The following is a 266,324-nucleotide window of genomic DNA, read 5'->3' as shown; positions in this document are numbered from 1 at the left end:
AGGGCAGGAATTTCAGGGAGGCCATGAAGACCATGGCCGTCGTTGCCCCTCAGTTTGGGCTTGGGCCCCTCAAAAGAATGGCATGCCCTGAGGCCACAGTGGCCTGCCCTTAATGCCCCAGCTGACTGTACCACTTTCTCCTCTGTCTCTTTCTTGTCAATATGTAGACACCAGTGTCTCTTTCTTGTCATGTAGACACCAGTGTCTTTGTTGAGATTCTGACTGAGTCCCCATCTAACCCTAACCCATGGCCTTCCTGCCCTGGCATTTGGCCTTTGTGCCCTCAAAAAATGGACAACACCAAAGGTCAAGTGGCCTTGCCCCTAAAATAACGAAATTCCATTAATTTCATTCAATTACATTACATTCAATACCTTACTGACACCATCTGCTGACCTTTGAGCATTTTTTCAGAATACGACTTATGTAGGCCTACATTACAATACATGGATTTTTTACCTCCACAAATCCATAAATCCTTCTTGCTGCTCCAACTCCCTTTGCATGTATCTTAGTCATACCATCCCTGTCAGCAAGCATTGCATTGGTTGCAAGTGGAAAATGTATGTGTTAAGGTCACTAGCCATATGAGTGAGTGCATAGCTAAACTCTAAATCCTTAAACTTTTGGCGTATCTATTTTAATGCTGTTGTTGTTGTTGTTTCCATAAATGAATGTCGAGGTAGGTAGGTGGATTGATAGTCCATTTAATTCATTTAGGTTACTCAAGCAAGAAGAAACTTGATTCTCTACCGTTGTTTGACCTTTAGAGGGCGCAAGTGTCACGTTGAAAGAAATTTCCAATTAACTGTGGATTCTCTGTTGTCAGAACCTAAGAAAAGTTTACCCAAGTCATATGACTGTAGAGTGTAGACTGACTCAGACTCTGAACAGCTAGGCCATTTCACAGATTTTCTTTAACAAAAACGGCAAACCTATTTGTAGTTAGGCTATTTGACTTATTTAATATTTTACTGACTGACCATAGCACCATTCTCTCAGCACATTTCATCTACAATTATAACACATCAAAAGGTGATGGTCTACATGTGTCTTCAAGTCATGTTCTGCAGGTTATTTGTACTGTCCATTGATCCAGTTTCTTTGACTCATTTTAAATCCTGTAAAACCTCCAGACCAGCATAATCTCTCTTTTGTCTGATTGTTGTCTGTAGAACAACTTCTAGACTAGACTGCTAGAAGCACTGATGACGTGAGGATTAAGGGCCTTGTTGCACACATTCTGTAAAAAACTAAACAAAAACAGAGGGTGCAAGGCAAGCACAGAGCTGTTATATAAGATCAATCATGAGAAATGGAACGTGTTACCTCATTCAAACTCAAAGTGACTTATTTTAATGCATACTACTAGGTTCAATATAAAATATACATTTTTAAAACACCTTATAACATGCAAAGGCTTAATTAAATGATCCATGAAATGTTAGGCTCTATTAACACTGACATGACCTAACATGCAAAATAGCACTCAGCATCTCTTGCCTGTTTGCCTTTCAGAATAATGTTAAAACTTAGACTGCCTGTGTAAACCCTCTACATTTAATCTATGACAAAGGCAGCTCAAAAAGCCTTGCGGATCACGATACATGTGTTGAGCTTCTAGATCTGCTATTTTTGCTATTTAAAAAAAATGGATTTAAAAATATATATATATTTTGTTTTATTGTGGTTGAAAGAGGTTAATGTATCTATATAGAAAAGAATGCAGATGAGTGAAAAAACATTGCGAGGGGAAAAGAAAAATTGCCTTTGATGACAGAAGAACAAAGGAAAGTGCTTGTCATGCACTTCAGAATGCTGTAGGGCTGATGGCCCTACAAGCTTTAAGCACTAAAGTGTCCCTCACCCTTTAACTCAACTCCAAACTAAAAAGAAGAACAAACGTCTTTACTTACCAACTGCTCAAGAATCTTAACCACTTGAACGAACCCCAGCATCCATATGCTGTGGGGAACCTTAGCCAAAAATAGCGGCTGTTTTTGGTGAAGAGATTTGGTATAGAGTGAAAAAATGAGCGTACCAAGTTGCAGTTACAGTTGCAACTCAGGTCCATTTTATTATGTTTATACTATAGAGGGTTTAAGTGGTTAACACAAAACAGAACCCATTCTGTCACTCTTTGACTCTTGATTAGGAAGATTATGAGCTAACACAGTCATATACAAGATTTATTTTTAAATATTGTATCTCAACACTGTAGCTCCTTGGTCTACTATGTATGCAAGGTTATTGTTTTTGTCATGTGTCTTGCAAATTATTTTTTGTCCCGCAGTTCTGTGTTCTTTCACATTGACCAAAACCACATACTGTTTCTGATATTCTGAGCTGTTATCGAGAGCAAGAGGCCAAAGGCTCTCTGAGTGGTTAGGCGGTACATTGTTTAGATTTCCAGACATACTATTTTAAGGGAGGTCGGGGCTTATGACCGAGGTTATCACATGTGGTTTCAGGGTTACAGAAACAATAGCAGTTACAGGCAGCTTTCCCTTTCAGGCTCGGACTGGGGCAGAGAGAGTTCTCCCCTGTCCTCAAGCCCTGTCAATACCCCCCCTCACTAACCTCACACCCACCCCAGCTTTGATGTCTGATCTCCAACCCTTGTTTGTAGAGCAGCTCGAGGGCTCTCTGCAAACGGAACCTAAAAAAAAGAGCTCTTCACTCTCTCACTCTGGCATGCAGGATGCGAACCGTCCATCACACACCAACACTGACTATTCTTCTTTGCTAATAAACAAATGCAGTTACTTTAGATGAGGTAATACACTCCACAATAGCCAACTCCATGCCCAAATTGTGTGTAATTTGATCGTAAAATGGCCTAATAAGAGCTGGGAGGCTTCATGAGACATTGCTCATAACCTTTTTGGAGCAAAATCAATTTAGGCAATAATGAAAGTATTAGTAATAGCCTACTATGCCTCCACCACTGGCCTCTATTTTAAACAGGTGACCATTTTGCTTCATGGGCATATAAAACTGGCATATAGCACTAGAACATTTTATTCCATTTATGAACTTGATTACACAGCAAAACCACTGTACATTTAACTCTGAGAATTAAAAGAAATCCCAAACGGACCCACTTTCACACTCTCTGAGTTAGACTGCATTGTGTATTATTTGCCAGTTCTTTAAAAACTCTAATGGTAGCTTAAAATGAGTCACCATAGGCAGCAGCCCAAAATTTGCATAATTAATATGACTGAAAAGACCTCCATTTTACTGGGGATATGTTAATGACCCCTCCTGCAGCAGGGCAACTAATGAACTCTTAATAGTGTTAAATCTAACAGCCCCAGAATGATTCCACTAACTGTTTTATGGCTGTGTGGGCAGAACCTCTAATTGGGGACTTGTGGCAATGAGTTGCATTTCACAGCCCTCTCCCGGTTTAACAATCTTCACGAGGTAATTGAACCGCTCTGTGCCATAGAGGCAACTTTAGAAGGACGTAAACAAATACAGTATATCATTAATACACTCCAGTTTGTAGCTACATAGATGGCTATCAAACCCAGACAGAAAATGGTGTTTCAAAATGAATATAATTTATGCTATTGCAAAGTGCATTACTTGTGTGTAAGAGTGTGGAACCTCCCCACTTTGTACCTGTAGATACACAGTAAAATTCTCAATGTTGATTTAACCATTTGTAACTCTGAGAGTATCCAAATGTAATACATTTGTATACTCTCAAGAGTGAATCAACAACGAGGATTTTACTGTGTACAGCATTTGACTGGGTAACATTCACAATAGGCCAACAGGAGGTCAAGGCCAAACTCTCAAACTAATGCACCGAAGTAAAAGAGATTAACTTACTCTGGTATAAGAACATGTTCACTGAAGAATGTGTGTAATTCTACAAGCCCTTAATCCACTGCACTGTAAAATCTGGAGTGTATTTGGACTCTGAGAGTAAAAGTAACACTGATGATTTTCTATACCAATTCATGTGTAACTGGATAAGATTGAAAGGATATAAGGTCCTTTCAAGAAGACCGTATAGATAAAAGTGCGCACACGCACACACACACACACACACACACACACACACACACACACACACACACACACACACACACACACACACACACACACACACACACACACACACACACACACACACACACACACACACACACACACACACACTTGTCCCACTGAAGTGGCCACGTATGATTGAGGATTCCAGAACATGCAACAAAAGGCAGGCAGTTTGATTTGTACCCAGGCAGCAGATAACCAAAAAACAGGGACAGATCAATCACACGCACGCACGCACGCACGTACACACACACACGCACACACACACAATCTTCAGCCCTACCCTCAGGTCTCAGCCAGTTGAAAGGCCGGGGAAACTCCAGATGATTTACAGAACTTGTGTGTTATGGCTGGAGGAAGGGAGGGGTGAAGGAACGGCAAGGAGAGAGGGAGGGAGGGTGATGGAAATCTGGACTTGTGTATGTGGGACTGGAGCAATTTCAGAGAAGCTAAATGAAGAAGAAAAACTCTGGAGAAGAAAAAGTCTCTAGACGGAGGGCGGGGAGGAGAGAGAGCAGGGGTGCAACAGAGGACGATGAGGGGGGGGGGGTTCCAGATGCCTTATATATAATCCATCGTACGACGAAGTATAAGTGGGGCCAGAGCCTGTGCATGATGGATGGAGTAGAGAGGAGGGGTGGGGGCCTAGGGGAGGGGGGCTAGGCGGCTTCAAAAGGAAAATGACCCAGACCAGACCGGTCCTGTGGTGTGTGGTGGGAGGGAGACTCGCCTCCTAGACACATGCGGATCTCATGACCAAAATTGGGTTTTTGTAGAGAGCTAAAGATACTGTACGTTTGACCAGTGTTTCCCAAACACAGGGCCTGTTCTTATGGGTCATGTGCAAATATCCTGTTTTCTTCAAGCTTTCCTACCAAACAAAGAAACCAAAGTATTATATATATAGTATATTATACAAAAAAGTGTAGCAAGTGTACCCAATGGTACACTCTCAGAGTTCACTTAGCACTCATGATTTTACAGTGCACTGTACTGCACTAATCCAGCAATCCTTTTTGTCCGACACTGGGAGACTATTCAGGGGGTCCGTGGAGATGTCATTGGATACAGCACTGAATTGCGACACCTTTCAAGATGTCTCTGTGGTTCTAGTGGTTGGCAAAGCCTTTTGACTGGGGTTAACTTCAGGGCTTTTAAAAACATGATCCAGGCACACCTTTCAAAGCAGACTTGAGAACTGAGAACCTTTCCTCTCTAGCTCTCCCTCTCTTCATCTCTTTCGCCCTCTTCTCTCTTCACTTGTTCTATCTCCCTTTCTATATATATTTCTCTCTCTCTGTCTCTCTCTCTCTCTTTCACAGACAAATGCAAGCATATACACGCACGTACGCACGCACGCACGCACGCACGCACACACACACACACACACACACACACACACACACACACACACACACACACACACACACACACACACAGCAGGTTTTGCTAATTTTGGGGACATTGCATTGACTTACATCTTATTCTCTTTCTTTGTGGGACAAAATCCCCTGCACACATTCTACTTGAATTATATATATTATTTACTGCATATTTCTGTCTATCCTCTTTGCTGATTAATTCTCACTTCATACTCTGTAAACTCTCCATTGCTGATAAAGGTTTTTACCACTTGACTTTACTTAACCTGTATTACACTGTTGTTTTTGTTAGCATAGTCAGCAGAACATACATGTCACACCAACATTTCACTGCTTATACTCGCATGAGTGAGTGACATAAAACCCTTTGCATCTTGGAATCTTCCTATCCTAACTCTTATCCTAACCAGTAAAGTCTACTTGGGGACACCAAATGTATCCTCAACTTCACATGCCGACCCCAATCAACTGGTTTCTTGTCCAGCATTGCCCCCCAAAAAGTGGCCTATTAGGCGCCACACACACACACACAGACACAGACAGACAGACAGACAGACAGACAGACAGACAGACAGACAGACAGACAGACAGACAGACAGACAGACAGACAGACAGACAGACAGACAGACAGACAGACAGACAGACAGACAGACAGACAGACAGACAGACAGACAGACAGACAGACAGACAGACAGACAGACAGACAGACAGACAGACAGACAGACACACACACACACACACACACACACACACACACACACACACACACACACACACACACACACACACACACACACACACACACACACACACACACACACACACACACACACACACGCAGTTGCTGTCTCTCCTTAAGGGCCTGCTATAGTCATTATGGCTCTTCAGGGGATTCTATCGGCTCCAGACGCACAGGCAGACAGACAAATCGTCAGTTAGACATTCAGTCAGATGTGTGCACAGGTATCTGCACACTTAAAGCCCTCTGTGTTAATGGCCAACTATGGGTTAACTGTCTCCAGAGACTCTCAGGTGTGACTGACTGCAGCCAACGGCAGCAAACAGGCGAGCACAGAAGTGCTTTGTAAAACTCTCTTGTGCTTAAATTTATGTATGATGGTGCAGCATGGTGAAATTAGCTGATCTACAAGCTCACAACGCATTGCGGATGCAGCGCTTTGTGAGCTTGTAGATCTGCTATTTCCGTTGTGTGGCACCATCGTACGACAAAGTATAAATCAGGCTTAGCCTATGTGAGAAACTCCATACACTCCCCTCCTGCTAAAAACAGAGCACAGATCTTCTTTCGGCGAGGAGACATGAGTTTGCCTGTATGAGTAACTGCCTTTTTGCAGCGTTAACACCTATTTTTGCTCATAGAAAAGGTCACTCGCTCTACCATGAAGCCTGATATGCACTTCTGGCCAAGTGGAGGTAGTCTGTAACTTTATGTAAAGCCTAACTTTACAATTGCCACAAGGAATTAATGCAGTATAACTAGAGATCAGATGCATGCATTTTAGAGAGCTGGGAAACTAGCTCAGTGATGTCTGGCATGATGAGATCATGAAGAATCTGCATATCTGTACAAACCATTAATCCACTACACATTCAAATCCGGAGTGTTATTTTAGTTAAGTTAAATATGTTATTTTCAGTGGGTGAGTGGCGTGGTTGTGCGACTAAGTATAATTTAGGCTTTATTGGAATCCCTCCACAGACGCTTGAACACCACAATATACCTCCTACCCTACACAGTAAATTCCTTACGGTTCCATTTTTATACTTTAGGGTTAAATTAAACACTGAGGATTTTGCTCCGTACATGCAGGCACACATGTAGTCTCTCTTTCTCACACACACACACACACACACACACACACACACACACACACACACACACACACACACACACACACACACACACACACACACACAGAGTCTGCTCACTTGCAATACGTGCACACACACACACACACACACACACACACACACACACACACACACACACACACACACACACACACACACACACACACACACACACACACACACACACACACACACACACACACACACACACACACACACACACACACACACACACACACACACACACACACACACACACACGTTTCTCCCAAATTGCTGATGGCTGGTTTTCATGAACACATATTATTTCCAGATGGAGGTCATGAATAAAAAACTATGGAAACAAGTTGGCTGAAACTGGAACCTAAAACAACAGAGATGGAGGGGCACAGACTCCAGTGTAAAAACAATCTTTCCCCTCCGCCTCTTGTCCCCTTGTGTCTTTTAAAAAAGACCAACTTGTCAATTTCCAAGCCCACAAAACAGAGGAGCACTGTGCCAAACTGAGCGGGAGAAAGGACAAGTTATCATTTTATGTTTTTCACCACGATCAGGGGATGAAAACCCTTTATGAACAAAATGACGCGTTCCAGAGTAGCAGTTGAAAAGCTTACCAGGGCCTCAACCCCCAAACCCCCAGACATATTTCCATCTAAATAAACAAGAGCAGGGCTTGATTCATACTTTGTTGTGAGCTGGTGTTGCTTGACGAAAATAGCAGATCTACAATCTCACAACGCAATGCAGATTGGCTATTTTTGGTACGCAACAAAGTACTCACTCATGCTACTCAGCACTAAAGTTACAACCAGTAACCTAGTAGCTTAAAATGGAACACATTCAAACCCAACCGAGAGTACAAAAACAAGCTGCAAAAATTCCTGATCACAACCTCAAGATGGCATGCTGTTTGCATGACCCAAAGGTGTCTAACGTAATGAGAGTTCTGTTAAGAGAAAGAAACACGCACACACAAAAAAACACATATGTATCTAATTAAGCTATTGGTGTTATCACAATCCAAGTATCATGACAATGAATAATGCATTTTTTTTAAAATTGTATTGTACCAAATGTGCAACACCCATAGCATGCCAGGTCGGCCATTACTCATGTCACAAACAGAGCCAAGAAAAACTAACCAGACGCCAGGCGATTTCACTTCAGGGCTGATTCCGAGGAAGGAAAACCACAAGTTGTAGGTTTTAAATAAGTAACCTCATTGTACTAGCAAAAACTAGTGAAATTGAAACAAGTAAACTAAATGCATGCTTATTTATTTGTCACTGGCTTAATGATTGTAGCTGCATCTTAACAACTGTTTGTTTTGCACTCTCATTTGCCATTAGTCAATAATGCAGTAGCTCTACTGTGAGAGATACAGCTGACCATTGGGGATTCTCTCACATCCACCCACCCAGACATTCACGTTAATCCTGCTGTGCTGGTCAATTTAGTTAAGTCTGTTCTTATCTAATCAAGTCCACTTTACTGCTATCTAATCAAGCTGTAATCAGCCAGTTCTTCACTAGACAACAGGGGGCCACCACAGGGCAAAGGGAACCCTGAGGCCTCTCCAATGTCCTAACCATAAAAATTTAATTTGCAGATGGGACATGCCCCTTCAAGTCAGAGGGAGTCGAGTGTGGTGCTCCATCTGGAGGCTTGATTTCTGGCTCAGTTGCCAAGTCTGTTCCATTGACTAAGTTTAATATTTTCCAAATGATTTGGAAAGTACATTTTATTGCAAGATGTTTTGGGTTGGTTGGGCGGTAAACGTCTGAAGTGGATGCCACTGCATTTGGTAAGTTTTAATTCTATGAGCACCAACCTTCCAAAACGCCACAGGCATCAGGCCTGCCCTTATCTTAATCTCACCAGGTTCCTCCCAGCAAGCACAGATGGCAAGTCCATTCGTGTGCAAACTGAAGATTTAACTCTGATTGTCTTGGAGACTGCCATTGTCTTACAATAATGCCCCCTCCCCAAAGCCCTACATGTGAAAGGGCCAGCAAGTAAGGCTTATTTACATGTATTAATTAAGGCTAATAATGAGCTCAGCGTGAGAGGACATTTGAATGCATTCCTCTGGTATTGTGTAAACTCTGTGGGTTTGGAGTTTTGCCCATTCAGATGTGTTACAGTTTGTAGATGAAGGGGGGCACGTGGTTATAAGCAAGAAAGCACCCACTCCCCCCACACACACACTCGCCAAGCAAGCATGCAGACACACACACACACACACACACACACACACACACACACACACACACACACACACACACACACACACACACACACACACACACACACACACACACACACACCTCCAAGAGTGTGAATGGCTGGCTTGTTGTAGCACTGGGAGATGAACCTTCATATGAAGGTGCTATTGACAAGCTGTTAGCTCAAATTCTTCATAACATTGCAAACATAAAAGAACATCATAGAGGGAGCAAAAAGTTTATAATTAAAGCAAACAAATTACAAAACTGTACAGAGGAACAAGTGAATATCAACTCATTTAACTGAATTATTTTTCACTGAAAATAACAGTTGCACCCACAAGGTGTACATCCACCGTAACACACAAATAGTGTTATGAACATTTCATTTCAGCATAACGATTCTGAAGAAAAATACAAAAATAAGTATGAATTACATTTAAAACTCAACCAAAATAGCATGGAATGGTATCAATCATCTTGGCACATTGTAGCTGTATAAATGCTTACATGGTTGTTTCTAACTCATACCAATGCAGCTAAAGCTGGGTAACCATGTATTAACCACTTTCAACATGGCGTTCTTATTTTGAGCGTCGGCAAACATTTTCAAAGATTATCCAACTAGCCGATCTACACACTCACAACGTGTCACGGTGCGATGCGCTGTGAGCTCCGTAGTATTACTGAGATCTACAAGCTCACAACATGTCACGATACGCCGCGTTATGAGCTTGTAAATCAGCTATTTTCGCCACACAATACCATCGTACTACCAAGTATAAAATAGGGCTTAAGTGGATAAACAGCCACAACTTCAGCGCATTAGCATCAAAGTGTCTTTATATAAGAGCTTGTTTTCTTTTCTTTACCTCAGGCTTCAAACAGTGAGCTGAGGAGGGTTTAAAAGTTGTTCATATTACTTCTTTGGCTTTAAGTCCTACTGAGGGAGGGAGGGGGGTGGGGCATGATGCTGAACAAAACACAACACACATGGCAAATAAAGACAAGCTGGGGAAAAACACTTGCGAGGACAAGGCCTTTTTTTTTAACCCCCTAATTGTACCTGAAGGGAAATCCCTTTAAATAGTTGTTGGCAGACAGAGCGAGCTGGCAGCGAGATCAAACAGTCACCGAGCAGAAGCCCTATAAATACATCACATTCACTCGCCTCACTTCAAACGCCTCCTCCTTTAGCCCTGCTTCAACCCTCCTACTGCACAACCACAACGGCTCAATGTGTTCAGTATGTTCCTACGACGGGGTATCGGGAGGAGAACGGAGTTCTTATTTTGTTCGTGAGCAGGCCGATGCTTTTTGCGAAAGGCAGCATAATTCGTACTTAGTAGTGCATGTGCAAAATTTTTGCTCCGTTTCATGCCATCGGCGGTGTATCGTCTCTCTTGTTCCGCCGTAAGAACTCCATTTTGGTTGTAATACCGTGGCTTTGTTTGGTCCTTGGATCACACTGCAGAAGGTTCAGGGGATTTGGTTTTCTTCAAATACACCTCTGACGTCTCATCTGGCACCAGATGGCTGAAACTGCTTCTGAAAGAAGCCAGGAGGTGGCCTGCAAACAAGAAGAAATGGATGGAAAGAAAAATGAAAAACAGATCCATTTAAAGCCCTTGAGCAACACACACTCTCCTTTCCCTGACTTAAATCTCTTGACTTAAAATCTTTGATAGTTGTATGCATTTAAAAGCCAAGGTCCAATGTCCTATCAGGAGATCAAAATGGAATTAATTGACTTTGTTTAGTCATTACTCATGTTCAGCCTGTTAGCAGGAGAACAGACCTATCAGCTGTAAGAAAGATGATGACAGCCGAGAACGAGATCGACACGTTGGCTTCGAAACATCCTGTGTTTCAGAAAGACAGGATGTATACCAGCATTTTCAAGACAGTATTGAAGTCATACAATATAATTTATTTTGCTGCTTTTGCACCACAAAAAAATGTATGAAAACATACATGCTTATTCACTTTTATATGTAAATACATATTATGTAAATATATTCAATTCAGTGCCTCTCAGTTGGGGAAACATTGGATTTCATGTAGATATACCATATTTTGGTAGTGTACTGCAGTTCCTCGTGGGATTTGTGATACTAGGTATCACAAAACAGAAGTTTTTTAATTCTTCCTGTGTTTCTGAAATGGTGTTAACCTAGAGTGGGTTCTACTCTGGGACTTAAGAGTCAAAATTGTATTGCATTTTTTCCTCTTATTGCTTAGTGCTTATTATTGCTTTCAGTATGAGTTCCTCCATAGAAAAACACAATAGCTCAGTCAAAAACATTTAGTTGCTGAAAAGAAAAACCCTCTCCAGTAAACTGTGGTGATATCCATTTTTCATTTAACAGAAAAAGGGGAATGACTAGTGGGGGAGAAGAAAGGAGCTGGGCGAGGACATATGGCAATCAAAAACGTCCGGAAACAGGCAGGGAAGTTTGTTGTTGTTTTTGTGTGCGTGGGTGAGGGCGGGGGATTTTATGGCTGAAAGATTGAGGGCATTACAAACCTGTCCACGTCTTCTGTCCGGTGAGGATGAAGCTGGTGCACTGTGCATGAGCGTTACAAATGAACGCCGCCTCCCTGGCGCCGTGCACTGCCAGCACACAGCCCTGATGGCTGTAGGACGGCCAACATCGGTACTCCACATTCCCAGAAGTCCTCATACCTCGCATCACTGTGTAATCTAAACAAACACAAAAGGCAGCTCAGTACAGGACGTTTTCTGAAGACTTGCATTTGGTCCGTCCACGAATAGTTTAACCACTTAAACCCTATATGACATATACCCGTACATTGACCGGAGTCCCCCAGGGGTCTATGCTAGGCCCCCTCCTTTTCCCCTCTACGCCAAATCTGCCGATCTACATGCTCACAACATGTTGCAACCTGACACTTTGCGAGCTTGTAGATATTCTACTTTCGCTGAATGTTCGCCCCAAGAATAGGGATGCTAGGGTTCAAGAGGTTAAAAGAAAAAAAAAGAAAGAAATGGTAATGTATACAAAGGCTGACGACACAGAGAGAATACCGAAAAAGTGACATACCGCTTTTATAGCTCAATACAATTTTCTTATGATGACAACCACTTTTATGCATTCTTTTTAACTTATTTATTAGTTATTGTATGATGTGTAGTGGTTGTGATGACTACTGTAACAAACCAAATTTCCCCATGGGAACAATAATGCTTATTCAATCCAAGTAGAATTTGTGTGCTTTACTCGTCCTAAATGGAAAACCATCGAACATAACCTCCCTCCCAACATTTGTTATAACATTCTTTGAGTCAGGCGGCTCTGTGGATCTCATCTGCTATACATTAGCAAGAGTCTGAGTTGGAAGTGCACTCAACCAGGCACACACAGACACACACACACACACACACACACACACACACATTGAAACAAAGAGAGACTTGAGAGAGGGAGAGAGGCACAGAGAGCGAAAAATAATAAAGATCTAGTTGGTAGTTAGCATATTGAGGTAGTTGGTAGTGGTAGTCACATTACCAAACTACTACGGCATAGGAGTATTTTAGACCAATAGTTACTACTGTATATACATAAGAAGCAGTATATGGGGGCCAAGAAAAGGTAACTTGTGGGAGGAGTGTTTATTATGAACCAGACAGTGGGTGGAAAGGGGAGAAAATGAAGCCTGTATTTTTCAGCTAGCTACACTGCCAAATCCTGTCAGTAAGTTTAACTCTTGAAGTGTAAAAGAAAAAAAAGGGGGGGAGGGAGAGTATTTTTTACGCTTTCAGAGTTAAATACATTACGTTTTTGCATGAAAGGCTTTATCCACAGCGGAGACACCATGTACCCTGGCATTACATACCAGAGACTATGGAGTGAGCATATCTGTGATCTCAGTAGGGTTCTACTGTACACAATCTTAGGGTTATGGAATTCCAGATAGTAGTGATAAAAATAGAACATGATTCACCAGTGCACAGCCCAGGAACGACCACAAGTTCTACAGAAATCCCCCTTCCCTCAAAAACCTCAGTTACCAACTGAGAAACTACAGAGCAAATCAATCTAAAGTTATAGAACTTGTTTTCTTTTTTTATATAGATGTGTTTGCCATGTAGATGAGTATGGCTCCAGAACTAAACATTACACCTCCTTGTTACGGTAAAACGCTCTCTTCTACTGCAAGCCTGAGTCCTGCAGCCTCTTTACCTCACATCTGTGATTAAATTCATAAAGTGCTGCTATGCAAACAGTCCGGCGTCTGGAGGATGGAAAGTCTCACGAGAGGAACGCAGCCAGTTATTCTGTTATTAATATTTCACAGAACTGAAAGGAATGAGGGGGAGTATAGGCAGAGCAGAGGAGAGCTGGGTGTGGAATGGTATAAGACCTTCATCGCTTTAGAGAACACAAAGAATGAACAAAAGAGCCGGAGCAGATATAAAGCAACCATGGTGTGGCGATATTTAACTACTTCAGCCACATATAATTTGCTGTGTAACAAATAGTGAAAATAGACGATCTATAAACTCAACGCTTCGCATTTGGATCTACTATTTTCATGCTATTGTTTTAAAAATGTTTAAAACAATTTAGAAAATTGCCTAAAATAGGAACGCACGCGTTAACGTGGTTAAGAGTGTCATCTGATAGGAACAAGGCTAAACAGAAGATACACCATTTCTAATATTGTAACACTCAAGTTCTCCTAATCATGTACTGTATCCCAGTTTTTTTTTGGTACAATAAACGCATCTATGCTTTTTGAGCCAGAGACAGGGAGGGTTGAGGGGGGTGGGGGGTTTAAGCCCACCTTGTTGCATTCCTGCTGCCTAATAAACCTGTCAAAGCAGAAGGGAGGGAGAGAGAGACCCCACATCCTGCCCCCTTGTCCTTTATGAAATTAAATGAAAAAGAAAAAAAGTGGTACACAGACTGCGTCCTTGCCTCTGAAGGAGAGGACAAAAGGAAAAGTATGCTCAGCCGCCCTTCTCTGACCCCCCGACCCCCACCCTCCTTAAATGCCCACACTAGTTTATGAAAAAAAAGAGGCCTTCATTCCATAAGCTCTTACCTCTGATTATTGATGGAGGAACGTTGTCCAGGTGCACACCAGACTTGTAGAGGAGGAGGACGCGTTCAAAGGCATCTAGTGTTTGGTTGATGTCAGCTTTCAGCTCCCCTGGACACACACTCATATTAGTATATATGTATATATTTACATGCAGAGGACATGAGCTATGCGTTAATCACTGTCAATCTTTTTGGGCACTTCATAGGCAAGAATAGCCGATCTACTTTGTAGATCGGCTATTTTCACTACTCGTTGTACCACGAAGTATCCACGGCTTAAGTGGTTAAACATCGTAAGGGGTGAAGTTAATACTCCCATACCTGCCTATCACATACGTAAGCACTATCAACAGCTATTCATTAGCCTGCGAGTACGGGGCCAGGGGCCACTAACATAGCGTTCACTTAATGAAGCTCTCACTCCCAAGCGTGTTATTACACGACTTCAATAATGCACCGATTTGCTTTCTGATCCTGAATAGTTGCGTCCCGTCATGTCATGGTTGTCTTTCTTCCTCACCTGTGGAGTTCATTATGTGGTTTACCAGGTGTGCGAGGCCAGGCGGGGCCTGGTGTGGTAGCAGGTAGGTGAAGAAATACCTGGGGGACAGGCAAAAACAGCTCCGTCAGACAGGGAGACAGACATGCCCCATCACATAGTTCACACAGAGCATGACTTGTCTCACCAGGGTGTTAAAAGCAAACGGGGGCCATAAACCTGTCAGAACTTTGAAAGCATGTTAAACAATAAAAGCAGGAGAAGACCCCATTTTCCACTTAAACGACGCCATACCGAGCGCCGAGTACGTGCATCCATCACCCCTCATTCATCCACCCATTAATTAACAACTTCAGCCGTGTCCACGCTTAAGCTATGAACGCAGTCATTCATCCATCCATTTTAGAACAACAGTATATCTGTAGATATATATTGTAATTTTCCTGCAACCAACAAGCACCTGTCTATAAGTGGCCATGCACGGGTGACTCCATTTACTCTTTATTCACCATTACCATATACGTATAGTATCTATATATATTATATATTTTTTATACCTATAGGCATTGTAGAGGTTCCTCTTTTCATTCAGACCCTCACACAGTCCCTGGGCTGAGCAGGTCAGAGTGAAGTTCTTGAGGGGAAACTGGAGGGTACAGTCTGCATCTGTCTGACAGCGGGGTTCCTCCATGCTGGCATCGTCCAGGTCCGTTAACTTCAGCTCACCCAACACCATGACAAACTGCCGAGGCTGGAAGTCCAGGAGCGCTACAGAGCCCAGCGGCGAGTAGGAGAGGAACTGGAGGAGTCTGACCAGACCCAGACATACCTGCAATGTGAACAGAAACCAGATTTTACACTCTGAGAGTCAAACTTTAAAGTGTAAGTGATAAAAGTTGAGGGATTTACCTAGTTTAATTGCCAAGTCATTACAAAACCGTTATAGAAGTAAGTATCTTGTTGATGCACAGAATTGCTATGTAATTACAGCCCCATTACATTGTTGGTTATAAAATGGAACATTTAAAAACATTGTTAAATAGTTAATAAAAAACGGCAAATAGTAAAACACCAATTCATGCACACGCAAACGCACACACACACACACACACACACACACACACACACACACACACACACACACACACACACACACACAGTATATTATATTATATATAATTCCATATACATTTGTTGCTTTTAATGAATGTTTAATCTATCACATTTGTATATTATTCTAAAATGGCTTTAATTCTGCAATTCATAAATCATAATCTACTAGCAAGACAGAAACAATAAAAAAAGGCAGAAGCTTGGCCAAGCACCCTCAGAGAAAATAAAGCAATAACATTATCCGCACACTGAAAGGGCATGAAATGATTCTGTCACACTACAAACATAGCTGAACTATTAGGTAATGCACTGTGTCTCTTGAACGTCACTCTGTGAGATTGAAGCCACTGTAAAAAAACAGAGGCGGGTGAAACCGAACACGGTCGGATTACTGTGTGTGTTGTGCAGATGCGTGGTGCAACCAAAGAGGCCGAGCTACCCTGAAAGCCATACTACACCGTAAAATCTGCAGCGTCTGCATGGATAAAAAGAACACTGAGGATTTTACTGTGTATGAATCGAAATTTCATAGTGGCCAGCGACCAATGATGTCACTCAAATCATTTTAAAATACATTATTTTATGAATTATAAATAAAACAAGGATTGTTTCTCTCTCCCTGTGAGGATCACCATTTACATTTACACACACACACACACACACACACACACCCACACCCACACCCACACCCACACCCACACACACCCACACACACACACACACACACACACACACACACACACACACACACACACACACACACACACACACACACACACACACACACACACACACACACACTCCTTGACCCCTGGAGAGCAAATCAGGACTGTCCCACCCACTGTTGACTCCTACTGGGGAGCATACCTATGGCGGGGGGGGGTTGGGGGGTCACGCTGTGTGTGACTGTGTGTGCGTATGTGTGTTTGTTGGGGAGGGATGGGATGACATTCTTTAGCCCGTGGTGGATTAACTCTAGGAGCCATCTCCATTCCGACCATGGTCTGATCAAATACGCGGAAGGACAGATGTCAGACCTCGAGGGGTTTCAAATGTCCTGAACCCCCTCATGTGTGACTTGGCTTAAACACTATGGTATCATCTCTTTTTACTGAGTGTGAGGGTTCCATGTCGTTGCCTGTATGAGCGTGGGAGCGAGAGAAAGGGAGCGGGGCAGAGGGATTCAGTTTTCACTTAAAGGCGCGTAAGTGACAGAAAACAGACCATGCAATGTAGACAGTTTGAAAAGAGTGTGTGTGTGTGTGTGTGTGTGTGTGTGTGTGTGTGTGTGTGTGTGTGTGTGTGTGTGTGTGTGTGTGTGTGTGAGAGAGAGAGAGAGAGGGAAAACATTTAGAGCGGGTGAGAAAGAAGTTGAAGATTGCAAGGAGACAGAAAAACAGAAACACAACTTAAAAGTAGAGTATAGAGACCACAGCAGAGGAACAACAAGAAATCAGGAGAGAGAGAAAGAGACAGACATAGGGAGAAAGACTTAGGAAAGAAATTAAAGACAGAAAACATGAGTGATAGAGGTTCTGTGGGCGGCCTTACCCTGAATCTATCCTCCCAGGGGCTCTGCAATAGCTGGATCATCTGGAGAGGACTCCCCTGCTCCAGGATGGCTGTGATTTTTCCCAATCCTTTTTCTCCCCTTCCTCCAACATCTTCTGCACAGTGGCCTCTGAGCTGTGGGCAGGTACAGTATATCCACATGAATAAGCCACTTGCAAACTGACATCCCTATTTTGGGGTGAAATATATTTTGCCTATAAATCACGTAAACCCTATATTCATATGACGAAACATACAGGGCTTATGTGGTTACGTTTATAATTTAGGCTATATAATTCAGACTGTCACTTGACAGAAATAACAGATTTTTTTTTTCAAATGAGAAAATGTTTTTCAGTTGAAAATCTTTTCCTCAAGTGTGTGTAGTTGAAACTACAGGGTGTTGCTGCAGATTGTAAAAATCGGTAGATGCAATTAAGATCAACATACATAAACATAAGGTCATACTGGACCTTTGTGTGAAAGTTCAGGCCCGCATGTCTGTAGCACAGAAACACATCTAATTAAGAACCAGAAATAGTTAATCATCAAAAAAAATGTTCTCACTGCAGAAGTAAATTGAAAGGACATGATTGGGACATAGTCTGCCAGCCCAACAACAGTCTGCAAATGACACTTTGACCAAAGTAATCATATTAGCCAACAGTGAATATTCCCCGCATCCTTATGAAATCAACCAATTAAGCTCGTTGGACACGCTGTACCATGACGGGGGCTGGTCGTTATGAGAGACAACCATTCTCTCCGTTCAAAGTTGTCTCTCAGTTCAGGTTTCAAATTTGGACTATAATGGATTGATTGAGCAAGGTCTGGGGGGCAGTGGTGGAAAAAGTATTCGCATGTTTTACTCAAGTTAGAGTATCAATACTGCAATGTAGAAATAATCTGTTACACATAAAAGTCAGGAATTAAAAATGTACTTGAGTAAAAGTACAAAAGTATTGGCATCAAAATGTACTTAATGTACCAAAGGTAGAAAGTTGTAATTATTCAGAATGTCCCATTTCACAAGTTTTCAAATGTCTAAAAATCTTTTGAAAATAGCAGATCTACAAGCCCACAATTCTTTGCATTGGGACACATTGTGAGCTTGTAGATCGGCTATTTTCAAATGGCCTAAATGTAGGCTATGTAGGGCTGAAGTGGTTAATGTATGGTTTTGTAATAATAATCAAAATCTACAAAGTAACTATTAACTAATGTTTTCGAATAATTGTAGTGGAGTAAAAGTACAATATTTGCCTAAATTGCCTCTGAGGTGTAGTGGAGTAGAAGAAAAAGTACTGAAAGTTGGAAATACTCTAGCAAAGTAAAATATTGCTTTTACTTAAGTACAGTACTTGAGTAAATGTATGGTTAGCCTACTTTACACCACTGCAGGGGGGTTTCAGATGGGATCATGGATTTTTATAAAAAAGGACAGAGGCTCTGTGTCTCCTCAAATTGCAAAACCGGACCTAAGGTCGTGAGAGGTTCAACGAATTTAATTGAATTACATGGGAAGGGCCTCCAGAGGCAGTGAGCCGTTTCATCCACTTTTACGCGTGAGACCAAGCAGTGAGGCGAGGAGACATAAACAGACAGTAATGTTTACTATTTACCTTTATCAGTGGTGGAAAGTAACTAAGTGCATGTACTAAAGTACTGTACTTAAGTACAATTTTTAGGATTTTTTTTTTTTTTACTGTATTTCCAATGTTCTGTACTTCTTCTACTCCACTACACCTCAGAGGCAAATATTTTTCTTTTACTCCACTACAATTATTTGACAACTTAAGTTACTAGGCCTAGTTACTTTGTAGATTTCAATTATTATTTCAAACAAAACATACATTGACCACTTCAGACATATTTAAACTAGGCTATGAATAGCCGATCTACAAGCTCAAGTCACATGAGCTTGTAGATCTGCTATTTTAAAAAGATTTTACTTAATTAGAGAAATTGAGTAGCCTACTTTTTCCACAGACAACTGACCTTTATGACGTTTGGATGTTGCAGCCTCTGCAGCAGGACCATTTCTTTCCTCAGTTTGTAGGAGACGAGCTCGTAGCAGCCACGAGGGTCTTTAAAATCCTCCAAACACTTCTCCATGTCGTTCCCCTGGTCGTTGACCAGCTTTAAAGCCACCGACCGATCCTCGGCCAAGACAACTTTGACAACTAGCTTTGTGTATCCAGACCCGAGGACTTCCACTGACCGCACGTCAACCAGGGAATCGCAGCCCATTTCATCCATATGCGCCCTTCTTAAACTATCCGAGATCTCGTTCCACAGACTAAAATCCACGTTTGTTTTTAATGACGGGCGGTGGTGCTGCTGCTGGGGGGGAAATCCCGACGACGACTCCCACGATATTATTTTTTCGTTGTCCGGAGAGAAGAGCAAAGGAATGATTTCTTTGCGCCTTTCGTTGAGTTGGTGAATCAGGGCGCTGCGCTGCTGCGAGGCAAACTCTTCATTTATAGTTCCATTAATGGGAGGATATCCTTTCTGACCGGCGAGTTGCAAACTGCTTATCAAAAGTGTCACTAGTATAGAAATAACTACGAAAGCCAGAAATGCAGCTGCACATAAGGGGTTGCCCATGACAGGCATGGTGCTGCTCGGCGAGCGGATATCTGTGGAGAGAACGCGCACGGAAAGAGAAGCTGTGCGGTCTGACTGACTGGATTCTAGTGTGAAGGATTGTGCACAATTGGTCACTTCTGTGTTTTCACCTCCTCTTTGGCAACACCCCCTAGAGGCGTGTTCTTTGTTTAGCAACGCCCTCTAGAGGCGTGTCCTCTTGTCATTTTACACCCTTTACACCCAGTGAACAACACGGTCTGACCAGTGTTGCCATGTCCACTTATTATAAGCGACTTTGGGCTTCCGATTTTTTTGGGCTCGTTTCTAAAGTGTAGTTGCTTATTTGGGATTGTTTTCACAAATGTTGCTTAAACCTATCGTTCTAAAATATTTTAATGTCAAGGACCCTCAAATGAATATATATTTGTCCACGAACCCCCATCTGAAAACATTCTGTGACACATGATGTACCACATTTGTGTTGTTGTTGTTGTTGAGTGATTGATTGATTGATTGATTGATTGATTGATTGATTGATTGATTGATTGAATACTTTAGTAACAGTTTGCAGAGACAAACACAGGAAGTACAGTACAATACAAGGTCTGTTGAGAGGATTTCAAACAAAGAAAGCACATATGGGTTGCTTCCACTGGGGTCCTTTGTACTCAATTCATTTAATGACAGACAATTATACAATACTATGCAACATGTTAAAATGTAAAAAACTATTCAAAATGTTTCAGATAAAAAAGAAAAATAAATATCTACAAGCGATGCGACGCGTTGTGAGCTTGTATTTTCAAATATCGGAGCTCATGTGGCCTGGTCGCTTCCTTTGGGCTTGTTTTCCTAGACCTGATTGCTTATTTCTCTCACAAAACCTGGCAACGCTGGTTGCAACGGAGACTCGTTTGACAGACCGCACAGTTGAGACTATGCTGTCTGAAATGAAGGCTTAACCTACTGACTGGACTGGATGTCTGAAAACGGCACAGGAGTTGGCTGGCTCATCATTGTGAAGCACGACATGGCTCGTTGTAAGGCTAGTAGTAGGCCTTTTCAGGCCTACTTTGCAAAAAAGTCTAAAATAGCACATCTAAAAGCTGACACATGATATTGTCCTCCCTCGTCAGGCGGTAGAGCGGTCGATCCTGGACTCCCACTTAGTTAGTGTCAAAGTGTCCTTGAGCAAGACACTGAACCCCTTTATAATTGCTCCCGATGAGCAGGTTGGTGCCTTGCATGGTTTCCTCCGACGTCGGTGAATACATGTAGGTGTGAAGTGAATGGGTGAATGTAATGCTCCTTGTAAAGCGCCCTGGATAAAGGCGCTATATGCACCATTTTTACCATTTATGTTGTGCACTGGAAATAGCAGATATACCAGTTCAACAAACTGTCTGAAGTCTGAACCATGTGAGTTTGTAGATTGGCTAGTATTTATACTAACACAGTATAAATACATATTCAAGGGAAGAAGGCAGATATCAGAGTGAAATGAAAAGGCTGTGTGTGTTGTTGTTGCTCTTTTTTTTATTCACACCAGAGGAAATAGGGAACATTTTCCACAATTCATTTGGCCTACAGGCATCATCCACAATGATAGTAGGCTACACTGACTGTAATCATGAGTTCAAATGCTGTTCTTTGGGTGGCCCCAAAGGGAAGTGAAACCCTAACCCTGGGGGATATGCCATGCCGACTGTGCCAGCTGAATATTCAGGGCGTGTTGGTCTTAACAGTTCATGGTTGTATTGAAATACAAGTCTGAATTAAAAACAAAGTTGACATCATAATAGAGTATGGCAATTTAAAAACATATGTAGAAATAAATGGTCACCGCTGCACTTTTACAGCGGAAAATATGTAAAGCCCAGACAAAATGTGTAACAATTTGTCTTAACAACTAGCAGCAACAACAACAGTGGAAACTGTTATAATAACTGTTTGGACATGAGGGCGAGGCAACATGGTCTGTTTGTGACAATTCTGACAAATTAATTTGTCTGAATACATCAGTGTATATATTCAAACTGATGTCATTATTGAAAACGTGTCAAGAGAACCAGCTTGCTGCATGTTATCACCATCACAATCTGTTCAACAGGTGGCAGCAGAGCACCTTTTTCTTTATGGCTAATCATCAGACAACACCATAAATCAACACGACTAAAGGCACACATTTCTTCGCTGTTGCAAAGAATCAGTGGCATCATCAGTTAACCAGTGATAATAATTCATATCACAATTTCACAAGTGCAAAGTAGCCATATAATGAGTAATGACAGAGGCATTTGACCAGATTTCAGGACAATGTTTCACTGTTAGAGGCAGTGTAGCCATATCCCAGTGTTTTTGTATTCACCAACATGAATCATATTAGGCAGTGGTGGAAAGTAAGTAAGTACATGTACTCAAGTGCTGTACTTAAGTACAATTTTAAGGTACTTTTTTTTACTTTACTTACTTGAGTATATGTCCAATTTTCAGTACTTTTACTTAGAGGCAAATACTCACTAGAATTATTTGACAACTTTAGTTGTACTTTGTAGATTTTGGGGAATTAAAACAATTATAGGAAATTACCATGATTGTCATTTCAGAACCACCCTAGTCTCAGTCAGAACACAAAGCATGTGAAGTGTGTGTGAAGTGTGTGTGTGTGTGTGTGTGTGTGTGTGTGTGTGTGTGTGTGTGTGTGTGTGTGTGTGTGTGTGTGTGTGTGTGTGTGTGTGTGTGTGCGCGCGCGCACGTGAGAGAAAGAGAGATACAGCCTACTTGGCCTCGCTGTTTACTATCCCACTGCAGTTATAAATCTAAGGACTGACTGACTAATTAATATGATTCAATGTGAAGTTCTCTCTCTTGCATATAGCCTACATTATTCTAAGTAGGTCTACCTTATTTCCAATGTGTAAAATAACTGAAAGTAGGTCCATTCTTTCTTTGACTGCATACTGTCTAGTGGATGTCATCGTTTTCCAAATCTCTTCTTCACATTTTCTTCGTTTCTTCTATTTTCTCACCACTGCTCCAAACATGGAGCCATTCAGTGACGTGGTGTCTGAAATATGATTCTTTCTAATCAAAACCAGAACCCCAGCCGCCTCTGTAAGCCCATAATTCACATGGATCACCTTTGCCACACATTTTCGGTTCTTTCGAACGAATATTTGGCAGGTATTGTCGGTTCGTAAAACCACCGCAACAACAGAGGATTTCACTATTTGGCCACCTTTAGGCCTACTGTCTGTGTAGGCTACACCTAAAGCAGTTTCGTCAAATACAGGTTGAACGCCCACTTGCTTATCGTTAAATAGCCATTCTCGTATTATGTGCAACAGGCAGTGGTGGAAAAAAAGTAGGCTACTACTATCAATACTGCAATGTAGAAACACCCTGTTACAAGTAGGCTACAAGCTCGGTATTCCAAATTTACTTGAGTAAAAGTACAAAAGTAATGGCATCAAAATGTACTTAAAGTACCAATAGTAAAAAATACTCATTATGCAGAATATGTCGCATTTCACAAGTTTTGAAATGTATAAAAATATTTTTAAAATCGCAGATCTACAAGCTCACAATGCTAGCACCGTGAGATTGGCTATTTTCAAATGGCCGAATGGGCTGAAGTGGTTAATGTATGTTTTGTAATAATAATCAAAATCTAAAAAGTAACTATAGTAACTACGTTTTCAAATAATTGTAGTGGGCAAAAGTACAATATTTGCCTCTGAGAAGTAGTGGAGTAGAAGTAAAAGTACAGAAAATTGGAAATACTCCAGTAAAGTAAAAGTACCTCAAAATTGTACTTACAGTAGGCCTACTTGAGTAAATGTACTTTGTTACTTTACACCACTGCCTTTAGGCCTACTGTCTGTGTAGGCTAATACCTGAAGCGTGTTCGTAAAATACAGGTTGCATGCCCGCTTGCTTATCGTTAAAGAGCCATATGCCCTTATTATGTGCGAAAGACGCCAGTTAAAAAAACAAAAACAGACCCGACCCAATTACAACGCATTGATACAGTGTATCCGTCACATTTCCTCCAGCACCACCTTTGGTTGGACAGCGACCGCTCTACTCGCAAACAGCATCTTCACCAGTAGCCATGGATGACACGACGGTCGTCTGTCACGACCTTCATGGATGAACTTCAACCTGGCGTTTGCACTTTCTCCTTTTCTGGCCCGTCCATCTACATAAACGTCCAAATGTCCAATATAAAGTGCTTGCCCCGTGGCCACGGATGTTACAATTATGTACGGGCCTTCAGAAGTACCTGTATGTTCCGTATTGTTCAATAAAAAGCATTTTAATCCGATTGATGGCCATTTGTCTTACAGAGCTATAATGTATCAGAGTGTAATACACCTCCCACCCGATAGGGTCGCGTAGTTGAAAGCATATGGAGAAAGTGCGGAGAAAATGGCCATCGGTCGGATTAAAATGCTTTTTATTGAACAATACGGAAGATACGGGTACTTCTGAGGGCCCGTATATAATTGCAACATCTGTGGCCATGGGGTAAGCACTTTATATTTGAAATTTTAACGTCTATGTAGATGTACGGGCCAAAAAGAGAGAAAGTGAAAACACCAGGTTGAAGTTCATCCATGACTGTCCCGATATGACAGTCATGTATCAGGGCTACTTCACAGAGGCAGCGAGCATCACACGCCCTCCGCCAATCACAATGACCCTCCATGCAGATGAACTCAAACAAGCCATTTCTGTTTGGTAGTATAGCCTAGAAATAAGCCCTATCTCTTTTCCTCGTGGACGACGTTGAGCAAATGTGGCAATTCTGATTTTTCCTCTTTCCTATAATAGGGAATTCTTTCATTGCGGTTTTGTTTCCAAGCCCTAGTAGTAGAATGGAAGCGTGTTCGATTATAGGGGAGAGCACCACGGATGCTATTGTAATGGATGATTCTCATACAGATGAAAGGGAAATACAGGAGGCTGCTTCTCAAAGGTGGGTCATTCTCTTTGCTTTTGGGATTATTGTCTTGATGTTTAACTTTATTTCTCGACATAATGGATGATCCAATAGATGCGTTTTCATGTTGTTTGTCCAACGTGTCAATCAATCCTGCATGCTGCACAGGATGGATTTCGAACATAACATATATAAATCATAATATTTCTACTGCTGTTGTCTTTGCGTGACACACAACGTGAAAGGTCATTTCCATTAGTTTGTGACACCAAAAATAGCGAACCTTTTCATGACACTGTTTCTATATTAGCCCAGTGCTTCTCAACCTGTGGGACGGGACCCCCAGGGGGTCCCCAAATGATTTTTTTTTTGCGTTGTGAGCTTGTAGATCTGCTTTTTTCACAATATTGATCTGTGGAACTGAGTCAAACAAAATGTAATGCCTCAAATCCTACATTCCAAGTGCTTGTCAGGGTGGGGCTACCCAGTTCAAATATGATTATTTTGGGGGTACCCAGTTAAAGTATGATTATTTTGGGGGGTCGTGGCCTGAAAAGGTTGAGAACCAGTAAATTATATATATATCTATAGCCTATAGAGGCCTACTTGTGCAACGAGAGATGCCTGTGATCTGTTGACAGCACACTTTTTTCTTCCACGAGGTAAACAATTTATGGCTGTTCATTCAACACAAGATTTCCAGACACTGTGATTGTGATGCCTATACTATTCATATCATATCACATACAAGCCAGCGTCCGTGTTTCTGTGTGGTATATGCCAAATACATAATACATTAATGAATAAATAGACACAGCCCTCTTACTGATATGTGTACTCAGCAGCAGTAGCACTGTTCAGCAGCCCATGACACTGAGATAGGCTACAAATGCAGTCATCACAACCAGTCATCATATTATTGACAGTTGGGTGCTGCTGGGTGTCCACGACTGTTCACCACGCAAACCTTCTGTTCTGGGTGGAGAGGAGAGGGGCAGTTTGGTCCACGGTCATTCCATTCCCTATTGCAATGGTTCTCAAACTTTTACATTTCAAGGTCTCCCTTTAACTCTGACAGGTCCAGTTGGTTCCATGACTTGTAAGGGTCAATTTACACCCCCTAAAGGAACCCAGAGAGTGCCTGGAATTCACTTTGAGAACCACTGACCTATAGCTACTGCTGCAGCTGCAAATAGCTAATGAGACAGAAAAAGAGAGAGGTGTGGAAACAGACAGAAGGAAACAGAGAGAAAGAGAGCGAGAGAGAGAGAGAGGGGGGGGGGGGGATCTTTGAGATGCTTGGTTTGAGTCCTTTTCACTTTGTTAGCCTTCAACCTGGCATCTAAGTATAAGTGGTCAAGTCTCAAGACAGGCCCAATGAATCATCTCAAGCAGATAATAAAGGTTTTGAGCCACTAGACCCAGGTGATCATATTGTTTTAGCTGGGACTAGGCTGGTGGCCACACAATTGTCCTCACATTGTTTCTTCTCAGTGACATATTTATATTTCTGTTCTCCGTCCACTGAAATATTAATAGGTTCCACAAATTGCTCTCATATATGTCTATCTCTGCAAAATGTCATCGATGTGAAACTACAAGACAAAGTAATATAACCAGAGAGAGGTGGATCAGCTGGTGTTTGAGTTTTGGGTGTATGTTCAATCCTGTGATTGTCTTTAAGTGCATGATTGCCTATGACTGTCTAAGTGAGCTTTGAACAGAAGTAAATACAAACTATACTATAACTAGACCATTAAACCTAACTAGGAAGTACATTTTTATTTAAAAGTTACAATTGTCAGAGGTTTGATGTGTAAATTGTGGACAATTCATTGCTTATTGTCCGTGTCGGGCAGAAACCTTGTATCTCCATATTTCAACTTTAGTAAATGAATGGCCTACTTCGCCATACTACGGTGTCAAACAAAAGTAGCAAAGATAGCAGATCTACAGGCTTACAACGAGTTGGATCGCAACTCATTGCTATTTTCTAATTTGAATCCTGAAGAGTAACAGTTTTGGACATAATTAGGTATCCACCCCAGCAATATTATGCGTATAAGGATGGCATTCATGGTAAAACAAAGGAACATTTGGGAAATTGAGCACCTTAGTGTGTTTCACAATTCACTCTAAAATCGTCAGTATTAATTCAACTCTGGGAGTGTAGAAATGATCTATAGTGAGTGTCCCATTTTACACTGAGGATTGCACCGTGTAATATTAGCTCCATAATAACATAATAATATACCAGTAGTTCAACGGGCTAATCCTCACCAGTGGCCTGATTATGGGATGCAAATAAAACCATGTAACGTAGGTCTCTGTTTACTCTGTCACCATAGTGATGAAGTGTGACTTAAAAGGATGTATGATCAACTCAAATGTGGAAAAACAAATTATGTTGTAGACCACAGATCATGTATGCAGTAAATGTATTGTAACTCATTCATTTTTAAACAAAATTATTTAGTTAGATTTTGTTTGGCACCTTTCATCAGACACTGACTCACTGGTGTTAGGTGTGTGGCAAACCAGCCAAATTGCACTGAAATGATGGCAATTAGAGCAGTACCCATTGTGGGTGCCAGCCTCCATCATTTGTGGGAAGTACCCATGATCAAAGTACTTAGAGGCCAGTCTAGGACATCTAGGTCATCTATAATGTCAGCAGTATACGCCACACAACTCCATATTTGGACATATATAATACAGTACCGATTATCAGAGTACTTGGAGGCTGTGTACCAAATCACTCCCTACTCACTACGAAGTGCAGTGGTTATGCCATGTTTTAGTGGTGCCCGAATGTATAGTGATCATTATTATATTCTAATATATATAGTGGATGATCCCACAATGCATTGTGAAAAGTGCATCCGCTGAAAGAAAATGCTGATGTTGATTTGGTTTTAACTATATGACGTCATTAACGGCGACCCGTGTAGTGTCTTTCTGTTTTCTTTTTCCGGTGGTTCTCTAGTATCGCATAGCCAGACTTTCAGAGAGCTGGTGTAGGAGGCAAAGACGTGAAGGGCTTCCAGGGGGTCCCTAGCAAAATGAGTTAATAATAGTATCAAAATCAGTTTAACCACTTTGACTCAAAAATAACCTATCTACCACTCACAACGCATCGCGATGCAACGTGCTGTGACGTGAGCTTGTAGATTGGTTATTTTTGGAAAAGTTAAAAATAAAATTGAATATTGGAATAAAAACAAATCATTTTTGGGGTGGGTCCCTTCAGACACAGCCTCATCTATGATGTCAGTACTATGACATTGGTCATCTCCATATTTAGACATATCTGAAATGCAGTAGGCTACCCATGAACAGAGTACTTGAAGGGGGAAGGCCAGTCACGAGCCATGAGGAATTCCGTATTTGGGACGGCTGACCCTTCGGTGACCTCATCAATATGACATCAGTCATATCCGTATTTGGGCATATTTTTGTGCGGTCAGATATTCAGCTGCCTCAAGCTATGTCAGCCGCCAATATTGACCACAAGGCCACGTGCCGGTTCTGGACAACTGCTGATCTGGCCGACTTTGTACTTGACACTGCACTCCCTTGGGTCCTCAGCAATACATATAACGATTGGTTGAAGGGTTCTCGAGATATGCAAAGGAGTAAGGACACGCACACGCACACGCATATTTGCAGAATTTATAGATATAGGCCGATGCCCATTGGAAAGGCATGCCACTCCAGTTATGCAATACTTGTCGTCAGAGTACCCGTTTTACCAGTCTGCCTGTGTCTCTTTTATGCCCATATAGGGAGATCTCTGTATCTATATGTCTGTCTGTGTGTCCCACTTCCTTCTATGCCCATATTTGGGCATTTCTGTCTGATCTGTGGTTCTGGACAACCAGATCTTCATACAGTATATACCCATATACTGTATGGGCTAATCGGTCGGATCGGCGGTTCTGCATGGACAACCGCCGATCCAACCGACTTCACACTGGGAATCACACTCCCTCGGGTCCTCGGTGTGTGTATCACCGACGGTTCTCAACATACGCAGGGGACAGATACAGTACACACGCACACTCACACAGAGATTTAAAGAATTATAAATATGTAGATGTATCTCATACTAATAGAAGATTTAATAGTGGGCTCGATCTCGATTGGAGAGAGCCCAGTTATGTACTACTCAAAATTTGTATTTATTATATAGTTATTATTGGGCTCAACCCCCATGTTCGCAATATTCTTATATAGCCTATTTATTTATTATGTTCTCCTCAAAACTAGCTCACGCTAGCTCCTTCATCCTTCTTACTTTCACCTAGAAGCTGCTTCTTCAGGAATCGCAGGGACTTTTTTCATACTTTTTGAAATATTAAACTTTTCATAACAGCGAAGGCTCGCTCGTGCCACTTATTATCCTACTATCCTAGATTCCTACTATAAAGTACTAGAGAAAACTCTGCCCATCTGTCCGTGTTTAGTTAATTTTCCTCCTCAGTGGTTTGACCAAAGGATCTAATTGCGCATGGTCACTGACCACATGGCATATCGTCGCTGTTGAATGGAAACCTTGTATGTACAGAACTGTTACTTGTCAGGAAATGGAAAAAAGAACCTGTGTTCTAATGCAATGTAGTTATTATTTAGTCACAAGCTCTTGTTAAAACGTTGTTAATTGGTTAAATATTTATAAAACCCACATAGAGACTTAACCAAGTTAAGTCCCTAATTTGGGCATGTCATTATAGGCGGAAAAGTAAAAAAATGCAATCTTTCAAAAATGTTTTTCAAAATACTCTTTCATGTCCTCAGCCACTTCACTACTGAACACAGGAAAAGGTAATATCAGATCGACTACCGAATGATGTCTGGTAGTGATGGCTTCAACCTTGGGTTAAAATAAAATGTTACATTTTAACTTTCATTTAGACTTTTATTTATTTTAATAGTACTAATTGGAAACATTCTTTGTTTTTATAAAATACGCTACCTTGCTGTCTTTAGGTTAACCACTTAAGCCCTATATACTTCGGCGTAATTTGAATACCGAAAATATCCGATCTACAAGTTCACGTGTTACATTGCGATGTGTTGTGTCTTTTGACATAAAAAAAAAAATGCTTGCCTATAATGACATGCCCAAAATAGAGATGCCACAGGTTGAAAGTCGTTAATTTACATTGCGGTATGTATCACACAACAGTGTCGCTTGCCGAAATGAACTACTCTTCAAGCTATGTTGTGAGTTGCTTGAAAACCTGCTATTTTTGGCAAGCAACACCACTTGTACTACAGAGTATCTTTATATGAGCAACATAAACTGCAGCAGTAGAGAGAAGAACATACATTAAAAACTCATGGAGGAATAAACTCAAACTTATCTCACCCATCACTCCAGAGAATTCCTGGCACAAAAACCCAAGTCATATTTCATGGCATCTGATAGCCGTCTACAGTATCTCTTACATAATGGTGTCTATATATTTCTACACTATTCTCAAGACTGCTTGACATATAGCGCAAACAGGCTGTCTCTCTGTCATTTTTTAATTGGACTTTCCAGCATAGCAACAATGTGCCGCCCAGGACTCCATTCCGTACCTCATTAGCAGTTCTGTTGGCCTGCTCAGGTCTCTCTGTGTAGGAGATAATGTGCTCAGCTCTCTCTGTGTGTAAGATATGTTGCTCAGCTCTCTCTGTGTGCGAGACAATCCATGCTACGAAACAGCCACAAATTTATTGTAAACATTTTATCTTTACTCTTTGTTTCCTTGTCTCTCTCCTCTCCTCTCCGCTCCTCTCCTATCCTCTCCTCTCCTCAGTGAGATCCCAGCAGTGTCTCTGTGCCCCCCTGACAGTGTCTGTACTACCGAGGCCCAGTTAACAGTCCTCCAGTCTGATGGGGATCTCTGTGACAGCTGCAGCAGCCTCGGCCAGCCCTCGTCTTCTTGCCAGCTTTACCACCATGTAAGCCTGAGAGCATAGACACCGCTATATGTCACCGAAGCTACATGACATCTACTAGGACCCATTAAAACCTAGTCAGAGTGCCTTGAGCTAGGCTGAATATATATATACCACAAGGCAGGCAATGGCAAAAATAGTGATCATGTCGCCCTGTATATGCCAACCTCCAACGCTAATTAAACCCAATCAAAATGCCTTGGTTTGAGTCTTACCCCACACACATCCATCAACCAGAGGAAAACATAACACTATGCTCATCGAATGTGTATTCTATGCGCGGCGACCTGTCCATAACCTACCCTACGTCCTGTCTACGTCTCCTGTCCCCCAGGGTCCCCCATCATCAGCTTACCATCCGCAACAGCCCAGAAGATGTCATTGCTGTGGCCACCCCAAGCCAATCACATCCAACGCCTGCCATGACTGTCATGCGGCAGGGCCTCATGCAGATTGCTCAGGTGGCGGCGCAGTGGTGAAGGTGGGACATAGCTGCACGTCTACCCATCATGCATCCTGTCACAACGCAGTGCGATGTCACTGGCTGCACGGATCACATGAAAGAGGAACACACAAATCAGCACAGCGACATGTGGTAACCGTTAGGTGTGTGTTATTGTATTATAGGCCTATTAATGTCTCTGTGTTGTCTACTGTGTATATACGTCATCTGGTTTTGCCCTGACGTCCTGATTGTGACAAATACTTTTTATTCTGTTGTAGGGATGGAGGACTGTATTGGATCCCAAGAAAGTCAGTAACTTCCATTTAATAAAACAATTAGCATGCAATATTTAAGCGCACTGTCTTTTCCATTTTAAACTACATTTACGTGGCGCCGTTGACTGACAAAGACCGAAACCTTTTTTTCACAATAAAAGGCAACTCAGTAAAATCCCCATGTTACTTTAAATCAGAGGGTGTAGGGTCCATTTGGTTTAATTTGTACACCCTCTGAGTTAATCTGCATGTCCCACCTGTTGTTCGATGGTGGAGATCGTTCAGACTTGTTTTCATTGGTGTATATTCCATAGCTATTCTCAGGTGGTTGTGGACTACACATTGGCAGTGCTGGTGGGCTGCGCGGTGGTCTTCCTGGGGTGTTCACTAGCCGGTCTGTTAATTGGACCACTGCCAGACTTCTCCGACCCACTCCTGGTGAGTCACAAAGTGACATAAAGACACACACACACACACACACACACACACACACACACACACACACACACACGCACACACACACACGCGCACACACGCACACACACACACACACACACACACACACGCACACAAACACGTTGTCACTGATTCAGTAAACTAATTTTAACTATATCAGTCCATAACAGTGTGGTATTAATCTCCACTACAATCCAAACCTACCGTGACTTGTCTTGGCATTAATTGTGTCTCCTTTAATGACTCATAAACTGAGTCATCCATGTAGTTCATCTCTGATCTATTGAACTAACATTGACAGCCACATCAAGGAAATACACGATCTTACCACATTTGCAATGCATGCATGTGCAATACGTTGCAGTTGTGAACTTAGGTTTAGCATTATTTTGCTTTATGTGTATGTTTTAACCTCCTCATTCTTGTAAAGTAGCTGTTCCTCTGCGTTGGTGGGCACTAGTTTCCACACTGTTATTAGCTTCAGTCTTTGTGTATGTGACAAGGGTGAAATGAGGGGTTCTTAAAACTTTTGTAATTTGTTTTTATTGGTGCTTAATGTGTATAATTGCCTCATTTAACCCCACCATCTTATTATTTTTGTACCAATTATTATTACGCACTGTATTGTTTATAATTGTTTTCCCCATGATCCCCTGGTCACATGTATTGAGAGACATTGAGTGGCAGAGCGGCAGTCACGCGGTCACGCCCAAGGCCACGGTCATGGCCAATGTCCCCAGACAGACTGTCACCACGGACAAATGAAAGAAGAGGGAGGTGTGGTTTGGCAGGTACAAAAGCGGAGGCGGGACCGTTTGAAAGAGAGAACAGAGCACCCAAGTGACAGAGGCGTCAGTGAGGAGAAGGACAGCAGAGGGGAAGGTTGTGCCGAGACACGGAGTAGAGGAGTGCATAGATGAAGTAGACATACCAGCCACCTAGGAGTTTGGAAGCCGAGGTGTGCCTACATTCAAAGGAGAAACCAAGAGGAGAAAGCGATCGAACCGAAGGGGAGGAAGAGGCGAGTGAGACCAGACCATATGAGAGACGAGTGAGACCAGACCATATAAGGAGCGCTGAGACTGGAAAGTGGCGATAACGTTGCATACGCAACCAACTCAGCGCCAGGTGTAAAAACCTGGCTGGCGAGTGAGTATTCGAACAAGCAACGTTGAATCCCTGTATAACCACTGCCTGAGACAACGCAAATGTATCGTGTAAATGCACAGTGAACTGGTCTAGATCTCTATAATTGCAGGCGGAGAGAAAGAAGAGAGAAGACGAAGACGACTGGCCTCAAACCCTTTCCCATCTTACCCCCATATATGGACATGCAGCATTACCCCTGAACAAACCGTGTTGAGTATCTTGAAGCACTTTATTGGCACAGCACTTTACTTGAAAAGTATTTGTTGCACAGAAACCCCCCATGCTAAGGAACCCTTGTGATTAAGCCCCGCGTAATTTGCACAACTTTATAATTTATTTTATAGTTGTTGTGTAGATTAATTGTGTTTTGTATGTTTATATAGGTTTTATTAGTATAGTGTTTATTTGATTGTTTTTAAGGCACAGAAGCCAATGTATTAGGGACCCAATAAATATGACTTACCTTTTTTGATACACTGTATTCGTGTCCAGTTTCTTAAAGGGATATTCTCATGCCAGTGTTGTATTCTCAAAACCAAAAGTATTGAAACTTACCAGTTAACCTCGAACCTGGGAAAGCCTGAAGAAGAAGTTAAAGTGTATTCAAAGGGGACTTCCCTCTATAACAAAAGTGGCGTAGTCGACAAACAATTAGTTCAGATAGGACTCACAGTAATTACGCACCCAGCACTTTATTGTGCATTTATATTTTATTGTTGTGAGTTTTATTCTGGATTATTTATTAAAGGAGAAGAGTGCAATAGTACAAACAAATTGCAAGTCAAATGTGATACAATTTCGGCCCTGTTCACATATTTGGCGTTGGCGGCAGGACTGGTTGAGAACAAACACATGAGAATACCCTTAAGAGAAACTGTACTGTTTTGTTGTTTTTGTTGCTTTTTGTTTTTTGCTTTACGGATTCAGAATGATGATGATGGCGGTGTATCCCGGTGCCCCATGGTTACCCACCTTTGGTGGAACAGAAGGCGAGAGTAAATATAGGGAATGGAAAGACCAGATTAGAGGATTATTAAGTACCCAGGAACTACCAGAAATCAGGAAAGTTGCTATTATAATTAAAACGCTAACCAACGAAGCTAAACGGCAGATTAGTGTGGTTGAGGAGGGCGAACGCGACACAGTGGCAAAAGTTTTTAAATACTTAGATGATTTATATAAAGAAACTGTCTCTGTCGCAGAAATGCGCTCACTATTCTATCGGTGCGCACAGCGCGCAGGAGAGAATGTACAAACTTACACCCTGAGACTTAGAGAGCTGTTTTGTGGGCTGCGGCAGCACGACCCAAGCACCGCTCCCTCCGAAGCCATTCTTCGTGATCAGTTTGTTATGGGTTTAGCTGAGGGCCCCCTGGGCCAAGCCTTAAAAATATATGCTCGACGACACCCAGATGAAGATTTTGCTGCTTTACGCGAAGAAGCCTACCTGTTAGCTGCTGAACATGGAACTACTGAAATAACGTGCCACGCTGTTAATCCTATTTCTGTCCCCTACCCTTCTCAGGACCCTGCTTGGAGAGAAAAATTAAAACAGGAAATCATGGACGACGTAAAAACTCAAATGCAAGGATTCACGCAGGAACTCATGAAGGAAATCAGACCGCTCCTCCGCACTGGCACCAATGACGCACGAGCGCGCACTCCACCGCCACCTGAGCGACGGTATACGGCCTCTCAGCGCTACGAATGGGATGAAGGAGGTAGGCCGATATGTAGCCAGTGTAGACAGGCGGGTCATATAGCGAGATTCTGTAGATCCGACCGAAGTCAGTTAAACTAGTACGCCCTGTCGCCGAGGTCCGGGGGGCAGAGGTGCAACGTTCACAAAAAAAGTTAAGGGCCAATGAAGTGTTTGTGGGGGAATGTCCGACAATTGGGATAACAATGGGGGGAGTCCAAATGAGGGGTTTATTAGATACGGGGTCTCAAGTCACATTGATGCAGCAGAGTTTGTTTAACGAAAAGTTCTCGCAAGATGAAATGGAAAATGGGCCTCTGGTGTTTAGCCTACGGGCAGCAAACGGCCTTGATCTACCCTATTCTGGCTATGCCATATTCGATTTAGAATTAGAAGGACTGAAAATACCGGGAAGAGGAATCGTAATTGTAAAAGATGAACATTGTATTGAGCCGCTGATCATTGGGATGAACGTAGTCCACGCAGTGTGGCATGCATTATTTAAACTCTCTGGGAGGTCTGTGTTTCCATGCCAACAGGAGAGGACACCATGGAAAAAAGCATTCGCCGCCTGTAGGAGAGTGGAGGCAGTGACCCACGAAGACGGAGCATTGGGCTATGTGTGGCCTGTCGGCCGACGGAGAATCCGAGTCCCCGCCCGCAGTGAGTTAGTAGTATGGGGCCGTGCCTGGAAAGGTCCAAATGGAGCCGAATACGAGGCCCTGATGGAGGCCATGCCGGAAGGAACTGATCTGGGAGTGGCCCGAGCGTTGGTCACCGTGCGTAATGGCCGAGTCCCCGTGCGCATCTGCAACCCCCACGCGTATAGCGTGACCGTGGGCAGACATCAAAAGTTAGGGAAGCTATATCCAGTGGAGGAGGCCGACGTCCGTGGACGACGAGACCTGAACCTGTCCCTAGGAACCGACGGAGCCGTGGAAGTGTCCCTGGTGAGCATCGAAGACGAGGGACCCGTGAAGACCTTACCTGAGGAGATGGAGGCGTTGACCCGGCGAGATGACCTACCTGACCAGCAGAGAGAAGAGCTGCATGCGATGATGTGTAAATGGAAGAAGGTGTTTGCAGTCCATAATGAAGATTTTGGGCAGACGGACGTGGTGCAACACCAAATACCAACTGGAGACGCGGCACCCATCCGCGAGAGGCACCGACCGCTGCCGCCCTCCATGTATAGAGAAATGAAGACCTTATTGAGTGACATGCTGGACAAGGGAGTGATAAAAGAGAGTTGCAGTCCCTGGGCAGCGCCCATTGTCCTGGTGAAGAAGAAAGATGGCAGCTGGCGTTTCTGTGTCGACTACCGTAAACTGAATGCCGTGACGCACAAAGATGCCTTCCCTTTACCTCGGATTGAAGAGACTTTAACAAGCCTGACCAAGGCTCAGTGGTTCTCCACACTCGACCTGGCCAGCGGTTATTGGCAGGTGGGTATGGACCCTCGGGATCGAGAAAAGACAGCGTTTACCACCCCTTTAGGACTGTTCGAGTTCCAACGTATGCCGTTCGGTTTATGTAACGCCCCCGCGACCTTCCAAAGATTAATGCAGCGATGCTTGAGTGGCCAGGTGACAGAGTCATTATTAGTGTACCTCGATGACATTATTGTATATTCACCTGACTTTTCCTCTCACATGCAGCACCTTGACCAGGTTTTCGAGCGGCTGTGGAGACACGGATTGAAACTGCGCCTCGATAAATGCAAGCTTCTCCAACCGGAGGTAAAGTTCTTGGGCCACGTTGTAGACAAAGAGGGAGTGCGCCCGGACCCTGAAAAGTTGGCTGCGGTAAGAGACTGGACCCCACCCTCGACTGTCCGCGAGGTCCGCGCTTTTCTAGGTCTGGCTGGTTATTATCGCCGCTTCGTGTCCTCATTTGCTGCCATAGCTAGGCCGTTAAATAGTTTGTTGATCGGAGTCCCGAATGATGTGAAGTCCCATCAGTGTAAAATAGAGTGGTCCCCTGAATGCCAAAACTCGTTTGATGCTCTTAAAACTGCCCTTACGCAGGCTCCAATACTGGCTTATGCAGATTATGACCGACCGTTTGTAGTGTATACTGATGCGAGTGGCCGCGGGCTCGGCGCCGTTCTGGCACAGGTCCAAGATGGCCAGGAGCGAGTAATCGCCTACGCCAGCCGAAGTCTACACCCTACCGAACAAAATGATGCAAATTATAGCTCCTTTAAATTAGAACTCTTGGCACTTAAATGGGCAGTGACCGAAAAATTTAAAGATTACTTAACTGGCGCTCATTTTACGATTTATACAGATAACAATCCTGTTGCGCATCTTCAAACAGCTCGACTAGGCGCGGTGGAACAGCGCTGGGCAGCCCAGCTAGCATCATTCACCTATGATATAAAGTACCGACCTGGAAAAAGCAATGCGAACGCAGATGCCCTGTCTAGGTTCCCTGTTCAACCTGTAGGAGTGGCCGTAGTGGAGTTGGCACCGGTGGAGAGAGAGGACGGGTGGGCTGGAGCTGAGTGGCGGGGAACACAGGATCGAGATCCGGACATCCAGATGGTGAAGAGTTGCGTAGAGCGGAGGAAACTGCCTACCCTTATGGAGAAGAGGAGTTGGTCACGGGAAGCCAGGCAAATGTTACGACAGTGGGACCGGTTGCGCATCAGAGACAATGTGTTGTATAGGCAAGTGATTGATCAGCATACACAAGAATGTTACTTACAGCTTGTTTGTCCAGGGGCGCGACGAGAGGAGGTGTGGAAAGGACTCCATGAGGCCTCGGCACACGCCGGAGTGGACCGGACTTTGGCGCAGCTTCGGCGCCGGTTCTACTGGCCGGGCATGGAGGGGGCGGTGCGACAGTTCCAGCGAGGTTGTGTTGCCTGCAGCCTACTGAAAGACAGGATAGAGCCCAGGGCCCCCTTACAGCCATTCGAAGTATCGTATCCTATGGAGGTAGTGGCTATTGATTTTCTCACATTAGGTAGGCCGAATGACGCATGGCAGAATATTCTTGTAGCAACCGATTTATTCACCAATAAATACAGTTGGGCTATTCCAACGCGTGACCAAACTGCGCCCACGACTGTCCGCGCGCTTTGGACACATATTATCCAGCCATTCGGTTGCCCGGCTCGTTTCCATTCGGACCGAGGCCCGAATTTTGAATCCGAATTAATGCAGCAATTGTGTCATACCTACGGTATTACTAAGAGTCGCACCACCCCTTACCACCCAGCTGGTAATGGGGGGGTGGAGAGGTTTAATCAAACACTGTTAAACATGTTGCGCTCTCTAGATACTGATCGCCAAGGCAGATGGAATGAACACTTACCTGAGTTAGTACACGCTTATAACAATACTGAACATGGTGCGACAGGTTATGCGCCTGCGTACTTAATGTTTGGTCGCCACCTGAGGCGTCCGGTAGATGTAGCATTAGGAGTACCGTTGTCACAAAATCGAATGGGAGTGGGAGATTGGGTGCAAGATCACCAGAAACGAATGGCCACAGCGTATAGGACAGCCGAGAAAAAAATGGTGCATATAGCAGGACAGCGTAAACAGGTCTATGACCGCCGAGCCGGTATGCCACCATTGTTACCTGGAGAGAGGGTGTGGGTACGAAACCGGAACCGACAGGGACAAGGTAAACTGGGCCCATGGTGGGACCCAGAACCTTTTGTGGTATTGGAGAGGGTGGGGGATGCGGGCCTAGTATACAGGATCCGACCTGAAAAAGGAGGGCGAGATAGAACGATCCATAGGAATGCATTAAAAGTGTGTATAGCCCCCAGGTCACCGATGGAGAGCCCCGAACCTGCCCCAGTAGCCGAACCGGTGGGACCAATATGGCCGCCTTATGTAGGGTTTTTCCCCGGTCCTAGGGAACCTGAAGGTCCGCGGCGCTCTGGAAGAGCGAACCAAGGACAGCCACCTGAGAGGTACGGGCATGACGTTTAGAACCAGTTGCCAGGGACTGCCAACGAAAAAGTAGGGGGGAATGTGACAAGGGTGAAATGAGGGGTTCTTAAAACTTTTGTAATTTGTTTTTATTGGTGCTTAATGTGTATAATTGCCTCATTTAACCCCACCATCTTATTATTTTTGTACCAATTATTATTACGCACTGTATTGTTTATAATTGTTTTCCCCATGATCCCCTGGTCACATGTATTGAGAGACATTGAGTGGCAGAGCGGCAGTCACGCGGTCACGCCCAAGGCCACGGTCATGGCCAATGTCCCCAGACAGACTGTCACCACGGACAAATGAAAGAAGAGGGAGGTGTGGTTTGGCAGGTACAAAAGCGGAGGCGGGACCGTTTGAAAGAGAGAACAGAGCACCCAAGTGACAGAGGCGTCAGTGAGGAGAAGGACAGCAGAGGGGAAGGTTGTGCCGAGACACGGAGTAGAGGAGTGCATAGATGAAGTAGACATACCAGCCACCTAGGAGTTTGGAAGCCGAGGTGTGCCTACATTCAAAGGAGAAACCAAGAGGAGAAAGCGATCGAACCGAAGGGGAGGAAGAGGCGAGTGAGACCAGACCATATGAGAGACGAGTGAGACCAGACCATATAAGGAGCGCTGAGACTGGAAAGTGGCGATAACGTTGCATACGCAACCAACTCAGCGCCAGGTGTAAAAACCTGGCTGGCGAGTGAGTATTCGAACAAGCAACGTTGAATCCCTGTATAACCACTGCCTGAGACAACGCAAATGTATCGTGTAAATGCACAGTGAACTGGTCTAGATCTCTATAATTGCAGGCGGAGAGAAAGAAGAGAGAAGACGAAGACGACTGGCCTCAAACCCTTTCCCATCTTACCCCCATATATGGACATGCAGCATTACCCCTGAACAAACCGTGTTGAGTATCTTGAAGCACTTTATTGGCACAGCACTTTACTTGAAAAGTATTTGTTGCACAGAAACCCCCCATGCTAAGGAACCCTTGTGATTAAGCCCCGCGTAATTTGCACAACTTTATAATTTATTTTATAGTTGTTGTGTAGATTAATTGTGTTTTGTATGTTTATATAGGTTTTATTAGTATAGTGTTTATTTGATTGTTTTTAAGGCACAGAAGCCAATGTATTAGGGACCCAATAAATATGACTTACCTTTTTTGATACACTGTATTCGTGTCCAGTTTCTTAAAGGGATATTCTCATGCCAGTGTTGTATTCTCAAAACCAAAAGTATTGAAACTTACCAGTTAACCTCGAACCTGGGAAAGCCTGAAGAAGAAGTTAAAGTGTATTCAAAGGGGACTTCCCTCTATAACAAAAGTGGCGTAGTCGACAAACAATTAGTTCAGATAGGACTCACAGTAATTACGCACCCAGCACTTTATTGTGCATTTATATTTTATTGTTGTGAGTTTTATTCTGGATTATTTATTAAAGGAGAAGAGTGCAATAGTACAAACAAATTGCAAGTCAAATGTGATACAATTTCGGCCCTGTTCACATATTTGGCGTTGGCGGCAGGACTGGTTGAGAACAAACACATGAGAATACCCTTAAGAGAAACTGTACTGTTTTGTTGTTTTTGTTGCTTTTTGTTTTTTGCTTTACGGATTCAGAATGATGATGATGGCGGTGTATCCCGGTGCCCCATGGTTACCCACCTTTGGTGGAACAGAAGGCGAGAGTAAATATAGGGAATGGAAAGACCAGATTAGAGGATTATTAAGTACCCAGGAACTACCAGAAATCAGGAAAGTTGCTATTATAATTAAAACGCTAACCAACGAAGCTAAACGGCAGATTAGTGTGGTTGAGGAGGGCGAACGCGACACAGTGGCAAAAGTTTTTAAATACTTAGATGATTTATATAAAGAAACTGTCTCTGTCGCAGAAATGCGCTCACTATTCTATCGGTGCGCACAGCGCGCAGGAGAGAATGTACAAACTTACACCCTGAGACTTAGAGAGCTGTTTTGTGGGCTGCGGCAGCACGACCCAAGCACCGCTCCCTCCGAAGCCATTCTTCGTGATCAGTTTGTTATGGGTTTAGCTGAGGGCCCCCTGGGCCAAGCCTTAAAAATATATGCTCGACGACACCCAGATGAAGATTTTGCTGCTTTACGCGAAGAAGCCTACCTGTTAGCTGCTGAACATGGAACTACTGAAATAACGTGCCACGCTGTTAATCCTATTTCTGTCCCCTACCCTTCTCAGGACCCTGCTTGGAGAGAAAAATTAAAACAGGAAATCATGGACGACGTAAAAACTCAAATGCAAGGATTCACGCAGGAACTCATGAAGGAAATCAGACCGCTCCTCCGCACTGGCACCAATGACGCACGAGCGCGCACTCCACCGCCACCTGAGCGACGGTATACGGCCTCTCAGCGCTACGAATGGGATGAAGGAGGTAGGCCGATATGTAGCCAGTGTAGACAGGCGGGTCATATAGCGAGATTCTGTAGATCCGACCGAAGTCAGTTAAACTAGTACGCCCTGTCGCCGAGGTCCGGGGGGCAGAGGTGCAACGTTCACAAAAAAAGTTAAGGGCCAATGAAGTGTTTGTGGGGGAATGTCCGACAATTGGGATAACAATGGGGGGAGTCCAAATGAGGGGTTTATTAGATACGGGGTCTCAAGTCACATTGATGCAGCAGAGTTTGTTTAACGAAAAGTTCTCGCAAGATGAAATGGAAAATGGGCCTCTGGTGTTTAGCCTACGGGCAGCAAACGGCCTTGATCTACCCTATTCTGGCTATGCCATATTCGATTTAGAATTAGAAGGACTGAAAATACCGGGAAGAGGAATCGTAATTGTAAAAGATGAACATTGTATTGAGCCGCTGATCATTGGGATGAACGTAGTCCACGCAGTGTGGCATGCATTATTTAAACTCTCTGGGAGGTCTGTGTTTCCATGCCAACAGGAGAGGACACCATGGAAAAAAGCATTCGCCGCCTGTAGGAGAGTGGAGGCAGTGACCCACGAAGACGGAGCATTGGGCTATGTGTGGCCTGTCGGCCGACGGAGAATCCGAGTCCCCGCCCGCAGTGAGTTAGTAGTATGGGGCCGTGCCTGGAAAGGTCCAAATGGAGCCGAATACGAGGCCCTGATGGAGGCCATGCCGGAAGGAACTGATCTGGGAGTGGCCCGAGCGTTGGTCACCGTGCGTAATGGCCGAGTCCCCGTGCGCATCTGCAACCCCCACGCGTATAGCGTGACCGTGGGCAGACATCAAAAGTTAGGGAAGCTATATCCAGTGGAGGAGGCCGACGTCCGTGGACGACGAGACCTGAACCTGTCCCTAGGAACCGACGGAGCCGTGGAAGTGTCCCTGGTGAGCATCGAAGACGAGGGACCCGTGAAGACCTTACCTGAGGAGATGGAGGCGTTGACCCGGCGAGATGACCTACCTGACCAGCAGAGAGAAGAGCTGCATGCGATGATGTGTAAATGGAAGAAGGTGTTTGCAGTCCATAATGAAGATTTTGGGCAGACGGACGTGGTGCAACACCAAATACCAACTGGAGACGCGGCACCCATCCGCGAGAGGCACCGACCGCTGCCGCCCTCCATGTATAGAGAAATGAAGACCTTATTGAGTGACATGCTGGACAAGGGAGTGATAAAAGAGAGTTGCAGTCCCTGGGCAGCGCCCATTGTCCTGGTGAAGAAGAAAGATGGCAGCTGGCGTTTCTGTGTCGACTACCGTAAACTGAATGCCGTGACGCACAAAGATGCCTTCCCTTTACCTCGGATTGAAGAGACTTTAACAAGCCTGACCAAGGCTCAGTGGTTCTCCACACTCGACCTGGCCAGCGGTTATTGGCAGGTGGGTATGGACCCTCGGGATCGAGAAAAGACAGCGTTTACCACCCCTTTAGGACTGTTCGAGTTCCAACGTATGCCGTTCGGTTTATGTAACGCCCCCGCGACCTTCCAAAGATTAATGCAGCGATGCTTGAGTGGCCAGGTGACAGAGTCATTATTAGTGTACCTCGATGACATTATTGTATATTCACCTGACTTTTCCTCTCACATGCAGCACCTTGACCAGGTTTTCGAGCGGCTGTGGAGACACGGATTGAAACTGCGCCTCGATAAATGCAAGCTTCTCCAACCGGAGGTAAAGTTCTTGGGCCACGTTGTAGACAAAGAGGGAGTGCGCCCGGACCCTGAAAAGTTGGCTGCGGTAAGAGACTGGACCCCACCCTCGACTGTCCGCGAGGTCCGCGCTTTTCTAGGTCTGGCTGGTTATTATCGCCGCTTCGTGTCCTCATTTGCTGCCATAGCTAGGCCGTTAAATAGTTTGTTGATCGGAGTCCCGAATGATGTGAAGTCCCATCAGTGTAAAATAGAGTGGTCCCCTGAATGCCAAAACTCGTTTGATGCTCTTAAAACTGCCCTTACGCAGGCTCCAATACTGGCTTATGCAGATTATGACCGACCGTTTGTAGTGTATACTGATGCGAGTGGCCGCGGGCTCGGCGCCGTTCTGGCACAGGTCCAAGATGGCCAGGAGCGAGTAATCGCCTACGCCAGCCGAAGTCTACACCCTACCGAACAAAATGATGCAAATTATAGCTCCTTTAAATTAGAACTCTTGGCACTTAAATGGGCAGTGACCGAAAAATTTAAAGATTACTTAACTGGCGCTCATTTTACGATTTATACAGATAACAATCCTGTTGCGCATCTTCAAACAGCTCGACTAGGCGCGGTGGAACAGCGCTGGGCAGCCCAGCTAGCATCATTCACCTATGATATAAAGTACCGACCTGGAAAAAGCAATGCGAACGCAGATGCCCTGTCTAGGTTCCCTGTTCAACCTGTAGGAGTGGCCGTAGTGGAGTTGGCACCGGTGGAGAGAGAGGACGGGTGGGCTGGAGCTGAGTGGCGGGGAACACAGGATCGAGATCCGGACATCCAGATGGTGAAGAGTTGCGTAGAGCGGAGGAAACTGCCTACCCTTATGGAGAAGAGGAGTTGGTCACGGGAAGCCAGGCAAATGTTACGACAGTGGGACCGGTTGCGCATCAGAGACAATGTGTTGTATAGGCAAGTGATTGATCAGCATACACAAGAATGTTACTTACAGCTTGTTTGTCCAGGGGCGCGACGAGAGGAGGTGTGGAAAGGACTCCATGAGGCCTCGGCACACGCCGGAGTGGACCGGACTTTGGCGCAGCTTCGGCGCCGGTTCTACTGGCCGGGCATGGAGGGGGCGGTGCGACAGTTCCAGCGAGGTTGTGTTGCCTGCAGCCTACTGAAAGACAGGATAGAGCCCAGGGCCCCCTTACAGCCATTCGAAGTATCGTATCCTATGGAGGTAGTGGCTATTGATTTTCTCACATTAGGTAGGCCGAATGACGCATGGCAGAATATTCTTGTAGCAACCGATTTATTCACCAAGTACAGTTGGGCTATTCCAACGCGTGACCAAACTGCGCCCACGACTGTCCGCGCGCTTTGGACACATATTATCCAGCCATTCGGTTGCCCGGCTCGTTTCCATTCGGACCGAGGCCCGAATTTTGAATCCGAATTAATGCAGCAATTGTGTCATACCTACGGTATTACTAAGAGTCGCACCACCCCTTACCACCCAGCTGGTAATGGGGGGGTGGAGAGGTTTAATCAAACACTGTTAAACATGTTGCGCTCTCTAGATACTGATCGCCAAGGCAGATGGAATGAACACTTACCTGAGTTAGTACACGCTTATAACAATACTGAACATGGTGCGACAGGTTATGCGCCTGCGTACTTAATGTTTGGTCGCCACCTGAGGCGTCCGGTAGATGTAGCATTAGGAGTACCGTTGTCACAAAATCGAATGGGAGTGGGAGATTGGGTGCAAGATCACCAGAAACGAATGGCCACAGCGTATAGGACAGCCGAGAAAAAAATGGTGCATATAGCAGGACAGCGTAAACAGGTCTATGACCGCCGAGCCGGTATGCCACCATTGTTACCTGGAGAGAGGGTGTGGGTACGAAACCGGAACCGACAGGGACAAGGTAAACTGGGCCCATGGTGGGACCCAGAACCTTTTGTGGTATTGGAGAGGGTGGGGGATGCGGGCCTAGTATACAGGATCCGACCTGAAAAAGGAGGGCGAGATAGAACGATCCATAGGAATGCATTAAAAGTGTGTATAGCCCCCAGGTCACCGATGGAGAGCCCCGAACCTGCCCCAGTAGCCGAACCGGTGGGACCAATATGGCCGCCTTATGTAGGGTTTTTCCCCGGTCCTAGGGAACCTGAAGGTCCGCGGCGCTCTGGAAGAGCGAACCAAGGACAGCCACCTGAGAGGTACGGGCATGACGTTTAGAACCAGTTGCCAGGGACTGCCAACGAAAAAGTAGGGGGGAATGTGACAAGGGTGAAATGAGGGGTTCTTAAAACTTTTGTAATTTGTTTTTATTGGTGCTTAATGTGTATAATTGCCTCATTTAACCCCACCATCTTATTATTTTTGTACCAATTATTATTACGCACTGTATTGTTTATAATTGTTTTCCCCATGATCCCCTGGTCACATGTATTGAGAGACATTGAGTGGCAGAGCGGCAGTCACGCGGTCACGCCCAAGGCCACGGTCATGGCCAATGTCCCCAGACAGACTGTCACCACGGACAAATGAAAGAAGAGGGAGGTGTGGTTTGGCAGGTACAAAAGCGGAGGCGGGACCGTTTGAAAGAGAGAACAGAGCACCCAAGTGACAGAGGCGTCAGTGAGGAGAAGGACAGCAGAGGGGAAGGTTGTGCCGAGACACGGAGTAGAGGAGTGCATAGATGAAGTAGACATACCAGCCACCTAGGAGTTTGGAAGCCGAGGTGTGCCTACATTCAAAGGAGAAACCAAGAGGAGAAAGCGATCGAACCGAAGGGGAGGAAGAGGCGAGTGAGACCAGACCATATGAGAGACGAGTGAGACCAGACCATATAAGGAGCGCTGAGACTGGAAAGTGGCGATAACGTTGCATACGCAACCAACTCAGCGCCAGGTGTAAAAACCTGGCTGGCGAGTGAGTATTCGAACAAGCAACGTTGAATCCCTGTATAACCACTGCCTGAGACAACGCAAATGTATCGTGTAAATGCACAGTGAACTGGTCTAGATCTCTATAATTGCAGGCGGAGAGAAAGAAGAGAGAAGACGAAGACGACTGGCCTCAAACCCTTTCCCATCTTACCCCCATATATGGACATGCAGCATTACCCCTGAACAAACCGTGTTGAGTATCTTGAAGCACTTTATTGGCACAGCACTTTACTTGAAAAGTATTTGTTGCACAGAAACCCCCCATGCTAAGGAACCCTTGTGATTAAGCCCCGCGTAATTTGCACAACTTTATAATTTATTTTATAGTTGTTGTGTAGATTAATTGTGTTTTGTATGTTTATATAGGTTTTATTAGTATAGTGTTTATTTGATTGTTTTTAAGGCACAGAAGCCAATGTATTAGGGACCCAATAAATATGACTTACCTTTTTTGATACACTGTATTCGTGTCCAGTTTCTTAAAGGGATATTCTCATGCCAGTGTTGTATTCTCAAAACCAAAAGTATTGAAACTTACCAGTTAACCTCGAACCTGGGAAAGCCTGAAGAAGAAGTTAAAGTGTATTCAAAGGGGACTTCCCTCTATAACAAAAGTGGCGTAGTCGACAAACAATTAGTTCAGATAGGACTCACAGTAATTACGCACCCAGCACTTTATTGTGCATTTATATTTTATTGTTGTGAGTTTTATTCTGGATTATTTATTAAAGGAGAAGAGTGCAATAGTACAAACAAATTGCAAGTCAAATGTGATACAATTTCGGCCCTGTTCACATGTACGTATGTCTGTGTCTGCACTGTGTATGTCTGTTTTTGTTCTTCTTTCAGGGTTTCGAGCCACGGGGTACCTATATCGAGGTCCGACAGTCCAGTCTTACCAAACTGCTGGAGAACTCGGGGCCAGGAAAAACTCTGTCCACTTTACCACAACAGCTTAGAGACAGGTCAGCACCAAGCAGGCCTTCTGCACAGTGAAGCCTAGTCTATATCTTGTCGAACAACAAGGTTTTTTGAATTTCAACAGAGAAAAATGTGAGGCAATTTATGTTGAAAATGATGTGTTCTCATTGTGTCAAACAGCGACTGTACGGTAGCGTCACTAACAAGTGCAATGGTTCCCAAACTGGGGGTCAGGACATTTCGAAAGTTACAATTTAATGACTTTTAAGACCTTTTTAATAGCCTACCTCTAACATGTAAAAAATAAACGGATAATAAGTCCATTTCTACGTCAAAAGTAACAAACAAACTATACTATAAAAATTGTCAAACATGGGGGGGTCCCCAGTTCAAATATGATTATTTTGGGGGGTCACGGCCCGAAAAGTTTGGGAACCCTTGAACTAGTGTACACTGACTATAGAAATGGATGAGCGTTACATAATGTGGTGTTCGTGTCAATGTTTGCCAGAGGACATTTTATGAGTAGTCAATTACAGTACATGCGGAGCAGTGTATTAGGTTTCCGTTTGATCTGAATACATTTATATCTTTGTGTGCATGTGGGTGTTGATTTCTGTGTTTAAGCTATGGGGATGGGAGCAGTGCAGATGTCAAACAGCGCTCCAGGAGGATGCTGGACAGAGACTCTCCACCACACACCTTCCTCTGTGATGCTCCAGGTGGGCCATCAATGCTGATCCATCAGTCTGTTAATTAATGTCTACTAATTATTTTCAGTGATCGACCAATCAGTAGACTCTTGACTGTGCATAATTGTAGTCCCAGGTTTTCAGAAGGTGGCATACTTGTATCTCAGCAGCAGATTTGAAATGGAAACACATGTGTTTCCAGTTCAAATCTGTTGCCGAGCCAATGAAACAAACCTATGGCACAAAGCATATCGACCAACTGATCGGTCAGTTCATTAATGAATCTGTCAAATCTGACGCTCCAAAAGAATATTATCATCATCAACGCTGAACCGAACTCTCAACATAAAGATTTTTTAAAAGAATGCGATTTTACATGTACGCCAGAAAATAAAACTCAATATTTCAACAACGCTTGACATTTTGGACCAGTGGACAAGTGGATGATTCAGTATTGTCCATCTTATGTTGTATCCATCTGTCTCTCTCTATTCCACACAGACGAGCGCTTCGCCCAGCTAGTATTCCGTTCAGGGAACTCGGCCAGTCTCTGGAGCTTGAGGGCTATCTACTCCATGTGTGAGATGGAACAAGCCAGGGTAGCCTCTTTCGTCTCACCTTTGCCCTGTGCCTTCTGCTCAAAAATCCTTTGTCTTGCCTCTTTTGCTCCACTCACCATGTCACTCTTCACTTCCATTCTGTACCAAATTTTACATCCTGCATGAATGTAAAATGCTACATTACTTAAATTATTTCATCACAAGTTTATTGTTATTTTGTGAGTTTGATTGGAAACCTGGCACACTGTAAAAAATCCCTTCCGTTAACCACTTTGAACCTATAATAATAAAAGATTTTAGCTAAAATAGCGAAAATAACCAATCTACAAGCTATTTTTGAGGAAGTTTAAAATAGGGCTTAAGTGGTTAATTTGTCCGTTTCAGATTCGCTCCCAGGCACAGTTCCAGGACCTTTGCCAGCAGCACGTCAGGTTGGAGGCTGATGAAAGAGTGTCCAGAGGGGGCTGCTGTCCCAGCTGGTCCCTTGGGAACTACCTGGCTGTCCTCACTAATGCCTCCTCCTGTCTCAGCCTTACCTCACACCAGGTAGCTTTTATTTTTAATTTCCTTTCCACTGTGAAAATTAGCATTCTAAATGGTTTGGCTCTTTCCCAAAATGTTCAATTGTTGCAGCACATCCCTTAAGAGGATAGCTCTATTCAATATACTTATATTTTATTTTCTGTCCCATCAGGTGTCTGAGTCACTGATCCTACTGCGGTACTGTGCTCCATACTACCACGATGGACAACTAGTGGAGACGTGTGTCAAGAGACCCAAACATGGCAGCTGCGCCTCAGTGCCGTCCCGCTGTAAACACTCACGTGTGGTTTTCCAGATCCTCCACTTTCTGGTTGACAAAGACTTCCTTGCCCCGCAGACTGTGGAATACCAAGTCCCTTTGTTGAAGTACAGCCTACTGTTCCTGCCTGTGGACAAAGGGGATCATATGGTGGAGATATACATGAATAGTCTTGAAGGACGGGATTTGACCTATAACAATACAACTATCACTGGCATGGATCTTGGCATCAAACAGACATTGTTTAAGCATTACCTGGCGAGAGATTCGGTATACCCGGTCATTGCCATTGCATCTCTATTTTTCACCATGACTCTGTATCTCAAGTCTGTCTTCATATCAGCACTGTCTCTAATAGCAATCATAGGCTCACTGCTTACTTCCTATTTCTTCTACAAAGTTGCATTCCGCTTAACTTTCTTCCCCTTAATCAACCTATCGGCAGCTTTTATTCTACTGGGCAGTTTCACCAATCACGCATTTACCTTTGCCGACTTCTGGAATCTCCAGCTGTCCCAGAACCCCTCAGCTTCCCTGGACAAGAGAGTAAACAGAGTTATGCAGGAAGTCGGGTATTTGATCATTGCTTCAGGTTTGACGTCAAGCGCAGCATTTTACTCTGGTTACCTTAGCAGTATCACAGCAATCAGGTGTTTCTCCATCTATCTAGGCACTGCGTCTTTAATCAGTTCACTCTCAGCATTAGTGTGGCTGCCATGCTTATTCATTCTCCGCGAGCGTCACACGGTGACGTCTGCCGCCTCTGCAGCTGCCCAGGGATGGAAGCCCTGCTGCTCCCAAAACCATGGCGGCTTCTGGGATACGAGTTCCAGGAAGCGATGCCTGTTCACCCTTGGACAAAAACTGAGAGGGTTAAAACGAGGACTGACTGACACATCCAATCTGTTATTCCTGAAAATCCTGCCTTGTGGGGTGGTTAAGTTCAGATACATCTGGGTGTGCTGGTTTGCAGTGCTCGCTGCCGGAGGAACGTACATAACTTGTGTTGACCCTGGTATGAAGCTGCCCACCTTAGACAGCAAGACCATGCAGCTGTTCCGTTCCAGCCACCCATTTGAGAGGTACGATGCTGAGTACAGACACATGTTTATGTTTGAGAGGCAGAAGAATGGGGAGGATCAGCCTGTTACGTTGACGCTCGTTTGGGGGGTCAAGCTCACTGATAACGGGGATCACTTCAACCCAAAAAGCAATGGGTCTTTGGTTCTAGACCGAGAATTTAACATGAGCAGTCCAGATGCTCAGGTTTGGTTGAGAGATGTATGTGGGAGGGTCCAGAACCAAAGCTTTTATTCCCCTCCGTCATCAGAAGGGGACAATCTGATAACAGATAACATCTGTCTCGTGTCACAGCTTGTACACTGGGTTTCCATCAGACGTTGCTCAGAGAGCGAGGACTCCCTGCATTTCTGTTGTAATAATATCCCCTTCCCCTACACACCCAGTGTGTTTGAGCAATGCCTCAGTATGATGCTGTCAGAGCGGCATGCTGAGGGCCATCTGGCCCACACTGGAGGCCTGTACTTCCAACCAGATGGCAGAATAGCTGCCCTCGTGCTGACATTCAAAACAACATACCTCTACAGCTTTAACTTTAGCAGAACCAGTATTTTCTACAGAGAAATTGTGACATGGTTCAACAGGGAAATATCAGAAGCTCCACGGGGACTAGAGAAAGGCTGGTTCGTCAGTCAGTTGTCTCTCTTTGACCTACAACAATCTCTAAGCTCAGAGACGCTAGTAGTAGCCGGCTCATCGGTTGCTCTTACGCTCACATCACTTCTCTTGACCACTTGGAATATTCCACTGAGCATTTATGGAACTGTGGCTGTAGGGGGGAGTGTGTTTGTCACTGTGGGTCTCCTGGTTCTTCTAGAATGGCAGCTGAATGGTGTTGAGGCTCTGTTTATATCAGCCGCCGCAGGGCTGTCTGTTGACTTCCTTGCTAACTACTGCATTTCCTACAGTTCAGCGCCACACTCCGATAGAATCGGGAGAGTGGCACACGCCACAAAAAGGATGGGGTGCCCTGTAGCAATTGGCTCAGGTGCATTTTTCTGCATCGGCCTCCTCATGCTTCCTGCCACAGCCTTACTGTTCAGAAAGTTGGGGATTTTCCTTTTCTTGGTCAAGTGTGTGGCGTGTGGATTTGCGACCTTCTTCTTCCAGTCCCTGTGCTGCTTCTTCGGGCCTCAGAAAAGCTGTGGGAGGATCACGATGCCGTGTTCATCAGAGCAGGTCTCTGAAGGCACGACGTCCACTGCAGAGCCTGGCTCCTCATCTGCCTCGGCTGCTAATGGGTCCTTTGGCAGATCTAGAGGCAGGAGGAACTACGACAAAGAAGCTGGTGGGTATCTGTACCCAAACCACCACCCGCGGAAGCAGAGGCATAAGCAGATCGAAGCAGAGAGGGTGGGTGGGGGGCGGGGCCCTGAGCAGTATGAGCTGCAGCCATTGGCCTACCGGCTGAGTGACAGTTTTGAGAACAGCACATGCACAAGCAAGCTGTCCAACCGGCCCTCTGTACTTTCTGATGAGATTGAATACTGTGGGAGGGATGTGGAAAGATGTAGCATAGAGGCAGATAGTGAAGACTTGAGTGGTAGTCAACATACGGTCAGTCACCAACCTCCTGCCTTCCAGACCTCCTCTCCATACAAAGAGAACACCCTCCGGTCCATGGCCCCACAACAAGAAGACCTGGATAAGGACAGGCTGCTGTGTAAGACCTGCAGAGGTCAGTCTGGTGGGGGGAGAATGTGGAGAAGTGCTTCCCTCTCATCTTCCAGCATGGAAGACACTATAATTAGCCAAACCTTGGAGACCATTGACCAGTCGTCGCTGTGCAAGGATGAACCCAGCAAAGAGGAGTGCCTGGAAAGCCACCATCCATCCCACAAGAGGCTCCTCTCCTCCCAGTCTCAGAGCTCCTATGAGGAGCTGGAGGTGTCCAATGAGACATGCTTGAGTGACAGAGAACCAGGGCCTTCAACTGCTCAGCAAACTGAAGGTGAAGTTCAGCTACGGCCAGGTCACCTAAATGGGAAAAGGGATACCCTGCGTCTCTCACTCAAGGAAACTGTTTATGACACTCCCTCGTCAGGTTGTAGCAAGGGCCGTACCAGCCAAAGTGAGGAGGTGGTCATCTTGCCCAACAGTAAGCCAGACCTGCCGGATGTATGGATTAAAAGAGATGGGCAAAGGGAAGAAACATGCTGAGCAGAGGCAGAACTTGGTCTTCACTGTGTATTAAGTACTCTGAAATAGTGTGAAATCACTATAATTACAGAGAATATGGTAATAACAAAAGGAATAGTCACTGTTCCTAACGATGCTCACAGGAAATAGAAGCCAATTGCAAATGTAACATGTAAAGTGACAGCATGTTTGTCAATGTTGTTGCTGAGGTTATTATGCTTTTTATTACAAATGAAGATCAGAGCATGGATGTTTCCTTATTGCAAGGTCAAATTCAAAGCATGATTCATTTATCCTGACACTTTTAGACAACGGACGAGTGGGTGACATTACTTACATGACCAGAATATGATATAATCATCCGACCTGAACTTAAGGAGAAGAATGCAACACAAATACATACCAGGAAACAAAGTACTGCAGTTACAGATAATAGTTTTACTGTGTGCCTGGAATTCTTACAGCTTCACTAAAGACATGCAGGCACACGCTGATTTGAGTTCAGATATGTTGACGGTGATCACCCACTAGCGTTTTCCATGCTGGAATTGACCCATGTGGATACATACAAGGACTTTGATGAAAACTAAAACATTAAAGATGAAGTGCTGCTTTGGATGTGTGCCTATGTATTACGTGCTGTTAGCAAGGATCAACTGTCATTACATTGAAGTATCAAAAAACAAAAGACAGTTTAACTACTACTGTAGTACTACAGTCATTACAAGCTTAATTTTGTGCTGTGTGTTCATGTCGTCAATGTAGTTTACCAGAGACCTACAGTACAGTTAGCAATGTCTTATTTGAAGTTTCATGGCCCATTGGAACCTATTAACTGTCTTATTGTCAAAAGATAACTCATACAATTTGTTCAAGTGTCAGTGCCAAGAAATACAATGTGTATTTGATGCTAAAAGACACATATCTAATAAAGATAATTATAATGAAGTATTTCTATTATGTGGGCTGGTCCAAACATTGTTGCAGAATTAAGGCTCAGCAGGTGCATATTGTTGACTATAAAACATATCAATGTATGGTCATAGGACTCCCGAACTGTTGAGTTCTGAGGCTCAGTTTTATGCCATCACATGCATGTGACTACTTCAATAGTTAATAATTTGGAGACACACCACATCAAATCACAGTCATGTACAGGAGTGATTCTGAATATCAAATACAATACAGAATCTGTGGGAGAATGCCTTTACCATTCTGCATTATTTCTATGTATGTATGAATCGATACACAATACAATACGTGCAGCATGTGCCAAAATCCTTGCAACAAGTTGTTTCATTTGTTGAAACAATTGTAACTGTGTGTGAGTTGTGTGCAAAGGACATGTCCTTTACAAAAGGAAAAATTACCAAGTCTGTATTTATATTGTATTGATGTATTTATAGTAAATGTGATGTAAGGTATGCAACCCAGAGGTGTTTTGGCTGAGATGGTGGTTCAATAGAAAGACCTTGAACAGTATACTCATGTCAAAATGTGCCTACAAGCAGTGTTATTTTAAGAAGTGTTTCCTTTGACAACTGACTAACATTTCTTGGATGAGCCTTCACTTCAAATCGCTCAATACAATAACCTGCCTTAGAAAGAGATGAATTACATGCATTCATCACAGGCGTTGTATGAAGAGAAAAATGAAAGGTTGCCATCACTTTTATTTACCATTGTTGACTTTGTTGATTTTTCACAATGTTGGAAACTAATAAAGCATTTATTTTTCCTGCAACCATTGTTTCTTTAATTTAAATTTGGATGAAACACTCCAGAGATCATAGGCTGCAATCTAATCATTCGCCAGGAAAACCAATACGAAAATTACATTCATGAATTCTGGTGGACACAAATCAAATCAATTCTCCAACTAAACTAGAATTAGGAAATTTTACAGCGCCAAAAAGCATATTTTCTCACATGATGGTTAAGTTTTGCGATAAACACAGAATCAAAATGCCTTAACTAGACACAAAATGTATAATTATATATATATACATGTATTTAAAAAAAACAAATCTGCCTCAGCCCAGTCCAGGTCTACCCAATCATGATAGTCACATGGTTATGTTTTGTGATAAACGTGGAATCAAAATGCCCTTTGGCAATTAGTACAGTATAAGGGTTAAAAAAAACTAATCTGCCTCAACCCAGTCCTCTTTTGCCCAATCAGGTAAAGGTGTACAATATTCAAAATCTGGCCCCTTGTATCGTAAGGCATGGAGATACATGATGAGATCCTTCTCTGTGGGGTCTGGTCGTACAATCTTACATTCACTACACAGGCCATCTCGGGTTGCTTGAGCTTTTTGCTGACAGGAGTCAGTTGAGTCACTACAGGTGGCTTTCTCATTTGGAGAGTTTTCTCCAGTCTTGTCAGGTTCAGAGGTGTCATGCGACACATACGTTTTCTTGTCTTTCTCATAAGCCACATCCTCAGCACCAGTGCTCCCTTCCTCCTCTACGATACCAATCCCATCATCTGGTAGATCGAGCAGGTGCAGACTTTCCTTGGAGCGGTGTTCCTCCACCAGAGCTTTCAACACCTCTTCATCACTCTTCCCCAATAGGCCACCTTTGCCCCTGGTGGGCCCCCAGGCCGAGGATCCATAGACAGGATCTCTGAGGATGGGGAAGCCCAGATATTGAAGATGGACCCGAATCTGGTGTGTGCGGCCAGTGAGGGGCAGGCAGCGGACCACACTGGTGCATCCGTTGAAGCTGAGCCTCTGGAAGACAGTTCGACAATCCTTGCCCTTGGGGTCGACCCGACAGAGGCCCACCTTGAAGGAGACAACCAGGATGGGTTCCTCGCAGACCAGCTCACCCTCAGGAAACTCCCCTGTCACTCGACAGACATACTCCTTTTCCATCTGTTAAGGAGAGAAGATCTATCAGTACTGAACTCTTTAGGGAAAAACATTATCACATAAGAGACAAGATGAACTTCATATTCAACAGGAAATTAATGACGATTGTCACTCTTAGCTACGTTGGTTAGATATTCTAGATAGATAGCTAGACCTAGGGGGAAATTCTGCCGCCAGAGGTAGCACAGCAGTTGTGCTCCACCCCATACTGAACCTACCTGTCTATCTCTCACCAACTGGTCTAGTTTTTTGGACACTTCTAGTGTCCTGGCAAACAGCAACACCCCGGAAGTGAGCCTGTCCAATCTGTGAACCGTATGGAGTTCGGAGACACCCTGTTCCTTCCCCAGAATGAATATCACAGTGTTGTGGCGAAAACGACCACAGGGGTGGACCGGTATGGAGGCCGGCTTGTTAACCACAAGCACCTCCCCGTCGTCTACCAGAACCTCCAGAGGCCTGCCAACCACAGGCGGTTCATGGCGATGCACTGTATTCCTCATATGGTCATTGTTCTGTAGATGGGAAAATAAGATATAAATCGAATTAATTAAACTCATCACAGTATCACAATCTAAGATTATGCAGAGATACACATTTCAATATATCAACATTTGTGGAAAATGGCTATATTCAAACAATTACATTGCTACCATTAGAATGATGTTGTTGAAAAGGCAAAGGTAGATAAAAGATGATTATACTAACCCTGAGCACAACGGACAGGTCATGTATGGGAGTCTCGTTCAGTCGAATGCGTCCCTCCTTGGCAGCCCTCTGATAATAATCTATAGACTCGGCTCTGAACTCACTCTTGAAGACTTCAAGGAGAGTCTTCCCAATCCAGCGCCCTTTGCAATAGGTTTTAAAGTCAAAGTAATAAGGGTGCACTTTGCGGAGACCGCCCTCAAAGTAGTAGGACGTCTCGTCAAAGTGTCCCTGGCTGAAACCAACGCCCAGGTTCCGTTTCTGGGGAGGGGGGATGTATCTCTCGCCGGGACGGAGCTTCTTACCTCCCCTCCCTCTCCGTCGTTTCCCTCTGCCGCTCGGTTCCGGTTCATCGGTCTCGTCACTTTTGCGTTTAATGGCTCCTGCGGTCGCCTCGTTGACCGCGGTGGCCACGCCCTCCACAGGAGCACTGCTGCTGCTGACATCTGCTGCTGCTGTTCCATCCATGGTTACGACGGCAGAGTCCGTCTGCTCAATTGCAGGCGCTGTTCCGTTCTGTTGTACAGTGGACAAAGTACTCACATTATTTACTTAAGTAAAAGTATCAATACCGCAATGTATACATACTCTGTTACAAGTAAGTAAGTCCGGCATTAAAATTTTACTTGAGTAAAAGTACAAAAGTATTGGCATCAACATATACTTAAAGTACCAAAAGTAAAAGTACTATATGCAGAATGTCCCAATTCACAAGTTATATCATTATGTCTAAAATGTATGAAAATCTTTTGAAAATAGCAAATCTACAAGCTCACGAGTCACAACATCATGACACATTGTGGGCTTGTAGATATGCTATTTTCAAAAGTCAATGTGTGTGTTGGCTCCATTAAGAACCTCTCACTCCGCTATACAGCTCATCTCGGAGCTGTATAGCCTAGATAGATAGGCACACATATAGGGCTGAAGTAGACAGTTAATGTTTTGTAATAATAATCAAAATCCACAAAGTAACTCGTAACTTAAATGTTCAAATAATTTCACTACAAAATAGAGTAAAAAGTACTATATGTCTACGAGGTGTAGTGGGAGACAGAGAGTAGCAGGAAAATTGAAAATAGTCCAGTAAAGTACAAGTACCTCAAAATTGTCCTCAGTACTTGAGGAGTACATGTACTTAGTTACTTTACACCACTGCTGTTGTAGATACCGATATGATGCAATGCGTTGTTGTACTTGCTGCCTTGTTCTTCTTAGGTTGTGAACGATGCGTTTAATATTGTTTTGAAAACGAACACTGTGATTATTGAGCGACAGCTCAGAGTCAAACAGCCGCGTATGTTGTTGTTGGGCAAGTACTGGAGACACACGTTTCTTAAGATGACCTGCTGTGACCAAACCGTACACACAATCTATGCTTTTCACCAGTGTACAGTTATTCAGACTCGGCGTTTGATCCGAAATAATAGGTGAAACAGACGATCTAAAAACTCGTATTAAAACACTCACATGCATTTGTTAGCTCTGTAGAGGGGGTCCTGCTTGCTTCGGCCGCGCCGTGAAATGATGACGTCAATTTGTAGTACTGTAAAATGAGGGTGTCCTACCGAGCGCCTGGTCCTATATACCAACTCTATGGTCAAATTAAATTATATACGGCTCTGTGTGGCACGTTACCTGCGTACGTGTTACCTTACAGAGCAACAGGTGTGTACTGTAAACAATAACCCAGGGGGATGTCGTATTTATATTATTTTTAGTTAGTTACGTGACGTCACGCCACGTGGGAAGGGAGTCGATGTCACTTGAGTGTGTTGGAGGTGCAAATGCAGGCCTGCATTATACTTAGCCATAGTTTTGGCCAGTGGTGGAAAAATTATTACATTTCTTTCGTTAAGTAAAAGTATAAATACTGCAATGTAGAAACACTCTACAAGTCCGGTAATCAAAATTGACTTGAGTAAAAGTACAAAAGTAATTGATTGATTGATTGATTGATTGATTGAATACTTTATTTAGAAGTTTGATGAAAAAAAGCACAGTTCAAATACAAGGTCAACTAAATAGGATTAAAAAGCCCAAGAAAGCCATTGGCTTGTTTCAATTGGGGTCCTTTTGGGCATCATAATGTACTTAAAGTACCAAAAGTAAAGTACTCACTATGCATAATGTCCCGTTTCACAAGGTATCATATGTATAAAAATGTATACAAATCTTTTCAAAATAGCCAAAGTTTAAATAGTGCTGAAATGGTTAATGTATGTTTTGTAATAATAATTCAAATCTACAAAGTAACTAGTAACTAAGGTTTTCAAATAATTGAAGTGGAGTAAAAAGTACAATATTTGCCTCTGAGATGTGGTGGAGTAGAAGTAAAAGTATTGAAATACTCCAGGAAAGTAAAAGTACCTCAAAATTGTACACTTAGTTACTTTTCCACCACTGGTTTTGGCTAGGAACTACAGATACATACATCACTTTATCTGTATTAAGTTGTCTAATAACTTCATGTTGTTAAAGACAATGGCGGACTTGGCCACATAAAACAGACTCACACTTTTTAAGTAATTATATTTTATTAGTTAATCTCCATGTTTCAAAAGTAATGGAAAAAAATATAAGGGGGGAAATGCATCAAATCATCTATTTTTTAAGTGTATCAACATGCTGTCGCATACAAATAGAGTAGCATAAGAACCAGAATGAAACAAAGTGACTCACTCCAGACTATTTCAATTAGTTTGCTATTATTTTAAACGTTCTCACTTCATTAAAAGAACACAGATTTTCAATTAGAAATAATTTGTTGCATCCCCTTGGCTTGTATAGACACTTATTTTGCTGCTGTTTAATTGCAATCATGATGAGCAAATAATTCCTACATGGTTTACACAAAAATCTATCTTATGCGCTAAAACAATATGAAGAGCAAGTGATAAAAAAAACACTGGGGCAATTAATTACAGAAAACAAGCCATGAAAGCAATATTCCCAAAGCAATAAACATTTCTTCCAACCATAATACCCTAAATTACTTTTGTACCCACTGACAACATGTCAGTGGGTACATATTACAATATTGTCCTGACTCACTGGATTCTGGGAATACAGTCATCACTGTTACCCGGCTTCATGTGCTCACTCACTCAATAGCAGAGGAAAGCACATTGATCTTTCATGTTGCTAGGTGACTAGCAGGACAGCTGACTGGCTGCAGGACTGGAGTCTGATGGAACAAATCAGCAGTTCTACGGAACTCAGGAACTGCAGCACCAGCGCCACCTCCTGCAGGGGCAACCACACTGCAGTCAGAGATCACCACTGGGGAGAAAAGGATAGCAAGGATATCATGAGGAAACTTCTCATTTGCACGGGCAATATCCTGTCCTCCAGCTAGTCAAGTAGATGGAGGCTCCAGATGGAGGCAAATAAAAATGGCATGTTTATGATCAAATCACCATAGAAATGCTTTGTCCTTTCATGGAAATAACAAGTGAGAACCTAAATTACATCAAAATCCTTGGATACATTTAAATCCAATTATATTGGTTAAGTAACAACATATTTCTAGTCATCTTTATACCTAGGCCACTGACGTCTCTTGTCAGTTAGGGGCACGTAGACCACTCCCATCAGCGCTTTCCTGAGGAAGGTTCCGTCACTCTGACGGTCGTACTGTTCTAGAACCTGACTGCCACCATCTGGACCCACTGGCAGGACCAAGCGTCCCCCGGGCTTCAGCTGCTCCAAGAGCTTCCAGGACAGAGGTTGAAAGATAACATCAACATAATACCGTTGTCATTTGCATGGAAATTAGTTTTGTATCACATTTCAATGAGGATTCAAAATAGGATTAAGTCCTCTAATGTAGCATATAAAAACGTAACAGGAATAGACAGAGTACCACATAATAAGTAGGATCCACATAGAAACGACATGGCTACAATGCGGATCTGCATGTGACGTCAGTCATCTTAGTGGTGTCTATGACATACCTATAAAATATAACTCCAAATTTGGGCATGGTTTCAGCAAGATAACAGACCCATTGACTTCCATTGTAAAATCTATAAATGCTTGAAATCCCTGCGTGTCCGTCCGTCCGTCCGTGTGTCCCCGCATTCTGTCCCCCGCATAACTCAGGAACCGTCCGACCGAGAACGGTGGTTGTCCAAAACATTATGGGTAAATCCGAAACCCCCATATATGGAATACCATTTATCAAGCATCAATATGACATCAAAGTACTGACATCATAGACTGGCCTGGACTCCATATTTGGGCATGGCTGACACATAACTCCATATACTGTATGGACATAGAAGGGACACAGACAGACAGACAGACAGACAGACAGGTACAACAGGTATCTTGACAACAGGTGCAACAGTTAAAGCACAACCCGAGGGGCATCTTTCCCAACCGGCATCGGCCTAGTTAAAGTGAAATATTATAAATTTGGGTGGAGGTACTTATGTGGCCTACTGGCGATGCGTATACAAAGTCTGCCGCTGATTGGTCAAGCGGTTTGCGAGATTAGCTTCAGACAGCCAGACACACACAACCCTGTCGATAGACGGTTAGCCTCTTGCAGAGCCACAATGTAAAAAGATTAATTATAAATACTGTAAGTATATAATAAAAATAGGGCATTGGAATAAAAACAGCAATCTAGTACAATCAATGTCCAAACGCGCGTGTTTGTGTGTGTGTATAATCATGTAGCACAATAATTCACTTCTCTATTATATATACACATTTATTGAATTATATATTGAAGAACAAAGGTTTTAACTTTTTTACACCATATTGTATTCATTTGAAACCATAATAGTCCTTACAGCCTTAGGGATTGTAGGCGCAGCTGCACCAACATGGATGGCATCATATGGTGCCCCGTCTGGATATCCCAGCCTTCCATCCCCAGCTGTGAACGGATGTATGAATGACATGATGTTACCTCATCCGTCAAATCCAATATGTTTGTTGTCAAGCAACCAACACAGACTGATTCATACTTGGTTGCACATCCCGTGTCACACATTGAAAGAAGCCGATCTACAAGCTCACAATGTGTCTCGCTGCGACACGTTGTGAGCTTGTAGATCGGCGATTTTCAGTGCACGACACTGGCGTGCAACAAAGTATTAAACAGGCTTAAAGGTCATACGTCCCGATGTTACCCAACTCACCCAAAAGTGTGATGCGCCCAGATGAGAGCAGCTGTGGGTCGTCAGCCTGCACATTTCTCACTGAGGTTTGCACCAGCTCGTCGATGTGTTCAATCCCCACCACTTTACCAGTGGGCCCTACCTACGGTCAACAGAACAATCATTACTTTAGATCAGTGATTGTCAAATGTTTTAGATACAATTCTCCATCTCTGGGCCTCCAATCTACACTGGAAAATCCTCAGAGTGAGTTATAATTTGAGAGTGTACAAATCGAACCAAATGGACCCGTAAGAGGTAAGACTCCATTTGGTTCCATTTGTACACTCTCGGAGTTACAGGCTAATAAGGGTCCATTTGGTAACTAAGGATCCTGGTGGGGACCCGCTGGAATCCCCTCAAGGACCACTGGGGGTCCACAGTCTCCACATTGACAACCACTGCCTTAGATTACTTAAGCTTAATTTAGACTCTGGCGCATGACAGTGTTGCTCAGTGAAAATCAGTTATTTAGGTTGAACGACACCACCTCGCAACAAAGTATAAATCTGGCTTTAAATTATCTCATGGAAATATCAGGTCAGAAATAACTTGATTATGATTACAATTGTGGACGTTTACCATTCTTGCAAAGCAGGCAGTGAGATAGCCACTCCCTGAACCCACATCCAACGCTGATGCCCCTTCAGTTAGCTTGTCACTCAGTACCTCCAGAGCATGGGCATGCTGCAAAGGCAACACAAAGAAAAGAGCACTATCAATCCACCACTCATGTCTTGATATGCCTAGATTGAAATTCATGTTATTGCATTCTTTCTTACTCACCATATGTGGAGCACTAATTGTTGCCCTATATCCTTTGATAATAGAAATAAACATAGCATGTCTTAGAATACTTCTATCACTTATACACTACAAGTGAGTAGGCTACTACGGGGTTGCTTAAAAATAAACTGTGACTGCCTTGATATACCTATGGATTGAGGAGAGTCAGCATAAGGGTAGTCTTTAGAATAGATTCCTCTGTCTGTAGCCAGCATGGAGTCAAACACTCTGTCACTGCGGATCACCCCATGGTCTAGAATAGATAGATAGATAGATAGATAGATAGATAGATACTTTATTAATCCCCGGGGGGGAATTCAGATATCCCATAGCTCATACAGGCAAGGTTAGTTAAAAACACATCACAAAAAGAGGGGGGGGGGCACAGGTTAAAACTGAGAGAAGACAAATACAAAAGATATATTATGAATAAGCATAAAAAAGCATTTAAAGAAGGTGTCACTGGGAATAAAAATCATCCTTAAATAGGAGTCAGAGGAAATAAAAGGAGGATTTAACTGGTCTGTCGGAGGAAGACTATTGGTCTCCAGTATAGCATAATGCAGGGGTCTTCAACGCTTTTCAGTCCAAGGACCCCTAAACTGAGAGAAATATGAAGCAGCAACCCCCCACTACATATTGTATAAAATTGTGTTGCAGATTAAACTTTTTCATAGATTTCATATAGCTTCATAGACTTGTTTGACAGCACTGTCAGTGTAGCGTTGTGTTGGATTCATGTTAATATGTATTTTCAGACAGTTAACCACTTAAGTTAAACCCTCAATACTTAGAAAACACTTTTTTCCCTCTACACCAAACCTCTTTGCAGAAAATAGGCAAAGCTCACAACACCTCACAGCGTTGTGAACTTGTAGATATGCTTATTTTTGGCTAATGTTCCCCTCAGAACAGGGATGCTAGGGTTCAGGTAGTTAATGTAGAAAAAAAGTTACTATCACACAAAGATTTGGTGGCCCCCCTGTAGTAACTCTGAGGGCCCCCTAGGGGTCCCCGGACGCCCTGTTGAAGACCCATGGCATAATGCATCCACACACTGGGTTCACATCAGTGTTCTGATATTACATTCATGAGTGCAGAAATGAATGACACCCACCCATGTATACTATAATCTATGAAATACATTATTTTTTCAACAGTTTTTCATTACCTACCCCTAAGCCGGCTGATGAGTTCTGCTTGAGTCTTGCCACTGGATATCCAAGCCATTGTCCGGGATAGCAGCACACCCATAGGGAACGCCACTACAGCCAGACGAAACACTGCTTGCATCTCCCACACTGTAATGAGAATGTATGTGCAAATAAAATAAGAAAAAGCGAAATATGTGACACGCAAAGTCTACATTTGACCTGTTGAGTGACATAGAGGTGATGAATGATGGTCAGTTATAATGATAATGAATTTATTTAGTATATAGCACATTTCGAGACATAGTCACAAAGTGCTCTACAGAGCAGGGTAGAAGGAACAATATGATCAGCATAAAGATATTTATAAACTACAACAACAGATCAGTGAATAAAACACACAGTTGGCACAAACATGTAAAATAGACCCATACAGATTTTATCAATGAGAAAAAGTGGCAAGTTATAGTTGGTTAGTCATATATAAATCATATATATATATATATATATATATATATATATATATATATAATATGTCAGGAATTGTAGGGACATCATGTCACAGGGCTCAGATTTGTGTTTACCTCATGTCAATGCAAAGAAAAACAACTTCCCCAAATAGCTATGAAAGAATTCTCAGTTATATCAAAATAGAATTTGACCGAAGAGATTATGCAGACTTCAGGTCCAGTGATGTTCTGCATAGACAGCTAAAGTTAGCAATATCACAACGATAACAAGTAACAACAGTCAAAAACGGTAGACAGTGGCTGGTCCTAAATCAATCAATAGTCACAAAATACTAAATGAAACAAAAGACACCTTCCCCTGGTTAGTATTTATTTACCTTTGGTATGAAGAGCACCATCGATGTCCCAGGCAGGGATTAACGTCTTCCTGGTCCTTGCACAGGACCGTCAAATCTGACCAATAAGAAGGGGGTTCTGCAACAGATACCAGCATAGCGCCAATCAGATCGCAGAACAATTTGAGAGGCAGTTTGATGGTCCAATGAAATTACTCAAAATAAGGAAGTTGACTACCGTCCGTGGTATTTTCGACATTGTTTTTCAGAGATCATGGGCATCGTTAGCTAGCAGGTCAAGTCTTTTTGTTTTTAGTGATACATTGGTACTATAAATGCGTATTGTCTTTTTCAAAGAGGTAAGATGTTGATATAACAAATGTCCCCCACAGGCAAATGCTATATAAAACCGCTGCATGTCATGGTTCTCCACAGTTTTAGCTTACTAGCTTGATACAGTAGGTAGCAAGCCTGCTTTTTTAGTCTTTTCCATCTGATTCACATTCCTGTTAACTATACTAGATTCTCACATATATATGTCTGATTAACTATTCAGGTTATTTAACCGAGCCGAGGACATCCCTATTAACACTAGTGCACCAGTATGATTGAGGACTTCGAGAACAAGGAGGCTCGGTCCAGTGGAGAGCTCTGGTCCGAGATCTGCTCCAGTTTGCCAGGAGCAACGGTGGAAGAACCTATTCAGGATGTAAACAGTAGCCACTTCACAGATTCCTTCCAGCCAGCATCCCAAGTCAGCCTGCAGGCGAATGGACAATCAAATGGAACATGTACGCATTCTTCTGGTGCCAACTGGGAACCCATGGAGGATTCAGACATCTACATAGCAAGTTTAGGTATGGATCTCCATTCCTGCTCGTTTCCCTCGTCTGTTTTCCTAGTTGCCTCTCTTTCCTCTGTCTGCCAGTGCCCACATGATCTTTTACTTCTTCTTGATCAAATGTGTTTTAGGGATTGAAGGGATCAGGGATTGTGTATATTTTCATCACCATATAGTTATCACAGTTGCAACACCTTGTTAACAAGCTGGTGGCATGTGGGGGGTTATGTATTCATCGCTGTTTTATTCCCTAGTGAAACAGTCCATGAAAACCATTGTGTGACATAGCCGCAAGCAACTCTTTAGATGCTATTTTTGCTGCCTGGCATCTAGAGTTGCAATACCAACCATTGACAGCCCATTCATCCAAACAGAAAAGTCCGATCTGATTGTATTAAACAACATTAAACTCACCAACATTGCAGCTGTATGTAAAGAAACACTCATTTTCAATAATGCAACTTCCTGCTGCCTTCTGCATTATGTGCAATGTCGAAACAGGTGGTACGCAGGACCGTTGAGTGATTTCCAACGAGCGCTTCCAAACTCAAAAAAATAAAATAAAATAATCACGTGCATGGAATTTATTGACAGAAAGTAGCTCATCATAACATGTCTATGGTGGATTATTGTGAAACAAAAACTTTGCAGATACAAAGAGGATAATCCAAGCTTTCCGTACAGCTGCAATGTTGGTGAGTTTAACGTTGTTTCATACAATCAGATCTGACTTTTCTGTTTGTATGAATGGGCTGTCAAGGGTTGGTATTGCAACTCTAGATGCCAGATAGCAAAAATAGCATAGAGGTTATAGAAATGTACAAAAAATGTGTTTCTATATTTGATTTCAGAGAACCGCCTGAAGAGGCTGAAGGGGCAGTCCAGTGATGTGACCTCCAGGGACATGCTGCGCTCTTTGTCTCAAGCCAAAAAAGAGTGTTGGGACAGATTCCTACATGATGCCCAGACGTCTGAGCTCTTCCAAGGTGGTGACATGGACGATAGGTGGGCGGAATGATGTACCAAAAGTATAAAAGACGTATATAATATACTGAAGGGCGTCCTGGATATCGATATTTTTGTACTATCTGTTGTGCAGACCGGTAATGGCATATTAAAGGGCTTTTAAAAGCACCCCACCAAACACACTGTCAATTAGATGCCAAGCAGCAACAGTTCCATCTCACTTTCATTATGTCTGCCAGAGGCCCGGACAAAGGTTATTTTTGTGTAATATTATAATTGTATGTACATCCCTCCAGGCTATGCCAGTTGGGCACAAGCTGTCCGTCCGGTGTATGGGAACTACACTACTGCTGTGACGCAAATCTGTTTTGTACAATAGTTAAGAATCTGTGCATGTAAAACTTTTTTTTTTCAGCGTATCTCTTAGTTACAAAAACATTGACCTTGTCTAGAAGTTATTGTCGAGGATTATGATGATCGCACAAGTAGTTAGATTTGTGCTCCACTGAGCAGCGAGCGCCGGTTTCTAGTATTTATCTTTTCACCTTCTGGAGATTAAATTAATTAGTTTTTTCTCTCGTTAAATCTGGCACAGCCACAGCGCAACAAAATTACTTTTGTGCTCATTTATGCCTTATGACTGCCAAAATGAAACCACATTTGTCTGGTATTAATTTCCCACCACGGCATGACATCAAAACAGGCAGTGCATAAAACTTTCCATAAGGTCAACACAATTATTTTTATTGCAGAGTGTATTGAATATTAAATTGGTTTAACCAATCTAAGATTTTTCCCATAGCAGCCCATAGCACTGTGTTTGTACTGTATGTTTTCTGAGAGTGCTGACCTCTGCTGAAGCGCAACACGGCTGCCGTGTTAAGTGGTGAGATTGGTGGACCCGCAAATGCTTTCAGGATTTTCAAGTGGGCCCTTATCCAGAAAAGGTTGACAACCACTGTTCTAAATGTTGATTTCTCATGTCCTCGCCCCAGTGTCTTGATACTGTATGTATATTTGCTTTCACAGCGCCCTGGAGCACTTCAAGCGGTGGTTAATCCCTGAAAAGGTGGCCATCAGTGCAGAGGAGCTGGAATATCTCCTCAGACCATCTCAGAACACAGAAACAGCTGACGGTACCTCTGAACAGGACCAAACACAGGACGGAATCAACACAGAAGGAGACACACAAAAGCCTGAACAAGATGAAGCTCATTCTCCAGAGAAATGACTTCTTTTAGTGGTGGTAAAAAAAACAACTAGTAGTAACTTGCTTAGGGTTCTTCTGTTCAGGAGCATTCTGAATTGATCAGAATTGTTAGAGGTTGTTTGAACAGGTGGATTGATCTGCCATCATCAAAGACAGTTATGGCTCGTAGTAATCCCTCCTATTCACTAAGCCAGTGGTTCTCAACCTGTGGGTCGGAGTCCATGATGATTTTGTGTGTGGGGGGGGGGGGGGGGGGGTCCCCAGATGACAGTGAGCCTTTTTAATACCTCCCAAAAAAAGAAGTAATCGACAAACTATACTACAAAAACTGGTCAAACATTCCCAAAATTGTCAAATAGTAAAGAAGCATTGTGAGCTTGTAGATCGGCTATCTTCACAATATTTATCTGTGGAACCGAGTCAAACTAAATGTAATGCCTCAACTCCTACAATTCTAAGTTCTTGTCAGGATGGGGGGTCCCCTGTTCAAATGTGATTATTTTAGGGGGGGTCACGGCCTGAAAAGGTTGAGAACCACTGCACTAAGCCACCGACTCGAGTATTGAATCTTGTATCAGTCAGTGATTTGTATTCTTCAAACATGTTGCACTGTAAATGCATAAAGTAGGATAAAAAATGCCATGACATGTTGTTCTGTAGACATAGAATATGTGGTATACGTACACTACGGTCCATCCTCTCTCTGTAACGTTGTGACTTAGGTTGTACATGATCTCGCATTTAGTTGTTAATGAGGACCATTAGAGAGTATTGTTTTGGAAATGTTAGGCATTTTGTAAATTATAATCCCTGAACCAATGCATCATTATTCAAGAGTATGCTGGGTTTAATGGGTGAATAAGGAGTGTTAATTATCTGTAACAAATAACTGATGGTGTAATATTCAGTGTGATATATCCTCATCATTGCCATATTAATTTCACATGTGATTACATGAAAACAAGTTGTTTAAAGCATTCTCAGTCTAAGCAAAATGAGAGTGTGCTCCTTATGTTCCAGATGAATGTTGTTATTAATGTTACGTTTTTAATTGTTCAGTAAACATTCAACCACTTAACTAACGTTTCAGGTGTGGATTCTATTGAATGGTTTATGTGATTTATTCTTGTATCCTTCCTTAGGCAGCAGTAACTTGTTTGTTGATATTTGGTCCTAATATGCAATGATTATGGTACTTATATTTGCAGATATGTCAAAAAATCACAGATGAGCATAATGTTTTCACTCTCCAGTTGGTAAAAAGTTTGGGAACCACTGGTAGGCCTATAGATGGCCTACTAAGGTATGGTAATGGCTTAAGGTTGAATGACTGGGTGGCTGGGGTTAGAACTTCAAGAACCCGTTTTAGGCTACTGTGCAACAGTCCAGTGATGGAAGAAGTAATCCATTTTTTTTATTTAAGTAAAATGTTGCAAGTTCAGTATTCAGAATTGACTTGAGTAAAAGTACAAAAGTGTCGGCATGAAAATGTACTTTAAGTAGGCTACCAAAAGTAAAAGTAGCCTACTAATTTTGCAGAAGGGCCCATTTCACAAGTTTTCAAAATGTATTAAATGTATAAAAATACTTTGAAAATAGCAGATCTATAAGCTCATCGGCTATTTATATATTTTCATCTATGCCAAAGAATTTAGGTCTGTGGTTTTGTAATGATAATTAAAATATTCAAAGTAACTAGTAACTAAACGTTTTGAAATAATTGTAGTGGAGTAAAAGTAGCCTACAATATTTGCCTCTGAGATGTAGTGGAGTAGAAGTAAAAGTATTGAAAATGGGAAATGTTTTCCTAGACCTGGTTGCTTATTTCTTTCACACAATCTGGCAACGCTGAGCAGCAGCGCTAGTGGTCGTGCGGGCAGAGGAATACAGCAGGTGAGCTTAAAGTTCTCACGTTGATACGAGGTATTCGTTTATTTATTTTTGAAATTGCATATATTTTTTATTGCTAATCATTTTATATTTTGGCTATATATTATTTGCATTATTTTTTGCATAATTGTTTTTATTTTTATATTAAAAAACGTGATTAATACATTGACAGTTATTGTGTTTGGTAAATAATAGCTATAACCAAAGACTGTATGATTGATAAAGTGTTTAGTTATTATATTGCCCTATAGGAGTTATAACATGATTTATCAAATGGTGCTACTCTACTCATGCTCTATTTTCATTGGTTGTAAAATTAACATGATTTATCATAGCTTTCTTTAAAAAGCCCTATTTTATACTTTCTCCTGTGCTGAAAACAACTAGCTACAAGGTCAAATTGCACAATGCCTGCTGCCTGCATGGTTTGTTTGTTTTACAAAAATGTAAACCTTTAAATTTCGACTATAATGACAAATATGGACTACAGTTTCACACCAAGAGCAGACAATTCAAAGATTCAAAGATGTTTATTTTTCACTCACTCATACAAGTACAAGCAGACCATAGGCTTTGATATTCAATATTAGTTGCAGAGTCACTTTTTAATTGACTAAATTTTGTCTAGTGACTGTAAGCGTTCAATGCTGGAACAAATGTAAGAAATGATGCGAGAGGAAAGTGTAAATCAGCTGAATTAATGTGGAATATGCATTATTTCCTGCCTGCTGGGGAAAATAACCTGTCATTCTTGATACCCAGCTATCAGAATATGTGTTGAGGCTAAATTGAACACATTTCAAGGTGCCAATTAGAATGTAGAAAAGTATTATCTATAAACAATTCACAACACAAGTCAAACAATGCAGCAGTCACTCCTCAAAGCGTAAATGTATGTATATAGTCACACACGTATCAGGCTAATCATATTTGAACTGAGGACCCCCACCCTGACAAGCACTTGGAATTGTAAGAGTTGAGGCATGACATTTAGTTTGACTCGGTTCCACAGATTCATATTGTGAAAATAGCAGATCCACAAGCTCACAAGGCGTTGTGAGCCTGTAGATCTGCTATTTTCACAATTTTTGTGAAATATATTATTATTTGATAATTTGGCCAATGTTTGGCCAGTTTCTATAGTATAGTTTGTTGATTACTTTTGATGCAGTAATGGTCTTTTTTTCTTTTCTTTCTTTCTTTTTATTTAAGTATTAAAAAGGTCTTAGAAGTCCTTAAATCGTCACTTCAATCGTCATCTGGGGACCCCCCCCAAATCAAATGTGGGGACCCCCCTGGGGGTCCCGACCCACAGGTTGAGAACCCCTGGTATAGTCTACTGAATATACAGTGACTGACAATAATTAGAAAGCTTTTTAAGCCCAACATTGCATGATAGGTAGTTAGTTTTGCCTTTTTTGATAAAACAAAGCACGGCAGAAAAATATTTTCATAGCAATATAATGATATCTTTAGTCAGTTCATCTTGCTCTTGAACTTTAACCTCAGTCCCTTGTGGCAAGCCTTCCATTTCATCACCATTTATTTATTTTCATTCCAGTATATCAGCCACATACTACATAAATAAACATTCACACAATTACAGAGTGAGTCAGCTGGTCAGTTGTTTTAATGTATTCCTTACATGCTCTTTATCAGTGGATGGTTGAGAGTGCTATACAATTAATGATATAGCAAAAAAAAAATCCACTTCCATCACCAGCATATGACATTTGACATTGACATTGTGAAGTAGCATAGACATTGCTCACTGCTCAGTCTAATAGGAAAGGCAAAGGTTTGTACAACAAGGCTTATGAGGAACATGAAAGAGAAAACGGAAGGATGGATGGCTTATGCCTTTGAAGAGGAGGAAATAAGACACTCCAGCTTTTGATGAGGTTGAGTGAATGACAACAGAACAATTGATGTGAAGATGTTACGATGATTATTCTGTCTAGACAGGACTATGTTACAGTGAATGATGAGTAGGACCTGGGTGCATGCAGGCAGGGCAGAGCAGTTCAAATTATAAAGGGTTTTAATTAATAATGAACAAGCCCCAAAACAGTAGGCAAAGATCTAATTTCAGAGATCAAGTTACAAGACAAAGCAGAACCGAATTTTCAAGAAAGCTAAGAAACATTGACAGAAGGTTTAGAGCCAAACAGGCTCAGGCACAGATTCAAATGCAAAAATAGCAAAAGTAGCAAATCGACAAGCTCAAAACGCACCTCGAGCTTGTGGATCTGCTACTTTTGATGCTTTTGTGTGACGCTGTAGTATGATCAAGTAGGGCGTAAAAACACAAAAAGTTAGAATATGGAGGTAATAATAAATAATAACTTTATTTATATAGCACCTTTCAAAAACAAGTTACAAAGTGCTTAACAACAGTTAAAAAATACAATACAAATCAGACATTCATTTCATAAATAGTACAACAATTCATAATCTGGGAAAAAGCTGTGCGATTAAAGTGAGTTTTTACAAGAGATTTGAAAGAGGACACTGAGTTTGCCTGCCTGAGGTCACCATCAATAAGGCCCTGCTGGATGATCTCAGGCAGCAGCCTGGCTTATAAGGAGTTAAAATATCACATATATAGGCAGGAGCCTGACCATTTAAGGCTTTAAAAACATTTTTTTTCCTAAAACTCACAGGTAACCAATGAAGGGCTGCAAGGACTGGTGTAATGTGCTCACCTCTCTTTGTGTGTGTCAGGAGCCTAGCAGCAGCATTTTGTATCAGTTGCAGTCTATGAACATTTTTTTTACTGATCCCTGAATAAAGTGCATTGCAATAGTCAAGTCTGGAGGAGATAAAAGCGTGAATGACCTTTTCTAGGTCTGCAGCTGTAAGGAAAGGCCTGACCTTTGCTAGTTGTCTTAGCTGGACAAAGCAGGACTCAACAACTTTCGTTACCTGGATGTCAAAAGACAGCTCTGGGTCAAACATGACACCCAGGTTATGGGCCTTCTTTTTAACGGTTTTGGAGAGGGCACCAAGACTTGAAGTAAGGTTTTCAACAATTTCTGTGTTTGGGCAGGAGGGGGTGAATATAATTACTTCCGATTTAGATTCATTTAATTGAAGGAAGTTTTTAGACATCCATTGTTTGAGGTCATTGAAACTCAATGCAAGTGACATCAGTGTAGCCAGGTTTGAGTGTCATCTGCGTAGCAATGAAAAGCTATATTATGTTTACGCATAATTTGCCCCAAGGGTAGCATATATATGATAAATAAAATGGGACCCAGGATCGAACCCTGGGGAACTCCACAAAAGAGAAGAGAAGAAGAGGAGAAGGTATCACCAAGTGCAATGGAAAATGAACTGTCTGATAGGTAGGAGCACAGCCAGTCCAGAGTCCAGAACCACATACAAGGTTTTTGATAGGAGGTTTTTGCCTGACAGCAACGATATCACGCACGCACGCACGCGCACACGCAAACGCACACACACACACACACACACACACACACACACACACACACACACACACACACACACACACACACACACACACACACACACACACACACACACACACACCAACAGGACCCAGGTGAAAACATGGACGACTAAGAAGTGGTGCTCCGTGGAGCGCATATCTCCACTGTTGTACGAGGAAGTATAAATCAGGCTAAGTGTCTATGGAAAAGGCAGGAGGGGCAGATGGGTGCAAAGAAGCAGTCCAATGTCCAGAGAACATGGCCAGAGGGGGCACAGGAGCAGACTGTGACACCATTCTGGTTTCCATCATAATCTAATTGTTTGTCCTAAAAGTAACATGCTACCGTGTTATTTAGGTGAGGATTAGGTTTGAAACAATTCATCAAATAATTGATTAATTAATCATCCAAAAGTAAATCAATAATCGTGATAGTTATATTGTGTAAAAATAAATTGTGCACCAAAATTTGAGTGTTTGTCTTTGTTCCATTATTATGAAATGAAAATGTGAGAATAAGCATTAAGCAATTTCAGGATGTTTGTTTGAGTCCAGATAATGTGTGATGAGCATATATCTTCATTTTGTACTTTTTACCATATCATATGACAACTTTTGTCCATTCTGCATAGAAACAATAGTTTCCTTTGAATAGCATTTTTCTGTCTATTTCGTTGTATTGCAGCAATGGATGGAGGACTTTCACTGAACCATTCCAGGGAGAACCTTTCTCTTCCATCCTCGTCTTGGACTCCTTCGTCCATTGCCCCCAACTCCTCCTACTCCTCTGTCTCACCCCCCGCCTCATTTTCTGGGCTAGATCTGTTATTTGTTTTGAAGCCTCTCTTCATCCCTCTCTACTCTGCCATTGTCGTGGTAGCTTGCTGTGGTAACTTGGTCCTCCTCTCGCTCATGTGGCGGAACAAGAAGAAACACAACACCACCAACTTCCTCATCGGAAACCTGGCACTCGTCGACCTCGTCATGTGCATCTTCTGCGTCCCACTGACGGCCTCCTACGCCTTCGACGTGAGTGGGTGGACCTTCGGACGGTTCATGTGTCATTTTGTCACGATCATGCAGTCGGTGACGGTGTACGCTGCGGTCCTGTCTCTCATGGCCATCGCGGTGGATCGGTATGTGGTCGTGGCACACCCCACTCGCAAGAGAGCGGGTCATCAGTTCTGCTGGTGTCTCGTGGTTCTGATCTGGCTGTCTTCACTGGGGCTGTCCACTCCCACGGCACTACACACTGGCTATCTGGACCTGAGGGCCACGGGACTGCAGATGGCCATCTGTGAAGAATTCTGGCTGGGAGAGGAGCACGGTCGCCTCATCTATTCCTGTTTCATCCTCTTCTTCTCCTACATTGTCCCCCTGGCTGCTGTGTCCATCTCTTATTGTGCTATATCTTATCAGCTGAGACAAAGGACCATCTCAGGTTTGATGGCAGCTACGGCCCAGAGGTGTGGACAGGCTACTTGGAACAGGAGGAGGAGAAAGACCTTCTGCCTGCTACTGGTGTCTGTTCTCTGTTTTGCCTTCTCCTGGCTACCTTTACAGGTATGGATGGATGGATGGATGGATGGATGGATGGATGGATGGATGGATGGATGGATCACTTCATGAAGGGATGGAGGGATGATCAGATGGACAGATGGATTGACCTGAAGGATGGATAGTTGGATGATGTAATGGGTGGATAGACAGATGGGTGTGTGGATGGATGGATTTTCTTCATGGGTGGAGGGAAGGATTGACCTGATGGATGCATGGATTGACCTAGTGGATGGATGAACGGATTGACTTGATGGGTAGATAGATGATTGGAGGGATGAAAATATGAACAAATGAACAAATGAACACATTAATTGCTTGAATAACATGGCAGAACCTTGCAGGTGGTGAATTTGATCCATGACCTGGACACAGATTTCTCCATCCTGGGGAAGGACTACGTCAACATCATCCAGGTGTCATGCCACCTGTTTGCAATGAGCTCCACCTGCTACAACCCTTTCATCTACGCTTCGTTACATGACAAGGTCCTGCCCCGCCTGTCTAATCACTTCCTTACGTGGCGGAGAAGAAAAGGGCAAGGGCGGGGAGTGCGCCATGGGTCAAGTGTCATCATGACCATGTCCCACAGACTGATACAACGTCACACCTCCTCTACCGTGGTGGACACACAAGGCACAACACGGTGATTCCTGACTTGTTAAGCCAGATTTATACTTAGTTGCGCTCTGGTGTTGTGCACCAAAAGTAGCTGATCTACAAGCTCACAACGCATGGCAGCATGATGTGTTGTGAGCTTGTAGATCAGCTATTTTTGGTACGACACGATGCGCAACCAAGTATAACTCAGCCATTTCTCAATCATCCTTCACTCCACAGGACTTGATTGTCGAGAGAATCATTGGTACCGAAATCATAATTATTAGGCTTTGAAAGATTAGAATTTGTTGCATTGGTAAAAGTGACATTAATATTATCCAGCACTGAGGGAATAAATTAGATCATTTAAAAAAATCTTTAAGAGCCAATGTGTGCAAATCTGTAACATCTACATAGCATTTTTACTGTGTTGCTAGCATAACATAACTGGAAATATCTGCAGGAAAAGTTGAAAGTAATCATAATAACGCAAGTGTATGCAACCATATGCCAGATATGAGCTAGCCTGTCTTAATGGGTAAGTTCACTCTCTGATAGACACACAGATTGATTGATTGATGTACTTTATTTAGTAAGACATGAGAACAACAGTACATTGAAGTACAAATTCACAATACAAGGTCTACTAAACTGGAAGACTCATAAAAGCACTGAGCTTGTTTCAAATGAGTTCCCCATGCACACAAATCATGATGACATATAAGAGACAGACAGATATACACAACTACTATAGAATGTCATACAATCAGTTTACAGGTTACTGGTATGAAGAGTGAGAAATATGTACAAAAGGAGAAGGAGAGAGGGGGGGGGGGGTAGGGGGGTAGGTTAGGTTAGGACTTAGACAGGGGCCATTTTCCAATTGCAGCCTCCTGAAGGTGTATCTTTAGGGCTGTTTTGAAAGAGAGTAGGGTTTTACACTCCTTTACTCCTTTTGGTAGGGCGTTCCACATTTTTGATGAATAGCATGAGAACGAGTTACTTCCCTTTGTTGAGCCAAAAAAGGGTTGGACAAGGTTTGTGGAGCTGCCTCTGGTATTGTGATCATGGACATCATTAACATTTTGGAAGTATTTTGACAAATACAGGGGGATCCCAATGTTGTGGTATATCTTGAAGACCAGGCCCATAGCAAGTTGCTGTACTCTGTCCGCAACCCTAAGCCATCCAATCCTATCAAAATGATCAGGGGTTAGATGGGTTTTGTAATTGAGGCCAAGAAGTAGCCTTACAAGTTTGTTTTGGGATGTTTGGAGCCTTGTTTTTAAGGCCTTGGAGGTGTTGTGATACCACGAAGTACATGCATAATCGTAATGACCTTGTATGAGGGCCACTGCAAGAGTCTTCAGAGTCTTCTTACTGACTTTACGATCAATACTCCGCAAATAGCGTGTTTTTTTGTGGACCGTTTTTATCGTTTTTTCAGCATTTTTGTCACCAGAGAGGTCAGCCTCCAAGATAGAGCCCAGGTAGGTAATTTTGTTTTTTCTTTTGATGATATCATCACCCGCTTTGATCGTGAAGCTCTCTGCCTTTCTGAGGTTAGGAGTGGACCCAAAGAGGATGCATTCCGTTTTGCCCAGGTGTAATGAGAGCTTGTTGTCGGAGAGCCAGATGCAGATCTTGTTGAGTTCAGAGCTGAGAGTTTTCTCAACCTGCAGCCTGTCCCTGTCCGAGACTAGCAGGGCCGAGTCATCTGCGAACAGGAACAGGTTGCAGTCGCAGGCTGACGACATGTCATTCACATATATCAGGAACAGTAAGGGTCCTAGTATACTTCCTTGGGGAACACCACAAGTCACTGGGAGGGGGGGGGACTGGGTGCCGTTTACTTCCACCACTTGCTCCCTCCCTTCCAGGTAGGATCTCATCCAGTTCACTGACGTGTCATCAAAACTCAGACTTGTGTTTGCAAACATCTAAGGGTATAGGTGTAATGGTGGAATCCTGTGTAAGCTCCCAGTGCCATCAGATCATTCTGTTGTGGCGCAAAAATGTGCTCCTCTTCAAAAAAAAAACCTACATAAAAACAATGAATACAACAACAAAAAAACAATGAATGTGCTTTCAAAAATGGAGAGAAGCCACTTGACAGGAAGTTGGATGCTGAGCTGCATGTAAACAACGCAAGCGGGAAGTCATTGGACAGACACTTGCATGAATTAATTCATTTCAAACATTATCTTTAATTTCCTGCATATATTTCCAGGTTAATTTATACTAGTAACACAGTAGAAATGCTACATATTGGCGTGTCAGTCAAGCAAGTGAATACAGGCACCCTCTAGTGGATAGAAATTACACATAGCCTCTTTAAGTTCTGATGTTTTTACATTACAGCTGTGAAATATAAGGAGGCACTAAAGTGTGGTGCAACTGGTGGTTAGAGTCAATAACACTGACTCAAATCAATGTGACTGTTCTATGTCCTTGTTTGGGTTTGAGTAGATGCATAGAAGACATTTAAATCTACATGATTTTATGTCTATACTGATGTGTATTGTAATGGGTTGAAGATTCGAAGGAAGCGACAAGACAACTTTATATGGACGATTTACTGCAGTTAGTCATTAAAATGTTTAATTTGAACATACCTTTATTAAAATGTTAAATAATGTTGCTTGAGGCTGCAGGAGTTGTGCAATTGCTAATTGGTGTTATCACTGGTTGTGTAATATGTACAAATAATGTGCAATATGTAATTTGTGGTTGTGATTTGATACAGTATGTGCTCTTTAGTTGTTCTGTTGTTGTGTTATACTACTATGGAGGCAGATGTGTGTGCAGCATGAGAGTCCAAGACCAGTTTCCCCGTGGGGACAATAAAGTATATTGTACAGTATCATAATATATGTGTGTGCCCAGAGGCATGCGGTAAGTCCTTCTCTTGTCTATGACACACCTGGGATCCTATACTGTAGTATTATAGCATGTATTTAAGATGTCTTTGGACTGATATAGTCTAAGTCTCACTGACAAAGATAAGTAGCTTATGAACGTGATATTTTATGTTGTAGCTAGCACTAAACATTGTAGTTTTACTATGATCATAAGCATTGCTCTGCATGGATGTTATAGTTTTGTATTTTCCCTTCTCAGTCTTGTAAATTCAGTGTATTTAAACTCAATGGTGTTTTGAAACCTCTGAAACCTGATACTGCATATTCTGGAAATTGTCAACTAAAGACTTCTTTCAAGTTAACCACATTATGTTTGCACCAATGTAATTTCCAAAATAATTCTCAGTATAAAACATCAGTTCTAGTTAGAGCAATTTATTGTATGGCTGTATTTATTATTGATTTAGTTTTTCTGTATGTCTCTGCCCCCCGGGCACTCAGTTTACAAACAAATTTGCACTCAAGGACCAGAATCAATAAAAAGCTTTTTAGTTTCAATCAATCAATCAATCAATCAATCAATCAATCAATCAATCAATCATCCAACAATGTGGTAAGTATGACCATCATATTGCTATAGCCATGTACAGTATGTGCAATGACAGTATACATAAATAAACAGGTCCCGACATGGGCCCCCCGTCAACACACATATGCAGTCAAATGCACATATATGGAGATCAACATGCACTGATGTCAGAGACAACAGAAACCATGTCAAATGCACATATAAGGAGATTTTCTGATTTTTGCTGACACTGAGGAGGATACACAGCAGCGCCTTACCAAAAAGCGGAAGTGGCATACTGCAAGTCGGGCTGCAGAGACCCCTATCGGTCGGATCGGCGGTGCGACATAGGTGTGAGAGCAGCCCACAGTACTGTAGTTGACTAATGTTACAAGAACATAATAGGAAATACTACAGAATCATAGTGACCCGTCCAAGGTGCTAGGCTGTTCGGATATGATATGCTGTCTGTCAATTCATGTCACCCTCATCTCCACTCACAAAGCAACAAAAAAAAACACCTCCCTTCGAGCCATTACAACTTCAGCTATGATGCTGTGAACTGCCATCCAAGACTAAATAACTAGGGAGGTTCATGCGCTCAGTGGAGACCCATCTAAGTATATTCAATGTACATACAATGTATATATACTAAGTTGTCAGCAACAATCAGGTGATGGCCTTGAGGATATATGGAAGTGGATGTATTCTTCAATTCTTGACAAATACCTGACAGGTGAACGCATGGCAACAAAGGTGGTCAAAAGAGTAAACCAGAGAACCAGATTTATGGGCAGAGTTTCCTCTTTTGTCAACCCTCAGGCCCTCAGGACCCTCTCAGGGGCCCTGATTCAGCCCCTTTTTGACTATGCTTGCTCCTCTTGGTACTCCAACACCTCAGTGTCACTGAAGACTAAGCTTCAAACCTCCCAAAACAAACTGGTTCGACTACTTCTCGGACTGGGGCCCATGACCCACCTCTCTCCCACTCACTTTGCCAGCCTAGGCTGGCTCAGGGTGGAAGACAGGGTTAAACAACTAAAAATGGGACTGGTCCTCAAAATTTTAAATGCAGATTTGCCCGAAATGCCCCCTATACCCGCATATCTGTCTAAATACCTACAAAAAGTTAGTGACACCCACAGTCACGAAACTAGAGGGAGTGTAAACAACAATCTGGTACCACCCACCCATAAAACAAACATGGGCAAATTCTCCTTCTACAGCACGGCCACCAAGGTATGGAATAGTCTAACCCCATCCCTCAAAAAATGCAGTTTTCTGGGCTCATTTAAAACAGCCCTAAAACTCATCTTTCTGGAGGCCATAAGAGGAGGTAGTACCAGTTTCCCGGCAGACAGACGACCCCCCTCCCCTTTTTTTGTATATACTTTTTATATTTTTCATGCTTTTTTTTTGTACATAGTGGTATTTCTTCTCTGTATTTTCATGTTGATTTGAACTGTTTGGTTATGTCTATGAAATTAATTCAAGGACCCCAACGGAAACAAGTCCGCAAGGACTTTTTTGGTCGGACCTTTTAGACAAAAGTATTATAAATGTAACTGTGTTGTTTTACATTTTTTTGCCTAATAAAAAAATTCAATCAATCAATCAATATTCAACTGACTTTTTGCAGGGGCCCTTTTAGAGCGGTTTTGAAGGAGAGTAGGTATTTACACTCCTTTACGACTTTAGGGCATTCCACAGTTTTGTGGCATAGCAGGAGAACAAATTTAACCCCTAGTTTGAGCCAAATGTGGGTTGAACGTGATTAGTGGAGCACCCTCTGGTGTTGTGATTGTGGGCGTTATTGACGTTTTGGAGGTAGTTTGACAGGTACATGGGTTTCTTTGTGTGGTCTGAGCCATCCGACCCTAGCAAAATGAGCAGGGGTTAAATGAGTTAAGGCCAAACAGTAGCCTGAACAGTTTGTTTTAGGATGTCTGGAGCCTTGTTTTTAAGGCCTTTGTGGTGCTATGGTACTATGAGGTGCATGCATATAGTCGAAGTGACTTTGGGTGAGTGCTCCTGTTAGAGTCCCAATGTATTCTTACTGACCAGTGAGGAGATCCTGTACAAAGTTTTTGTTCTTTGGTAGACTTTTTTGATTATTTAGTTGCCGAATGATTTGCCTCTAAAATGGAACACAGGTAGGTAATTTAATCTTTTCTTGTCATAACATTGTCACCCACCCAGGTTAATGTTGGACCAAAAGAGAATAGATTCAGTTTTACCCAGGTGTAATGATAGTTTGTTATCAGCAAGCCAGGTGCAGATTCTACCGATTTCAGAGCTAAGGGCTTTTTCAGCCTGCAACTTGTACCTGTCCGAGACCAGCAGAGCCGAGTCATCCGCGAATGAGAACAAATTGCAGTCAAGCTGATGTCATGTTGTTAGCATATATTAGGAACAGTAAAGGCCCAAGTATGATTCCTTGTGGAACGCCACAGCTCAATGGGAGGGGGGGACAGGGTTCCGTTCACCTCCACCACCTGTTCTCTCCCCTCCAGATAGGATTGCATCCAGCCCACTGATGTGCTATCAAAACCGATTGCTTTTAGTTAGTTTATCAATCAATACAGAGTGATTAATGGTGTCAAAAGTCTTTTGGAGGTCCAGCATGACCATGCCACAGTATTTGCCCACGTCCACCTCATGTTTGATGTGGTTGTTCAAATAGAGAAGGGCATGTGTCAGTGGAGAGGGATGTTCTGAAGCCAGATTGGAATTCGTACATTAGTTTTTTTTCAGCAAGATTCTTTTCAACCTGTTCATAAACTATTTTTCTTCCATAACCTTTGAGATGGAACTAAGAATAGAAATAGGGCGGTAGTTGCCGGGGTCTAATTTGCTTCCTTTTTTGTACAGAGGGGTTACTCTCGCTATTTTGAAATCATGGGGGACGTGTCCCTGTTTGATGGAGAGGTTTACAATGTAGGTGAAGATTGGAGCAATGGAGGCGGCTGAGTCTCTGAGAAATTTGGAGGGAATATTGTCATGGCCAGTGGTCTTGTTTTGTTGAAGGGCGCTACATTTTTTAAACACCTCATCTGTTGTCACCATGTTGACACGTTTCCATATTCCATATATATTTGGCTGATAAGGCTCTTATGATGTGTTTTATGAACCATTGGTTGAGATTTAGAGCGTCATACCTTTCAGCACGGAGCGCTATTGAGTGATAGGATTGAAACATATTTTACAATTGTCCTGCCTAATCTAGTTGAATGCCCCTGATGTATTGGTAAAGCATCTATTCAAATGTATTTTAATTTTCCAGACTATATGAACCGTTATACCTCAAATTAAGTCTTTTTGATTTTCTTGTCATAAAGTGGTAGACAATAAATCCTGTCTTTCTGTTTCAAGACACTAAACATGCAAATGAGTAGGCTATCACTTCTGGTTAACAGAGGATTTGTCAGGGAGTAGTAAAAGACAGACTTCAGACGCCATCACACCTCTATGCTACTAATAATATAATATAATTAGGGAATGAGGACTAGGATTAGTATTGGGTTTTACTGTCATGTTTTTTAACAGATGCGTGCACCCAGCCATGCACACACACACGCACACGCACACGCACGCGCACACGCACGCACACACGCACACACGCACACACACACACACACACACACACACAGGCGATTACTTTCTCCTCTGCAGTAATTAATGAGACTCTTCTCCCACACAAGCATGCTGCCTATGCAATTGCAAATGATGTGCCTATCCATGCCATTTTAAAATCACCTAAGCTGATTGAGTAGTGCCTGATGCCTCTATATTCATGAGCGTTCTGATTGTCGGGCCAGATACACTACTAAGCTACTAGGTGACAAGAAGGTTACAAGTACGTTTAATTATAGCAGACAGGAGTCTGGCTGGGGTTGAGTACTCATTTATCCCTATATTACTTTCTTAGCTGATGTTAAGTTACCTTTTATTGATCCCTGTGGGGAGCTTAGTCACCTGAAACCATTATGAGCAGGCAGTGGGCAGCCACTGGGCAGTGCCCCGGGACCAGAGCCTTGGGACTGGCATGCATATATCCCAATGCATTTTTGGTGTGGACAGTGGGAGGAAACCTGCATGAACAGGGAGAACAAATACCCCAATCAGATTCGAACCCAAAACCTCTGGCTGTGAGCCAACAAGGTTAACCAATGAGCCATGTGCCATGGTACAAATCCCACATTCCATTGTTTAATTTCAAAATGTCAGAGAGCAAGTATGTGAAAGTGCGCAAAGTACTTACATTGTTCTTCTGAGTGGTAGAAAGGAAGCTTTAATGTTCCTCTAAATATTATAATAGAACTAGAAAGGTGCGCTCAATAGAGTGCAAATCTGCAGAGCTGCGAAAGACAGACACACTGACTGACTGGTGGAGATAATCAATGAATGTGTGCCCTGAGGCATGCTGGGTAGTCCGTCTGCTGTCCAATGCAACAGGATGCAACAATATGTTTGTTAAAGGTACGCAATGTACTTTGCTTACGACTATATAGCACATTATTTCCCATTGAAGTAATAAGCTGCATTCATAAGCAGCAAATCCCACCTTCCCCGACTCTGTAGACTGAGGGGTTTCACTGCAACCCCACATTTTATGTTGCCTTTAATTCTGACCGACGTGGGTCATACTCATAACCACGACTTTAAAAAATGGGCACTTGGATGGTGCGGTGGTAAGGTACATGCACACCACCGTGGTGTCGAGGGGTTAAAATCCACCGCGGTGCATCCAGCTTTGTCGAACGTCTGTACGAATACAATTGGCCGTGTTCAGGGGAGGGAAGCCGGGTGGGGAGTGTGATATTAGTCAGGCACGTACTCCTATGGACTGGGGCGGCACTTGTCGCCTGGGCAATGCCAGCTTAACGGAAGTGTTTTAGGTGGTGAAGCACAGGGAACCAACCTTGGGGAGGTACCAAACGGAGGGGAGGACGTGAAAGAAGACAGAAATTTAGAAGCAGCTGTTGCTGAAGGAGTGCTAAAATGGTGAAACGCGCCGGTGAAGCGTCATTTTTCTCCGCACTGAAAAATATTTTGTGTGTGAAAAATATTCACACACAAAACAAATATTTTATAATAATATGAATCTTATTCAGGGATGTACTTCCTTGGCCTACTGGCAGCATGTACACAAACAGACAGACGCTACGCTATTAAAACAAGACAGGGTATAATTCCCTGTGGATCTCTTACCACGTTGATGATGTCACACTGATGACGTCAGTCTCGTCCAAATATGGTTTGCCAGATTAGTAGCGGATGGAACGGATGGACAGATGGACGGATGGACACGCAAATGCTCTTCTAGACGTCTAGAAGTGCAATGCTGTAAAATATTCCATAATGGCTGGTGATGTCATGGTATATCATAAATGATCTGTATAGCAGCTCCCAGACCTCAACACATACCATTTGTACAACACAGTCATAAATATGAGTTATGAATGTAATGGGGCGTGGGAAAAGAGGCGGAGAAAAGGAGGTCAGGGGTACGGGGATGGAAGTAGAGAACGTCCACCACCACATCTGAAGGGACGCGAGATTGGTCTGTTTTACGCACGTAAAGGAGCCGTCAGGAGGAAGCAGGCTGATTGTAGCTCACGAGTGGTGGTGCATATGGATGCGGCCAGAGAGCAACATATCAACAATCTGCTTAACTCTGTCCAAAATGACCACTCTGGCCCCGGCACACACAGCAGAGATGACAGACCCACCACATCTGCTGGCTGGCATGTAACTAATAGATATGGTCACAGTTACCTTAATGGAGATACCCCTGAAGAGGATGAACGGAAGATGGTGTTAGAACCAGAAGAGCTGGAAGAGAGAGTTAGTGCAGCACAGGAGAACGGACCTAAGAAATCATGTTACTTCACTCAGATGGCAGTCAAAGATGAACCCCCTAACATGTGGGATGATGTAGAAGATGAGGAGAAAGGGAAAGTCCAAGGGAAAGAGGGGGATATGGAATACCTGTTCCAGGAAGTGGTCAGAAACAAAACACAGGACGACTACTTGAAGAAAGATCTGAACAGCAAGAAAGGAGACCCCAAGTACCAGAATATGCTGAAATTCAGGGAAAAACTGCCATCTTACACCAAGAAAGAGGAACTGGTAGAGTTGATCAACTCTAACAGTGTCCTGGTGGTGAGTGGGGAGACAGGCTGTGGAAAGACTACCCAGGTCACCCAGTTCATCATTGACGACTACATCAACCGAGGGATGGGCTCCCTCTGCAGGGTGGTATGCACTCAGCCCCGAAGGATCAGTGCCATCTCTGTAGCAGAGCGTGTTGCGGCAGAAAGGGCAGAAACTGTTGGGGATGGAAATACTTGTGGCTATCAGATTCGCCTGCAGAGCCGTTTACCACGGAAACAAGGTTCTGTGCTATACTGTACAACAGGCATTGTTATTCAGTGGCTACGCTCTGATTCATTGTTGTCCACGATCAGCCACCTTGTTCTGGATGAGATACATGAGCGGAACCTCCAATCTGATGTTCTCATCACCATCGTGAAAGACCTGCTCATGACCCGACAGGACCTCAAGGTCATCCTCATGAGTGCCACACTCAATGCCGAAAAGTTCTCCAAATACTTTGACGACTGTCCAATGTTCCACATCCCAGGGTTGACGTTCCCAGTGGAGGAGTTCCTCCTGGAGGATGTGGTGGAGATGATCAGGTATCGCCCCCAGAGGCAGGACAGATGGCCCCCGAGGAACAAGAAGTTTATGCAGGGGCACCAGTACCGACAGGAGAGGGAGCAGATAGAGGCTAAATATGAAGAGAACTGGCCCTGCTTTATGCGCACATTACAGGACAGATACTCTGACAACACCATTGAGGTGCTAGAGATGTTGGACAATAATGTCAACATTGACCTGGAGTTAATCAGGGAACTGATTCGCCATATTGTACTCAACGAGAAGGACGGAGCTATCTTGGTCTTCCTGCCTGGTTGGAGTGACATCAGTAGTCTCCATGACCTACTAAAGGCTCAGCAGATGTTCAGATCAGATCGGTTTATCATTATTCCACTGCACTCCCTGATGCCAACAGGGAACCAGATTCAGGTGTTCAAGAGGCCTCCCCCTGGTGTAAGGAAGATTGTGATTGCTACCAATATAGCTGAAACAAGCATCACCATTGATGACATTGTGTTTGTGATAGATGGGGGGAAGATCAAAGAGACCAACTATGACACCGACAATAACATCAGCACCCTGGCAGCTGACTGGGTCAGCCTGGCCAATGCCAAGCAGAGGAAAGGGCGTGCTGGCAGGGTGTGTCCAGGAAAGTGCTATCACTTATACAACAGTCTCAGGGCTAGCCTAATGGATTCCTATCAACTCCCAGAGATCATGCGAACACCACTGGAGGAGCTCTGCTTGCAGATCAAGATCCTGAAGCTGGGGCCTATAGTGGAGTTCTTGGCAAAAGTCCTGGACCCTCCCACTGAAAAGGCAGTCAGTCTGGCCATTAAACACCTCATATACCTGAATGCCTTGGACCATACTGAGAATCTGACAGCACTGGGCTATCACCTGGCTCGTCTGCCTGTGGAGCCTCACATCGGGAAACTAATCCTGTTTGGAGCCCTGCTGGGCTGCCTTGACCCTATCCTCACAATCGCTGCCTCACTCAGCTTCAAAGATCCTTTCTTCATACCTCTGGGCAAGGAGAAGATGGCAGACATGAAGAGAAAAATCCTGTCCAGAAATTCAAAAAGTGACCATCTAACTATTGTCAATGCCTTCCAGGGCTGGGAGGAGGCTAAGCGGCGTGGAGCCAGGTATGAGAGGGACTACTGTTGGGAAAACTTCCTGTCAGCCAATACACTCCAGATGCTGCAGGACATGAAGGGTAAATTTGCAGAGCACCTAATGTCAGCAGGCTTTGTCAGTAGCAGCAACCCCAAAGACCACAAGTCCAATGTCAACACAAAAAATGAGAAGTTGGTCAAGGCGGTGATTGTGGCTGGTCTATATCCTAAGGTGGCTATGATAAGACCAAAGTACAGCAAGACGAGGCCAGGGGTTAAGGTGTACACTCAGTCTGATGGGAAGGTGTGTATCCACCCCAAGTCTGTCAATGCTGAGGAAACTCAATTCAACCATACCTGGCTCATCTACCACCTCAAGATGAGGACCAGTTCTATCTTCCTGTATGATTGTACAGAGGTGTCCCCGTTTTCGCTGCTATTCTTTGGAGGAGACATTACCATCCAGGAAGATGGAAATGATGAGACCATCGCTGTCGACCAGTGGATTGTCTTCAGGTCCCCCAAGCGCATCGCCCACCTTGTCAAGAGTCTGCGAAGAGAGCTGGATTCCCTGCTTGAATACAAGATGCGTAGCCCTGCTCCTGTGGACTGGAATAACCACCAGTCCAAAGACACAGCCGTTATTACAGCCATTGCCGACCTCATCACCACCCAGGAGAAGTCCACGGGTGGCGGAAACCTCTCGCGGTTAAACCAAATCGGCACACAGCACCGATTTGGTTTTAGGAAATTATGAAAAAGAATCAAATTGAGCACTGAACTTCAATTTCGAGTTCCCTGCTCCCACATGGACAAATTAAGCAAGCATACACAGCATGTTTGTTTTCCAAAGGAGGGAAGAGGACTGCTTTTTTTTATTACCTCAACATCCTTAAATCACTTGACCACAATTTACAATTTAGGCATTTAGTAGACACTCTTAATCCAGAGCGATTTACAGTAAGCAGGGTAAACACGAGGCAATACATCAAATGCATAGAAATAGTAATCTAGGATCATAGGTAAACCAAGAACCTATCATCAGTCTAAACAGTATAATATCAAAAATTCTAAATTACATTTTAACCTTTGCATAAGCCTGCAAGGTCGTCAAGGCTAGGGTAAGTTCTACGGCAAGTGCTACGGGTGAAGGTGGAGTCTGAAGAGGTGAGTCTTCAGATTACGGCAGAAGATTGGGTAGTGAGTGAGGGATCATTTGGAGGGCCTTAGAATCAGAATCAGCTTTATTGTCACATCACAGGTTTACAGAGTAAAAAAGTGGGTGAAATTCGTTTTCGTGCATAGTTCCCTTTGTAACATTATTTCCATAGAAAAAAGGGGAAAGAGAACAGGGGGGGGGCAAGAGGGAAAGGAGATCAAACAAGAGAACACAAAGAAACAACCAAGTTATCTACATATTTACACAAGTACCTGAGATAAGATATAAGGTGCGTGAGCATAGCAGAAGATTTATACTGTGCATAATATACTTATGGACATTAGGGTGCTAGAAAAAAAACACAATACAAAGGACAAAAGTCAGTGCATTGTGCATGGGTGATTGTGTTGAGCTTCATGATTTAAATTCATGTTAGCCTTTTAACAAACTAATTCCCAATTTGGCATTGATTATTAGGCAGTGCGATTAGAGTCTGTGTGTGTGCGTGCGTGCGTGTGTGTGTGTGTGTGGCTATGTGTGTTGCTGTATTCCCTGTGGTGCTGCCTGAAATGCGTGCGTTTGGCTTCTTTTTTTTATAGGCGGCCGTGATTAACACATATTTAATTGAAATGTGCTTTGATTAAATACAAACATTACAGAAATTAAAACGATCACAACATGCTTCTGTTGCTCTATTGTAGTTCGGCAGTAATATTCCCTAGAAATATTCTGTCAATAGATTATAATGGCCTGTATGACCACGTGTCATTTGTAACTAGACCAAATGCAAAATGCAACAATCGAACTTTGGGCGTGAATGGGGCCTTAGTGTGGTAGAAAGAGGATTTAGCAGTCACAGTGGATAGTGAGAGGATGAAAGCAGAAAGGAATGAGTGAAAGTGGGAGAGGTCATCTGGTTGCTACGTCTTGCGCCAATCCTTTCAGCTGCCCTAAGAGGTTTTCACTCAAAAACACATACAAATTCAAGGCATTCCTTGAATTTTTATTAGTTAAAAAAGACTATAACTAAGCTAAAAACTAAGCTAACTAAGCCACTTCCTATACAAACATGTTTCCTACTTTAAGATCAAATTAAATGCGCGTGACGTCATTAAAATACCGTTCCACCGGGGGAAAAAAATCACCAATACACCCCTGAATAGGATTACTGTGATTATTGCGAACGCAGCGGAAGGAGGCGCGCCGAATGTGGACCCCTGACCTCCAGTTATAAAAACAAAACAACAAAAAAACGAACCATGGATTCAAACCCAAATTCTACTTAGGAAAGAATTTTGTATAGACTAGGGCCGGCCCCAAAAGTCCAAAGGTTCAAAGGTTTGTTCATTACATTGATGTTAATTCAAAGGTTTGCTTATTTACTTATTTTCTGGCTCGTGACTCACATGACTACTCATTCTGCACTTTCTACCCATCTGGTTTACAGAGGATACGGAAACGGTCTGTATGTGCATGTAGTTAAAGTAAACATTTCAGGATAAATAGGGGGGGTGGGCGTATCGAAGGAGTACAGAGGTGGGATAACTGAATGTGGATAAACTGTCAAACTATCTCGAGGGGGGTTCAACACAGTCAAGTTGCGCTAATTACTGTAGCTTGGCATCGGAGCAATAAAGAACATCTACTGTACTTGCCTACAAAAGCCATAGAAACACATAACTCCTTAATGGCAACAGCTGGTGACGTCATGATACGTCACAAATGATGTGTATAGCACACCCCAATTTGTGACGTCATGATACGTCACAAATTATGTGTATATAGCACACCCCAATTTGTGACGTCATGATACGTCACAAATTATGTGTATATAGCACACCCCAATTTGTGATGTCATGATACGTCACAAATTATGTGTATATAGCACGCCCCAATTACAGCCTACTGTTTAAACAACAGAGACTGATCAAGTAGCAATTTTAAGTGTTTTATACATTATATTAAAGTCTTACTGTTAAAAATATATTAAAATGTATGCACATGCAGGGCCAGAATGGCCATCAGTTCTCGAGCTCAAGAAGCTCTTCGAACAGAATGAGAGAGAGAGTGAGAAATGTCGGAGAGTCGCCAAGCTCAAACAGTTCTTTGAACAGCTTGGCCAGGAGTGTCAGATGGAAATGAAAGGGAAATGCCCCCCTAGGACCACAGAAGCCATCGTAGAAGGCTCTGCCGTCTATGTTCAGACACCCTGTTTAGAGCCAGGGGTCCCAGTGGTCAAGGACGAGTCTGCGGTAGCTGCCAGCCCTGAACCCTCGGTGGAGGCACAGGAAGAGGCAGAACCTGCAGTCGAGGTAGCCTCGTTCCCAGCCTCACTCATCTGCGAAGAGAAGAGCCTGGTCACGACCTAAACCAGCAAGTGTCTATAGGGACATGACTTCCGTCGTACGTGTTTCCCCCGGAAACAATCTTTTTTTACCAATCACAACACTCGTTTCATTCACGGAAAATGTTAACAGATTTGCAAAGCATCAACGTCATTTCCTTGGGTGGTACTTCCGCCAAATTCAACCACTTCCGTTTAGACAACCAACAGCCAAGTTCTTGCCCAGCGTGCTGTCGAGGAGCCAAAATGGCTCAACAAGCTCATTGAACAGGAGGATCCTAGAGAGAGCAAGGAGGTGGCGAAGCTCAAATATCAGCCGGTCCTCAAGCTGAAGATAGTCCTTGACCAGGAGGAGGTGGCAAAGCTCAAATATCAGCTAGTTCTTACGCTCAAAAACTGACAGTTTGACCATAGGGTCAAAAGCAGGACCATCCTACTCTGGTGATGCAGGATATACAATGTTGGTATACCAGGGTTCCGCGACTGCGGCGCTCAAGACTCTGCTAGACAGGAGGGTGAGGAGGGCAGTGATTCAGGAGTCCCGAGTTGGTGTTGGCTAGTCTGCATTCGCATCGCATACCAAGGTCCCAAGATGTTCAAATTTTGTCTAACCACAAATAACGGGTGATCTTGTGTTGTCTGTCCGTGGCAAATCTCGCTAGCCACTATGCCGATCAACGCCAAATGTCTTGTGCACCCATTGTGTCTTGTGTCTTGTGCGCACATTCACAATGTGAAAGACATTCACATTGTGAATTCATTTTATTTTTTTGGGGGGAGGGACACTTATTCATTTTAGTGCATAGAAATATACAGCAGTAATACATAAAGGGATTAATAACAAAACAAACAAGAAAACAGAGTAACAAAACCGCACAAAAGGTGAGTGAAAAAAGAAAAGAAATGGGTTATGCGGAGGAACAAAAAGAACAGAACATATATAAAAAAGAAATACAAAAATATATAAATAATTGTGCACCATAGCTCACTCAAAACAGAAAAATAAAGAGAAACCTGAGAGGTCCTCCCACCAAGACAGGTCAGAAGCCATCAACAGTTGAGCAAAGCAGCAGGCTAGACGTGCAACAGATCAGAAAGTCATGCTTGGAGTACTGAAGGCATAAATAATGTGTGAGAAATAGGCCTAAACTTTGCCCAAATCTGGAGTCTATGACGCCAGATACCATAGACGACAGGCGTCATGGACTAGCCACAAGAAGTCCAAGATCCACATGAAGCCATGCTTGTTATTAGACCCAGTCTTGTGTTTTTTCACATAGTGCGTTTCTTCTTTTTTTCTCCTTTTTTTTAATACTCAACTAAATTTGATATACTGGATATGGATTGGAGTCATACATTAAAGATACAAGACGACTAACATCACGGACTGGCCACAGCAAGTCAGAGATTCACATATAGCTGTGCCAGTCCCATGTGGATCGTGAGATCCATATGATTTGAAACTTTTTTTTTAACCACTTAAACTCCAGCATCCATATCGTGGGGACAAGCTCTAAACGCACTGCGTCGCAACGCGTTTTGACCTTGAAGCCTTTTTCAGCAAAAGCTTTCCCCACAATAACAGAAAACAGCGTTTTCTGTTACAGCGTTTTTTTTTACGCGTTTTTCAGCAAAAGCTTTCCCCACAATAACAGAAAACAGAAAATACCCTAGTATAGAGCCCTGAGGGACTCCGGTCAACCATATGGGGTTTAAGTGGTTAAGAATTGGGACATCTGAGGGCATATAGAGGTAAGACACCCCACCTCTGCAGACTCCCGGAAGCAGTGCCTCCTCCGGCTTGGCAGGGTGCTACTGGATGCAACTGGCAGTGTTCACGGGTGGGAATCTGGCAGATTGTGTCCTTTTTGCTGCACTCGCAACACCTACTGCAGCAGGGAGGGGGATAAGGCATTGACACCCTGGGCATTGTGTGAGAGACAACATCCTGCAAGTTTCCTTCAAGGTCAAAGAGAGCGTGAGAGAGAGACTGGCCAAATTTTCATATAGGACCACATTTTAGATCTAAGAGCCAAGTTTCCTCAAAGACTGACACTGGGCGACCTGGAGACAGACAGGCACAATGTCAACTGTGCACCATCGACAGTTAGTTATATTGTCTACAGCCTACTGAGGTATGCCTTGACAGTTGACAGTCGCAGAATCCAGTACACACACACACGCACGCACACACGCACGCGCACGCGCACACACACACACACACACACACACACACACACACACACACACACACACACACACACACACACACACACACACACACACAATGAAAAACTATTCAGAAAATAATAATAATTAATTATTTTGAAATGCACTGTGCCTCGAAATCCTACCCTACTGTATGTCCTCATAGAGAGAGGTGGAAGCAGGAAATGATGACTAACAGGGCTCTGCATGGGCTTTCCTGTGCAGTGGATAGATGCAGACATTACATAAACACTGATGAATGATAACAGAATTCTGGACAGGTGAACAGAAGACTGTGTGTGTGGTGCTGTGTCACCTGGATGTCTGCACAGAGAACAGGATGGTCTCACTACTGGCCAGCGTAACCTACCACATTAGGAGTCCACTAGTATACATTTAGGGCTAGGTCTGTGTTTCTGGTAATATTCGTGGTGACTGACAATTTACTTAGTACTGTATGCCACCATGTGGGACAAATCTCTTACTGCAGTTGTAAATGTATTGATTTGGGCCTTAAAGATCACAACAAAAATCTGTTCAAACTCATATATTATTTATTACAATTAAATATTTTCTTATATTACAGAGGTCCATTTTAAACCATACAAATACTCTGTGCTATGAATAATATTTTCCAAGATTTTCCCCAAACTCCATGCTAGTTTATGTACTAATTTCACACCTGGAACCAATGGTAAAGTATCATTTTTTGTACACCTGGGAATGAACAGAAATTGACGCTTCGATTCCCTTCTCACTCTTTTTGGTACAAACAATTCTTTGAAGTGATTCAAGATGAAACCAGCATCATTTCACAAAAAAAGAAGAAAAGAAGAAAAAAAGGCATTTGGAACATACAGTAAAACAGCAAATACTTGTCCTTTCAATGGAAAAGAAGCTTGGAATATAGGTAATTGGGAAGAGGCACGAGGGGCCATGTAAGACATAGTATCTATCACACATCTTAATTAAACATAATGAGTCCGTCAAACGATTCCTAAGGCAGATAGAAGTTTAGTGGTCAGGAACGCCTAAAGGGGTGTTTTAAACTGCAGAGCTAAATCAAACCAGTGCTAACTCCCCTGAACTAAACTGAAAGGTAGTGAACTAGACTCTCTCTCTGACTCTGCTATATTGTGCTGTGTGATTTACACCCCTATCATAGTTCAAAGAACTGTGGTGTCTGAAAATGAAAGTGTTATAGCGCAATGGTTCTCACGTTTTCATGTCACGGACAAATTGATATGTATTTGGCCGCAGACCCCCAACTGAAAAGACTTTGTGCCAGGGACACCCATAAGAGAAGATTTGTGTAAAAAAAAATCTAAATTATTCATTTTTTTTTACAAATTGTTCAAAAATAGCAGATGTACATCTGCTATTTTTGAATAGCCAACGTATAAAATATGGATTAAGAGGTTAAAATGATTGTGATGCAGTATTATATTTTTTTTTTGCTGGGGACCCCGCATTGAGAACCTCTGTTATAGCATGTCAGAGTTTTGCTGGAAACTGATAATAACCTTTGGTTTCTTCAGAAGGCAGGCTTAGAGGACAGGGCTGGAGTCAATTATTTTTCAAGTCAGCTCAACATTTTATAATAATGACCAAATTGAAAGAAAAATATCCCATCTCCATCATTCTCCATACAGTAGATTGGATACATTGAAATTCAATTACTGAAATTAAATATGAATATTTTCTTTTTTATTATTCCAATGCATTACCACTCCTTGATTCAACAGGATGTAAACTGAATCCGTGTCACTCGGGGAGGGAAGCAGAAAAAGTAGGCAGGTGCACTGCAAAATTCTGAGCTTTTGATAATTTAACTCTGCGTGTACACACAGTAAAACTTAACACTCAGGATTTTGCAGAGTGTGTTGGTATTTCAAGTCTGATTCAAACATTTGATCAAAAGTCTGAAATGACTGTAGGAGTGCTGATTTAGGGTCACTTTTGCCTTTCAGATGATATGAATGAGATGTCAGAGGGAGCCTGGTGGTGGGTGGTCAGTGAACCAAGATCAGCAGTTACACAACTATAGGCTACGATCTATAATCAAGCTGTTTCTAAATGAAAGGCTGGGAATGTTCAATAAGGCAGTAATAGCAAGAGCATGGGGCGATGGAGGGATCGGTGTGGTTTAAATCAGTGTACAGTATAAAACTCACCAGTGTGCTAGAATGAAGAGGTGGTAAGTCATATCATACGAAAGAAAGTGAGGGAACAGAAAAGGGGGAATAAGAGGGAAATGGTACTAACGTCCCATTCAAAATTCAAAAATTACGTATTTCCAACTGAATAAGACGGGGTCTGATAACACCGTGTGGATCTCTGACGTCATGTTAATGAAGTCATGAAGATGACGTCATATTGAGCGGGTTGTGAATTCACAATATGTGTAAAATACTTGGCCTACTGGCAGCATGCACAAGAAATGTGGCGTTGATCAGTCCAGCGCTTTGTAAGATTAGCCGCCAAGAGACAAAGCCACACATATACCCGGGGCCACTTCTAGACACCCGTAGGTCTAGGTCCTATGTGCCACACTGTAAAAAAGGGTTAACGCGATTCACTTCAATTTCTATAGGAAATATGTCATTTTTGTGGATTGAAAGGGTCATGCAGTGAAGCATAATAGGCCTTAAGCCAAGGGACATTTTGGTCCGACATATTTGTGTCTCTGTTAGTTATCAGACCTAATTAATATTGTATCTAAAATCCTTCTAAAACACTTCCTTCCAAAGCAAGCGTTAGGTTTTTAGTTTTTCTCAAGAGACGGGACATAATTGGCTCCATAGTGCAAGACAAGCCCACTCAATCACAGAAAAAATACAAGGATGGATTTCAAAGACTATTGCAAGCGACACACATCTTAGTTGCTTCATCTTAAGGACAGTGCAGCTAGGGAGAGGCAATAAGTTAGACCTCCTTTCTAATCAGGAATGAACTTTGTTCTTCTAAAACTCTATACACCTCTTCAGAATTATATATTGAAAATAAATAATATGTTCTCAATACAGAAATAAATACATTTCTTTTAGAAACAGGAATGAATCATCACATATCTAAATGCTACAGTGAATACATTTCTGATCATCTCATCCATGAACAAATGAAAAATATGTGAGTAATTGATACCATCTGCCATGAAGAGAGACTCATCCTGATATATAAATGCAAAATATACAGTTGGCTGACACGGAGATCAAATCTTCTGGCCAACATTTAGCATATATAAAAACAAGATATTCCTAGCATTGGGGCAAACAAATGTGAGTATTACAAAATTACCTTCCTGTCTTGACTTATTGGTTATTTTCACACCGTAAAATTAAATCACACAAGTCTGCTTGAATTGTGCTCTTTGCTGAAGTAGCAGCGTGCAAAGAAAAATAATTAAATAAAGGTGTAATGTTATGAAAAATGATCTATTATATTTGATCTCTCTCAGAAGTTCAGTGTTGAAGCGTATTTAGGCACCACACAACTTAGGTTTGCTGTTGGCTCCTTTTGTACAACAAGGGTCAATAGATGGGTGTCTAAAACCAACCCTGCTGTTGAGGAAAGTTCTCTCCATTTTCTCAGACTACATTTGCTAACAGACTTTTGCTTATGCATGTTGACAGAACGGCAAGAAATGAAGACTCTACAGCACATCTTTTCTATGAAGCCTATATGTGTACATACCCTCACACAAGGCTTGTGTGAGTACTGCATATGACAAATATGATTATGATGACCTTATCTACTAAGCAATATCAATTTCATCTCTTCACTTTCAACACTCTATCTCACGTTGTTACTCTTCCAAGTCCAACCACTGTAAGTAGGGGTACATCTCAAATATCATTAGCCAGTGTATTTCATTGAGATAGTTTGCTTATCTCCTGTCTTTTCACATCTATCAATTATCATATTCCTAAGACCTACGGCAGCATTTCTACAGCAGATTACAGTCTATGTTCTTCACAGACGCAACTCATACCAAGGCGACCATATATGACAGCGACCATTTACATTGCCATAATATTCTCCTAAGTATTGATTAGCCTATTTCTCATAGTTTCCTAATGTGTAGCATCTCGAGATAAATGAGACGTAATCCTCAGTAAAAAGAGCTCGTTTCTCAAGTCTTCTGGCTCAATGAGCCACAGGGGACTTATATCTCTGTGACAGCAATTCAAGTGTGCCTCTCCTCTGGTGGTGGTTGGTAACACAGCTAGCAAATGTTATGGAACATGAAACTCAATAAACCATAATAGCATTATCTCATGTCCGATACTGGATGCGGTCATACTCTTTGTGGTGCTGCTACTGCAGATTCTTGAGGAGACGTCCGTAGCGGAAGTCGTAGACGTGTCGACAGACAAACACCAGCTCCGGGTCGACGTCGTCGGGCACACAGCGGTGGGCGGGGATGGCATGGCCGACAGTGGACGGCACCACAACGGAGGTGGCACTGTCAGGTACGCCCTCGCTGCGGCACTTCACCAAGGCACAAAATCTTCAATAAACATGAAAACGGAAGTTCTTAACAAAAACACATTTTGTAAAAACAATCGTCTTTTACCTCCAATATACAGTATCCTACGCATCAATGTGATCGCCATTAGCACTTATTCATCCTTCTACATGATCAATCATGTCCAGAAATTATAGTGATGTCATTCTTACCGACAGTACTGTGCCAATGTCAGGACATAGCACTTATCTTCTATACAGGCCACACTGTTTATATCCTGGTGACGAGATGCAAATATCTCATTCTAGGGACAAGAAGAAAGGAGTGGGGGTGAACATAAAATCATTAAATGTATTAATTCCCCAAAAAACAAACCAAATCCCTGATCACCTTATTATGAGCTCCTTCACAAGACTATCGCCGCGCCCTTTTGAAGTTTATTGGTCGATATTTTCTAAATAAATAAGGTATCAACAAGTCAACAAGTTTATGTAAGAAGAAAGTTTGGTAGCAGTCGGACATACTGTTTAGGAATAAGATGTCAATGTGTTTAAAATATATATATATTAGTAGACAGACTTTAGCAGTTCTTGAGGCTACTTTGTAGAGTGAGGCTAGATGAATATCTGTAGTATCTAAACTTAGTAAGTTTCAAGTAAAATGCACTTACAGTGTAGCAGACCTTTAATTACAGCGCCCCATCAGGCCAATTACGGTCATATTGTGCAAGCAATGCACAACTTCCAATCATTGGTTCTACCATTTACCATCTCACAGAAATTAGCAAAACCACAGCAGCATTTCCTGCTGCTGTGCACAAACCAGCACAAAAAACAATAGGGTTTCAGGCCTTCAGGCTTGACCCCCTGAACATACTCTACAAAAGACTACATCTGTATAATAACTCTGTGTACAGATACAATTAAGAAAGAACAAAAGGAATACTTCCCCCTAGGGAGCAAAAGATCTATCACTGTGCACAAGCTCCTTCTTGGTTGTGTTTACTGTTTATCAGAGTTGTGATGAACAGTCAGACTGCTTGTGGTTAATTGTTTTTAGAGACTGAACAGAGTTGTTTGCTCCTGAGGGAGATTACTGACAACAAGAAGCAAACACAACAGCGGCTGTTCCTAAAAGGAATACATTGTCGTATGTGTGTACACGCGCGCGTGTGTGTGTGTGTGTGTGTGTGCGTTTGCACACGCTTGTTCTGCTTGCTTTTGCATGGTACCGTATGTGTAATTACAAAATCAACCTCAAAATAGCAAACTATTTTAATAGCACCAACAACTTCTCAAAACACAATAAAGAGTGTACAAAATAAGGCATTGACAGAACATAGCTGAATGTGCTGTACATCATATGACATGGATGAAAAAGCCCTAAGGAATGTAGAAGAAACTCTTGGGAATAAGACGTGGCATAAATTTGGGCTATTCACCTCGCAATGCATGCTGGGATTGCGCCCCCCCTGCGTGTGTTCTGGCCGGTAGTACCAGAACAAACTCATCATCATCTCTCCTGAAGAAAAAGACACACAAAGATGGAGGCACTAATTGAGATGTATGATGGTAGCATGTTTCAAGCAAGATTACAGCTATCATTCTCTAACTAGCTTTTATAGGTACAAATATATAATGATGCATGACTGCGCCGGTGTTGAGCACCAAAAATTGCAGATCTTAAACTTGCAGATCGGCTATTTTCGGCTTTAGGATTATGGTTAAAAATGGCAAAGAATTGGTAAAATGGTATTAATAAAATCACTATCCTAAAATGTCAAGTATAGTAAGTAAGTAAGTATAGTAATACAAGTGTGTGTGTGTGTGTGAGTGTGAGTGTGAGTGTGAGTGAGTGTGTGTGTGTGTGTGTGTGTGTGTGTGTGTGTGTGTGTGTGTGTGTGTGTGTGTGTGTGAATGCGTATGCGTGTCCTACCTGACTCTGGGTCCTCCCAGAGGGCAGAGATCTTGGCCACAAAAGGCAGAGATTTCTTCCTGGATCCAGATTTCAGCAGAACCGTGTCTCTGACCTGGATCACCTCTCCATCCCTCTGGACCGCCTCAAAACACTTCCTCAGCACCAGAGTCTCTTCCCCCTGGGAACACACGAAGAACTCAACCCATTAAGACCTGAGACCCGATTCTGCAAATGTCTTCTAAATCCTTTTCTGAAAAACTTACGTTACTATATCAGTGGTGCACAAACTGTCAATGTCAAGGACCCCCAAAATGATATGTATTTAGCCGCTGACCCCCATCTCAAAATATTTTGTTCCCAGGACCCCCAGAAGCAAAGATTTTAGTTACAAATTTTCGCTTTAAAAAATACATATATTAAACACATATTTTATAATAGCAGATCATAGCGTGGCATGAAGTGACACGCTGTGAGCTTGTATATCTGCTATTTTTTAATAGCCAGCGCTAAAATCTAAAATGACACCGATGCTTTCCCGGTTTTAATGGGCTAAGCAAGCACACCAAAGTTAGCAGAACTACAAGCTCACAAAATTTGGGTTGCATGACAAGCCACGCAACTAAGCATAAATCAGGCATTAGTATGAGAATTGTACACTGCTGTAAAGTCTTTGACTTGTAATGCATGACTGTGGTTTCGAGGAAACGTTGACGATTCAATTATGTCGGGATGAAAACCACTGACAATGACATCGATGTGGCTGTCACAATTCATTACAAATGTTCTTTTTCAGGTTGTCTTGTTCATGGACGATTTTGTCCACATACCACAGTGAAAACCTCCTTCTGAAAGGGCAGGCCCACCGCCCGCCAGCCATTGGTGTCTTTCTGCCGGTGGCTCTTCAGCTGTTTGATGGCGGCTCGTCCTCCGACACTGGCAGAGCCTGGCTTCTGTTTCTTATCCCTGTGGGGCGGGCAGACTGCCGGGCCGATGCCGTCGTTGCCATGAGCGCCAGACCTCGACCCGCTGGGCGCCTTGGCACTCTGTGGACACTCCCTTGCCACCTGTGGCGGCGGCTGTGGTTGGCTGGGGTCGGAGAGCGGTGTCTGAATGTGGGGCACCGATTGGCCGGCTGGAGGCACAGTGGGCACGGGGCAGCCTGTGAGAGTTCGGGGGGTTGGAGAGATGGGGATGAAGGAGGGGCTATGATGGTCGTTCAGGGCTGATGAGTAATCGTCTGATGAGATAACAGAAAGGGAGGGTTAGAAACAAACACACACACACACACACACACACACACACACACACACACACACACACACACACACACACACACACACACACACACACACACACACACACACACACACACACACACACACACACACACACACACACACACACACACACACACACACACACACACACACTCCTAAGGAGTGACCTATGGAATTAGCCTTCTGACCACTGTGGAAAACCACTCTAACGAGGTTACATAATAGAGACATGAATGACAAACCATTCTTAATTAGTTCTGCCAAGGCAAAAAAGAGAAGGCAATTAAAGCCAATTAGAGCTTCTGTCAGAACACACACAATATTCACACCAAGGCTGCAAAATATCAATTTTGCTTCTGTCCCATGTGACACCCGCGCACGCACACACACACACACACACACACACACACACACACACACACACACGCACACACACACACACACACACACACACACACACACACACACACACACACACACACACACACACACACACACGCACACACACACACACAGTCACACACACATGCACACACGAGGGAGAGAGATGTGATCATGTGTAATTAGTGCTGTTGAATGAGGTCATGAACAGGCGGACACATGCATACTTGAGTGTGTACTTTGGTGAAATGACCACAGGCCTGTTGAAAACCTGCTCCAAACCCTTGAGCAAATAGTTTTCGGTGCTCACGTGATTACTTCACCCTGTCTTTAAGCTGAACAGACCTAGCTTGTCTGCTTCTGTGGTTCTCATTCAAACAGAGAGACAAAGGGCAGACACTTTGTGTTGTGGCACACTACCTCTGACATTCCAAAATGGGGGACTCAAAATGTCAAACATAACTGCAATTCTCAGCCTATTGAGACTCCTTTTGGTACAAAGATTAACAAGGTGATTTCTAACTCAATAGCCTTATCATTGCCCTGCATTTTAAAAGGGCTGTATCAGGAATTCATATTCCTCCACATAACCAGCCTTTCCAAAACTCATCTTCAGCAAACACACACAATACTACTGTAACTATTTGGAACCAAACAATCAATATAAGCTATATTATGGAGTTTGTAAATGTGGCAGCGCGACACTTTTCTGCAACAAAAAGCTTGTACTTTAATGTCATGCGTTTCTTTCTATTGTACACTGAATCATAGCCCCAGAATGGCTGATATTCCATACACAGTACAGCTATAGAACACTCAATGCAATTTCATGGGGGGGGGGGGTTCACCTTTGGGGCATTCTAATTTGTCATGCTCTATGTGTACTCACCCAATAATGAATTGCTGTGACCCTGTGACTGGAGGTCAGTTCTTGTCATATAGTATCAAATCCATGTGAATGTTATGGAAGAAAACAGGCTATATTTTGTAAAATATCTCCACTATTCCACAAGATTCACACAGGCCATATCCTCTGTAAATGATGGAATTGCATTCACAGCAGCACTAAATGCATGAAAACTTTCTTGAATAAGCGCATATGTAATCACAAACTGTCAGGTGCGATTTCAATTACCCCACACCATCTGCAACGCACCTGGCAATTGGTGATTATGTGTGCACTCATTGAAGAAGGTTTTCATATTATTAGTACTGCTGTGAATGTTTAATGTTATGAAATTGTGTGTTCTATGGCTGTATATACGTAGAAAGCAGGTACAGTAAGGTAAGGTAAAACTTACTGTCCCCAAAGAAGCAATTGGTTGTGCAGCGGTTTCACATTAAAACCAGTATACAGTCACCCAAAATCACACAAGGTAATTAGATGCAACATATGGAAAAAAGTAATACATGCAATGTATAGAGTACAGAAGTCCTGACGTCACTCGTTCATCCCCAGGTTCGTAAAGTAATTTCGCTATGGAGAATAACATTGGGTCATCTTAGAATCGTCTCATATAAGAATTGTGGTCCAAAAATAAACAAACTGTCTCGGCGATATTGTCAGGGAGGAGGTTCTGTATCGTTTATGATAGTCAGTCACTTATATTTGATACAGTCTGTTTATAGCGAAAATGTTACTAATTTGGCGGAAGTAACATTATCGTTTTCTCACCGTCGGTTGATGCTTCATATCCATAAGAGTAAAACCGCCAGGGTCATTTGTTTATTTTTGGAACACAGTTCTTATTTGACGCGATATTAAATATGTCTATGGGGATTCAGAATGGGGGTGTAAAACCGAGAACCAGGTAGACAAACCTAGGATGTGTAAATTACGTCAGACTTCGGTGCTCTATAGAATGAATTCTAGGACCACTGGAGAACTTGATTCATACTGGATACTAGACTCCTACTCTCAGAGTTAAACAAACACCATCTTAATTAGTACGTACTGTGTAATATGCAATATTAATGGAACGTATCACATGTATCAATACGCCCCAGTATCACACTCACTCAATAAAGCGATTCTGATTTTGATATTGTATGGATGATGAAAAATGTAAAAAATACACAAAGGCCTACATTTGTAATGTAACGGCAACATCAAGTCAAATCTGTTTCTGCTTACCTCGATTGATGGCGTGGTTACATTTGCTACAGCCTGTGGCACTGTAGGAGCACCCTCCTCTGGTGATGGTGGGTATTACACTGGTGTATGCAGAGTAGCCACTGATCCTGCATGGCTCTCCATAGCACGTTCCCATTGACGTGCAGCAGTACACTGGATGTGGGATCCCCGAGGGTTGGGGACCAGTGCTGGGCAGTAGCTTGGGTCTTTTGTTGCCCTGTGGGCATGAAGTCATAGGAGGAATGGAGGAGGCTGACGTGTCAGGGTGGCTGAAATGGACGTAGTAACCGGGGAAGCAGGTGTATGTGTGGGGGCTGATGGATATTGCCGCTGGGTGGGGTATGGAGTGGGGGGACTGAAGATGATGGTGGTGGTGATGGTGGTGGTGGTGGAAGACCTTGGAAAGTGAACCTTTGTCGGGTTCTTCAAAGTTCTTCTCACCCAGGAACAGGGCCAGTCTGTGACAGTACTCAACACACCTCTCCTGTGTACAGCAGTAGCAGGGGGAAACCTCAGTCTCAACTTGCTCCTCTTTGATGGGCTTTGCAGGCAGCCCCATCATAGACCTACGGTGGAGTCCAGGTTTGTGGCACTCCTGATCTGTAGTGCTCCCCTTCCACTGGCCTCCCGGATACAGAGACTCTGTTTTACACAAACTACAGCATCTCTGGATGCTTGATCCCACCTGGGAATGGGCTAGGTCCTGCGCAGCCTGTTTTCCGCGCTTTAGTTGCTGTGCATGCTTGGGATGTTTAATTTTTTTGGTCTGCGTGGTTGCTTCGCACCCAGCCTTAAAGCTTGTCTGGTTTTGTGCCGTAGTTGTTGCTGCCTCACTCCCTGACTTGCAGTCGGACTTGCGTTGCCGCTTGTGTAAAGACGGAGAGCTGGTGAGCTTGAGCAGCGTTGCAGCGGTGAGACCTGCCTGTCGTCTGGGTGTCGGTGTAAGTAACGTCAGCCAGTCAATGCTCTCAGGCTCCACTTTTGACCTCTTCTTTTTCTTTTTAGGTGTCTCACTTATGTCTGGTTTCTCTCCCTTTGGAACTTTTTCAGTTTTAGCTCCCTTACGTTCACGTATGCCAACAGCTGCAGCTTTAGTGAGAGCCTCACTGGGATGCTGCTGTTTCTTCATGCGAGTCAGAGAGTCGGCTCTAAAAAGAAGCAAGCTGTTGAAAGCCTCTGCGTTAAGAGATGCCATTCTACGCCTTCGAGGCTCAGGGAAGGGCTGGGGCAATGGGAGTAAGGCTTCACATTCATCAATTTTTGGTTCCGGTATTCGTTGATTGGCTGTGGACGTTTTCCTTTGTCCAGACTTGGTCCTTCTATGAATAGAGATAGAGCGTTTCCTCCGTTTGATGTTTTCTCTCTTTCGCTTCCCACCTCCTGATGCGTCCATTTCATTACCTAGCACCTTCTTCTCCTCCAGACGGGTGAGCAGGACGCAGCAGTCCAGGGTGTCTTCATCACCTACTATGGGTGTCTTTTTTCTATGTGACTTTGTCTTCTCCTTCTTTTTCTTATCACTTAAGCGATTCCTTCTTTTTTCCCCCATTTTCAGTCGGCCTCCTGCACCTCCACTGCCTCCTTTGTCCTTCCGAGGCCTCCCTCGTTTTGTGGGGCGGTTCTGCTGAGCTCTGACCATGGTCTCAACATGGAGAAGCAGATAAACCACCTCTTCCTTCCAAAGGTTCCCAGGGTGTGCTGTGGTGTGAGTCGGCTAAGAGAGGCCCTTCAAATAGGCATCATCATGGATCGTCGACTGGGCCCACGCACCCCCTGGAGAGAGACAGTATGTATTTAGTAGTGCTACTTATTCATGTGTCTTTATCTCCTCTGCTTAAATGACCACACCAGCATCAATACATCATTGCCTATTCACAGCTTTGGCTATAAATCATACATCCTAAAAAATCCATTTTGGATTCATTTTCGGTGCCCATTTGGTGCGTGACCTGCTATTCAGAAGGCGTGCCCCATTCAGAACGGTTCATCCCATTGACTTAACACTTCCTCAGCAATACACCCAACAAGTTTGAAGTCAAATAGATTAGCAGAGTTCTCGATATATGCAAAGGGCAGGCATACTGTATATAGACCGACAGACATACAGTACATTGAGTACATACAGAGATTCCAGGAATTTATAGATATATTTTGCATTTGTTTCTCCAAAGCTATTAAAATGTTATCAAACTCACCTGAATAGTTGAGTAAATGTTGGTTAAACATTATTGCACGGTTAAGAAGTCATGGACATTTGAATTTACTCCGCAAAGCACTATTTTCTCCAGGGGCTATTTTCGGCTAGACTTTTCAAATTAAACTGCACTTAATAATTAATTAAAATGCACTCTTGAATTGTTTCATCATTAATTATTACACATTATATTTAAATGATTATGCAATTACATTTTGACCCCAATTTAGTCATTAAGCCAATTACATTTCAACAATAAATGCATAGTAATAAATACTGTTTTATAAGACCTGAATAATCTATGAGAAGTTCATTCGATTTTTTTGACTTGAGGAGCACATGAAGCCACATGGACTTGACCACTATAATTTGGGACTTGACTCTTGAATGATCTTAATTTGGGATTTAACTTGGGAACTTCAATGTTAAGACTTGGGATTTACTTGGGATATATGCACATAGCATTTGTTTTGTTAATAGAAGTTCAAAGGGCATATCACACAATGCGCATTTCATTACCACAACAACCCGGCCATAGGAATGTATTTCTATGGTCAGCTCAGAAAAATAGCGGCCCATGTTGTTGGCACTGTTTAAGCCTTTTTAAACCTATGGAAGCACTCCAGACAGCTTTCTGTGCACTTCCCATAGGGTTTGAACGCTGTGAATGTTTGTACAGTACTCCCTTAGACCAGTAGTTCCCCTTAGAGTGTTCCAGGAGGTCCCCAACAACATGAGGAAGGAACAGTTTATTTTCACTATCATTTTAACAGCTAGAAGTTAGCTCAATGAGAGAATGTATAAGAGTAACTATTCAGATCATAGGTTTCACTCTCTCCACTGTTATCTCCCTCCTACAGTTGTGGAATTCTGTTCTAAACCTAATGTGTCTTTTAATCGGTCTAATCTCCCTGACACAAAATCTTTTTAACAGAGGTCTGTGGCCTAATGTGTATAAATTGTGGGGTCCTTAAAATGTTTGAGACCCCCCTGTTGTACAGTACACCACTCGTCCTTTTAACCTGTCTATGTGTTGCACACAAGCCTATATACAAGATTTACAGTACAAACCAAAGTACGAATAACTTTCTGTGGATACATTTGTGCTAATAAGATGGGTGATTACATACTGTATGGCTCTCTCCAGGTCTATTTCTGGTACCTGTTATTGTTAATAAATGGCTCATACTAGGACACCAACATTGTGATATATGAACCAATTATTCTGTAACTGATCTATATTTGTTAGTTTAGGATTTGAACTGCAGCCAGATGATGAATTTGCTATGTCTTTACACTTTTCTACCAATGGGGGCAAATATTCACTCGTTCTGAGACCACGTTTGAACAGATTAATGACTTACGCAAACCATTACCAGCCTCACATTGCACACTGCCCTGATAACCACACGAGTAGAACACAGAAAATACAACACATACAAACACATACAGAAAACAGAAGAGTTCTTTAGATTTTGTTTTCATTGCCTGGTGTGATGATAGAAACTTTTAATAAGGGGAGGGAGAAGGGAGAACTTTGTTAGTCCCATGGGGGAAATTCACTTTCAACTTCACCCAGGTGTTGGGTGCTGAGGTTGTTAATAATAATAATAATAATACTTTGGGCCACACTCTTTTGCTGTACTTAAATTGTCACTGTATATTTGCATATACAGAGAAATGTTTTTGATATTTTCCTATTATAGCTTACGATGTGTGAATCCTCTCGTTATATAAAAAGCACCTCTCACAAAAGAATCCCCCTTTCTTATGGAAAACAAAATGTGTCATATTGGTAAATTCTGTATGGGTCACACAGCAGAAATTCTGCTATTGATTAATGATTAATTCATCGTTAACGAGTTTGGATTAGCGATTATGGTTTTTGTTTTAAATTAGCATCCCTACACCACCCCAAATTTAATTTCACTCATAATAACTACAGCATAAATCTGATCTGCAATAAGTGATAGGCTAATGATTTGACCAAACAGCTGGTAATTGCCAATAGAAACTGTTTAATCCTAAATTTAAATAATCTACAAGGAAAAAGGGCAGTCACATCTTTCAAATCATAATGTGGGATGAAATGAATGAAGCATTCCTTCTCAGGTGAAAAAGAAATAGGAAGAAATTTAAACAAGCAAACATTCATTGCACAGAAATACACAGTGTTCTAACAAAGTGGTTAATAAAATCCTTATTTCGGTACATTTTTGGCAGAGGCTTTCGTCCAACAGTAGCCTCTTCACTTCACAGTAGTTCATATGAACAGAATTTTCATGAATTTTATGAAGTGTATAATATACACTTGCACACATCACTCCTAGTCCTTGCTCTCGTTATTTGCACGCTTGCCAATATCTGATATCTGCATTATCTAATATGTACATTGTACAATACCTGTAGCATAACTCATCTGGTACATATATTTGGTCTGTACAATAAATAATTTAGGACTCGTCTCATCACATATAGCCTATAGTTCCAATATACGTAATAACTCAACTACATTGTAAATGAGGGTCTGCCCCTTAATTGTACCTCCGAGATTCAAATAAAAGTTATGATGATGATAATAGACTATTATCAATATGATCACTATTATTGCCCCTACTCCTCCTATTTCACCTGGTTTGACCTAGCAGTAAAATGGTAAATGGTGCATTTATATAGCGCTTTTATCCAAAGCGCTTTACATAGATTATGCATTACATTCACCCATTCACACACATTCATACACCGATGGCGGAGGAAACCATGCAAGGCACCAACCTGCTCATCGGGAGCAATTAGGGGTTCAGCGTCTTGCTCAAGGACACTTTGACAATAACTCTGGGGGAGCCCGGGATCGAACTGGAAACCTCACGGTTCCGGCCACTCTACCCCTGAGCCACTGCCGCCCAGTAGTAGTTGTACTCATTGTTATTATAAATGATGTATAGTATTGTTGATATCGTACTATTATATTTTAGACTTTTGCCTCTCCGTGATGCAGGTTATATGTTTTTTTCTTTCTTCCTCCTTTTTCTACTGTGTGAGAGCAATGCACAGACAAGTCAAATTCCTCTGTGAACATACATGCCAATAAACAGATAGATTCTCTGGCCAATAAACTGATTCTGAAAAGCTCATTGGGAACCTACTGCATGCAGTAGAAGGCACTTTCAGAAGTTCTGTAATTCCAATGGGTGAGGAAGTGTAATATGAGGCAGTCATTGTATTAGAACACTTGACTCCCTGTGTGAAAAACACTTTCAGTGTTCGGGGGGGGGGGGGGGGGTGTGTGTGTGTGTGTGTGTGTGTGTGTGTGTGTGTGTGTGTGTGTGTGTGTGTGTGTGTGTGTGTGTGTGTGTGTGTGTGTGTGTGTGTGTGTGTGTGTGTGTGTGTGTGTGATACCTACTGACAATTCAACCACTAGTGAGTGACTTAGAGGCAATCATATTCTATGTGTGCATTTTAAAGACATGGAACCGCCTTCCTATTAGAGTCTGCTGTCAAAAACAATTATGCTGCTTCAATCTAAAAAACAAAGGTTTCAAGATGGGGCTATTAGATGTGTCACTTCAGCCAGGTGTTGGACAAGCTTCCATGTCTCGTTGGATTGATAACAACGTTAACTTGCTGTCTCACAGTTAAATTAACACGGAGGATATTTCTGTGTACAGCAGAATAATAAAACTAAAAGCTCAAACTTTCTCTGCCTGTCCCGAGTATTAATATTCTTTCATACATTTTGGTCTTTTGGGAGTCTAATACTACCACTTAATAATAAATGTTACTAGAAGCTCGCCCCCGCTACGCGGGGGCTCGCGTCTAGCCCGCGGCCACGCCCACGTAGCGCCCGCGGCCACTTGGCAACTCATATAAGTGGCGTAGCGTCATGAGGGTCAGTGGGGCCGTGGCTCGGTCAGTGAAGACCCTGTAGTGCGGATGATATGTGGCATAGAGGGGCAGATTGTAAATCCCCAGAGGAAACATCCGTGGGCTACCATTGGTTCAGCGATGTGTGCGGTCGCCCTGCGGCACCTCCTCCTCCACCAATGTGCAGTATTGAGAGCCCTGACGTCACAACAATTGGAGCGATGGGCACTGCACTGTGGTTGGTTAGGGTACACCTAGGGCGCAGGTAGAACCCAGTTAAAGCCTGCATGGGCAAACCCAGGTACTGTAGGACCCGCCTTGGTCCCACATAAACATGGGTAGTTGGGGCCCACCTAAGGGCCAGGTAGAAGCTACTTATAGCCTGCATGGGCATCGCAGTTGGGACTGAAGTGGATGCCGCTGACATGGGGTCCATATGGTTTAGCCCACCTTGAAACCATATGGGAACTACGCTGGCATGCTGGCTGTAATGCAAACGCTGCATCATACCTGCAGTGTGTAGTTTGATGTTGTGTGTGTAGCAGATATACCTGCAGTGTGTAGATCAATGTCCATATGAAAGTCAATGGCCAGCAGTGTTTTTTTCCCCCAGCAGAGTTTCTAGTGTCTCTGTCTCTCTCTGGAAGAGGTTGCACATGAACTCTGCAGCCGCACTGAGGCGCTCCAACACAAACACTCTGACATTAAGCTGCTTCACACAACAAACATCAGCACGACACTGCTGTTTGTCCAAAAGACACAATATCTCCTCTCCCACCGACGTCATGTGTTCATTTATCGACAGCCGTACAGACTCCTTTTGACACATCGGAGACAATAAAAAAAGGAAAGTAAAGGAAATGAGCATTTCTGCAACAAAAGTAGTCAACAAACTATACTATGAAAACATGGGCCACATTGTCAAAGAATGTAAGAAAGAGGCAGTCATGTAGAAAATAGCCGATCTACAAGCTTACAAAGCCTCTCAACGTGAGGCGTTTTGAGCTTGTAGATCGGCTATTTTCACAATATGTACTTGTGGAACGGAGTCAAACATAATGGGGGGGTCCCCAGATCAAGTACGTTTATTTGGGGGGGGGGGGGGGGGGGGGGCGTGAAAGGGTTGATAAGCACTGCTGTAATCGGAGCGAAATTATCTGAAATTACTACATGACCATAATGCAGCCTAACATGCGTTGCACGGGGCGGTCCTGCCATTACGTTAGTTACTGTAGTTGCTGTGGAGCTACATAGTTCTCCAGAAGACACACACAAACATACACCATCTACAATGGACTAACTGAGCAGCAATATTGACATTCACCACACGAACGTGCATTGTTGACAAAGTGATTGCACAGCCGCTGCAGGCATGACAACCACGTTAGCGTTAGCGACATGGCAGCTATCACAGCGCCCTGTCCGTCGTCGCTGGGACTAACTGTGATGGCTACAGCAGTAACAGCAAGCTGTCTGCGATGCCATTGTCTGGAGACTGCTCTTAGCGTGACACGACCAATGAGAGTGAGCGCTGTAGTTGTTGCTAAGATACGGTGGCGTCTCTGCCCCATAGCTTGTAGATCTCTCACGCATGATTGGCGTAGGCTGCGTTGCCAGGTCTGACTGTTTGTATAAGCGATTTTGGGCTTATTTGGGTGCACTTTTGGGCTCGTTTCCATAGACCACGGCAGCGCTTATTTCTTTCCCGTGACCGATGTGGCAAAAAAAGTGCAAAACGAACCATCCGGAAGTAAATTGCGAGATGAAATATATAGCACTTTTTGATTATTAGAGAAGGAGACACATGTGAAGGTTGAAAATGAAAGGTAGGAGATTATATAGTTTTTCATGAGGGATTTTTGTAGCAAGTTGTGAGAGAATTGGGCCACTCCTGTGGGCGGGGGGCTGATTAGAACCATTGGGGTTTGAAAGGAGACGCTCTCTGTTTGAGTGATAAGATTATGACATTGTTTCTTCCATCATTCAAAGAAAGAACCAAGCGTAGTAGTGAGTAGAAACGAGAGTAATGATGAGTTATGACTAAAAACGCTTGCGGATAACTGACTCTGCTAGAACCATTTTTGCACAGCATAAAAATATTGATTCATCTTATAAAACACAAGCAAAATCGGACCTCCATGAATACACCTGCTCGCCAACTATGCAAAGAAAAACACCCACACACTGAAGAGTATGCTTGTTACCATGCCATGGCTAAGTACAGTCACAAACACTAGATGTTTTTCAATAAAACGATTAGGCTATATTGCAAGTAAGAGACAGTGTGAGAGATTATCTGCAACGCATTTTGTATTTTATCCTACATGTACAACAATCAACAAGAGTCAAGAGTGTATAGGACATACTAATCTAAAAAAACTCTTAAAGATGCTTTTAAAGGAATGTGAATATGGCTTTTGATTATACTCTACCTTTACCATCACCTGATAAGCAGTGCTCCTTAACTTTCCTGTACTACAGTACATGTATTTTCTCTTTTAAAACTGACTCAAGCACAGTTACTGGAAGCTAGCTTGATGCTGAACTCGGAGTGGACAGAACTTTTCAGCTGGACAGTTTCAAACGTCTCATAACTTGCTTGGCCCATTTTGCCAACAGACTCTGTGAACCGTGAAATGCAATCCATGAGAGAGCAGTTAAAATTTCAGATAACAAGAGAACAGAAGGAGACTCACATTGGACCCCTGTCTGTGTATATCAAATCAAGTTGCTTCATTTGGATATGACATAACCAGCATAAAGGAAAAAGACAGCAGCTAATTGGAGAGCAGAAACATGTTTCCTCAAGAGAGAGCAAGGCAATTTGCAATATTGTTAGTCGAGTGCATCAATAACAATATTGTGATGATATATTATTGGCAAAGAGAAACTGTTGGTCAATGTAATGCTGTACAGAACATGGACATGATGCAGACTTCATTGGAACAATTTACATACAGCAGTGTTTACTATAGGGCTGGGCAATATATTGATACCATCATGATATGATAGTATCGTATGGGATTTTTGACATCACAATATTATGATATGATAAGTACAGTCCTGGTTTGTAAGACTAACTTCTTATTTATACTTTCACAAATGTTTAAAAAATCACACCCTGTGTGAAGGTAGCGGCGCCTTTGATACATTTTGTCATCGATATGTGTTTATAATGTGTTTATAGCCATGTGTCACGTGAAGCTTGACCAATCACTTTGTTGACGGGTCTGACCAATCAGAGCGTTGACGGGTCTGACCAATCAGAGCGTTGACGGGTCTGACCATTCAGAGCGTTGACGGGTCTGACCAATCAGAGCGTTGACGGGTCTGACCAATCAGAGCGTTGACGGGTCTGACCAATCAGAGCGTTGAAGGTGAACGCGGACAAAGTCAGGTATAGAGCAGGATCCGCGGCTAGCGCCGCTAAAAATATCTCACAAGCTCACAGAGCTCACAGAGCTATCAAGGTTTCTTACTGTAGTTAACATAACTAGACCATACCCGGTCGGCGCAGCGCATCCGTGGGGGGATATGCGCGCATGATCTGGCAACCCGGGAGGCAGTTCGTCCCATAGCTGGGCAGCCCCGTAACCATGGCAACAGTGTTTGACACAAAAACGCTAATAAGAAGCTGAGATTTGATGAAATTGAAAAACGGGCTGCACAGTTGCGTTCAGATGGTAATGGTCAATGGCTGTGTGCAAAATCAGAGCAATTGGTCCAGCCAGTGAGGAGAACCGGGTATCTTCACTCACGTACTCACCACCACTACAGAGGTTACTAGAATTATAGTAGGATGTAATGTTAACTACAGTAAGAAAAAGAACATCAACTTAAACTTTTAAGTAAGTTTGAGTTAGTCTCAAAGACTATTTTCAAAACTAGTCTTAAGAGTAGTTTCAAGATCCAAGAGGTATTAGTCACATAAGTAAGTAAGTCATACAATATGTGCAGTGAAATGTTGGTGTGGCACACTGTCCAACGTATAAGACAAAACAATAGCCTACGCCAGTGATTCTCAAAGTGGGGTCCGTGGAACCACAGGGGTCCTTGCGGGGGTCCCCAGTAAAATGTGTTAATATGGCACGAACCGCTGGCGTAGCGGCCCGGTCACCTAGGCTCCAAACTAAAGTAGCCTGACAGTTCGCTGCGGGTTCGAGTCCCAATCCCAACAGCCTTTGCTGCATGTCACCCCCCTTTCTGTCAACTTACTATCCTATAAAGGCATAAAAAAGCCCCCAAAAAAATCTTTCAAAAAGAATAATAATAATAATAATAATACAGCATCACAATCATTTTAACCACCTTATCCATATTTTATAAGGTGGTTATTAAAAAATATCGTTAGCAGCGGCTAAAGAAGAAGGATTACACATACTGTACATCTAAAGAAAACGTGGATTTATTTGTATTTACAAACTGTCCGCATTGATTGACTGGGATTATACATCATGTTATGACCAGGGGCGCTGCCAGCAGCAGTAACCAGCGGGCTACGTTTAGGTAAGAAAGTAAGAAACACAAGTGTTATTTAGCGTGCTAGACAACTATTCATCATAACTAGCAATTGGCAAACAACTTTGGCATTCGGGCATTTCGAAGCCTCTGGTTTTGTACGTGTCCGGCTCCGGTATGTCACGGTTCTAAACGGGTCAGGTCCGACAACTCTCGGCACTGTTCGGGTCTTGACCTCAGATTTCTAATAATAGCTTGTGTCCATTCGACTCCGGGTCCATTTTCCACGGGTCCATTTGGGTACGGGTCCGTCACATTGGACCCGGGAAGACCTCTAGCGGGGCCTATTTGGGGCCTCTGTGCGTCGTCTCGCATGCGCAGTAGAGTCACCTCCGTGCGCAAGCCTGTGCGCAAGCTCGTGAGACGAGGCCATTGGTCTAAACCGTTTTCACTCGTTCATGTGTCTGGCGCCAGCTGTAATGAGCTGCAGTACCTATAATCGGCCACCACGTCCATTGCACTTCACTTCTCCCTCTCGGTTCTGGGGGCTTGGGCCTAAGCCACTAAGCCAATGGTTCTCAACCTGCGGGTCGGGTCCACTAGTGGGCCATGAGGATAATGCAAGTGGACCCCAAAATAATTGGCAAAACATTAAGATTTTAATGATAATATAAAACGGTATTTTTTCTTTAAACCCTTGAAAAGTGAGTTTTCGTTGTGATGCTGATAAATAGGAACGTAAAGGAGTAGTTCACCCAAAAAATGACTTATTTTCTATCAATTGCACACCCCATGAAGCCTTGAATCCATGGATTTATTTGTGTTTTTGTTGCATTCCTAAGCTAATAATTTGATTCCTGTCTCCTACCGGCTAATGTATCCGGTAAGAGACACAAAGTAGATTCTTTGTGTCTCCTACCGGAAATACGGAAAATGCGACAAAAAACAAAATAAATCCATGTATTCAAGGCTTCATAGGGTGTGCAATTGATAGAAATAAAACATTTTTTGGGTGAACTCCTCCTTTAAAGTATACTACGTTAGTTCCATTGATCCACTCCGGAACATTCACTGATCATTAAAATAAATATGCTCTGGGGTGCCGCTGGCCTAGCCGTTAAGGCGCATACCACATGTAGGCTCTAATGCCTGACAGAGTGTCGCAGGTTCGATTCCCGAGCCCGGCGGCCTTTGCTGCGTGTCACTCCCTGTCTCTCACTCCCTGTTTCCTGTCACTCTCTCTACAGTGTATTATCAATAAAAGGCAGAAAAGCCTAAAAAATAAATAAATGAATAAACATGCAAGCCAATAATTTGATGACCGGCGGAGTCTCCGGTAGGACTGAGTCTCCTACTGACCAATGACCCGGGTACAAAATTATTGGCTTAAGAATGTGTCAAAAACTAAAAACATCTCCATGCATTCTAGGTTTCATGGGGTGTGTAATTGACAGAAAATAAGTATTTTTTGGGGTGAACTACTCCTTTAAGTGGTAAGATGGGTGGCCCACGCTATTGAGATTTTCAAGTGGACCCTGATTCAGAAAAGGTTGAGAACCACTGGCCTATAAGCCTAAACAAAATACAGTAAAACCGATGTTCATTTATCCAGTTGTAACTCTGAGGGGCTAAACTGGTCATCATTTTGTTATAGGGACCCCCTGGAACCCGTTTAAGGACTCCTGGGGGTCCCTGGACCCCACTTTGAGAACCACTCATTAGGATTACATTTGTACACTCTCAGAGTAAAATTAACGATCAAGCTTGTACAGTGCTATATAATAAAGTAATACAAGGGTACTAAGCCGTAATAAGTGATAAAGCTCAGGGGTCAGTCTAGGGGCAGGGGCAAAAAGTTGACTTTCTTTTTTTTTCTTTTTTTAAACTATGCCAGTGAAAACAACTTACAAATGTATATTTATTAAAGAGAGTAGGCAAATACTTGGTTGGAAGCCTTTTCCAAGTAATATTATACTATTTTAGGCTACTTACAGTAAAAAAGAAAATCTTAAAAAGTTTCAATTAAGGACAAGGATAATGGATGTCATCATGTCACAAAGCACCAGCATAAGTCTATTGTAAAATAATCTCTAAAACGATTTTGTGGCGCACATTATCCAATTTAGAAGCAATTGATGGCCATTCTTTTGGCATTCAATAGCAGCTCGTTGAGTACTTAATTGAGTTTAATCTGTAGGCTATTAGAAGTCAGATGGGGCTCGGTTGCGGATGTGGCAACATATGGCAGTCAGAGGCTATACACTTTCAGAACTGTTTTATTGGCTAAAAACGGATTCAAACCAAGGGCATAGTGTAAGCTATTCTTCATTCTAGTTGTCACGAGAAAAGGGCAAAACGGAGAAACCCTTGGGAATCTGCTCTTGCGCTGTGTGCAGCTTAGATAGGGCGTATCACGAAGTCCGCTTTCCTTGGGCAAATCATCAGTTCAATACCACCACCACCACCACCAATTATAAACAGAAGATCCGCATCCGCTAACTAATAGTACACGATCAACATAGATGCACTTCAGTGAACACCGACGAGTATTGTACAGTGATTACATGACAAAATAAACACCTCCGATCAGAACCTCCTGCATCTCAGAGAGAGTTGGCCATCGTGGTGGACAGACAGGGTTATTTGACAGCATGCGGTGTATAGCGCGGCTGTAGTCCATGATATCACAAGTAAAAAGCTCACCGGGACGATGATCTACAGCGAAGCCTCAACATGCTTGATCGAACCATACAGTCAATAATAATATTATTACGAGCTCCACGGGCTAGTTGTTAAAATGTAGGCTACTGTATATACCCCCGATCCTCTAATCTGCAATGGTGACTGGAATTACAGCCGTTGGGTTTGAAGATTCATTACCTTGTTGTGTCCCGTTCTCGGTTTAGAAGAAGACAACAATTCCGTTCCCTGATCCTGATTGCCAATCTACTGTATACGTTCGGACTGTATGTCGAACTGAGAGACGATCCGCGGACCTAAACAGCCTCCTACCACACAGACATGGCAAAACGGTGAAACGGTGACCTACTTCCGAAGTGGCAGCATGCTGGAGATAATATTCATGCGCTGCATTCGCGATATTGCCGTTGCAACCGGGACATCAAGAGAAGAGCAGCGGTGCACAGACGAGATAATATTACAGCCCATTGGAAATGATCAAACTTCGCCGATCTAACATGACTCCATAAAGGTCAAGAGGAGTTGTACGGACAATACAAGCCACCAATCACCATAGCATACAGTGATCCTCTGGTGCACTTTGAAGAAACTTAATTTTTCCCCCGAAATATATCACAGCTGAAATAGGACAAGTAGGCTAGGATAGCCTACTCGGATCTGCTTCTCACCGATGCAATAATGTATAATAATAATAATAATAATAATAATAATGTAGGCCTACTGTATTAATACTCAACTTTAGCATATATACCATTTGATGCATGGAGGGCTCTCAGCTGTCAACTTATTGGATGGTATGACATCAGTCAAACAAACTTATTAATCCAAACAATGTCTAGGGCCATGCTGTCATTTCAAAACAGTTTGACAGCCATGTTGTAAAGTTGCCATCTAGTCAAAATCAAGCTTAATTGGGATGGATGCTAATTGGCCTCATCAATATCAACTTTACAGTGTGTAATTAACAGCTGTAAACGGGCTGAGTGTGTAACTTAATGAGGCGTGAGTGCTGTGGAGGCAGGGAGGGCAAACTGCTGAGATATGACCTACACTGCACTACACAGCAATATATACACGCCACAATACACTACAAAACGATGAACTCAGACAATGCAATACACTACACCAGCCAAGCACACTCTTAAAAATGTCTTCCTTAAAACCAGCATGAAAGACCCGCTTGAGGTTAAGTTTCACCTTGAAATAACCTTCATGATCTTCAAGTGGGTTTATGAACTGTCTACAGTCAAATCCTCAGTGTTGTTAACACACAGGGTTTCACAGTCTACCACTGTTGACTGACAGGATGCCCAGGGACACAGTAGCGATGTCACCTTTTGTTCTCCCTCTGACAGTCCTAAAGTCAAACTTAAACAAATCAACCCAGTGAAACATATTATTTTTTTCTGCATGCAAGGCTATTTTCTATTATTAGTCTGCAATCAACAAAGACTTGGGTGGTGGTGGTGGTGGTGTGTGAGGTGGGGGGGATTGAATGGCTGTGGTATTTCAACCGGATGTTAAAAGAGAGAGTGAACAAAATTGCAAAATAGATAAATTAAAAGGAAAGGTGACAAAATAAAATAAACAGATCTCGCCCTCTCTCCTTAACCCATTGAGACCTGAGGCCGATTCTAAAAATGTTTTCTAAATCATAACAGTTTTTTTGAAAAACAGGTATATCAGTGGTGCTCAAAACCTTCTCATGTCAAAGACCCCCAAAATTATATGCATTTGGCCGTGGATCCTCCATCTCAAAAGATTTTGTTCCAGGGACCCCCAAAATGTTTGGTTTAAAAAAAGATCTATCTATCTATCTATCTATCTATCTATCTATCTATCTATCTATCTATATCTATATCTATCTATCTATATCTATATATATATATATATATATATATATATATATATATATATCTATATATATATATATATATATATATATATATATATATATATAAAGCAAAGATTTGTACAAATTTTCACAACTTTTCAAAAATCGCAGATCTACGTGTGTCACACACTCATATACTGTATCTAGCTAAATCCTAAAATAACACAGATGCTTTCTCAGTTTTAATGGGTTAATGAGTACAGGGTAATATACCCTTCAAATGCAAATCACTACGACATCCAAAAAAAGAAAAAACGCATGCATGGGTACAGAGGCTACTACGACATAAACTGTGCATTCTTCCCAATTCAGATATTTTACGACAGCCTGCATTTTGACAGTGCAGACCTCAAACTTGTCCTTTACCGATACTTTACTACTAACATGCACAAGTCGACTGAATTGACATTAATTTTTCAGGTCTTCTTTAAATAGATTGCTGTATTTTAAACCCTGAGAAGACAGAATGGTAGTGTGCTAACGTAAGTACAAAAAACACTGAGTGCAGCCAGCATTACCCACTCTGCACTTTTCCTGAGATAGATTAACCAAATGAAACCAGGTGAATAAGGCATCATATATTTTTCTTACAACTTACTTGGGTATAGTAAATCCACTTTAATCACAAAGTAGAGGAGATGTACAGTAGTATGTAGATGAAGGGACGCTGGAATAAACAGAGATTTCTATTTATTTTATACAATGGGTTTACGACCCAATCTAAAAAAAAAAAGAAAGTCATCTTTAAATGGTTATTCAGTAATTCTGGTGCATTTATTGCTCTATTTAATTTCTATTCTTTATTTCCCTTTCAAAACATTCCTATGCCTTATGAAAAGCTCTTTGAATTGCCTTTGTGGATGAAATGGTGCTATACAAAGAGACAAACATGCATTCATTTTCAAACCAAAACATGAGCCCAAGACTGCATACCAGAGTAAGTGTTGGTCGTGAATATGGACAAATCAGTGTTGGCAGCACGCTGAAAAAGATAGAAAATGTTTTTCTTTCCTGAAGTGGAGAATGTAGCCTACATGTAAAGATGACCGTTCAGAACCTCAGATCAGATAGGAAACAGGACAGGAAGTGCAATTAGGTGCTCTGGCTGCACCTCTTCAAACAGAGAGGGCAGAAATGCTGGGGATCACAGATGGAGAGAAAGACACAGAGAGAGAGAGAGCGAGAGAGAGAGGGGGGGGGGGGGGCAGAGGGAGATGATTGAATGGAAAGACAGAGTGAGAGAACAGTAGAAGAAGGAAAGTGGAGAAGGAATCTAACACCTTACAGTACATCTCACAGAGTAGAGAAAAAGTCAAGCTTCGCAGAAATCAGGACGCAAGAGGCAATTTTTCACTTTCAGTCCTCTCGTTTCTTTGCCTGACAGTCGCTCTGAAATACAGATGTTTGACACAGCCTTTCACAGAGAGAGATGGTAAGAATGAGAGAGAGAGAGAGAGAGAGACGGGAAGGAGAAAGAAACATTAAGAGAGTGAGACAGAGGCAGTGGGCGGGAAGATTCAGAGTGACAAATAGAGATAGCGCGGAGAGAGAGAGACAGAGAGAGAGAGAGAGAGAGAGAGACAGAGAGAGAGAGAGAGACAGAGACAGAGAGAGAGAGAGAGAGACAGAGAGAGAGAGAGAGATTGACTGCAAGACAGAGAGAGATTGTCATCATCATGTGGAACAATGACCCTCTAACGGAGGAGGCCTGTCGCTGTATTTCCAACACGGCTGAAGAAGGCTGAAGGAGGAGGAGGAGGAGGTGCCTTCCTGCCTGCCCTTCTGCCAGCACCTCAGTCAGACTTTCAGCATCTGCCAGAGTGAAGGACGGTCGGTGCCATGTGCTGTTCAGCAGAGGAGAGTCTGATGTTTGGCTGTCACACTGAGGCCTTCTATTCTGCCGTGTGTCACTTTATAAACGGGACTTAGCCCCACCACCAACCGACAACACACTCTCACAACACACACACACCACATTTTCTCTCTCTCTCACACACATGCATACACAGACCCCCTTTCTCTCTCGCTCTCTGTCACACACACACACACACACACACACACACACACACACACACACACACACACACACACACACACACACACACACACACACACACACAGTGTGTGATAACTGAATGAGGCTCTAACCTTCACAGCTGTGGGTCTGTGGACAGCTGACGCTGTTCTCTGGGTCTCTGTTCTCTCTCTGTCTCTTTACTCACTTCCCACCATGTCTACCTCCTCTTCTGCTATGCTTCCACAAAACAGACCTGTAATTTTCACAGCTGTGTCTTTGGCATTGTGCCATGGCGGGAGAGAGAGAAAGAGAGAGAGTGAGAGAGAGAGAGAGAGAGGGAGAGGGGGAGAGAGAGAGTGAGAGCGAGAGCGAGAGAGAGGGAGCGAGAGAGAGAGAGTGAGAGTGAGGAAGGGGGCTGGGTAATGGATTTTAGAAGACTGCACTAACAGAACCCTGCTAATCCTGAGCCCATTGGGATTCCCTGGTCACACCAACTAGTGAAATATTCAGACAAGTGAAACAGATTGAAATACCAGCCCAAGCCAGGCGCATTCAGCATGAAATATACATGTAGACACACAATGCAAAAGGTCCTATAATTCGCCACGAGCACAGGCATCACAGAGAAAATTCAGTTATCCATAATTACTAGTACACTACAGTACATATTTGCACTGCATATTTTTGTTTGTTAATTCCAGCAACTTTGTATACCTGATATTCTACTGTTTGCAAAAGGCTGTATGAAGTATCCTTTAGTTAACTACTGTTATCTCAATTGTTACAATTATAAGCTGGCAAACATATACTACTGTAGGAAAAGAGAATTAATCAACAAATTACAAATACTTTATTGGAATTGGATAGTTGGTATTCCAACAGTCACTTCGATGTAGGCAATGGTTCTCAGTGGTCGATCAAATAAAGCACCTAGGATTCCTCTCAAAAGTGTTTTGGGGACAAAGAAAGGTTGGCTGTGTTAAATTGATGTCTTGCTATGTTACAGTACAGTATATTAGTCTGATGATACTGTTGATTGGTGTTCTGTGTCATATTTTTCAGGGGAAATGACCCACTTTGAAAAAGTTCTAAATAAGTTAAAATGAGAAATAATGAGTAAATATTAAGCATTGTATAATATAATAAGCAATACTAAGTTCTAAAAGTCTCTCTGGTGCTGCTATGGCCTTCTTCTGGACCGTGTTTGCCAAGACTAAAATGCCCATGGTGTCTGTCTATTGCCTGTTTGACTGAAAATGGGTTAATAGTTAGGATGATATTGAGTCCACTTTGTGGTTTTATTAATCACGCTTGAATGTTAATCCTGAGTGGTGAATGTTTTATCTATGCTTTGCCATAATTATTTTGTGGCTGCAAATCTAATTTGAACTTGACATTTTTAAACTTGAACTTGGGTGAACAGTTTCAGGGCAATTAATGAGGTAAGCAGGACAGATATACAAAAATACTACAGAAAGATACAAAGCTATAAATGTATATTCCATTGTATAATATTAAATTGCATTCTATTTGATTCTATTCCAATGATTTGGGATATATTCCACAGCCTCTTTTGTCCAAACTTTAACATGCGCAGCCATCCAACCACATGTTGCCTAAATAGATGGGTAGCCTACCCCACCCCCAACCCATCTTTATAAAGACCATGGAAAGGGTTAAAGCAGTGAAGGATAAGACAGCTGAGATATTCCTACAGCTCTATTAGTCTCATACTTTAGACACGACAGGGTACTTCTACAGATATAATGGGATTATGTCCTGGATTTATGTCTAGCTTTATGCTGGTGGTGTGCCTCTATTCAAGATGCCGCTATGCTCCATGACATCAACCTCATAGGCGTATCATGTTGTGCTGCTGAGAAGAGTGAATAGCAGAGACATAATGTAGCCAATAGCCATAGACCCTTTTCACAGCAGACTTGTTGACATGCCATGGAAGGGTAAACACAGACAGCTGAGACCAATGCCATTATCTGGTGTGTCTCACATTTAGGCGTTTCTGTATGTCATTGCAATCATGAAGTTAACTGAGCAGGAGATGTCCATGTTATTACCGTGATGCCAAAATGACACCCCTGCGCACAATTTGTTTTAATAACTTCAGCTACATGATACAAAAATTGCTATGAAAAAGGTCAATCTCCAAAAACTATAGTAAGCAGCCTAGATCTACTGCATGGCATTTTGCTATTGTGACTGCATTGTTTAATGGTTTGAGGCTGTTTATGCAAAGAACATACATTATTCAACCGAAGGCAGCATTTGGCCAAGGGGAATTTTATGTACTGCAATAGGCTACAGTACACACTACCCAGATTTAATCTAGCAAGCCTACATTCAAATACAAGAATTAGGAGACGATTTCCAAGATTCCATAGTCATCTTAAAACCAGTGTTAACGTTCAGTCTATCATGCCATTAACCATCTTGTGATGCAACAATCTAGTGGTGGAAAAAGTACTCAAATTTACTCAAAGTAAAAGTATCAATACACTGCAATGTAGAAACACTCTGTAGATCTATCTATTTTCAAATGGCCGAAATGTATTCAGGGCTTAAGTGGTCAATGTATGTTTTCTAATATTCATCAAAATCTACAAAGTAACTAGTAACTAAAGTTTTCAAATAATTGTAGTGGATTATTTGCCTCTGAGATGTAGTGGAGTAGAAGAAAATTGGAAATACTCCAGTAAAGTAAAAATACCTCAAAATTGTACTTAAGTACAGTACTTGAGTAAATGTACTTACTTTACACCACTGCAACAATAGTTGGTTACTTAGTGTAACTGCTTTTTTCTGTGACCACATCAGACTGGAATAAGCCATGCATACTCACACTATTAAAGGCGAACAAAGACGACTCTTCCACCTGCACAAGTTTATGCTGAAGTTTAAAAGTGCTTCAGATGGTGATACATACACTGTATAATTGATCTTTTATTCCAGCTGGCTGAATCTAGTCAGTTGACGCTCTTTACTGTTTGTTAAAATTAGTTGATGTCTGTCTCTCTCCCAGTGACCATGAACTGTGTGTAGACCTGACAACTAACCCAGACAGACGGGTACAATTAACGACAAATTACTTTTACACAGCGTAGGAGAGAGAGAGAGAGAGAGAGAGAGAGAGAGAGAGACAGAGACAGACAGAGAGACAGACAGAGAGAGAGAGAGAGAGAGAGAGAGACACACACACACAGAGAGAGAGAGACAGAGACAGAGAGAGAGACAGAGAGAGAGAGAGAGAGAGAGAGAGATGGGTCAGGTGTATGGTTCTCGCAAGTAAAGGAAAACAGTGGGCGACTCACTCACTCCAGTTGAGTTGCGTTGATCTGCCCCGCGATCCACTAGAACGAAGCAGCCTTTCTCGAAACTGCGCGATTATTATTATTCCCAGCGTAAAAAAATGCCAGTCGTTTGCAGTAGAAACTACAGTTGTGTTGTCATTGTCAACAGAAATAAACTCGGGTGTAAATCGCCTTCATTCGCGCTTTTAGAAACTGCGACTCACTTCAGCGTGTTTTTACATAACAGCATCATCCGCTTTTATGTTGACGCATCATGTTGCGAAAACATGGAGTTTCTTAAAGGGCCACGTACGGACTCACCGTTCACATGTCACACGGTGCCGAATAGATTATATAGATAGACCCTAATTCAGTGGTTCTCAAAGTGGGGTCCGTCCGGGGACCCCTCAAGGGACCCTCAGAGTTCCTTGGGGGTTTCCAAATGTACCCTTACAGGTCTGTAACGCTGACAGTGTACACATGGAACCAAATGGACCCGTAAGGGTCCATTTGGTTCCATTTGTACACTGTCAGAGTTATGGGGGTCCTTGAAATTAAAAGGTTTGAGAACCACTGCCCTAATTGACACATGCAGTGGTGGAAAAAGTAGCCTACTCACATTTTTTTGTCAGTACGGCAATGTAGAAATACTCTCTTACAAGTAAAAGTCCGGAATTCTAAATTAGAATTAGAGAGTTAGAGAGTAAAACTTCAAAAGTATTGGTATCAAAATGTACTGAAAGTAGCTAAAGTAAAAGTACTCATTCAGCAGGATGTCCCATTTCACAAGTAAGTATGTAAGTAAATCTATAAACATCTTTTGAAAATAGCAGATCTACAAGCTCCCAATGCATTGCATCAAGATGCATTGTGACTGTGAGTTTGTAGATCGGCTATTTTCAAATGGCCAAAATGTATAGGGTTGAAGTGGTTAATGCATGTTTTGTAATAATTATCGAAATTTACAAAGTAACTAGTAGTAAGTTACAGTAAGTACAATATTTGCATCTGAGATGTTGTGGAGTAGAAGTAAAAGTATTGCAAATTGGAAAGACTCAAGTAAAGTAACAATGCCTCAAAATTTAACTTATGTACAGTACTTGAGTACATATGATGTACTTATTTCCACCACTGTTGACACATGGATGTGCAAGTGACTTGCATGTTCTTATTACAGAGCTAAATTAACCGCTAAAGTATCTGCTTAAGATAATTGGCCATTGGTTTCCTGTCCAACAAGTAGCCGGCTTAAAATTAATGAATACTTGAGGGGGGACTATAATGGCTAATGGGTCTGTATGTAGTTATTTGCCGTTTTCTTTCCTCACCATTTCCCTTAAGTGATTCCCAAATAGGATACACATAAATCCAAGAGCCAAGTGCTGAAATAAACACATATGTTTGCATATATTAACATTTAGCTGACTGTGGATAATGGTAGGAGCTGAGGCAGTTGCTGTCATATAAAGATAGCAGCATGGGCCACCTGCTAGGGGGGCTTTCAGGACAGGCAGGCACTGGCAGAAGTGGGTTTGTTGGTTTGTTTTAGAACTTTGGAGGCTCTCCAGAGCATGAAGAGAAATATTTGTGTTCTAGCTTGGGTTAGACACACAAGCTGAAAAGTCTCTTTTTTCAGAAGCATACATTACTGTAGTAGGCCTATACTCCTTCATGGGCCATTCTGTTTGGCTGGCTTCTTTAGTAGCCTGCTAGCCTTTCCTGATTATTTCCAGATTATATAAGCGAATTGCATCGGGGATTGATGCTCAAAATCCTTAAAGAAAAAAACATCTATACATGTATCTATCAATCAGTGTCTGTTTGTGTCTGTGTGTCTGTGTGTGTGTGTGTGTGTGTGTGTGTGTGTGTGTGTGTGTGTGTGTGTGTGTGTGTGTGTGTGTGTGTGTGTGTGTCTCTCTCTCTCTTTCTCTTATATATATACATACATACATACATACATACATACTTACGTGCGTGCGTGCGTGCGTGTGTGCATGCGTGCGCGCGTGCGTCCGTGCGTCCGTGCGTCAGTGCGTCCGTGTGTGTGTGTGTAACAGGCAGACAGGCAACAGGCTGTTAGTGTCTATTATTCATCAGCCTGGTTGCCCTTATTCATAAGCCTGGTTGCCTGGTGGAAAACGATGTTCCGGAGCCTGCTGGTCCGGGCCTTGAGGCTGTGGTACCACTTGCCAGACGGCAGCAACTGAAACAGTCCATGGTTGCGGTTGGCGTTGATAATCCTACGGGCTTTACTGACACGATGACTGTTGTATATAACCTGGATTGAGGGAAGCTCACATCCACTTATGCTCTGGGTTTAACTGCATGACCCTCTGCAGTGCTTTGTGGTTGAGTGCAGTGCGGTTCCCATCCAGTCAGGATGCTCTCGTGGTGCCTCTGTAGAAGACCCGTAGGATCATGGGCCCCATGCTGAACTTTTTCAGCCACCTGAGGGGAAAGAGGCGTTGCTGTGCCTTTTTCACAACATGGCTGGTGTTCTCACTTCACAACATTACGGATGTATGACCTTTGTGACACCTTTCTGAGGGTTAGAACACATTTTCTGTTTCAGAATGGTTTGAAGTGATAGCTGTGATTTGCTGGCGGCAAATGTAGAAGTTCAGTCAGTAATGCATTGTCACGGACAACATCAGTTGTGCAGTTTCTAGCTGTAGGAGACAGTTTTTCATGTTTAAGTTCACATAATCGCATTATCACATATTAACATAATCACACATTTCAGGGTTCATTTTCCTCTAAAATCCATCCTCGCTGGTGTTGATGAATTCCACAGGGGAAATCCAAGTTCAAATCAAAAGTTCAAAAGTTGTTTCTCACTTCTCATGTCCCATGTATCACTGATGTTACCTCCAAATGTGGGAGAGAACACATTGCACAAGTTCAACGCTGTAGTCATATCATTTACCCTTAAATTCACCATAAAACATAATTCAATTTCAATAACTTTGAATTGTTTATTTGTGACCAACAAAACGGCATTGGAAAGCTAGAAATGTAAAAACAAACCACTTAAAGCCCAATAAATGTCTCTGTGGAAAATAGCTGAGCTACAAGCTCAGAACAGGTTGCACATTTATTCTATTATGACATGCCCAAAATAGGGAGGCCACACTTACTTGACAGTGAATATGATCAGTACAGAAATGTATTTGTGCTAACACTTCTAAAACAACACACAAAACAACAACATGGCAGTGTTTCAGGAATATTATCCTGTATACTGTCCCATAAGGTCAGTCTTGCACCAGAGCACCATAACAATCTGTCTTCTGATAACTACAAATTAGTCTTATCTCTCTTATCGGATTCTTCCTTGAATATTATTAATTTACTGATTCTAACACGGTATTTGTCTGTACTGATTGACAACTTCAAACCTCACCTTTCACTGGTTCACCAGAGCTGATGATCATGGTATAAGGCAGTGGTTTTCAAACAGTGAGTTGGGACCCATAAGTGGATCATAGCAGGGCAGAAGGTTGGGTTAAAAATATTTGGTGGGTCCCGCTCCTGGGCCACAAGTACCTCCACAGGTGGGTCACAGCATGAAAATGTTTGGGAACCCCTGGGGTATGGGAGACTTCTTGCAACCCTTTTCCTGTACTAGAAATAATTCATCCCTCTGGAAAGTGGTTTGTCACAATATGACACACCAAGGGAAATATTGAGCAGGATCAAAGTCCAACCAAACAACCATCCTGACATCAATCTGTCTGAGTTAGAACAGCCAGGAGAGCTGAATGTGGAGTAGCTGGATTTGTGGCAATGAGCTACTGATCCATCATCTAGGCAGGTGACCGTAGCTATAGTCCTGTGCAACGCTGATGGACAGAGAACATTCACTCTCACAAATCACAGCGAGGGATGAGAGAGGTGTCATATTGAAAAAGTGAACTGGAGTCAGATAGAGAAGGATGGAGAATAATAATTCCTGAGAGATTACTGATGGATAATAACTCAAGCAAGATATAAAGTTATTAATCACGTCACAAATGTGATAAACCTTCTCTCACAGAAGACTGCCATTTGATTTACTTGTCTCTTCGTGCAGCCATTTATTGAAACAAATGTACCTAATGAGTGCTATATGAAAATACCAAGGATAATGAATACATTTTTCATTTGACTATCAGATCTGTCAGAGATCAGCTTGATGTGTCATCTTACCTTTGTCCTGGAAAAAAACTGTCGCTGAAAGGTTAGCTTTTCAGGAATTCAGAAATGACTTTATCTGACATTGTCATGTTTTTTTAATATTTAAAATGCATTATTAATAGGTTGGCATTGATCCTAGATTAAAGAAATAATTTGGCCATGTGGGACCATGCTAGTTTTCATTGAAAAAGTAAATACTGTATAGTAAGATAAACTGTTGCAATGTTTTTGCTGGACACCAAAACTTTTTCAATTGGATTGTATTAGGGAACATGCTAGTGTCTCACATCATGCAATCCTCTCTAGTTGTGCAACAGTAGCTTTGTATATGCTATAGTAATGACATACTGTATAACTGGTTACATTTGCAGTTAACCACTTAAGCCCTGTATAATTCACTGTAGGACAAATGGCCTATATAGCCTATCTACAAGCTTCACAACACATTGCATTGCAATGCTATTTGTTGTTTTTGAAAATGTTAAATAATAATTATATATACACACACCCACACACACAGAGTATACATAATTGAACATAAATTGAATTTTCAAAATAATTTAGAAATTTTGCCCAAAATATGGAAGCCAGGGTTCATGTGATTAATATGATCTGAGAATGGTATCTGTCAAAAGGACATTGATGTAATCCCCCACGCCCAAATCTTTACACAAACTTTAACCACACCAAACCCCTGGGGTGGTAAAGGTCAAGGATGGCTGCTAGACAGATGGGGGTGAACTTATAACCAGTATGCGAGTTCACCATTATAAAATAACTAGAGTTTCGGGGGGCTACGCCCCCCTCAACCCCAGCCGCGCACGGGGCCCAGCGTGGGCGTGTGTATATTGGGGGACCCAAATCGCCGGAGTGAAACAGTGGAAAAGTTTTTTTGAGAAAGGAAAAGATTTGAAGAAATAATATTTGTTATGTTTCAGGGGGTCCACAGGGGGTCCGCGGACCCCCTGATGGTCCACTGACCCCCTGTGGAGTGTTGGGACGCGCGGGGACACCCCTGGAACATTGCGGACCATTTCGGTGTTTTATTTTTTTTCATGAAGGTGGTTGCTTGTTTCTGGCGCAGGCTGTGCAAACATGGCAACCCAGCGCATGCTGCCGCACGTTTAAGTGGCGTAGCGTCATGAGGGTCAGTGGGGCCGTGGCTCGGTCAGTGAAGACCCTTTAGTGCGGATGATATGTGGCATAGAGGGGCAGATTGTAAATCCACAGAGGAAACATCCGTGGGCTACCATTGGTTCAGCGATGTGTGCGGTCGCCCTGCGGCCCCTCCTCCTCCACCAATGTGCAGTATTGAGAGCCCTGACGTCACAACAATTGGAGCGATGGGCACTGCACTGTGGTTGGTTAGGGTACACCTAGGGCCCAGGTAGAACCCAGTTAAAGCCTGCATGGGCAAACCCAGTTAGGACCCGCCTTGGTCCCACATAAACATGGCTAGTTGGGGCCCACCTAAGGGCCAGGTAGAAGCTACTTATAGGCTGCATGGGCATCGCAGTTGGGACTGAAGTGGATGCCGCTGACATTGCTGACATGGGGTCCATATGGTTTAGGCCACCTTGAAACCATATGGGAACTACGCTGGCATGCTGGCTGTAATGCAAACGCTGCATCATACCTGCAGTGTGTAGTTTGATGTTGTGTGTGTAGCAGATATACCTGCAGTGTGTAGATCAATGTCCATAGGAAAGTCAATGCCCAGCAGTGTTTTTTTTCCCCAGCAGAGTTTCTAGTGTCTCTGTGTCTCTCTGGAAGAGGTTGCACATGAACTCTGCAGCCGCACTGAGGCGCTCCAACACAAACACTCTGACATTAAGCTGCTTGACACAACAAACATCAGCACCACGCTGCTGTTTGTCCAAAAGACACAATATCTCCTCTCCCACCGACGTCATGTGTTCATTTATCGACAGCCGTACAGACTCCTTTTGACACATTTTACGTCGTTTATCCAGCTCTCACTGACTCTCCACATGGGGCTGTTATTTTGCTGCGATCAAGTCAACGATGTGAGAGATTAGCTATCACAGACGGACGGACAGGGGGTGAAACATAGTCTTGCGCCATGCCTTTCGGCCTGGCGGAGACAATAAAAAAGCGAAAGTAAAGGAAATGGCCATTTCTGCAACAGAAGTAGTCAATAAACTATGCTATGAAAACATGGGCCACATTGGCAAAGAATGTAAGAAAGAGGCAATGATGTAGAAAATAGCCGATCTCCAAGCTTACAAAGCCTCTCAACGTGAGGCGTTTCGAGCTTGTAGATCGGCTATTTTCACAATATTTACTTGTGGAACGGAGTCAAACAGAATGGGGGGGTCCCAGATCAAGTACGTGTATTGGGGGGGGGGGGGGGGCGGCGTGAAAGGGTTGATAAACACTGCTGTAATCGGAGCGAAATTTGCTGTGGAGCTACATAGTTCTCCAGAAGACACACACAAACATACAGCATCTACAATGGACGAACAGAGCAGCAATATAGACATTCACCACACGAACGTGCATTGTTGACAAAGTGATTGCACAGCCGCTGCAGGCATGACAACCAGGTTAGCGTTAGCGACATGGCAGCTATCACAGCGCCCTGTCCGTCGTGCTGCAACTGCCTGTGATGGCTACAGGAGTAACAGCAAGCTGTCTGCGATGCCATTGTCTGGAGACTGCTCTTAGCGTGACACGACCAATGAGAGTGAGCGCTGTGGTTGTTGCTAAGATACGGTGGCGTCTCTGCCCCATAGCTTGTAGATCTCTCACACATGATTGGCGTAGGCTGCGTTGCCAGGTCTGACTTTGTGTCTAAGCAATGGTCGGCTTATTTTTGCGCGCCTTTGGGCTCGTTTGCATTGTGCGCACGGCAGCGCTTGTTTAGCGTACGTCAGCGCGACGTGGCAACGGACGTGGCAACGTGAAAGGTGATTGGCTGGTGAAAAGAAACACCCGACGTTACACCAGAAATGGTGCCTGGAGAAAATGGTGACCAAAAAAAAAGTTTGGAAAAAAAGGAAAAAAAACCCGCAGCGGCTGGCAGCTGTTGTGGTGATGAGGTCGTGCGCACGGTAAACGGTACGAAGCTGCCTCCCCTTCCGTTTTGTCCGACATTTGGTGAGTAGAATTAATTATGTTGCGCGGTGGAAAAGCTGTAGTGAGCAGTGAGATGTCCCCTACGCGAGGCGTAAATTCAGCGCGGCCGCCGTGGCGAGTCAGTTGCCGACATGTGGTCTGGCGGTGCGTTGTTTATTCGATAACAGAGCTGTGGGGTGTCGCACCCAGGGTGCGGAAGTTGCTCGCCATTTATATAGTTAGATAAAATAGCAATAAGTTTAATGATTATCTGGGCCTGTATTTTGGTGGCAGTTCTGTGTACACATGGTATACAGTAGGTACTTTGCATTGTTTGTTGAACTGAAGTGGAAGTAGCAGAGTTTTTGTGGTCAGTTTATGCCACATGTATGATAGTAGCAGTGGTGTGTTCTACCGTCAGATGCTGTATACGCCGTACACAGTCCAGATTATTTTGGGAAGAAGCGTATACAGTCTAATAACCATTTCATCCATTGAAAACGCGAGAGCGTATACCTTGGACCACGCGCATCGTATCGTAGCGTATACCTTCAGAAAAAAACTAGAACACAACACTGGATAGTAGCACATTTGTATGACAGTTACTGGTTAATGTTTTAGTATCAGATAAAAGTATTTAAATAGACATTTTCAAAGAAATCAAAGGTAATTATGTCTTAATTAAACTTAAGTTGCTTTAAATACAGTCCAACAATAATTACTGTATGCTCACTGCAAACTGTGAATTATGGATGCTAAATTGTTATATTTAAGGCAGGATTTAGAAACTTCATATACTAACACACATTCTAGTCACACACTTTCAAGTCCTTGCAAAAGAGACTTAGGTCTCATTGCTTTTACTGGTTAAATAAAGGTTATCTATAGTCCAAAAATGCAAAATCATGTTTTGTTTTTATTATTGTTTGCACACAAAAACATTGTATTATGTTGTTGCCTGTTTATATTATTGTTACTTGTTAGGGACTACTGATGGAAATTAGCATCCCAGCTGAATTCGGTGTATTTACATTACAGCATGTAAGTACTGTTCATTGATATACGCGGTCCCTTCCAAATAAAAAAAATGTAAAGCAAGCTTATCAAAAAACACTTTTCTACACATATCAACAGCAGTTACAAAATAATCTACCCAGGTTATATACAACACAACATAATTTACAACAGGTATAATAACAGAGTAATCGATACCAGTGTGTGGTGTTACTTTACACTTTATAGATGCTGACTACGACAAAAGAGAAAAGAAACAGTCCTAAACTCAGTAACAGAAGGCAGTTAAATCTCAAGGCTGTTTGTGTCACGATTTGGAAATTGCTAATGCAAGTACAGTAGGAGTTGCTTATTCAAATGTATGCTCTTATGCAAACTCCACTCCTCTTACAATCATTCATTCACCGTTTTAAATGTTCACAGTACAATTATCACCAGTATATTTTAACCTGAAATCATATGCAGGGTGAGGTGATCTCGCAAAGCTTTCTTGACAAGGACCGAAGGAAGACAAATACAGCATTTAGGATTTCCATATTTAGTTACGCTAATGTGTGGAAATCTTAGCCTGACACTGGTGGTGGATATATCAATGATTTCTAATGTAGTAATCATTTGTACAGTATGTAGTGGTCTCTGTCATGTCATGTTTTACTGTTGTAAAACAATGACATAGTAATAAAAATTCACTGGACCATAAACAAGTGTAAGTGCCAGCTGGTACAGTAAATGCTTGTCATGTGTTGATGCGGAAACTGATCTTGACATAGTTATGCATCAAAATGTATTATATGTGCTATTTGCAAATTCAACAAAATGTGATTGCTTGCCTTTGTTCCATGTTATACAAAGAAAAATTATGTTTTAACTGTTGGGTAAAAAAATTAAGTTTTATGGGCTAATTTAATGACAAAGACTAACAAAAAATAAACAGATTAATAATGTATGAAAATAATTATTAGTCGTAGTCCTATTCAATACGACAAGCAGTAAGCAGCAGAGATCCATGTCTATAACAAATAAATGATACATCTCAATGAACTATGGGATGTTTCATGACACAATTTGTACCATTTAAAAAATATGAAATATGACCGATCACTCAATCCAAGGAAAAATGTGGGCTGAAATCTCACAAAACAACATTAATCATGACAAAAACAGCAGCTTGTGTAAGGCCATTGGTGTGTGTGTGTGTGTGTGTGTGTGTGTGTGTGTGTGTGTGTGTGTGTGTGTGTGTGTGTGGGGGGGCAATCTGGTCAGTCTGCAGTGAGTCATTTGCCCATGTCAGGTCCACCTATTTGAACATACTGTTAAAGGATCGACCAATGATGAGCCTGCGAACCTCACTTGTGCCTGCCCCAATTTCATACAGCTTAGCATCTCGTAGAAAGCGGCCCATGGGGTAGTCATTGATGTAGCCATTGCCACCTATTAGGAAAAAATAATCTATGTTATGATTATGAAGACAATGAGGTAACACACAGACATTTAATAGGCAAACATTTGGCAAAAACAGAAAAGGAGGGGACCAAGTCTAAACCCCCAGGGGACTCCGGGCAAGAAATTATATAGGGTTTAAGTGGTTAAAACATAAATAATTAGATCTACTCAGGATTCACATCCACAAGATAAAGTGACTGCACACTCCTTGGAAAATGCAAACGATGGACTGACTTAACTTGATAGCTTTATTCAGCACGAGTGATGAACCTGATGAAGAGCTCTTGTGAAACATGTTGTTTGTCTTTTATAATGGACTAATGGATAACTTCATGTAACCGTACCAAGCTTGGTCATCCTAGGCCTCATTGTAAGGGAAATAATACTCTGGACACAATCTCAGATGGACAGAATGCAACTGTATAGTCCACCCCCTGGATGAGACTAATTCTAAATACAATTATTATCTCTGCCAGGCCGGAAAGACTGGGCTTGGGGATTATGTTTTCACTCCTGTCCTTCCGTGTGTCTGTCTGTCCGTGTCTGTCTGTGAGCAGCTAATCTCGGTTCTAGTTAAAAAATTGTGCAACTTGTTATAAATATTTAATTAACTGAATCAACAAGATAATTAATCATGTTAACTTATGTATGTTGTTGAAGCAGACCATGCTTTTCCCTGTGACTCATAAACTCACCTACAGTTCTAGTAATGCCTTTTTCATCCAATCCACTGTTTCCCAAACAGTGGGTAGGGACCCATGTTTGGGTTGCGGACACATTTTTATGGGTTGCGAGTAAATGTCCTCTTTTTCTTGTTTCCTACAAATAATAATACAGTGTGTGTGTGTGTGTATATTCAAGAAGTGGCTCACAAGCTCACAGCGTGTCGCTTCGTGCCGCGTTGTGAGCTTGTAGATCTATTTGCACTAGTTTGGGTCCTGGGCAAACGTCTAATTTCTCTTTTGGGTCTCGAGCTAAAAAGTTTGGGAGCAACTGATCTAAGCCATTGATTTGCACTTACCCAGACACTGAATGCCATCCAGAGCAACCTGAGTGGCATTCTCAGCACAATACAGGATCACACCAGCGCAGTCCTGCAAGAAAAGAAGGATAAATAAAAACGCATGGTTACCATATTGCAGAGGCATAAAACCAGTCAGGGATTTAGTCAGGACAACTTAGAATAAAAGTGAAATAGGATGCTGAATAAGGGAATGTCTTGAGAGATTAATAGATGACTTCTAGACTACTGTATATTTCTATTAATTTCTGACAAACTGGAAATGTTTTTGACAGAATAGAAACATAATGGAGAAAAAGCGACTTAACCACTTAAGCCCTATATATAAAAATAACAATGAACAAGCTTGTATATCGGTTATTTTCACTATTAAAATGAATGAATAAATACAAATAATAAGGGTAATGTTGTTGAGAATGAGGGAAGACATGACACATCAACTACCCAAAAGGTTTCAAAGTTGGACAACAGCGTAGTAAGATTAGTGACTAAAATAAAATCCACTCACCATGGCACTGAAATGCCCTTTGTCACAAGCTTTGGCGACATTATACACATACTGCCGACAGGAACTTAGTCTGGTATACATGTCAGCCATCTTGCCTTGCATCAACTGTAGTAGAGGTAAATATGACACATTAGGAAACCAGAAACTTCTATTAATTTGACCAAATGTCTCTCCCAGGTTGGACATGGTGATTAGTTCAAACCTGAAAGTGTCCAATCTTTTGTCCAAAAGCTTCTCTGACATGTAGGTAGGGAATAGCAAAATCCAGGACCGACTGCATAATGCTGAAAAGGGGATATTCATGTTAGTAAGAGTTACAATAGGAAACAATTTACTGCACGGAAGAAGAAACATTTACTAAAGAAAAAAAACACATCTTCAGTATGTCAGTGTTGAGCAACAAAAAAGGCTGATCTATGACCTCACACCGAGTTGCATCTATTTTCAACAAGCGACACCATTGTACAACGCAGAATAAATTAAGCATTACACATCTATTCTTCTTTAACATCAACAATTACACACAACCTAGATCCTTTTCTGACCAATCACAGTATCAAAGTGTTCAGCAGAATACACAAGCACTCCTTTTCTCAAGTGGCTACATGAGACACAAGCTAACGGCAACGGTAGCTAGCAGGGGACAGTCCAGGCCACATTGTCTAATTGATGCCAGCATGATCAAATTGCCTCTTTGGACGAAACATGAGCCAGATTCCTGAAATGCGAAATTCTAAACTGTATGAGATGTTAATGAGCAAACAAAACCTAAAATAATCGATCAAGGTTGCTGAATTCAGGCAACCACAATCTATGCATAACAGCAGCTAAATACAATATACAGTGTGTGTGTGTGTGTGTGTGTGTGTGTGTGTGTGTGTGTGTGTGTGTGTGTGTGTGTGTGTGTGTGTGTGTGTGTGTGTGTGTGTGTGTGTGTGTGTGTGTGTATGTACTGTATACACATATTTTGCAAGTGATGTCACTTTTGAGCCTTTGATGATGTTGAAAATATCTCACATCATAAATCAAAGGCATCTCTGGTAATTCAAAGCCAACAGCTGCCTAGGTTACCAAGGTTAGGCAGGCTGGGAAACTAGCTTTGCATACACCTGTCCCAGTGGCTGATGCATTGCAAAATTCACTATACATTTTAATAGTTTTCCTTGTCTGGTGTTATTTATGTGTGTTATTTAAGCAAGCAACTTCTAGACATAGCCTTGTTACGTATGAAAGTGTCCAAATAAGTATATAAACTTACCAGGCACACAATAAAAACTCAAATAGGTAAATTGGTTAAACAGACTTACCCAATTGGTCCTGCTGCAAGTACCAATCTCTCCAGGTCCAGGCCACTCATCATCACATACACACCCTTGTTCAAAGGACCAAGGATGTGCGTCGCTAAAACAAATAAAAACATCTACAACTTAATAGAGAGACAAAAGGTTTACACAAAGATCACATAATACAGTAAAATCTGGAATGTTAAAATAACTCAAATTTAAAAGATTGCCCCGACCGGGTCAATGACCTATTACAAAGGGTTGTACTGTAGTACCTAATGCAACCTCCAACATCAGCTCGGACAATACAAATGCATACCTGGGACCTTGCAGTCTTCAAAGATCAATTCACAGGTATTGGATCCTCTCATACCTAGTTTGTCTAGCTTCTGTGCTGTAGAAAACCCTGGCATATCCTAGAGGAAAGTCACACATACCCTTTTTTATTAAATAAAACAATTATAAATGATCTTTTTTTCCATTGTCATCGACTTTATTCTGTTAATAAAAGTCATAGGGAAAATACAATGAAATCACATGCATGTAAATTCAGTGAATTAACGTGCATCCAGAACATCCAGAAAGAAACAGAAGAAGACAGGAGCCAAACCCACAGGCCCATCAATTCGATTAATGAAGTCTTAACCACTTAAACCCTATACTTGGTAGAACAAAGTCCCTCAGGGCTCTATACTAGTGACTTTTCTATTTTCGCTCTACATTAAATATCTTCAATAAATAAAAAAACGCAATGTATTGTGAGCTTGTAGCCCCCCCCCCCCCCCCCCCCCAACAATATGGATTCTGGGGTTAAGTGGTTAAAGGGCTGTCACACCAAGCACTATAACTATAACGATAATCTCTCAAGAACAGATTCTGCTCTGCGTTTGAATCTGTCGGTAGCCATGTTGACAACCCGTGCGCATTGCTTAAAATGTGGGCGTGCTATCAGATCAGGAAGCAGGCCGCGCTTTACCCAATCAAATGTAGTGGGCGGGATTTACGCATGTGCCGTTCCTTCCCCACTAGAAACAAGCCGAAAGTCATTTAACAATAGCGTCCCCGAAGCCGACAAGACCATGGAAAGTTAGTAACATTTTAAATTGCTCTTTCATCATAGAAACAAGTGGGCTTATAACCAAAACGATCCATGTTCTTTGGGAGAATTGGTGTTAGTGTTCCGTGGAGAAATATTGTTAGTGGGAATGAAAACATAGTTGCACCACCGGAAGTAAAGCGCTGAAGGCAGACCAAAAGCCCTGGTTTCCTTGCGCACGGGTCCACTGTACAGCCCCCCCCCAGAGCCAATTGAAAGAGTAAAAAAAATCACACCCTGTGTGAAGGTAGCAGCGCCTTTGATACATTTTGTCATCGATATGTGTTTATAATGTGTTTATAGCCATGTGTCACATGAAGCTTGACCAATCACTTTGTTGACGGGTCTGACCAATCAGAACGTTGACGGGTCTGACCAATCAGAACGTTGACGGTGAACACGGACAAAGTCAGGTATAGAGCAGGATCCGCTCTATACCTAAAGGTATAGAGCGGCTAACGCCGCTAAAAATCACACCCAGTGTGAAGTGGGCGGTGTGGTCATCACAGTGGTCATCACAGTGATGGAAGCTCACTTTAAAAAAAGTGTTTTCTTTAAGTGCATAGTTATATTTATAGGTTATTAATTGTATCATGTGTCTCGCTAGCCAATCACAGTGCTGAATAGAGTCAGCCAATCACAGTACAGCTAGGGGTGTACTAATTAGGGTTGGGTACCGAAATTCGGTTCCAAGCAGGAACCGATAAAGAAATTGTCTGTACCGGGTACCCATAAACAATATGTAATTTCGGTTCTGCATATCGGTTCCTAGACGCGCTAAAAGCCGTTAAAAGAAAGGCAGCACAAAATCACAAATCCGGTAAAACACCGCTGTATGGAGAAGTATACATCAGTTGCGGAGCTGCTGCTTCTCCCTGAGCCACATTCCTCCCCGCACACGGCCCCCCCCCCCCTCTCCACTCCCCCTCAGTGACACCACCATGTCCGTCTCTCAACTGAAGTAGTGAGGAAGGAATTAGCCTGCCCTGCAAACTTTGTAACCAAACGTTGCTGTTGTCACCTTGAAAACTAGAATCCATGTCAGAGGGTGTAACATTAACAGAATAACCAGCGCTACTTAAGAGCCTCAGCCTGCGCAGAGCAAAACTATAACACCAGCTGTAAACGCTTCTCCTTGATTGTGTGTGTGTGTGTGTGTGTGTGTGTGTGTGTGTGTGTGTGTGTGTGTGTGTGTGTGTGTGTGTGTGTGTGTGTGTGTGTGTGTGTGTGTGTGTGTGTGTGTGTGTGTGTGTGTGTGTGTGTGTGTCTGTCTGTCTGTCTGTCTGTCTGTCTGTCTGTCTGTCTGTCTGAAATCATAGTAGATCGGGTGAAACTTAAGTGACTTCTCCAAAAGGAAGGAATGGCCTAATATTATGAATGCATTTTGGCTGTGTGCAATAATGCAACTGCAGACATTACAGTATATTGCCTTTTGTTAGGCTATTCAATGTTTTGAGACATTGTATTTTATTTCTACACAATAGTAAATAAATAATTCTACACAATAAATAAATACGTTTTAAATAACTGATCTCAATATGGACCCATTAAAGTTATGATATGAGGGTTTTGCCATAATCATGTAGCTCTACAAGAGAGGCATAGCCATGACAGCAATGGTACAACAAAATGTTTTAAAAAATGCATATTTTTTTTTTTTAAATAATACTTTAAGGCCATTATTTTGGTATTCGGCCGTCGGCCAAGTGTTTCCTATATTCGTTTTTGGGCAAGTATTTTCCATTCGGTGCATCCCTATTAAATAGACATTTGACCTCTTATATTTTTTACCATTTTGGAACCGAAATATGGAACCGTTAAGAACCGTAACCGATAAGCAGAACCAGAACCGGAACCGGACTCGTAAAAATCCTAACGATACCCATCCCTAGTACTAATGAGGTGTCCCAACCCCACTTATAGGGGTGGCTACACCGCCCAAAAACAGCAGAGGGCGCTGTTTTTCCTTTTTATTTGGCGATGGGTTTCCAGATTGCTATAACGATAACTATTGTTCACCATTGTCTTTGTTATAGTTGTGGTGTGAATTCTGCCATTCACTTGAGTTAGAACGATTTTTAAAACTATATCTTTATAGTCATGGTTATACTGTAGTTATAGTGCTTGGTGCGAACGGCCCTTTAGACACAACATCCATGGGATCTACTACTGTATATCTAGTACTAGATATACAGTAGTAGATCCCATGGATATAGTACAAATCTTGTGTTTCAGAAGGCTTGCCTTCTCAATGATGAAAGCTGTGATTCCCTTCTGATATGCCTCTGGATCTGTCTTAGCATAAACAATCAGGACATCAGCATCTGGCCCATTGGTGATCCAGAACTTGCCACCATTCAGAATATAGTAGTCACCTGTTGAAGAAAATACAAACAGAAAGTACAAATGATCACCATGACACCATGATCTCAAGTCAATGGTTGCTTTATTGATAGCCAGGAAAAGAGCTATTTAAAATGACTCAATTTTCATGCCACTACGCAGCCTTCAAATCGAGCCCTATATCATATTGCGCTGATCAGAGCAATGGTCACGAGTTATGGCCATTTGAAGTGTTAAACACCACTATAACACTGCAGTAGTGCCCCATGTGTGCGCAATTTCGATTTTTGGGTATAGTTTTATTAATCCAAAAATAACAATGTCTTATGCCATAACTTTGAGTGAATGCCTGCTTAATAAAAACCTTCTGAAACTGGGTGACTATGGGTACCTGAGGTCATCATCACATGGTCACCTTTGATTACAAAATTTGGTTGAAACACCCACATCTAAAACAGTTCTTTGGAGACATCAAAACACTTAATAGTGCATTGTTGGTGAGCCTCTCTTTCAAGAAAATCTGCAATGGCAAGTTTGGCAACTTCTGCAATCCACGATGACGCATTAAGTGGCCCTTTGGACGTTCATTAAGGGATCTGGCCTTTTCCATCACCCTCCATTCTCGTTGGCTGACATCAACTTGATGTTCTGGTCCTCACTGAAGTCATACTTATACCTGTACAGCCATACAATACCTTCCCGTCTCTGCTATAATATGTTCAGGTATTAACTATAATTCCCTATTATTAAGGTTTTATCTCTGTTTCCCCCCACATATGACAACACATCCCTGCTTCAGAATCACACGCAACTTGTCTAATTTTGTCTAGAATATTTTCCTCGTCCTATTTTCCTCTTGGCCTGATCAGCGGCATTTTTAAATTAATGTTCATGTTGAATGAAACTCTCATGAAATGCATGCGAGTTTCCATTACTTTACTTTCAGTAGGTTTATGTAATTTCCTATTTTGTCCGCTGAGCTTTTTTCCACTTGCTTCCTTGGCTAGCTGACATCACAACCCTAATGACCCCACTCATCTCCCTCCCTACTCAGTGTTCTAGTATATAATTTAGATTGTGGCATAATATTATTGCGGAAAGAATAAATGTTTGTGTGCATGCACAATGTGGGTATGCAGGGATTGCACATTGACTTTAATGGAGGACTGAGGATGATGAATGAATTATATTCTACTAGAGTTTCGGGGGGCTACGCCCCCCTCAACCCCAGCCGCGCACGGGGCCCAGCGTGGGCGTGTGTATATTGGGGGACCCAAATCGCCGGAGTGAAACAGTGGAAAAGTTTTTTTGAGAAAGGAAAAGATTTGAAGAAATAATATTTGTTATGTTTCAGGGGGTCCACAGGGGGTCCGCGGACCCCCTGATGGTCCACTGACCCCCTGTGGAGTGTTGGGACGCGCGGGGACACCCCTGGAACATTGCGGACCATTTCGGTGTTTTATTTTTTTTCATGAAGGTGGTTGCTTGTTTCTGGCGCAGGCTGTGCAAACATGGCAACCCAGCGCATGCTGCCGCACGTTTAAGTGGCGTAGCGTCATGAGGGTCAGTGGGGCCGTGGCTCGGTCAGTGAAGACCCTTTAGTGCGGATGATATGTGGCATAGAGGGGCAGATTGTAAATCCACAGAGGAAACATCCGTGGGCTACCATTGGTTCAGCGATGTGTGCGGTCGCCCTGCGGCCCCTCCTCCTCCACCAATGTGCAGTATTGAGAGCCCTGACGTCACAACAATTGGAGCGATGGGCACTGCACTGTGGTTGGTTAGGGTACACCTAGGGCCCAGGTAGAACCCAGTTAAAGCCTGCATGGGCAAACCCAGTTAGGACCCGCCTTGGTCCCACATAAACATGGCTAGTTGGGGCCCACCTAAGGGCCAGGTAGAAGCTACTTATAGGCTGCATGGGCATCGCAGTTGGGACTGAAGTGGATGCCGCTGACATTGCTGACATGGGGTCCATATGGTTTAGGCCACCTTGAAACCATATGGGAACTACGCTGGCATGCTGGCTGTAATGCAAACGCTGCATCATACCTGCAGTGTGTAGTTTGATGTTGTGTGTGTAGCAGATATACCTGCAGTGTGTAGATCAATGTCCATAGGAAAGTCAATGCCCAGCAGTGTTTTTTTTCCCCAGCAGAGTTTCTAGTGTCTCTGTGTCTCTCTGGAAGAGGTTGCACATGAACTCTGCAGCCGCACTGAGGCGCTCCAACACAAACACTCTGACATTAAGCTGCTTGACACAACAAACATCAGCACCACGCTGCTGTTTGTCCAAAAGACACAATATCTCCTCTCCCACCGACGTCATGTGTTCATTTATCGACAGCCGTACAGACTCCTTTTGACACATTTTACGTCGTTTATCCAGCTCTCACTGACTCTCCACATGGGGCTGTTATTTTGCTGCGATCAAGTCAACGATGTGAGAGATTAGCTATCACAGACGGACGGACAGGGGGTGAAACATAGTCTTGCGCCATGCCTTTCGGCCTGGCGGAGACAATAAAAAAGCGAAAGTAAAGGAAATGGCCATTTCTGCAACAGAAGTAGTCAATAAACTATGCTATGAAAACATGGGCCACATTGGCAAAGAATGTAAGAAAGAGGCAATGATGTAGAAAATAGCCGATCTCCAAGCTTACAAAGCCTCTCAACGTGAGGCGTTTCGAGCTTGTAGATCGGCTATTTTCACAATATTTACTTGTGGAACGGAGTCAAACAGAATGGGGGGGTCCCAGATCAAGTACGTGTATTGGGGGGGGGGGGGGGGCGGCGTGAAAGGGTTGATAAACACTGCTGTAATCGGAGCGAAATTTGCTGTGGAGCTACATAGTTCTCCAGAAGACACACACAAACATACAGCATCTACAATGGACGAACAGAGCAGCAATATAGACATTCACCACACGAACGTGCATTGTTGACAAAGTGATTGCACAGCCGCTGCAGGCATGACAACCAGGTTAGCGTTAGCGACATGGCAGCTATCACAGCGCCCTGTCCGTCGTGCTGCAACTGCCTGTGATGGCTACAGGAGTAACAGCAAGCTGTCTGCGATGCCATTGTCTGGAGACTGCTCTTAGCGTGACACGACCAATGAGAGTGAGCGCTGTGGTTGTTGCTAAGATACGGTGGCGTCTCTGCCCCATAGCTTGTAGATCTCTCACACATGATTGGCGTAGGCTGCGTTGCCAGGTCTGACTTTGTGTCTAAGCAATGGTCGGCTTATTTTTGCGCGCCTTTGGGCTCGTTTGCATTGTGCGCACGGCAGCGCTTGTTTAGCGTACGTCAGCGCGACGTGGCAACGGACGTGGCAACGTGAAAGGTGATTGGCTGGTGAAAAGAAACACCCGACGTTACACCAGAAATGGTGCCTGGAGAAAATGGTGACCAAAAAAAAAGTTTGGAAAAAAAGGAAAAAAAACCCGCAGCGGCTGGCAGCTGTTGTGGTGATGAGGTCGTGCGCACGGTAAACGGTACGAAGCTGCCTCCCCTTCCGTTTTGTCCGACATTTGGTGAGTAGAATTAATTATGTTGCGCGGTGGAAAAGCTGTAGTGAGCAGTGAGATGTCCCCTACGCGAGGCGTAAATTCAGCGCGGCCGCCGTGGCGAGTCAGTTGCCGACATGTGGTCTGGCGGTGCGTTGTTTATTCGATAACAGAGCTGTGGGGTGTCGCACCCAGGGTGCGGAAGTTGCTCGCCATTTATATAGTTAGATGGTATCTCACCTTCCTTCTTGGCTTTAAGTTTCATGGAGACGACATCAGATCCAGCGTTGGGTTCACTCATGGCCAGGGCTCCTACATGCTCTCCTGTCATTAACTAGCAACAGAAAAGCTCATTTTGAGGACATAAATGGTGAAACATCCTCTTTTTGCATTTTATTTATCTGAACACAAATACACTGAGCCAGGATTTTAATCCATTCAGACCTGGTTATGTTCTATTCCCTAGTAAAACATCTAAAATCTTATAGTAATACAAAGGCAAGGACATCAAAGATGAAATCATGTATTCTTCAATGTTTCGGATTTGATAAGCTGATGTTAATTCATTGTAGAAGAATGTAACAATATATGAAAGATACCTCATCCTAACCTTAGGCAGGTACTTTTCCTTCTGTTTCTCGTTGCCATGGCGCACCATCTGATTGACACAGAGGTTGGAATGCGCCCCGTAACTAAGGGCAACAGCTGCTGACACTCGTGACATTTCCTCCATGACAATGACATGATCTAGGTAACCCAAACCTGTGCCACCATATTCCACTGAAAGAGAGAGACAAAGTAAAAGAAATTTAGAACCAATTGTGAGTCTACAGTTCAGTTCAGGGCTTTGATAAAAAGCCTACGGGTGAAGTGTTGGAATTAAAAGACAGGGTGTGCATTACAGTGTAGCCACACAAATAGGCTATATGAGCTAGCTTAATGGTTAGATCATTGCCTACAGCTTTTCAAAAGTGCATCATGAAACAAGACTATAATTTGTGGGCTGACCAGGTATTAGCAGGGTGATGACAAAGCCGCATGAGTGTTGAATGATGCAGGATTCTTTAAACTAAGGATGATGCCTCAAGAAAAAACAAACTACTCTATGAACTACACCAAATTGCACATGAAAATATTTCATCATTAATAAATATATTATAACTCGATAATAACGTTTTAATCTTAGATCTAACCATCATACCTGGAGCAGTTATGCCAAGAAGTCCCATCTCCCCTGTTTCTGTCCAGAATTCCTAGTGGTAAAGCCATCCAAATAGTTAATTAATGGTATTTAAAAGCCAATGGATCTGGATTATCTCAGCGGTACAGTATAAAAACAGACAAGCAAATCCATATTCAGCCTTGACTTAGGGTTGGGAAACACAGAGGGGTCTGGGCCCTGACTAATGGCATTCAAGTGAATATTGATGGTAAAAATAAATTCTATAAATTAAACATACCCGCATTCCTTTAAATTCATTTTCCTTGTCGATCTCATTGGCATAAGGAGCAAGCTTTTCTGTCAGGAACCTTCGAACTGTCTGCCTAAGCTGTTTAGACAAAATAAGATATTCATCAGGTTAATTTAGGTAAGAACAGGTTGTGGATAACAAGTTACAAAGTTGCAAACAATTACATAGAAATATCACCAGTGGCACGTAGACTACGTTTTTTTTCCTGCAGGAAACCCTGCACGTATACGGAACTCCAACATTCAAACAAAATATTCTCCAAGTGTTTTGATGGTGGTGGTGTAGAGCGCTACAACCTCTAACACCAGGCCCCAGAATCTCCCATACGTGTTCAATTGCGTTGAGATCTGGTTCCGACTGTAAAGGCTTTAAGAATCACGTCCAGGGATGGGAGGATATAAGATTTAATATTTTATTGCAATAAAAACACTCATAATAATTTTTGTGTGGTGAATTTCCACTATCGGCATAATCATGAATATCCTCACAAGCGACTTCAAAAAGCTGTCTAGCTAACCACAGTGTTCCTTCCAAGAGTGTTCAGTGCCAGTAAGTGGGAACTGGGAACATTCTCAAACCTCTACAAGCACAACTAAAGCAAGAAAATGTGAATGTGCTGACATGTTTGCTCTTCAATCTATTTGAAAAGGACCATAGTTTGACACCTTTAATTCTCTAGGCCACCAGTCTAGTACTACAGTATTTGATGACAGAAAAGTGCCAGTGTAGTTCATTTTTTTTTGTAAACTAAAAGGCCATTCACACTGAGCACTATAACGATAATGATAACTATATTGTTCACCATTGTATTTTAGTTTTTTATAGTTGGTGTGAACTCTGCCATCCACTTGACTTAGAAGGATTCTTAAAACTATATTTTTATAGTTATAGCACTCAGTGTGAACGTCTCTTAAATCAGGCTACATTAAGTCACTGAGTTTGACTATTTCATTTTGGACTTTCATTTGTTTGTGTAGAGCTACACATGCAGTTGGGACTGTGGGACATCAACCAGGAAAAGGAGATGGTATCATTGGACTTTATTTTATTTAAAGAACAGACTCACACAATGTTGTTATTTTTTATGTCCCATTTACGCAGGGGGAATATAATTTGTGATTACCTGATTTATTAATTATAAGTTTTATCTTATTTTATTTTTTGCATTCATTGTGCTATCCTTGCTGTACCTCTGTCTGTGTGATCTGAAAGCAAAGCTAGTTATTAATTTACTGTGCTTTTACAACAGATGACGCATTGAACCATTTGAATGCTTGGATATCAGGTTAAATAGGTAGATTCTTATCGTTATTATTAATGGATTTTCCCCTCTCATTGTGTTTACCTGATGGGGGTTGGTGACAGTCTGAATCTGCCTCGTTTCTTTTTCATTTTAAAGGATATTCAGAAAACAAAGATGTGTCCTATGATGCATTAAACATTTTTATCTTAACAAAATGTAAGGTAAAGTGTTTCCAGTATGTTTTAATGCAAGTTTTTAAGCATACATTTAAGACTATTGGGATAATGTCGTGAATCACAATTATTTTAGCCAGGATTAACTGAACCGTGGCGTAACATTTTCAAATCGTCCCATGCCTAAACCATTCAGTGACGCCTCGTGCCCTGTAGATGGGGGCATTGGCATTCTGGAGGAGACCACTCCCATCAAAGGATAAACATGATCACTCAGTATAACTTGTATTCATTTCCCTCTTAAGGGGAAAAGTGGACCCCAAACCATGCCAGGGAAATGCCCCCCCCCCCCCTACCCACAGCATAAGAGAGCCACCAGACCACCTCAATGTAGGGGTCAAGCATTCAGGGCTGTACCGTTCTCTTTGAGCACGGCACACATGCGCTTGCCCACTTTTGGCGAATATGATGAATGACTCATCTGACATAACCTTTTTTTTTTTTTTACATCTTTGTAGGCCACAGCCTGTGGTTTCTGCACAATTGACTGAACTGTTTTTCCTTACATATTGCACCAATGCATGAGTATCACTGTTATCGACTGCGCTTTCGACCACAATTGCCAACCCCATTTCATGTCTGTCCCATAGATTGAAATGGGGATGTCTCTTTACAAACACTGGTGGTCTTTGAATTGGGACTATTAGCTCCTGCCATCAGTGCCCTAATAATGAACCGTTTATCATTGTCACTTATCCCCATCTTGATTCAAAATTGAGGTCAACAGAGCCTGCTCAGCATTTGTATTACTTTACATGCCACAGAGCATGATAGGATGTCAATTTCTTTAATTGTATGATGCCGTTCACTTGTATGGAAGCATGTGTATTAGTCCACTTTATTCATTTAATTTGCAAGTGACAGACAGACAGACAGACAGACAGACAGAGCCTTTAGTTTAGGTAACCAATCAAACACTTCATAGGCAACCCCGCCCCCAGCCTCCTCCTCTTGTATGTAGAAGTCTTCCCTATACTGTTGTGTTGTTGACGTATCATTTTCTGTAATAATCTAAAGTGTCCTTTCTTTATGGGCAAACAAAAACGCAGTTTGTTCTCCTGCGTTTAACAAAACACTTGTCAATAGTGGTGATAACCGTGACATACAGTTCATAGAGTTCATCAGTTCACACGTCATTAGATTACGTAGGCTGCTATCAAAGTTATGTCACCACCAGCTACGGTGTCCTTTATTATGACAACAACCTCCCTTCAACCTTCTGACAAGGAAACCAAGGCTAGTGTTGCTAAAGGTGCGCTGAACTTAGGTTCGCAGGTGCATAGACTAGCTGGCATAATCTCGGTAAACAATAACATTAGCACACATGCTAACGGTTCTGCTAGCCCTGAAACATGACTGTCATATCATGTCATGGATGAACTTGAACCTGGTGTTTGCATTTTCTCCATTTACGGTCCGTACATCTACATGAACGTTCAGATTTCACATATAAAGTACTTACCCCATGACCACGGATGTTACAATTATGTTCTGGCCCACAGAAGTACCCTTATCTTTCATTTTGTTCAATAAAAAGCATTTTAATCCGATTGGTGGCCATTTTTTCATAGTTATAATGTATCAGAGTGCAATACACTTCCCAACCGATAGGGTCGCGTATTTGAAAGCATATGGCGAAAAAACTGATAAAATGGCCACCGTTCGGATTAAAATGCATTTTATTGAACAATACAGAAGATACGGGTACTTCTTGATGGGCCGTACATAATTGTAACATCTGTGGCCATGGGTTAAGCACTTTATATTTGAAATCTGAACGTTTATGTAGATGTACGGGCCAAAAGGGGAGAAAGTGCAAACACCAGGTTGAAGTTCATCCATGACGGACCGTCGTGTGATCCATGGCTAACGGTGCTGCTAACCTCTATTTGCTCCTCTGTCAATCCGTTGACGATGTCGTCCACTGGCAACCCGGCGGCGCATCCTCTCCTCCCTAACCCCAGGACACACGTCCTCCTCGAGCCGAGACGCAGTGCGCTCCTGAGGGCAAACATCACTTAAAGGGGGGCTGTTTCAGGATGATACAAAATACACGGAAGACTGGAGTGTAATCACACAATTAGTCCTCCTGGGTTGATATAACTCCAGAAGCAGGTTACTCTTCTTCGCGCGTGTGTGTGTGTGTGTGTGTGTGTGTGTGTGTGTGTGTGTGTGTGTGTGTGTGTGTGTGTGTGTGTGTGCCGGGCAAGAAGTGTTATTTAGCTGTATAAGCGCTTTAGCACCCCCGTGTGATTGGGAGGTGACAACCTGCAAGATTCAAGGCTATTCGTTGTATTATTTGACGATAAGAAGAGTGTGTGTGTGTGTGTGTGTGTGTGTGTGTGTGTGTGTGTGTGTGTGTGTGTGTGTGTGTGTGTGTGTGTGTGTGTGTGTGTGTGGCACACGCACAGATATAGATATAGATATAGATACACATATATACACACACACACACACACACACACACACACACACACACACACACACACACACACACACACACACACACCACTGTATTATGCATCTGTATTATGCATTTTAGTTTTGGGAAAAGTAGATTACAAATACAGCTACACAATGAGGATAATTGTGTCCTTAATTAAGCAATTAGTGTTTGTACTTTGTTCTTTTAGTTAGTTGTTGTATTAAATGTTGACGCCACATCATGTCATTACGGTATTCTTATTCTGTTAAGTTCGACAGTTATGCCCCGCCATAATAATAAGCTTAATCAGCAAGTTTACTTTCTTTCTTGTGTCAATCAATGGCACAAGGACCAGGCAGAATGAATGAGGAAGTGTTTTATAACAAAACAACATTTTTAAAAAAAGAAACCGCACCAGGCTTACAGTTGATTTCCTAGTCAGGAAGCGAGACCAATATAATGCGGAAGGTGTGTCTGTCTGTGTATGTGTGTGCGCGGCGCGCGTGTCAGCGTTGCCATGTCCGCTTATTATAAGAAACTTTGGGCTTTCTTCTGTAAAGTTGCTTGTAAATGTTGGTAGTTGTAGGTTGCGTTTTTTTTGGGCTTGTTTCTAAAGTGTAGGCCTACTTGCTTATTTGGGCTTGCCTCCTAAATTGTGCCAGGTGTTCAATGTGTTAAAATATTCCAAATGTTTCACTTTTTTCTCAAGATCCTTTTAAAAATAGCCGATCTACAAGCTTGTCGACCAGCCATTTTCAGAGAGCCAATGCATCTTCTAGGTTTAAAGTGTTCATGTGCCTGTGCCTATCCTCTTTTGGACTTGTTTTCCTAGACCCGGTTGCTTATTTCTCACGCAAAACCTGGCAACTCTGCGCACGTTTGTGTGCGTGCGTTTGTGTGTGAGTAGGCTAGGCGATGCCGCCGATGGTGAACCGCGTCAACACAAAAGCAATAAGACGAGACAGAGGAGAGGAGAGGGGTTCCCCAAACCCACCAAACCCACCGAGTGCGCACAGAACAAGAGAGGACGATGGAGGTCTATCATAGCAGCAGCGCGTCCACCATATCAGTGTTCAAAACACACCAGTGTGTTTGAACTTTGGAGTGAAATGAACAGATTTGAACAGAACAGATCAAGCGAACTGGGCTCCTCACTCACACGCACGGTCTCTCGTGCGTAACGCAACGCTCCTCCTGTCCCGAAAAAAACAAATGCCAAAGGAGATCAGGAGAAAAACCTCCAAGGAGGTCGGGCTTTCTGAAAGGGCAGGGATCAACGAACTTCTCCTTGGATCTCGTCGGATCAAGTCGCCCGCCGCCGACATTTGCGATGAGCTCGCACAGAAGACGGGACAAGTGTCGTCGTCCGCCGCGCTGCACTCACACTCAACCGGCGGCGGGGGAGCGCTCGTCGTTGGCGGCACAGCGGCCGCCGCGGTCGTGATGGAGGTGCGTCAGGTACAGTCAGTGGTGGACAAAGTATACTCACATTTTGTTTTAACTTAAGTAAAAGTATCAATACTGCCATCTACAAATACTCTGTTTACAAGTGAAAGTCCGGAATTCAAAATGTACTTGAGTAAAAGTACAAAAGTGGTGTAAAAATATACTTAACTTGAGGTACAAAAGTAAAAGTAGCCTATACTCATTCTGCAGAATGTCCCATTTCACATGTCTTCAAATGTATAAAATGTATACAAATCTTTTGAAAATTGCAGATCTATAAGCTCACAATGCATCGCGATGCCACGCATTGTGAGCTCGTAGATCGTCTATTTTCAAATGGCCATAATGTATATAGGGTTGAAGTGGTTAATGTATGTTTTGTAATAATAATCAAAATCTACTTGCAACTAAAGTTGAACCAGTAACTAAAGTTTTCAAATAATTGTAGATGAGTAAAAGTACAATATTTGCCTCTGAGATGTAGTGGAGTAGAAGCAAAAGTACTGAAAACTGGAAATACTCCAGTAAAGTAAAAAATACCTCAAAATTGTACTTAAATACAGTACTTGAGTAAATGTACTTAGTTACTTTACACCACTGGTCAGGTACCGCAGGTCACCATTACCCCGGAGGGAGGCGGCTGTTCGCGGGAGATGCAGCAGGAGGACCTGGAGGACATGGTGGACGGCCCCCTGCGGAGGAAACTGTCCAACTCCTCCATCTCCTCCACGGGGTCGTCCATAGGGGATCAGTCCGAGGATGACCTGCTCAGTGACAACGAGAGCAAAAGCAAAGGCATTATCGTGTTAGAACATCTGGTGGTCAGTGGTGAAGTGAGTACAACAACAACAGCAATACTATAAAAGAAAGGAAACAAAAACGACACCTACGAAATATTGGCTATATTTAAGCCTAAATCACAATAGTTACAGTATCATGATTGCAGGATTCCAGTGGAATTCATTGTGGTTTCCCTGACCCTTTTAAGCCATAACGTTATCAAAACAACACAGAGTGAGATAACACTAATTTCACTCATTATATAACTTCCTCAGTCCAAAGGCTAAATGAGGTCCAGAGAGACATCAGACTTATATTATTATATTATTCATCAAAACCCTCTAGAATAAATAATCCCCTTCCACGCAAACAATTATTTGCTATGGTTTATTTTTCATTGAAAATACAAATAGACCATGCACTTGACTGCAGTCATCATGAGTGATCACTCTCTATTGAAAACAAACTTTATATTTAGTATGGTAGACTGAGAAATGAGGTTTCAGCAGTAGCCTATAGCTGCTTGTATCTGATCTGTAGCAAGATGTCTGAACAATCTGAAAAATACTACTTTTCACAGATATAGGCTACAGGAATAGAGTAATATTGTTATTGTCTTATTGAGATCATGTGAGATTGAATACTTCTTAAAGGTCATTTCCTCTTGATGATCAGACAAGCTTGAAGCGCTCTGCCACAGAGGAAAGACTAATCTGGAGAAAATCTGATTGTCCACGCTGAAATCACATTAACTCTCCTTATATTTGATGGGAGATCAAAACCGCTCACGTCATTCTAATGTCACCTGGGAGTTGTCTGAGCTGTGGCGGACAAGACATACAGCAGAAAACACTAACTATCCATTGTTTATTGTAGATCATATGCAGTTTTCTTTTGGTAACATGGTAAACGAGCAAACCAACCAAGAAGGAAATATTATTTTTAAGATTACGGTTTTCTTGACTGTGACAGTCAAGAAAACAGATGTTTGTGGTCTGTTAATTCAGGCTAAACTATAGTGGTTTAAACTATTGATATACACTTTTATATATTCTATATATGTATAAAATGTACAGTATATTACAAAAAATGATCAGCCTCAACCTTGCTGTTAGCCATGGGAGAGAGAATAACTGTCAGGACAAAATACAACAGAATTGTTGGATCTTTCTTTTCTTTTCTTTCCAGTTTGGAAGCCTTGACCTTTAAGTATCAGTCCCCTCCTTCAGTACACATAATGAGGCAGGGAAGGCTAGCCCTTCATTCTGAGGGTAGAAAACAGTTTGACTTTCTTACCCGATAAAGCTCTCATTCTAAATAAGTCTATTTCATTCATATAAGACATTATTACACAATGAGGTGCTTCAGTTGCGCTTAAACTGTTCTTTGCCTAGTCTAGGCAAAGAACAAATTTGTATCTAATTAAATGGAATGGAAAAGAACAGAATAGTGGAAAAAAAGCTGGCAGATTCTATCTCTCCTCTCCTCAATTTACCCCCCTCCTCAGTCCTCACTCCCTGTCTTGTTCTCAGTATTTTCTTCTTTCTTTTTTTTCTTTTGTCTTTACTGAGTTTATATTGTTTTACGCATATCTGAATGTTCTCCAATAGACCAATTATTTGTTTACCAACATTGAGACTGGATGCACAGGTGATAGAATGGGTTTCATTGTGCGCATACTGGTTGCACGCATACTGGTTCTTATCAGTGTGACGTCGTCTGTTAAGGGGTCTATTGCCTTCTTCTTGGCTATCAAATAGAATAGCTCAAACCTTTATGTATTTGGAGCAAAGGAGAAAATATTGAGCTGGCTTGGTACCCTGCCCTCTTGTTAACATTATCTGCTCTTTGTCTTCCCTGCAGCCAGAATTAAGTCATGCAAAATTGCAGATATTCATTGGGTGCGTTTGTTTTCATGATCTTGCTGTTTCTCTTCGCCTTCTCCGTAAAAGGTCTGTAGCTGTCAGGTTCCTTTAAACAGACTCAATACACATTGCCTGGAAGTCTGTGAAGTCTCTCTTTCTCTCTCTCCCCCCTCCCCCTCCCCTAGGTTTCACTGTTCACTGATTGTGAGTCTAGGCAACTCAGGGTCAATGTGAATGGCCTATGACACTATTTTGGTCTTTTGGAATTACAGTGTGTTAATACTATACAAATACAGTGGTGGTATGACCTCTGAAAATGCCACTTTAATGGAAAGTTCACCCCACCCATTTACCCACACACACACACACACACACACACACACACACACACACACACATGCACGCACAAACACAGGCATGTATGTCATTGCGTGATAACGTGCTTGTGTGGTCAATAGCTAATTTGAGTCAAACCTTTGACATTTCACTAATAGCCACTCCAGGAAGTCAAGTGTTTGTGTTGAAACACTTGACTGGTGATTCACACTTCAGCAGGCAATACAATAATCTAATCTAATCTAATCTAATCTAATCTATCTATCTATCTATCTATCTATCTATCTATCTATCTATCTACCTACCTACCTATCTATCTGTCTTATAAACTGTAACATTCTGAGTGTTTGGTGTGAATCAAAATTCCTGCTCTAGGCAGCACCTTGTGTGAACACACCCTAACACAATAGACAAGACGTAAGGTAATGTACGAGAAAACAGGCATCATGTGCAATGCAAAGTAAACATACCAACCAAGAAAGAAACAAACACGATTTACATATAATTGCCTTCAACCTTCATTGTCTGTTCATATCAATAACGAAAAATTGGATTGGGCCTCATTCCCTTTGCTGTTCGTAAATAGTGTGTAAACTAGAAAACGTGCTCCTCGGAGCACAGTTCTCCGTCAGGTAGGTTATTGTGGGCCAGCAATGTTTGGATTTCAGACTCATTCATGACTATAGAGAATAGAGATAATGTGTACCGATATGCGTGGTATTTGGACAAAATGTGTGCGACTAATATATTTTAAAGAAATGCCTCCTGGTAGCGCTATAATAGGCCAATGTGAAAAGGGTGGCATTTCTTCCTCTGCCTTTCACGGCAGTCAGATGCTGCTTTCATGATTTGAGGCATTTTGTTCAAAACGAGCCACTCCTGCAAACTCTAGATGCCAATCTTAGCCAATCAGGCTGGAATATAAAGTAAATAATAGCCTACTCTCACGTGTAATGAGAATAAGAAGTTAGTTTACAAAGTTTAACCTCACGACCAAAGGCTAATAAAACTTGGAATGGATATTACATAAGCCCTTTCTACTGAACAATTGCTCACTCACCTTTGCCAAGGTAAAAAGATGATGCTGGAATCCGCCAATATCAGATAATGCTTTATCAGAGCTTTATTGATTACTGAGGGAATATGTCCTTTGGACGAAACCCTCCACTGTCCTACATCTTAATTGGAAATGGAGTAATGGACACAGCTAGATTTCATCCATACTGTATCCTCATCAGATTGTAAGACTGCGTTCATGTGATGTGGTCAATATTATAATTGAATAGTGTAACATTGGAGTTGGCATGAAAGCACAATAGGCGAAACTGGCTACACTTGCATTAACGGAAAACACGCCAAGGGAACTGATAATTCAGCTCTAAATGTGTCAACTGAAAAGAAGTCAAAATGTGTTGAATTTGCATCATGTCTATAATATGCATACAAGCAATAGATCGTTTGACATAGTTTTGTGTTTGACAAATGTTGGGCACATAAATATTTAATTTGAGGTTGGCACTATTGTAATTGATTTTGCATGAAGAATACGCAAGCTTTTGGCCCATAGTCGTTAACTGAAATAAAAAATAAAAGTTTTGAGTATTTACAAAACTAACGAAAATCATATAGAAAAGTTATCTTTGTTAAAAAAAAAAAGGAAAAATAGCATGTGACGCGTTGTGAGCTTGTAGATCTGCTATTTTAGCTATTTTTCTGACCTTGTTGAATCTCTCCCCTGACTAATTAGAAACTAATAACAACAAACCCTAAATTGAAAACCAAAAGGAAATCAAAAATCAAAAATGCTGAAAAATGCAAAACTATAATAACCTTGGCCCTGACAGAGAGAATAACCTGGCTATGAAATATGAATAACTGACACGTGCCAGTGTCAGGAAGCTGCATGGATATTATGCTTACATAGAACCTTTTTAGATATTCCATACCATTTTGTCTGTACATAAGACACCCATCTGTGGGATAAGTTATAATCTGAGGGAGATGCATTATACTATATGCACAATACCGATACTCATCGATAATGTAATGAAAATATTCATGAATAATTTCATTTTTTGTCTACCTGAGTTAATAGAGTTAATGGTTACACGACAGCCTTTGTGGAAATGTAACACCACCTACACACCTAGATATTGTGGGTAAACATCGCAGGCCTGACCACGATAGCAGTAAGTGGAGCATATCGCCTGACATTTCGGAGAGAACTGGCTTCTGCTGAGTTCTGTTATTTGTTCAGCCCATGAACAGTCAAGCAGTATATCAAACACTGTGCTGAGTGTTCTCTGACTAAGACCAGAGACCCACATTTTACTTCCTGTTTCAATCACAACATGTGCAGAATAAAATGACCTCCCAGCATTTGTCATTGCCTCTCTGAGGCCCCATAACCTCTCAGAACAGGAATAGTGTTCAAGGACGGACCAGTTCTCCTTAACTAACCTTTTTCATTATTTAACAAAGACACTGAATTTGTTTGTTTTTAAAGATATCTTTTTTGGCTTTTTCAGCCTTTATTGATAGTATACAGTATACAGACAGGAAATGGGGAGAGAGAGACGGGAGGTGACACGCAGCAAAGGTCGTCGGGATCGGGACTCGAATCCGCGAGGCCGCGACACACTGTCAGGCTGCAATGGAGCCTAGGTGCCCAGTCCACTAGGCAGTCCAGGCCAGTGAATGGAATTTCTATTAAAGAATAATAATGGTCTTAAGGTGAAAGTTGTTTTCTGCAGAGATGTAGTCCGTTTGTGTTTTGGCTGGGAATTAAAGGAATGCATTAAGCATCATCACCAGCTCAGTGGCCTTGTGGTTAGAGTGTCCACCCTGAGACTGGGAGGTTGCGGTTCAATCTCCGGCAGCGTCATATCAAAGACAAAAAAAAAAATGGTACCCTATATGCCTCCCTGATTGGCATTCAACATTAAAGGTTTGACTTGGGGGAAGGCCCTGCGACATACTAGCGTCATATCCAGCGGGTGTACTTGTACATCAAGCTGCCTCATCCTAATGAAACAGGAGATAGGCTCCTGTCCTATGGGCCATATGGCTCGGGAACCGTTAGCTCCCAAGGCTACTTACTTATTCAGTATCATCTCCCACTTAGTGTGAAGCAATCATCATCAGTCAACATCATTTTTGAAAGTGTGTGTGTGTGTGTGTGTGTGTGTGTGTGTGTGTGTGTGTGTGTGTGTGTGTGTGTGTGTGTGTGTGTGTGTGTGTGTGTGTGTGTGTGTGTGCGTGCGTGCGTGCGTGCGTGCGTGCGTGCGTGCGTGCGTGCGTGCGTGCGTGCGTGCGAGAGAGAGAGAGAGAGAGAGAGAGACAGACAGAGGGAGATGGAGAGAGGGAAAAAGGGACAGGAATCATAAAAGCAATAAAGGAAAATTTCATTGAATGATTTGGAGTCATAGTGGCAACAGCAGCAAGTGTACACAACCTGTTTAACCCATAAAACTAAGTATTACTGTATGGTCATGGTGATCCAAGCAAAGATCATGAACCGTGTGAGGTTCACATTCCGTCAGCATTAGAGCATGTGCTCTGTGCCAATGTACCATTTCATTTACACATAAAAATAAGAATTCTCCCTAAGGCTAGGGTGTCTGAGTGTGTCTTCTTATCTTGATGTTGATCTGTGATCTGGAAAATTAGCTTGAGGCTGGCGACTACATCAAAGTCAGTACTTAGAGTGTTCATATGAAGTTCTTTAGAAACAACCTGAATTACTGCCTTGATAGAATGGATTGTCAAGGCATGTATTTATATTACAGTTGGAAATGCTTATATGAGCTGTTAAGGTTTTTTAAATTACTTTAAGTGAGACAGAACAGAGATCAAACCAGATTATTGTCCTGAGCAGACATTTACATCTGCTCTTCATCTGGAGGGTTTACATAATTTCATCAGTTAACCACTTGAACCCAAACATCCATATTCTGTTAGGGAATATTAGCCAAAATATGAGCTGAGCTTGTATATCAGCTATTTTTGGCTAACAGGTCCAGTTTACTAAGTCTAGAGAGTGGTTAAAGCAGCAAAATGTATTGAATGATTTTACTTTGTATTTGACTATTCTACTCTGTGTTGTACCTTCATACCATCAGCAGAGCAAACCCTGGTGGAAACTAAAGACCATTGTCCATTGGCCCTCTGTAGCCTCTACGAGGAGAAGACTGAACTGGGTCCAACTAGCCGGCCATAAAGGTATGAACCTGTTAACACAATGAATTGGGTGTTGTATATCAGTGTTTCCCCAACACTGATATACAACCCAATTTTATGGATTGCAAGTAAATGTCCAATTTTAGTTTTTTACATTTCCTGTTTAAAAAAAATCCACAACAATTTAAAAATTTCTTTGCCTAACATGTCTCAAAATAATTTCATACATAATTGTTTTTAAGGTAGAATCAAATCTAATTTCATACTGTACTTTTCCAGGTCTGCATGTTTGAAATTCTCTGTATTTCTCTGTCTTTCCTCCAGGAAATTTCAAGGCAGCAGACGAAGGAAACATTTTAAAAAGGTTCTGTGAAAACGAAAAGCAGTGTTTTGAGAGATTGAGGGGTGATGCACTACTTCCGTTCGTACCAGGCTACCTTGGTGTTGTGGAAAGAGACGGAGAGGCGTTCATTCACATGACTGACCTACTGGTGAACTTTGACCATCCCAATGTCATGGACTGTAAGATGGGAGTGAGGTAAGAATTACACTAACTGGAGGAACTTACATTACAGCAATAGCAATTCACTGAAAATATATAAAAATCGACATTTAGAACCTTTAACCGACTTAATATTGCTTGTGTAGGTTAATCAATGAATTGAGAGCAGGTTTTTTTTTGGGGGGGGGGGGGTTCTTTTCTTTTTCTTAGACATCGATGAATCGACACGAAAGGGTTGTAACACACTTTTTCTAATCGACTAAAATGATTAGTCTGATTAACATCTTAAACCAGTATTACACTTTGTTGTACAAACATATTGAAAATAGCCGATTTATAAGCTCACAACATGTTGCATCGCGATGCGTTGTGAGCTTGTAGATATAATAGAAATAATTGATTTTAAGTCAAATTGCCCAGCCCCACTACGGTAGGCTTTATCCAACAATCATAAATTCCTAAATCTAATAAACTCAGTTTGGAAAGCTGTGGTATGGTTTGTCTGATTTATGGACAGCTATTTATTTGTATTATTGGGGGAGATTTATTTTTAGGGAGAGGCAATTCCAGACAGAATGCTCTGGCAAGTTTGAACCCTTCCTAAACCACATCAACATTAGGTAACAGAATTTATGACTGACATGGATTCATATTGTGGAGCCACTGTGCTCAGTGTATGACACTTGTTTACATGAAAGCAAAGCATTAGGAAAGCTGTGACTCACTGTCTTTGTAAATTTCAGTGCTCTGTAAAGGCTTTTTATCTTTTGCTTTCCATTTTAAACAACTTTTTTTAAAATAATGAATCAGCATTTTTGTAGTAACTATTAGATCCTGGTAAAAAATCTGGAAACCTTTTATGTCCAAAACCGTGTTCCAATAGATCCAATGTAGTTATTTAGTCACAAGCTCTGACACTGCTCTTATACACTGCTAAAGCAGCATCATGTATGTATTGTTCATTAATATGCCGTCTAATTAAACAAATAAAGTAAAGTATAAAAACTCAGACAGGCTTAATCACTTTCAACCTGGCATACCTATTTTGGGCATGTCATTATAGGCAAACATTTTAGAAAATAGCGAAGATAGGAGATGTAATTTTGCGTGACACTGTCATACAACACATTATAGAATAGGGCATTCATTTATGGAAGGAAAAAAAACAAAACAAAATGTGAAATATGAAGATACAAGGTTTCTCTGCCTGACAGTGACAATGAGCATGTTTAGCGTCTTGACATGACATGCATTTTGTGGGAATCTTAAATTGAATGTGCTTCACTGCTTGAGGCAAATGCACTATTGAACTAGACAGGTCTAGAGTTGAAGAGCTGTGTGTGTACTCTGCTAAAGTGAGCACCTGTTGTTACTGCAGGCTGGAACGTCTGGGCTTCCTGCCACAGCAGGCGGGGTAACTCATTGTGTCGTTCTCACGTGCGCGAGCGCACACACACACACACACACACACACACACACACACGTACGTACGTAGGTACCAAGATACCTACGAGTGCACATACACACAAATACCGACTTGCACAATACTGAGACATATATTTCCGTTTCACACACACACACGACAGCATGATCTACTCATGTCTACGTACTGTACAGTATGTACTATACGTTCTTTCTCAAACATACAGTATTCGCAGTGTTTGTGCGTCAAACGGAAATGTCTCAGCGTTGTGCATGTCTGCATGTGCCTATATTTGTGCACTTATGTATGCACCTATGTGTGTGTGCACTGCATGTGAACAACACAATTGATTACACACACACACACACACACACACACACACACACACACACACACACACACACACACACACACACACACACACACACACACACACACACACACACACACACACACACACACACACACACACACACACACACACACACACACACACACAGGGGTATGACACAGGGTGTCCCTGGAGACTTCCCTTCGACACAAACACTCACGAACAACCACAAAGTCACACACTGTTACGTGCACTAACGTGCACTCAGGCTTTCAGACTACGTGTGCTGGAGTCTCCTCTAGCTTCCGTCTTCAACACAGAGGAAGTTTCACTCACTTAGCGAAACTGAAATTTACATATGCACTTAACCGCTGTTTCACAAATACTTAACACTTACACAGTGTCCGTGCAACACTTACACAGTGTCCGTGCGTCAACACTTTTTTTTTGTTGCAAATACGTTCTTTTTGCTGAGTGACACACTTCACACTACACTTTCTCAACAAAGCATAAGTCAGACTAAAAGCAGAAACAAGCCCTCAGGGCTTTTTGTGTTATCCTTTTAGCATTATTGTATTGCTGTACCTCTGTACTTTTTAGAAACTGTTGATAAAGTATTCATTCAATCAATCAATTGAAAAAGAATCAAAATGACTATAACTATAAATGCAATATGATATTTATTTTTATTATTTTGTTAAATGATACGCATCATTTGAGAGAACACAGCCACCACTGTCTTTATATATGACAATTTACAGACCACTGAGATGCTTTAGTATTTAACCCCTTAAACCCTTAAGCTTTGTTGAAAATAGCCAATCTACATGGTCACAAGTTGTGAGCTTGTAGCTTCTGCTATTTTCTCCAAACGTTTGCCTGTTTTTGCTGTTTTCAACAACAAACTGTAAACTAAAACTACAAACTTAAGCATTATTTCAAGTGGCTCTCTCATTACTGACAAACCGATAGTAAACTGTTTTAACAGTTTTTTCACTACCATTGCTGTTGGTTGACAAACTTCCCTCGCATTCAGCTCTATGGTATAGAACATATCCACGCTCACTATGAAAATGTAGGGGTTCAAAAAGACGAGTTCTCATTTAAATCTGTAAAAACAACATCCCCACCAGATTCCTCAGAGACGCAGCCGTCTCTATTGCTTCCATGGTAGCCCACATTACAAATGTATCCATCAGTCAGTGTCACGTCCCACAAGAATTCAAGCTGGCGAGAGTAATCCCTCTGTATAAAAAAGGAAACAAATTAGAAGCTGGCAAATACCGCCCTGTTTCCATCCTTTGTTCATCTCAAAGTTCATAGAGATTGATTCACGATCAGATCAGTATTTACCTCGAAGAAAGAAAACTGCCGTTTGAATTCCAATCTGGCTTCAGAACATCCCACTCCACTGACAAATGCCTACTGTATTTTACCGACTACATCAAACGTGATGTAGACTCGGGCAAATGCATGGTCATGCTGGACCTCCAAATGGCATTAGACACTGTCAATCATTCAAATCTACTGAATAAGCTGAAGGCGATTGGTTTTGGTAACACATCTGTTAACTGGATGAAATCCTACCTTGAGGGAAGAGAACAAGTGGTTGATGTCAATGGAACCATGTTCTCGTCCCTCCCAGTGAACTGGGGTTCCCCACGGAAGCATACTAGGGCCGTTACTGTTCCTATGCATTAACGACATGAAATCAGCCTGTAACTGCAATTTCTTCTTGTTCGCTGACGACTCAGCACTCCTGGTCTCGGGCGAGGACAACATGTAAGTTGAGGAAGCCCTCAGACCTGAACAATATCCGTACAGGCATTACCCTCAAGTTCAGAGCTGACGATATAGTAATCTCAAGCAAAGAAGAGGTTACCTATTTGGGCTGTATTCTGACAACAAACTGACGGGTGAAAGAAATGCATCAAAAGTGGCCAAGAAAGTAAATCAAAGAAAGAAGATTTTGGGGCAGAATTTCCTCTTTTGTCAACAAAAGTGCTCTCAAGACTATTGCTGGAGCCCTCATCCAATGCCATTTCGACTATGCTTGCACCTCTTGGTTCTTCAACATCTCAATGTCACTAAAACTAAGCTTCAGACCTCCCAAAACAAACTGATTAGAATACTTCTGGGCCTAAAGCCCATGACCCACCTAATTTAACAAACTTTGCTAGTCTGGGATGGCTCAGGGTAGATTGGTATTTAAAATAGTCAAAGGGGCAGTGCCCTCATACATGACTAGTAATTACTTCTCCAAAGTGAGTGACACCCACAGCCACAATACTAGAGGGAGCGACAACGATCTGGTACCACCCAAATATAGATCAAACTTGGGGAAATTCTCATTCTACTACTCTGCCACCAAAATGTGGAATGCCCTGACACCATCCATTAAAAGATGTGAATCGCTGGTTTCTTTAAAAACTGTCCTGAAAAATCATCTATCAGGAGACCACAAGCGGAGGTAAAAGCAAATTCCCATAGAAAGGAGGCATCATTCACTGCCGCTGCTTTTACATATAGTGTTTTATATTTGTTGATGACATGTATTGTGTTATTTCTTTAATGCTATGTTGATGAATTGAAAATTGAAATTGAAATTGATCACAATGGAAACAAGTCCCCAATACCTTTTTGTGTTATCCTTTAGCCTTAATGTGTGACTGTACAGTACCACGTGCCGTTTACATTTCTGACTAATAAAGTATTCAATAAAAAAAAAACTCCTATTATGACGCTCGACAATCGAGAAAGAAATGTCCTCTTAGTCAAGTGAAGTTGAACATAAATAGTTACGCTTCTCCAGCTGAAGGATTGAATTTATCCCGGGCATTTCAGGACATACCTGGAGGAGGAGCTTGTGCGTGCGCGTGAGCGGCCCAAGCTGAGGAAGGACCTGTATGAGAAGATGGTGGAGGTGGACAGCGTGGCTCCCACTGCCCAGGAGCACATGCAGAGGGCCGTCACCAAACCCCGCTACATGCAGTGGAGGGAGACCCTGAGCTCCACACACACGCTGGGCTTCAGGATAGAAGGCATCAAGGTATACAATGTGGAGACAGAGCACTAGTGCACTGTTTCCCAAACAATGTAAATATCCCCTTATTTTTTGTTTCTTGCATTTCGGCCTCAGGTCTTAAAGGAGCTACACCATGAATTTAAAAAATAATAATAATATTTGATATCATATTGTTTATGTCCCTCAAACGTTTTTCAAAAGGTTTGAGCCTAAATCAAGCCTCAGATATACTCATTCCAACTAACTTCTCTCTGGCTTATAAAGCACTTTCACCTGCAATACCACATTGTCCTGTTTGGCACGGGGCGCTATTGAGCCAGTTTGTATGCATGTTATGTCCTGGTTCTGTGTGGAAAAAGTAAAATAAATAAATAAAAATGAAACTTTTTTTTTTTTTTTTTTTTGGTTAGAACTGAAAAACGGGAGGAATTGTTCCCAGACGTGACGTAGGGTGGGGGAACAAATCTGACGGACTGTTTTCAGACCAATTTACATAAAAAACACAGATAGCCTATGAAAGCCTGCATGCTCGAAGTCGGGTATTTGTTGGAACAGAAGAGAGGTGGGGGAGACCAAAAACACACAAAAATGAAGAAAAAGTTAAAATTCATGGTGTAGACCCTTTAATGGGTTAAAATGTACTGTGCGCATGCACATTTATTGCATGCATCCCATTCATTAAATCTTATCTTTCTCCACCCAGATGTGTGATGGTACCTGTCGAACAGACTTTAAAAAGACCAGGTCGAAGGAGGACGTCGCCAAAGTGTTCACGGATTTTGTTGGAGGGAACATAAACATTATAGTAGGTGACAGACATCAAGCCATAGCACACATCTCACATGCTTGGTCTCTCACTCACTCACTCACAGTACAGGTTTTGCAATTGACTTGACCCATATCATATCATATCATCCCATCCCATATCTACTTACATTTACTATAATAATGCCTATCCCTATCCTTATGAAGCTGTTCTAAAAATCAACTTGGGGGAATCAATATCATCCCAGATATGCTGTCCTCAGTCTACTAGTTTGAAAATATATACACAAGCTCATTTAACTGTGCAACATATCGCACACCATCTACAAACACTCCTGTTCCTTTGGCTCTCACATCCGCATACATGTACATGACGCTAGACAAACACTTGCACTGTGCTAACATTATTAAATCCTTCTCCCATTATGTAAACATCTGACTGTGTTTTTACAAAAAGTCAAATGACTGTTACAGTGTTTGAATTGTGTGTGCACTGCAAACTATTTAAAGATCTTTGACGCACGTTAGTCAGTTCAAGTAAATATTCCCCTATTGGATTTTCTGATTAATGATGGGAGGTGCCCAAAAATGCAGCTCTATTACAATTGTATCTGCATGGGTGGGTACGAATGGTTGCATAACTCGGTGTGATAGGCAAAGGTTTAGGAGATTATATAATTAAGTGTTTAATGTTTTGTTTGTTTAATTAACTTACAAAAGCCTACACAGTAAAGGGTATTGTGAATATTTGATTTACCACCAGTGCAATGACACTTTGGTAGAGGTTTTTCGATTGTGTAGTTATCTTGCCGTGATGTAACTCCAAATATTGGAGAGATATCTTGCTCCGTTGCTACATGGATTAAAAAAATCCTAAATAGTTCAACACAATGTTGACTTACAATACATCGCACAGTGAAACAGGTCTCAGTCACTCTTTAAGCACATAAACAAACACAAACAAAGCAGAATCTGCCAATATATAGCATCACAAAATTCAGTACCATTCTTTGTTTTTTGTGAAAAATGTGAACTTCATGTTGATTTTATTATTTGTATTAGAAGAAGATCCGGATCGTTTTTTTCCCCAAACTTCAATGCAAATGAAACATTTTCTTTAAACAATACATAAGATAAAATTGAAAAAAGCATAACTCTGTTTTGTGATGTTATACTGTATATTGGCAGAATGGTCTTTGTTTGTGTTTGTTTATGTACTAAAAGACTGACTTTGAGAGCCGTTTCTCTGTGCAATGTAAGTTTGTGAAGAGAGACTATTTTGAGCATCAATATCGATATCGCGCAAATATTTGGAGTTACATCATGGCAAGGTAACTACACTAACCTCTACAAAGGTGTTATTGAGTTTTAAACCCTATATACTTTGTGGTACATCAAATAGTGAATGTTCACCTACTTTTGTCGAATGTTTGCCTATTATGACATGCCCAGAAAAGGGAGGATAGGGTTCATTTTTAACATCTTTACTTTGTCACACAGGACTCCTACCTGAGTAAACTGGCTGAGATCCAAAAGGCCCTTCAGATGTCTGAGTTCTTCAAGAGACACGAGGTAAGCAACAAATGCACCCTACATTTTTACACTGAGTTACAGACTGTAGCCAGGTTGATGCCACCAGCCACCTCTGTGGCTTCTGGCTTGGATCCTTTGACACAGGGACACAGGGACACAGGTAGATGTTCCAAATGCATTTATTGTAGAGAGTGGCAAGATGGTACACGGCAGAGCAGATGTATTTGCTGTCATGATAGAGGCTCTCGTGGGATGACTTTAACAGGTGTGCAGTCACACCCAGCTCAGAGCCCAATTAGTTTGGACTCAGGCCAGGTGTGACTGCTTAAATCAGCCATCACCCACACCACACAAACTCTTAAGGGTCTATTTGGTTCCTAATCAGTAATTTAGCTAGAGACCCCCTGGGACCCCCTCAAGGACCCCTGGGGGACCCCATGCTGAGAATCACCACTATAGAATATATGTTGCTGCCTTTACTGAATAATGGTGACAGAGGTTGGTGCCTGTCAGTTCAGTAGATTAGAAGAAAGCTCCCTTTAGCCGTTTGGCCCTTCCTACCTGAAAGCAGAAGTCATTACAGAATTTGTTATGAATGCAGAATGGGATATTAAAATTACAGGTGTACAGACGTGTGTGAATTAATCACTTTCAGTCAACTACAGCAGTTCCTTATAAACAATGTTGTCAGTTATTTCCTCAGTTATCGCCTACAATAAAAACATTCATGCAGCTGGTTCTCTGTCCCCTAGAGCTGGCCATGACGCAGGTAGATGCCAACTCTTTCATTCTCTTGCCCCTGACCTTTGTTGATGGTGATTGAGAACAATCTTCACTCTGTTACCATCTGGGTATAAAGGTCCCAGGTTGGCAGCTCAGTCCTGGTGATGTGCTGTGCTGTTTTAACCGCCCTCTGTAGAGCCTTGGCTTGCAGTCGTGAGTAGAGCATCTTCCATACCAAGCAATTAGCCATTGTTTCATCACCTTAAGAACGGTACCCACATGATGTGACCAGCACAGATCCTTGCTGATGTGAAACCAGAGGAAGATGAAGCTGCTCACTTTTCACTGCAGCCCTGTTGATGTGAATGTGGGCATGTGCTCCCTGCAGCTCCCTGTAGATGGCACACGCATGCATCAGGGCTGGCCCCCTAGTGGCCATGATCTGCGTCAATAATGGACCGTTTATGCAAAGTGTACAGAAAATTGAAAGGGTAAAAAGTAGCCAGTTAAAAGACCAGACCCATGAGCTATATTTGTGCCACGTTTTTTGGCCGTTGGTCTGCTGTGGAAACACAAATGCACACACACTAACAAACACCATGTTTTCCAATTATAGTTTTGGGATGGGATGGGATGAATAGTGTTTAAGTTGACACAGTTAAGTCAAGATGTATTAAAACATTGTTTGGATTTAAGGAAAAGTACAACACAATTCTATTAACACATTTATTACATTTATTAGTGAGTGTGAGAACAACTTTATTTTATAAATCTGTTCTATTCTTTATTTCTCTTGAAATGCCTTTTTATGCCTTCTGTAAAGCACTTTGAAATGTCTTTGTGTATGAAATGTGGTATACAAATAAACTTGCCTAGAAAGATAAATGGAGTCGTAAAAGAAATTGTTCTAATTTCATTAATTCCCCTGGTTCACTCCCCAGGTCATTGGCAGCTCTCTGCTCTTCATACATGATCACACAGGCCGTGCACAAATCTGGCTCATTGACTTTGGCAAGACCACGGTACTGCCAGAAGGCCAAGTGTTAAACCACGGTATCGCTTGGCAAGAGGGCAACCGGGAGGACGGATACCTCTGGGGGCTGGAGAACCTCATCAACACACTTGGAACCGTTAGCACTGCAGAGACTGGGGAAGGAACGTGCACCTTGGCAACCAGCGGAACCAGTCTGACTAGAGACAGATTGTCATTGTCACGGACATGAGGACATGATAAAAGTCAAACTATTCTGAAGTACACTGAAAGTATGATGAATGAATGATGTCGCCTACCCGAGTCAAATGCCTGATTTATACTTAGTTGCGTGCCACGTCCCGCACCACAAATAACTGATCTACAAGCCCACAACGCGCGACACCACCGCACAAATAAGTAAAAGTCACTCTTAACTTTAAAGTTAAGATGAAACGGCATTTCAAGCGTATCTTAATGTCCGTATTGTGACATATTTCTGCGTGTAACAGCATAGGTAGGCGGGACATACAGCACGGTAATGTTGGGAGGAATTTGATTTGAATGTTGAAAAGTCATAAACATTACAGTGAAGAGATTCATTGGCGGATGCCATGATTTTGATTGAAATTGGTTGGTCTAAGCTTACCTATGCACACCTGATATTTAGTTTTTCAGGAAGAAATTATGTTTGCATTTTAACATAATTTTAAATACAAATATATGCGGTACAATTTTACATAATGGGTGCACAATATGACTGGGGATGTTATCTAAAAGGGCTGAAAAGATATTTCTCATTTCATCTTGACTTCTGCATTCAGCATGCTAAATCATCAACAACTATGCTGTATCACTGTTACTGTAAATAGTGGCTACACTGCACTATTTTATTTTCACCACTGCTGATGACACTCAATGTATTTCAATATATATTTTGATGTATATTACAATCACTGATTGACATTGTATTTCTTCAATCAAAATGGCATATGTGTAGCAACTAGAAAGGGGCGCTCCGCGGAGCGCATTTCTACGCCAGGCTGGATGACCTACCTAGAACTGTGTAAGTTGTGTGTTGCAGTTGTCAGGACCCGAAGGAGCAATGGAGGGAAATAGCTTTTTTACGACATACAGTTCAACTTTTCGGGGTCCCCCTATGGGCAGAAGTGAAAGCACTTTTAGCAGTGCACTCTATAGAGGCCCCTCAATATGCGATTCCAAGTTTGGGTTGATTTAATGTTGTGTTCATGATATATGCAGTTCTTTGTAAGAAACTCATTCCACTATGTTTGGAAGCCATTTAGAGGTAAACATGGAATATCAAAAAGCTGTTTGATGCTAATTCTCACATGAATCCCAAGATCGTGTGAGGATATTGCAAGTGACCCCCCAAATAATTGCCAAAACATTACGATGTTATTGATAACATTAATATAAAACAATGGATGTAAAAAAACAATGCTATCGTATTTTTATCTTTAAAACCTTAAAAAAAAAGTTTTCATCGTGATACAGATGTATAGGAACTTTAAGTATACTACATTAGTTCACTTGATCTAAGCCTGAACAGAAACGATTGATTAATCATTAAATTAATCCATGCTCTGGCCCACCCAACTGACCACTGCCGTGTTAAGTGGTTCGATGGGTGGGCTTCAAACGCTTTCGAGACTTTCAAGTGGGCCCTGATCCAGAAAATGTTGGGAACCACTGTGATGGAGTAATGTGGAATGATTCTTTTCATGATATCAAATGTGAAGTATGTCAGGGTTGTCCTGTTAATTAACTTAATGAGACAGCTTATGAAAGTTAAAAAAAACACTATTAAAACACTATTAGTAGTAATTTCCCAATAAGTTATTAATGGGTGTTGGTTGGGATTATCAAGCAATAAAACATGTATACTATTCTGTTTAATTAATTTCCTCCCGCTGGATCAATAAAGGTATCCATTCATCCATCCATCTACTTTGGTAGAGGGTTGTGTACTTATATCTTGTCATAATATAGATTAGAAAGGGATCATCTCCTCCTTGACTCACTGTACGGTAAAACAACTCGAAAAGTCACTCTTTTTGTACATGAACGAAGGCAAACAAAGCTGCCTGATATATTACATCACATCAAAACCCATTACGGTATTTGTTTTAAATAAAAACATCAACTTCCAATTGATTTAGCCTTACATATTAAGAAGAAACCCCAGATCTTCAAATAGTAAAATCAACAGGAACATATTTTTATGTTTTATAAATATAGCACCTTTATGATTCTTAAGTTTTCCCTATGATCAAATAACCACTTTTAGTGCTATTTAGCACTATTTCTGTTTCGTGTGAAATATGATATATGACATGAAGTTGGTGATAAAATTGACCGCTTCTTAACTTAGACATACTTCTCTCATGTTTATCTTGAGAGAAGTATGTCTAAGTTATGGGTTTCCTCGCATAAAGTGAAAAACCAAGTACTGTCAAAATATTAAAAAGTGTCAAGCATGTGCAGTACAATACTGTGGTTTGCGTAAAAGACTTTAGGGTTCTGGTCCCATAGATTATCATGCTGGGGCCCTTTATTTTGTATTTATATGATAGACTGAGTGATCAGCTGATTGATAGACTTATCATTTTTATAAATCCCAAGAACAAATATGAGGGCTGTTGTAATTTGGCGCCGCCCCTAGACCTTTGGGCCCCTGGGCCTGGGCCCAACATGGCCCTTCAGGGATCATCACCACATCACAACCCCCATTCTTTAACGCCACGCTGTGGCCAGTAACTGCTCAAAACACAAGGAAAATCAATATATCTTCTTTTATTTGGGGCAAAATATGTGTAAATGAAAAGGTGATATTGCATAGAGTTTATAATTTTAGCTCAGTCAAGTAGAGCCACAACAAATGTAATGACAAAAGTGATACAGCAAGAAAGTTTCCAATTCAATGTCAAATGAACTTGAGAAATAAAATGTACCAGAAAACATCCTAGACTGTACCTAGTGACCAAGGATGTGGTTGACTGCTGTTTAAGCAAAAAAATATGTTTTAACGTTTTAAATGCCTTGGTATGTAGAACATTACTTCTTAGGCAACTAGGCCCACTCCCAAAAGCTGTACTAAAGTTAGTATGAAGTGGACTGCCACTGTATGCTAAAATAACAACCAATGAAATAACAACCAATGGAAATACTTACCTGTAAGCATACAAGCCTTCAAAACCCTAATGAAAAATCTATCTAATATGTTCTGTCAAACACAATAAAATAAGCCCCCTACTCCCTCCAAAACAAATCACCACCACCTTCAAAGTGGTCAAATTACAATAAGTTCAACACATTAATACTGACTAAAAGTTCTCACTGTTTAATCTTTGATTATAAATTGAGATACCCACAACATCCTGTGTAGTATGTCAAACATTACTGTCTCCCCCTGTTGAGTAAGAATAGGTACTGCAGGCAGCAGTAACCAATGGCAGTGATCAACTACAAACTGACCCTCAATAAAAACACGCACACATACATTATATATATATATATATTGATACATTATCAATATATGAGATAACATAAAATGGCTACAAATGTATCAGGTTAGTCAAATATAAATACGCTTACAGAGAAGGAAGACTTGCTTACAGGCTGTCAGGGTCATACTGTACTGCTAGTCTCCTGTGTGGCCTGAGCTGCACTTCCTCTCACCTACGGTCCAAAGTGAATATATTAGTAATTGCAAACATGGGACATTTTGAAAAGGAAAGAAAAAAAAACACGATTCTGTAAACCTAATAAAATTATAATAAAAGTTTTCCGAAAACGGCATCAGTAGCTTAAACATGAATGTCTTTTCACATGAATGAGAGCGATTTAAGCGTTGGTCAAGGGTGAGCAGTTATACCACTACACCTAATACTGTAAGCTCCAAAAATACTCACACTAAACACACTAAAATCCTCAGCGTTCATTTATCCAGTTGTAACTCAGAGATTGTATGTGTGTTTATAATGTACACTTAGAGTTAAGGGAAACCTTGCAGATTTTGAACCTAAATTGTTCTCATGTGAGGAGATCAATACTATGGTAAACGGAAAATACCCCCATGTCTTCTGTGTATTTCTCCACAAAATGTTGACATCGCGAAACCTTGACTTCGTCAAACAAGGCATTTCATGTCATCGAGCATACAGAATTCTGTATGGCCGATGATGAAAAAAAAAAACACTGATGATTTGACTGTGTAGCGGTAGTGAATGACATGACACATTCATTATTTAAGGACTTATGTCAATATGGATCATTCACTGCACTTTGTACAACACAACTACTTCATATTATTGAATGGCAAAGGAAAACAGGCATGGAGACACTCTTCCTCCTGGCTCAAGTGTTTGTGGAAGGATATAATTACATTCCTGCGCTACACTGGAAACTATAACTGATTATTCACAACAAGCACAGCAACAAAAAATGCTGGGAACGGAGTCCAGCTGAAGGGGCTGGTCTTCATGAAAGCCATGTCCAGTAATATGGACCCTTAGGAAAGTGATGGAAGTACCTGGAGGTGTTCCAGTGATTCAGTCAATTCAAGTCAGTGCTCTGCTACCAGTGTTCTGGAGGCCCAGGGTGTGGGCCTCCACTCCAGTGTCGTCTTTTCGCAATCACAGTGTGAGTGTGTGTGTGTGTGTGTGTGTGTGTGTGTGTGTGTGTGTGTGTGTGTGTGTGTGTGTGTGTGTGTGTGTGTACTGTATACACTACTATACTTGTGAGGGACAAATGTAAATGAATTAGAGAAATAGACATTGTTACGACCGTTCTCCTGGGTCTCAGAAGATAAATGGTGGTTTTATGGCGTGCCAGTGTCATGCACCGAAAATAGCAGATCCACAAACTCACAACGTTACGGTTTAAAAATGGCAAAATAAAATGTCTTAATGGCATTCCTAATGTCCTATTCCTAAAATCAAAAATGTTGAAGTCCTCACACAAGTATAGTAGTAATACAAACGTGTGTGTGTGTGTGTGTGTGTGTGTGTGTGTGTGTGTGTGTGTGTGTGTGTGTGTGTGTGCGTGCGTGCGTGCGTGCGTGCGTGCGTGCGCTCCAGCATTTTTAGGAACTCATTACTACTCATTCTGTGGCCCTTGGCATCACGGTGGACCCCCTGCGGTCAGAGTATTTGTTCTTCGTTCTCCAGGCGTCCAGTTTCAGTTGGCATGTAAATCCGTAGTGTTACAGCATGTACGTTACAGAATTCCAGAGCTCTAATTTCAATGGAAATCCCCGGTGGGGGCGGTGGTCGGGTAGGGTTGAGTTGCTTGCTACACAGGCGTGACGCTAAGGTCTTCAGACAGAGAGAAGCCAGAGTCTCTGTCCCGTGTGGGTTTCTCTGGCTTGGTGTGTCGCCTCACGTCTTCGTGGCCGTAGCTGGCGTGGCGTTTCAGCAGCAGCTTAGGCATACCGGCGGCGGAGGAGTTGGTGTGGAGGCCCAGCCCCAGGCCAGACACCGAGGAGAAGCTGGGCACGGAGCTGGCACTCGCTCCGGCTTCCGGTGCTTTGGGCATCACTAAGGGCAGGCTCTCCGCCTCGTAGCTCTGCTCGTCATAGGCGTAGTTGACGTTGCCACAGGGGAAGCTCTGGAGCTTAGCCAGGTCCATGACAGCTGCTGTGGGGCCTGCGGTGGCGGCACTGGTGCCCCCTGCAGGGGCCTTGCGGGAGGACAGGCTTGAGGTAGCTGGAGCCTGGCTGGACGGGGCCGGGGAGGAGGAAGGGCAGACGGTAGAGGGGCTGAGGTGGGCCATGTTGCCCCCGCTGTCACACCCAGCCTCTGCACCACACTCTGAGGCCGGGTTGCAAGGCGTAGAGACCTGAGAGGTGGAGGTTGTGGATGTCGACAAGGAAGAGGGGCTTGAAAGAGGCATGGACTGAGTGTGAGCCAGCGCCTTCTTCCCCCTGCTGAAGCTCTCCAGCACCCAGGAGCCATACGTGGGGTTCCACAGGTTCTTGGTCTTGTTCTTCAGCCTCTGGCTCCCCGAGGAGGAGCTGTTTCTGGAGCAGGGTCGGTGGTGGAGGGGCTCCGGGTGGAGCCAGGATCCTGCTGGACACACCCCCGCTGCCGCTGCTGATGCCGGCAAGCCAGGGGCTGGTACAGGCTCGGCCCAAGACGGCTCCAACGCCTCGCGGTAGGACGTGACTTCCTGGTGTACGTGCTGGGTCCTCTGGAGGAGCAGGCGGGGCTTGGTGGGCTGTGGGGGAAGTGTGGCGGGACCCAGGCCCAGGGAGGACGGGCCCAGCTGGGACGAGGGGTCCTGGGGAACAGGATGAGATGCCAGAAGCGGGGTGAGGCTGCTAGAGGTGTGTTCAGAAGGACGGATCACACCCTCTTCCTCCACGGTGGGACTGTATTCTATTGGCAGGGGGGTGTTGATCACATCTGGATCCTGGTAGAGAGAGGAACGGAGATCATTTGTAGATGCAACACTGCTGTACAATTAAATATAAAATAGAGCTTAAGTGCGTAGTATGACTAATCGATAGTCGTCATGAAAACATATTGTCGGTTCGTTGATATATAACAAATAAAGAATTTGCTAAGAAATTTGCTTCCCGATTATTTGATTAATCGAAAAATATATCAATAGAATAATTGCTAAGATAGCTGCAGCCCTAAGATACATATCGTATACATTTTGAGCAATTTGAAAGTGTATTTTCAGCACAATGACAGTAAATGTGTAATGTACCTGAGTGCAGTAGTTGATCCTCTCCAGGATGGTGGAGAAGTTGGGTCTGTGTTCTGGACAGTGCTGCCAACACTGGGTCATGATCCGATAGCTGCAGTACATCACAGTACATGACAGTTCAGATACACAGCTCAAGGCTGTTGTTTAAGTCAGTGGTTCTGAACATGTATATCGTCGCTGTCAGGCAGAAACCTCTTATCTCCATATTTGAACTTTTTGTGTTTTTTTCCCGAAAATGAATGCCTTACTTTTTTTTTTTTAAAGGTATTTTTTGGGCCTTTTCTGCCTTTATTGATAGGATAGTAGGCTGACAGGAAATGGGGAGAGAGATGGGGGAATGACATACAGCAAAGGTCGTCGGGATCGGGAGTCGAAACTGCGACGCACTGTCAAGCTGGATTACCAGCATGTGGTATGCGCCTGGACCGCTAGGCCAGCGGACGCCCATGAATGCCTTACTTGATCATACTACAGTGTCACACAGAAGCACCAAAAGTAGCAGATCCACACGCTTGAAACGCGGTGCAAAGCGACGCGTTTCGAGCTTGTAGATCTGCTACCTTTGAATTTGAATCCTGAAAAGTAACGGTTTTGGACATAGACAGAGACGATAAAACACGTCTGTATACAGAATACTCAAAACACTTGCCGAAGGTAGTGAGGCAACTGTAAAAATGGGTCACGTTTGACACAATGAGAGTTAAATGAACACTCTAGATTTTGCTTCATACACAGTAAAACCTTCAATGGTAATTTATCCATTTACACAATTGTAACCAAATGGGCTCTTAGTTACGGGTCCATTTGGTTACATTTGTACACCCTCAGAGAGTTAAAGGAACCCTTTACAGTGTAACGTATTGCAGGTACTCACACAGGCCCTGGACAGCCCTTAGGAGGGTCCATCCTGCCACCACTGGTGACAAATTCCAGCACCTCCTGGTTGGTCTTGCAGGGATACGGCATGTATCCCAAAGAGAGAATCTCCCACAGCAATACTCCAAACGACCTGCAGGGAGAGACACACATCAAGGGAACAGAGTTGAGGCTGTGTGTGTGTGTGTGTGTGTGTGTGTGTGTGTGTGTGTGTGTGTGTGTGTGTGTGTGTGTGTGTGTGTGTGTGTGTGTGTGTGTGTGTGTGTGTGTGTGTGTGTGTGTGTGTGTGTGTGTGTGTGTGTGTGTGTGTGTGTGTGTGTGCACGAGTTGCTATTGTATATTAGAGCAGTGGTTCCCGGCCTTTTCTGGTTCAGGGCCCACTCGAAAATGGGTGGGCCGAATGCATTTTCACACCATGTTTATTTTATTTTCAAAGGGACTAACGTAGCATATTTCAAGTTCCTATTTATCAGTGTCACAATTATTTTTTTTAAAGAAAGTTAATTATTACATTTATTTTTACATTATGTTTTTAATATTAATGTTATGCCATCAATAAAGTCTTAGTGTTTTGCAGATTATTTGGGGGCCCACTTGCAAGGCCCTCCAGTGGGCCCCAGCCCACAGGTTGGGAGCCACTGTATTAAGATGTATTTATTATACCATGTATCAGTCTTGCAGGTGAAAATGCCTTCCATAAAGGCTTCCGGTGGCATCCATTTGACTGGCAGCATGGCACGACCTCCTTTTCTATAATAGCTGGCTCTGAGGAGGAAAAGCAATGCTATCATTATTAGAGAATGGACATTTATTATCAGCCAGGGGAAGAGAAGAGGTAAATATCACAAGGCCATGAACTATATAAGTACATTTAGAAGCGAGCCCTGTGGAGGAAAATTAGATAGCTTTTCAACCGACTCTTATTTACCATAATCAATCCACTGCTGCCTGGACTGTTGTCGCCATGAGACTCCCGAGACATGAATCATTAGCAGTAGCCATAGCCCTACAGCCTGATTTATCCACTTAAACCCCAGCATCCGTATTGTGGGGAAAGCTTTCATTGAAAATAGCAGATTGACAAGCTCACAACGTGCTGTACTTAAAGTACCGAAAGTAAAAATTATAAAAATCCTTTGAAAATAGTAGATCGGCTGTTTTCAAATGTATATAGGGCTGAAGTGGTTAATGTATGTTTTGTTATAATAATCAAAATCAAAATAAGTACAGTACTTGAGTAAATGTACTTAGTTACTTTACACCATTGGCCAGCATGAGGCTACAGATGTAGCGCGCTCACCTGTATATATCTCGTGCCATGCCAAAGTCACCTATCTTTGCCACTCTGTCTGGCCCGGGGCACGTCAACAGACAGTTCCTGGCAGCGATGTCTCTGAAACACACACACACACACACACACACACACACACACACACACACACACACACACACACACACACACACACACACACACACACACACACACACACACACACACACACACACACACACACACACACACACACACACACACACACGTATGTGTTTAGGGCAGTGGTTCTCGGGGTGGGGTCTGGGGACGCTCAGATTTCCTTGGGGGATTCCAAATGGATACTTATACAGGTCTGTAAGTCTGAGAGTGTACAAATGGAACCAAACGGACCCTTATGAACGTTTGGTTCCATTTTACAATCTCAGAGTTATGGGGGTCCTTGAAATTTGCTTTGAGAACAACTGGTTTAGGGAAAGAGAAATGGAGTATTTGGGCCCAAGTGGATCAGATTTGGATTTTGGTTAGTTCAAAACATAAAAACAGGATTGGGTTCACTTTGATATTCAATCTGTGATCATAAACTTATCTCAAGAAACATTAATTTAATAAGAAATATAAGCTTGATGTTTGAAATAAAATCTGATCCACTTGGACAGGGAATAAACAAATTGAACTGCTGCTTTTACAGCTGATGGCTGCTCAGGTGGCTCTGATGAGTCAGAGTGCATGGGTGGTAGCTGTGTTAATTGTTAATGACATTAATAACTTCAAAGACATGTCCTCACGCCTTAACTGCACAACACAACACTTCAGTGTCAAACGAGCCAGCTTCACTGTCACAGCATCTCCAGCAATCAAAAATAGACAATCAACGTGTAGGTGATTCTCCCTTTTCAAAAAGGCAATTGTTGTGAGCCTGCGAGTGAAGTGGCTGTCCTCACGATTCAAATAATAGAGAGTGGAGGACGGGGACTGGGGGACGGCGTGGATGGGGGGGTTTAGGGGAATAGAAGGAGGGTCCAACCTGTGTATGAAGTGGTTCTCCTCCAGGTAGCGACAGCCAAAGGCGATGTCTCTAGCCATATGCAACAGCTCCAGCATGGTGAGAGAGGAGGCCTGGCACTGCACACGCAAACAACATATTGTCATTATGTTGGATGGAAACCTTGTATGTCTAAAACTGTTACTTTACAGGAAATGGGAACAAAATGACCTGTGTTCCAATGGAACTATCTGACTGTTTGCAACAACTTTTGACAATTGATTGTCAATTGTCCCCCATCCTGATGAAAACAACTGTGTTTCGTCAGTTGTTTTCATCAGGATGGGGGACAATTATTTTAGCACTAACACCTAGTGACTGCAACTTTCAACAGAACAGAACAAACATCTATGTAAGCACTCAAAACAAGTGTTATTATTTTAACTGTGGTGACAACCGGGACAGTGTTTTAGAGAAATTTATTGGGACTTGGGACAGCCATAGAGGTGGCCACGCGTCCCGGCCTGGCCCAGGTAGACATACCGCACGTGGTCGGTTCTGTCTCAGGAAGGTCTTCATGTCTCCCCCAGTCATCAGCTCTAACAGGATGAAACGAGGTAGAATCTGCAGACTGACTCCAATGCAACGAACAATGTTCTGGTGGCTGAACTTACTGCATGGACATGGAGAATAAAGCATGGATTAGCAAGACGTGTGTGTGTGTGTGTGTGTGTGTGTGTGTGTGTGTGTGTGTGTGTGTGTGTGTGTGTGTGTGTGTGTGTGTGTGTGTGTGTGTGTGTGTGTGTGTGTGTGTGTGTGTGTGTGTGTGTGTAAAGGTCGTCGGGATCGGGAGGCTAGGCCAGCGGGCACCCCGAATACATATATTTTTAAAGCAAACATTTTTAACTCAAATCTTTGCTTCTGTGGGGGTCCCTGGAACAATATATTTTGAGATGGGGTTGGCGACCAAGTACATATCATTTTGGGGGTCCTTGACATGAAAATGGCACCACTGATGATTGTTTTCACTGTTTTCAACTGCACTCTTTTTTTGGGCTTTGTCCTGAATACTCTTATGAGTTTTTTTTTGGTTAAATGTATTCAAATGTACTTCAATAATGTGTCCTTTGCTTGATGTTTAATGACAAGTACATTGAATCACCTTGTTGTTGAAATGTGGTGTACAAATAAACTTGCCTTGCCTTTATTTCATATTATGAGAACCTTTAAACCCTATAGTCTATCTGGACTAATATATCACCAGGCAAAAAGAAACCTGTGTGGTAGTAGACATACAGTAGTGTCATAATAATGTTGTAGCTTTACAAGGACTTCACAAGGTGTCATAATACTGAGGACCTAGTACATAAAATATACATAAATATAGTATACTAGAGTTTCGGGGGGCTACGCCCCCCGAAACCCCAGCCGCGCACGGGGCCCAGCGTGGGTGCGTGTATATTGGGGTACCCAAATCGCCGGGGTAAAAGTGTCCAAAAGGAAAAAAAAAAAAAAAAAAAAAATTGGAAAAAATGTTAATAGTGATTGTTACTTTGGTGGTCCGCGGACCCCCTGGTGGTCCGCCGACCCCTGTGAGTGTTGGGAACCCCGGGGACCCCCCTGGAACATGGCGGAGCCCTTCGGCATTTTTTTTTTTTTTCATGGACGGTTTGCTTGTTTCTGTCGCTTGTTTTTTAAAACCTGGCAGCAAACTTGGCAACCCGACTGACATCACTGACCTATCCTTGGTATTTGTACTTCCGGGTTGCATAATGATGACATCACTGTCGAGTCCTGTGGTGTCATGAACCTAGGCAGGTTTGTTTACCACATTAGCCTGGGCAGCGTGCTGTGCTGTGGCCGACTGGCCGTGGCTGTTTGTTTTTGTGTTTGGGATGAACATGGCACGTGAAGGACGGACATATTGTGATCGAGACATGAGTGAAGTGAAAGTAACGGCCTGGGTGGAACAAAGGAGGTACGTAAGAAGGGGGGGGGGGTTGAAGCAAAGGAGCTGTGTGTGTGGTGTTGTGGAGGACATGGGCAGAGTGCAATGGCGGCCGCTCGTGTTGTTTCGGCGAAACCCGTCGCCGTGCGGTGTCGGTGGTGTGCACGGTAAACGGTACGAAGCTGCCTCCCCTTCCGTTTTGTCCGACATTTGGTGAGTAGAATTAATTATGTTGCGCGGTGGAAAAGGTGTAGTGAGCAATGAGATGTCCCCTACGCGACGCGTAAATTCAGCGCGGCCGCCGTGGCGAGTGAGTTGGCGACATGTGGTCTGGCGGTGCGTTGTTTATTCGATAACAGAGCTGTGGGGTGTCGCACCGAGGGTGCGGAAGTCGCTCGCCATTTATATAGTTAGATAGTCTCTGTCGGGTGGAAACCTCATACATCCAAAACTGTGAAAAAATACAGCAAAGGTAGCAGATCGACAAGCTCAAAACAATCATGTAGACTAGTATGCTAGTATGATCAAGTAGGGCATTCATTTACGAAAAACGGTTATCCAGAATATGGAGATAAGAGGTTTCTGCCCTACAGCAACGACATAAAAAAGGCATGAGATGATGTGCATTAAGAATTTGGCTGCTTTGAATAGGTTCTGAGCAATGCCCCATAATGCACTCTGTGTATCATTTCATAGGCAGTGTAGACAGAAAGGAAGCTAAGGGCAGAGGGGAAGCAGGGACATAATGTACTGCATTATCCAGTCTGCTACCTGCGCACACATTTGCAGTGGGGTAAAGTAACTAAGTACATTTACTCAAGTACAGTACTTAAGTAAAATGTCAAGGCATTTCTTACTTTACTGGAGTATTTCCAATTTCCAATACTTTTACTTTTACTCCACTACACATCTCAGAGGAAAATAGAATTATTTGAAAACTTCAGTTACTAGTTACTTTGTAGATTTTGATTATTATTACCACTTCAGCCCTATATACATTTCGGCCATTTGAAAATAGCCGATCTAAAAGCTCACAATGCGTCGCATTGTTAGCTTGTAGATCTGCTATTTTCAAAAGGATATTTTATACATTTTATAAATTTGAAAACTTGTGAAATATAACATTCTGCATTATGGGTAGGGTACATTTTGATACCAATACTTTTGTACTTTTACTAAAGTAAATTTCAGACCAAATTCTGGACTTTTACTTGTAATAGAGTATTTCTAAATTGCAGTATTGATACTTTTACTTGAGTAAAAAGTATCTTTTTCCACCACCGCACATTTTACCCCCACTCTGATGGATGTTGATGACTGAGCTAACAAACAGCTCACCTATTGCTCTCTCACCTAATTTCTCTCTTTCACACACGCACGCACGCACACACACACACACACACACACACACACACACACACACACACACACACACACACACACACACACACACACACACACACACACACACACACACACACACACACACACACACACGTTTGTATTAATGTACTTGTGTGAGGACATCAATATTTTAGGACAGTAATTGTAGAAATACTACAAGCTATCTTAATTGTTTTTAAAACCATAAAACAAAACATTTTCTTGTTAGGACCAGGAAAATGGTCCTAAATATTTCTACTATACTTGTGGGAACGTGTGGGCCTAACAAGTATAGTAATATCATTATACAACGCACACACACACACACACACACACACACACACACACACACACACACACACACACACACACACACACACACACACACACACACACACACACACACACACACACACACACACACACACACACACACACACACACACACACACACACACACACTCTCACACACACACACACACACACACAGAGTGAATACTCTCTCTAACTCACTATAATAAACAACAGCTGAGGGGATGGATATGAAAACAAGCAAGCCATTGAGGAGAACACATTTGCTGTGGCCCTCGCACGCTGAGCCAGCGGACTGACGGTACGTATCTGTTTCTCTGTTGAGTCCTGTTTGGTGTGCCAGCTGCCTCACACATGTGAGAGAGACGCTAGGTCAGCAGTGTGTTGGTGTGTGCTTGAGCTGTGTTTGTGCTGTATATATATATGCTGTTTTTGAAAATGTTTGAAAGTATACAGTAGGGCTTAAGTGATTCAAACCAGGAAAAGATAATACGATATTATGATATCCAAAATCCCAGATGAATATTGAGTCTTATATCAGGATATCATTACAATATGGATAGTGTATATAATAATGTAGGCGGTGCAGAGGAAGTGTATGGCTGTGTTGCACACCTCATAATCAGAGCCTCCATCAGGAAGTCCATCTCATCCTGTTCAGAGCAGATCTCTGGAAGTGTCTGTGGAACACAGAGGAATAGAAAGACATGTTAAGAGGTGCGTGCGTGCGTGCGTGCGTGCGTGAATTTTCAGCATATTTGTGTGAACATTGCTAAGAGTCCAGACAGGGGTCAGGACTAATCAGCAGACTATTCAAGAACAGGCAGACCCATGTGGAGATAAGAAAAAACAGCTGATTTTCAGTCAGTTTACTTTACTTATCATGGATTTCTGGTCAAAGTTCTGTGACGGTAAACGATTGGTTTTCCATGTCATCGTTGCCTTTTTTTATGCCGTACCAGTGATGATTACAAAATGTTAATGGAACCCACCAGCTACCTGGATCACATCAGAACAAAGCCGGAATTCTGTCAAACTCCAAGACACCGCATCGGTGTGAAGGCGTTAGAAAAGGTTGTAATCTAATATCCTTTCGTTCTAGAAGCGTGACCTTTAGATCAGACAGATGAGTGCGTGTGCGATGTGACGTTGTTTACTGGGTAATGTCACGTAATGAATAGTACTCCCACACCATGTGAGGTGCTCTCATCTAACACCTAGAAATAAGCTGTCATCCTGTGAGTGTTGTGCAGTGAGCTGACCTTTATGGCCACCTGCATGGCGGTGTGGTCACTGTTCGTCCCCAGGACCTGGCCCTCGTACACTTCACCGAACGCACCATGGCCCAGAGCCCTGCCACAGGAAAGATATATTGATATACTGTATTGATCCTCCCGGGGGAAATGATGGTGTTATAACACAGCAGGCAACCAGCAATCAAGAGGCAAGCAAACATTCACGCAGGCTTTCATCCAACACACGCAACGTATATGTTACGGTTCATGTGGGAAACCAGTACAGACAAAGCGGAACGAGGTGCAATGTTTTTTCCGGCACGGGAGATTGGGGTCGGGCCGTGGCCGAGTCTCTTGGAGACTAGGCCCCTCGAGGGAAATGAAACACCCCCCGGCCGCCGGGGTAAAATAGCGGCAATTAGCTGACCCGGTTGGCACGGCAACCCCCCCACGGCCGCGACGCGTGGCCAAAAACAAGCGCTTCTCGTTGAAGCTGAGCCCAACTGAACTGGTTTCTCTCTCTCTCTCACACACACACGGATAGAGTCAGGGATAGAGACAGAGAGAGTGATAAGCTTGTGCTGGCTGGACACTTTATTCTTCCCTAGGGATGATACGGCAGCTGACCAATCATCACAAGCTAAAGCAGTATATTCTCTGCTTTACAGCAGCTGAATACATAAATGTAAGCTAAGACCCATCATGAGCTGTCACCACGGGCGACCTCGCTATTTAACACATTCCCTGCCAGAGTTTATTCATAAGGTACTCACCCACTGCCAGCGTTTTTGAGTTTTATAGCCTTTTGAACCGTTCACAAAAAAATTATATCCATTAAAATCCGCGATCGGATGGTGTTTATAAACAGCAACGACGGACGTACGAGCCCTCATAATGTTTACACTTTTTTTTTCTTTTTCTTCTTCTGTGGTATCAGCGGCTAAAAGAGGCTGCAAACGTCATATCCGTTTGGCTGTGACGTGGCTGTGACGTTTCCCCACCGGCCATCTTAGATTAGCTTAGCCTCCGATCGGCTATCAGATCGTTTTTAAACACAAAGAGGATAACCGTTCGTCGATCAAAGAAAAGAAAATACAACCGGAGCTTACCATTCGTTTTTTAAACCGTGTGAAAACCATGATCTTTAGCCAAAACCAGGGAAAAACTGTTTTTTCAAGATAAAAAACGAACCGGAAACGGTTGTCGGAAATTTTCTCATAGGATGGGTCGGAAGCGTCATGGGAAAAAAAAAAAAAATCAAGGATGGTACCAAACATTTTTTTTTTCGTTATCAAACCACATAAAAAGACGATCCCGAGATATCTCGGGATACGCAGGTAACGGGTGGATTTAATGTCCCGAGATATCTCGGGATTGGCAGTATATGTGTTAATGAAGTCACCATGTCAAAAATGTAAGAAACTTGGCCACCAAACACGGTTACTACAGATGGTTTGGTAAAATGAATGGCTGAGGAGACACTGGAGTTTATCCAGATGAAAACTAACCAAAACACAGAGTGGGAAACAGTAACTTGCAAAGGTTCACAGACTGGCTGTGAAATGGGGAGGCGGTCCTGCCAGCCGCACCTGTATTTTCAGCCAACTCCCTCCACACAGTGTTGGGGAATCCCAGCAGGACTAGCATTTCATTTGCCAGAGCAGTTCCTCATTGACAGTAATGTTAATCTATTCATTCAATTTATGTTGATCAAATGCAATTCTGTCATTGTATTTTCTAATGAATAAGGTTGGGTTTGTGATAAAACAAATTATCACCCGTGGCCAATGCTGGGAGATAAACTATGGGGTTTATGGTGGAAGTCATATCGCCCAGCCCTAGCTGTTGCATTGCACCTGAGCAGTGTGATGTTCTTGCGTGGCACTTCCTTCAGTTCACTGAGAGAGGCAGCCTTCCCTGCAAAGCAGTAGTTGGGGTTGTAGTCGGTCATGATGGTGGACGAGCGGATCTTGCTCAGCTTGTACTCGGGGCTCTGAAGACGCACCCTCACCGCATGGAGCTGGTTCTTCTTGCGGTAGTAAACTAGAGAGACGGAAAGAGAGAGCAGGAGAGAAATGGAAATTTCACTTAGTGGCCCTGAAAACCCTTTTAAAAACATAACCCCAACTGTAGCCATGATCCTTGACCTGTAAGTACTACAAGTTCTAGCGGCAGTTTCCTGATTACGTACAGGAACAGTAACCCAAGGAGCGGTCAAATACAAGTAGCATCACAATGGCGTATGCCTGGTCCCTGATAGGATTTGATCTGGGACCAGTGAAGTACTGTGATATAGGCATTGCCATAATAAATGTATACAATAAAGTACCACTTTCCAGCATTTAAGAACATGATGATGGTACGACGTAGAAAACTTAGCCGGGAAATAGCTGGACTCGTCGACACACCAGAGATAACATTGTCCTCGCCAGTCTAATTGAAGCTCATTCATTCTGAGCACATCCCTGGCACTCCCGTACAATCATCCTTGCACTTAAATCACAATGAATAGGGAATTGCGCCACAGCGCACCATTGACCTCTCGTTGCTTACTGCTCCTGGACCATCTTGCACCCAGTGAGTTTGGACTCACCCTCCATGGAGGCGGCCCGCGTCCCCGATGCAAGTGGGTAGTCTGCCAGGGAGGGGCGCTGCGTGCAGGTAAGAGGAGGTTGCCCTTTGCCGTCGAGCCATCGCCCGGTGCAGACGCCAGGGACTCGGCGGTGGGGGGGTGGGGGTTCGGGGATGGCGGAGGGGGGGGGGGTGGGGGGGGCAGGAGGAAGAGGAGGGAGGTTGGGGAGGAATGGAGGAAGAGGAGGAGGAGGAAGAAGATGCAGAGACGGGGCGCCCAGGGAACAGACTACCTCCCTGCATGGGGGAGAGCTCAGGTGAAGAGACACCATTAACCTGTAGACTGGAGATCTCTGAGTGTGTGTGTGTGTGTGTGTGTGTGTGTGTGTGTGTGTGTGTGTGTGTGTGTGTGTGTGTGTGTGTGTGTGTGTGTGTGTGTGTGTGTGTGTGTGTGTGTGTGTGTGTGTGTGTGTCAGTATCAGTCAATTTTATTTCGGGCCATTTAAAAGAGCAGATATACATACATACAGTTAAAGGAGGAGTTCACCCAAAAATGACATATTTTCTATCAATTGCACACCCCATGAAGCCTTGAATTCATGGATTTATTTTTGTTTTTGTGGCATTCCTAAGCCAGTAATTTGATGACCGGGTGTGTATCCGATAGGAGACACAAATAATCTACTTTGTGTCTCCTACCGGATACATTAGCCGGTAGGAGACGGGAATCAAATTATTGGCTTAGGAATGCCACAAAAACAAAAATAAATCCATAGATTCAAGGCTTCATGGGGTGTGCAATTGATAGAAAATAAGTCATTTTTTGGGTGAACTACTCCTTTAAGTCCACCAATGTTAGTGGCATCAAAAAGGTGTAGGATGAAGCCGAGGCTTATTTTGCCTAAAATTTTGAAAAGTAACAAAGGTGTGTGTGTGTGTGTGTGTGTGTGTGTGTGTGTGTGTGTGTGTGTGTGTGTGTGTGTGTGTGTGTGTGTGTGTGTGTGTGTGTGTGTGTGTGTGTGTGTGTGTGTGTGTGTGTGTGTGTGTGTGTGTGTGTGTGTGTGTGTGTGTGTGTGTGTGTGTGTGTGTACACGTGCACTGTGCATGAATTACTATACATGGTGCGGTTACCAGTGTGTGTGTGTGTGTGTGTGTGTGTGTGTGTGTGTGTGTGTGTGTGTGTGTGTGTGTGTGTGTGTGTGTGTGTGTGTGTGTATATATTCATCTTTTATTACTTCCCTGCGTGGGGGAGGGGGGGAGGCTTGCAGAGGATGATAAGCTTGCGGTAATTGGTCAGCTGCTGTAGTGTCCCTACGGAAAATATGGCAGCTGGCCAATCAGAGCAAGCTTATAGTACCTCTGCACGCTGAACTGTCACCGTGTCAATAATGAAAACAGCAACCTTCGAAGGCGCACAGAATGGTGATGCTGGATGTGTTTTTACTTAGCCAACTCCCTCTCCACACCGATGGGAAATCCCAGTGGGACTATACCATTGTATTCACAGAGGTAGTTCCTCATTGAAAATAACAATCTATATATTAATTAAAGTGTTGATTAAGTACTATTTTCTTGTCTTTGTGAATAAATAGGCTATGGGTATGTGATCAACAAATTATCATCAGGTATTCGTTATTGCAACGACAAAAAAAACCCAGTAATAATCTATTTATGCAGTATACATGCACAGGTTCGCTCGGTAGGGGGTGGGTTATACTTTGCACTTCATGTCTCAGTGTGCAGCAAAGAAGGTCACCTATGACATGTGAAAGGATATGAGGAGGCACATACACCTTGATTCGCAACAGGCTACTCATGTCACAGAATGTGTAGGTCTAGCATAGCAGACCCCCTGTACACCAATCCTCCGTGTGTGTGTGTGTGTGTGTGTGTGTGTGTGTGTGTGTGTGTGTGTGTGTGTGTGTGTGTGTGTGTGTGTGTGTGTGTGTGTGTGTGTGTGTGTGTGTGTGTGTGTGTGTACTTTTCACTGTTATCTCCAGAAGCTCACTGTAGATGAGCACAATACACCCAGTATAATACAAAAGTGAACTCTTATCGTATTCAGCAATTAGTCGTTGTGTCACAACTGATTTATTCACCACTGACAACATAAAGAAAGTTACACTTCATTCATTGAACACAGTTTCACACAGTTAGTGCACAAGTCAAACTAAATAGATAGATTTCAGTGACCTAACTGACCATAACCTAGAGGTGGGCACCGACATTCTTTATCAATATCAGTTCAGTTATACTTTCCCATAGATAAGTACTTACAAACTCTTTGTGGCAACACATTTGTATGGCCATGAGTTTTATAGGGAATATAAGAATATAATAATATCAGTTAATCATTTCATGTTATTACTGTATTTGCTTATGGCTAGCTCTATCAGTGTAATGAGTTTTTGTATCCCTGGCTAATACAAAAATCGCACCCTGTCTGCAAAGGCATTCAGTCTGAGAATGTACACACGGAGTTGTACTTGTTTCCTAACACTAATTCCTCAACCACTTGTCCCATTGTTGGTTGACTTTGCATCATATAATTCAAGCATTAGGTTCATGGTGTTTATTCCAAGTCGCTCCAGTTAAGAGCTAAATTATAACAATATCATACTAGCAAACACAGCTGATATCAATAGTATTCATACTGTATGATGCCCACTACTAACAATAACCAACACATATGAATGTTAGTTGATACTGTATCGAGTGTGGTAGGTGCTATCAAAACTAAAATCTCCATCATGAATGATTGACAGAAAGCATTGGATCCTTGTGTATCATCTGTATTTTATAAGTTAAATGTGCTATATTAGTTCAATAAAAGTGCCCTAAAACTGATTTTGTCACACCAATTCCTGGCAGTATATGAGTTTCATAATAAAATGTAAGGCACTGTCGCTCAGTTTTACCTCATTCTGTGAAAGAGAGGCCATATTGGTTAAAACTCCGCTCAATATTCATTGAGTTGTAAGAGAAGAAGAGGCTGATGGGAAGTGAAAGATAGAAGTGGGCAGAGAGAAAGAATATAGAGAGTAAAACAATAGAGGACGAAACAATAAACTAAAGATTCAGTGAAAGAAAGAAAGAAAGAAAGAAAGAAAGAAAGAAAGAAAGAAAGAAAGAAAGAAAGAAAGAAAAATAATCTGCCATGCTTAAATTCTCTAATCTGCACTGGATGGATGATTAGAGCATTAACTATCTCTTAAAACCTAATTAATACTCTGTTGCACAATGGTGTCACGCATAATAGCTTGAAATTCTGTTATTTCCGTAACGGGTATAAATGAGGCTTCAGGGTTCCTGTCTCCTTTCTCTGCAGTGGATGACCGTCAATAAAAGTGACAATGGTGCAAAAGAAAGAAATATTAGGAAGATAATCCCTCACTGTCCTATTATTGCAGCAAAAGCGTATGTAGATATTAATGCCACATGTATACTTTATAAAGTGTCTGGTTAATAAGTCAAATGGTGCAGATATGTTTATCTATTAAGCCCAATTCATTCTTCGTCGCACGACAGTGTGGTGTGCTGAAAACAGCCAACCTACAAGCTCACAACGCGTCGCATCTGCAACGTGTTGTGAGATTGCAGGTCTGTTATTTTAGGCACGCGACAGCACCGAGTGACAGAGCAAAACTACGCTTAATTCCACATTAAGTACAGTATATTACATAGCAGCTTTAATGTGAAACTGATTTAAACTTTTCAAAACAAAGTTAAATACTAATGACATTAGAGCCATTATCTATCATAAGGTTATTATTATAAATTAGATTTTGTCATTCTCTCATCCTTCAAACATCTTCCTTTCCTAAATCACCATTCATGTAAAGTAGTAAGTAAAATGTAATATATCAAAATTGGTTAATAGTCGATTCCCTAATGATTCCTTTTTTTAGCTTTTATTTGTGTGACACCTGAATTTCCCCCATGTGATTAATAAATGTCTATCTATCTACAGTATCTATCTACTATGGTCTGCATTAAAGCATTTGTATAGCTTGTTTTGTTGCGAGTTACAACAATATCTCACCTAATAAAAGAGCTGATGAGGGGAGGTGTTCACAAACGAAATGAAGTGTTGGTGAACTCTCTGCATACAATACAGAGATAGCTTTGCAAAATGCCAAATCGTATGTAACTTGCTCAATTTGTCACTCCTTATCCTGAACGTTGCCTACCTTGTATATCAACCATTTAATTTCCGTTATACACCGTCCAAAAAGTATTTGAGGTTCAACTCCACTTTGAGCTAAGTGTTAAAATAAAGATACTATGACAGTTCCCCAACGTCACAAAATATCTCAAAGTTTTTTTTAGTATAGGAGACGAGAAATGTCCCCCCCCCTTGAAACCCTGTCATGTATCAAAGTCTATGCTATCTCCTCAGGCTTTCAGCTGAGGGCTGACAATATGCTTTTGTTCATTCTCAAAGAAAAACATATTATGTCTCCTGTCTTTATAATCAGCATATCTCTATATGCCTATAATCATGAACCTTTCAATCTTTTCTGACAGCACAGAGCAGGTGAATCATAAATGATTCTATTCACTACCATCTAATCTGAATCAGGGTGGCCATTACCTAGTCAGCAACCGTGCTTCAAAACATACTAGCTAAATGTCAAACCTGTCTACCTGTCCACTTTTAGAGTAACAGAATATGAAAAGGAGTGTTGTATGCTGTACATTCAGTTCATACTGTACATTAAGCCCAAACTGGCCATTAACAGCAAGTGCATCCTTTTGCACATAAGGGGACTAAAACATAATGTGGTAGAGCAAACTGCAACCACCATCACATTTAGCATTCTTTTGATCTGCAGTGACAATTAAAATCCACAAACACACCTAATTAAAATACAGCCAGTGGAAGTAGAACGTTGCCCGAAAAAAGTAAAATTGCGTATATTGTTGTCACTAAATTTGAATCGACTGCATTTTTCACATCAGAGTAATACTCGACATGTGTGTCCCACACAGTTCTCATAGTTCACAGTCTGAGCAGGGCACTTGAACACCGACACTCGTCGAGCGTGGCTCATCGTTACTCTGTCAGTATCATCTAGTGCTGTCTTGTCTACATGTGTGTGGCTGAGGTCACAGCCGGTGGAAGGTGGAAGGCACGGACTGGACACAGAACTGGAAGAGTCTCTTACTGAGGGTGAGGCTGGCGCACGTCAGGACGACGCCCGTCACGATGGTGGATGCCACCACAGCCAGGATCAACGACAGAGACAGCTGGCCCTCCGGAGCCGGGCCCTGAGGAACTCCTGCTGGAGAGAGAGAGTTGATGGTGGGCTACAGTGTAAATAAACTATAGGGGGAAAGGGCAGTGTGTACTTGCAAGACTGTATCTGTTTCACTTAATGCCGGAATTAGGACAGTTGTTTTGGATTGTATTGCCTTATCAAAAATAAAGACTCACAGAGTAACTTTGCTTTTATGTTTGCATGCATGCAATATTTGTGATTTCCTTTGTGAGACCTTTGAAAGAGAAATGTTGGTAGCATTTTAACCCCCTCATAAAGCCTTCATACAGTATGTGATTTTTAAACAGTTAAAGCTAAAGTCGGGTGGGACACTGACTTGTTGACAATTTAAATAAAGGTATTTGAAGCAAACGTCGAACTGGACTGTACACTAGATGGATCGCCGTCTTTTTTGCAGTTCAAGTATCATTGCAAATGCAATGATACTTGGCAGACAAAGCCACAGTCCAGTAACTAAGAGAACAATAAATGAACTGATAAACAGGTTTAAAAATGTTTCAACTGGTCAGCCAAATGAGATATCGGTATATAAGTGATATTATATAGTATATCTGTTCTTGAGGTAATTGTTTATCCCCCAAAATGTTTATCCCTCAAAGGCTAATTTGACCCATGGGATACACAAATAAGTTGGTGTGCCCAAAAACGCAGTTACTGCACTTTGGCTTTATAGGGCAGTGCAGCTTTAATACATTATTTATAACATTATAATGTAAGCACATTTAAGGACATATCTTTTATAAAGTTATAAAAAACAATTAACCCTCCCACCCAAGCATTTGTATATGATATATAAGCCTTTGTTTGCCCTGGGTAAGGGGAGTGACAAAAGGACCAATGCACTGTCACTGTGAGCTACCTCAATGCACGAGGAACTCAGCATGTTCAAAAGGACCTTTACGGGTCTGTAACTCAAGAGAGGATTTTACAGTGTAGATTGGGATCCCAGAGACAGCAAATTCAAATCATTAAAGGCAGAAAAGCTTCAAAAATATTAATAAATAAATAAGAAATGGGGGTCCGTGGCCCAATATGCATATCAACCTAGGGGTCGTTAAAATGTATAAGGTATTTCCACAGCTACCTGTGCATGTGACATTGTCGCTGGCCAGCACTTCATCATTGTGACAGAGGCAGAGGATGCCATGGGTTTCTTCATCTCGTGTACACCTCTGGGATTGACAGTGGCTGCATGGCTTCATGGCGATCAAACACTCACCGTGGCTTTCCATGGCTGTGGGAGACAAGGGATACATGCATAAATGCACGGTCAAATGCACGGTCAAAAACACACACACACACACACACACACACACACACACACACACACACACACACACACACACACACACACACACACACACACACACACACACACACACACACACACACACACACACACACACACACACACACACACACACACACACACACACACACACACACACGCTGCTGGGATTATCAGTAGTTCTACAGACACTAGCATTGTAGCGTGTTATTTTTGCAAGGATGGCTCAGATGACTAATAACTCTGATTGACGTCATTGTTGCATTAACCTTTAATTTGCTGATCAATCACTGCCAGTGTTTTCAAAATATGCACCTCAGATACCGCCCTGTTCAAGCACATTATTAAAATGCCATGTTAACATACTGTATGAGGTCATGCTTTTACTGAAACATTGATAATTTATGCCTTGACATCTGTACAGAAGGGTCTTATTTCAGTAAAAGATTACATGATAACCACAAAACATCCACTTAACCTATAATGTGTTGGTAAAGTATACAGTATATACTTTGTTGTATGACAAATAGTGAAAATAGCTCGCAACATGTTGCATCGTGACATCCAGTGAGCTTTTAGATCTGATATTTTCTAACATTTTTGAAAAATTATTGAAAATCTGCCCAAAACAGGGATGCCAGCAATAATGTTATTGATTGGTAGTACTTTGTAGTGACTTCTCTCTCGCTCTCTCTCACTCTCCCTCTCTCATGCCATATGAAATTGTTGTCGGGCAGAAACCTTGTATCTCCATATTTTATGTTTTAGTTTTCTTCCCTGTACATTAATGCTCTACTTTGTCGTACAACCGCGTAGTGAAGTGGTGAAAATAGCCATGTAGATTGGCTATTTTCGCTATTTCTTTTTTAAGTGAAAGTGAAAGTGGTTAAGTCTGTTCAATGAAAAGTATTAATAAGAGTTTGTTGTGACTAAACAAGAACTACACAGGTTATTTAATTTTTTTCCAGTTCCTGAAAAATAAACGGTTTTGGACACATGAGGTTTCCGGCCCCGACAGTGACAAAATCTTGCGTTCATCTCATGTCCATTTCACGACAGAGGCAGCTATTGTGTCTATGTCTGTGTGAACGGGGCCAGCGGCAACTCATGCTACAACCACAAATGACAGACGGGGTGACAATGGACGCCTGTCCTCCTGTCCTCCTGCTGCAGCGGACGCAGAGACACTGCGGCGCCCCGGGCAACAGGTTCCGTGAGGCTGTGAATTAGTTAACTACTGGCCGCAGCCATTTCGATCCCCTCCTCTGTCTGAATAATGAGAATCAGATGGCAGGGAGTAGGGACTTGCGCAAACAAACACATGGACTTTTATGTATGGATATATATAAATCACAGTTGTTTGCACTCCCCAGGAAAGGTGAAAATGTATGTGGGGAGGGAGTGTGTGCTTGTTCTAAACATTATGTGCGTACTTTCACAGAGACAGATGGACACAAACAGGTAAACACATACACAGTTAGAGAGAGAGAGAGAGAGACAGTTAAGAGAAAGAGAGAGAGAGACACACACACACACACACACACACACACACACACACACACACACACACACACACACACACACACACACACACACACACACACACACACACACACACACACACACACACACACACACACAAGTTAAGAGAGAAATGTGCCCTCCAAGAGCTTAATGTTCACACAGGCAATGTCTCTTTGCTTTGGAAATAATAGGAGATGTTTACAATGGTGTAAAGGACGGCTATTTCAGATAATTCAGTCAGCGTTGGGCAGCACACCACATGATTCCTCTAAAAGTGCTCAGGCTACGAACAACACTGGTGAAATAGTATGTGTCGTCTTTAAGCCTGGGAACGAGGTCAGGGACATCAAAGCAGGTTGTTTGACCAATGTGTCCTGACGGTGCTTTTAACCTCTTAAGCTCTTTGCATGAAAATAGCCGAAAAAAAGCTCGAAACGTGGTCGCACCAATTTGCTATTTTTGCTTTTTCTGAAGATGTTTGCAAAAGATTTTAGCTATAACCATTATTTTATACTTTGGCTATTCAAAAATAGCAGATATACAAGCTCATTGTAGATCTACTATTTTTGAAAAAACATTTGTGCAAATCTTTGAATACATATTGTTATAAACAACATTTTTTTTTTATTATTTTTTATAATTTTTATCCCACGATTTTGTAACCCACATTTTTTCACCCAGTGCCAATTGCCTATGTAATCCTGGGCACTACCTACCCTCTGCCAGCCTAGGGAGAGCCCAAGCTGAAGCTCATGCCTCCTTCAATGCATGAGGAGCAAGCAGGCCGCTTCTTATCACCCGACAGGGGGGAGTTTCCCTGGTTGGACATAGCGCGTGGAAGGAACACGTTATTCCAACCAGTTCCCTTCTCCTCCACCAGGCGCCCCGGCTGACCAGGGGGAGGCTGTATAGTGACCAGGATTACTACATGTTTTTGTGAGGGTATTAACTACCCTAGGAGACACGGGGAGAACATGCAAACTCCACACAGAGTAGGCCCTTTCGCCAACCCCACCTAGGGTATGGGCGCCGATGACGTGGAGGAGAGAACACGCCCCCAGCGCCCACAGCGTCCCTGGCGGGAATCGAACCCAGGACCTTCTAGCTGTGAGGCGACAGCGCTACCGACTGCGCCACCGTGCCCCCATAAAACAACATTTTTAACTCAAATCTTTGCTTCTGGGGGTCCCTGGAACAAAATATTTCGAGATGGGGGTCTGCGGCCAAATACATATAATTTTGGGGGTCCTTGATATGAAAAAGTTTGAGCACTACTGATATAGCAACATACGTTTTTCAGAAAACTGTTTACATTTTCATCTATGTACATGCCCAAAGTAAGGACACCAGGTTGAAAGAGGTTAGCAAGCACCCACCCACTTGAAGAAGTCTACCAACTGTTCATGATGGTTGTTTGTACTGTGGCAGAAAAGACTGAAAGGATGAGAATGTGGTTTGCACATGCACCAGACCAGATGGTGTTTGATCATAATTATCAGAGGTATTATGTGTTGCAACAAAGCCTTAAGACCCATTACTTCACTTCTGTGGTTCCGGCCTCACCTGCAAGAGGCTGCAGGAAGATCTCACCCATCGGGTGGATGAATGAGATACCCATCTGGCCATCTGCTGTGATGTCATCAGTCAGCGCCGCATCACCCCCTGGGATTGAGGTGAAAGCAACATTCTTGTCACCGCTTTAAATCAGCGTTCAGTAAAATCTTCTATAGTAGCTGATAAAATCCACATTATTTTAATTTTCCAAATTAATACAAGATATACATATATTTTTTGGTTAAAACAAAACGTTTTGTTGGAGAGACATGGAGACCCCTATTACTGAACAAAATAGTCTCGCGTGGCCAGACTGTTGCCTCCCACAATTTTCAAATGCTTCCGGTCATAGTCTTGAGCACGGAAGCTCCTTTGATGATCAAGCGAAAAAACGGATGTGAAGCCTCCTCCCCACTTCCGTTTCGTCTTTACAGTCGCGCAAATGTATCCTAATATAAATCTAAATTATCAGAGCATATATAACTTGCTGCTTAGCAGAAATGTAAATTAAAAAATAAAATCTAAAGATATTTTAAAACATATTCTCGTGAATGGAAATGACAGCTTCCTGCCTCGGATTTCGGGAGGTGTAGTTTCAGACTCTATATACTGTAGCCAGGGCCGCATTAAGACCCCTCAGGGCGTGGAACACCACAAAATCAAAAGCGCACGCGTGCAACATTTTTCGGGTCTAATTCGGCTCTAATTCGGTCCTATTTGACCAATATAAATCAACATTTTGTCTTTAAATACACAAAAATTAAATACACAATTCTCACAGGGCCCTGCAGGCTGCGGGCCGTGGAACACAAGTTCCACTAAGTTCCACGGTTAATGCGGCCCTGACTGTAGCATTCGGAGATTGAGGAATCGTTGTCTGGCTACGCGAGACTACTGAACAAACACTCTAGCAATGAGTACTATCAGAATGTAGAGCTATTTAACACTTATTTTAACCAAAGAAAATCACTTACCCTACCTTTAAGTAAATAGGTGTATCCTATATTAAAATTGGCTTAAGGGAGGTGGACGAGCCTCTGACGTCACGCTCATGTCACCATGACTCAGCCATAACCATATAAGGAGTTCCCAATGCAGCTACGCCCAACTATGGAGTATGTTGCCTAACCTCAATGTGTCGTAATGGCATCAGCAAACAAATCAATCAGCTCCATATGGGCATATACTGATGACATCAGGGATCTCCATATATGGGCATAAGAGACTCTCCATATATGGGATTAAAAGGGACAAGGATTGACAGATACAGAGATCTCCATATATGGGCATAAAAGAGACAAGGACTTGGGTGCCCGTTGGCCTAGCGGTCCAGGCGCATACCACTATAGGCCGAACCTCTAGAGTGTTTTAATTTGGAAACACATCAAAATAATGTGGATTTTATAGACACTGTCACAATCATTCAGGATATAACTGCATATAACTGCATTGCTTGCTTCACATTGTAGTGGGACAGTGTAATGAGACATTATGAGAAATGTTATCACCAAATTAAACTAAATAGCAGATGTGTCACAGTGCGACGAGTTTGCAGAGGCCCTGTCCACATGTTTTAGGCCCTTGAAAACAGACTTTTTGGAAAATTCAGGCCACAGTGAAAATTGTTTATAAAACACTGTTTCTGCGTTGCCATGTGGACAAGGTAAACAGAGTTTTGTCTGCCATGTCATAGTGCGCCAGAGTTTTAAGCCCTTGGGGCTTATTGCTTATAACACTGAGGATTTTACTGTGTACGGAAGTACCACCCGCTAGCATAGTGATTAGAGTGAAACAGCATGCTTGATCTACAATTACTGTCACTTTACAAGTCACAGGCAATGAGAAGACAGCCATGAATGTGAACAACGTGGCCCTCTTCTCCGAGGGGATCATGTAGATTCTCTGGTTTGCTCTGAATCCCCCTGTGAGAATCCCCATGGTGGTGAGTGATGGTAGACACTCTCTTTTTCTGGTTTCTCATATAGAAGAACAAATAAGCCGGAGGCTCAAGAAACAGTGAATCCCATAAGAAAATGTCAGAGAGATGGACAGTCAAACAGGACAAATACAGTGATCGGCGGTGAAACGTTGTACTGTATAATAGACAAAGTCTTCATATGAAGAAATATACATTACATCAAGAATGCCATTTCAATTTCTATGATATTCGCTGTTAAATGACTGTACATATATCAGCTATATAACTACTTTAAATTGTAGGCTGCCGGAGTCTGTACACAATACCTAATATAATAATGTTATTAGTCTCATATCCACTGTCAATAGTCAGTACATGTACTGTAAATCCATTCAGTATGTATGTTAATATTATTGGTGATAGATTGTGCATATGGCTATATTTATATATTTATTAACAGTTTATACATTATGCTAACCCAGTCAGTCCAAGTGCAGATGGCTAGGTCAGACATTAGGTCTACTTATTCGTATTCTAATCTTTATTAAATTTGTACTCTTATTCTTATTTTGAATGTTGTATCTCTCCACTCTTACTTGTATTTATCCGGTGCTGCTAGGACACCTGAATTTCCCCGCAGGGATCAATTAAGTTCCATCTATCCATTTCCATTACCTCTGTACCCTCCTCCGCCTCCTCCCGCGGTGCAGGCACCCCCTCCGCCCCAAAGCCTCCATAGGTGGGCCAGCTGAGCTTGGACAGTGCCAGCGGGCACGAGTGTCCACCCTCTGCCCCCTCAACCAGAGACTTGCCAGCCCTCGGGTAGATAACAGCGCTGTCCTTCCACCCCCCACCTCCACCTGCCAGAGAGATTAAAAACACACACACACACACACACACACACACACACACACACACACACACACACACACACACACACACACACACACACACACACACACACACACACACACACACACACACACACACACACACACACACACACACACACACACACACACACACACACACACACACACACAGGGTGGTGGCTGGAGTTATCCTGTGTGCATTGATTTGATCGATTCCCAGGTTTCCCACACAGACACACAGATCTGTATCTAAATGATCCCACCATGGTTTCAATAAGATGAGCTGAGAGATGTTCTGTGCTGGGAGTCTGCTGGTCAAGGAGGATTTGCAGAGAATTTTCCAGATGACGTATTTTCCAAGAGGAGAGACAGGCCTCCGCTGCCATATATGTACTCCTCTCAGAGGTCATGCCATGTCAAGAAGTTAAAGCTGCCTTCTAGACTGAGCCCTTCCAGCCACAGGCCAAACATATCCTACTGAGTGTGTGTGTGTGTGTGTGTGTGTGTGTGTGTGTGTGTGTGTGTGTGTGTGTGTGTGTGTGTGTGTGTGTGTGTGTGTGTGTGTGTGTGTGTGTGTGTGTGTGTGTGTGTGTGTGTGTGTGTGTGTGTGTGTTGCAGTGGTGGAAGGTTTTGATTTACTTACCACTAATTGGGCCAATCGAAAATAAAAAATATAATTTTGAATACAAGGCCTTTACTAGAGAGAGAGAGAGAGAGAGAGAGAGAGACACAGAGACAGAGAGAGAGAGTAAGAGAGAAAGAGAGAAAGAGAGAGAGAGAGAGAGAGAGAGAGAGAGAGAGAGAGAGAGAGAGAGAGAGAGAGAGAGAGAGAGAGAGAGAGAGAGAGAGAGAGAGAGAGAGAGAGAGAGAGAGAGAGAGAGAGAGAGAGAGAGAGAGAGAGAGAGAATGTGTGTGTATGGCGGTGTGTATTCAGGACAAACTAATCCACTCCTGGCCTTCATCTGACATTCCCTGTGAGTAGACTGAAATGACTGCCTCTTGGAGAAATGAAAGCTGTGTGTATACATATGTATCACAGAGAAAGCAGTTCCAGACCTTCATTATCTGTAAAAGGTTTTTATATGACATGTACTCGAACCGTCAACAGAGGCTTATGTCTTTTTTGTCTCTGGATGAAAAGCAGCAGCGTGCTCACTGAAGCACCCTGTAATTCGAGGGCTTGGAGCACAAAGGGCACGAGTGACATTTTCAGAATTTTACAGGAGAGCTTTCCAAATCTGATTCCAATCTTTGAATACATTTTTTTAAACAGCATTTTCAACTCAATTGGAGGTCCCTGGAACAATATATTTTACAAATATTCGCTTCCAAAAATATATATTCAAAGATTTGCACAAATGTTCATGATTTCATTTTTTTTGCCAGATCGACAAGCTCATAGCGCGGCACAGAGTGCCGCGCTATGAGCTTGTATATCTGCTATTTTTGAATAGCCAAAGAAATCTTAAAATGACACAGATGCGTTCCTGGTCTTAATGGGTTAAAGAGAAACACAGTTACCTGCGGCGCCGGTCAGTCCGTTGCTGCTGGCTGCTATAGTGTCGTTCTCATACTGTTCCAGGGGAGTCTGATCCATACTGGACTCTGGGTCCTCCAGGTAGGCATTTCCTCCTCCACCAGCCGCGATCAACAGAGGAACCAGCTCGCCTCCTTCGATCTATCAATACAGTGGTCGAAGACTCAGATATTTTACTTGAGTAAAAGTAGCATTACCACGATAGCCTCTATAGGAATGCTCCTGTTACAAGTAAAGGGCTTGTATTCGAAAATTAAAATTTTAAAATAGCAGATCTACAAGCTCACAACACAACGCGTTGTGAGCTTGTACAGTAGCTTGTAGTGTAAAATAGGGCTTAAGTGGTTAATGTATGTTTTGTATTTGTATTTGTAGGCAACGATAGAGGGCTTGTCTGAGGGCGACCTAGAGAGAGTATTAATCTGCAAGTAATTAGTAATTAAAGCTGTCAAATAATAGTCGTGGAGTAAAAAGTACAATATTTGTCTCTGATATATGTAGTGGAGTATACTCAAGTAAAGTAAAATACCTAAAAATGTTACTTAAGTTCAGTACTTCAGTACCGTAGATGTACTTTCCAACACTGTTTCTACTTTATTACATTTCCACATGGGTTAACCTAAATTAATCACTTTAATTAATCATCTAAACTAGGGCAACTATTGTTGCTTTTGATGGGATTTTACACTTGATGCTCTGTTTTTCATCGTCTCTGCCAGGCCAAAAGGCATGGTCGAGACTATGATTTGCACCCTGACCGTCTGTCCGTCTGTGCGTGCGTGCGTGTGTCCGTCCGTCCGTGAACAGCTAATCTACGGCACCGTTGCCTTGATCGCAGCGAAACTGTGCACACACACTCCCTGGATGCGAGAGCTGAACCTCTGCCCCAAAATGTTCACATGTGCCTGTTATAGCGCCACCAGCAGGACAATTATTGCAAAGCACATTTTTTTACAGTACTCCTACAGATTCTGTCCAAACATCACGCAAATCGGTACACAGTATCTCTATAGTCATTAAACGAAAATGGTCATTCCGATTTTTCATATTCCATCCTGATTGGCTAAGATTGGCTTCCAAAGTTTGCAGGAGTGCTCCGTTTTGAACAAAATGCCTCAAATCATGAACACAACGTGCGATTTCCGTGAAATTTTGCAGTCTCTGTGTGGAGTTTGCATGTTCTCCTAGGGTAGGTACCCTCACAAAAACATGCAGAAATCCTGGTCTCTATACTGCCTCCCCCTGGTCAGCCGGGGCGCCTGATGGAGGGGAAAGGAACTGGTTGGAAAAACGTGTTCCTATTATAGTGCCACCAGGAGGCATTTTTTTGCAAAAAAATGTTGTTATATTACTACTAGAACTTTTGTCCAAACATCATGTAAATCAGTACACATTATCTCTATAGTCAAGTGATCAAGACGGATCCGCCTGATTTTTTATATTTCAACCTGATTGGCGAATTCCGAACATTGCTGGCCCACAATAACCTACCTGACTACCTGAGGAGCACTTTTTCTATTTTCACTTCATTTCTAACCATGTCACTTTAACAATAAAGTTAAAGTTAAGGGAGAATCCGTTCTGATTCTATTTCTCTGGAACGTTCTTGTCACACGCATTATGTCATATGATTTATATCTGACCTCCATTGTTGCCAGATTTTGAGAGAGAAACAAGCAACCAGGTCTATGAAAATAAGCCACTAGGGCAGGTCAGTCAAACTTTACTGTTTAATGTTGTTTTAAGACGGTCACTGTGGTTCTGAAACATTTTCATGTCAAGGACCCCCAAATTAATATGTATTTTTACGCGGACCCCCATCTGAAAATATTTAGTGCCAGAGACCCCCATATAAGATAAGATTAGTGAAAATAGCAGATCTACAAACTCACAACGGGTCACAACGTCAACGGGTCACATCGTGGCGTGTTGTGAGCTTGAAGATTAAAGGGTTAAAGAGGTTAAACTGAAGCAAGCCCAAATAAGCAACTACACTTTAGAAACAAGCCCAAAACAAGCCCAAAAAAACACAACCCGCAACTACCAATATTTACTACAGTCTTTACAGGAAAACAAGCCCAAAGTCGTTTATAATAAGCAGACTTGGCAACACTGCTGACCTCTCGTGTGTATTCTGGTTATATTTACACCCGTGACTTAGATTCAGAGACTGCGATGAATCATTTACAGAATGCATGTAGACATTCCTGCATGCTTATCAGCATGTAGAAACAGTGCAGCAGTGGACAAAGTACTCAACCCCAGTTTGCTGGTCAAATATTACTCAAGTGAGTGTTGCTCTTTCATATTTGAGTTAAAAGTATACTGGAGTACAAACTCAGTGGTGGAAAAAGTACTCACATTTTTTTACTTAAAGGGATATTTCACTTTCAAAAAAACGTTTGGTCATTTTATCGTCTACTCAGGCTTTTGTGAGCCCCCCAGACCGTTTTTAAGTTGCTTGATTCAGTATTTAGATATTTGTTGTCATTTTATCAGACACGCCCCCTTCCTATACAAACCCATTATAACTTCAAACTCCATTTTTAACATGTTAGATTCATCAAAAACACCCGTCCTTGGTTCTGGTGACTCACCCTGCCCTCCTAATACGCGAGGAGGCCGTGTTTTTTCGATAACTTTTTTCATTTATTTTTAATATTTCTTTTGGAAAATGAAAAAAAATACTAAATTAAATTATTAAATAAAATAAATGAAAAAAGTAATCGAAAAAACATGACTAGTAACTACAAAGTGTACTTAAGTACAGTACTTGAGTAAATGTACTTAGTTTCTTTACACCACTGCTTGCATTTAAAAATGCTTGAGCACTTGAACCCCAGCATGCCAAGGGCGAACTCTCGCCATGAATTGCAGATCTACGAGCTCAATACGAGACGTGTTTTGAACTTGTAAAATTCAGCGAAGCGATAGTTCATGTAGGCACGGAAGGCAGGAGGTTTACATTAGAGGGTAGCACGGGTCCGCCCGAAACCGACGACCCGAGTCCCGAACAGAGAACGGAGCCGGTTCGGGGCCAAAATATTGACTTGTCCCTCGGGCACGGGTAGGATCAGTTCCGATTGCCACGGGTCTCGGTCGGATCCATTTGAAATGGATAGACCCGTATGGAACCGTGAGGACCCGACGACCAGCTTTTTAAAATTATTATTATATTAATCTCTTTAACCTTCGGTTTTAAAATGAGACATATGCATTGTAATTACGTTCCTAAATCCATATCTGTCTGTTCTCGCATATTGAATGAGCCCCATTTAAACAGCCGATTGAAACGCAGCCAATCTCAAGCGCTGCACTGCAGCTGAAGTTGAACACCATGGAGGTTTTTAAGCAGGTGAAATGCAAACAAAAGCCACCGGAAAGATGCAAGTTGGAACATCATCTGTGTGGAGCATGTTTATGGACATAATCTGCGGGGACAGGCGGTATAAAGTCCAGCAAAAATGTTCTCCATCTGTCTGCAACACAGAGCAGAACGCACGCGACGCTGCTCGTCTGCAGTGGTGTACTTTAAAGTAACTAAGTACATTTACTCAAGTTTTACTTGTAACAGAGTATTTCTACATTGCAGAATTGATACTTTTACTAGTTTACTAGTAAAAGTAGTTTACATAGCTCACTCCCCGGACCCCGGTTATGTTTATGTAATAACTGTATCTTGTGCTCTGCTCCTGGGGGTTTGTGATTTCAGATCTGTGTCAAGTAATCTGTAATATCACACAAAGTCACACCGCCAAACTGAATGCAATATCATTGCAATAAATGGTAAATGGTTAATAAATGGTCAATCCTGAGCTGAAGTGTCTAAATGAATTAGCTAATTTTGGCGAGGAGATCTATCTATCTACCCACCCATTTATTTTTGCATATTTGAGTTCATTTATTTGTTTATTTATTGTGTATTTGTTTTCTTTGTCACCTTGTAAATGTAGGTGGCCCCGCCTCCGCCGCCTCCACCGCCGGCCCACACGGCGGGGCCCTCCCCTCGGTGGTGGTCTTCAATCACTGATGACTCTCCCAAGCAGATCTTCTGGGTGAGAGGGTTCCTCTACGCCCCATACAGAGAGAGAGAGAGACACACACACAGAGACAGAGACAGAGAGACAGAGAGACAGAGAGAGAGAGAGAGAGAGAGAGAGAGAGAGAGAGAGAGAGAGAGAGAGAGAGGTAAATCCTTGGGTACGTTTGTTAACAAACAAACAAACAAGCTGCAAGGGCGCACACCAATAGTGTAGAGGTGCTGACCACGTGCATAAGAATAAAAATGGAAAAAGGGGTAGCACTGCTCGTAGCCACGATGCAGATGAATTTGATTAAATTATTAGGAAACCAACGTTTCAACCTGACAAAAGGTCTTCTTTGGGGAATGGAAACAGCAGGAGCTAACCTCAAATAGGGAAGGACACAGGTGTGTTCTCTTTTGAGAGGTGTGTCCTCAAATCAGGGTACCTTAACTAACTAAGGAGGGGCAACCAATTATCACGCTTTGACAATGTACTACAACATCCATCCATGGTATACAAAAGACATTTACACAAAACACATGATCTACATTGTCATGTTTCTGCTTATTGTTGTAGATTCTACAACACTAAGCAGAAACACAGTCTTTAACACTTAACCACTACTGTAAGTGTTCTCCATCACCTCTCCAAGCCCTCTTATTCAGACTAGGTGCCCCCCCCCCCCCCCCCCCCTCCCACCCCCCCCCCCCCTCCCATCCAATCACCCCCTTCCTCACCCCAGGGCAGGCATCCTCTCCCTGATGGCCCACAAGGATATAGAGCAGGTCTCCTTTCTCCAGAGGGAAGATGACAGATATGATGACACCGTGGGAGCGTTTGTTGTGGTTTTTAGCTCCTTTCCCTCCCGCGGCGCCATAGGCAGAGATCCTGAGGGCAACACACAGATCAGCCTCTGTCAGCGTGGACCAGCTGAGCTACGAGTATCAGCAACACATGGGGAGCAAAGCATTACAGGAATGTTGTTTTTCTGCCCTCGGCCTGCCTATACCACACTGGAAAGAGTGCAATGTGATATAGAACAGTTCTCAACCTTTTTAACAACTTGAACCCCAGAATCCATATTCTAGGGCGAACATTAGCCAAAAATTGTTGATCTGCAAGCTCATAACGCGCCACGTTGCGGCGAAGTGGTCCATGTACAGTTGCAACTCGGGTCCGTTTTACTAAGAATAGAGGGTTTAAGTGGTTAATTTCAAGGGCCCCCATTAGGCCATTGTTTCCCAAACGGTGGGTTGGGACCCATATTTCAAAAGATTAAAAAAAATCCCTCCTCCCCGAAAAAATCGAAATGTTTCACATCAAACATTTTTTCTAAATAACTTCATAGATATTTATTTTTTTGAAGAAATAACTTTTAAGAAGTAGTGAAGCAGATGCTGGTTGCATCGCGACGCATTGTGAGCTTGTAGATCTGCTATTTTCACTAATTTGGGTGACCCGGGAGACATCAAATTTCCCTTTTGGGTCTTGCGCTAAAAAGTTTGGGAACCACTGCTTTTTGCATTAGGCCATGGACCCCCTTTTGGTACCTTTTTTGTTGTATCTATTCTATGGGACCCGATTCTGCACTGTAAAATCCTACATTGCTTCTGGGGGTCCCTGGAACAAAATATTTTGAGATGGAGGTCCGCGGCCAAATACATATCATTCTGGGTGGTCCTTGACATTAAAAAGTTTGAGCACCACGGATATAGCAACATAGGTTTTTCAGAAAACTATCAGGATTTAGAAGACATTCGTAGAATCTGCCTCAGGTCTTAATGGGTTAACAAAGCATGAAGCCTAATTTATGCACCATTGCACGACGGCGCCACACACCGAAAATAGCAGACCTACAAGCTCACAGCGTGTCGCGGCCGGCCATTTCCGACACGTGACACCGACACGCGACGAAGTACGAATCGGCCGTAAACAATTCTAAAGGTCTATTTTACAGACTCCTTTCTCCTCTTCTTCTAGTTTCTCTATCCCAGCACAAATACTGTACTGTAACAGGTCTGATAATGAGGTCCCATGACTGGCTTGGCAAACACAATACAATAATTCAAAGCCTTGATCTTATTTGGCAGAATTTAGTCCCCAAGCACTCAGTCACACCTCTCAGTCATGCAGCACACATAATGCCAATGTCCAAATGTCCTTCAATGACCAAAGTGCCTCGGACATGAGAACGAGATATGTCATTGGTAGAAAAAAAAAAAGATAATGGGTAGAATGTAAAAAAAAAAAGAAAGAAGCAGAATCTACTTCTGCCATCTGTTCAGGCAGCATCACTTTGCAAATGGACTTGCTGGGATTAGGATAAAACCCAATATTAAATATAATTTATATATATAAACTTTATATAAAAAAAGGACCCCCAGTTTGGTATGCATTAGGCCACAGACCCCCCATTTGATTTTATCTCTGGGACCCCAATCTAGTGTTAATGGCAATCTCTGAGTTACAGACCCGTAAGGGTCCAATTGGTTCCTAATTATTAAGAATTTGTCTCTGCTCAAGACTTACTTTTTTTCTCTGGCTTTTAGTCTTATCTGAGCTCATCCAATGTTTGCTTTATTTTGGGCATACAGTATGTGTGTTTCTTTTTGTGGTCATTTGTGTACACGTATATGCTCTGATAGTTTTCTTCTTATTTTGTTCTTGCCCTGTTCAGCACTTTGGTCAATCTCGGTTGTTTTAAATGTGCTCTATAAATAAAGTTTGATTTGATTTGATAATTTAGCTAGGGACGCACTTTAACCACTTAAACCCCAGCATCCGTATTGTGGTGAAAGCTTTCACTGAAAATAGACGATCGACATGCTGGGCTTGTTGATCGGCTATTTTAAGAGAAAGCTTTCCCCACAATAACAGAAAACGGAACAGACGCTAGTATAGAGCCCTGAGGGACCTGGGTTTAAGTGCTTAATCCCCTCAAGTAGAGGCCTCTGTGGGCCCCCGGATGCCACGTTGAGAACCAAGTGATGAACTGTAGTATCACAACTACCCTCACTTACGTGTATCTGTTGGAGGCAGGTACCCTCCATATTTGGACTCCTTTAAAGGGTGGGTCTTTCCCCACGGTGACGCTGACATTGGTGTTTCGGTAGGCGCTGTCACACTGGGCCTGGGTGGGACCCTGAGGCCCGCTGGCACCACAGGAGGTGAACCACCACTCCATCAACGAATCCTCTGCAGAGAGACCCAGGAGGAAGGTCACATACACTACACGGTTTCTCAACGTCGGTCTCTCAGGTCTGTAACTCTCAGAGTTAAGACCTCTAAGGGTCCATTTTGGACCCCTAGTGTAGTGGTCCCCAGACCCAACGTTGAGAAACAGTCAGATACAGTCCAGAATCGTTCATGTGGATGAATGAGGAAGGAAGGAACTAAGGAACTAACGAACGAACGACGGGAGGTAAGAATGGATAATGGAGGAATGATTGAAGACAGGGCAGAATCAAAAGGCAGAACTGAATGAAAGAAAGGACATAAAAAAATCAATAAAAGTCCCAGGTGTCTGAAGGGAGAGGCCTGTGACAGCATCCCCCCCCCCCACACACACACACACACACACACAACAAATTAACACCCGATGTTGCACATTACAGCGCTGCAACTAACATCTGCTCGGCAAAATCACATTAAGCACATGAGCCCTGGCGTCCCTATTCTGGGCACGTAATAGGTAAACATTCAGCAAAAATAGGCAAACATTGGGCGGAAATAGCTGATCTACAAGCTCAAAGGTCTGCCTTTTTTTGCAATTTGATGTATAACGAAGTGTATAGGGTTTAAACGGTTAATACACAGCACACCACCAGGTGCATGAAAATCAGAGCCAATAACGGACACACAAAAAGCCCTGTGTTCAAGCCATATAGTCCAGAGGTTCTCAACCTTTTCTGGATCAGGGCCTATTTGAAAATCTCAAAAGCGTTCGTGGCCCAACCATCTGACCACTTAGCGTGTTAAGTGGTCAGATGGGTGGGCCGCATGCATTTTCAGAGCATGTCATGGTGAATCAATTGATTTTGTTCCAGCTTGGACCAATGGAACTAATATAGTATACTTTTCAAGGTGCCCACAGGATATAGTGGACACCTTCTGGGGAAATCTCTCGTGGTATTCAACAGCATAGCATCCATACCTGAGGCAGATGGCTCAGGAAGAGGACTTAAGAAATCCTCTAAGTCCCCCATTGAGTCCATGTCATGGAAGAATCTGTGACTGAGCAGCAGGGAGTTCAGATCTGAGAGAGAGAGGGGGGGGGGGGCAGAGAGACAGAGAACATGAGAGAGGGAGAGAGAAAATACAAGAGTGGGAGTGGCAGATTTAGGAAAGAAAAGTATTACACAGGAAGACACATCCATCTGCAGAACACAAGTCTTAAAAATGTCTAATTTGCATCCATCTGCAGGACAGAGAGACTCTTATGGTTTCTTTAACACTGGCATGACTGGGGTTTCATTATCCTACACACAGCCTGCTAAACGATCAATTTGATCTAGAAATCAAGCTCTACGATTGGTTACTGTCTCACCTCTTTGCACCAGACTGACTGACACCTTCTCACCCACCCAGTGGGGGCCCCCATTGTCTTTTAAATAGCCATTCAACTCCACTCTGCTCAGTCAGTTAGCTCACTCACTCACATGTTGTTGCAGGCAGAAACATTATAAAATAATAATTTAGTAGTCATGGTAACTGCAGATTCTGTAAAATGTTTATAAAAAAGCGTATAAAACAGTGCAATCTGTAGCGTCACATTAAACTCTTGAGGGAAACATGGAGCCTATATGCACGCTGAAGCCACTGTGAAAGTTGAAATGGGTTGCCAAATCTTGAGAGAGAAATAAGCAGGCAGGTCTATGAAAATGTTACTGCGTGCGTTTTGCCCTGAGAAAACAGTGAGACATGAAGCAGTAGGCTAGTGTGTATTTCTGTCTGTCTCCTATATGTCATCATGATTTGTGATTTGTGTATGTGGGGATCTCATTTTTACTTCCATGTACTGTTTTTCTGTTTTTTTGTCTTATTTAATACAGTACATTAATCAATCAATATTTGCGTGTCAGTGTGTTTGTCAGTAGATATTGTTATGAGAGCTAAAGTATACAATTCCATTTCCAAGGCCATGAAATAAAATATGTAGCCTATTACAATAATAAGTCCGTGGATATGCTGGGACCGAGAGCAAGCGGCGTGGAGGAGTTGTTGTTGTGCATTGATCACACAGACCCGACGTTTAGCCCTGGTTCAGAGCGTTAGTGAGTTCTCTCTAACGCTCTGGAAGAGCCCTCGCTCTGCGCTTGTGAATGATGAGGTACGGTATGAAAGAAACTGGTATACATGAGCTGAATTCAGATGGAGATAGGGCAGATAAAAGGACACATGAAAAGAGTAAAAAAAAAGAGGGGCGGATGAGATAAGTGAGTCGTTTGCATGTGAGTAGAAAGGACATCATGAAGATGTTAGCAAGTTTAAGCTCACAATCAAAACAGGATTCTGGAATAGACCCTGATATCGCCTAGGAATTCACGTTCCAATCGCACCGAACAGGCGCCTGTGCGTCGGCGGAATCTCCGCAGACCGCCATCAGTGCTCAGTGTAACCACCTCCTCCTAAAGTCGTCCCTGATTAACCGCACGAACAAAAACACCAAGGCAATGTCTCCTGGCCGTTTTACACTGAGAGCACATCTGGGTAGAACATTATGACACCCAATCAAACAAAGGAAATGTCACCGACAAACTTCATCACGGAGAGTGGCACTGGTGCGGAACAGAGACGTACAAACTAGCACTATAATAAATGATACTGGCACTGGTATGATGGCATGCTGTTTTATGGTGGGATTGCGGAGCCGCCTCCCACAGTGAGGGATTCTGGGTGGATTGTCCTCCATTCAGAAACAATCATAGAGAGGCTATATCATGGAGCTATAGGAGACGCCTCCAGACCTTAGTGAAAAACAGCGGTTAGCGGTTAGTCATCACCAGCCAGCATAATTGGTTGAAGCCTCTATTTCCATTACACCCAGTAAGGGAGTTGATCATTCCATGATGCTTCGAGGACAGCTCGATTTAGCGCCTCAACTGTGACATGTGAAAACCATGGATGACAGTATATAAATGGTTCCTCCAAACCCAATGAGGACCTACACACTCTCAGTTGTGAGCTTGTAACATGATTTCACAGAATTAACCCACAGCATGAACTTATCCTGGGTTCAACCTATGAGTTCAACCCATTACACGGTGGAGTCTATGTCATTTTGTGATGGCTACCTGTTTCGAAGCATGCTGCTCCGATGGCGATGTCATCGAGTGCAATGTCAGCATTGGAGCCATGATCCCACAGAGCTGTGACCTTCACATGGAACCTGGAGAAAAACACATTAGATTCACATTAGATATTATATATGTTTTCACTGCTACAGTAGTGTATGTGTACCAAGGCAATTGTCTGATGTGACAGGGGCTGTTGGTCACCCGTTTGCCGTCTTGGGAGTGAGAATGAGCTGGACAGGGTTAGGATACAAAGATTGTCAGTGGGACAGAATAAACCACACAGGCATAAACTTTTCAGTCAGACACTTGTCAAGATGAAGATAATTTGCAATGATATTGTATTGTATTCAGCGGTGTGGCTCTGCTCCTGTGAGAACAATCTGCGCAAGCATCACCCAGACTATGAGATCACAACCAACCCCCAAAGCAGCGCATAAAGATACACAGTTACAACGTGGACATGATAATAGACGTAATATTAACCCCCTCATATGGCAGAACCTAAAGATATACAGATATTAAGAACATGATACCATAAACCAGCATTGAGTGACCAGCCTGAACTATTAGCAAGTTCCAAGACTGCAAGTAACTCCTTCCTGTTGTTCATCATCATCACCCCCTCTTCCCAATAGTGGTACAATAGAAGCAATAAGATGTTTTACTGACGATAAAAGTAGCAACACCACAATATAAAAATACTCCGTTACAAGTAAAAGGCCTGTATTCCAAATTTTACTTGAGCAGTTAAGTGCAAAAGTATTGGCATCAGAATTACAGTATGAAAGTAAAAAATAGCAGATCTACAAGCTCACACGACTAATTTCAAATAGCCGAAGTATAAAATATGGCTTTATTGGTTTATTAAAAAATATAATAATAATCTAAATCTACAAAGTAACTTGTAACTAAATGTTTTAAATAATTGTAAAGGACAAAAAAATACAAATTTACTTCTGAGATGTAGTGTATCGAAAAGATCGAAGTATCGAAAAGCTGGAATACTCAAGTAAAGTAAAAGTACATAAAAATGACACTTAAGTACAGTACTTGAGTAAGGAGCTGTGTCCACAGAGGGTGCATGTCGCCTTTCCGACGTTAACGAACCCTATACCTAACCCTAACCCTAACCCTAACCGCACGCGGAAGCCACTAGTCGGAGTAGCGAGATGTCGGAATGGAGAAATTACCCCGTCCACAGAAAGTCTTATAAGCGGAGAAGCGCTTATCGTTGCTGTCGGGCAGAAACCGCTTATCTCCATATTTTAACGTTTTGTGTTTTTTCGTAAATTAACGCCCCACTTGCTCATACTACAGCGTCACACAAAAGCATCAAAAGTAGCAGACGTGACGCGATACATTTTGAGCTTGTAGATCTGTCCTGTCATCTGCGTTATTAGCACAAATAGCTTAGCTTAAACGGTAAACATGGACTTACTTGGCTCTTGGCAGACACCAAGAGCGCTGAAGCGCGATGCTCCGGTGCTGGGGAGAGGAGCGATTCAGCGTGTCTTTACCATAGAAATGCATGGCAGACAGACGCTGGCAGCTGGAAACACACCTTAATGTATTTAGTTACTTCCCACCACAGCCTCTTCCATACCATCAACATGATCACCAGTGAGTGACTCTAACTCTCCTCCATCCTCTTTTCTACCCCCCCCCCCCCTTCTCTTACCCATGATGAAGGCCAGTCAGCTGAAGAGTGATGTCTTGCCAGTCGTCTGTCCACTGGCCGTTTCTCTCCCAGACCAGAGGTGAGGTGGCCGTACCATTCTCTTTGACAGCCACCACCACGGTACCATTGTACTCTCCAAATACATAGATGGAAAAGCGTAGCTGTGAAAAGAAATTAAATGCAATACATTGAATAATATTTTTTGTGTGATGATTAAGTCTTTGATTGATTGATTGATTGATTGATTGATTGATTGATTGATTGATTGATTGATTCATCCATGCAAATTCAAGCCAAAGCGCTGCTTTACCATATAACACAAAATGAATAGGAACTCCATTAAATAATAACTAGCCATGAAGTAGGATCACTGACTGACCTGGCAGGCATTGGTAGACACTGGTGAGGGGAAGGAAGTGCTTTGAACCGACGCCTCCTGATGGGGATCACTCGGCCGTACTGGCAGAAACAGGAAATGCCCTGGGGGAGTGAAAGAAATGTAACACAGTGGAAAGCTGACGGAGACATCGAGTTGTTATAGATTGCTGTTGACAAGCTCAGATATTGTACAGGGGGGAGGCTGTTGAGCTTTTCAGTCCCCATCACTGAAACAATAAATACTGAAGTGTCTCGGCTTGACGCCTGAATTAAGCTGGACCAGAACCAACAAGCCATAAAATGAAACTCTTAAATGATGTCCATGTACGGGGAAGTCAGCTTAGGGGGAAAGTGGGTTTAAAATAAAGGCATTTTGAGCCGGGGCTCCATTGCACTACAGTTCTAGATTTAAACTGCCTATTCTGTGCGTGCTCACGTCCGTTATGTAATTTCCTACGGCACTAATCTCACAAAGCATTCTTGCACTCAAGCCCTTAGGCTATCCTTAATGTTTAGAAAACCAAAAATAACAGCCTGTTCGAGCCATAAAAGAAAATAATGACTTTTGACATTTTGTAATACGAGAAACGTGGAAAAGGAAACTTTGGGGATCATTTTTGTTAGTGCATACATGCATCTCTCCACACCCCATTAGCAGATTACAATGGGACATTGAATGGAGTTCCCCCAAATCTGAAAATAAGTGCAGTAGTAAAGGATCTGAGTATCACTGTAACACACATCAGACCTGCTATTTTTGCTATGAGTACAGCTGTGCCTTAAGAATTGCCCACGCGCACACGCACACGCACACACACACACACACACACACACACACACACACACACACCATACCCGGTGTATTCTGCAGTGTGATGCCTTGCGTTGCTTGTCTCTCCATCAGCTCATCTCCCGTGACCCTCCTCCAGGGTGAGTGCTGATGGGCCACAGACCAGCCACATGCATCCCCTTCAAATGAACAGTGGGAGCCAAATGGCAGAGCATCTGTGGAAGAGGCAGAGTATCTTAATCACATTTAACTGACACTATCTCTATTCAATGGGAAAGAATCGTTACCTCAGGTAAGCATTGCTTCTAAGAGGTTTGATCCAAAATAGGGCTGCAGCTACAGTATCCATTATTTTCTTAGCGATTATTCTATCGATACATTTTTTGATTAATCAAATAATCGAAAAGCGTGTATTCTTCGATAATTTGCTTTATTTTTGCTCATGACGTCTCAGTATGCATCGTGTTGTCAGCTTGTAGATATGTCCAATCAAATAAGGCTATATTACAGACATACCGTATTGTGTATACTGTAGAACTAAGTCTATATTTGAGAAATTCCACCATTACGGTGCCCCCCCCCCCCCACTCTGTACCACCCCCACTCCAACCCATCACTCTCTCAATTGCTCACAGTACATTGATTCCATTACGGGCCAAAGCAAAGCTGTTCAGTTCACAGCGTGAGCGAGTGTTTGTCTTTGCATGGGATGACAGATGTTCTGACTGTTGAAAGAGAGTGGAAGGACAGGAGGGAGAAAGGAGACATTGATTGATTATCTAAAAACTTACTTTATCTACAGTATATTTTCAAAACTGGGAAACAAAAACATGGCATTAAAACATAATACTGTGTGCCTGTTCATGACATTTACAGTATATAAATTTTGAGGCATGTTTTTCTTTTTTCAAAGAACTAGGAAAACAGGCTGTCAAATTCATAAAAGTACTGTGTGATTGAAGATCTAAAGAAAAAAAATGTTTTTCTTGAAGACAAGAACGGCTTTGCACAAGGAATACAGCTCTACTGTACTTGCCATATCATGCACCATAATGTGCTGGTCCAAATTAATAGTATCTTGCATCAGTAGGATTTGTATGTTCAGTACGTGTATATCTGCTATATAAAGTTCAGGTTATGTCTGTGGGTCTATCTGTAACAGGCGCGCAGATATGTTTATAGGACACATTGTCGATGGAATAACGTGGTAACCGCAGAAAATGAATATGCGTGATGCCAGCGCATATCGGACGTCACAAGCCCATATTATATGGAGATACCATGACTGTGTGTTCCCGGATTATGCCCATATATGGAGATGCAGCACCATTAGTACAAATCATCGTTGTTAGGCAACGGTCCATGACATGTGTGGTGTCCAGTTGATTTGTAAAAACATAGTGACCAGCACAACACAAGCCATTGTCAACACAGCTTGCAACCTGGAACCCACTATCATGAATGTCCTGAATTCTGCTCTACTCTCCTCAGACTCCTCAGACTCCACCATAGACATTCTCTTCCAGCTTGGTACCACCCAGGATCCTGAAACCAAAGACAGGGTTCAGGCACTTCTACAATGGGTCCGTGACATGAGCACAGGTTCAGCCTCTTCCTCTTTAAAGGAGTATGGCCTCCCCAAGCCTTCACCCTCCCACCTCCACTGTGTTGCGGCCATCTTGTGGCACAGCTATGAGCTGCCTGTCGACTATGACCTCCCTGCACTGCTGGACAGAGAGCTCTTTGAGCTGCTGTACAACTGGTCCATGTCGCTGCCCTTTAACATGATGAAAAAGGCTGTGGATAGCCTCCTGTGTTCCATGTGCCACATCAACCCAAATTATTTCTCCCTGCTCATGTCCTGGATGAGCATTGTGGCACCAAGCGCCAGCCATTACCAGGCACAACACCACCGCCTCTCTATGACCGATGTTGGCAAGAAGCAGCACTATGCCAACACCACTGCGGCCAGCTGTGTGGGACTCACAGATGATTCAGAGCATGCAAGACCGCCGGTCAATTTGTCTGTGTCACAGCTGGCAACACTAGCGGCTGCTTCACAGTCCCCGGGAGCCATTAAGCAGCTATTAGACTCTGGCTTCCCCTCCCTGCTGGTTGAGAGCTTGTACCAGCTCTGCTGTGGCCTCCTAGCCAGTGCCGACCTGCCTCTTCCTGCAGTTGCCACCGCCCACCACCACCACCAGGCCCACTCAGCCCCGTCCGCACCCAGCCAACCACTTCTGTCGGCAGAGCTGGCTGTGCCGGTGCTGCACTTCCTGACAGAAGTGGGTAACAGTCACACAATGAAAGACTGGTTAGGAGGAACGGACGTCAGCCTGCTCTGGACGGCCTTGCTGTTCCTGCTGTGCCACTCCAGTGCCATAGCGGGTGCATTGGGTGGGGCTGGCAGTCTCACCACTCTGGAGGACGCCACGATGGCCTTCTTCCTGCAGTGCATCTCCGGCCACCCCAACAACCAGCGGCTTATGGCACAGCTGTTGTGTGAGCTCTTCCAACCTGCTCCCCAGCGAGAGAAAGTGCCTGTTTCTGGAAACATCTCAGGCTTCATCCAGAAGCATTTCTTGCAGCTCATGTTGGAGCAGGACAGAGTCACAGTTTTTGTCCGGTCTCCCTTTCCCCTGTACAAAGGACGCAAAAGCAAAAACGCTACCAGCCACGTGATTCAGCACCCCATGTATGGAGCAGGCCACAAGTACCGCACCCTCCATCTGCCCATCTCCACCACGCTGGCTGAGGTCCTAGGCCAGGTGTCATACTCCCCATACACCACTGCCAAGCTAATTAATGAGGATGAAATGAAAAGGGAAAATGGAAAATGGAGGAAGGGGCTACGGTTTAGGGGGGGACGAGACATGAAGAAGCAGTCATTCTTCTACCACATCTACCACAAACTGCTTCCAGGTCATGCCCTCCCAGTTGACCTGACCCTGGCCCAGCTGCTGACCCTCCTGTACAACCTCAAGCTGCCACTGGGTTACCGTTCTATTGACCTGACGGTAAAATTGGGCTCCAAGGTGGCCTCCAAGAAGTCTCTATGCACAGAAAAAGTGGCGCACTGTGACATGCTGTGCAGCTTCCCCAAGATTGAACCCATGACGCTGGTTGACGAGTGCCCGGACATGGCCATTGACGAATCCCTGCTGGAGACCAGTCCCATCAAGTCATCACTGGAGGTGTTTTCCGGCATGGGTGGCCTATTGCTCATCGCAGAGAGGCTGCCTATGCGTAACCCTAATGCAATACAGCAATATGGCAACAAGGCTAACGAATACGCCTGGGACTGCTACCAGGACCACCAAGCGCATACTTTATCCAGGTCAGTGGACGCCTTCAGCCTCTTCCTGCGGCTTCCCGGCTATGCCGACGTCCTGCTCAAGGAGAAGCATGGCCAGTATCTGTTGCGCCTGGTCCTGAGCATCACAGGCGATAGAGAGGGCGATCATATCCTTAAGTCTTCGTTGGCCAGTGAGCTGCCCATGCTACCATTCCACCTGCTACAGTCACTGTTGCGCAGCACTCCCCTTACCTTGGATGACGGCGTGCTGCGTCGCAAGGCCTTTGAGATCGGTGCCATCAATCACATCCTGTCCTGCGTCTCAGCCCTTAGCCATCACATGCCTCACTTTCCAAACTCAAGTCCCAACGCCTCTGAGCCTCAGGGGTCCAGTGGTTATGGTGAATATACTATTAAAAAGCAACAGCTGTACTGGCCCAAGGGAACAGGCTTCAGTTCAGAGTCGTCCACAGTCTATGATTTTGATTTGGACATGTCCACCAATCCATATCCACATATCCATTCAGATATGGACATATCAGAGCAGGCTCTTACTCTTACCAAACAGTATCTGCAAGAGGAGTATGTCATCTCCCTATTGCAGGTGCTGGCTAGCTACATAAATCCAGAAGGCTCTGCAGGTGTCCCTACAGGGGAAAACAGCACAAACAGCAGCAGCACAGCCTGGCCCTCAATGCTGCAGGAGGTGCTCAGGCAGTCCCGCCTCATCCCCTTCATGTCCTCCTACCTACACAACGACTCTGTGATGGACATGGCACGCCACATGCCCCTGTATCGGGCGCTGATGGAGCTACTGTGGGTCATCTCTACCTGCACAGCCCTGGTGCCTCTACTGCTGCCCCTTTCCGGGGAGGAGTGCTCCAAAGGACAGACCTCCATCAGCATACTGCTGGCCAAGATGAAGACCTGCATAGACATGTACACTGCCTCAGTTCAAAGACATTTACAGTGCCTCAGTTCAAAGAAAGACAAGAGCAGAGGTATGGTGAAGATGGGTTCAGATAGTGCAGATGGCTTGACACTGCTGGGGTCAGAAATCCAGAGAACATCTGAGATAGTTTGCACTGCTACCACCAGCCTACGGCAGGCCAACCAGGAGAGGAAGCCCGTAGAGTCTTCAAAGAAGAAGTCGATCCCACGCTCCCTAGAGGAGAGATACGTTGCTGCCATGAAGAGGCTCCAGTTCGACATGTTTGATATGGCCTCGGAGGACAATAAAGGGAAGTTGGCCTTCCATGTCAACTACCATTACAAGTCTAAGGTGAATAATACCAGCAATGCCAACAGTGCTGCTCGTGCCCGCCGCCTGGCGCAGGAGGCCGTCACTCTCTCCACCTCTCTGCCTCTCTCCTCCTCCTCCAGTGTGTTTATCCGATGTGACGATGAAAGGTTGGATATCATGAAGGTTCTCATCACAGGCCCAGCCGACTCTCCATACGCCAACGGCTGCTTTGAGTTTGATGTGTACTTTCCCCAGGATTATCCCAACTCCCCTCCACTGGTCAACCTGGAGACAACAGGGGGCCAAAGCGTGGGCTTCAACCCTAATCTTTATGAAGACGGAAAAGTATGTTTAAGTCTCCTCAACACTTGGTCGGGGAGACCAGAAGAGAAATGGAACCCACAGAGTTCGAGCCTTCTACAGGTACTGGTGTCTTTGCAGTCTCTGATCTTGGTGCCTGAGCCTTTCTTCAACGAGCCAGGTTATGAATCCATGCGTGGTACCCACAGGGGCACCCAGAGCTCCCGTGAGTATGATGCCAACATCCGGCAGGCCACTGTCAAATGGGCCATGCTGGAGCAGATGCTCAATCCCTCCCCATGTTTCGAAGAGGTGATACACAAGCACTTTTACCTGAAACAGCCAGAGATCATGGCACAGTGCGAGGCGTGGATTGCAGACAGCAGGAACAAGAAACACGCTGCCGCGCTCAAGAGCCACACAGCCCAACTACGAGAAAAACTTCTTATGCTACCCTGCCCTGAGGGCCTGGAGCCCAAATAGGAGGATTTCTCAGAAATTAACCAATGTCAGCCCAAGGTTTTTGGTGGCCCTAAACCAAAACTGTGTTTCGGTCTAAAACATCCCCTCAAGCCCAGCCAAAAAGCAAGATTAGAAAAAGCCAAAATAAAACGCCCAAAAAATAAGAAAAATTAAAATGGTAACATGTACAGTATAATATGCTAAACACCATACCATTTAAAATGTGTATGATAGTTCCAGTAAAACTGAAACATTTGGATAAATAAATAAATCCCACACAAACAAATCACAAATATCACTAAATATGAAAAATACCCTGGGATTGACTTCCTTGTCCTACTGGCAGTGTGCACAATACATTTTACGTTGATCAACGTAGTGGTCTGTGGCCATACTTTAGCCACGGACAAGACAGAAAGACAGAGACAACACACACAGTGGACAGTGGACCCCCCCCTGCTGATGGTGACTAATTAAATCTTTAAAATCAGATAGGCCTATTCATTATGCTTGCATAACGCATGGTCACAAATAAGATAGTTAGCCTACCATTAGCCTATATTTAGGGAGATTTGGCCTTTTATAGACAAAAATGTCGGTTCTCTGTGTTTCCTTAATTTTATAGAAAAGAAAGGAAAGGAAATTCGAGATAGAACACAACACATAGAAAACAGCCCAAATTGCGCATTTCGGTCTATAAACCAACAGCTCATAGCGGCGTACTGTACAGTAGTTGCGAGGTCGAGATGAAAAAACAAAACAAAACAAAAACATATGCAGCCCCTTGTGGCACACAACAAGCCCAGCGCCAGTAGAAAATACAGATTGGTGCAAATATAATCCACAGAGGGACAAAAAACATTTGATTATATATCTATCAACAACAAAGCACCATATGCCGGGACATTGATTTAGTGTTCCGTGAGTAGGCTACTCACCCAACAATTAATAGTGTGACTTTAGGTCACTGAAAGTTCTGGCAGAAAACTTGTAGTTAGTCAGATGTCTCTACTTTTCCATGAGATTCACACAAGACTGGGCAAAATGGGGGGCAAACCAGTGACCTTCTGATTCACAGGCGGCCTTTTTACCCTCTCAACAACGGCCGCCTGTAAACATGATGTATAACATGTACGTCATCGCCACATGCACATCTTAACATTGTGCTGCATCTAGCCTTTTCAAAAGCACTTCTGACAGCCAGTTGGTAGCTGATAATGTTCCTTATCATTGTTGCTTGAAAGTGGCCTTGATTCCAAGACTAATAAACACGGTTGCAATAGTTTTTTAAAACAGCAGTCTTATACAGTACATATGTATACAATCATATATTTGCTGGAATGTGTATGTTGATAATTAAATCATGATTTAAATGTCTGTGAGCTGTACACATGTGAAAAATCTATTGATCACACTTAACTTGAGGAACTGATACTGCATTTCTAATTAATCTGGAAACTATTATTTATCAAGATGTCTCAATAACGTATGTCTTAACAAAACGTGTCTTAAGACCTATATTGATGGCTTGTGTATATTCCTATGCAGTATCTTCACTGTTGGACGCTCTTGCATTGCAACTGAGTTGCAACGTGGCCACTTGCTGGCTAATCTAATGCCTCCAGCCAAAGGATTATCAATTTATCATGGTCTTAAACTTTAATACAGTTAATGCAAGTGGCATACTGGCTGCCAGCACTGTACTGTACCACCACTTTCTGTCCTTTTGGCCTGGCCTGCTTAAGTACATCTCTGCATTGCATAACACTCATGCCCCACCCACACACTGCCTACCCCCCAGCCCAAGATCTGCATGTACGTGTCTGATTTTATCATAATAATCTGAAAGAAAAAACTCCTGCACACCGTCTTCAAATTAGGTCTTGGGTTAATGGGTTAATATTCAAGTTGTGTGTGGATGTATTAATGACACAAACAGTTTAAATGAATGCAAATTAATCACAAGAAATAAATGCTCCCCATGTGTAAGGACCTTTATGCTTAATGCATACTCTGTCATAGTACATCACAACACATGAGCTTGCAGATATTTTTGGTGTGCAATGCTGTTGTCTGACGAAGTAAAAAGCATAGTCTGAAGCTGAGTAGCTTGCTATCAGTTTATCCAGAGAGGCTGAAACAATATAACAAATGAATAGCAAAATTCAGTTCACGCACATACCGTATGTGCTTTTCTAGCTTAAATCGCCTAAAATGTGGCCTGAATTCAGAAGATTAATCGCTGCTTTAAGCATGAGTTGAAAAATATGCCAAGTCTTTTTCATTGTCATCCACATTTTTGTACAGTGGTTTTGCTACAGTAACTCTGTAATTATGTTTGAAACAATTGCTACGAAATCTGTGTTTTGCTCAGACTGCAGAAACCAATTTGACAGGATCACTTTAGCGCCAAACAGTTTCTGGCTTTTTGAGTGACGGCTGTGTAAAGTTTATTTACCAGCATCACACTGTTTGACCCACATCGGTCTGAGAGTGATACGAGAAACTGCAAGACTCACCACAGATGAATCCCTCATCCTCTCCCAGAGGACAGTCACTGTGGAAGTCACACACTCGGCTCTGGTCGATGCATCCTCCAGTGTCACAGTGGAAGGACTCCTCACACTCTGCACCCAGATCTTGGTCATGGTGACCTGCTGCAGAAAGAAGCTATGTAAGGGATAATTGACACCGTGCCGGTAGTTGTTCAGAAATAACAACTTCAGGATGATTAAACACCTCGGCTTTGCTTCAGTGTTTAATCATCCTGTCGGGTGTTATTTCAAAACGAATGACACGTGTAAAAGCATACATTTGATCAAACAGGTGTAAAACAAGCCTGACTTGCTTGCTCGTTTCAAGTGCATTTTGCGTGTCGTCACACACTGTGCCTCTCTTAGCAAGACACTGAACCCCTAACTGCTCCCAATAAGCAGGTTGTTGCCTTGCATTGGTTGCCTCTGCTGTCATCGCCGTCATTGAATGTGTACTGCCTTAGCATGTAATGTGTAACAGGGTATCTGTGCTGTTGCAGTGTGTGTGTGTGTGTGTGTGTGTGTGTGTGTGTGTGTGTGTGTGTGTGTGTGTGTGTGTGGACGAGGACAGATTTGCGTAGAATTTCTCAAACTCTAAAAGGCAGGTGCAAATTAGGACAAGCAGGCTACAGTATAGAGGAAGGCTAGAGTGGAGATGACAGTAAGGAGACACGGATAGGCGACTGGTCTCGAATACTCAAAACATAATTAACCACTGTGGAGTGTCGCTAGGCAACCGCCTGTCAGGTAAGCACCTCAACGGGGAGAGACAGTGGGACAGTGGCAGAGCACGGCCAAGAAGACCACGCCCCAGTCTGTGACGTGTCATCGAGGGACGCTACCTGCCAATCGACCTGATTTGGGCGCACCTGCGCTGGCCAGCTGGGAGCATACACTATGAAGAAAAGCACTGTCTCAGCCTCAATATTCACTGGCTCTCGTCTCCACGTTGATCAGACGGGTGCTCAGGCGGTAAGCGATAACCTCCACTTACTCTCCTCCATATCCTTGGTGTTTAAGCGACATACTAATGTAGTCTTTTCTGTTATAGGCAAAACATATGACCCTGCTGAAGTATAATGGAAATGTGCATGGATTGAAATGCATGACAATGTGCAGGAAGGAACTACAACGCATGGAAAAGGGCACGGCACAAATCCCGATTGGGAAGAACCTATGTTTGAACTGACCTTATTTACTTACCTTTTGGAGCTCTCCTCCATTACCTCTGTGCCATTATTCTAAATAAATGCCTGTTTAAGGCTTTCAACATACTGTCTCTGAGTGTTGGTTTGGTTCAGTCTTCACACCACATAAACCCTATATACTTCCGTTGACCGTGATCATGTATGGGTCTATACTTGGTTGGTCCCATCCTTTTTCCCCTCTACACCAAACCCATTAGCCAAAAATAGTTGATCTACTGTACAAGCCTGCAATGCATTGTGAGCATTGGCTATTTTTGCAGAATGTTTCGCCTTCATTTGATTTCTACTTTGATAGTGCTATGACAATCTATAAATTCCAAGGAATCTCTATGTATGTGTCTGTCATTCACATATCTTGGGAACTGTTCATCCGACCGACTTCACACTTGGTGGGAGTATTGCTGAGGACACAAGGGAATGCAATGTTGAGTGTGAAGTTGATTGGTTGAGCGGTTCTCAACAGTGCAGCAAGCAGCAGTACCGGGAGCCAAGCCGTCGGCCGCTCTGAATGAGCATGCACTCCAAACGGCCACACCCTGAACAGGCACTACACTATATCAGTGTTGGCCCTAATAGCATTGGAATCCAATGTTGTGCCCAAAGGAGCTGCTGCCCTCTTAAAATAATTTCATTAGTATTGTTTTCACTGGGAAGTTACGGTCTAAATTCTATTTCACAGACATCCACACCTCACCAAATAATACATCTTGAAAGTTTCAATGTCTGCTGTGCCTGCCAGTGTTGTGATCTGTGGTTTAATATGATAGGCCAATGTGACGAAAGTTAAACTGTTTGATACAGAATCTACAGACATGTTTTGTTTTAGCAAATACACAGCAAAAACTCAGAGTGTACAAATAAGAGTCACAGTGTAGAAGGTTTTATGGTGTGTGTGTTTTTTTTATGTTGTGTGCTGTGAACAGACCATGGACAAACACCAAGACCAAAATAAAATAACCTAGCTTCAAGGAGGCTCAGTAAAGACCTTTGAACTACAACTGCTACTGAAGCTAACATCCAGCCCTTGAAATTATGAGCAAAACCACAATATAGTAAAATACAGTATGGCCTCAGAATGAGGCATTGAACTCACCCAGATCACAGTCTCTGAACTCCAGTGAATCCACCGCCAGAGTGGCTCCTTCCTGCCACACAGAGGAAGTGTAGAGCAAAGTCACCAGGAAGGGCTCGTCCACTTGGCCAATGACAGCTTCCAGAACCTCCCACTCAGCTCTGCAGTAACCAATTACAGACAGATGTTTTGGAGATTGTGTACAATGTTGAGAGTTTGGGCTGTATGGCCCTTGACTGATTTCAAATACTGTCTTAACGGTTTAGGAAATATAATGTTTGAAATATGGGACCATAAAGAAGAGAAAGTGTATGCTATTAAGTCAAGTGGAGTATCAAGTAAGGAGTAAAGTATAGGCAACTGCAGTATACTTGCATACTGTACACACACACACACACACACACACACACACACACACACACACACACACACACACACACACACACACACACACACACACACACACACACACACACACACACACACACACACACACACACTCCCCTGGGAGTGGGCCATACTGAGATAAATGTAATGCATCTAATTTATCTCTCTCTCTCTCTCTCTCTCTCTCTCTCTCTCTCTCTCTCTCTCTCTCTCTCTCTCTCTCTCTCTCTCTCTCTCTCTCTCTCTCTCTCTCTCTCTCTCTCTCTCTCTCTCTGCCCTACCCTGCAGGCTCAGATGCTACAGACTGCGTGCACAGCACCTGTTTGTGCCACTGTTTACAGAATGTTGCCAATCATCAGTGGGAACGCTCGCATAATTATCTTTATAGTTATAGTTATCGTGCTTGAATGGCCCTGTAGGCTATATGGCAAATTGGCTGATGATGGCAACGCATACTTGACATATAATATGGATAATGGCCAAGTGAATTCTGTTTTCACCCTCAATGAGTGTCTCAGAAAGTGTCACCTAAATTGTTGAAAGCGAGTGTTGAAATCGGAGGATTGCAAATCATTGTGCGCGCATTGTGAACCCACCTAAGCATATCTTATCAATGATGCGCTGCGTCAATACTAAGGAAACATTTGCATTAAAACCAGCTTTTACCTGGTCTAAACGCAGAGCGCACACCCAGACCCACACCTCATTTTAAGACCAACACACCCCCACACACAAAATTCTGTGAAAGATCATTTGATATTTACACAACAAGCGATACAAATTAGACTTGCACTTAGACTTTATACAAATAAAAGACAACACTCCAGTATCAATCAAATTCATACTTGCTCAAATACTTTACACCTGATTAATTCTTATTTGCCGGTGTCTTGCACCAAATTAGCCCATTTACAAGCTCAGAATGTGTCGCAGCACAACGTGTAGATTGTAGATCTATTTGAGCGCTTTGTAGATCTAAATAAATTAGGCTTGTGTTGTGCTTGAGTCCTTGAAGGGCTAATGACCACTTAAAAAAACCCTCCATATCCTGTATCTACTAACGGTACCGTACATTAACTGTAGTACATACATAGTGTACTGTACGGCCAAAAGAGATCACCTACTATAGCCATTAACCTTGTCATGGCAAGAAGAATCTTATCGCTACATAAACAGCCTTTCCATCAGAAATATCATGTAATTCCTAAACAAACAGTCCTGTAGAAGCCTTGTGAATACACTCAGCCACAACTGAGCTTTAGAAATGGGGTTAGGCTGGACGGATGAAACCAGCCTACCGGTATTTTTTACTGTGACTGAAGTAAAAACCTCTCTCATAACAGAATTGCATGCTGCATTACCTAACAGTCACTAACAAAGACATACAACCTTATTGCATTCGGTCATCCATCCTGCTCCTGTCATAACCAATTATACATTCATTTCCAGGGTGCACATACAAGCAAGCTTTTAGCTGGTCTGGAGATGGCAGTGCTTTAGCATAAGATCAATACTAAGGACATGTCCGCAACAACGGACACTCAATGGAGAGCTGTCAACTTTGGTCTGACATGGTAGAGATTGGACCATCAAAGATTGGCAGCTGTGATGGCTTCATAGATTCGACAGCACTATCATCAGTGTTGTGTAAATTCAATGTTTTATATATAAATACACAAACAAAGAAATAAAAGTACAAAATGTTACTATCACACAAAAACGTAGTGGACCCCCTGTAGTAACTCTGAGGACCCCATAGAGGTCCCTGACCCCGTGTTGAAGACCCATGATTTAAAAGGTATTTTTTTTTATGTTCTGATAGGCCTACAGTATGTCAACCTTTACTCAGACACTGTATTCCGACAAAAGAGAAGATGTAAGTGCTGACCTGGCGCTCTCTTGTCTCTTGTGGTTGAGAAGCACAGAGGTAAGAGCTGGAGCTGACAGGACGGGTTTGACCAGGAGGGTAAGGTTTCCGACCGCCGGGCCGGCCTCATAGAGAGCCAGCTGCAGGTGGCACAGCTCACCGCTGCCTGGCAGCACCGGGCTGGTAAGCTGGTACTCATAGCTCCCAGAGCGCTGGGCGGCAGAGGAGGAGGGGGCTAGAAGCAGGAAATGACCTTTGGGGGATGGAGCAAAAAGAAGAAAGAAAAAAGATTGTCATTCCTTGTCAAAGTGCCCATGAATTGAATAATAAAGTGTTTCTCAAACTTTTGTAATTTCAAAGACCCCCATAACTCTGAGAGTGAACGAATGGAACCAAGAGGACCCGCAAGGTCCACTTCGTTCCATTTGTTCATTCTCAGAGTTACAGACCAGGAAGGGTCCATTTGGAACCCCCTCAAGGAAACATAAGTTTTTTTTTCTTTTTTTTAATTTAAATTTAGAGTAGCCAATTCCTTTTTAACCCTTTTTCTCCCCAATTTAGTCGTTATACTGTACCAATTAATTCCTCCCCACAGACATTTCTGTGTTGTCACTGCTGTCGTATCCTACTGAAGCCCCAGCCGGTAGGAGTACGTGCAATGACCGATATCACCCTCCCTGCCCGGCTTCCCTCCCCCGAACACGGGCCAATTGTGTTTGTGTAGACGCTCGACAAAGCCGGTTGCACCACGGTGGATTCGAACCCACAACCTCCGTGGTGGTGGACAGTGACTTTACCACTGTGCCACCCGAGCGCCTCTCAAGGAATCATAAGATAAGATAAGAGATAAGATAAAACAAGACCTTCATTGATCCCGCGAGGGAAATTCAGTCGCCAAAGACAGTACAGCAGTTGAAAATACAGATTGCAGGGCAAGAAAAAAAATACAGTATGATGGATACTAAACTAAAGATACTGCATGATGGAAAGACATCACAGTCAAAGCAACACCATCAGTAAGTTAGCAAAAAATTATGAATAAAATATGCAACATACATTATACAACACTATACACCCTCAGCTGTGCTTGCATAATGCAAGGCAAAGGAAAATACAAGAGGACGTACAGTAAGCATGTCTAATAGTGTCCATATACGGGTCCCTGGACCCCACTTTGAGAACCACTGGAACAATAGCATCCAACACGCTCAACACACTAACCACACGGACCCTACTGCAGCATCCCTATTCTGGAAGAACATTTGGCACACACCGATTTACAAGCTCACAACGTGTTGCATTGCGACACAATTTGAGCTTTTAGATTAAAGGAGGGGGCCAAGTATAGAGAGCCCTGGGGGACCCCGGCCAACTAATTATATACAGTGGGGCTTAAGTGGTTAAGTCAAGTCAGTTTGATTTGTATAGCACATTTCATACAAAGTAAATAAAACAACACATAAATATGTACAAACACCCTCCCACCCACTTACATACAATAGAATAAAGCACAATATAAACCCCAAACCTCACATTCACAACATCAAGAGATGGTCATTCAATGCACATGTCAGAGCCGATCATTTACTATATCTGAGAATGTGTTATTATAACCCACTTGCTGAAGGAACTGTATGAATTCTGTATGGAACTGTCAAACCCGTACGCAGTAAAATCCTCAACTTTAATTTATCCGTTTGTAACTAAGTTAAACGAACACTCAGGATTTTAGTGTTTATACTATATCTGAGAACAACAAGTTATTATAACCCCCTTGCAGTACAATGTAAAGGGCCACTGGTATAGGGCTGTTCGTATTGAGAATTATAACCATACCTATAATAATATTTTAAGTCAAGTGAACGGCATAGTTATCGTTATAGTTATAGTGCTCAGTGTGAGTGGACCTTAAGTTATTATACAACCCCCTTACAGAACAAACTATTGAACTGTGAATCCTGTGCATGCCTGTCAGAAACACACAGTATGAACTATGAAGTGCATTTACGTGCACTCTTACCGTCAGGTGTTCCCTCTGACTGGTCAGTGGCAGGCATCACCCCGGCAGTCTGGCTGCCTGCTCCGCGTTGCCACGGAGACGCGATCGACCAGTCCCTTTGAGTGGTGTCATTTGACATAGTCCAGGAGCAGGGAGATTCAAAATCACAGGAGGTGACTGCATGGAACGCAGACAGACAGAGACAAAGGAGTTTTCACTTTACTTAATTATCCCTGAAACTAAGTATGATACTGTACAATTATAGCTATACTATAACTATTGCTAATAATGATTAGTAATAATAATATTGTGCTTCTTTGATCAGTTTGGTGGGGTCATCTTTTAACACATACAGAATGATCCACAAGTGTGTTCTGATGTTTCAGAACACACAGAAGTATAGCACCCAAAAAAAGGTCCGTCATAACAGCATATTTTCCACACAATTAACCAGGGAACAAACAACAAGACGATCCTCAAATGAGCTCTGGAGTGATGGCTGGGAATCTGGGACTCTGTGTTTATTTGAGCGCATCCACAACAAGCTGTGGTGTATTTATTTATTTATTTAGGTATGCAAATGCTGTTTTTCAGTATCGTGTTTGCTACAGATGGAAAATAAATTACAATACATACTGTACCAGGACTGTTTTTTATACACTATGTATTACCACCATCACTATGTATGTGCTAAACACAAATGAGTGAATGAAATGGCTAATTCCAGTTGGTCATTAACATAGGAACACAATGGAAACAAGCCATCAAGGCTTTTTTGTGTTTAGCTTTATTGCATACAGCAGGGGTCTTCAACGTTTTCAGGCCAGTGACCCCCTAGCTGAGAGAGAGAATATAGAGGGGGCTCTATATCTTATCACTCAAACAGAGAGCGTCTCCTTTCAAACCCCAATGGTTCTAATCAGCCCCCCGCCCACAGGAGTGGCCCAATTCTCTCACAACTTGCTACAAAAATCCCTCATGAAAAACTATATAATCTCCTACCTTTCATTTTCAACCTTCACATGTGTCTCCTTCTCTAATAATCAAAAAGTGCTATATATTTCATCTCGCAATTTACTTCCGGATGGTTCGTTTTGCACTTTTTTGGCCACATCGGTCACGGGAAAGAAATAAGCGCTGCCGTGGTCTATGGAAACGAGCCCAAAAGTGCACCCAAATAAGCCCAAAATCGCTTATACAAACAGTCAGACCTGGCAACGCAGCCTACGCCAATCATGCGTGAGAGATCTACAAGCTATGGGGCAGAGACGCCACCGTATCTTAGCAACAACTACAGCGCTCACTCTCATTGGTCGTGTCACGCTAAGAGCAGTCTCCAGACAATGGCATCGCAGACAGCTTGCTGTTACTGCTGTAGCCATCACAGTTAGTCCCAGCGACGACGGACAGGGCGCTGTGATAGCTGCCATGTCGCTAACGCTAACGTGGTTGTCATGCCTGCAGCGGCTGTGCAATCACTTTGTCAACAATGCACGTTCGTGTGGTGAATGTCAATATTGCTGCTCAGTTAGTCCATTGTAGATGGTGTATGTTTGTGTGTGTCTTCTGGAGAACTATGTAGCTCCACAGCAACTACAGTAACTAACGTAATGGCAGGACCGCCCCGTGCAACGCATGTTAGGCTGCATTATGGTCATGTAGTAATTTCAGATAATTTCGCTCCGATTACAGCAGTGCTTATCAACCCTTTCACGCCGCCCCCCCCCCCCCCCCCCCCCCCCCTCTGTTTGACTCCGTTCCACAAGTACATATTGTGAAAATAGCCGATCTACAAGCTCAAAACGCCTCACGTTGAGAGGCTTTGTAAGCTTGTAGATCGGCTATTTTCTACATGACTGCCTCTTTCTTACATTCTTTGACAATGTGGCCCATGTTTTCATAGTATAGTTTGTTGACTACTTTTGTTGCAGAAATGCTCATTTCCTTTACTTTCCTTTTTTTATTGTCTCCGCCAGGCCGAAAGGCATGGCGCAAGACTATGTTTCACCCCCTGTCCGTCCGTCTGTGATAGCTAATCTCTCACATCGTTGACTTGATCGCAGCAAAATAACAGCCCGATGAGTCAGTGAGAGCTGGATAAACGAGGTAAAATGTGTCAAAAGGAGTCTGTACGGCTGTCGATAAATGAACACATGACGTCGGTGGGAGAGGAGATATTGTGTCTTTTGGACAAACAGCAGTGTCGTGCTGATGTTTGTTGTGTGAAGCAGCTTAATGTCAGAGTGTTTGTGTTGGAGCGCCTCAGTGCGGCTGCAGAGTTCATGTGCAACCTCTTCCAGAGAGAGACAGAGACACTAGAAACTCTGCTGGGGAAAAAAAACACTGCTGGGCATTGACTTTCATATGGACATTGATCTACACACTGCAGGTATATCTGCTACACACACAACATCAAACTACACACTGCAGGTATGATGCAGCGTTTGCATTACAGCCAGCATGCCAGCGTAGTTCCCATATGCTTTCAAGGTGGGCTAAACCATATGGACCCCATGTCAGCAATGTCAGCGGCATCCACTTCAGTCCCAACTGCGATGCCCATGCAGGCTATAAGTAGCTTCTACCTGGCCCTTAGGTGGGCCCCAACTACCCATGTTTATGTGGGACCAAGGCGGGTCCTACCTGGGTTTGCCCATGCAGGCTTTAACTGGGTTCTACCTGGGCCCTAGGTGTACCCTAACCAACCACAGTGCAGTGCCCATCGCTCCAATTGTTGTGACGTCAGGGCTCTCAATACTGCACATTGGTGGAGGAGGAGGGGCCGCAGGGCGACCGCACACATCGCTGAACCAATGGTAGCCCACGGATGTTTCCTCTGGGGATTTACAATCTGCCCCTCTATGCCACATATCATCCGCACTACAGGGTCTTCACTGACCGAGCCACGGCCCCACTGACCCTCATGACGCTACGCCACTTATGTGAGTTGCCAAGTGGCCGCGGGCGCTACGTGGGCGTGGCCGCGGGCTAGACGCGAGCCCCCGCGTAGCGGGGGCGAGCTTCTAGTTGTATACAATTGTGTTTCAGATAAAAACATTTATTTTTACTTAGTCTGCTCTTTTTTCCTCTACACCTAGCCTCTTTGCCAAAAATAGCCGATCTACAAGCTCTCAACGCCTCGCAGTGCGAGGCGTTGAGAGCTTGTAGATCGGCTATTTTCGGCTAATGTTCCCCTCAGAAAAGGAATTCTAGGGTACCGTTCAAGTGGTTAATGTACAAAAACTAAATCTTATCACACAAAGATTTGGCAGACCCCCTATAGTAGCTCTGAGGACCCCCTAGGGGTCCCGGACCCCCTGTTGAAGACCCCTGGCATACAGTACATCTGTACTTTTTGCAAACTGTTATAAAAGTATTCAATAAATCAAAACAGAGCACAGATGAAGAACATTTGGACATTAGTAGCTACAACCCCAGTTCTACATTACTTTAAATGAAAGAATGAAAGGGGCGTCTGGGTGGCGCAGGCGTGAAGCTCCTGCCCAGCACCGCGGAGACGTTTTGAATCCTTCATGGTGCATCTGGCTATGTTGGTCGAGGCGCCTGAGGCCCGTTCAGCAGGGAATGGAACTGGGATGGATAGCATGTTCCTCCACACGCGTTATGTCCTAAGTGAAACTTCTCACTGTCAGCTGTAAAGAAGCAGCTGGCGAGGAGATACGTTGTCTACACCCTCCCCAAAATTGTAAATGGTGCATATAAGACCAACAGTGACAGGGTTCAGCAGTGACAGGGAACATTATGGGGGGGAAAAGTATAAAGAAGAAAACAATTATAAATAAATCATAGAATAAATCTCAAACCTTATCTCAAACCATATTTATTTATTTTTCCAAAAAAAAAAGACAAAACAAAAATTGCGCTTACATAATTCTCAAACTCTGCACAAATTTCCCTCAAATCTCCCCATAAATGTAGGGTAGCAGCAGGCATGATTACATAGCAGATCTAAGTCATCCCTAATCATGGCTAACAAAGGAACAAATCATCTGAAAGAGAAAACAGCTGTTATGATTATAAGGAATTGAAGGGGCGGGGGGGGGGGGGGGGGGGCGGGTGGAAGAAACAGAAAAGAAAACACAGGGTACAGTAATCCTCAGTGTTAAAACGGCAATCCTTATTTTAATAATAATAATAATGATCATTATTATTATTATTATTATTTTATCTTGTATCTTTATAGTAAACAATTAAAAAATGATAACAACAGCAGTGGTTGGAGGTGGTCTCCCTCCTCTGAGAAATGTAGACCCAGATACTGTATAGGACACCTTACACTCCTACCTGACACCTGACACAAGCAGTACTGCCTGAAGGCAATATCTACCCCTGGCCAAATGGGGATTCCCTCTTGAAAGAAATGTAGTCTCCCACGCTGGGTGTGACAAAACACGTACGAACTGCAGCTTTAATTCAGCTCAGTCAGTGTTAGTTGAGAATTGAACAAATGTTACCAAATGGACCCCAAAATGGTCCTTTTACCAAATTTTACCCACTCAGTTACAAATTAATAAATTAACACAGCTGATTGATTGACTATTTTTTTAGGTCAAGGAGAAATAAGAGATAAAAAGGGAAAAAATGGATAGGAGAAAGATGTTTAAAGGAGATGGAGGATGCTTGTGATGCATCATGTGATGCTGGTGTCGGAGAGGAAATGACCGCTAACGAGCCACATGGCACAGAGAAAAGCCCTCCGGGGCACACAGGAGAGAGGAAAACCCCCAGACCCTTTGACCGTAAGGTCAGACATTATTAAATCAGTCCTTTGCTGAAAATCCACATGTTTTATGTTTTCCTGTCATAAATAAGCTGAAAAAGGAGCTTTCTCCTCTGATCGCAGATGACGCAAGAATGAAGCAGGCTATTTACAGTATTTTGTCACTGCCAAACTGCTTTGGTAGAGGTTTGGGTTGTGTAGCTATGATGTAACTCCAAATATTGGAGAGATATTTTCAATAGCTGCTCTTTTGATTTAAAAACAAAGCAGATTCTGCCAATAAGTAACAGTACAAAACCCAGCATCGTTTTTAGTTCTTGTTCATTGTACTATGTATTATACTATTTGAAGGACTGGACCTGCGGATCCAGTTCTGATCTTCTTCCTAATTCAAATAGCAAAATCAACATGAAGTTGACATTTTTATTTGAACTAGCCCTTCACCTCCACCAAAAGAAAAAAGAAAAGCTGTGCCATTAAAACCGGGGAAGCATCTGTGTCATTTTAGATTTTAGCTATATATATATATAACATACATTTTTCGGAAAACTCTTAGTATTTAGAACAGTGGTTTAAAAACATCTGCCATTTTTCACAACAGTATGTGCTTACGCGTTTCGGTGAGTGGAGCTGTGTGTGGCCTTCGGATCAATTTAACAACAGTATTGTTTTTATTCAACTTTAACAAAGACAGAGAGAGAGAAAGAGAGAAAGAGAAAAAAAGAGAAATAGAGAAAGAGAGAAAGAGAAAAAAATGAAAGACTATAAAAGGACACACAAAAATACAAAAAAGGAGAAAGAAAGAAAGAAATAGAAAAGAAAAGCTAACACAACTGCACAGCCTGTACATTTTACACACATAAATCATTGCATTAATTTGCCTATGGTACATTCACCAGATCAGATCGTTTATGAATGGGTCCCATGCATGTTTCAGAGAATTTCTTGTCTGAGTTGGATCTATGAAATTGTATTCTCTCCCTCTGTATGATTACAATCATTTCATTAAGCCATTTTTAAAAACAGGGAGCAGAGGGTGACTTTCAGTCCAGTACAATAATTTTCTTGGCTGCAACCATTCCAAGCATCAAAGCCTTTTGGTCTTCAGACGTGATAACATTATTGAATCCAGTTTCTTAGCAGAAACTACAATTGGCAGATTCTGGAACAGATATAGAAATCTTGGAAGGGCCCCCATCTTAATGGCAGTCCTCTAATTCTCAATATTTATTTTTATTTTCTCTCCAAAATTCACTTTGAATAGAGTTTGGGGTTTCTAGATATTTTAAGTCCTAAATAAGTGAAGTGATCATCTACTAAATTACATGGCAATGATGTAATGAAATCTGGGTCCATATTATGATAAATATGTCCAGTTAATTGTGTAGCCAGAAAGTTTGCAAAACAATTCAGTGTAACTTAACCCATTCAATCTGGGAACGCTTACTGTGTCATTTTAGATTTTAGCAATAACCATTATTTTATACTTTGGCTATTCAAAAATAGCAGATATACAAGCTCATACTGTAGCTCTATGAGGGTGGGTCCCTGGAACAAACCCGGTGCCGCGCTATGAGCTTGTAGAACTGTTATTTTTGAATAGCCAAAGTATAAAATAATGTTTATAGCTCAAATCTAAAATGACACAGATGCGTTCCCGGATTGAATGGGTTAAAGTGACCTTGAGCAAGACAAACTGCTCCTGATGAGCAGGTTGGTGCCTTGCGAGGTCGTCGGTGTGTGAATGGATTGATTGTACTCAATTCGTGAGTGGAGTGTGAAGGGGTGAATGTAATGCACATTGCAAATTGGTTTATATAAATGCACCATTTACCATTTACCCTTTACTGGGGTGACTCATTCCTTAATACTATCAAAGCAATGTCAAATAACAATAGATAGATAGGTCCTTCAGTTCTGTTTTGAGTAGTATTTCTTACTCTTTTATTCTTTTAACCCATCCAGTCTTTTTTTCTTCCTCTTATTCCTTCTCCCTCATTTTCCTCAGTCAGTCTAATTTCATTTAAATTCAATGTTCAAGGTTCTAGATTTTTACTGTTACATGCACAATACACCTGTGGCAACATTGCAGGCAGTCACATCCTTGCACTTAGAGCCTCCTCAACAATAATAAAACAAATAGGCGCTTGGGTGGCGCAGTGATAAAGTGCCTGCCCACCTGTCTGTGTGTGTGTGTGTGTGTGTGTGTGTGTGTGTGTGTGTGTGTGTGTGTGTGTGTGTGTGTGTGTGTGTGTGTGTGTGTGTGTGTGTGTGTGTGTGTGTGTGTGTGTGTGTGTGTGTGTGTGTGTGTGTGTGTGTGTGTGTGTGCGTGTGCGTGTGTGTGTGTGTGTCTGTGCATGTGTGCAAACCTTACTTTGGCCATCATGCTCCGAGTCTGACTGATGAGGCAACAAATGATCAGAAAAGTTCTCCTCCAGAAATCTGTCCAAAAGAGCATGGCTGGTGCTGCAGACTGCAGGTCAGAGAGAGACGGGGGGGAGAGAGAGAGAGGGGTAGGGAGATACAGAAAATGGTTAGTTGTTTCACTTATCGATGGAAAAAGAGCTTGCCATTGCTTTTTCAAGCCGCAGCACTTAGGCTAAATTAGAGAGAGCAAAGTGATTGAGGCACAGTCAATGACAGCATGCGGTATCGCCACTAGTTATGAGTCACGATAGACAGCCACTGTACAGTAGCTGGGAATTCACTGCCCTTGAACTGTGGACTCCGATATGCATATTACATATGTATGAAATTATTGCGGGTAAGGAGAGCTGGGAGCCCTTTCGAAGGAGATGAGTAAAGCTTAAGTTATATATACTCTGTAGTACAACAGAGCTGCAATGGAGTTGCTTGCCAAAGAGAATGGATACCGGTATTCAAGCTTTAAAATCTGTTATTTTCAGCAAGCAGCTCTGTCGTGCAATGTACTGTGGTATAAACGAAGCTTATGTACCCACACATCAAATCGTCATTTCAAAGTCCCTTTCTTTTTGGGAAGGTAATGGTAAGCATGATTTTACAGCATCCACAGCATCCTCATATCCCTGAATGAACCTTATATCTGCAGAGAGCCATTATGTTGAGAATACCACAACACACAACACAGTTTAAACAATACTTTAACTTGTCCTGTTCTGTATTTCCCCTGATGTCTGTGACAGGCTTTTATCCGTTGGCGTGACAACACCATGCTGACTATTTGTTGCAGCAGATAGAGAGATCAGCCATTATCCATGGTGCATCTGTGCCCTCTCCCCCATGAGTATCTGTCAGCTGGCCTTATTAGTAGCTTATTGCCCGTGTAAGTGCCATTATTAGATGACCAGCTGTCGATGTCAGATTTCTGGGGTTCTTTGATTTCCTGCACTCTAACAGCCTTGGGCTTATTATCACAGTTTAGTGACCCACTTCCAAAGGTCAGTGGAAATTAGCGCAATGACAGTATGAAAAACATCAACTTGGCAAAGAGATTAATTGCAGTGGCTGGTTTAATCCAATTTCATTTCATTTATGAACAAAGTTACTGGAAGCTGACCATACACAGACACACCAAACAAAAATAAAGTGAAGTGGAATTGGCTTTGTTTTGGGGGTGGACATGGAACACATGGCCATCAGTCACTAGCCTTAGGGAGGGTGAGAGGACCCCTTCATGCTCACCAGACACAACGGCAGAGATGATGATATCACAGGGGGTCATCGTAACTTAACCCCGTGCAACAATGACATTAGTGTTAGCTAATGCCTCTGAGGCAGTGTCACGTTGGTCAACCAGCACTAATGAAATTATTAGCAGGGACACTTTATTAAAAGCAGACGGTGATGAAAATGGGGAGTTGTGCTGAAGAATGACGGAGCAGCCATTCATTGGTAATAAATAGAACACAAAATAGCTATGCATAGATGGCTGAATATGGAAACCGTAAAAATGACATTGAGACAAAACAACGAGAGCCAAGTAGACTATTATTAGCTTAAAGTACCAAAATAGTTTATTTGGAACACCCCCCAAAGAAGAAGAAACCCCCCCCCCCCCCCTTGCCCCCTGCTAAATGCATCTTTTGATATTCTGTAATTCTGATAGACTTCATTTAAACAAAACCATACATACAACAAATATGACATTCTGTACTATAATAATAATAATAATAACAATAATAATAATAATAATAATAATAATAATAATAATAATAATAATAATAATAATAATAATAATAATAATAATAATAATAAGGGTAATAATAATAATAATAATAATAATATAGATAATATAGATAATATAGATAATAATACATCTTATGTATATATAGCACTTTTATTGGTATGATGCTTTACAAAAAAACAAAACAAATAGAATGAATGATAGAGGAAGTGAGCTGACTCATCACTAGCCAATGCTGCATCACTGATTGAGGCCCAGCTCGCTGGCTGTGTTGACTTTGTGCTTTGAAAACATCTTGGCTCTGAAAGCTGCCCGTACATATCTAGAAAACTGCAGCTGACCACGGGAGCAGTATTCTAGGCTGTGGGCCAATGCTGGCTGTACTCTAGAGTCTAGACTTGTCACAGTCTGTCTCTTTCTGTCATCTGCCTCTCTGTCTCTGTTGATCCCTCCTCTTAACTACTTTTCATTCTACTCCCCTGAACTGCGATTCTCCACTCACCCATCAAATACCATCCATCACACTTTCCCTCCTTTCCCTATTACCTGATTGCCACGCCCACATTCCCATCAATAGGCCTCATTCCCCTCAACCTATCAGACCCGGCCATTCCTGCATTCCTTGTTTCTTGTTACTTGTTCCCTAATCAACGCCCCTGTGTACTGTATAAAAGCTCTGTCCTCAGTCAGTCAGTAGGCCGCTCATGTTGATATCAGCCTGCATTGCTTGTTATGTTACTTGCTTATTCCGTGTATCCTGCCTGTAACCGTGCCTTTGTGTTCCTGTATTTCTGGCCCGACTGGAGCATTACATTTGGCTTATCCCCTGAATTCCCGTCTACTCTGTCCTGCATTTGGGTCCTGCTAAAACACCACTGACAAGACTGACTTACTGTGTAAGCAGAGGGATGCTGATGTCTTAGGTGTTGAAGGAATGTGGTTGACTGGAGCTGGTGCAGCTGAGGTAGTGGATGCGCTGTACGGCATCATTCAGAATTTCGGCATTTATTTAGCAGACCTTATACTGAGCCATATAAAAAGTACAGAATCGACTTTGTCAAGTGCAGATGCAAAGACAGTTCCAGGCAAAGTAGAAGGTAAACTTGTTTCCTCCCCTCAGCTCCTCTGTCCTAAACTTTCAGGTGGTAAGGAAGTGACTGAGTGATGGGGAAAATGTAGCTTATTCAAATGTTTCCAGAAACCTTCTGGAGAGAACTTAAAGAAAACCATGATGCTAATGAAGACTGCCAAAGAATTCTTCTGAGCCTCTGTTGAGCTTTTTATACATAGAGTGAAGCTTTGTCAACCAGCCTGCCTAACAACGTTCTGATCCACTCCTAGACATCATCCTGTCACGGTTCTTATCCTTCAGTCCACCACACATGACAGCAGAATAGACCAAAGGCGGCCTTAATTTGACACATCTGGTGAAAGCTCGTCAGCATCAGGTACAGAACGTATAAGGACAGACGGATGAGGACAGATGGTGGCTTAGAACATTGGAAACAGTGATGTTGGACACCGAGAGAGAGAAAGAAAGAGCCAGGAAATCACATTCCTTACAGCCTAAACATGTGTCACACGCGCACACACACACACACACACACACACACACACACACACACACACACACACACACACACACACACACACACACACACACACACACACACACACACACATACACACACACACACACACACACACACACACACACACACACACACACACACACACACACACACACACACACACACACAGCTATTCAAAATGTACACAAAAGTAATTCCTGCACATTCAGACAAACTTCAAAAGCAAAGCCTTCGATACTCAATGTGAATTGTTTATCCATGGGGTCATGGTGTGAGTTATCTTCTCAATTAAGTTAAATTGTGGCGGGCAGTGCCTGTGGCGGGCTGGCATATATGCCCAAATATGGACTGGACATGCCAGACATCAGCACAAATCAGCAATAATGCCCATATATGGACTGGACATGCATGCCAACCTCAGCACAAATCAGGGTTACTTGTAGGAAAGAACGTAGTGTAGGTGCTACTGGGGGGGTGCACATTCCTGCGCACGCTGGTGCTACAGAATAAGGACAAAGTTTCATAACTCAATAATATTTATGCCAAATATCTCAATAGCGTTAAAGATCGCTCAGCCCCAGTGCACGCTCTCCTGTAAGGGTATAAGGCTTGTGACAGGTTTTCCATCATGTACTGTACAGTACATGATGGAAAACCCAACTATCAATATAATGGCACTGTCGTATATATATTTTTTACGTTTAGTTTCGGTGATATGCCTAGACTGAACGGGTCTGGCGGAGTCCCTGCAAATCATAACGCAATAACCTTAGCCAAGCTGATAAACAAACTTGTTGGCATTGTTATAAAATCTGCTTAGCTGTTCTAAAAGAATAAGCATCGCTTCACTAATTGGCAACATGAAAGTCCTAGACGGTTTTTAATATAAATTTCACTCCAAGAATAATTTCTACAATAAAGTAGTTCCTGACTGCCTGCACAAACAAGGAAGTTGCTATGCAAATGCAGGGAAGGTCCCAAAAGATGATTTGTCTAAACACCGGTTGCGCAGTAATACTGATGTCATGCAGTCACAGATGTGTGTTTAAGAGCATTTTACGATGGCTTCGAACGCAGCTCAGCCAATGCTAATCACGGATTGGAACTATCTGTTTTATAAAATTGCTTACATGTGGCACATTAAACATCTCACCTCTATGACTCACTATGCTTGGGGTATTTGCTCTTGTCCACAAAATACTCACTGACAAAGTAATATTCCATAATACTTTCTGGTAACACTAAACAACTACAAATCCAGGCAAGAGTTGTGTACAGACTTGGCAGAGTGACACATCACAGAGCAGAGAATAACATGAGCACTGCTAGTAGGTAAATGCAGTGGCCCTCAAACATTTTCATGTCAAGGGCCCTCAAATCGATAATTTGGCCACGGACCATCATCTGAAAATATTTTGTGTAAGGGACCCCCATAAGATTTGTATATAAAACATTCTTCCACAAATTTTCAAGGTTTTTCAAAATCTCATCTCTACAAGCACACAATGCATTGGTTGTGAGCTCTCAGATTGTACATTTTCAAATAGCTTAAGTATTTAAGGGTGCAGCGGTGGCCTATTAAGGTTAGAGAATCGCTTTGTAACCGAGGCTCATGCAATCCCCCGGACCGTCAGAAAAGATCTGGGTCGGGAAGTGAATGGCCACCACTCACCCCTCCCTAGACACTGCTGAAGTGCCCTTGAGTAAGGCACTGAACCTCCAGCTGCTCCAGGGGAGCTGCTCAGTGGCCAACAGTATAAAACTGTGGTTGTACTGGGCAGTTCCCAATGCTTCCCATGTTTTAACGTGAGTGTGCAGGGTCTTGCTGTAAAAGAGCACTAGTGCTCAGGCAGCTCAGCACCTTCCCTGGTTAAACTGATTTGAACGCTATATTAAACTGTGGGTACCCCCTGGAACCCCCTCAAGAACTCCTGGGGGTCCTTGGACCACACTTTTAGAAACACTATGTTAAGGGATGTTAAAACTAAATATTTGACTGAAGTGTAAATGTCTAAATCTGAGGATGCATACTCATAAATTAGGCTAGGAATCATATCACAGTGACAGTAGTGGAAATGATGCAAAATGTTAATATGACGGCACAGTACCACTATAATGTACACACAACTGCTCAGTGTTAATGTAGCCTATCCATTGGTTACATTTGTACAAGAGTTTTTTAACATGGAACTATACCAGCACTAATACTATACTTCTGTAGTGTGCACTCTGATGATTCACACAGTGAATCATACACAAATAGGGTTGTGCAGTTAAGAGTGCATTAGGCTTGGCCAACAGCCACACAGACACAGCACAGGATCAGTGGCTACGCTTGGCTGCCTTACAACAAGAGGACATTAGCAATGATGTCCCGACTGCCACAAAATAACTACAAAAAATAACATTTCTACAGACACGTACAATTGTTCCTCATCCCAAAATACTTCCAGTACTGCAGTAAGTAATTTTCTCGGTGTCCGTGCCCATTATACTGGCATGGTTGTGCTTCACGCACTCAAGTGCTACAGTAGATGCCAACTGAGTTTAACAGACCAACATTTCGGGCCAATGCCTTCATCTGCGTCTCCTAATGAATGACTGAAGGCATGGGCCCAAAACACGGCCTATGAAACTCATTTCGACATCTAGCACTTGAGAGCAGGTGGGATTTCTTTTCTCTTCTAATTAGTAGTATTAGCCTATTTATCCAGAATTCTGCACCTCGTTAGACATGTATAGCTACAGTTAACAACTGCTTGCTGCCAAACTTGCGAATTTACGGACTGTTCTTGGAGGTTCACTGCAGGTCTGTAACCATCAATTATCTTCTTTAAATTCTAATCTAAACAAATTATAATCGACTAAATCAATTAGTCTGAACCAATTAAGCCCTATTATATCGTACAACAGTGTCCCATGAAAATAATTTAGCTTATCTACAAGCTCACAATGTGTCGCATCAAGACAAAAACAAGACAAGAACAAAAAGTTCAATTCAATGAATTTATTCAAATCTATATTTGTTTATATAAAAGATTAAATCGATTACTTTGATTAACTGTTGCGTCCCTGGTTCACTGAACAGCATGTGAAGCTGTCCAGTACTGTCCCACCCAAAAAGCACAAGCACACAAAGCTTCCAATCTTCCAAACTATGTTGGGTATGTTGGTCGTGACTAGTATCAAAACAAACTGAATTCTTTCACTCACAGATCAATCATCTTCTATTTACTGAGGTCAAAAAAACGAAAGCTTTTCAGCCACAAGCCAGCATCAGTATAATCGAAACCAGCAGACATGGCATTTTATGGAAAGGATCTCTTGTAAAACCACTACGCCAGTTAAAAACAAGGATTTGTGAACATAAAAGCAGCATGAGGAATAAACATGAAGAATCCCTGATAGCCAGCCCAAGATGTATGTTCTCTTAACCCTATTGACCGGTGTTCCCCAGCAGCCTATCCTTGGCTCCCTTTTTGCCTCTATCTATACCAATTCTCTTCACTGAATATAGCCGATCTACACTTCGCCGATTTTACACTTCTTTTCAATCTAGGTCATATACAGTGTCAATGAATGTTATTCCTTATGTTTTGGTATACTTTGTTTTATACTTATGTATGTGAAACTACATTTTTTGGAAGTGGAATGTATGACTCTTTTGTTTTAGTTTTAGTTATAAAAGATGTATATGAAGTATGTTCTGTTCCCGGCTCTCTATTCATTGCCTTTCAGCTTGTGACGCTTGTCATCGTTTTGCTGATTGTTGTCATTATCTCACTAAAGCCCCGCTCCATTAGTATGAGTGGGCGCTTGTGGCCACTTCATTCATAGACAAACCTATGTAATTATGTATTCTATTTTCTTTGCCAGGTTGGACCTCACCGATTTTCTATAAAATGCAATTTCTGCTGGTTTTAAATACACAGATTACCGGCTTATAGCTGGAATGCGATCGTTGTTTGCCCTCGATAAACAGAAGCTATTTGAACCATAAGCACTGGTATTGTCTTTGTCCAATCTGGTTTATGTATTATGCTGTTTTGTTTTTCTTTGTGTTTCTCCTAACCTTTTGCAGCTCAGCTGTCGTGTTAGTGGTTCTGTTTTTTTATTTAGTTGCATTAGAGTGTACCCCATCCCAACAAAAGGCTGATGCCTCTTTCCAGGCTGTTATTGTCAATAATAAATGTTCTTAATAACCTGCCTGGCAAATAAAGGTAACATTGATCAAATAAACTCAATGCTAATTAGGTTTAACTTAGACACTTGTTCCATACCAAAGTACTGTATAATATCTCATTCATCAATATCATTCGACCAGGCAAATCATCAAATGACCACAAAACCCAATGGAAAAATATCAAGATTTTAAATAAAGTGAGAACAGCCAAAACTTCTTACTACAAGAAATTATGTAGGAATATTAAAGATCCTTGAGTGGTAGGAAAATATTTTCTTATACAGTACTATGTATCGTCCCAACAAAGAGTCAGCTAGTTTGAATATTTTCATGAAGTAACTCCTCAAAGGGTGTATTCGTAGTGATATGGTTTGGACAATATTAAAGCTGACTTATAACACTGGCGCAAATCCACCTTACTGTCTTCCCGGGGTTCACAATGGAAATGAAAGAAACATTATCAAACACTGAAGAAAACTACAGTACGTGGGGTAAAATAAGTACTCCCATGTGTTTGAAGCAGGAAATAACTCATTGGGCTCAGAAAACTTGGGTCCAATGGTTGACTTGCTTTTCAAAACAACTGGGCTTAATCTACTTATCAACTTGACAGAAGCTATGCAAGGCCACATGTATCTAATCCAGTGTGAATGTCCATGTAATGTTCAAATATCACATTTGACTTGAAAGAATAAAGCTAGCTGATGTTAAAACACTTATGTTCGACCTTGAACGTGGACCAACTGTCTCCCTGTGAGGCTGCACTGTGCTGGTCTGAGACAGAATGGAGCCGCGCTAAAACCGAGACAATCTGAGCTCTGGACCAGAGAGATTTTCTGCTGACATCAGAGACACACCAGTGCACATGTGCATGGCCATGCACATATGTGCACACTGGACACAAACAGACGCAACCACGCACACACATCCCTGAAAAACAGATGAAATGTCTGTTTCACATTTCAGCGTACACAGCTAATTCTGGCCACACTGTGTCTACAGTAAAATCCTCAGTATTCATTTAACTCTGACAGTGTGCAAATGGAACCAGTGGACCTGTGTGTCATGGAACCAAATATGTACACTCTCTGAGTTAAATGAACACTCTGATTTGACTGTGTATATGTACTGTACAGACTCTAACATCACCCCCATTCTTGGTTTTCTATGTTTAATAAACATAATGAAACTAATAGGTAAACGGTTCTACCGCCACCTTCCAAAGATGTAGCTGTAACAGTTTATTTTTCTGCCTTTTAGGGACAATAAATGCACTCTTCAGGAGACTTGTCAAATAATATGTAGATTATAGTGTGTGAAGACATGTAATGACATTGGAATTGCCAATGCTTGCTCATTTCAACGTTTAAAAAGTTGCTTGCTGATAGACCACAGACAGCATCATTCTTCAAAAATAGCTGAATAATTCAAGCTAAATGTTTGTAGGTAAAAATGAGCTCAAACTAAAATAAAATCTTCAAAATATAAGTCAAGACTTATTTCTACTGTACTTCGCAGCACGACTGTTTCGTTCAACAAAAAAATCATTTTAACCTTAATAAGTATCACCCATGTTTTATGGTGTGGCTCAGAAAGTAGCAAGACGTCAACAAATGGGTCTGTCTGTTTGTGGGTTTATCTGCCCAAGGCTAATCTCGCAAAACGCTGGATTGAACAATCAATCCAGCGTGCAATTTCTTGTGCACAATGACAGTAGGCCAAGAAAGTACCTCTACCTCCACACATCTTTGTCATTTTCTGAAATATTTAACTTTAATTTTATAATGGAAGTGAATGGCAGTCGAATTGAGCTGAAACCTTGCCCAAATATGATACATCATAGATGACTGTCATCACATACTGCCCACATGAAGTCTGAAATACACGGAAGAAAATACAAGCTGAAGTTCATAAAACAGTAAAAATACAAACTGGAATGGCATTAGTTTTTTACTAATGCATTACTCAAATGTTTCCCCTTAATAATCTTTTTTTTTAATTCTGACATTGGGTTCGTTTGACACTGTTTTGTTACTCATCTGGGTTCACGCTCAGAACTACCTTAAGGCAGTGTCGCATCAACACCTTTTTCAGTTGAAAATACACTATTGTATATTATTTTTGTCAAGTGACATAGTCATCCAACGATGTATACATTGGCTAAGTCTTAGTAATTTACTCCATTTTCATTGTACTGTTTGCACTGTGTATAAATGTTGCAATTTTGAAAAATAAAACTTGATATTGTACTGTATATACTGTATATACAGCTCATATTGAACAAAGCATATATGCTTTGTTCAATTTGAGCCTAGTTTGAAGCAGAATCATCTAATTTGTTGAAAGGTACACGTGTAGCACTGGACACAGCCAAAATCCATCTGTGCTTTTATTCTACTGCTTCCTGCACTTTCAATAAAAGTTCATGCTATTGTTCTTTTATTCTATCCTCTAAATTCAATTTCCTCTCCGTAATTGATAGAGTTCAGTCTAATGTACTTTATCATGAATTCATATTGTCAGTCATTTGCCATGATATAAAGGTTAATAGTACATATTGTTTTCAACACCAGCTGCTGACGAAAGCAAACTGACAGCACAGAAACCAAGATATCAAGTTACAGTAAGATAACATTGTCCTTATCTTGCTCCTAAAATCTACTGTGGGCCTACAGTAAGTACAAAATGTGTGTAAAAGTACAAGAACAAAAGAAGAGGCAGTCTGCAATAGATTAAGCTTTGAACTATTTCTGAACTGTATTGGGAACAGTGAGGAGTGATTGGTACTGTAAAGGCAGATTTGTCAGGGAGCACTGTGTCACCCTGCCTGCTTCAGGAGGTTTTCCTAGAAGTCTGGTATCTAGGTTAGACACAGAAAGAAATGCAGCTTGAAGCTCGATAATCTCTCTCCCAGAGGGTGTAGCAAATTGCGGTTACGCAACTTATGTGTAACCAGGTTGTTTATCAAAAACATCTGTAGGTAAACAAACAAGCAATGTTGTTGGAGATAAACACCAATACCACTGAAACAACAATGTACAAATTGAATCTATAAACGGCACACAAAAATGTTGACGCCAACAAGTATTCTTATTTTGTCCATCATGACTTAATGATCATTACTCACGTCTGAACGGTACTGTAACTGAAAACAAGGAAACAAATAATTGATATAATGTTCAGTGTTGATTTTGTTAAGCATAGCATTCCTCAAAACATTTCTGTCTTTTGTCGTTTTGGTTTTCTGAAGATTCAAAAGAACACTAGTGGCAAAATACCCACCAGGGTGGTGTTTTTATTTATTTAAGAACGCCGAAGAAAAACGCAGACTTTTAGCAACACATCAATCATATTTACTACACACTTTTAAAACATGTATCTTGGAACAAATGTTATACTGAGGTTCTTTCTCACACCATCCACACAGATCACATGCACAAACACACATCTGTTCTCATTAAGGTCTCACAGGTCTGTCCAAAAGACACACAGACTACCACTAAAACAATACAAACACCCGTCTTAAATTAAGTCCCAGGGCCACACACTGCTACAGCCAGCCACAAAGAGACAGACCCACACGTACAGTACACAGTAAAATCCTCAGTGTTCATTTAACTCTGAGAGTGTGCAAATGGACCAAGTGGACCCCTAAGGGTCATATTTGTACACTGTGTTGTGTATGTGTTAACAATTGTATTGTGAACAGTGCACACACATATGGTAAACCACTGTACTGCTCCTACAGCATACCTGCACGACTCCACCACAATTACAACAATTTTCTTTTTTTAGTATGGATAAAATTGCTAAACATTTTGGGACTTATTATGGTTGCGGACACCCTTCATAAATTACTGGTAATAATCCAAGTAAAGCTGGATTTTGCTTTGGGTTCAGTTACAGCAATGTGTACTGCAATGTGCACAATGTGTACAGTACTTATATGCTGTTAGGTAAAGCCTGTCTTTACATTCATGTGTAGTAGACTAAAGGACTATCGTATACTGTATGCAGGTGGTGTGTAATTCATCTGTTCTAACAATGTGAATATTATAGAACCAACAAGATTGAGTACATCTTGTGACTATGACACAATCTCCTTCTTTTCTATGTGTTGTGTTGGTCTGGTCTGGTCTGGTCTCTCTTTCAACAGAGAACTACGACCACCGACCTGAGTGTTGTTTATCTCCCATAAGCTCACGTAATAAACTTCTAATTTAGAAATACTCAAGTGTGCGCTCGGGTGGTGCGCTCAGGCATGGCGGGTGGGGCGTGGCATTTTTACTAGGTTAACCTTTCAAATTCAGTCTCACCCTTCTACTGTAAGTTCTGTAGGCTACACAATGTGCAAATCAATAATTGACTTTCGCTCGGACATGCACCATTCAGCACCATGGACAGCATAAGGGTCAGAGAGCAGAAGAGAGAGAAATACGTTTATTTTATTCACTATGGGGATTTTACAGAAAAACGTTCTTCTTTCTCATCATTAATCATTAAGCTACGGCCTGTTCCAGTTATAATGCCCATTTCAGTTGAAACAAATTTAACATGGGGGCTTCCTGTCTTAACAAGTAATTTGAAAGCTTTCCCTGTTTGGCACTAATGGGCCTTAAAAAATGATTGACAGGTTGTACAGTTGGACACACCTTTCCATTGCAGTCAAGTCCATGAAATGGGAGGAATAATAATCCAACGCCCGATTGTTCTACTGCAATCTACTCAAGAAGGAGCAGTACAGTCAAGAAGACAAACCAAAATTAACCTGAATGAGCCATGCATTTCACCCGATGAAAATGCATACAGATACAGTACCATTACAAGAGACTGCGTCCTTGCTAAGCAGTAGGTTCCATGGAGATACCCGGTACCTCGGTTGCATTTTTGTTTTTCTTTTTCTTTAGATATTCTTTTGGCTTTTATGCCTTTTATTGATAGAATTTAGTGGAGACAGACAGGAAACAGGGAGAGAAGAGACGGGGAGTGACACGCAACAAAGGTGGTCGGAAACGGGACTCGAGCCTGTGGCGCGCAGTCAGCCTGCATTAGAGCCAAAGTGCCCGGACCGCTGGCCCCTGTTTTCTTTTTGGGGTGGAGGATGGTATTATTTTTTTGTCAACCATTTCAAACGCTGGATTTTTCCTTGAAACGTATTGTAACAAACATATTCATATTGACCAGGGAGCCAAGCTATGGCAGCTGCCACATCTTGTCATACCCAATTGACACCGGAAAGGTGCCAGGAAGGAGTCGTTGCCATCTGTATACTCAGACCCTGCTTGTTCATATTCAGAGCATTAGGATAACATTGGATATTGAACCACTTTTAGGACCATAAATAAAACAACACTGAGGAAAACTGCAAACTAAATCAACTGGAAAACTAAATGTAGCCATTTAAAATTTGATTTTCATACAGTATTGGACACAATTCTTCCTTTCCTAGCAAGCCATAATGACCCTCAATATATTTTATGATAGTTTACATGTCAAGGGGGCATTTTCAACCTGCCAACCCACGGACCTGTAAAACGCCAAGATATACAAACGCATGAAGAAGACTATAATATTCTCTGGCTGATATAGTACAGCACTCTTTGTATTTTTGTATTTTTCATGCTCCATCAAAATAATGGCCAGTCTGTCAACCATCACTCAATAAATAAGGCCTGTCTAGTGGACACATCTAAATGTATATTACTCCATGTGAGGAGCTGAAGTAGGAGGATTTATCATCTCTTCTGATCCACCAGATGCGAGCTACAAACAGTCAACAAGTGTTATATTGTACCAATTGACAATCTCCTTTGAGGTGTACTCAGCCTATCGAGGTAAGAGGCAGGGAGCTCTTGCCAGGTCTCGATGTCGAGGTAGAGTAGGGGAAGATGTTCATTGCTTTAGTGACAGAGCATCTCCTATATCGTGCTTCTCGTGAGGACCAGCCTACAGCCAGGCATGTCTGAGACCAAATATGTGGATGGTTGTTGTGGCCATAAAACGTCCATCTCTCTCCAGACACCCTTCTGAAGACCCATTCATGTGCAGTGAATCAGGCTTTTGGCATTTCCAAAAGAATTAAGCCCCATAACTCAATTTATAATTTAATTGGTTGCAGCTTGGCTGGAATTAGATGGTATACCGTAAGCAAGCCCTCCCTCTGCCCCTTGGTTTTACTTTTCAAAAAGGTAGACCTACAGCTTGATTTTTGTTTGTAGACAATGACATCCTGTCTGTTTTTATCCTTTCTGACCGGTTGTTTAAATCGGTCATAACAAATATTGACCCAAGGTGACTAAGTGCAATGTACCACACATAATAAAGTACCTTTAGTGTATATATACACTACAATGAGGGGTTATATTGACTAAGAGTTTAGAGTGATGATTGAGATGAATTACTTTAATTAATTAATTTACTGTACTGTATAGATCAATTATATATCAATCTGATTATTTTTACTTATTTTTCAACTCAGAAGTCCATTGCCGCTGACAAACTGTATAGAATAGAATAGAACAGAATAGAATAGAATAGAATAAAGTAACTTTGCATAGCATTTATTAGTTATGTGTGTCTATGTTCTCGGTTTTATGAGAGAGGACCGCAATGGAAATGAGTCTCTGACTTTACTGTGTTTTTATCCTCAATTGTCTTTTTGCCCCTCAATTGTGTGATGGTTTCTACTTTCTAGCAAATTGTCATTGAGTGGACTCCTGTAGTCCCAATCACAGAACAGTTTCTTATACAGTACACACAGTATGAATATAATAGTACGGAGCATGGTAAGCTGCAGTGCTGACTCAGGTATGCAATGTCTTGCTCAAGGGCATGTGATTAGTATGGTGGACATAAACAATACCATTTGCCCATTGCTATACTGTACCAGCTGTTCTCTGGCCTACATGTCATAGCTCAAATACACCCTTTGTGTGCTGTTGACTGATTTGAAATTGGCTATGTAACCTCAAAGCCATTAGCCATCCTTGTTGAAGCATCATTCTACAGTCTACAAACTCATTAAAATGTATGAAACTAAATTCCATTTCATACTGCATGTACATTTGAGGATTAACCAAGAGTATCTACTTCATTATGTGCTGCGTGTCTTAAATGAGAGAAGTGCAATTTAAAAGTCCAAGAGGGGCAGCGGGTTATGAACAGTGTTGCATCAATTAAGCCAGGAATTTTCTCTGTACTTAAAATAAACCTCTATTGATCCTCCCATGGGGAAATTCAGCTTTACATCTAGGAGCAAGGGTACAGTAACATAAGGAGTAGTTTCTACTCAGCAGCCTACTTAAGTATGATTCTATTCTATCTAGCAGATTGCGTCTTTATTTTCATTTGAAGCTTTCCCTGATTGGCGCTAATGGGCCTTCAAGAATGATGGACAGGTTGTACAGTCGGACACACCTTTCCATTGTAGTTAAGTTCATGGAATGGGAGGAAGAACAATCAAGCGCCCGATTGTTCCGCTGCAATCGACTCAAGGAGGAGCAGTACAGTCAAGACAAACCGTCACAGGCACTATTATTAGCAACAGGAAAAAGTAAACCATCAATTACATTTGACAAGAAGCCCTATCTTGCATCCAGCACAAATCTGTGCAAAGTGCAGCGTAATTGTCATTTCTGGTTTACAACTGTCATTTTCATGCCAAGCGGCCTCATTGTGTGAGTGCCAAATGAACTTGTGCCCATCTGTGCATGGCGTGTTTGTCTTAAAATGAGGTGTGGTCAGCTGCATTGCTGGTGCATTGCTATCTAGAGTAAGAAAAGTCAGAAAGTGCAAAGTGATTGTGCCTTTGACCAGCTCTGATCTGGTCAAAAGTCTAGTGCAGTTCCCCAGTACAGTATTTCTGTGCTATTTAAAGAGTGCATTAGATAGTAGATTGAATTATAGTATAGGCGGGTTCACAACACGCACACTGCTTGCAATCAAAATCCATCTGAATTTAACACAATGCTCACATTCAGCATGGTAGAAGACATTACTGAGAGAAAGAGCATTGAGGTTGAAGAAGTAATTCATGATCTGTGCCAACTTATCTATATACTGAATCGGGCGAGTGCCTGTTTGCCAAGCTGGGAGGCACCAAAAACCTAAATTGTTTTTAGGATCAGAAACAGAAGATGTTTTGCAAAGCACTTGATTTGAGCTTTTACTGTATTTATCATTATTTTTATTAATACGAGTATGCTAATAAGAATAAGAATCAGTTGAAAAATAGCTGCTACTGTGCGTCTTTGAACAGAGACGAGGAAAGCTGTGAGAGAAGAGAGAGAGAGAGAGAGAGAGAGAGAGAGAGAGAGAGAGAGAGAGAGAGAGAGAGAGAGAGAGAGAGAGAGAGAGAAATGTAAGTGGTTTAAATAAAGAATTTACAGCAACTGTAACTAAAAGGATGAGCATGTGATCATTAAGTTGATATGCCAAGATACCATCTTGGCATGTCACGGTCATTGAGGGGCCGTGGTCCACCTCCTGTCTCCACTAGCATTATTCGGTAAGCGTAGAGCTTTAACTTACATCACATTATTGTGCTCCCGTAGATAGTTGTGGGCTTTCACTTTCAGCAGAAGAAATTCAGTGTGAGTCCCCACATCCTCAGGTAATTCTACAACAGAACCACCAAGAGCTTTCTGACAGGCTTGCATCACCAGGTTTAGTAACTCTAAACCTGGTACGAGGTACAATATTATCCTGATGCTTACAGGGCTGCCAACCCTCCTTGATTCTGCAGGAGTCTCCTTGATTTGGTATCAAACTCCTAAAATTCACCAGAACACAGGAAATCTAGGCTACTCTGTTGAAAAGTTTCTAGGGGAGTACCCCCAGGCCCCCGCTTGGGGTGTGTGGTCAGTGCATGCAATCATACAGAAATGTCAAGTACTGAATGGTTATTATTAAAGATGGGTCTTTAATTGCTTCAGTCATCAAATCAATTTCTGTAGGCATACTTTTAGCTTTTTAATGGATGAAATTTCAATTCCCCCGCTTGGGGAGTCTGGTCACTAATGATAATAATAAACTCCTTGATTCTCACAGTCGGATGTTGGCAGGCCTGCACTAGATACAGATTCCATATGGAACTCACAGCACTGAACAACATACCGTAGGTTACCATACAGTAGAATACTCAACTAGTTGTGACTTACTGCACAGTAACATACGCACAAGACACGGCCACACACATTCAGTGAAAGATGAATGAACTATGCAAGAGTAAAGCACAAAACTGAGCCTCCATAAAAAGCTTGGGTGTTTGGAGTTGATATTTGCAATGAAGTTGCACAACGTTAACTATGTGCGTCATGTCAACCATGGCAGTTGGAATCTACATAATACAGAAAAGTCTAAATGTATACAGGAGAAGACACTATACACCACTGTTGCGGCCATAGCCAGGCTTCCAACTGCAATTTCTGAACAGTTTCCACCTGGTTACCGTCACACTTTTGCGCTGAACCAGCCTGTCACCAGACTGTCCTGAGGACACAAGCCACCACACAGGATAATCTTTCTGTGTATGTACTGTATGACTGCAGTATAGTACTGTATATCATGCTCTTCATGTATATATTTTACACTGCTCATATTGACATATCTGACCTATTCTTCTGTTTCTTTCTTTTGCTATTTCTTCCCTCCGTTCTGGAAACTGCAAATGATGGGAGCTTGCACGACGAATAATTTCACCTACGCTTTTACACCTGTAAACCTGTGATGTGACAATAAAGCCAAGTTGAGTTGAAAATGATAGTGCCTTTAATAAATTGCAATTTTTTTTGTGTGAAAGACGTATTGTATTTCAAGCTACTACTATTCTTCACCATATGTGAGGGAAGGTCACTGAATGAGAAGTGTGTTTTTTAAATATACATGTGGATTTCAGTCAGGTCGTCAACAGGTTCTTGCTTCAGTCAGCTTCTTGTTGAAAACACTTTGGCACACAGATGTTGGAAAATCCGAAGGACAAAGCCAAAGATGTGGATTCCTCACAAACATCACATTATCACGCCATCTCCTGCCTTTTAATGACTCTGTAGATCCATCTATTATGTAAGCCATTACAAAATAAGCAACTATTACAGTAAAAGTCCTCAATCGCTTCTCAGTTATTATTTCTGTTGATGGGGGTTCCATTTTTATAAGACTTGTGAGGAATGTTTTGGGATGATCACACCGAGATGCATCGCTACAGGCACAGACGCTTCCAGAACACCTTGGAAAAACAGCACATCGGGCAAAAACAGCTTGGTGTGCCTGTGGAGCAGACCTGCGTGCATAACCGTGTGATTAAATTATGAATCACGCCGGAGGGGTTGATTCAAGTAGAGGTTGAGTCTTGAGTCTAATGTTAAACTTTCATCTGTATTTTACCGTCATCAATCAAAACAGGAAGGAGCGGTACAACTCTTCACCTTGTGCTGAAAAGATTACATTATTCTAACTTTTTTGTGCGTCTTAAACCACTAGAAAAATGTGCCACAAGAAAGGAGCCATAGGAAAACAAGGGGTTTAGCTGGTGACGTGTTTCTAGCGACACATCTCATGTGTGAAAACACACATACACACACACAAACATGTGCACATGCACACACACATTATCACTGTCACGACTACATTCTTTAGCCCTGTTGAGTGCCTTCCCACACGTCCTTGACATTTGGAGGACCCTAGGACACAAAGGTGGAGAACAAATCAAAGCCGATGAAACCATGAGTGCATGGAATCCATAGTCCATAGAGTGCTCTTATTCCATTTTTATTTCCTGTCAGTACAACTCAGGAAATGAGTTTTCTTTCATGATATGTCAAGTACTCTGTGATACACTGTTCCATTTGATCTAATGAAATACAGCAATGACATATCGACCCACTGGCACCATCTGTGGTACGATGTTATGTTCCTGCGATCTTGCATGACCTTCATTCTACAGAACGTTTGTTTTTGGGGGAGTTTGATCACTTTGGATGACTAATTACTCATTAAGATAAGAATTCCAATTAAGAAAAACCATTACTGTAGATTCATATTCCATCTGTGCATTTTTAGCTGCCATTGGGGAGGGAAAGGGTCTTCTGGGATTTACAAGACATTGTCTTGTGCTACAAGTAGTGGTGTTGTTCTTGTATCAAAGCTACTTTATCGGGGGAAGATGCCACATACATGGTAAAAGGAATCTTGGGCTTGACGTGTCGGGGCAGTTTGTACACAACCTAAAATCTGTCCGGTTTCATATGGTGTGAGTCTGTTATACATCATTACCTGGAAGACATTAGGTTTGAGGGAGAGAACAAATAAACTCCCGGGCGAGAGGACTGGCGACCACCGTCTGTATTTAGCTCTGAATGGACACTATGGATCACCGTAAAATGTGATGCTCTCCATTTAACCGTGATGTACTGTAAGTAGTAGTAGAAGTAACAGTGAAAGCTGTTACTTAATTGCTTGAAAAACTACTGCAGTACATTGTCAGCAGGTACTACATAGAGTATGTACTATGAGTACCCGGCAGAGTCCTTAGTGCAGTCTACGACGTAAGAACTATGACGTCATATTAATGATGACAGAGATCTCCATATATGGGCATAAAAGTGACACACACACACACACACACACACACACACACACACATACAGATACACAAACATTCCTGGATTTTATCTAATTATATAAACGACAAGTTACTTCCGCACGCCGCTGACGCTATAGCCACAGCTCTGTAATCGAGTAAGGCTTGAGCCGAACAGAGCCGAAACAACACGAGCGGCCGCCATTGAACTCTGCCCATCTCCTCCACAACAACACACACGCAGCTCCTTCGCTTCAACCCCCCCCCCCCCCTTCTTACGTACCTCCTTTGTTCCACCCAGGCCGTTACTTTCACTTCACTCATGTCTCCATCACAATATGTCCGTCCTTCACGTGCCATGCACACCCCAAACACAAAAACACACGGCGACGGCCACAGTACAGCACCATAGCACGCTGGCAAATCTGGTAAACAAACCAGCCTAGGTTCATGACACCAAAGGACTCGACAGTGATGTCATCATTATGCAACCCGGAAGTACAAATACCAAGGATACGTCAGTGATGTCAGTCGGGTTGCCACGTTCATGCCAGGTTTTCAAAAACAAGCGACAGAAACAAGCAAACCGTGCATGAAAAAAAAAAAAACAGCCGAAGGGGTCAGCCATGTTCCAGGGGGGTCCCCGGGGGTCCCAACACTCACAGGGGGTCGGCGGACCACCAGGGGGTCCGCGGACCACCAAGTTAAAAATAAATATTAACATTTTTTCCCAATTTTTTTTTTTTCTTTTCCTTTTGGACAGTTTTGCTCCGGCGATTTCGGTACCCCAATATACACGCGCCCACGCTGGGCCCCGTGCGCGGCTGGGGTTGAGGGGGGCGTAGCCCCCCGAAACTCTAGTATATAATATAGATCCAGATAGAGGTTCAGCTTCATGCACACTTGCACTTGCACACATGCACTTTATGTCTGTGTGTATAAAAGATGTTCTGTCCTGGAATTGGATGATACTGTAGCAGCTTAATGAAACCGTCAGTTCCTCATTTTGAACACAACCTTAAACACCTGTGCTCGTGCCTTCACGGAGTTCACGCATACAAAATCAAGAGCTGAAAGTAATAAATCCGCTGTAAACCATGTTTGACTGGTCTCATATGTCGACAGGTCAGACATATGCATGCCGCACTGCAGCATGATCATCTGTCAGTCAAGCTGCAGGGCCAGCGCTTTGATCTGCAACGTCTCTCTGATCATCGACTGGGGGTAGAACATTCTAGCTCTCCACCTACACCTGAGGAAGTCACCTCAGAACATAGTTCAGCATCTGTGCTGAATCACAAACAAGAGGAGAACCACCCGAACACTAGGGCACCATGTCTCCTCAGTGACACATGGGATGGATTTCTGGTCAGTGGATAAGGAAATAGCACTATCACAAAATCTATATACTATGTCGGGCAGAAACCTGTTATCTCAATAATACATGTTCTAACTTTTTGTGTTCTTTCGTAAATTAATACCCTACTTGATCCTACAGTGTCACGCAAAACTATCAAAAGTAGCAGATCCGCAAGCTCGAATCACTGAGGATTTTACTGTATAATAACTGATAGTAAGTGAGACGTCACACGCCCCTTGGAAAACCAACAGTATGTACAGTAGAAGTCAGAGGTCTGCACCCCATGCAAAGTATGTTGCTGTGATGTACAGTAACTATATGAACAAGACGGAACACTTTTAGCTGCTACTGTACTTGCTGTCTTGGGTACTCTACTATAACCAGGTGCATAATAGCTATTCTGAATCCCGTGTTGCGTTTGAGGTCAGGACCAATCAACTTACCCCCTTCAACCAACCTTTTCTGTTTGAAAATGAGGGTTCAAACTACATTCAAGAACTTGGTTCACTTCCAAGAAAAACATTAAGCAGTGCACGCACGGTAGCAGCCGTCGTTTGATCCCGGAGTGACTCCGATGCCTAAATACAGCCAGCAGAATTAAATTGGTCTAAATCACATTTAACAGAATGTAAACACTGGAGCTGCATGTGTTTATCCAGAGATATTTCACTGTATCAACTCTAAGGTCCACATCAAATGAAATATAATCTCTGACCTGATGAACTGATGCTCTGGATTAGCTTTAGTCCAGTATTACATGACTGTATATACAGAATGCTGTTACAGTATGTTCAAAAACTGTTGATGTAGTCAGGCACCCCTTTTCACGCTGATACTGTAGACACACACTGGAAGATGTTAAGAGGTGTGAGCCAAAGAATTTGAACAAATCAGAGCAAATCAAATCAAAGCCTTGGGCAGAAATGATGGAGGGCTATGCCTTTCGAATGCTGGTGCTCTTGACAGCTTTAATATAAAAGACTAGCTCATAGTAGCACAATAAAAAACAAGCCTTTGCTTGTTTTGTAAATGTTCCACAAGCCATGGCGTGTTTTTTTATCATGTACTATGTGCTATGAAGGAGCCATAACGTTTAAAGTTTTTTTTTTTTTACTTTCTAAAGAGTGAATTTTTAATCCTTTTTTGATAGTGTCAGTTGAGAGAGACAAGAAATGCAGAGAGAGAGAATACAGCAAATTGTACGGCCGGCCGGGAATCGAACCGAAGACTTACTGATATGGGCATTTTGCGCTCATAAGCTACTGTATGTGCCTAACCACTTGGCTATCAGGACGCCCTGGAATGTGGCCCATATTGACTTCTTGACTGTACATCTTGATTACACAGCTCAGTCATTCAATAAGCGGTTCAGTGGTTTCTGTATGAACTAATGATATTTACCGAAGCACCGAAGCAAACCAGGTTTAGAGTCTGTATTCAGGCATGGCAACATCTTACAACAATTCAATCATACTAAAAGCTAAAGTCAAAACCCGAACCAGACCAAGAGTCATAATGTTGAATTTCAAATTGCGATTCAAGGATGTACTGTCATTCTTGTGGTTTCTTTTGCTTTAATCCAACATACTGTATGCACACACACACGCACGCACGCACGCACGCACGCACGCACGCACGCACGCACGCACGCACGCACGCACGCACACACACACACACACACACACACACACACACACACACACACACACACACACACACGCAACTTGATGATATTGGCATGCAGCACCTAGTATGATAAAGTATAAATCAGGCTTAAGGGAGGAACTGCATATCAGTTTATGCACAATTATAATTCACATTAAAACCATTTTAATTGAGTTGCTATGTTAATTAATACACATTTCTGTGTTGCCACTGCTGTTGTACCCTACTGGATCACCTGCCAGTGAGGAGCCCCCAATCGGGGGGGTGTAGGGCTTCCGTCCTACTCCTCCAGTTCAGCATTCCCCACTGACAGGCGATGCCCCAGAACATAGTACATGCAGTGACAAAGATCACCCTCCCTGACTGGTTTTGGTTGAACTTGTGCAGCACTTTGGTCAACTACGGTTGTTTTTAAATGTGCTATATAAATAAAGTTTGATTGATTGACTGATTGATTGAATATATACAGTATGTATATATTTGCATTGAATTGCAGTGCACTTAGCCAGCAGGTCAACATTATCTCAGCACAGGAGGCTGAACCTGGTTCTGAAAAAGTACATACAGGGTGAAATGAGCCACTAGAGGGAGCAACCAGCTACAAATGTGTGCAAAAAGAGAAAATTCATGCTACTGTATATATCAGTAAAGTTGAGATTTTTAACAGAACCGATGTCTTTCACTATAGCCTGGCCAAATGCATTGATTTTCTTTGATTTATTTACACTAGAATTGCCAACATGTGCCACCAGAAGGCTGCTGTCAACAATCTTGCTCTAAAACAGAAGCGTGGAATTTAAACACATTTGGGGAATCAGTGCATGCTCTGAATACCAAATCTCCTGTCTGAGATGAAATAATGGATTCCATATGAATACAAGCTAGAGTAGTCAGAATGATACTAATATGAAGTTATGGTGAATCCAAGAGAGTTCCTCATAATTTCCATGTCATGTCCAGATGTTCAATGTCTCTGTGGTTTAATTTAGTAGCCCTAATACCTAATTTATACTTTGTCATGCATTGAGTATAAATTAAGCTCAAGAGCATTGCTCCATCCATTTATATGACATACAAGAATACTATTTCTCTCCTTTTTTCTTCATCCAAGAATACATATGGAACTAATCGAAAAACAAAACCAACTCTATAGCAGCTGAGTTATGGTACAAGGTCGAGTAATAAGTGACATTAAGAATTACATAATGTGCTGTAAATTACATTTTCCCTCTCATATGGGACTTTGAAGCACATACATAATTCTGTCATTCATGCAGTTCTTTTCATAGTCTGCTACCACAAAATGTGTGGGAGGTGGGTAGACTTCATTCTAAATCATTACTGTATTTATAATTACAGGGACCTTCTGCGTATACTTGTATATCTTTTCTCTTATTATTGAGCTATTTTATTTAGATACTGTTTGGTTAATATTCTGTATGAGTCAAATTCGTTTTATTTTATGAATATGCAGCAGTGCAAATGAATGATGGAGGGCCTATTTAACTGAGATTAGGTTTAATGTCTTAATTAAAGCAAGCACAATATTCAGTCTTATAGGCTACTCATAGGCTAATGCGGAATATGGACAGTGGTGTAGTAGGCCTACATTTACTCAAGTACTGTACTTACAGTAAGTGCAATTTTGAGATACTTTTACTTTACTGGTGTATTTCCAATTTTCAGTACTTTTACTTCTACTCCACTACATCTCAGAGGCAAATATTGTAGGCCTACACTATAATTATTTGTTAACTTGAGTTACTAGTTACTTTGCAGATATAGTTTATTATATTATAAAACGTACATTAACCACTTTAACCCTATTTTATACCAAGGCTATTTGAAAATAGCCGATCTACAAGCTCAAAACCATGTGAGCTTGTAGATCTGTTATTTTCAAACATTTGAGTACTTTTACTTTTGGTACATAATGGTACATTTTGATGCCAATACTTTTGTACTTTTACTCAAGTAACATTTTGAACACAGGCCTTTTACTTGTTACAGAGTATTTTTATATTGTGGCATTGCTACTTTTACTTAAGTAAAATATCTGAGTACTTCTTCCACCGCTGCACAGAAACAGCACGGCTGTGTTAATTAATTAATTGGAGAACACATTCAGCATTCAGTGTAATTGATTCATACTTCAATGAAACATAGGGGGCGGGGGTGTGAAAGGAAGAAACAACTTTTAGTGAAGTTGAACATTTGCTCTTGGTGAAAATGAAGCCAAAAAAATCATATGTCATTAACAGAATAATGTAGCCGACATTAAATAATTGCTACTTACTTATTAAAACGATGGTCGCAAAATGTATACTTTTGTGCCTTTTTACATTATCCATGGCTCTTGTCGGAAGAATCCTGGCCAGAAGTGTCCGTGAATAGTTTTGCCACCTTTACGTCTTCATTAATTATGTTCAGTAGAGAAGTACAGCCGAATGTAAAACAGCTAACAGTCCCACACGCGTCTCCCGTCGATGTAGATGTAGATGTAGGATACTTATTTCACTGTCGCACTCAGACACACTGCTGCTGCTGTAACGCATTCCGCTGATGCTGATGCTGCAACCTCAGGACAACTGACGACAAACTCCCTCTCTCTCTCTCTCTCTCTCTCTCTCTCTCTTTCTCTCTCTCTCTCTCTCTCCCCTCCTTCTCTCTCCCTCCCCCTCTCCCCCCCTCATTCTCTCTCCCTCCAGCCCCGTTCTCTTTCTCCTCCATTTCTCTCTCCCTCCTCCCCTCTCTCTCCCCCCTTTCTCTATCTCTCCATGCTCTCTATCTCTCTCTCTCCCCCTATCTCTCTCCCCCTATCTCTCTCTCTCTCTCTCTCTCTCTCTCTCTCTCTCTCTCTCTCTCTCTCTCTCTCTCTCTCTCTCTCTCTCTCTCTCTCATATTTTTCTTGCTCCTTCAATTCTGAGTCACCACACCATAGGCTACATGCAGACACTTGGTCCTAAAGACATTCATTTTCTCTCATTGGCTATAACCTCACTTTAGGAATACAAAAATAAAATAAAAATATCTGAAAAAAAAGAGTTGACCAACACTTTTGCTCCCTGAACCAAAGCTGGCATTTATATAATATATATTTGTAGCCTACACAACACAAAGCTACTTTAATTGTGTAATGTAAAAAAGAAAAGAAAAAGACCAAACTATAAAACACATTTTTAAAGGCTATTTATTTCTAATGTAAAACTGTACTGCTAGAGCAGTGGTAAACAAGTGCAATATTAATTGAGTATGCTATGATCTACAAAGTTGATCCCATTGGAGCAGCTGCCAAATGTCCCAACCCCAAACATAATAGAAAGAAACAACAATAGCCCCAAAACATCCCTGCTTTCAACATCCATATGCTTGCCATGTGTTCTTAGCTTTCTGCACACCTCCACACTGATGCTGGTTTCCTTCCTTTGATGAGATCAAAGCAGCTATACCAGCCTCACACTAATGATGAGGGAAAACAGAGGTAGCCTACTGTAAAGTACTGCTGCATCGATGGATTAACCACTTAAAACCTATAAGCCGTCCCTATTCTGGGCATGAATTATGACCTGTCCAAAAGACCTGTCCAAAAGACATAAGCTAATTTAGGTAAAATTGCATAGGCTTACAAAGGAGAGCAGGCCCCCGAGAAGGGGCGTAGCCGATCAACAAGCTCAGGCACTGTGTGGAGTTTGCATGTTCTCTCCGTGTCCCCTAGTGTAGGTACCCTCACAAAAACATGCAGTAATCCTGGTCTCTATACTGCCTCCCCCTGGTCAGCCGGGGCGCCTTATGGAGGGGAAAGGAACTGGTTGGAATAACGTGTTCCTTCCACGCGCTACATCCTACCGGGGAAACTCCCCCCTGTCAGGTTATAAGAAGCGGCCTGCATACTCCTCATGCATTGAAGGAAGCATGAGCTCAGTTAAGGGCTCTCCCCAGGCTGGCAGAGGGAGAGTAGTGCCCAGGATTATATATAAACTTTATTACAGGCTCGTGGCCCACAGGGTAGAACGATACATCACATTTAAAAAAGAGAGGAAGAAAAAAGATAGAGAATACAGATCTATTACCCATCCCCACAGATCATAGTCTTTGAATACAGTTCATTCAATAAAAAATATTTTTTTACCGATGAAATCATCACAAAAGGAAAGAAAACAATAAAACTAAGAGAGGCACTCACGCCAGCGTCCTCTTATCGTAGAAGTGTAACTGACAGAACTACGTCCAGGGTCCGTCAACAGACCATTCAAGGAGCAATCCAGTCTGCACATGAATTTGTAGGTCAGGTTCCTCAGCAGAGCCAAGAAGGTGGTTAGACCCAGAGTAGAGTACAAAAGAGCTCACTGGCTCTTGTGCTCCTCGGCTTCTTTAACATAATTCTTAGACAGTCATTATAGGCTACTTGCAGTTTGCGTAAGCTCTCCTTCTTATATTTCACCCACAATGGGGCTGTATATAGAGGGGTACAATATGCTCTAAACAGATTTACCTTAACCTCAGTAGTACAGTGGTGGAATTTCCTAACCAAAATATTTGCTTGTACATATAGCATTCTCCTCTGTCTAGACATATCCTCATCATCCTCTAGGGTGTCAGTAATAATATGCCCAAGATATTTTGTACTTTTAGACACACACATAGCTTGACCAGCCAGGAAAAAGGCAGGGAACTTGAGTTCCAGGTCATCCCTTGTTCTACATATCAGGACCATGCTCTTCTTAGCATTATATTTAATATCAAAGTCCACACCATAATTAGAACAGATGTTGAGCAGCAGTTGGAACCTATATCTATATCAGTCTATGGTTGGAACCCACTGCTACAAGGGGAAAGTATGGTAAGGTCATCCGCATACATAAAATGATTCAAAAGTGTATCACCAATCATACAGCCTGTTCTGCACCCTCCCAGCTGCTTTGACAGTCCATCCATATATACATTAAAGAGGGCGGGGGATAAAATCCCCCCCTTTTTGACACCATTACCCACCCGAAAGGGGGTGGATAATGTGCTCCCCCATTTTACCTGCATTTTTTGGTTAGCATACCAGTAGACAAGGATCCGAATTAGGCTTCTAGGCACACCCCTAAGCTTGAGCTTATTAAAGAGCTTGAAATGATGTATGCGGTCAAAGGCTCTCGACGCATCAATGAAACCAACAAGCATAGTAGAGCCCTGCCTTCTATATGTCTCCACTGCTTCTTTAAGAGTATAGATACATTGGTCTGTACTATGCTTAGGCTTAAAGCCAAACTGATTGTCAGTGGTGGTTATATATACACTTAATCTGTCAAGGAGTAGTTTTTCTATGATTTTGGACAGTATACTAGCAATAGCTAGTTTTATCTATACTTCCAACTTTCCCAGCCTTGTCCTTTATTACAGGGACCAGAACAACAGACAGCATGGAGTCAGGTGCCATGAGTCAACAACCCAGAGAAGCAGATAGACAGCAACACTGCCAATCTGGGGCCAGCTAACTTTAAGTGCTCAGCTGTAATATTGTCAAGACCACTGGCTTTTTTATCATTAAGTTGCCTAATAACATCAAAAACCTCTTGGGTGTTAAAAACGGTGCTTTCTTCTTCTTCTATTTTGCCTACATGATAAGGCTCACCTTTAACACAATTAAACAGGGTTTCATAATGCTGCCTCCAGAGGTCAGCGATTCCTACTGGGTCAGTGGCCCCCTCTACATTACATGGGAGCCCTGCATTAGCCCTGTTAAGGCACTTTACCTCTTTCCAAAAGTTAGTGATGTCATTATTAAGCAGTTACAGCTTAGGCAATTGGCACTGGATGAAAAAATGAGTAACAAAATCGTGGGATTAAAAAATTAAAGAAAACAAAATAAAACAAGCTCAGGCACGAGGGGGGGGGGCAAGTATAGACCCTTGGGGGACTCCGGTTAACAAATTATAGGGTTGAAGTGGTTAAAGGACCATAATCAGGGCCAGATGAACCCTCTGTGGGGCCCGGGGCTACAACCTGGTTCAGTGCCCACCGGGACTGGATTATGTACGTGGAGTGAGCAGTGCTTCCGGCGCATTTACACACCGATGTAGCGCTATTTCGGCAGCCCCGGACAATATTTCAGGGGCATTAATTGCAATACTGCGTTCTTTCTTTATGGTGCCCCTGACGTGATGCCCTGGTCCACAGCTCCTAAAGCCCGTGCATTAAGCCTGCATGGGCCTGAACATACTGCCATCAGTAGATATCATTGCCTAGTCACAGTTTTGGTTATATCGTACATAAACATGGACAATTTCCCATTAACGGCTTTATTATTGGATTTCATGTCATTACATTTTCTCGATACTTATTAAACTGTCACTGAACGTAGGCCTGCTTGAATAGTAACTGAGTCAATGTTGGCTAAACTCATCATTGCACATCAAATAAGTCATGGATGACTTTTCCAATCGATCCTTGCTTTAAAATGCATTATAACACAACAATAATTGACACGGTATAACATCAAGTATACTGTGAGTCGGAGTCAAGAATACAAGAACACTCGCCCCAAAATACGCTCACTCCTAGTCCTGGTCCAATCCGGCGACCTCGGAACGGTCGCCACCAGTTATTCCTAAATGTAACCTCAGTAAAACTATGCCTAAAAACCTTATTCCTAAACGTAACGTCAGTGAAACTATGCCTAAATCTGGCCTTATTCCTAAATTTAACCTCAGAAAAATTATGCCTACCTTAACTTATTCCTAACCTTAATATCAGCGAGCGGTCTGCGAAAAAAATGGGGGCGAGCGTGTTTTGGGGCGAACGTTCAGTCAATGAGCTAAACATGCCAGACCACCAGTATGACCCTTTAATGTCTGTTAGAACATCTCCTTCCAGGGCGTGCCGGTAGCTGACCGGAGTGTTGACCACATACTTAAGTGATCGGCAGGCAGTAGACATACACGCACACCAATGTCCATGGACTAGAAAGCTGATGACATTAATTGGATGTGACCTACTTACGGTATGTGGCCTAACAGACAGCACTACAACTATGTCCTCCACTCCACCCATCACAATGTCACAATGTCACAACTGACATAATCATAAATAACTGAGTCGCAAAATAAATGCACATAAATGACAGCAAAGGGAAAAAATAAAAAGAGAACACCCTGTCCATTGATACGGTATATGACAAAAATCCTTTATGTGTATGTGTGTGTGTGTGTGTGTGTGTGTGTGTGTGTGTGTGCGCGTGCGCGCGCGTGCGTGCGTGCGTGTGTGTGTGCGCGTGCGTGCATGTATGTGTGTGTGTATGTATGTATATATATATACACATATATATATATATATATATATATATATATATATATATATATATATATATATATATATATATATATATATATATATATATATATATATATATATATACACACACACACACACACACACACACACTTGTTATTCTGTTACTCTGTTGTTGTTGCCCTGCGTTTGTTCTGTACCTTATTTTATAGTCTTGTTTCCTGTTCTGCTTTTAGTCATGTTCTCCTCCTGTGTCCTTTTAGTCCCTCAGCCTATCCCAGTGTTGGTTGTCTGTTGAGTTCACCTGTGTCTTATTATTTCCCTGTCTATTTAAGCCCTGTGTTTGCTACCTGTTCTTGCTTGTTCATTGTATTATGTTGCGTGCGTTACCTCGTGAGTTCAGTCCCTTGCCTGTGTTATCACCTTTTGAGTTATTAAACCCGTTAAACCGACCAGTTCTGCCTCTGTCTCTCCTGCACTTGGGTCCTACAATCCTGCCCGGACTCAAACCGTGACAGAATGAACAAGCCATTTGGACCCAGCGGAGAGAGGTTTTTGTTCAGTTCTTGAGGTTCTTGCCAGTCTGAAGCCAACCGAGTAGACCAACTGCCATGGCAGACCATCCATGGTCTGCCTCTGCTTCTCTTCGATCCTGCACCTCTGTTGACCCCGCGTTCCCTGAGCCAGCTTTTGTTGAGACGACTTCATTCGTTTGTTGGGTCTCCTTTGGCAATCGTCAGGGGGAACCGGGCGAGGGGGCGTCTTCATCATCATGGCTTCCCACACCGCCAGCTGCCGAGCTTCCAGGAGCCACCGCTTCCCAGCTCGCCGCTGTCCTGCATCCAGGAGCCTCCACTGCCCAGCATCCAGGAGCCTCCACGGTCCAACTCCTGCTTCGCCCCGGGTCAGCAGCGACGAACGGCGGGCGGCCAGCCGAGACGTCCGAACCTGGACGGGCTCCGCCAGTATCCAGGTGCGGCGCCCGGTCCTTCTGTGCTGGTTCGCGGTCTCGGCAGGGCCGCTCGTGTCCCGTTTTCCGGTCGCCACTGTCCGGGGCCTCTTCTCATCTGCCTTGGTTCCCTGCCCCCCCCCCGGCTCTTCGCCTGCCGTCCGGGCCTCCCCGGCCGCTTTCCGGCTGGTTCCCGGCGGCCGTCCTGCCTCGAGCTCCTCTTCTCTGCCCCGGTTCCTCGCCTGCCATTCTGGATTTCCCCTGCCGCTGTCCGGCCGGACCCGGGTGGCCATCCCGGCCTCGACCCGCACCTCTTCTTCCTGCCCTGCCTGCGCCCTCTGTGCCGACGCCCTCCGCGCAGAGCCCTGGCTCCGCGGGCCGTGGACTCATTGCCCTTATATGGTCGTGGACACTTTAGGCCTGTTCTTTAGGCCTGTCACGGTCCGCTCCTCGGGCCGTGGACTCTGACTTTATTATTTAGACCTTCCTGCCCTTATAAGGTCTTGGACTTATTAGGCCTTGTTCTGTTCTGTACCTAGTCTTGTTATTCTGTTACTCTGTTGTTGTTGCCCTGCGTTTGTTCTGTACCTTATTTTATAGTCCTGTTTCCTGTTCTGCTTAGTTATTGTTACCTTGTCTCACCTCCCTGTTGATTAGTCATGTTCTCCTCCTGTGTCCTCTTAGTCCCTCAGCCTATCCCAGTGTTGATTGTCTGTTGAGTTCACCTGTGTCTTATTATTTCCCTGTCTATTATTTAAACCCTGTGTTTGCTACCTGTCCTTGCTTGTTCATTGAGTTTTGAGTTATTAAACCCGTTAAACCGACCAGTTCTGCCTCTGTCTCTCCTGCACTTGGGTCCTACAATCCTGCCCGGACTCAAACCGTGACACACAGCTTCTCGAGTTGAACTGAATAAATAAGCCTCAGATCTTCCCACCAAGTAATCTCTCTTATCAAATCTTGCAAAGCAGGAAGCAGTACCTGCCAAGGTCTAGTTGGTAACAGTCAGGCAGACAACTACTGTACACTTGAGCAGGAAGCAATCATGTGAGGTCAGATGTCTTCCTGCATTACCATTTGTGTCTGAATGCGACCATTCTACGGTATATAGGGCTGCAACTATGATTTTCTTAGTGATTATTCTATTGATTACTTTATCAAATAATCAAATAATTGAGAAGCGTCTTCTTTTATATATCAACGAATGAACACAAACACAGATAGATACATTAGTCTGATTAACCACTTAAGCCATACATTATACTTCATCATACAGCGATGTCGCACAAAAATGGCTTACACAATGTATTGCAGTGTGACGCATTGTGAGCTTGTAAATCTGCTATTTATGTTTTTTTTTTTACAATCATAAAGAAAACAATCCCCCAAATTTATATTTTTTATAAAATAATAATAATAAATTAAATGTATTAGTTGAATTAATTGTTGCACCCATAATTCTATCAAATGTAATCTATCACAAGTCCAGACCACTCATGGCAGACTTGCTTCCTGACTCCCTGTCTGTGAAATTCCTGTCTGTCAGTAAGGACACACAGAGTCATAATACTTATCGTTGCTGTCGGGAAGAAACCTCTTATCTCCATATTTTTACTTTTGGTGTTTGAATGCCATACTTGATCTGATACTACAGCGTCACACAAAAGCATCAAAAGTAGCAGATCTGTAGCTCGAAATGCAGTGCGAAGCTACGCAATTTGAGCTTGTAGATCTGCTACTCTTGATATTTTTGAATTTGACTCCTGAAAAGTAACAGTTTTGGACATATGAGGTTTCCACCCGACAGAGACGTTATGTTGTTTACTTGTAGACAAATGCTAGTGTATGCTAAAGTACTTTTATTTAGATAGATGTCAGGTCTGCTTGTTATCTTAGTTACTTTGTAGCACATATATACATGTTCTCTTAGCACTCTGACAGTAATGTATCGAAGACCTACCCTGATGGTTAATAAATGTTTTTTGCACTTGACTTCCCCCAACCTTGCACATAACATAAAGCACTCTGGAGAGGAGTGTCTGCTAAATGCTTAAACTGTAATTGCAATCGACAAGTAAAGGGAAAGATTCATCAATGAATGACACTCTGAAATACTTTGAGGTGACCATAACCACATGAACCCAATTGCGTCCCTATAGTAGGGCAAAACTTTGGTGAATTGTGAGCTGGTACATCGGCTATTTTCGGTAAAGAGATTTGGTGTTGAGAGAAATACTAGCATACCTACTGTAGTATAGAGCCCTAGCTGGGGGACCCTGGTCAATTAGTCAAACTATATAGGTGTTAGTGGTTAAAGTGGAAAACTTTAAGTTTAACTCAAAGTTTTTTAGAGAGTTTCAGCCACTAAGCTCTCCTTTTAAATCCTTGTGGCAATAAATCTGCATTAGTGAAGGACTCCACATTTTCTAAATCTGTACTAAGGCAGCTGGCTTCAGACTTCACAAGAGTCCAGCCCTCTGTCACGGGTGCCACAAAGTCTCTTTACCACTAAGTACATCCGAAACAAAACAAGGCGTCCAAGAGGTGTACATGGTCGAGCCGTGTGGCTCGTTGGTTCAGTCCAAGGTTGTTTTGGTGTTTTCAGCACCATCGGATGAACACATTTGCATACAGAATGGGTTAATACATATGTATATACATACATACATACTGTATCCAATGTACAGACGTGGTGGCTCAATTAAGAAATTGATGCTGTAGGACCCAATGAGCATCTTTACCTGTCTGGGCTCTTTTATCATAGCAGCTGTATCAAAATTGAGCATTTTAGTAATTTTTGTAATTCTGACTTAATTTGAGCTGAATATATTTGAGTTTGCCAATGACTATCAAACCTCGCAGCAGGACACCACATTACTTAACATAACTCACATCTGTAATCTGTGGATCTTTCTAACACCACAGAATTCGTGGTTTCTTCTGGCCGTGAAAGCAATAACTCACATCTGTTTCCTGTGGATCTTTTTACCACCACAGAATTTGTGGTGTCTTCTGGCCATCAAAGCAGATCCAGGTTCCAATGCAAAATGTCCCACCCGGTGCTATGTCGGATGCTTCATCCTGCACTGAAAAGTACAACAAGAAGACACCAGGCCACAACTTCCCAAGCTGGATTCCACAAAACACCACACTTACATTATACTATGTCTATGAAAATCAATCCTGTTGCTATTACATTTATTTCATATTAAAAAAAGGACTTTCCAAAGTTGTTATAATTGAGCTGGCCTTCATGCAACCAAACAGGGTGCCACAGCCGCAGGCAAGGCTGATCAAAGCCACACCCCAAACCTCCTGGTTCCACATCTATAGTTGTGTACGGTAAGAGAATTCCACTTTATCCAGTGATGTTTTAACTGTACTGACCTCGGATATTGGAGCAAAACAGGGTACCACTGCTTTTTCCAAAAGGGCCATTCAGCCCCTTTCTCCCCTTTCACATCCTCTTCTCAACCTCTGCTCTTTCACAAAACTAAATGATGTGAGATTTCTTCACAAGCTGATTAATGTAATCACCAAAGCAGACCAAACGTCTTACCTTTTCTCATCATCATCATCATCATCATCATCACATCTGCATGATCAAAGATGGGTCAAACCCAGCAAGTTGGCTTGACTAATAGAGCTACTGTAGCACAGCAGTCTGGGAACCTATCACATAAACGTTCAGCTACACAGACGACAATAACAACGACAACATCACTTCACATCACCACAAATGTAGACCACAATGAAAAGATGCTGGATCGACCCCTCTTCATTGGAGGAGCTTGCTTCCTGCCACAAACTCTGGCGCTCTCACTCCTCACAGGGAGAGGAGTTATGGAAAATTAGCACAACAAAGCATGCACAGAGGCATGCTCGTAAAACCACCCCTGCCCCCACAGTACCACCTTTACGAGCCCGGTCTGCAGCCACCAAAAGACTCACACATAGGAGAAGATGGTCATCATCGGATACAGTACAATACACAACCAGCAATTAAGTGTGTGTGTGTGTGTGTGCATGCGTGCGTGCGTGCGTGCGTGCGTGTCCAAAAGGTGGGGAAGCAGTTAGCAAGGTGCTGCTCAGTATCAGCTAATATAGGAAGCCGCACAATTTGGAGGAGGCGTTGTTTCCTTTATCCATGATTTATGTATGCTGTGTCTGACAAGTATGTCAACTATATTGCATGTAACAATGTTTTGCCGTCTAGGCACTTTGTAACTGGCTGTTTTCGTATTGTCTGACTGCACTGGCAGTGTTTATGTCCTTTGTACAAGGCATTCTTGTACTTCTGTTTATGAGGAGATAGATAAATATTTCATGTGCGTGTGTGTGTGTGTGCGTGTGCGTGTGCGTGTGCGTGTGCGTGTGCGTGTGCGTGTGCGTGTGCGTGTGCGAGTGCGAGTGCGAGCGCGAGCGTGTGCGTGCGTTTGTGTGGGTGTATGTGTATGACAGCACTAATTTATGGAATTGATGATGACGATGATGATGATGATGATGATGATAGTTAGTGTGGGCTTTGAAGTTAATCTGTGGAATTGATGCTGCTGCTGCTACTACTACTACTGCAACTGCTAGCCAACAGAATATACTATAAAAACAGCTTATGCACCTGAATAGTATGATTTATATGGAATATATATGTGTAATTATGTCTTGTGTCTTATTTAAACTGAAGTATTGATAACAGCAATGAGCTCTGCCATACTTTGACATCTGTATGTACACACAGGTGTATCTGCGTGACAACTGTGTCAACTGTCAGTCAACTTTACCCTGGAAAAATACAGTTTGGGTAAATTGTGTGAGATTCTTTGAGCAACGTAACCTTATGAAAACTTCCTCTGCTTTGATGGGAGGTTTCCTAGCAGTGTTATAGGCCAAGGAAGAACACAATGTCAAGTCAATGGGACTCATGAATCATCAGTTGCCTTGCGCATGCGTGCGTGCGTGCGTGCGTGCGTGCGTGTTTGTGTGTGGGCTCGCGTGTGCACATGTGTATCTGTACAATATACAGTGTGTACAGTGTGTGTGTGTTCATGGTCATGTCAATATTGTAATACATTGGTAAGCCAAGAAAAGGTCTGAGCTAAACATACTTAATTATTAGCAGTTGAGGATATTTACAGATGAATCCAGAAAAACTCCCAAATAGCACAGCAAACACAGCAAGATTACAGGTAAGTTAAAGCTGCACTATGTAACTTTTATCTTCTACTATTTTT

The 266,324-nt window shown here is 42.6% G+C and overlaps 11 protein-coding genes across 17 annotated transcripts; 5 read left to right on the top strand and 6 right to left on the bottom strand.

The window, feature by feature from the left end:
- Positions 1-9,771: 9,771 nt before the first annotated feature.
- Positions 9,772-20,473, bottom strand: pkdccb (protein kinase domain containing, cytoplasmic b). The gene is made up of 7 exons (XM_084044945.1): positions 19,778-20,473; positions 17,780-17,914; positions 15,673-15,944; positions 15,137-15,216; positions 14,618-14,725; positions 12,075-12,251; positions 9,772-11,117 (listed from the first exon to the last, which is right to left on the bottom strand). The coding sequence occupies exons 1-7, from the start codon at positions 20,396-20,398 to the stop codon at positions 11,011-11,013; spliced, it is 1,500 nt and encodes a 499-aa protein (XP_083901071.1). The 5' UTR covers positions 20,399-20,473; the 3' UTR covers positions 9,772-11,010.
- Positions 20,474-25,251: 4,778 nt separating this feature from the next.
- disp2 (dispatched RND transporter family member 2) lies at positions 25,252-52,509 on the top strand (the record flags this gene model as incomplete). The annotated part of the gene is made up of 9 exons (XM_084045003.1): positions 25,252-25,352; positions 31,124-31,268; positions 31,600-31,875; positions 32,271-32,423; positions 47,144-47,286; positions 47,861-47,937; positions 48,409-48,506; positions 48,852-49,013; positions 49,162-52,509. The coding sequence occupies 9 exons, from the start codon at positions 25,252-25,254 to the stop codon at positions 52,507-52,509; spliced, it is 4,503 nt and encodes a 1,500-aa protein (XP_083901129.1).
- A 397-nt stretch (positions 52,510-52,906) lies between these two features.
- On the bottom strand, positions 52,907-57,569 carry rpusd2 (RNA pseudouridine synthase domain containing 2). Of its 2 annotated transcripts, none has more exons than XM_084044725.1 (4): positions 57,546-57,569; positions 56,076-56,591; positions 55,586-55,882; positions 52,907-55,370 (listed from the first exon to the last, which is right to left on the bottom strand). In XM_084044725.1, the coding sequence occupies exons 1-4, from the start codon at positions 57,549-57,551 to the stop codon at positions 54,633-54,635; spliced, it is 1,557 nt and encodes a 518-aa protein (XP_083900851.1). In that variant the 5' UTR covers positions 57,552-57,569; the 3' UTR covers positions 52,907-54,632. The 2 variants fall into 2 exon arrangements, with proteins under 2 accessions (XP_083900851.1, XP_083900850.1); XM_084044724.1 differs by having other exon boundaries at positions 57,177-57,563.
- Positions 57,570-58,569: 1,000 nt separating this feature from the next.
- pcmtl (l-isoaspartyl protein carboxyl methyltransferase, like) lies at positions 58,570-64,087 on the bottom strand. The gene is made up of 9 exons (XM_084044292.1): positions 64,031-64,087; positions 63,208-63,333; positions 62,181-62,285; positions 62,033-62,064; positions 61,829-61,933; positions 61,229-61,349; positions 60,878-60,963; positions 59,620-59,789; positions 58,570-59,357 (listed from the first exon to the last, which is right to left on the bottom strand). Exons 2-9 carry the CDS (start codon positions 63,323-63,325, stop codon positions 59,345-59,347), a joined length of 750 nt encoding a protein of 249 aa, XP_083900418.1. The 5' UTR covers positions 63,326-63,333; positions 64,031-64,087; the 3' UTR covers positions 58,570-59,344.
- Positions 64,088-64,235: 148 nt separating this feature from the next.
- Positions 64,236-68,087, top strand: ccdc32 (coiled-coil domain containing 32). The gene is made up of 4 exons (XM_084045211.1): positions 64,236-64,347; positions 64,545-64,845; positions 65,681-65,834; positions 66,825-68,087. The coding sequence occupies exons 2-4, from the start codon at positions 64,593-64,595 to the stop codon at positions 67,024-67,026; spliced, it is 609 nt and encodes a 202-aa protein (XP_083901337.1). The 5' UTR covers positions 64,236-64,347; positions 64,545-64,592; the 3' UTR covers positions 67,027-68,087.
- A 4,949-nt stretch (positions 68,088-73,036) lies between these two features.
- prlh2r (prolactin releasing hormone 2 receptor) lies at positions 73,037-74,556 on the top strand (the record flags this gene model as incomplete). The annotated part of the gene is made up of 2 exons (XM_084044603.1): positions 73,037-73,912; positions 74,251-74,556. 2 exons carry the CDS (start codon positions 73,037-73,039, stop codon positions 74,554-74,556), a joined length of 1,182 nt encoding a protein of 393 aa, XP_083900729.1.
- Positions 74,557-83,386: 8,830 nt separating this feature from the next.
- LOC311036078 (ATP-dependent DNA/RNA helicase DHX36-like) lies at positions 83,387-86,473 on the top strand (the record flags this gene model as incomplete). The annotated part of the gene is made up of 1 exon (XM_084044602.1): positions 83,387-86,473. One exon carries the CDS (start codon positions 83,387-83,389, stop codon positions 86,471-86,473), a length of 3,087 nt encoding a protein of 1,028 aa, XP_083900728.1.
- A 5,437-nt stretch (positions 86,474-91,910) lies between these two features.
- Positions 91,911-122,261, bottom strand: bahd1 (bromo adjacent homology domain containing 1). Of its 3 annotated transcripts, none has more exons than XM_084045723.1 (7): positions 122,058-122,261; positions 101,605-103,377; positions 98,640-99,049; positions 97,831-97,990; positions 97,337-97,416; positions 96,108-96,199; positions 91,911-95,937 (listed from the first exon to the last, which is right to left on the bottom strand). In XM_084045723.1, exons 2-7 carry the CDS (start codon positions 103,241-103,243, stop codon positions 95,745-95,747), a joined length of 2,574 nt encoding a protein of 857 aa, XP_083901849.1. In that variant the 5' UTR covers positions 103,244-103,377; positions 122,058-122,261; the 3' UTR covers positions 91,911-95,744. The 3 variants fall into 3 exon arrangements, with proteins under 3 accessions (XP_083901849.1, XP_083901851.1, XP_083901850.1); XM_084045725.1 differs by having other exon boundaries at positions 122,062-122,261; XM_084045724.1 differs by lacking the exon at positions 122,058-122,261 and adding an exon at positions 115,001-115,142.
- A 7,925-nt stretch (positions 122,262-130,186) lies between these two features.
- On the bottom strand, positions 130,187-146,580 carry ivd (isovaleryl-CoA dehydrogenase). The gene is made up of 12 exons (XM_084044295.1): positions 146,339-146,580; positions 142,968-143,057; positions 142,709-142,760; positions 142,118-142,287; positions 141,748-141,841; positions 137,900-138,030; positions 134,879-134,975; positions 134,584-134,677; positions 133,479-133,560; positions 133,277-133,381; positions 132,769-132,841; positions 130,187-131,735 (listed from the first exon to the last, which is right to left on the bottom strand). Exons 1-12 carry the CDS (start codon positions 146,468-146,470, stop codon positions 131,602-131,604), a joined length of 1,254 nt encoding a protein of 417 aa, XP_083900421.1. The 5' UTR covers positions 146,471-146,580; the 3' UTR covers positions 130,187-131,601.
- Positions 146,581-147,794: 1,214 nt separating this feature from the next.
- itpka (inositol-trisphosphate 3-kinase A) lies at positions 147,795-166,668 on the top strand. 4 transcript variants are annotated; one of them, XM_084044992.1, is made up of 8 exons: positions 147,795-148,329; positions 148,932-149,159; positions 155,429-155,528; positions 155,811-156,024; positions 160,587-160,791; positions 161,471-161,572; positions 163,033-163,104; positions 164,730-166,668. In XM_084044992.1, exons 1-8 carry the CDS (start codon positions 148,093-148,095, stop codon positions 165,009-165,011), a joined length of 1,440 nt encoding a protein of 479 aa, XP_083901118.1. In that variant the 5' UTR covers positions 147,795-148,092; the 3' UTR covers positions 165,012-166,668. The 4 variants fall into 4 exon arrangements, with proteins under 4 accessions (XP_083901118.1, XP_083901116.1, XP_083901115.1 ...); XM_084044990.1 differs by having other exon boundaries at positions 148,911-149,159; positions 155,432-155,528; XM_084044989.1 differs by having other exon boundaries at positions 148,911-149,159.
- A 952-nt stretch (positions 166,669-167,620) lies between these two features.
- ltk (leukocyte receptor tyrosine kinase) lies at positions 167,621-255,370 on the bottom strand. The gene is given in 30 exon segments (XM_084045745.1): positions 167,621-171,193; positions 171,497-171,587; positions 172,371-172,505; positions 173,036-173,137; positions 173,673-173,765; positions 174,670-174,767; positions 175,171-175,300; positions 178,886-178,950; positions 179,533-179,623; positions 181,362-181,548; positions 187,245-187,358; positions 188,443-188,592; positions 191,734-191,832; positions 194,318-194,368; positions 194,371-194,502; positions 196,036-196,192; positions 199,992-200,120; positions 200,814-200,964; positions 203,097-203,271; positions 204,230-204,331; positions 206,370-206,464; positions 208,051-208,211; positions 208,430-208,530; positions 209,284-209,433; positions 217,038-217,172; positions 219,354-219,493; positions 221,608-221,839; positions 223,607-223,762; positions 230,701-230,799; positions 255,166-255,370. Coding segments are annotated over 30 exon segments (4,695 nt in total). The 5' UTR covers positions 255,221-255,370; the 3' UTR covers positions 167,621-170,074.
- Between the last annotated feature and the right edge of the window lie 10,954 nt (positions 255,371-266,324).

The sequence above is a fragment of the Gymnoscopelus microlampas genome (assembly GCF_963454915.1).
Source record: "Gymnoscopelus microlampas genome assembly, chromosome: 20".
NCBI classification, from domain to species: Eukaryota; Metazoa; Chordata; class Actinopteri; order Myctophiformes; family Myctophidae; genus Gymnoscopelus; species Gymnoscopelus microlampas.
Note: the sequence above shows the minus strand (reverse complement) of the source record. Positions and strands in the feature narration are given on the sequence as shown.

Excerpts from the sequence above, each read along its gene's own strand:
- bahd1 (XM_084045723.1), bottom strand. The coding sequence starts at position 103,243 with ATGGTCAGAGCTCAGCAGAACCGCCCCACAAAACGAGGGAGGCCTCGG. Across the intron at positions 97,991-98,639 it reads AGAAGGAGGTTTTCACTGTG|GGGGAAGAGACTCTGGTGCT; the intron begins GTATGTGGACAA and ends GTGTGTTCCCAG. Across the intron at positions 95,938-96,107 it reads ACATTGGCACAGTACTGTCG|ATTTTGTGCCTTGGTGAAGT; the intron begins GTAAGAATGACA and ends TGTTTATTGAAG.
- ivd (XM_084044295.1), bottom strand. The coding sequence starts at position 146,470 with ATGTTTGCCCTCAGGAGCGCACTGCGTCTCGGCTCGAGGAGGACGTGT. Across the intron at positions 142,288-142,708 it reads TCTTGGCATAACTGCTCCAG|TGGAATATGGTGGCACAGGT; the intron begins GTATGATGGTTA and ends TCTCTCTTTCAG. Across the intron at positions 133,561-134,583 it reads CTTGCAGCAGGACCAATTGG|CATTATGCAGTCGGTCCTGG; the intron begins GTAAGTCTGTTT and ends TCCCCTTTTCAG.
- pcmtl (XM_084044292.1), bottom strand. The coding sequence starts at position 63,325 with ATGCAAGCAGTGTTTCGTCTGGCTGTAGTGGCGTTCCCTATGGGTGTG. Across the intron at positions 62,286-63,207 it reads ACTCATCAGCCGGCTTAGGG|ACCATGGGGTGATCCGCAGT; the intron begins GTAGGTAATGAA and ends TATCTATTCTAG. Across the intron at positions 59,790-60,877 it reads CGCCTACAATCCCTAAGGCT|CTCTTGGAGCAGCTGAAGCC; the intron begins GTAAGGACTATT and ends CTGTCCTGGAAG.
- pkdccb (XM_084044945.1), bottom strand. The coding sequence starts at position 20,398 with ATGCCTGTCATGGGCAACCCCTTATGTGCAGCTGCATTTCTGGCTTTC. Across the intron at positions 15,945-17,779 it reads CCTGGGAGGATAGATTCAGG|GTATGTCTGGGTCTGGTCAG; the intron begins GTAAGGCCGCCC and ends TTCACATTGCAG. Across the intron at positions 11,118-12,074 it reads CGGACAGAAGACGTGGACAG|GCCACCTCCTGGCTTCTTTC; the intron begins GTTTGTAATGCC and ends TCTTGTTTGCAG.
- rpusd2 (XM_084044724.1), bottom strand. The coding sequence starts at position 57,551 with ATGCATGTGAGTGTTTTAATACGAGTTTTTAGATCGTCTGTTTCACCT. Across the intron at positions 56,592-57,176 it reads GTACTGAGGACAATTTTGAG|AACGGAACAGCGCCTGCAAT; the intron begins GTACTTGTACTT and ends ACTGTACAACAG. Across the intron at positions 55,371-55,585 it reads AGTTGGTGAGAGATAGACAG|ATGGAAAAGGAGTATGTCTG; the intron begins GTAGGTTCAGTA and ends TCTCCTTAACAG.
- ccdc32 (XM_084045211.1), top strand. The coding sequence starts at position 64,593 with ATGATTGAGGACTTCGAGAACAAGGAGGCTCGGTCCAGTGGAGAGCTC. Across the intron at positions 64,846-65,680 it reads CATCTACATAGCAAGTTTAG|AGAACCGCCTGAAGAGGCTG; the intron begins GTATGGATCTCC and ends ATTTGATTTCAG. Across the intron at positions 65,835-66,824 it reads GGTGGTGACATGGACGATAG|CGCCCTGGAGCACTTCAAGC; the intron begins GTGGGCGGAATG and ends TTGCTTTCACAG.
- itpka (XM_084044989.1), top strand. The coding sequence starts at position 148,093 with ATGCCAAAGGAGATCAGGAGAAAAACCTCCAAGGAGGTCGGGCTTTCT. Across the intron at positions 160,792-161,470 it reads TCAGGATAGAAGGCATCAAG|ATGTGTGATGGTACCTGTCG; the intron begins GTATACAATGTG and ends TTCTCCACCCAG. Across the intron at positions 163,105-164,729 it reads AGTTCTTCAAGAGACACGAG|GTCATTGGCAGCTCTCTGCT; the intron begins GTAAGCAACAAA and ends TTCACTCCCCAG.